Source organism: Pipistrellus kuhlii, unplaced genomic scaffold, assembly GCF_014108245.1.
Source record: "Pipistrellus kuhlii isolate mPipKuh1 unplaced genomic scaffold, mPipKuh1.p scaffold_m20_p_7, whole genome shotgun sequence".
NCBI lineage: Eukaryota > Metazoa > Chordata > Mammalia > Chiroptera > Vespertilionidae > Pipistrellus > Pipistrellus kuhlii.
The window spans coordinates 6,225,955-6,453,333 of NW_023425573.1; the positions used below are offsets into that span (position 1 = coordinate 6,225,955).

At 47.4% G+C, this 227,379-nt stretch overlaps 1 protein-coding gene across 3 annotated transcripts; it reads left to right on the forward strand.

The window, feature by feature from the left end:
- The first annotated feature begins 32,613 nt into the window (after positions 1-32,613).
- On the forward strand, positions 32,614-176,686 carry PLEKHM3 (pleckstrin homology domain containing M3). Of its 3 annotated transcripts, none has more exons than XM_036421537.2 (8): positions 32,614-32,802; positions 41,771-42,686; positions 56,518-57,450; positions 80,692-80,837; positions 87,980-88,173; positions 104,611-104,674; positions 152,844-153,001; positions 164,863-165,018. In XM_036421537.2, exons 2-8 carry the CDS (start codon positions 42,080-42,082, stop codon positions 164,933-164,935), a joined length of 2,175 nt encoding a protein of 724 aa, XP_036277430.1. In that variant the 5' UTR covers positions 32,614-32,802; positions 41,771-42,079; the 3' UTR covers positions 164,936-165,018. The 3 variants fall into 3 exon arrangements, with proteins under 3 accessions (XP_036277430.1, XP_036277429.1, XP_036277431.1); XM_036421536.2 differs by lacking the exon at positions 164,863-165,018 and adding an exon at positions 175,389-176,686 and having other exon boundaries at positions 32,615-32,802; XM_036421538.2 differs by lacking the exons at positions 152,844-153,001; positions 164,863-165,018 and adding an exon at positions 106,480-106,756 and having other exon boundaries at positions 32,616-32,802.
- The last annotated feature ends 50,693 nt before the right edge of the window (positions 176,687-227,379 follow it).

The window sequence follows — 227,379 nt, forward strand, 5'->3', positions numbered from 1 at the left end:
CACCAAAAGGTGGCAGGTTCAATTCCCGCTCAGGGTGCCTACAGAAGGCGACTGGTTGATGTTTCTCTCTTACATTGATGTTTCTCTCTCTCCCTTCTTCTCTCTCTAAAATAAATTTTTAAAACTATTCTTGGGTGAGGATAAAAGAAGAGTGCACGCTATATGATTCCATTTTTATAAAATATAAAAACAGGCCAAGTGAATCTATGCTGTGAAAAGTCAGGATAGTGTTACCCTTGGGGTGGAGTAGGGAGCAGGTGGCTTCTGGCAATGCATTGTTTCTTGACCTTGGGACAAGTCGTGCGTATGATTGTTTGTGAAAAATCATGTCACTGTACCCTCACAATGTGTACATTTTCCTGTAATGTAATACTTTAATTTTAAAAATGTGAGTAGCATCAGTTACTTTAAGAAAATGTTGAGTGCAGCTGCCTTGACCTTATATTTTCTCCTACTTGCTGCGGTCAACTGGAGTAAAGAGGTATGAACAGTTGACATCTGAGGCCTTCATTGCTCAGTTATTCAATTTCAATTATTGATTGAAATGGATGTCAAACAATCACCCAAATCAATATATGAGATGGCGAGGAGGCAGAGGAATTCCCTGGAAAGGCCTCCCTGAGACTGGAAGGGTGAGTACCCGTTGACAGATGAGGATATTAGAAAAGAAGGGCTGTCTGGTGGTGTTTACATGTTATACTCAACTAATCCACTAGAGGGCGACCACAGACAGGCGTTTGTGGCAAGTCCAAAACCGGTCAAGAAACTGAGGCTGCAATGCAAGTTCCTGTAGCTTTTGCTTCGTTGAACGCTGGTTGACAGGGTTAGAGGAGCACCAGAAAGAACTGAAAGTCAAGTGTAAATTTCCATGTAAATGTTGCTTTATAGTCTTTCTCAATAGTGTAATGCAGATTCCTACCAAATGCCTAATGACCTTAAAGAGAAAAAAGATAAAAAGTTGAAAAGGAATGGTTGAAACAATCTTTCTTGGCTTTTTCACATCCTGAAAGGGATGATCACAAGTTACAGAGAAGCTATTACTATTTATGATTTATTAATGCCCCCCCCCCCCCGCCCGTGCCCAAGTCCCTCATATCTGCTGCACCCGTCATGTCACCCCCTACAGGAAGCATTCACTGTGGATCTGCCACATAATAGTATCTGCTGCTCATGGTGCCAGTAATGAGCAATTATAATGTTACCTGTTGCTTGCAGACAAAAGGTGGGGAGAATCAATAAATGGTCACATCCTATTAAATGAGCACTGGAAATCGAGATTAAAACCAAGACATTTCAGCCTGGTCAGTGTGGCTCCATGGTTGAGTGTAACCTATGAACCAGGAGGTCAGGATTCGATTCCCAGTCAGGGCACATGCCTGGGTTGCGGGGGGGGGGGGGGGGGGGGGGGCGGGGGGGCGGGGGGAGGAGGCGGTGTGCAGGAGGCAGTGATTCTCTCTCATCACTGATGTTTCTCTCTCTCTCCCTCTCCCTTCATCTCTGAAATCAATAGAAATATATTTATTGAAAAATTAGGGGAGGGGAAACCTCAGAGGTCATGTTAGACTGCAAAAAAACACTTTGAAACACACCAGAAAAATGGTTGGAAGATTCTTAAAGCTCCTACATCTGATAAAAATGATGCTGTGCCCACTGAAGCTAGCACACGATGGAAAGAGGAATATCATGAAATTGTGTGAGAGAAATCGCACTGCTTAAAACTGGTGATCAGCATTAAGCAAGCATGATGCAGATCTTCTAAGCAAAAACAGAATTCTGCTTTGAGCAGATGCTTTTAAAAGGATTAGAATCAAATGGCTTTTGCAGGAAAAAGATCTACTATCCTTCATTAAATATTTAGGCAACATTAGTAGTTTATATGAAGTGGACAGCTTTTTTGCTTCGGCAAACAAGAGTGAAATAGCTGAATTAGCAACGTCATTAACAGAAAGACTTTTATTTATTATTATCTAAAGTTTTACATATGTCTCCTTACCCCTCCCCCCCTACCTGCTACACCCAATTCCCGTCCGCTACCCCAGCCTGGAAAGACTTTTGTGGGGAAAACAAAACAAAACAAAACAAAACCCAAAACACACACACACACACAAAAAATTATCAGAAGAAATACCAGAGGGCTATTCTTTATAAAGCCCAAAACTTTTCTGAATTAGCAAAAATAATGTGGGTGTCAAGGGCAAAATCAAAATCAGAGCAAGACAGTATTTTAATTCTTAAAAAGAGGTAAAGGAGTTTATAAGAAGCAACATGCACCCAATGACCAACCTGAAGACACTTCTGTCCAGGTAAGAAATGCCCAAACCTGTGGAGAACTTTCGAGTGCTTTGGACCAAACTGAAGTGGGGACTGGCTTACAGGACAGGGGACAAGATAATGTACGCTCTTGAGGGTGCTTCTTTCCAAGGGGTGTGAACCCAGATCAGGGGTGGGGAGCCCTTCCTGCCAAGGGCCATTTGGATATTCATGACATCACGTGCGGATCGTACAAATGATCACCGTAAAAATTATGTTGCTATGAAAAACAGCTCCTAGATTTATTTAAGTTCAAGTCCTGCCTATGATTGCCTTGGCCAGGGCCTGATCAAAAGATATGGCCCTCAGTGGACATTCCCCACAGCTGACCCAGATGCACAAAAAGAATAGGAAGGGCGTGCTTACAGTAAAGATAACCTTTTTTACTAAAGAAGTAATGTGCCTGGGGCTACCCACAGGCCGTGCCCAGGAGGGATTCGGTCACTGGACGTCTCAGATTTATTACAGAGCCCCTTTTACATCCATACGTCTAGACACTCTCAACCATTCCACTACTGTCCACACAAAGTGAAAGACTATTCAGTATCTGGAATATTTATCATAAAACAGAGATCATGATAATCAGATAAGTCAATCCATGTGTGATGTGTTTTTAAATTTCATTTTAAGAGTGATAACTTTCAAAACATAAATGTATTATTTTTTAATTTTTAAAATCACTTTATTTGATATTTGTTTTGTTACTACTTCCTTCTTTTAATATTTTCTATTATCAAATGTCTATATCAGGTAGAGATCATTTTCACATGTAATTGGAATGCAATACAATCCTATATCAATATATATGTACATAATAATAATGAACCATGCATTTATTTTTTTCACACTAAATTTCAGAAACCTTTAGCATAATCCTATCACAGGAAGATGGCTCACTGTTTATTATGCCAGTCCCTGTTTAAAAACATGTGAAGAAGATATTCTAGAACATCCAGAATAACTTATGATTTTGACAATTCCCAAGACTCCCTAGGAATCCCAATTCTTTGTTCCAGAGTCCTGAAGATGAATGTCCATCAGGAATTTGCAAACACTAGTCTAGTGCCTGGCTCCAGGCAGACAACAGCGTGTGTTTAGAATGAATGGACGCGGTTTGGTTTAGTTGCCTAAGTCCCAGGACATAGATGTGAATGTGCCCAATCCGTGCGTTACGACCCGGGCCTCCTTGGCCCACGAGTCACAAGGTTCTTGGAAGTCCTTGTGGGCCTTCCTGAAATTCTTCTGACAAAGCCACATCCTGGATTCAGCCTTAGCCCTGAAGCCAGATCTCATCTGGAAGTCTTTCAATGGGAGAGACTGGACAAGAAAGTTTTATTTTAGAACCCAGCAAATCCAATTCTGCTAAAACCTTGAACCATTTATTGGTTAGATCATCTCTCGGGCTTCATATTTTATTGTTGGCAACTGGAACCAGCCCGTTGGCACCTCCTCTTCTGGGCTCGGGCATCTCCCCAGACAACCCCGGAGTCATGAGCAGCCTTCCCATCCTCCACAATCTATGGTGATCCGTGGTAGAAATGTAATTTGTTTACTATGGTACAGGTTGCATGCTTGATTTATTATTCTCCAGGTATCCTGACTCTCCCTTAAATGGTCTCTTTCAAAAGAGAAGGAAGGATTCAGATGAGGCCATGCATGCATTCTACAAATACTTCCTGCCTGCTGTGTGTGAGGAACTGCTCCTGGAGCTGAGATCACAGAAGATACGAGAAAGACCACACGTGTCCCTATGATGATCGCATTCTAGGGACAGAGACAGAAAACAAGCATTTAAGATATTTAAGACATAACATCATTTCAAATAGTGATAAGAGCTCAGAGGAAGAGCAAGGAGAGGAGATACCGAGGGAGACAGCCTCTCTCCCCTGGGGAGGAAACCTTTGGGCAGAGATTTGAATGGTATGAAAGGATAAACCAAGGAACTGGTCCTTGGAGAATAACCTTCCAAGCACGGTGTGTGTGTGTGTGTGTGTGTTTGAGGGAGGGGATGAGGGAGAGAGGGTAGGGGGGGGCGTCTGCAGAGGTAGGCCCAGTCGGCCGGTCATGGAGGCCAAAAGAGCTGGAGGAGAAAGCAAGGAAGAGACTAGGAGGAAAGGCTGGAGGTAGACAAGACCAAGTGGGAACTCCAGGCAAAAGGAGTTTGGCTTTTGTTCTGTGAGAAGGGATGCTTTTGGCAGGGGCGTGGTATGCATGATCTATTTATGTGTTAAATCTGGCTGCCAAGGGGAGGATGAATGGCAGCGAAGGTCAAAAGTGAGAGGTTGGGTGGGAGTCATTGTGCTGTTCGTGTGAGAGGTGAAGGGGGCTTGCGTCCCTGGGGAATGCTGTGGGGAGGGAAAGAAGGGGAAAAGAGGAGGAATGTGGGGATTTTTTGGAAGCCGGGCTAACGGAACTTGCTGAGCGACTAAATTTGGGAGTGAAGGGAAGACAGGAGCCAAGGACAGCACTGTGGTTTTTGGCTTGAGCCACTGGGCGAAAAACCAGTTCTGTATATTGAAGAGGGGTGAGTGTTGGAGAGAGAACAGATTTGGGGCAAAAATCTAGAGATTTGTTTTGGACACATTATTTCAAGGTACTTGGTTACTTCCCATTCATTTTTAAAATCTGGGAACAAAGTCTATGTTCCTTTTCTATTTTTCTTTAGTCTCCAATTTGACTTGTTTCCAGGAATGTTGAAGCCATATGTAAGACAAGATATGGTCAGTGGTCATCTGGTCACTTCTCAAGGTCACATACATTATTCTCCTATAATATGGATTAAATCAATATTATTGTTGAGCCAAAACCGGTTTGGCTCGGTGAATAGAGTGTTGGCCTGTGGACTGAAGGGTCCCAGGTTTGATTCCGGTTAAGGGCATATACCTTGGTTGCAGGCACATCCCCAGTGGGGGGTATGTGGGAGGCAGCTGATGGATGTTTCTCTCTCATTGATGTTTCTAACTTTCTATCCCTTTCCCTTCCTCTCTGTAAAAAATCAATAAAATATATTTTAAAAATATTATTGTTGATAGTAAAAGCTAGATAGGTCCAGTTTATTACAATTGTAATCAAACAGGAAAGAATTAGTGGAGGTTAAACTCAGTTGCTTATAATGCTGTACTGGTCAGAAGCAGTGGTGAATTGGTAGTTTTCAACTGGTTCAGGCCACTGGTGCATCGGTTACCTGGGGGAAGAAGAGGTAACCAAGTCCCGGTGTCATCTCTGAATTGGAGCCTCCCAGTCGCAGAGCATCTTCTTGGCATCTGCCCCACACAGGCCATGTCCTGTGTGGGATCCGGGCCTGCGGCCGTCATTCTTGTACCCCTTTTGATTCCCAGAGGGTTTCCCATGGTTTCCTAGATGCCACCCATCGCTTGGGTTTTGTTTGCTGCCCTCTAACGAATCGACAGGCCCAAGCACATATTTCGAAGAGAACATAAACGGGTTCAGGCATGTGAAGTACGTGGAGGTGTCCGGAAAGGAAAGGACGAGGAAGTACCAATTAGTATTTTCCCCGTGAAAGTAGCTCTTCAACAAAACAAGAAGCAAAACGCCGGTCAAAACCAGCTGCAAAGGTTTCTACCCAAACCCTGGGTTCGGCAGTCAGCGCTCTCCTGGCCCAGCACCGCTGGTTCCTGTGAGTGACGGGGAGGCATGGTCGTTCCAGGCTCAGCAGGATTTATGAGCAGGGAGAGCAGAGCAGAATGCTGGCAGCCATTGTGGACCATACATCATTGCGCATTTGGCGGGAAAAGAAGAGGGGGATGGGTGACAGAAGGAGACTAGACTTTGGTTGTTGAACACATGATACACCTTACAGATGATGTATGACAGAATTGTACACTTGAAACCTATACACATTTGTTAACGAATGCAACCCCAGTAATTTAAAAACAACAACAATGGGTTTGGACCATGGATGAATGATTTACATCTTAAGCACCAAATGTGCACATTTTGCCCAGCTGGTGTGGCTCAGTGGTTGAGCATGGCTTCACGCACCAAGAGGTCACCAGTTCAATCCCTGGTCAGGGCACATGACTGGTTTGCAGGCTTGACTCCCCTAATGGGGGACATGCAGATCAAAGTTTCTCTGTAATCAATGTTTCAATCTCTCTCCCTCTCCTTCCTCTCTCTCAAATCAATACAAACATATTATTAAAAAACAACAACGAAAAAAAACACCACCGCCGGGACCGGTTTGGCTCAGTGGATAGAGCGTCGGCCTGCGGACTGAAAGGTTCCGGGTTCGATTCCGGGCAAGGGCATGTACCTTGGTTGCGGGCAAATCCCCAGTAGGGGGTGTGCAAGAGGCAGCTGATCGATGATTCTCTCTCATCGACATTTCTAGCTCTCTATCTCTCTCCCTTCCTCTCTGTAAAAAATCAATAAAATATATTTAAAAAAAATAAAAAAATAAACACCACTAACAACAAAATAAATGTGCACATTTTTTCTAAAAGTAGAAATCCATTTTTTCCTATAAGAAAAGTAACATAGCCGAAACCGGTTTGGCTCAGTGGTAGAGCGTCGGTCTGCGGACTGAAAGGTCCCAGGTTCGATTCAGGTCAAGGGCATGTACCTTGGTTGCGGGCACATCCCCAGTAGGGGGTGTGCAAGAGGCAGCTGGTCGATGTTTCTCTCTCATCGACATTTCTAGCTCTCTCTCTCCCTTCCTCTCTGTAAAAAATCAATAAAATGTATTTTAAAAAAAAAGAAAAAAAGAAAAGTAACAGATTTAATATAGAAAATTTAAAATACAGTAAATTATAAAAAAGAGAACTTATGTTAACTATAACCACTACTCAGAGATTACCATTGTCAATATTTCATTTACATACTACAAATATGCATGTGTGTGTGTGTGTGTGTGTGTGTCCTTTTATTTGTGCACACACATAATTTTTAAGAATATTGATTTTGTGCATATACTCGTTAGGAGAACATGATTGAAAACCGAAATATCAATTTCTCAAAGACTTCAGGTTACAGTGAAAAGTTGCATAGCATAGATATAATAAGATATTTGCATTTTATAGTACTCTGTGCACTAACTCTTTTACCACTAATAATAGCTATTATTAACATCCCTAATAACCATATTATTATTATTCTTTTTAAAATATATTTTATTGATTTTGTACAGAGAGGAAAGGAGAGAGATAGAGAGTTAGAAACATCGATGAGAGTCATCGATCAGCCGCCTCTTGCACACCCCCTACTGGGGATATGCCCACAACCAAGGTACATGCCCTTAACCGGAATTGAACCTGGGACCCTTCAGTCCCCAAGCCGACGCTCTATCCATTGAGCCAAACCGGTTTCGGCAATAACCATATTATTAACCATTCATAACAAGAGTATTGAAATATCATAGTGATGACAGAAGAAAGAACAGCTCGCTGGGAGACATAAGTCCCAGCCCCAAGTTATGATCAGACAAAAGACAATGAACGGTATTAAGCCTCCGTGTCCCCAAATGTACAATAAGAATCTCGGGGCTAGATGACGCCTGAGGCCCTTTCAGCTATAAAATCCTGTCCAAGTCTTGTTCTGGAATATGGGCGCTCGCCGAGGTGCATTTCCTCAGAGGCCAGATTTTACTTTCAAATATTTTATCCGACATACACCTGGTTTCCAGCAAAGAAAAATGGACCGCATTTTTGAAGACAGTCCCCAGGCTTTGAAGATGGGGCCTATTTACAGAGACCAATTTGTGGCTCTGCATTATTTTAGCGTGTCACTCTGTTCCCTTCCCGGAGCTTCCCTGTGTCTGAGGCTTCCGAAAGGGGGGGTAGGTGGAGGAAGCTTATTACCATGGAGATAGATGGGAGCAAATGGTCACATCATCAAAAGCAAACTAGACATGTACAAAGCTTTTGTGATGCTGATCCTTTTTTTTTTTTTTTAAGTCAGAAGAAGAAGAAGGGAAAAAGGCACAAATAAAAGGACAGATCTCTCTCATTAAGTCCGGCACTAATTGAGTAATCAGCGGAATAAAGGTACCCTCGAGAGCCCGCAGCCTGGAGCAGCACAACAAAGAGGCACAAAAGGTTGCGGCTGCAGGTGTAATTCCAGGTACTCCAAGTGCACTCGGACCCCGTGCTCCCGGCTTTTCTCCCCTGATTGCCATCTTCGCCGTCCCCTCCAGCTACCCATGTAGGCGCCCTCGTGTGCTATCCAAATATTTAGGAGGAGAAAAATTGCAGGGAAATAACCTTTAATGTTATGATTCTCCCAAGGAAACTGTCGAAAATTAAGAGGGTTGGGAAGCTAAGGATGAGCGTTCAGCTATTTTTCTGTCTGTTACCTCCCTATCACTCTGGGTAATCTGGAAGTCGTTTCGACGGTGGGATAAGAGTCAAAGTTGGGATGCGCGTTAAATTGTACAGAAAGTAGCTTCCATCAGAGTAAAACCACCATCAGTTGGACGGCTCACATGTTGTCGCTTCTCGGCCTTTTGGCTAAGAGGGCTTGTGGATTGTTCGTATTTATGTAGCTTTTCTATTAACTCCGTTATTTCATTTTACTCTGGAAGAGGCTGCCAAAAGCCTACGGGCAGAAGAGATTTATGCTCAGTTCTCCACGAATACTCCAAAGAAAGAAATCACTGAAGAACAAACATATAAAAGTCAAACTTGGCAAGATTCTGCCATGAGCTTTCAGTCTATAAATTAGAAATAGTAATTTCATGCTTTGGGGATGTGTTAGAGATTGAGGTGATGTTTTTAAAAGTCTTTTGTGCTATTCAGAGGAAAATGCATTTTACACTCTATTTTAAAGTGCGAATTAAGAGAAAACGTCTCTTCTTCCCCCCATCCCCCACTTCAGACTTCTCTTTGCTTACAGAAGAGAGAAGACTAATCGCAATTATAAAGACATTAGTTTCTTTTTTTAAGACATTCATTTCTTTAATTGATTTATAGATTCAATATAGAACCAAACAAAAGCACTAAGGTGAAAGGGAGAAGGATAGAGAGTTAGAAACATCTAAGAGAGAGAAACATTAATCAGCTGCCTCCTGCACACTCCCTACTGGGAATGTGCCCACAACCAAGGTACATGCCTTTGACCGGAATCAAACCCGGGACCTTTCAGTCCCCAGACCAACGCTCTATCCACTGAGCCAAACAGATTTTGGCAAGGTGATTTTTTTTTTTTTTACTTGAAAAAATAATACTAAAGTTCATCAGGAAATGGAAATGAGGAATAAGAAAAAGTCTGAAAAAAAAAGAGTAATGGGGATGTACTTATAAAACCATATATTAAAATGTATTATAAAGTTATAATAATTAAAATCTTGTATACTAGAAAGGAAATAGTTGAATAGACTAGAATAGAATGATCAGAAATAAACCCAAATACATATGTGAATTTAATGTATAAAAAAAGTAGATGAATCAAATATATGTGAGATAAGAAGGAGGCAAGATATATTAATAAATAGCAATGTGTAAACTGGATAGGAATAAAACATAAAATGAGTCATTTACCACATTTTTTAAATCCAAAACTTTCCAGAATATTCAAAGGTTTTAAAGGTAAAAAATAAAATTATGTCCAGCTGGTGTAGCTCCAGTGGTTGAATGTCGACCTGTGAACCAGAAGGTCATGGTTTATTTTAATTCCCGGTCAGGACACATAGCCAGATTAGGGCTCAGTCCCCAGTGTGGGGCATGCAGGAGGCAGCCGATCAATGATTCTCCTCATGGATGCTTCTGTCTCTCTCTCTCTCCCTCTCCCGTCCTCTCTGAAATCAATAAAAATACATTTTTTTTAAAGAAAAAAATTAAAGTATTAGTAGTTTAGACTTTGGTGAATTTCTATTTGGTGAGTAATCTTGTTATACAAAAATTAAGGTACCCAATCCTAAAGTCTTAAAGGAAGAAAAAAGTTTCTTCCCAGTGTTGTCTCCCACAATTTTACCTTCTGCATTAGCATTACAAGTTGATGTACAAAATGTTTGCCTTATCTGCCCATCTCTATCACGGTCAGACTAAAGATGAGACCTCAGTCACACATTTTCCCTAGAGCAGGGGTGGGGAATGTTGGGCCCGCAGGCCGAATAAGGCCTGAGAAATCATTTGGTCTGGCCCTGCCAAGGCATTAGGGGTGAGTTAATTAAGTGTTTGACCAAATATAGCAGGCTAATTTTTAAGCTGATAATTTTGCATGGCCTGCAAATGATGTTATAAATAGCCAAATGGCCCTTGGCAGAAAAAAAGGTTTCTCCACCCCAGCCCACTACAGCAATGGTAATTACTTCCTCATAAGCTCACCCAACAATTCACATCATTGGGGTTCACTCTGCAATGGAAGGGGTGCAAACAGCTCCACACAGAGGCTGGGTCTTTATAGAATTCTCCCTCTTCCCCCCTTCACACACCCCCCCCCCCCATTATTAATCTCTCTCTTGGACGGGCTGCTTCCCATCTCCATTTAAAACTTTTCAAGAGTGTCCACTTATAAATGACCCAGAAAGTATGGCACAGTCCAAGCCAGGTTTGCTCAGTGGATGGAGTGTTGGCCTGCAGACTGAAGGATCCTGGGTTTGATTCCAGTCAAGGGCATGTACCTCTGTTGCAAGATTGATTCCATGCTCTGGTTTGGGCGGATGCAGGAGGCAACCTATCGATGTGTCTCGCTCACATCAATGTTTCTCTCTCTGTCTCTCCCCCCTCCCTCTCACTCTCTCTAAAAATCAATGAGAAAAAATATCCTGCCCAGCTGGGATAACTCAGTGTCTGAGTGTCGACCTATGAACCAGGAGATCATGGTTTGATTCCTGGTCAGGACACATGCCTGGGTTGTGGACTTGATCCTCAGTGGGAAATGTGCAGGAGGCGACTGATCAATGATTCTCTCTCATCATTGACTAGAGGCCAAGTGCATGGAATTAGGGCATGGCTAGGGTCTATTGGGGCCTGCCTTTGTTCTGTGCCACCCCTTGGTGATTAGCACATGTCATAGTAAGCGATCAAACTCCTGGTCTCCTGGTCGAACTCATGAGGGGACGCTTTGTATATTAGCCTTTTATATATATTTAGAGGACCAATGCACAAAATTCATGCAAGAGTAGGCCTTCCTTCCCCTGGCTGCCAGCATTGGTTTCCCTCTGGCCACCCATAGGCACCCAGGACCCGGGAGGGCTTCCTTCTGGCCACCCGCAGGCACCCAGGATCCGGGCTGGCTTTCCCCAGCTGCCTGCAGGCACCTAGGACCAGGCTTTCCTCTGGCCCCAGCCCCATCCGGAAGGATGTCAGGTCTATTGAACATATTACCCTTTTATTATTATGGCTGTTTCTATCTCTCTCTCCTCCCCCCTTTCTCTCTCTGAAATCAATAAAAATATATTTAAAAAAGAAAGAAAAAATTATCTTAAGGTGAGGATTAACAAATAAAATTTTTTTAAAAAAAAATAGATTTTATTGATTTATTGATTTATTTATTTATTTATTTTTTTTTTACGGAGAGGAAGAGAGAGGGAGAGTTAAAAACATCGATGAGAGAGAAACATTGATCAGCTGCCTCCTGCACACTCCCTAATGGGGTGTGCCCGCAACCAAGATACATGCCCTTGGCTGGAATCAAACCTGGGACCTTTCAATCCACAGGCTGATGCTCTATCCACTGATCCAAACCGGTTTTGGCAAGAAAATTTTTTTTTAAAGTGTGGCACCATGAAAGTTCAGGTCCCCCTACGTTAAGTGCTGAGAGGGGACAGAGAGAAAACCACACAGCAGTGACTCTGGGGCTTGCCGTTGTCCATGCCCTGCCCTACGCTTACGGTGTCAGAAAAACCAAGCAGGAGGCTGGTGGAGTGGGGTCACCCCAAATTGCAAGCAGGTCAAATGTCCATCCACAGGAGAGTGAGTACATAACATGCAGTTGTACCGTCACGCACACATGTGTAGTATGGTGGGCGTGGAAGAGAACGCCAGGCGTGGTGACAATGAATGAACTATGGCTGCATGGAGTGACACATGGGTGAAGCATGTCAGCAACCAAGGAAGAGAAAAGCAGCCCCTGGAGGCAGGAGCCAGTCTGCAACGATCAGTCAGACACTCACGGGCTGGTTAGGGCTCGGCTGAGCATAAATGAGTTCACACATAGAACATCCAGACAAGGCCTGTCTGTGACCACCGCAGATCAAGATGACCTGACCACAGACAGAACACGAATGCTATTGCCAAACCACAAAAATGACCAAATGCCCCCTGACGCAACCAGTGGATGACTGCTGCTTCCGCCCTGCTGTGGCCTTCGCCTGGGCCTCGCCCTCCTCCTCCTCTCAGGTAAGACGCAGTGTGACACCCAACCACAGGATCGCCTCCGCTTCCTGACCTGGGTACCCGGCCAGAGCAGATCCCCACCACAAGCCTAGATCCTGTAATAAACGTGAACACCCTCCTGCCCAGCCAGCGTGGCTCGGGTCCACCTATGATCTAGGAGTTCAGGGTTCGATTCCTGGTCAGGGCACACATGCCTGGGGTTGCAGGCTTGATCCCCACTGGGGGGTGTGCAGGAGGCAGACAATCAATGATTCTCTCTCATCACTGATGTCTCTCTCTCTCCCTCTCCCTTCCTCTCTGACATCAATAAAAACAAGTAGTTTTTAAAAAGGGAACCCCCTCTTTCAGAGATGCCCTGATTCCCCAGCCATGTGCTCTCTCTCACCAGGAGGAGTAACAAGCCCAGCTGCAGAGTGTGCCTGTGTGACTCAAGCTCCATGAAAACGGCAAGCCCCAGAGTCACTGCTGTGTGGTTTTCCTCTCTGTTCCCTCTCAGCACTTAACGCAGGGGGACCTGAACTTCCATGCGCCACACTTGAAAAAAATTTTCTTTGTTAATCCTCACCTGAGGATATTTTTTCTCTCTTTTTAAAATATATTTTTATGATTTCAGAGAGAGAAAGGGGGAAGGAGGGAGAGATAGAAACATCTATAATAATAATCTATAATAATAAAAGGTAATATGCTAATTAGACTGGACATCCTTCCGGATGAGGTTGGGGCCCGAGGGAAGCCCCAGTCCCAGATGCATTGAACTGAGTGAAAAAAGCCAGTTCCCCCAAAATGTATAGGAAGTTAACCTAAAGTCAATACTAATGACATAGCTTAGGGACGCATGGCCAGAGAGACAGTAAAACTATAGAAAGAGGAGCACGGAAATGATTACGACAGATGTTGGCGGAGTGCGAGTGCTCAGGGGAAGGCAGGAATGGGAGAGGTGGAGGCATGACCCCGGAGTGGGCCCCGGTGAAAACGAGCACAAGCCTGGAGACGGAGCTGCGAGCGGTGGGGGGGACCTCTTCTCCAGATGTGCCTGAGAGAGAAGAAGACATAGACAATTGAAACAATCCCACCATCCGCCTCTAGGCCCATAGGTCTGGAGTGCTGGGACTCTCAATCCTTGACTTTCCTCTCTGGCTAACCACCCCGTTCCCTTTCCCCGCAGACACCATTGGAGCTGGTGTGCGTTTATTTGTGCCTCGTGAATCTACGTAACTGCATACAGGTCCCCTCAGGGGAATAAGAATGTGCTTTCAGTTCTATGCCAGTAACTAGAACGTTAGTCTTTGATCCCACAGGAAAGGAAACCTGGCCCTCGACCCTGATAGGGGGAAACACAGGCTATAGGAAGTTTCCCAAATGTAGTCGTCATAGGAACCTCTCAGAACACAAACCTTGGCTGAAATATTGCAAACAGACAGGAAGAAGGGGGGTGCGGTTCTTTGAATTGCTGTCTAAGATGTGACACATATTTACTAAGCAGGTCACAGACATTGTCCTGGGGACGGAGGACATAAAGATACACAAACACAGACGTCACTGTCGCCTGTGGAGCTTACGCTCATTCCCATGCCACTTACTCATGAGCAGGTAGCTCTGAACAGAAGACCATTCAGACAAATATAAAAGTGTAATTGCAGGAGTGCTGTGAAGGAGGAGAGGATGGTGCCATAGTGTGTGACATAGAAGTTGCTGACCTAGAAAGGCTGCAAGGGAAGGCTTCCCTGAACATCTGACTACTGAGCTAATCGCAGAAGGATGAGCAGAGGCTGAGAGTGTTCCAGGCAGAAAGATGTGCAAATACCTTGTGGCAGAAATCAGCCTGATGTGGCTGGCATGGCTCAGGGGTTGAGTGTCGACCTATGAGCCATGAGGTCACAGTTTGATTCCAGGTCAGGGCATATGCCAAGGTTGTAGGCTCAATCCCTGAGGGGGTGGGGGGAGTGCAGGAGGCAACCATTCACTAATTTTCTCTCATCATTGATGTTTCCCTCTCTCTCTCTCCCCCTTCCTTTCTGAAATCAATTCTATATAATAAAAGCCCAGTCACCAAATGGCTGAGCGACCAGGACGACCAGTTGACCAGTCACTATGACATGCCCTGACCACCAGGGGGCAGACGCTCAATGCAGGAGCTGCCCCTGGTGGTCAGTGCACTCCCGCAGTGGGAGTGCCACTGGGCTAACTGGGATGAGCAGCACTCCCACAGCTGGCCCATCCCCATAGGCCATACCCCCAATCAGTGCACAAATCTTATGCACCAGGCCTCTAGAAAAATATATTGAAAGAAGAAAGAACAAAAGAACGAAAAGAAAGGAAGGAAGGAAGGAAGGAAGGAAGGAAGGAAGGAAGGAAGGAAGGAAGGGAGGAAGGGAGGAAGGAAGGGAGGAAGGAAGGAAGAAAAGGAGGAAAGAAAGAAAGAAAAAGGCCCCAGAGCCTGCAAGTTAGTTGGGAGGAGGAGGGTGCAAGATGTTGCTAGAGAGGAAGAATGAGCCACACCAGGTCAGGGTGGGGGTGGGAGGGGTGGGAGACAGCTAGGGGACTATTGCAGTCATCCAGGAGAGAGGAGAGGGAGGCTTGGTGTAGGCTCGGAGCAGAGGGAATGAGGAACGGACGGCTTGGGCCACTTCCCAGGTAAAACTAACGAGGGAGAGTGCCCCTGATGAGGTGCAAGCCTCACGGGGTGTGCGAGTGAGGCCCCCGTCCCAGAGCTGGCTGATGGTAACGCAGCAGGTTAAGTTCAGGTGGCCGTTCCAAGTTCAATAAGTAAACGTGAGGTTGACGTCTAGCTTCAGACTTGAAAGGGAATGACGGGCGGCGGTTTTTGTGGAGTTAGCAGGCCGCTGGAGAATGAGCAGAAGCAGCCAGCGTGAGGAGCCATCGCCCAGGCAGGCGTGTCTTTCTGCTCTGTCGCCACTGAGTGATGCTGTTTCCAACCACAGGTCTCCCAAACACCGAGGGCCAAGGACCAGCGGGTCAGAGGAAGTGGGGGAAATCACCTTGGAATGGAAGAGAGAAAAAGACAAAGATGCTTCCTCATTTTTGAAAACCTGAACCCCAAGCAGCAGGGCCCCCCCACCCCGTTTTTGCGAAGGGCATCTTGCAGGACGGTAACTTCTGGCTTTCCCGTCAGCATCGCTAAAGAGGAGTCCCCAGAAAGCCAGGGGCCAAGAAGGGGCTTTTTAGGACCATTAGCGCGCCCCTCCCCCACAGCCCCATTAGCGGACCTTATTAAACCAACTCAAAGGGCAAAGATGCCCTCGCTAATGGAGAGTCTCCGATAATTACTCCGCTCAGCTGCTGCTTTTACGGCCTGAATGGCCTTTAAATAATGTTTCTCTTGCTTGGGGAGCAGACAATGACCTAGCAGTCTGCTGTAAGCAGTGCCAACCCCATTAGCTGAAGAATAGCAAACTCCGTGCCTGTCTGTGTGCCAGCGAGGGAGGGACTGAGTGTGCTAGTGAGTGTGTATCTGGGTGCCGAGGGGCTCAGCTTATGGGAGAGATCACACTGAAATGTTGCTTTCTTCCTCTTTTTTCCTCCCTTGCCTTATGCACCTATCCCTCCCAGGAATCTGTCGGGGTTCAGAGGCGCCCCAAGATGTGCCTCAGGGGTATGCGGATTACTTTGAGCTAAAGGCAATTGTAGCTTGACCGGTGTGGTTCACTGGTTGAGCGTTGACCCATGAACCAGGAGGTCACACTTTGACTCCTGGTCAGGGCATATACCCAGGTTGCAGGCTCGATTCCCAGTAGGGGGCATGCAGGAGGCAGCTGATCAATAATTCTCTCTCATTATGTTTTTTTCTCCCTTTCCCTTCCTCTCTAAAATCAATAAAAAGATATTTTTTAAAAAAACAAGGCAATTTTTGCTTCAGGCTCCAGAGAAACTTCTGCCCCTCCCTTTAACCACCTAGAACCATGGTCGGCAAACTGCAGCTCACGAGTCACATGCAGCTCTTTGGCCCCTTGAGTGTGGCCCTTCCACAAAATACCACGGCCTGGGCGAATCTATTTTGAAGAAGTGGCATTAGAAGAAGCTTAAGTTTAAAAAATTTGGCTCTCCAAAGAAATTTCAATCGTTGTCCTGTTGCTATTTGGCTCTGTTGACTAATGAGTTTGCCGACCACTGGCCTAGAAGCACTTGAACCAGGGACCTCGCTGCCCCATAGTAAGAGCTCACCAGAGATAACTTCTTTGGACCTATCTAGGGCAGGACAAACCTGTACTTACTAAGCATCTGCTCATCTTAGCATCCTTCAGTGAGCCTTTGCTGCCCCCATGGCACCTTACTGGTACCTCATCCCTAGCTTAAGAGCTCTTACTAGTATATACCTCAACCCCCCCCCCCCTCTCTAAACCTCTCCTGCATGTGGGGCCTCTGACTCGCCATGTGTGCAGGGTTCCCACAGCTGTAGCTATAAATTTTGTTAGTTTTCTCTTGTCCCATGTCTGTTTGATTACGAGGCCAGCCAGAGGGTGAAGTTTGTTCCTCCCCGACAAATCAAAGGCATCACTGTGTCCACCGGGTGTTCTATTGGGTGAAAATCTCTTTCTGAAAACACCAGGGGACCCCTCCCATGCTTTCAGAGGAAGCCTCACACATTCTTTTTTTAAAACTATATTTTATTGATTTTTTTTTTTTTTTTTTTTTTTTTTACAGAAAGGAAGGGAGAGGGATAGAGAGTTAGAAACATCGATGAGAGAGTAACATCGATCAGCTGCCTCTTGCACACCCCCTACTGGGAATGTGCCCACAACCAAGGTTCATGCCCTTGACCAGAATTGAACCGGGGACCCTTCAGTCCGCAGGCTGAAGCTCTATCCACTGAGCCAAACCGGTTTTGTCGAAGCCTTGCATTCTTGTTTACTAGTCATGTCACTGTAGGATGTGATTTTAAACGTATGCTTATCCTGTAAGAACTGCGAGTCCCAAGCCACAACAATGCAAAGACTATGACGTCACCCAATGTGGTATAGGCAGTTAGACACAAGCAGAGCAGGGACAATGGGCCAGGTACAGAAGGTCACCAGGGTGGAAAATCCTGACTGGGGCCTGGGCCGGGGAGGAGCTTGCAATGTGCCCTTGACTGGAATTGAACCTGGGACCCTTTGGTTTGCAGGCCATCGCTCTATCCACTGAGCCAAACTGGCTTGGGCTCAAATGCTTTTAATTTACCTAAGGGGACAAATTATATTATATTGCTCTCAATGAATATCTGAATCATATATGTATATTTAGATATTTTTTTATTGATTTCAGAGAGAAAGCAAGAGGGAGAGACAGATGAAAACATCAATGATGAGAGAGAATCATCAATTGGTGCCTTCTACACATCCCACACCAGGAATGGAGCCCATAACCCGGGCATGTGCCCTTGACTGGAATCAAACCCAGGACCCCTTCAGTCTGCAAGCTGATGCTCTATCCATTGAGCCAAACCGGCTAGGGCTGAATGATATTTACTTGAACATATTTGGGGAGATGAAGTGAGGCGTACTTGGCTTGCAAATGTTAAGTTATAAATAGCACCAAAATTTTTCTGATTAAGTTTAAAACATTTTTTGATGAGACTTTTGTTTCTTGGAAGATAACATCGCTTTATTGAATCCTGGCTTGACCATTACTTTAGAAGATGAAGGCTAAAAGAAAAAAAAAATTGAAGGGCTATCATAAAACCTCTTTACAGAGGTTTGGTGTTTTATTTTGTTGTAATGCACGTTTATTGAGATTGTTTACTAGGAACCATGGCAAGGATCGTGGAAAATGCAAAGGTGAATGAGACAAGGTCCCTGATCTTCAGGGGTCGCAGAGGCAATGTAATGCGGTAATGAGAAAGGCAGAGTATCCAGGAGTGGTAAACACGTGAGTCTGGAGATTAGAGTGGGAGGAAAGTGTATTCCAGAGATGTCTGGAAAGGTGGAATGTTAGCCAAGAAGAGGCTTTCAGTTGTAAGGGACAGAAAACACACTTCCTTGAGGAAACAGATCTAATTGGTAGTATCAGCTGAGAGGCCTAAGAGGTATAAGGAGACCGGTGGCTCTGTGGATTTGGGGTAAGTTCATCAGCTGTAACAAACACACCGCCCTGGTGCAGGATGTTGGTATGGGGAGGTTGTGCATGGATGGGGGCAGGGAGTAAGTGGGAGCTTTGGCTTTCTGGTCAATTTTGTTGTGATTCTAAAACAAGCTCTATTTTTTTTTTTTAAAGTAGAGCTACTGTTACCCTGTTTCTCCGAAAATAAGGCAGTGTCTTATATTATTTTTTTCTTCCAAAGTTGTGCTAGGTCTTATTTTCGGAGGATGTCTTATTTTCGGGGAAACACGGTAGTAGACAGCCTTTTGAATGGAGACATGAACTGAAATACTTGGAATTTAGAGGAATAAAATGTCCCCCTCTGACCGAATGGAGGCCTATGAGCCCACAGCTGCCCCGCTGACACTGTTCTCAGCCTTTGCTTTTTTATCCCTTTCCTGGTATCACTCCCTTGGGTCTGAGCCGAGGGGCTGCATTAGTGATAGCAGTGAATTCAGTCATTCTGCAAATGTGGCTTAATGCATTTTATGTGCCAGACCCAGTGCTTTATGCACGGTGGGAAACAATGTGCAAGCATGAGCCCTGCCCGAAACTTCATAAACTGCTATAGTTTTCCCAAAGAAAAAAAATTCTGAGATGTCCCAGAAATTTGTGTTTTTAATGAGCATCCAAGAGCCTTGTTGCTCAAAGTGTGATATTGCCTGTTAGTTCAACAGAGGTGCAGCCGCCCCATCACAGGCCTCCTAAATCATAATCTGCATTTTAACGGGATCCACACACATTAAAATGTGAGTAGCACTGTTCTGGTGTTATAGAAGACAGCAGAAAAACCAAGCAACGCTTCGAGAAATGGAGTTACACTGCTTTATTAAGCTGGTGAGCTCAGAGGAGTATTCTGAGCAAAGAAACAAGGAAGGAGTTTTGTTGGGACCCATCAGAGTTGATACAAGCAACTCCATCTTAGAAAATACAACTCCATCTTGGGAGTTAAGTTTCCAACTCCTCTTACAACTCACAGTCACCAGAGATCACGTGGTGCCCTGCGGTTTGGCCAGAAGCTAAAGATAACTTATCGCTTAACGACACATCCTGCTCCGGAAGATCCCTACAACATCCCCTCCCTGATCCTCCCTCCCACAGTTTGCCCCGCCTTGGAATGTCCCCGCGGCAACCTCCCCCTACAGCCTGTGTATATATATTGCAGCTTCAACAATCAAATTCGAGGCTTGATCAGAACCCTGTCTTGCCTCCATTTCTTCACGTCTCCTGTCCTCTATCATTCCCTTCTAGGTGCCTCCTCGCCCCCACGTTGATCTCCAGCTGGTCAGGACAGAGTTTTATTTTTATAAAAGAGCCCTATGTATGCTTAGTAGATATCTTGCAGAAAGCCTGTAGCCTTGAGTACAACACAGTTCTATTCAGATTAAAACACACACACACACACACACAAAACAAAACAAAACAAAAAACCAACAACAAAACAAACAAAAAAAACACATGGCATGAGAGCTTGGGACTATCAGTCCCTTACCTTAAATGACTAGCCTACAAGGTCAGACAGCTAAGCTTATCTTCCCTATTATCCAAGTAGAAGCTAAAAAGCAAAGTTAATTTACAGAACAAGGGACCATCTAAAAATAGCAGAGTTGACTCAGAGAACAGGGGACCATCTAAATAGCAGAGAATTTCAAACGGCGGTTTTACAAAACAGAGGTTACTGTGCTTCAGGATGACAACAGAGTTTGGTTCTGCTTCTCGGGAAGGCTCCAAATGTCGGGAAAGGTCAACTTAGAGCACATGTGTCAAACACAAGGCCGGCGGGCCAAATCCGTCCCGCCAGGCCTTGCAATGTGGCCCGCACCGCGCTGTCATCACTGCACTCCGCTGCGTTTCCATCACAATGACAGTTTATGACTGTTCAGTAAACCATTCGGCCCGCGATTTAGGCTGGATTTTAGATTTTGGCCCCTTCTCTGATTGAGTTCGACACCCCTAACTTAGAGTGTTATACGGAGAATTAGCCTTTAGCCTTCTCGCGAGAAGATGCTCTATATGCCGAAGCTTGAGAATCTCTGGTCTAGGAAGACTGATGAGCATAGAGAGGAACTGGATATGATGTGATTCATGCATTTACAGAGAGATCGTTTACTAGGAACCATGGGCGCATAGAAGGAACAGGTTCCTCTACCTGAGGTTCCCAGGAGAGGTGTGACGTCACCTGCTCCTTAAAGAGCAGGGACAAGCTGGCCAGGCTGAAGAGATGGAGAGGGGAGGAGGGCTCTCATCAGAGAAACCCACAGGTACCCACATCCTGAGGCAAAAGAGAACACTGTATTTAGGGAACAAGAAATGCATCTTGAGCCGAAACTGGTTTGGCTCAGTGGAAAGAGCAATGGCCTGTGAACTGAAAGGTCCCAGGTTCGATTCCTGTCAAGGGCATGTACCTTGGTTGTGGGCACACCCCCAGTGGGGAGTGTGCAGGAACAGCTGGTCAATGCTTCTCTCTCATTGATGTTTCTAACTCTCTATCCCTCTCTCTTCCTCTTTGTAAAAAATCAATAAAATATATTTTAAAAAATGCATCTTGAATTGCAGTGTCGGTTTTATTTTTATTTATTTATTATTATTTTTCTTTTTTTAAAAAAATATTTTTTATTGATTTCAGAGAGGAAGTGAGGAGGAGAGAGAGAAAGAAACATCAATGATGAGAGAGAATCATCAATTGGCTGCCTCCTGTGTGCCCCAAACTGGGAAATCGAGCCAGCAACCCGGGCATATGGCCCAAGTAGGAATCAAATCCTGACCTCCTGGTTCATAGGTTGAAGCTCAACCACTGAGCCACACTGGCCGAGCAGGAGTTTTCTTTTTAAAAGTATTTAAACTCTGAACATCAACCAAAGAAGATATTTTAAAAAATTCAATGGTGCAAGATTTTCTTATTTTCTTTTAAGCGGGGAGGTAATTAGGTTTTTCCATTCCTATCACACGGCTTTCTCTGGCCTCCATTGTCCATTTTTTTTTTTTTTTGCATCTACTTCTTCATTCATTCATTCATTCAAATATATAGATTGGGCATTGTGCTTAAATTAAGCCTATTATGTGGTGGTGAGTGAAACCGAAATAGTTCCTGCCCTCAGGGAGTTTATAGGTGAGGCTGGAGAGATGGTGAATACGCCAATAAAACAGGTAAATGAATACCTTGAGAAAATGACTAAGAAGTGTGTTGTGTTATATTGTTGAAAAAGGTAGGACACTTCAAGGAAAGTCTTCCGGAAAGATCAACGTCTCCTCTTGTAAGGTGGCCGCACTCACCATGGGCGGGGCAGGCGGGGCCTCTCACTAGGAAGCTCACCTGCCAGTGCTTCTGTTTTGCCACAAATCCGAATGGGGGTTGAAGACCTCGCCTCAAAACCACCCCCTTTCAACATCTGGCTGCAACCTGAAAGGCCAGTGAAGACTGGTTTTCATGTCTACTCCAACTTGAAACGAGAAGCAGTCTTTGGGTTCTGACAGCCCTAGTTTCAGAAAACTTTTTTCTGAGTCATTCTCTTCCACCAGGGAGCTGCTAAACATGAATCCAATGCAAACATGGAACAGAGTGTGGGACTTCGGAGGGAAGGCAGCGAGGGTGGGTGGATGGGAGGTGATCAACCAAAGAACTTGCATGCACCCATGGACACAGACAATAGGGTGATGAAGGCCTGGAGCGGGGGGGTGGGCTGGAGGAGGTCCATGGGGGGGGGGGGAGGGGGGAGGGGGGACATCTGTAATACTTTCTTTCTTTAAAAAATTTTCTTTATTGATTATGGTATCACATAATTGTCCTCATCCCTCCATTCCCACCCCAAACCCCTCCCCATGTATGCCCCTGCCCCCTGTTGTCCATGGCCACTGGCTAGGCCCATATGCATGCACACAAGTCCTTTGGTTGATCTCTCCCCCTTATCCCCACCCTCCCCTACGTTCCCTCTGAGGTTTGACAGTCTGATTGCTGCTTCCCTGTCTCCAGGCCTGTTTCTGCTCATCAATTTATGTTGTTCATTATTTCCCCTAGATGCGTTCAATCATGTGATACAAGGCATACATACTTTCAACCATCAAGATAAAAATAAACAGAAATGGGTCCGGGCCCTGCTATGTCCCAAGTGACATTTTCCAATTGCAAAACCTGGGCGTGGGGAGGAGCGAAGAGGAGACTCCCCGGCCCATGACACAGCTTCCGAGGTGTGTGGATGCACCCAGCCACCCGGCTGCGGGGAAAAAAACAAAGGCGGGGCGGCAGGGTGCGGTCCGGGCGGCGGCCCCGGGGCAGGAACCAGGCTGCGCGGCCTGGAACCTTGTGCGCGGGCCGCGGCGCCCGGGCCGCGGGGGAAGCCTTTCCGGGTGGGACCGGGGCCGCTTGTAAACAGAGCGCCGGGCGGGGATGGCCGGCGGGCGGCGCGGCGGGCCGGGCGGGTGAGGAGGCCCAGCCCCTGCCCGGAGTAGCCGGCGGGCCGGGCCGGAGAAGGGACGGCGGCGGCGGGGCCAGGTGAGCATCTGCCCGCCGGCGGGGGCGGGGTGACGGGCTGTCCATGTCGGAGGCGCTCCCCGGGGCAGCGGCTGCTGCTCCCACGCGCTGGTTTTTATTTTATTTATTTTATTTTTATGTCATTCTGGAGGCTGCGCTAACATGCACGGGTGATGGGTGCGGGGAGACTCCCGGCGCCGGGATGCCATTTGCATGGACTCGGGTGCGAGCCGCAGGCGGTGAAATTGCTGGTCCGGTTCTGTGTGTTGTCTGTTACCCCCGCCCGCCTCCCCCCCGGGTCCTAAAGCCCAACCCTCAGCGGAGCCTTCAAGCTGGGGCTCCCGGAGATACCCGTAGTGTGCTCTCTGTCACTTTAATTAATGTGAAATAAGTGCAACTGTGTCACCGATGACAAGCATGGTTTGGTCTTCTGTCAGAGAACTGAAAACAGCAGGATGAGGGAATTTCAGACCCACTCCTCCAATGAGAGAGGTTCCTACCGACACACACACCTGGTGACAAGCTAAGACTGACCTAGGTTTGTAGCTTGCAAAGCAGGGCATGCTTGAATTTCCCAGGTGCGACTGAGATTGAGCTAGCTGCTGTTGTAAACTTATGTGGAAGTTTTTCTCCTCCTTTGCTTTTCTCCTCCTTGCAGAAGAGGAACACCTGTGTTGTTGTTGTTTTTCTTCCTGTAATATTTTCATCTCAGCAGTCACAGTGAATGGTGATTGGTATTCACTCATAAGTTATTTTATTATAAACTACCACATGTAAGTTTTCATTGGAGTACCTAAAATACATACAAGACCGTTTTTGTTTCGTTAACTTCATGAAAATGCCTGAACCAGTATTGGGCTAAAAGGTCAGTAGACATGTGTCTCTTCGGCGACATAATGTAACTTTTAGTTAGTGGAAGAATATGGTTACATTGCACATAGAGAAGTGTTTTAAATGTACACATCAAGGAAATGCCGTTGATGCCTGAAGAGGTTGTCTTTACCATGATTATTTTCACAATGTAGTGGTTAATAGCAGGAACTATAAAGCCAGATTGGGTTTGAGTTCCTTCTTGGTGACTTCCCATTTGTGATCTTGGACCATTTACTTACTACTTTTCTTACTCTGTAGAATGTTGATAAGAACAGTACTGATCTCATAGGGTTGCTATGAGGAATACATGCGTCAATATCTTTAAAGTACTTGGACAGTGCATTTAGCAATTGTTATATGCGTGTTTGTTAATACATAAAATAAAAGTCAAGAGTGTTGAGGGTAAGATGGTGGTAGCCAGGAGCTGGTGGGCAGGGAGGAGCAAAACTCCTGGTATGGAGTTTCAGTTTTGTAAGATGAAGAGTTCTAGAGATTGGTTGCACAACAGGGTGAATGTACTTAATGGTGCTGAACTGTACACTTACAACAGGTTTAGATGTCAAATTTTATATAATGTGTATTGTAAGCATTTCCCCACAATTACAAATTTAAAAAAGCACTCATGTTAGCTAAGTTATGTGTTAGCACACAGCAGCCCTGTCCACCGTTGCCATTGCTATCGTGAAAATGCAAGTCTGGCAGTCATCAGCAAGATTCGTTTATTCGGCAAATGTGTGCAGTTAAGACATCATTAAGAGCACAAACAACTTACAAAAAAAAAATAATAATAATAATACCGAAGAGTCTATGGCAGGCACAGTTCTAAAAATGCCCCTCATCCAAGATTGCATGGCCTGATCCCGGGAGCCTGTAAATATGATGAAATATCCATTGACTGTGTTTTATATGGCACAGTTGCATTTAGGAAAGGGAAATTATCTGGGTTGGCCTAATGTAATCCCAGGAGCCCATAAAACTAGAGAGTTTTCCCTGCCTGGGCAAATCAGAGATTTGAATATGAGGAGGACTGACCCTGCTGTTTCTCTGTTGAAGATGGAAGGGACACTGGTGAAGGAACAGGGGCTACCTTGAGAAATGGGGGGGAGGGGGGTGAAGGGGAGGTGGCGGGGCTCGAGTTACTGAGGGTCGCCCAGCATGGAAACTGGAAACTCAGACCTAGTGCCACAGGTAACTGGAGTCTGCCAACAAACTGCTCAGAACTGGATTCTGGGGCCCAGCCTTCAGTTCCAGGCCCCTCCTGGCCAGCACCTTGATGGCAGCCTTGTGAGGGGACCCTGAGAAGAGAGCGCGGCCCGCTCAGACTCAGAAATTAGGAAATGCAAAATGGTGTTGTGTGAAGCCACTACGTTTGTGGAAATGAATTATGGAGCAACAGAGAACAAATACAGGCTCCAGCGGAAACATGGGCAAAAGACAGGAACAGGCTATCCACGGAAGAGAAAATGAAACGGCGCGTAGACATACGAACATGCGTTCTCTTACCATGAACCAAAGACATGAAATTGAAGCAATAGCAAGGTGCATTTCCCCGGCTTTTGTGTTTACACAGATTTTTAAAAATGATAGCTCTCCACTTTAGTAAGTGTGCAGTGGCACAGACACTCTCAGATGCTGTGAGCGGTTTCTCACCTTTCTGAAAAGGCCGTTGGTTCAATGTAAGAAAAACTTCACCAATGTTCCTACCCCTTGTACAGTAATTCCACTACTAGCAATCTATCCAAAGGAACTTATGATACATGTTTTAAAAAGGAATTTTCACAAATGTCTGAAACGTTTTGGTTAGAAAAGTCAGATATTGGCAAGGGGAACAGTTGAAATAAATTTTGGATCATCCAAAGATATGGTGTTATACAGACATTTAAAAGGATATTTATGCCAAATTTTAACTATAGGAGGTGTTTACAAATTATTAAGTGGGGGACAAATAGGAAAGAGAACTGTATTATGTTCTCAACTATGTTTAAGAAAAAACAACCAGAAAGATCTACCAGCGTCAGAAAGGGGCCACTGAATAGGCTTCGTTTATTTTCTCTTTCATACTTTTCTGTATTTTCAAAATGTTGAACGATGACCAGGTAGTATGATCACAATGGCCCGTAAACATTATTCTGAAAAATGTTAAGTCTCTGTGCTGTGGGGAGTACAATGCATCTAAAACATTGTCTAGTTCAAATAATGGAGAAAATGAAAATCCATTCAGCAACTTAAATATGTGGCAGAAAGTGATTCTTCTGCGATTAGACGAGATTGGGCACGTTCACAGTGGTATGGCCATATACATCAAATGATTCTTTTAAAAGAAAGACTATGAGATAGGAAATAATACATATTGCTGAATGTTGGAAATAAAGTTGGTTAACTTATTTCTCCATAGAGTGGTCAGTGAAAGCTTTTGTGGTAGAAGGATCGCTGACTATCACCCTGAAATAATAGGAAAGAAGGTACAGGGTTGGAGTTTTATTAAAAGCCTTTGTTTTTTCATCGATGGATTTTAGGCTTTGGGCTATGGACCCCATTATCTTTACAAGTGGAAAATAAAGAACTATGATGGAGATGTAACCTTCTGCAAAAAGAAGAAAAGGAAAACTATGCATGTTATGTCTGGAAAACCAAGCTGGACCTAGGCTATTAACATTTGCATTTAAAAACATCCAGCTGGTGTGGCTCAGTGGTTGAGCATTGACCTATGAATCAGGAGGTCACAGTTCGATTCCTGGGAAGGTCAGGGCAGGACAGAGCACAGGCTAGATTACCAGTGTGGGGTGTGTAGGAGGCAGCCAGTCAATGATTCTCTCTCATCATTGATGTTTCTCTCTCCCTTCCTCTCTGAAATCAATAAAAATACATTAAAAAAACCCAAAAACATCCAAAGCTAGTATTTTATCAGATACTTGATATCCTCTATTCCAGTTCAATCATGGGGGTAGCCTCGTATTTGAAGTCAGTTACAAAGCAGGCAGGTAGATGGGTGCCTCTCTAATTACTAGCTTCAGAACACCTGATTTGAATAGAAAGCACGGGCAGGTTTTTTAGAATACCCTTCTCTCGCAGGCATCTTCAAACTACGGCCCGTGGGCCACAATCGGCCACAGAGGAGTCTGATCCGGCCCGCCAGGTTTTTTGGGCAGTGAGCGCAGCCGAGGTGTTACAGTAGGAATTAGTAGTTCATATAGTCCGGCCCTCCAGCTCTCTGAGGGACCGTGATCTGGCCCCCACTTTAAAAAGTTTGAGGACGTCTGCTCTAGAGTCTTTAGACCAATGGTTCTCAACCTTTCTAATGCCTCGACCCTTAATACAGTTCCTCATGTTGTGGTGACCCACAATCATAACATTATTTTCATTGCTACTTCATAACTATAATTTTGCTACTGTTATGAATCATAATTAAATATCTGTGTTTTCTGATGGTCTTAGGCTCCATAGCAGCGGTTCTCAACTGTAGGTTGCGACCCACAGGTTGAGAACTGCTAGCAGGATCTCCTAAGGCATTCCTTCATTTTTCCCACTGGCCGCTCCCTTTCCTGTTTTCACTTTATCCTACCACACCTATAGCTGCTAACCAAATGCTGGTTTTCTGCATGGGAAACGTTAAACCCTTAAACCTGTGGTCAGCAAACTGCAGCTCGCAAGCCACATGCAGCTCTTTGGCCCCTTGAGTGTGGCTCTTCCACAAAATACCATGGCCTGGGTGAGTTTATTTTGAATAAGTGGCATTAGAAGACATTTACATTTAAAAAATTTGGCTCTCAAAAGAAATTTCAATCGTTGTACTGTTGATATTTGGCTCTGTTGACTAATGAGTTTGCCGACCACTGCCTTAAACCATTTGGAGGGATATCTAGCAAGAATTGCTTTTTTCTTTTCCTATTAGGGTAGATTTTGTATTTGGTTTATAAGTTGCCAAATGATATGCTAGTTTGGAGCTTCTGGTGCTAAATAATTCAGAGGACTGAGGAGTGAGTAAGAAGGTGATAAAAATGACCACCAATAGTCAATTCCATGCATTATGTTTGTTCTGTTTCATGGCCACTGTAGATATTACCAAACAGACAATAAAAAGTCCACATAATTTATTTTTATACTGACAAGAAGGTAAGAACTTTATTTGGTCCGTGAGTGTAATTAATCTTGATGGCAACATGGGTCATGAGCAGAAATCAAAGTCAAAATACAGAGGCGATTGCATTGAGATATCAGGCCTGCTGTTCTCATTAACATTTTGTTTGTTTTTCACATACTCATTAACTGTTGATTTGAGTTATGTGTTTCAAATTGGGTTCCCAGGTTATATGCCACCTGAGTGTGGTAGAGATTTATTTGTTCAGTTATCTTGATTAGCATAACCAATTTATAATTCAATACAAACCAAAGCTGCCTGTTCTGCCTTATCTGGTTTGCGTTTGGCCATTTATCTAACTGGGAATTTGCTCAATATCCACTTCACCTTGTGGTCTGTAGATGTGATTATAAATGTAGATTTTCAGTCACAGAACAGGAAGATATAGGTTAGAAAACATCAGAAATGTGACCAGCACTTTTTATGCTCCAGGAAATTGGCTAAATGATCTCCCTGGTGCTCTTGGTCCATTTTTATCAGCACTTTAATTTTTTCAGAACATTTTCTCTCCTGCCTTTAGGGATTCATTGATTAAACACATAAGAATTGAGCCCTTATTTTGTGCCATGGCACAGAAGCTAGGAATACAACATTGAACAAAATAGGCATATTCTTGCCTTCATGCAGCTTGTCATCCAGTGGGGCAGACAGTCGAGTAACCAGGCCATTTTACACAGAGTGAGAAGTATGATAATTGAGACATCAGGGTGCTCCAGGAGCACATAAGAGGGAGGACCAAAACGGACATCCAAGCTGTGTGCCTGTGTGCTGCAGGAAGGTGTGTGGAGAGGGAGACTAAAGAAATAAGCCCAGGAGAGTAATGGCCATGAGCTCCTACAGGCAATGTTAAGAAGTGTGGTTTATCCGGAAGATAACAGGGTTTTAGTTTGAGAAATGGCTGCAGTGTGGCGAATGGATTCCTGGAGGGCAAGACTGACTGGCAGAAGACGATGGTGGTGTCTGAACTACAACATAACGAAGGAGAGCAATGGGTAGATTCTGCAGATCTTGTAGAGGCAGAATCAGTATGACCAGCTGATCTGGAGTGGTTGTGGGTGAGGGAGCCGGAAGGGTCAAAGGTGACGTTCATCTTTCTGGAGTGGGTGATGATGCCCTTCCCTATACGGAGAATGCCAGGGGGAGGGGCAGGCTGAGGGTGAGATGAAGAGTTTGGTTTTGTGCCTGCTGGGAACTGGGAGACAACCAAATGCAGTTGCATAGATGAGTCTAGAGCTGAGAACAGTCCGTTCCTCATCTACCATGTGCATTGTAGCTGAAGCCACAGGAATAGAGAAGACCATTGAGGAAGAGGAACTTATTAGGAGGGAGAATGGAGCAATGCCTCCATGTATGATATGGGCAGAGGAAGGAGCTTCTAGAAGGGCCTGAAAGGAGCACCCAGAGATCAAGGAGAAATACCAGACCGACTGTGTCAGTGAATTCACGAGAGCAATGCAAAGAGTGGGTGTTCAATAGGCCAGCTGCTGCTGAGAGGTCAGTCAGGAGTGGGGTGGAAAGTCTCCTGGGTTTAGCAACAAGGAAATTGTTAACCCCTGCCTGTGTGGTTTCAGCCGGGCAGAACCAGATTGCTTCTGGGGGAGAATGAATGGGTGGTGAGAGATGGAGTCAGAAAATATAAAGAGTAAATTTCAAGAAACTTGGAAGGAAAAGGAAGGAGGGAGAAGTGTCCTAGCTGTGGAGGAACTTGGGGGACAAGGGAGGGTATTACTTACTTTTTCTTCTTTAAGAAGAGACACTCCTCTGAGTCATCCTCCATCTCGCACCCTGGAATCCCTTTACTCCAGGACCACTAGAAAAGCCGGTGCATAGCAACTCGTGCTGCCTTGAACAGTGCAGGAGGGACCCTTGACTAAATTAAAACCTTTTCCCAGAACTTCCTGAACTCATTGCTCTCACCACTCTCTTCACCAGTTAGTTGGTTTATAATGGAAGGAAATGAGAGAAAATATGATGACCCTTTTCCTGGGACCACACAGACAACCCCAATCTCCATCCCTCACCTTGCTTTGGCGTTCAGAGAGTACTGCATCCTCTCATTGATCCACACCCCAAAACAACCTGTGAAGAAGGCAGAACCTGAAATTCAGGTTCAAGTGACTCACCCAGAATTCTGCATCTGGTACTCGTGCATGGAAGGTTCAAGCTAAGGTGTTCTAATTCCACATCTTTTGATCCAAAAGTAATTTCCCTTCATTGAAAGGTTAGATCTTTTACCTATATTCTCCCTGTAGTGGGGTCATAGGAAACCCTGGGCTTATTGTCTTCTAGTATATTTAAGAAATAAGACCGAAAGTTGTGTGTCAACTTTGTTATTTTGTTTGTACACTGGTATTTCTCCCCCATCAACCCTATCCTCTCCCCTCCCTCACCCCCCAAAAAAAAGTTGGTTTTAGAAGGAGGCAGTTTATTTGGACATGCCTTAATACACAAAATGTGTTTGAATTATCTATAGTCACATATGATCTGAAACTATTTAATTCTTTTGACACAAACACTTATTTCCAAGTTTTTAAAAAGCAAACATTGTTATAAGTGTTTGTATTTATTGGCTAAAAGAAAAATGATGTCTTAGGGAAACATTAGTGAAAGGTTTGTGCAATTAGGACTATGCAAACATTTGCAAAAGCACTTGTTTGGCCTAAATGAAGTCAGTTATTATACCCTTGTAGGTATTCCAAATATTGTGTCCAAGGTCACTAAGAGAATTGAGGTTAGCTATTTAGAGAACAGCCTTTTATTCTGTTTGTTCAGGGACCTCTCATCCACCATTCCAACGACAGAAGTATTACAGAGGTGACTTTTTTTTTTCCTCTTTTTGTAAATTAAGTATAAACTATTTCCCTGGGTATAAAGATGACATTTAGCAATTAACTTTCTGAGTTGTGGGATTAACAAACAGTAATATTTAAAAATCAACATTAAAGTTGCTTGTGCTTTGACATTAAAATTCAGAGCATCATGTGTGTAAAATTTTAGCTGTATTATCTCAAAGCAATTAATTTACTATGAATTATGTGATATAGGAATGTAAGTGCATTTTAAAGACTTTTAAAAATTTATTTTTAGAGAGAGTAAGGGAGAGAGAGAGGAAATGAGAGGGAGATACCCATCCATCAGCTGCTTCTTGCATGCCCCCATTGGGATGGAGCTTGCAACCTGGGGATGGAGCCTGCAACCTGGACATGTGCCCTAACTGGGAAGTGAACCGGTAACCTTTCGGTCTACTGGATGACACACAACCAATTGAGCCACACCGGCCAGGGCTATGTGTGCATTTTAGTCTTGCTTCCGCTCACTTATTGGCCATATCACCTTGAGCAATGTACTTTACTTCTTAAATCTCGATTTCCTTATCTGTAAAGTGGTGATGATAATAGCGGCTCTCTAGTAGGGCTGCTGTGAGGATTTACCAGTATAATGCAGAGAAAGGGCTTACCATGCTGACTGCCCTTTAGTAAGTACTCAGGAAGTTTTCGCTGTGACTCTTCAATCTTGCTCTTGGCTTAGAAATTGTAAGAGCTATCTTTGTTGCTTAAAATATTTTTATTAAGTACATCATCCCACATTTAACACGTGTCTGTCCACATTGAAGGAGTCCTTGGTAGGACATTTTTAGAGATTAATTTAGTAGTAGTGTCTGATGCTGGGCAATTATTTGAGTCCCAACTATCGTATGCCTATTGTTCTAATGTCAGATCAAGGAAATAAAGGCCAACCAGAATTCCAGAATGCAACTCCAGAATGCTTACATGCTGCAGGGTTGTTTTGTAAAAATTCATTCCATACCAATAATAGTCCATAATAAAAGAAACTTAGACTCAGATTTGGAGACAAAAGTCTAGTTTCTACTGTCCTTCTCCTTCAAACCTTTTAACTTTTCTTTTATCCCGTGTGATGGGCTGAGGGTTTTCTGGCCTTCATGTTGTACATAGGAAAATAACAAGGACTCATCCTGCTATTGTGCCTTACCTCGTCCTTATCTCTGAGGGTCAAAGACAGTATTTTGTCTGCCTTTGCCAGCCTTGCTTTGCCTTTGTAACCAACGTTATTGTCACAGATTAATTCCAAAAGGGAGGGGTCATGGATGCAGCCCATCACCACGGAGTGTAGCTGTCCTTTCAAATGAGAAGTGAGTCACCTTTTGATCTTACCATGGGCTGTTTCTCTCCAGGTGCCATTCAACAAAGACCCAGGCTTACTTTTTTAGCAGGTTCCAGTGTCGCAGAGAAAGAAGAAAAATCAGTTAATTACTGTTTGTGTACATTCACTGTGAATACCCACAGGAAGCAGTTTTGTAAATGTGTGCTAACTTACAAGCTGGTTGTTGTTTGAAGGTTAGAGTTGTAAGTAGTCTCCCTCCTGCTAACCAGCTGCAATGACCTAAGGAATTGAAGTCAACAGGAAGTGAGGCGATTATTCATTTCCTGTAACACCTAGCAAAGGCCTTCTGTTGAGCAGGTGTGCCTGTGGGTCAGACAGACTTGGACAGCTGGTGAAGAAGCCCTCTGCATGCTGGCCTCCCTGCTGTGCGGCTGTTAGTTCACTCCGAGCTCGCTCCTGGGTGGGTCCTCAGGAGCTAGTCCTGTTGGGACAGCTTCAGGATGGAAGCCCCATTCCTAGAGCAGGTACATTGGTGCTGTTTGCATGTTTGTTTCCTTTGTCTCTGGCTTCTTTCTACTGAAGTCAACTATATGAAGACATACTATTACGTCATTGTGTTCTGTCACTTAAGACCCTTTATTGTCTCTTGATTAGTAACGATTCCTTACTTATGTTCCCATCACACCTTTTGTTTACTTCTGTTGACGCACATTCTTACACTTGGTTTTGTGTTGCTTCCCCATTAGCTAACTCAAGGGCAGGAGCTGTGTTTTGTGTTCCCAGCATCTGGCACAGTGTTTGGGTACTTGGCCTGGCCCATCCTCCTGTAAATGCTTGCTGAGTGTAAGTGGTTGTGTGGTGAGCATTCAGCTAGCTTCTAATAGGAATGGGAATTGTCTTTGATTTTACAAAGAGCTTCGCGTGCATTACCCACACTGTGCTTCCCAGCTCTCTAAGGTAGGCGTGGGCAGGCCTTGGCAGGATTCTCATTTTGCAGATGATAGGGGCCCAGAAGCACTGAGTCAGCCTGACTCGCTGGAAGTCATTCAGCTTAGAAGGCAATGGTAGGACATGAACCCTTTTCTGGTGTCAGGAATTTGTGTTCTTGCCACTGCTACACCTCTGCCCACTGAATAAACTCAACACTGGAAAGCTCACGCATGGCCTGGATTCAGCCTTACTTCTTGTTTGTGGTCCTTCTAACAAAAGTGATTCAAAAGGTAATTGAACTTGGGTGGCCACAGGATTGGTAATTAGACAGGGGTTCCAGGAACTCTTTTCTCCCCACAGGGACTTCACTTGACAACAGATGAGTCATCTTGATCTCCTTCATCATCTTTAAAATAGTCCGCTACTTTATTCACCTCTGTCTGGTGAGATGCCTACATGTATTAAGAAGCATATCAGCGCCCAGCTGACGTGGCTCAGTGGTTGAGCATCAACCTACGAACCAAGAGGTCATTGTTCAATTCCAGGTCAGGGCACTTGCCTCTGTTGCAGGCTTGTCCCCAGTAGGGCGCATGCAAGAGGCAGCTGATCAATGATTCTCTCTGAATCTGAATGTTTCTATCTCTCCCTCTGCCTACCTCTCTCTGAAATCAATATAAATATTTTTTAAAAGAAGCATATCAAGCATTGCATAAACTGTACTCTAAGCCTTGCATGTGAAGGTGGTTATTCTCAGTAAAGCCAAGTGATTTTTGCTCAGGTTACCTGAATTTGAAGAGTTTGTGAGAAAATTGGATTAAATTCAGTTCTATATTGCGCTTGGAAGTGTAGCCACCATTTCTCAGGTTCAGTAGAAGATTCTAAGTAGTTATATGAGCTGATGACATACTCTAAATCTAAATCTAAAGCTACTTTCCTAGCTCTTTGGGTGTTTTGCATATCTGGGTCTCAGTGTACCTCCTTGGGGGTGTCATTACCTTTGTTGTCTGTCACATGTTCAGCCAGGCCAGCTGGCTTTGCTCAGGGGCACCTACACGGACGCTGGTCAGTTATTCCCTGTTGCAGTTGGAGGCTGGTTCCAGCAATGTGCGGTTGTTATGATGGAAATTTTCACCGTCTTCATCTCAGTCCTGGGAAAAAGATAATTTGAATGGCATCTCGGTTTGTTTTTGAATCCCTCTTCCCTGCCATGGAGGTAAAGGGAAGTGGAAAACACGGAGTCTGCATTTTTGGGCACTTACATAACCGAAGCCTGTCTTGTTTCCAAAAGCAGGACATTGGAACTTGTTGGTTTTACAAAGTGGGTTTCCCAATCAGAAGAAGCCTTGGCGCTTCCACCCGCGGTTGACCTAGGGGCATAATAACATCACCGCCTTCAATAACAAAGCAATCTGAGATTTGAAGTGCCAGGCTTATATTTAGTTTGGTTTCTGGGAAAACATCTTGGGGCATCAAATGCCTCAGTGATTTTGCAAGTGGCAAACAATAAACAAGCGCAGAGATGTACTGAAACATGCTTCAAGTGGATTGTCCGGGGGTATTTCAAAGGAGCATCTCCTGACTGGTGTTAGAAAGAGCTAACGCTCGAAGTCACTGGGAAAGGAGTCCAGCTAAGCCACTGATGTGGAGTGGTTTCAAAACAATCCCCAAGTGCAGCCCAGGTGCTTTTGTTTCTGCAAAAGGTCTGAGTGAGGTCTTTTGCTACCTGACCTCTGCCATGTTATTTTTAAACCTGGTTTCAATAGCTTACAAGCTTTCTCTACCAAGAAAACATTTAAAAGCTCAAGCCAACATATTTTGGAAAGCATGTCAGATTTTACATCAGTGAGCCTATAATGAATTCACATATGCTTTTGTCAGAAAACCCAGAGTGGTCTTTATATTTACAGATGTCAGTGCTGTGCAAACACACACTTTATGCAGTTGTTCATTCAACAAATCCTTATCAAGCACCCATTGTGTCCTGGCCATACTTCTAGGCCCAAAGGAGGATTATAAAAATGAAATAGGGTAGAACTGCTGTTCTCAAGTTGATGTAAGTACAGTAGCGTAGGTGTGTGACTTTAGGCAGTTTATATATCTTTGGGCCTTAGTTTCTCATCTGTAAAATGGAGATAACAGTACTCACATTGATCATTATGAGAGTTAGAGATATAAAGTATCAAGTGATGTAACTGGCACAAAATAGGCTTTCGATAAATTATATAGTAAATGCTATCATCATCATTTCAGAAAGAACAAGCAGTGTGTGGTATATGTGTTGGGGGCAGTACCAAAGACATGTGGATGTTTAAAGAGAGAGCAGACTGTTTTAGGATCAGGGAACAACGAATGCTTGTGGCAGAGTGGATAGCATTGGAGCTTGAAGAGTGGATAAAGTTTCAGTAGGTAGAGGTGGATAGAGGGGACCTCAGAGATGACTGTAAGCAAAGTCTTGGAGCTGAGAAAGCAGGACATTTGGGAAATAGCATTCAAGTTTGGAGGAAAAGAGTTTATTTTATGGAAGAGAAGTGGGAAGTTGTACAGGCAAGCGAGGCCAGGATTGTGAAAGGCCTAGAGCGGCAGGTTAAAGAGTTGGACATTGTGGTTAGTGGAAGCTTCATTAAAAGATTTTATCTGCTCCCGTCTCCCAGTGTCTAGTACTTTGTCTAGCCCTTCGAGAGCACTCTGCAAATATTAATTGAATGAATACCTGCATATGATTTTAGACAAATTGAGCTTAACTTTGCCATGAGATATGCCAGGGTAGATCTGCCCACAAGTAGTTGGGACCGTGGGACCAGAGGTCAGGCTGAGATGGAGACTGAAGGTGGACATTTGGGAGGCTTGAACGTAGAAGTATTGTTGAAGTCACCAGTATGGATAGATTGACTCGAAAAACCACAGGTAGCTGTAGTGGGAGAAGAGAGCTTAGGCAGTGTCCCCACTTGATGAGGTGACCGGTAAGGACAGGAGGGAGATGGAGGCTGAGAATGAGAGGGAAACTGAGAGTGTGGTGTCTCTGAAACGCAGGGGAAATGTTTGCAGAGGCAGGTTAATAGCGTCAAGGAGGATCAGGACTTGAAGAGCCGTGGGTGTGTAAGGAGGAGGTCGGGGTAGCCGGGGAAGAGACTTTCAGTCAGGGGGCGTCAGGTTGTAAGGTGTAAGTGGTATAGCACACTCTGGGACATTTGTTTCTTTTGTCAGAGTTAGTATTTGCCAGTATTTGCTTTTTGAGCATACATTTAACAGCGTGCCCAAACTGTGTCTATAATCTGATTCCAATGAAATATTGGACAGAAACACACCTATTGATTTTTTTCTCTGAGTTATTGGATTGTGACTGATTTTTCTTTTCTTTCCCTATTTGCCAGAGTTTCTTTGAGAATTTATTACTTTTAGAACTGGAAAAAACACTGTACAAATTCATTTTTTATGTTATACTCCTGATGCATTGTATGTCAATAAACATCTCATTTATTCAAACTTGTATACAATGTGGCCACATTTTAAAAACATATTTTTATTGATTTCAGAGAAGAAGGGAGAGGGAGAGAGAGATAGAAATGAGAACGAATCATTGGTCAGCTGCCTTCTGCACTTCCTACACTGAGGATCAAGCCCACAACCTGGGCATGTGCCCTGACTGGTTCATAGGTTGATGCTCAACCACATGGGCTGGGCACAATATAGGCATTTAATGTTCTCTCTAGGCCTATGAAAATGGCATCCCACCTGTGTTTCTAGCTGTCCGTCTCTGAAAGACTCCTAAATGCTTTTTAGGAAGTCTCCATTGGTACCATTTCCTTATCGGCTGCTTGTGGCTTATCCGTATTTTACCAACGTGCTAACTTTGTCCTTATGACAAAAACGACCATGAAAAATCATAACCTCTTGTAGCCCCATGGTCCAGAAGTGTCATCTTACTGATGGTGGGTCCTTCATATTATGTAATCTTGGAAAATTCTCAGCCAGCCACAGCCTTAACCAGAGTGAGGAACATGTGAGAGCCACATGTGCTGACCATCCTTGCAATCACCCTTGATTTGGAAAAGACTGGCAGACACAGTTTATCTTAGGTGTCCCTGGCATTGCGTTGTCTCCTTAGTCCAGCTGCTTTGAAATTCCATGGCCCCAGACACCCTCTCAGCACCCATTAAATTCTGATCACAAGCCGAGGAATGGGGGGATAGCCAGCACTTCTACCAAACAACTTGGGAGAACATGGCATCTCTGTGTGGGCTGGGCTGGTCTCACTGCTCATCTCTGCTTCTGCCTCTGTGCAGAAGGACTGCTGGACTCATCCTGTTGATTAGCCTTGACCAATGAGCATGTAGACAGCAGATTTCCTGGTCAGAAAATAGCATTTCACTGATTTCTCCATCCTGTTGCCTTCTGATGCATGCATGGGTTCTGGGGTTTGAGCTTTGATTACGACCCTAATCAATAGACCTCAGCTTCTCAGTCTATTAAATAGAGGAAATAACCCTTTTTACAGAAAGAGTATTCTATACAAAAATAAGGTAAAATACCTATAGATCTTGGAGTTGGGCTGAAACCAGTGTATCATCAGTAGTTGGTTGCTACTGCATTAATTGGGCTGACGAACCTTGCCGGGGAGGGAGAGACGGAGCACCTGGCTGTTGAATGGATGAGGTGGAGTGGCGGTTGTCATAATTACACATCAGTTTACAGTTTTTAAAGGCATGTTTGGGCAGCTACCTCGTGAATGGTCCACAGGTGAAGCAATTCGCTATTAGTTCTGTATTGAATACAGGTAGCTGAGTGAGGCACCCAGGGGTTTATGGTTTGCCGAGGCCACCCAGTGTGTGTGGTTGGTGGGGCCAGATTTGGGCCACAGTCCTAATTAGCTCCTGATTTCCAGTTTTGTGCTGAGGCAAACCACACTGCACCCACACACTGGTGTTACCCAATTCACTGTGTCAGAGGGAGGTACTCTTCATGTTTTGCCTTGTCCAAATGTGTTGTTATTTTTTAATTAATTAATTTCAAAACGAAATGAGGCAAGCTAGTAGGAGGTGTTTACTCATAGATTTTAAATTTGGCATTAGACCCTTGTAGGAAACTTAAGGGCCGCTCATCCTAACACAACATAATAAAATACTGACAAATATGAGAAAGATGACATTCCAGAACAGGTAAGGGTGGTAAATAGAGCCCAAAGGCATGAACACGTAGAGGTTCTATCCGAGGGTAAGGAAGGCATTGTGCCTGCTCTCTAGTAGCTTAGAGTGCAGAGTGGGATCAAGAGAGACTGTCGATTGAGTACAGTGTGGCAAACACAAGGTGCTCTGAGCCTGAGCACTTCGGAAGACTCCCAACTTGGACCAAGGCTTGGAGGAGGAAAACCACTATGTGAACTGCCAATTGGAGAGGTGGAGGGGTCATGAAGGGCCATGAATGGCCATGAACGGCCATGAACTTCACTCAGAGGAATAACAATGCATGCATCCCACCGGGTCAGCTTAGTGCCTTTTTGTGTGTCAGGTACTATCGTATGCACTTGGGATACTTTAGTGAACAAAATGAACATAAATGCCTGTCCTCGAGGAGCTTACATTTTACTTGGAAGAGAGAAACCCTGAACACTAAATAGTAAACTAAGGGATGTGTTAGGTCAGTAAATGAATAGGGGAAAAGGGCCCAGCCAGGTGATTAACATGAACAGCATTAGTAAGTCATGTTGACAGTGTCAACCTGGATATGATGGGAATGGTTTTACCTCCCAAAACATGCAGCCCTAGTCCAGTCAGGAGAAAAACATCAAACAACCACCCTGACCAGTATTCATCAAAACGGTAAGGTCATCAGAAACAAGGAAGTCTCTTGTCAGAGCCAAGAGGAGGCGAAAGACACGAGAACTGAAAGTCATGTGGTATCCTGGATGGGATCCTAGAACAGTAAAAGATGGTAGGGGAAAATGGAGGGAATCACAACAAAGTAGGAACGTTAGCTAACATCAATGTATCAACATTGGTACGTTAATTGTGATAGAGTGTACCAGACTAATGTATTACACGGAGGAAACTGGATGTGGGGTGTGTGTGAATGTGCTGTACTATGTTTGCAATAATGCCATAAACCTAACACTTTTCTAAAAAGTTTATTAAAAAAAAAAAAAAAGCAGAATAAGGGGGATGAGAACTCCAGGGCAGAGATATGTGTTATAATTTTAAATAGGGTGGTCAGGGTAAGCCTCATGAAAAGGTGACATGAACAGTTAAGGAGAGAGTTTGCCACGTTGACATCTGGGGAACAGCCAAGGCAAAGTCCCTGAGGCGAGATGTGTCAGCAGGTTTGAGAACCAGCAGGAGGCCAGTGTGTCTGGATGGGAGGGAAGGGGGAGGGCAGAGAGGGTATGAGGTCACAGAGGACAGATGATGGTGCTGATCGGGCAGGGAGAGGCTTTTTGGCTTGTTTTTGTAACGTATCCTGTGCCAAGAACCATGCACGTATTGCCTTAATTAATTCTCTCAGCTGTCCTGGAGAAAGAAAGTTATTACTAATTTGTTGACTTTGCAAATGAGAAAGCTGAGAATAGGAAAGTGAGGTAACTTATTGAAGTCCCCTTCCTCCCTAACCCCAAGGGCTGTCACTGCTGACCTCTGCCTCTTCTTAGGAGGCTGGCCTACATCGTCTAGGCCGCAGGAGGAGGAATCGCATCTCTTGTTCACTGTTGTATCATCAATGCCTAGAACACAGTCACTGCTTCAGAAAACACTTATGGAGTGAATGAATCACTGCTACTCTCAGTCATTCTTTTTATCTATTTAATTTGTACTGTGCAAATACAGGCAAAGACTTGGCTTTGTCACACTGGTCTGTTAATTCATTTATTATACTAAGTACTGATTTGGGGGGGGGGAGCTGTTATTAAAGCAGTAGCTGTCTTTACTTATTGCTAGAGATAATCGTGATGTGGCGAGAGGGCTGTAAATCAGAGGTGCTGACATCAAAGCAAAAGGGAGAAAAAGAAAGCAATGTCAAATAGATGATTCTAAAAATAGCCACTCAGAAATGCATTCATTTGTTCAACAAGTATTTATGGAGCTGCAGTTGTGTTCTGGGGGTCCACGGATGAACACAATAGACAGTTGCTGCCCGAGGGGGTGTGACATTGAAACTGTGACATGTGTAACTTAGGGAAGCACAGGTGCCGTGGAAACCTAGCCTGGGACCCCGGAGAATGCCTCCCTGCGCAACTGATGAGTCCCGAGTATTGGTTGCTGTGTGACATACCGCTCCCAAACTTTGTGTCACAATTTGTCATCCCTCCTGATTCTGGGTTAACTGGGCTCGGCTGGAGAAACCTCACTTGGGATCTCTTATGTGTCAGAGGTAGATACTGACTTTCCTTGGAAATACTGGGATTCTTGGAAAACTCACTGGGCTCTCATCCAAGATGGTTTCTTGCAAAGGAGTTGTAATTGCTTAATTTTACCTTTTTGTAAGTAGGTTAGGGGGGGAGGGGGAAGTTCTTGCTTGTTTTTTTTTTGGCAAAAATACAAAGGTATATGTGGCTTTTGAGTACATGAAATGTGGCTAGTTTGATTGAGGCACTTTTTTTGGTTTTAATAAGTTTAAGGAGCCATGTGTGGCTAGTATCTACTGTAGAAGACAGCCTCACTGTCAAGGTCTGCTCTAGTTTGCCCTGGTCCTGAGGGCTACGATTTCCCAGGAAAAATGGGGTAGTGCTTGGATTCATTCTGCTCAGCCCAGAGGTTGGCCCTGTCCTCCTAGGCCCTTGGTCAGCAAACTGCGGCTCGCGAGCCACATGTGGCTCTTTGGCCCCTAGAGTGTGGCTCTTCCACAAAATACCACGGCCTGGATGAGTATTTTGAAGAAGTGGCGTTGGAAGATACTGATATTTAAGAGGTTTAAGTTTTAAAAATATGGCTCTCCAAAGAAATTTCAGTCGTTGTATTGTTGATATTTGGCTCCGTTGACCAATGAGTTTGCCGACCGCTGTCCTAGGTCAATCCTCACAGCCTCTGTGCAGGAGGCCTGGAGGAATTCTGAAGTCCACAGGATCATTAGATGTTACAACATCTGAACCAAGGAAGCACAGGCAGGCATGCTCAGGTTTAATGAAAGGACAGAGTCTCCCTCTCTACTTCCCTCTCGTGCCTTTAAACCTCACAAATTATCGGTGCTTTCAAGGTTTGTGAAAGGACTCATGCATTTATGACTTGCAGACTGATTACCATAGAGGCCCAGTCAGAGAATTCCTAGTCTTTTTTGCTTACTATTTTAGGTCAACATATCACAGAGATTTGCCAGGGCAGTCTTTTCACAATCGCTCTCAAAGGCTTCTCTGTGTGAGTAAAAGCTATTGACCTTAATTCCCCTTATCAGGAGTTCCACTCTGCGCTGTGTAAGTTCTCCCACAAAGCGGGGAGTGATGTGGAACTTGACAGTGGAACTTCTGTGTAGCTGTTGTGCACCTTTGGGCGGGAAAGATGGCGAAATAATGGGGCAGATTTGTATACCACAGACTACAATGGACCGTGTGTCAGCGTTGTCCTTTTCATTATTTCCTTCCAGGTGAGTAAGGGTTGCCATGCATTGCTTTGACTCTGACACGCACTTCCTGTTGTCTTTACAGAGATCTCACTGAAGAATAACCCCGAGGGAACATTTGTCTCCGACACCTTTGTTAATGGCCATCCTCAGCTTCTAGTGGCTGGAAAGACACCACCTGCCCTTATGCGTGGCCTGTGCCAGGCAGCGGATGGGGTTCCTGCCAGCTGTGCCCAGGACACTGTTGCCCAGAGCCTCCCTCTGTTGGGTGGGTGCTCATGAAGCCGGTTCCTGAGCCAGCTGGGGAGGCGACGGCCTCCTAGAGCCTGCAACATGGAAGCGCTGGAGGTGGATGACATCAGCCCCGCCCTCGAGGTGACTGAGGATTTCTTCAGCACTTTTGACAGCAAGCTGGAAAAGGCTGGCCAGCAAGCAGAGGTGTACGGGATCCAGGAGGTCCCGGAGCTGGTGGGGCACGAGGCACTCAGTAACATCACAGACAACGGTGCTCTCCGAAACATCGCCGCCCTAGGCGAGGGGGGCATGCTTTGGGACCCCTGTCAGACCAGGTTCTTAGAAACCAAAGTCCAAAATGTCTTCCCCGCCAAAGAACAGTTCATGGTCCAGAAAGGGACGGCCCCAGATAACCTTTCCTGGATGGAGCAAAAGGAAGCATCCACCTTCAATTTTTTCAACGTGTGTCAGCGTCGCAGGGACAGACCTCGCTCTGTGAATGACCTGTTGGATGAGACCACCACTTTTAAGCCAGGGCATGCTCGGTCCAGGTCAGATGTTACCCAGGTGGACTGGAAGGTGATTCTCAAGACCACGCCTCTGCAGCAGCAGCCGCAGCAGCCCTCTCTTCAGGGCCCTCACTTCACCAGGCCGTTGTTCCTGTCGCCTTCACCAAATAAGATAGAAGATGCTCAAGGAAATATGGGTATGTTTTTATACTTGATCGCTGTTGAACAACTGCTGGTTTCCCTTTGTGCCTTTTACATTTGCCCCAGGAGAATCTTATTCTCCAGTATCCATGTCCGCTATGCTTACTTAAGCTTCCTCCTTCCATTTACGTTCACACTTTATCCTACTTCAAGTCGACAGTCTTATCTTCATGGGAGGGACTGAGCGAAAGGACAACCTTGGCGAATTCTTCCTTTCTAGTCTGGCATGTGAGAATCTGAGCTCTCATAGTGAATGTGGCCTTTTTCCCGTGAACATTGGATGAGATACTGTTCCTTCACATCAGGAGATGTTGATCAGATCACACATTGGGCGCAGCCTTGTGCTATGAAAGAGATACAGGTGTGTGAAGACACAATCCCTGCCATGAGCTTCGCCTTCAGCTCAGGGGATCAGACACAAAGACTCAGGAAGGCGCCCAGTAGTGAGAGGAAGTAATGGCCCACTGGAATGTTTCCGAGGGAACTTCTGTTTTCCTCTCTGTTGTTGGGGCTTTGGGGATGAGTGAGTGACAGCGACTGAAAGAGCCTGGAGAAAGGAGAAAACTCCCTGGGCTGGGCTTGTCAGGAAGAACTGGGGAGAGGCATGGAACTTGAGCTGGACCGTGAAGGACATGAAGATGCAGAAAGGTCTCAGGAGGGGACACCTGGCAGGATTATGGTATGAGAAAGGGAAGAGATGGGCGATGCAGAGACATCAAGGCAACCCTTGTGAGAGGAGCAAAGGGCCCCATGGCGGACAGAGGGAGGAAAAGGTTGGGGAGGTTTGTTAAGACCTCATAGTATAGCTCCTTGAATTTATTTTACCCCCAGACTTTCTACACATACATGCATTCATATACTGTATATTGTATGTAAATATGATCAGGTACTCACATATGAACTTCCTCTTCTGTGAGACATGACAAACCATCTCTCTCTTTCCCTCAGCATTTTCTCTCAAGATAACCTCTTTTGTATAGGATATCCATTTTATTTATTTATTTATTTTTTACTGATGATTCTTCAGTAACCCTGCTTAACTCTTAATTTAGCTTGAGCTTCTGCTCAGTAAACTGGGGAGACTAATTTATCTACTTACTTGCTGTTTTAGTGATACTTCAGTCCTCTGCCATTGCTTGGTATTCCATTGTTACATTTCACATTATAAGTTAAAACTTAGTTTATAAGTGCAACTTGAGGCAAGGATATAATTTAGTGTCTGTCAAGGAGAGGCAGCATTCCTGTCTGTGAGGTGCTGCCTTATTTTTATACCCAGCTCAAATCCATCCTTTTAAATACTTTTTTCCACTCACATTTATGACTTGTGATTTCTCCTACTTCCAGCAGCCCTCTGTGACATCCAGCCCAGGGTGGGGACCCTCGGAGTGAGAAGAAGGGGACTTTGTAAAGCACAGCGAGTGGTACCTGATTAGACATTGGGGACAAACAGGTTCCTGGGGCCCCGTGCCTGGAGAAGGAGAGTTCTGCCTTGAGCCCAAGTACAAGCAGGTGCGCCCTCTGACTAGCAGTCCGCCTCTGTTGCTTTTGGTTTCTAAGAGTCCACATAGATTTTTATGACTGTGTCATCATAACCATGCTAAATCCCTGGTACAACCAAAGTTAAAAGCTGTCATATTTCCGGTTTTATTTTTTCCTATCTTGTTCGGATCGTAAATGCAAGAACCAGACCTTCTTTCGATTCTCTCTTTAGTATGTTATGATTATGAATACCTTTTTTTTTTAATATTCAGTTTTAAAAAGTTGAATATTAGGTGATGTTGAAATATAAGGTCTGAATGGTGTTCTGAAAAATTAACTGTAACAAATGGCCTTTGCCACCTTTTGGTTGTCCATGAGATACACATCGTAGCAGACAGTAGCGAAGTTTTGGGCAAATTCGGATGCCTTTCCTTTCTGGCACCCGAAGGCCAAGCAGGCTACGTCATGTTTTTATTACTAACCTGGTAAAGGGCAGGGGCGAGCAGGGAGTGCCCACAGCCACAGAGGAGCTGTGGGTAGGCTGCCAACTGCAATTCTCACCTTTGGGAGGGGCATGCTAACACTCATGTGCATTCTAGTGAAATCAGCCACGATCTTTGAGTTGTTTGTTTACTTTAAATAACATTTTCTATTTGTTTCAGAGAGGAAGAAAGAGGGAGACACACACACACACACACACACACACACACACACATAAATGATAAGAATCATGGATCGGCTGCCTCCTGCATGCCCCACCCTGGGGATGGAGCCTGCAACCCGGGCATGTACCCTGACTGTGAATCAAAACATAACTTTTTGGTTCCTAGGTCGACACTCAACCCTGAGCCACGCCGGCTGGGCTGAGTTTATTTTAAAACCTCTGAAATGAGTGATCCAAACGGAAGAAAGGCTTACTGTTTCTCCTGAAGGAATATGCCAAAAGCAGTGGGAGGGGTGTAGATCTTGGCTGGAGCCGGACATCTGGGGTCAGGCCAGACCTCTTCCGGGAGCTCCAGACGTGCACTTCCGGCTGACGGTGAGCACGTCTGCTGGAATGTCTCACGGGCACTTTAAATTCAGAGTGACCAAAAGCGACCCATCGCCCTCCCACCTCCTCCTCCTGCTGGTCTAACAGTTAACCAGGTTCATGAGCGGCCGGGGGTCTTCGGAAGAAATAAAATTTAGTCAAATTGAGGTCAACTTGATTTTGTGTCTAGTTGTGTCACTCTCTCACCTAAGGGCTTTATTACTGCAAAACTGTATGTTTTCTTCAGCTAATTTCCCCCCGGCTCCTATTCTGAGCTGTCCTTGAGTAGCTTAAAGACTTACAAGGAATGGCTCTACTCGTCCTCCCCTTCCTTCTCTTCTGCCCACCCCCACCCCCTTATTGCCTCTTTTTTTTTTTTTTTTTTCATAGTAACAACCCCAAGGATCTTCATTTGGTAGGACTGCTGCATCTTCTGCCTCATGTAGTGACGAATAACTGGGCCTTTGAGCCTCGCTGAGGATAACTGCTGTTTTCGGTAGAAAGCAAATCGGGTTCTGGCATAATGAGGGCAGTGGGTAGCTGGGGGTGTAACATCAGCTATTTTGTTGATGGGCAAGCCTGTCTGAAGAGGGCCTTCTAGTCAGACAAGATACTGGTTTAAAACACTGACTCTAACCTACGCTATTAGAGTTTCACTCCTTGTTACAGTTCTTATTAGCTCGTAACAGAGGTTTCTTAATTTGTCTTTATAATTATTATTATATTTTGTCACAAAGCATGGAAAAGGCGTAGTATTCACCTCAGTTTCTTGTGAGCATTAAATGGGGTAAGACATCTAAAAGTACTTCTTCTGCCCTAGCCGGTTTGCTGAGTGGATAGAGCATCAGTCTGCAGACTGAAGGGTCCCAGGTTTGATTCCGATCAAGGGCATGCAACTTGGTTTCAGGTTCCCTGGTCAAGGGTCAAGGGTATGTACCTCAGGCCCTGGTTGAGGATTCATGCAGGAGGTAGCTAATTGATGTGTTTCTCTCCCATCACTATTTCTCTCTGTCTTTCCCTCTCTCTTCCACTCTCTAAAATCAATGGAGAGATACCCTCAGATGAGGATTAAAAAAGTAATAAGTAAATACTTCTTAGAACCATGTTTGGCACATAGTAAACACTTAATAAATGTTTACTAATATTGATTTTTCTATTATCAATCAAATCTAAAACTCTTCAGTGAGAATGAAGGTGACATTACCAATCACTCCTATTTCATAAAATGTCCCCACAATAAACATTTACCGAATTGGCCTTCTTGAAGTGTACCTTCTCACAGCTACGAACTGTCCCCTTTGTTAACGGGAAATAGATGGTTCATTTCCTTTATCATACTGACTTGTGATCAACAGTTTGCTGTCTTCTACACCAGAGTTTATGATTGCTGAGGACGGGATGGTCTCTTACTCATTGTTTTATCCTCAGTACCTAAAATAGTGCTCTCAAAGCAGTTTTGCTCAAGCTAGTAAACAGGGACCCCTCAATTTGAACCTAGGTAGTTTTCCCCCAGAGCCCATGCCCTTGACCACTAAGCTGGGCTTACTTTGGAACTTTCCACTTGGAGAGCCTCATTGGCAGTCAATCTCGGTGGGGGTAGAGGGCGGGAAGGAGTGTGGAGGAAACAGACCTGGATAATGTTCATCGAACTAAAATTAGATCATTGGTTAGGAAAAACTGAGACACACCAAAGCAGTCTAGCTGAAAGCAGGGATTGTTTTCAGCATTTAACATATTTGCTAAAACACATGGACAGTCAGAGCTGGTCGCAGTTCTTTAGGAGACCAATGAATCTGCAGAAGGAAGGCTGTAACTTTGTCTTTCACTTTCTTGAATGTTAGCTGTGCAGAGAGCTTAAGTGAACCGATTCCCGTGGGTTTGTAACCATGGAAAGATGGCTGTGGTTTTGCCCCATCTTTGGCTACTCTTTTTAGTCTTACTTAGCAGCATGCAAATACATTATAGAGATTGCATTGCCTCAGGCAGAGAGGCAGGCCTAGGACAGGCTCCTTAAGATGGGATGTTGCCTGTGCTAAAGGGTAAAGGATGTTCCTAGTGGGTCCTACCAGGTCGATGGTGTGTGGCTTGACTCCAACCTGGTTAGCACTATCTGCACTACCTGGGGATTGGATAGCAGTGTCAAGACGATTAGCTTATAGATCCAGAGGAAGGAATAGATCCAAGGTAAAATAACTATTTCTGTAGTAGAAATAGTTATTTCTAAAGGAATTCTTATTATTTGCAGCAACCTGGGTGGAATTGGAGAACATTATGTTGAGTGAAAGAAAAACACAACATGATCTCACTCATTTGTGGATAATAAAGAACATTATAAACTGATGAATAAAAAGATAGAAACAGAGACAGTAAGGCAGCAGACAGACTGTTAAATTATAGCAGGGAGGGTAGGGAGATATGGGGGAGATAAGAGATCAACTGAAGGACTTGTATGCATGCATATAAGCATAACCAATGGACGCAAAACTCTGGGGAGGGAGGGCATGAATGGGAGTGTGTGTGTGTGTGGGAGGGCAATGGTAAGATATATACACATATAATACCTTAAAAAAGAAAAAAGAAAAAAGAATCCAAGGTAGTGGTGGAGGCCAAAGCTTCCTTGTTGCCATCCCAGTGTCTGCCATGCCCCAGGCAGCTGGAGTGAGATGTGACTGGGAACTAGCCCTGAGGGAACGGCTCAATTCTAGTTTTAGCTCTAACCTTAGCTCTACACAGACATGCTCTTGACAAGTCTACATACTTGTCCTGTTAGTCCTCTGCATCACTGCCATTTGTTTTTGTTCGCTGACTGATGGTTCAGCCATATTCACCAGGGACTTTCCTGTAGGATGAAGAAGACGGGGTACTGGCATTATAGAATTACAGTCCCACTATAAACATATAATTAAGTTATAAACATAAAAGGTCCTATGGACATTAGCTATGTTACCACTATGAAAAACAGGTTATTTCATACCTCTAAGTGTGCACACTTAGTAGAGGAGGTGAGGCTTCATGGGAAGAACACTCAACTGGGACACAAATGTATAGTGTCCTAACTCACCAAGTTTGGAAAACTCACTTGTCTGTTGCCTTTGATTTATAAACTTAGTGAAGCAGGTTAAATTATTTCTGCAGCCCTTCCCAACTCTAAAATGACATCATTCTCGGATGTACTTGAACTGACCCTGACTCATAGTTGTGTGGGAGCTAATTACTGTCCTCAGATCGGTGATGGAAATATAGGTATGCTTGAAATTATCCAACACGGAGAGATTTGTGTGTGCCTGGTAACTCTACTTCTGGATGAACTGCGGTTGTACTTTTTAAAATCAAAATATTTTTAAAGACATTCTTTGCATTAGCTAGGAAGCTCTGAAACTCAACAGACTGCTGGAATCTGACTTCCTTTCCCTCCCTGACTGTGTTCACGTTTTCATCTGCTTGGCAAGGGCAGTGGTCAGCTGGGCTTTTGTTTCAGGCAGATTCACTCTCTGGTGACCTGGTACCATCCCGATGCCTGCATTTTCTTGTTCTCAGTGCTTTAGGAGAAGGTCTCAAGCAGAGATTTTCTTTAGGGCTAGAAAAACCAGGCAGTCTGGTTTCTTTATCCCGAGTTTTATGTTACTGTTTCAATTCCCTTTTCCCCCATCTTTCACTTGGAAAAAAAAAAAAAAAAGCCAAATTTGGAACTTATACTAAAATGACTGCTTTTTCAATTATGATGTTTCTCAAAAGCCTTGGAGCCAGTAGAGGTGGGAATATTCCTGCAGGCTTTAGAACAAGTGAGGTCACCAGGACATGGGCTCTTGCTGAATTTATGATTCACCCTTCAGCAAGATTAGTCAGTACAAAGAAATTGCTAAAATAGGTCAAAGAAAGTTGGTTTTTATATGGCTGTATAGTTTCCATTGGTTACATTATTGAACGTGGGCCGGTGGCAGCTATTCGGAAACCCACCGTGCCTCATGACAGCCACATTCTGATCCCTAACATTTCTGTATGGAACTCTGAAGATGAAGTGTCTGACGTTTTTGTGGCTGTTCTGTTAATGTATTTTATCTCTCTTGGCCAAGAAGAACTACAGTTACTAATTTGACAAACTGCTAAAGTTACCTTCTGAAAACATAAATCTTTTCAGGCTTCTCGGTTCTCAAAATTGAATCATGCTTCTCCATTTTTAAAAAAAATAAAATCAAGTATGAACGTTATAAAGCATCCAGATACATTTCTGACTTTATCGCCCACACCACACTGCTCTTCAGCCCATCTGCGTGCCCTTTTTCCAATGTGCCATGTGCTTTCAAGTTCCCGGGCCTTTGCTCATGCTGTCTCTTCATCCCAGAATACTTTCCCTGTCTTTTTTAGTCTTAAAAATCCTCCATTTTCTTTCAAGGGCCAATTCAAATGCCACATCCTCCCTGAGACCTTTCCATATTTTTTCTCAATTAAAATTCTCTTTTTTCTTTCACCTTATGTCTCTACAGCACATTTTATGCTGCTTTCATTATAAGTAATTGCTTGAACATCCATCTCCCACACTAGGTTGGAAGCTCTTTGATGCTATGAACCACGTTATAGAAAATGTTGTATTGTGCCAATATGAGCATATGCAAGGTGTCTGGTTTAATTTTATGTATTGGTGCATAGAAAATCAGGACAGTAGTTTTCCCCAAAATAGAAATTGCCTCTCTTTCTATTTTCCTTACCTATAGTTTGAGTCAAGTTGAATGAAGCTTGTTATTATTAATATACTATCATTGAGGAGTGATAAGACTTGTTCATAATTTATCTTATTTAATATATTTTTAAAATATATATATATTTGGCCCTAGCTGGTTTGGTTCAGTGGATAGAGCGTCAGCCTGCGGACTTAAGGGTCCCAGGTTCGATTCCGGTCAAGGGCATGTACCTTGGTTGCGGGCACATCCCCAGTGGAGAATGTGCAGGAGGCAGCTGATCAATGTTCCTCTCTCATTGATGTTTCTAACTCTAGCCCTCTCTCTTCCTCTCTGTAAAAAATAAATAAAATATATTAACAAAAAATATTTATATATATTCATTGATTTCAGAGAGGAAGGGAGAGGGAGAGAGAGAGAAAGAGATAGAAACATCAATGATGAGAGAGAATCATTGATTGGCTACCTCCCACATGCCCCCCTACTGGGGATTGAGCTGGCAATCTGGGCATGTGCCCTTGACCAGAGTCAAACCCAGACCCTCAGTTGCAGGCCAAAACTTTATCCACTGAGCCAATCCAGCTAGGGTTATCTTTTTAACAGTCGTAATAGTTTAATATGATAGATGATACAGTTCTGATTTTAAAAATGAGGAAGTTGACCTCATATCAGGCCATACAGCTAGGGCTAGCATCCCAAGTCAAGCCAGACATTGGAGGCCACACATAACCATTCAATAATACTCTGTCAAGCCCGAGGAAGTTTAGGACTTACTTCTTTCACCACAAACAAAACACAATTTGATCCAGATAGAAAGTCTGGATTTTGGAGTTCTGCTCTCAACTTGCACTCTTTGTGATATAACCTTGGCCAAGTCATTTTTCTTCTTGGAATCTCTTTCCAAATCTGTTAAATTGGTTAAAGTGTTTTCAGAAGCAAGTAATATCATATTCAACAAAAGTGGCAGAAATAGTAAGGCCACTTACCATATTATATTTCTATCTATCTAACAGATGACTATGGAGCACTTAGGGAATGTCAAGGACTGTATGCAATAAACACTTAAAAAGTTCATGTGTAGGTAGTCCCACAGTCATCAAGGATCCAGGCACCTTTCATCTTTTTGCTATGCTGTTCTCAGTGCATTGGTGACGTCTCTTCTCTCCCCTCACTCGTACAAGATGGCTGTAGCAGTCCAAAGGATCGTTGTCTTACATATCAACGGCCAAAGTCAGAAACAGAAAGCAGGGCACCTCCTCTGGGTCTCTCTCCAATAACACCTGCACAGTAGCCAGAACTGAGTCACGTGTCCACACCTAAAACAGTCTCTGGCAAAAGAAAATAGAATTACTTTGTTTGGATTAAACAAATCATGATTCTTTTCATGGGGCTGGGGAGAGGCCATTTCCTCTAAGTATTTGCCACCATACCTGAACAAAACAGGGTTCTGTTGGTAAAGAAGTTGGGGGAGAAACCTAGCCAATGGGGCTGATGGGAATAGACTAAAGACATTTCTAAGTTTCTGTGATTCAGTATGATACCCAAGATATAGTAATGACATGCATTTATATTACAATCTCTTGGCCTAAGTATAGGAGATTCTTTTATACTTAATTTCTGTAGATTAGAGGAAAAGAGTAGAAAGCTTACTATACAATGAATGAGCATAGTTGAAAGTTGATGTTTGGAATTTTCTGGGTCAAAAGTTCTATTAAGATGAGAGATTACCCTTGTCACAGAAGGCAGAAAGCCTCTTTTAAGAAGTTGGTTGGGTGTGTAATCTCAAGGTTCACACTTGAGAAGTGAAATTGCCCAGGACTATATTGATTACACTCTATCCCTGCTGCTCATAGCAAAGAACTTAGATGGAAAAGATCCCAATTGATGTCTCTTGCTAACAGGCAGCAGGTATACTACGGGTCTATTCCTATGAGAGTATGCACAGATAATATGTCCTTTCCCTAGGTTTATTATAAAGGGAGAAAAAAATGGGAACTTTTTTTTTTTTTTAATCAATAGAGGAAGGTATTCAGAGTAGCTCACAGGATAGATAATTCTTGAGCCTCTTTCATTTCTACCAGAACAAGTTTAACAAGTATCTGTGGGCACCACGGTGACCAGCACTTTACAAAGTCCCTCTTTGGATCCTGCTGCCTCACTCTCCTCATGTTCCTTGCGATGGTCATTTGCGGCAGTGTCGTGACTAATAATGGTTCCTGTTAATTTTACTTCTCATGCGCCTCTAATGAGGAGAACAAAGACCTAAAATTACTTAAGCATTTTTTTTTTCCTAGTTCCTGGCTTAAACACAGTTGAATTCTATAACATGATACAAATAGACTTGGAATGCTGTGTTTTGCTACCCAGGACTGTAAAGAGAGTTGATTGTGATGGAGAGTGTCAGAGAAGTCTTCATTGGGGAAAGGAAGTTGCAGCTGAGCTGGGAAGGTTGCGCACAGAGTCACGGTGGAGATGAACACTGTGTGTGTGGGGAGGCCGGGAGGCTAATATGAGACAGGTCTGCATTTGGAGAGTACAGTAATAGGCTGAGATTATGGAGTTCCTCCAAAGCCAGTTAGACCTAATGCAATAGGTTTGGCAAGAAGCACTTGAAAATTACTTGAGAGTTAAGATTAAAAGGGTAATTACAAGAAGTCTGGAAGTCGCAGGGTTGAGGGGTAGTGTGTGTGAGGGAGGGTAGCAGGGAACCTTCTTTCTTACAGATTTTGTGCCCATGTAAAGGGACGTCAATTAGACTAACACTCTTGCCTCTCTCCCTCCTTTGTACCCTTCACTCCTGGGAGGTGCGACTTACGGGCAGACTTAGGAGGAACAGGCATTTAGAATTTGGTCTCTCTCACAGGAGAACTAATTCTGGTTGCTCCTACAAGGCCAAACTGGAATTTGGAGTTACCATGTAGCACCAGGATACTTGTGAAGGGTTTGGTGACCCAAAAAAGTTAAACTGGTAACTGAAATGGCCAGGAAGGAGACGGACTAGACTTGGGAGCCTGTTTAGTTTGATTAAGGTGGTGGCCATGAGAATGGAAACTTTTTTTTGAGAACTGATAGAGGAAATAGTAGTAAAAGGGGAACTCTTTGGTGACAGTCATAAGCTAATTGAATCCTTCCCTAAAGAAGACAGATCTTTGGTGAGTGGGCAGTACAGAAATGACTCAGGTGCCAGGGAGCGGGGCGGGGAATGCCCCTCTTCCTCTTCCGCTGCAGTAATTATTGTCCTTAAAGCACAGCACTGGCTACCGTCAGACGAGGAGGAGAGGAAAAAGGGTCTTCACCCTGAAAGCCCTGTTGAAAGTGGAAAGCGATGGGTAAACAAAGAGCTGTTTTTGTTTTTCTGTATGTGTGTATGTTTTTCAATGAGGAATTACTGTCTTGTGGTTGCAGGATGAAATTTATAGGCACAGCAATTCATTTTGATCATTCTTCTATATTTCACGGAGGCATCACAATAATCTTTGTCAGTGGTCCCATCTGAAGTTGGGATATTAGTTAATTTGTGATATTAATAATTTGTGATATCAGTTAAGACAGATATTATATTTGTAAAATTGAACACTTTATAATCGTGTGTGTGGGTTAATTATATGAGTTGAAATAATATGGTCTGGGGAAACAAAAGCTGAACTATAATATTAATGAAGCTTATATTTAAATATATAACTTCTATTTTGTCAATGGAAAAAAATATTAAAAATTAAACTTCAGCCGAAACGGGTTTAGCTGAGTGGCTAAAGCGTCGACCTACGGACTGAAAAGTCTCAGGTTCAATTCCAGTCAAGGGCATGTACCTTGGTTGCGGGCACATCCCCAGTGGGGAGTGTGCAAGAGGCAGCTGATCGATGATTCTCTCTCATTGTTGTTTTTAACTCTCTATCCCTCTCTCTCCCTCTCTGTAAAAAATCAATAAAATATATATTTTAAAAATTAAACTTCATTAGATCTAGTAGAAAATAGCAGTTGTTAGAGAAATGGTAGTTCTCCAGTGCTCTACAATCAAAGATAATTAATACACCCCAAATATTAATAATGTCTGATATAAACAGGCACTCCAGAGAGGAATACACTGCCCAGGGAATAATTTTCTGATCACATTTGCTTTCTTGATTCTTCTTTTCAAGAAAGTACACTACGAACTCTGCCCTTAAGTATGGGCCATTTCCTATGACTAATCCCCCTTCTTCTGTATCCAGTCACTATACCTCTTTAGAAAGATCTGAGCCGAGGTAGGGAACATGATTGAAACAATGCATTTCTTACCCCTTATTCTGCATCAGGAAGGTGAGGGAACTTTTGAGACTCCCTCAGAAGATTTCTTACCTAGTTCACCCCAGGACTTCTCAGCTGCCACGTCGCTGGCACAGTTAGAAAGAAGTGAGGATTTAGTCAGGTTTGCTACTGGTGTGGACCCAATTAGTGTAGAATTTCTAGTTCATGGTAGTCATTGTAAAAAGCTCCTGAGCAGGAAAGAAAAGGAGAGGAAAATTCCTAGCTAACAGCGACAGAGGTGATTTTTATTGTACTCAGGGCTGTGTAGCTGAGCTGCTGGGCAGGAGGGACGGGGATGGAGGGTCGCTTGGTTAGGAGTCTTATGAAAAAGGTGGAGCTCTCATCAGTGCTGGTGGAGATGAGAGGGGAGCACTAACAGCACTGCTGGCCTTACTGCAGTATCAGAGCAGAAGGTAACCTGAGAACAGGCATTCATTATCTCTTCCTACAAAGGGATTAGTGTGGGTTGCCAGAAACCAGTGGCTTTTGCGCTAGCACAGAAATACAAATGAATGTCAGGACCAGAGCTGTAAAGCAGGTGAAACAGGCTCTTCCCTGCCTCATTTCTTTCCTTCTCTCTCTGGTTTGCTATTTTAAGATCTAGATCTGTGTTCCTCGGCTTTTGTTCAGCCAAGATCAAAAATCATGCCCTTTGGGAGTGAAATTTGTCCTCACTTGGGAATGAGTCAGTTAGCTTATGACTGTGTCCAATGTGTGTCAGCAAAGAGGTTGAGAAACATGTGAGAAATAAGTCTCTACCAGAGAGGACTGCTCCCTCTAGCAGGGTTATCATTTCCATGCCTGATAAAAGTATCAGGAAATCTCCCAAATAATGTCCTCTTTTATTAAATATCAAACTTGTTTGTGTTTAGTCATTGATTAGAGATGGCATGACCAGATAAACAGGTGGAAGGGAATTATACCTACTATATGCTGGGCATTGTGCTAGAAGCTTTATTTCTAATTCAACAAGTTCCTTTAAAGCACCTTCTATGTACCAGGTAGCCTATCTAATAAAGAGGGAATATGGTAATTGACCCTCATGCCATCGCAAAGATGGCAGCGCCCACAGCCAATAAGGCGGGAATATGCTAATTGACTGCCATGCCCTCAACGATGGCAGCACCCAGTCCCCGGTGGGGCAGCAAGGCTGGGCCCGTCCTGAGATGGGCCTGGCTGCTCCATGCACCCGCCTCCCGAGTCCCCCAGTCCCATTAGCTCCCCAGCCACCCAGGGCTGGCTCGAGGCACAGCAAGCCTCAGATGGTGGCTACCCAGCCTCCCACGGCTACCTGAGGCTCAGGTAACCAAGGCCAGCTGAGGCTTACGCTTCCGGCAGTGGCAGCAGCATAGGTGTGATGGGTGTTGCCTTCCCCTGATTGCCAGGTAGCTTCCCTCCCCTGAGACTCCTGGAGTCTGAGAGGGGGCAGGCCAGGCTGAGGGACTCCCCGCCTCCAATGTATGAATTTTCATGCACTGGGGCTCTAGTTGCATTATAAATGGTTCTGATACAGCTTGATAAGAACCCGTGGAAGAGGATTTAAATATATAACTGATCCTGATCCTGGGGTGTGCATGTGCAGGCAGTGGATGGGAATAGTGGGGGGAGGGGGGAATTGAGTACAAAGCCCCCTGCTGGAAGAGGGGGTAGCTGAGTGAGGACAAGTGTCTGGGAGCTGGTGGGAAGGAGCTTTGTGAGTGGAGGGAACAGCATAAGCACAGCTGAGCTCAGAGGTGAGAACTCTTATCTAAGAGACCTAAGGAGAGAGCTTGACCTAATGAGTCAAGTCTGGAGAAGCGGCTCTGAGAGGGAGGCTCATGAACTGGCCTTGAAGACTAACAGGGCATCTGAGAAGCAGGATCGGTGAGCAGTGCACTCCTGCTCGGTTCTTTCTGTCGGCCCTGCCTGGCTTCAGCACCTGAAAGATGAGGATTAGCAGGGAGTCAGGCCAGGTGGCAGGAGGAACCATTGTGTCTCGTGTATTTGGACTCTGCAGAACGTTACCTAGAAAACAAGAAATCCTGGCACAGTGTCTCGGGGCACAGATAGTCACATGCTCCCGCAGTAAGTCTGTTTTCCACACAGACTTCTGCATGTCACATCTGCTCCCTGATTCCTACTCTTGTACTTTTTATTCCACCCTCGTTACGTTTTTTGGACCTGCCATTTCCCCAGTGACATCGGACTATCTTGTAATTCTATTACCTCCCCTGTGCTGAGTTGGAACTGGGAAGGTACCCGCTCCTGGTCCCCTTGGTTTCTCGCCCCTGCCTTCTCATCTCACTCGATTTACTCGTATGAACGAAGGAATCCATTGCTCTTTTGGTCTTGTTTTTTTTTTTCTTTTCTTTGTAGAACACAAGCAGGCATTCCCCAACATTCTGAAGAAAGGCCACCTGGAGGTTCGGAAGGACCACGACAGCTGCTGGCAGAGCTGCTACGCAGAACTCTCCCCTTACGACCTGCGCCTCTACAGCCGCGACGGCAGCGGGAACCAGAGCCTGTCCGCCACGCACCCGCTCTCCCACTTCCAGAGCATCTCCGTGCTGGGCAACCTGGAGGCCAGGCTGGTGGACACCGTGCTGTCCGACAGCACGCAGCTGCAGCTGAAGGCGGAGTCCCCGTGGGAGGCGTTGGACTGGGGGCAGAAGCTCTGGGAGGTGGTGCATGCCGCCGTGCCCGGCGACGTGGGGCGGCGGGACGAGCTGGCAAACTCGCCGGGGCCCGGCTACCGCTTTGACGGCACACAGAGCCACTGTTTCCAGAAGCCCAGCGAGCTGCTCGCCCGGCCCCCCGTCGGGGACGGCCCCAGACAGCACCAGGACGTCCTCAAGTCCGGGACGCTGTACCGGCTCACCATGCAGAACAACTGGAAGGCGTTCACGTTCGTGCTGAGCAGGGCCTACCTCATGGCTTTCCAGCCCGGCAGGCTGGACGAGGACCCGCTGCTGAGCTACAACGTGGACGTGTGCCTGGCCGTCCAGGTGGACGCCCTGGACGGCTGCGACTCCTGCTTCCAAGTCATCTTCCCCCAAGACGTCCTCCGCCTCCGGGCAGAGACGCGGCAGAGGGCCCACGAGTGGATGGAGGCTCTGCAAATGGCAGCCAACGCGGCGAGGAGCTCCGAGCAAAACCTGCAAGTCACCCTGAGGAACAAGCCCCAGGACCCGACGGGCGGGCACGAGCTCAGGAAGAGCAAGCGGCAGTCCGTGACCACCAGCTTCCTCAGCATCCTGACCACGCTGGCCCTGGAGCGAGGGCTCACCGCCCAGAGCTTCAAGTGCGCAGGTAGGAAGCCGCCTCTCGGCCTAACGCTCATTGCACCATGCGGAATCTCACCTTTAGAGTTCGGTTTAAAAATCCCCCCGGCAGGCCAGCCGCAGCTCCCTGCAGTTTAACAAGCTGTATTAGGACGTCTGTTTGTCTTCACACCATGCTGGGGAAGTAAGTATAGAAGCAGAGATGAGAGACCCCATTGGCTCACGGTGGCTTGGCCAACCTGTGCCTCACTAGACGAGGCCTCCTGCGCCTGCCGGAGCCTGTTTCCTCCGCCTCCTGAAGCCAAGGCCACTGAGGGTGGAGGCCACGGCGGTCTCCTAGGAGACCTTCAGCCCCAGAGCTGACGACTGACATTCTTAGACGAGGAGCATGTCCATGGTCAGTCATTGCCATGGCTCATGACCTTGTCAGATCCTGTGAAGGTGGAATCTACGGAGTCAGCCTGGACAGAAATGCGGACGGGGGGCGGTGACTAAGCAGATGACCTCTGAGTCACCATGGGCCTGTGCCTTATCCTGGGGAAGTGGGGCCTCTGGAACCAACGTGGAAGGTGAGAGACGGTGGAGTCACGGTTAACACCCTGTCCCTGCTTCTCTCCCCTACTCCCCGGCCGGCCTCTCACCTTCCCCAAAGCAGCAAGCCTAATCGGTATGCCTTTTGCTAAACCCCCCTGTTTGTGATGAGAAACGCACCAGGCAGGCAGCGTTAATTGTCCCTGCTTTCCCCGGGGGGCCTCAGGGCTGGAAGCAGAAGCTTGCCTGTAGGGTTGGAGCCGAACTGGGTGATGAGCACATACACCCGCAGGCGCAGGCAGGGAAGGCCTGTCGTGAGCCAGCCTTTGGCTCTGGGAAATGGTTTTGAAATAAGGAGACACTGGTGTTACTGCAGTTCCTTACAGATGATTGATCCTTCGGCATTTCATTATACTAGTTGATGGAGTATATTTCAAAGTCCCGGCATTCGACAGTAATTTCCTGAGAGCTTGCTTTGTGCACATTCTGGAATTACAGCACACGTCTCCAGTTTTAGATCGCTGACAGGTTCAACAAATGTGCTTGTCATTGCAATCAGGGAGAACAGTTCAGGTTAGCTCTCAAACGTGAGCAGCTGAACTGGAAACTTTCTAGTAAAAAGGGAAGAAAAGCCGCAGGTGTAACATAAGGATTGTCACCTGGTTGTTGCCTAATTCACCTCCCTCTCGTGAGTTTGCTTCGCGGGGCGTGAGCGCTGTTTTGTGTGAGGGGAGAGATGCCAGCGGAGGGTGCCATGCCGCAGGCAGCGCGTCAGTGAAGCAGGAAGAGACGAAGGTGAGTGGAGAGGCCGGAGAGGAAGCCAAGTAGAAGGGAACAGGAGAAGGACTAGATGATGGGCAGGGAGGAACTTGGGGTGGCTGCTTTGGGTGCCATGTATTTGGGTGCCCCCCTTGGCTGTGCTCCCTACAGTTGGTTGGTTGGAGTGTAGGTGGATGGGTGGCAGTGAGGAATCCAGCAGACAGGTAAGGTGGTCTAAAACTCCTTTGCTCTGCTCAGCACTTACTTTCAGGTTTTGGTTTGGAGTTTTAATAGGGCGCAGGCGGCATTTTAATTTGGGGTGGGGAAATGTCAGTCCTAATCTGTGTAGTGTGGCCAGGCCCCAAGCCCAACATTTTCATCCCATTTCTTTGCGCTCTCTTCCATCAGAAACTGCTGTGCGTGGTTGCTCTGTGACTGAGTGGTTTTTCCGTCTGCTTTTCCTTTTCCCTCTCTGCCTGCGCTTCCTCCTCAGGTGGGGATGCCTCCTCTCCTGCAGGGGGCAGAGTCTCAAAAGAAAAAGGCAGAAGCTTGTGAAGCAAAACTCCGAATGGTTTTTAAATTACTTGGGAGGCTGTTCATTATATCAGGGATTATTATAGCAGATGGAACTTTAAAAATTGATCTATGTTTCTCGCAAACACAGTTAATCTAAACCAGCTGCTTCTCCGTGTAGCACTTGTGTTCCCCAGCTCTGCGTTCTCATAAAAACACTCACTCGGTGGAAAAGCTGGTTCCATAGCGTGTTTACCTTCCAGAGGGCCGGCAAGTCCAGTCGGCTGTTTGTAGTTGAGTCTTGGCTTTGCCTGTTATTTTAAGGAGAAGCTAATTCACAATATTTCGTGGTTTTAGTGAGCCTCTTCAGACTGTAAGTTTTTTACGTCCACTGAGTCCCTCCCCCCTGTGAATATTTTTGATGAATAAGCCTTAAAAGTGGAAGATTGCACTTGAGTAGCTCTTTATTAATGATGTCATTCCGTTGCTATTCAGGGGAGCCACAAACGTTGGCTTTCGAATCTACAAAATAGAGCAGTTGGCCTTGTTGCGCTAAATTCTTTCTGTAGGTGAAGAATTTTCGATATTCTTCCAAACTTAAAGTGCCCCTGCAGAGAAAATGGATCACAACCACCCAAAAATGTCTGAGGTTATGGTTTCGAAAATGCATGCTTATGTATGACTGCATAGTCCTCAGCATGCGCTCGAACTTTTTATAGTTGCATTTGGTTATGTGCGGTTTGGTCCACGACTTCCCCTCCGCTCAGGAAGCCCAGCCACGGGGGTCTTCTCGCCATTCTGGAACTTGCCTTGGCCAGTCCCGTCTCCACAGCCTTTCCCCGTGCTCTTCCCTCTTCCTGAAAAGATGCCTTGGAAAATGAACTTCTTCCCTTCTGTCTTTCGCTGTGTTATAAGCCTCTGACCACGTGCCACGACCTGGGTGCACCTGGGCAAGTCCGTGCTGCAAGGAAGTGGCGTGGGCCCTGCTCTCATGGGACGTGCATCCCACCAGGGAAGCCGACGTTATTTATATCATCACTTCATGCATGCCCAGTGGCGACCGAGACAGGAGCTCCAGAAGGCTGGCCCAGAGACCTGTCAGAGGCTGGCCAGGTGGATGTAGGAAATCGCAGATATTGGTCGCCCTACTAAACCCGGGCAGCTTGGCGAGGCTGGACCTGATGTCCGCCCCTCAGCTGCAGGAGGTTCTGGGCAGGGAGCGGGGGGACAGCGGTGTTTGGGGAGAATTTGGTGGCGCTTCAGTGCAGCTTTTCAGAAACACCTACCTCTGCAGCAGCAGATGCGGTCCACGTGGTTAGGGACGTTGCCGGCTGGGACTCAGAATTGTGTTTGGCAGTGGGGAATGTGCGCTATTAAAATATTAATGCTAAGACAATGATTATGCGACTTATTAAAATATTTATAAAGCAGGTACCTGTAAGTGCTTCTCAGCTGGGCTGCTCACGGAGGGCTGTCATGTAAGGCAGCAGCGGCCCTGTTGTCCTCGGGAATCTGGCGTGTGTACATGCCGGCTTCCCCTCAATAGATAAGGCTTGCTTGGCACTAGCACACAGAGATTTTCTCCTGAAATCTCCCCCAATCAAGATACCTCGCAAATGAGTCCAGAACCATCCATAAAAGGGCCCAGGGCCCTGCTTAGGCTGCATCAGGGAGACCAAAGCTCGCCTTGGAAAGCGGCCTGTCCTTACTGCTTTGTAATGGGGAAGTGAAGTCGGATGGCCCGCAGTGGGGCAATGTTCCTGATTCTGAGGTTGACAAGGAAGAGGCTGCCAGAAAGAGGGAGCCCTGCGGACCCCTCGCCATTGTCACTCTGTCAGTTTGCATGGGTTTGCTTCTCCGGCTGCTGTTTAACCTCTGGGGGCTGCTGTTGGTAATTACATCTCTCTGGCTTTAAGAGCTTTTTGCTTTCCTCCTCCTGGCATCCCCCTCCCCCCAGCCTTTGGGAGGGGTAAACCCAAGGTGGGGAGGGTGGGGGGAAGTTTTGCTGTGAATTCTTCAGCCATTTAGTGCAAATTCCTGTAATTACCGGCATTGTGTCCTCCCTGAATGGCACATAATACAGCAGAAGCCATTCCTAATTGAGACCTTACAGGAGGTACAAATCCTCTCTTTGTTCAGCCTGACAAATTAGTGCCAGAAAGTGGCAGGGTCCGAGTGGGAATCAAAGGCAAGGAACACAAAGATGGAACTTAAGGCTACAGTAATAATCCTCTCTTGTCCTGAGGGGGAAAAAGGAATGACCAGTGAAAAATGAAGTTTTTTTTTTGTTTTGTTATAAATTCCCTTGACATGACAGCACCTCGGGGCTGCTCTATTTATTTAGCAAAAGTGATTAAATAGTAATACAACAGGGCCGCCCATTGTCTGCCCGGGCCCCCACCTCCCAGACCCCTGCTGCCTCGGCTAATTGATTGACAATGAACCTCTGATAAAGAAGTATGTTGTTAGGGCCCGAGCTGGAGGAGCACTTTTTCCCTGTCTTTGTGTGTCTGAGTGTGTGTGTGTGTGTGTGTGTGTGTGTGTGTGTGTGAGAGAGAGAGAGATTTCGTTTTTGTTTGAATTGCCCTCTGGTTTTTCTTTGCCCCCTCCCTCCCCCCGCCTTGCTTTCTTTCCCCCAAAGCCTTTCAGAGCTCGCTCCCAGCTGACATTCACAAACAGGTAGAGAGGCAGGCATTAGTATTGTGGTGCAGGCTTTTGACAAGTTTATCTTTGGAGCCAACTTCCTCCTCTCCCCCTGCTCCATGTAAGGCAAAACAGCCGCGTGAGAAGAGGGAAAGAGGAAGGGGGGCTGATTATTGGTGCTTTAAGGTCAAAAAAAGTGTTGTTTTTAAGTTTCTCATTGGTGGGAACGGATGTCTGAAAGTTGTCTTTGAACTAAGATTTTTTTCCCCCTCTTAAATTCATTACTCAACTTGGGAAAGAAAATCTGTGCACTAATAGCATGGCTATGTTGGGGGTGGGTGTTGTGGAGTAAGAAGTAGACATTTGAATTATTCAGTCTCCCCTCAGTTCCTGCGAAGTGGGGATTGATTGTTTAAGGATGGAATCTGGCTGCATGTGGTGTAACTCGGTACTCCGAGGATGCTGTAAATCGTGGGGAGATGACCAAAGCCCTCCAGGCAGATAAGTAATAGCTCCTGGTTGTTACTTGTTATATATGCTCAACTAGCTCCACTGGAGCTAAATCCCCAATTTAACTCTGTTACAGCTGCAAAAACAAATCATTGCAAGCCCCTATGAAAGCAAAATATGTTAAACAAACAGTATCGACCTTGTTAATACCACATGGCATTTCGTGTGATAAATGAGGGTGTCTTTCTGGCAAAGGCCTGTTTTATGACATTGTTTAGACATAAAGGATACCTTTACCCTGGAAATACAAGCATCCCCGATAGAAAGTAAGGAGTGGTTAATTATTCATTAAATGGCTGCCAGTCTGGAAGTAGGTAATATTTCTGAGTTGGGCGTAGTTACTTATTGGCCTTGGAGTAAATCATGCAGAATAGCAGTTCTTAAGGAAATGGGAAATTAAATGTGGGAGTTGATTATGCATGATGGTCTGGTTAAAGACCATCATGGTTTTTAAGTGTTAAGGAGGAAAGTTGTATATTATGCTCTTGAAAAAAAAAAAGTTCTAATGTAGCCAAAATCTGTTTTGACTTCCATGTGAAAAATCAGAAGATCCTCTCGCAGCAAAAGTGTCAGGTCTCTGAAGGAAATGAGAGAAAAAAAGAAAAAAGAAAAATAGACTTTCCTTAGTATCTCAAATTCTATCTTTACTGCTGTTTTCAAATTTGTCTTCCCCTTGCTAGGAATGGCAGTGAGGTGAACATTTGAGTTAAGGAATAGACAGGTGGCCAATCGGAGGAGAAAAGGACAATGAAGGAAATCTTAGATATGCCCCCCTCCCCCAAACATGTAAACAGCTTAGAACTGTTCAGTCCACTGCTGTCTTCTCACCATGTAAGGTCTAAGTCATTTTGTTTTTCAATGTGTTGGATTGTTGTCTTCCAGGGGAGAAAGTTGGTGTGTATTCATCCTGACTGGCTAAGTTTTATTTCCCCCAACCTTTTATTTATATACATATATCTTTATATATATATATATTATATTGATTTCAGAGAGGAGGAGAGAGGGAGAGAGAGATGGAAACATCAATGATGAGAGAGAATCATTGATCAGCTGCCTCCTTCACGCCCCCTGCTGGGCATGTGCCCTTGATCGGAATCAAACCTGGGACCTGCCTCAGTCTGCAGGGCAGTGCTCTATCCACTGAGCCAGACTGGCCAGGGCTAATTCCCCCCAACCCTGAATAGGACCGTGAAGGGGCTGCTGATAGTAAGATCTGTAAGTGGAGTTTGGTGGAGGGTTCATTTCAACAAGCATTTATTAAACTCCACACACATGCTCTGCCAGGCACCTTGGCAAATGCAAGTGGAGTGAGGTACAGGCCGTGCTTTTCACAGATTTACAGGACCCTTCCCATGAGGGGATGAGGAGCTTGAAAGGGGTGAGCAGGAGAGTGGGACTGGGAGGTAAGGGGTTAAGCTTGCATGGCCATTGGCTTGGAGATCAATACCTCCTGCTCTGTTTATGTCAGAGAATCCCTATGGTAAAGAATTTGAAACCTGAAGAGCTGAAGTGGTGTCTCTCCCCACTTTTCTATTTTAAACTTCGTCCTTATATCGTATTTCCTGCAGTATTAAACTCGGAAAAATCTGCGTGACTTTTACTACCTGTCTATCCAGGATAAAACTTGAACTTCTCTTGTGAGCTCATGTAGGAGGTGCTGTGGGAGACATAGAGAAGCACAGATAGGGGCTGGATCCCAGGGCTTCATGGTCTGGCTGAGGCTGCACAAAGGAAAAGGAGGGAGTACTAGACAGGCCAGTTTTGAACCGATATATCGCGAGAATTTTTAAAACGTGCAACACCTGACCTCTTTTCCCTTAGATTGTGAAACAAATGTCAACAGCCAACACAACAATAGCCATTCAGTGTGAATGAATCAAAATTATACCTATTTTTCTTAGTTAGATGTGCCACAGAATTTTAGTAATTAATTTGTGTGCTATGAGATGAAAATGGTTGAAAATTGCTGCTATATAGCACTTAGTTTAAAAAAAAAAAAGCATTTGGCAAAAACCTCAAGACAGAGAAACCTGGGTTATCAAGAAATTACAGTTATATAACTTTGTGAATGATCGGCAGCTTTACCCAAGGATTGTTGACTAATGGATCCCTCTCAGCCTGGAAGGCGGCCAGGAAAGGTGCATGATAATAATGAGAAGCCGCATAACTTAGTAATGAAGATCACGGATTTTGGAATCAGACTGGCTGGGTTTCCAGATCTGCTGCTCACTAACTGTGTGACCCTGGGTAAATTACTTAACCTCTCTGGATCACCATCTTTAAATCTCACATGTGAGAAAAGAATCACATCTTCTTCATAAGTTTCTAGTGAGAATAAAATGAGTTAACAGGGCTTGGAACTGTGCCTGGCACATAGTAAGTTATTTTTATTATTTATCCAGATAGGACAATAATCACCCCGGTAAAGATATCAGTGGCATACTTCTCAAATTCGTAGCGTTACCAAAACTAGGTTGGACAAATAATATGCTTAATGACAGAATTCAGATTCTGAAACATAAGCAAGAGGAATGCACCAAACAAGATGTGATTTAGTAGGGATAAGTAGGCCCTCCTATACTTATTAATATATCAGAAAGTTAACTGCAAAAATATAAGGTAGAGGACACTCCACCTAACAGCAGCACGTGTGGGCATACGGACGAGGCAGCAGGAAGCCAAAATCTGTGCTGCTGTGGTTACAGCAGAAACACGCACAGCAGGGCTTTTGGGAGAGACCACATTCTCGTTGTGTTCTGCCATGGGCAGACCTGGACATTTCAGTTATGGATGCTGCTCCTGAAGAGCAAACAGCTGTATCTGTTGACATGTGATAGGATAGTGAAGGCACTAAATAGCATGCCATACAAACATGATCTAGAATAGGGAGAGAGTTAAGTGTTGTCTCCACTTAGAAAATAGGCTTTCTCTGTGTCATTTCTTTGGACCAAGGTAATAGCCATGGAATGGATTTTTCTTAAGATTTGATGGTCATGGGTGAAAATGAGTAGAGTGCAAGAGCTCTGGCCTATGACATTGGATGACCTTGAGTATTGACGTCAAGGCAAGACACTTAACTTGTCCGAGCTGCAAGATGTCAGATTTATTAATTCTGCCCTTCTGAAAATGTTTATTAAAGCCCTACTATGCTCCAAGGTCTGTTCTTGATGCACAGTGAACAAGATAATCCCATTATGTGTCCTCATGGAAATTGGAAGCCAGACGAACCAGTAATTGCTATAGCACGCAGTTGAACTGGAAGGTTTGTGAGTTTTCTCCCAATACTCCCATCTCTCTGGGATATTTTAGAGGGAATGGCCTTGTATTATATGGTCCCTTTTATCTCTCATTCTATGAATTTGTGAATGTCTACAGAAGATTAGAGAGAATTAGATTAATGTGGTACTCCATTTAAACCTCACTTAATAAGTAATACCCTTTTTCCTTGGGGAAGAGATTTTAAACCTGTGGAAGTATCACTTGAGTAAGAAGCTTGGAGACTCAAATCTTTTTTCTGGCTCTGATGTCTATCATTGGATAAATTACTTTGCTTTTTACACCACCCCCCCCTTTTTTTTTTGTTTCAGTTTTGTTTCTAGGTCCAGAAAATCATTTTAAATAAAAATGAATGTATATTAAGAATATAAATATACACTGAAATAATGTGATTTAATGGGAGAAGAAGAATGTTATATAATTTGGGTTGAACTATTTCACATTCTAAAAATCAGAGAGATCTGATCACTTTATATAAGTAGGCCCTTTGATTTTATAGGACATAAATTTGCTTTTTTGATTTATTCCTGGTATTCTCATCATAGAAGTCACATGTTGGTCTTTGATATGTTTCAGAAGAATAAAATCATTTTGAATTTCAGAAGATATGGATCTTTTGATAGACCTTCCTGAACTTCATAGGCCATAACTGTGCTATCATTTTTTTTAAAGCTGTTCATTTCTCCCAGTCTTTGTTGCTATACTTTGGTCTGGAAAGTTCTTGCGCCTTTTTGTAGCTTCCTTTATGGTTAACATAGTTCTCATCATGTGTTCATTTCTGGCTAAACTTCTAAAGGAAGTGTTAATGTACTATCGGACTCTACATTGAGTTAAAAGTTTCTATCTATTGACCTTTCATTAGGAGAGAAATTGATCTAGGTGTGGTTTCAGAATAGATCGGGGTATCTTATCTGGGAGTATGTCAATATTCTCCTTAATTTCCTTCAAAAACAGCTTTCACAGGCTCCTCGAAGAGTAAGAACTACTTGAGAGGTTTTCTAAAATCCATTTCTGCCTAAAAGCAGAAACATACTTAAGTAGAAACTTGCAATTTTTAAATATAGCTCTAAGTAAGGAAATCTAATAATATAGTGATGCCCATTTTACTTCTAGCATTACTAATTTCTTTTTTAGAATTTTATTATCAAATATCTTTATTTATTTTTTAATCTCGATTGTCAGAAGTATTATATATGTCTCCCCTTTTCTCCCCATTGACCTCTTGTAGCCTGTCCTACCTTCACCTACCTTCATATATGCATAACCCATTGTCTTCGACCAGGGGTTATGCATATATGCATACAAGTTCTTTGATAGATCTCTTCCCACCCACCCATCTTCTGAGTTACTGTTTTCATCCACTCATTCATTCATTCAACAACATGGGTCACATGTAGTGTCAGAAATTTAGGTGTTGGGATAAACTAAAAGTTAATTTTAGCAGGAGAAAATATGACTGTATACTGGTTTTTATGATTTGAAATATGTTGACATAGAAAATGTTTTAATTAAATCACATTAATAAAAAACAGAGCATGAAACTTCTTTACATATTTCAGATAAAAAATGGAGCAGGCCTGCAAAGCAGTGAACTGAGGCGAGGGGAGACAGTCTTCTGGGTACAGTTTTGTATTATGTTTTGTTGAAGATTTCTGAGTGTAAGGAAAATCCTTTATATCCTTAAAGACTCCAAACCTCCCTGGACTACCATGCCCCCACTGTAGTCTGATCCCCCAGGTAGAACTGAGCATTCCTCTTGCATGACCCTACCCTCTCCGCTCTCCCGGACGCCTGTACTGGGCCTATAACTTCTGTCTGACTTTTGAGAGCAGGACCCAGCCCTTTTCAGAGTGTGGTCAGGGCACCATTAGTATCGGTTTCATGAGGGTGACGGGGGGAGCCTTGGTTGGACTCTTCCCCAGTGAAGTCAGGATCTCTCGGATCGGGCCTAGAGATTTTAACAAACTTTCCAATTGATTTGATGGCATACAAAGTTCGAGCTATCCCATAGAATGTTCTCGGTGAATGAACCAAGTCATTCTTCAGTTTTCCCTGGACTATTAAGCACACTTCCTTCCATTGTTTCTTCTATGTATGTCCAACATTTGCTGATAATCTCCAGGTTTCCATGTCTTTCTTATATTTTGGATTATATTCTGGAAACTGCAATGATGTTCTCATAGGGTTCTCTACCTGGCGGTGAATACAAACGAAAGAAGAGATTAGTTCAAGAAGTTACCCACATTCTAGCTTCCTTTTTAATACACCCAAGGGTATTTTTTTCCATTGATTTTCAGATAGAGTAGAAAGGAGGGAGGTGAGGTGCGGGGAAAGAGAGAGAGAGGGAGAAACATTGACATGAGAGAGACACATCGGTTGGTTGCCTCTTGTACACTCTGACTGGGGTCAAATCTGAAACTGAGGTACATGCCCTTGACCAGGAACCGGACTCTGGCCTTCAATCCACAGGATGGAGATGTAACCACTGAACAACCCAGCCAGGGCCAAACCTGAGTTTTTAGAGAGACAGAAAAGCGTGGAAAGCAGGCCAAAGAAGGCATGAGGGAAAAGAAAAAGGAATACAGTGGACCAAGGCAGTCCTCAATCTTCTGGAACACGAAGAATTCGGTTTGGGTTGAAAATGAAGAAATTCAAGCGTGGATTTGAAGGCAGCTGATGAAAGTGTTCTTTTCACTTTGAGACTATTTCTAGCCCTATTCACATCCACTCTCATGACTTTAATTTTATGAAATTGTTGTCATTACTAAAATAGCTCAAGGGGAAATTACTCTAAGAGATGTTGTCATGGAGGTTTTAGCAAAGAGGAAAGGTTGTGTTTTAAAGATACAGCCAAGTTCAAAGAGATGAGACTCTCACAAAATTGCAGGAGAGAGAAACAAGCATTAAGAATGGGGAGTGCCGGGACCGGTTTGGCTCAGTGAATAGAGCATCGGCCTACGGACTGAAAGGTCCCGGGTTCGATTCTGGGCAAGGGCATGTACCTTGGTTGCGGGCACATCCCCAGTAGGGGGGGTGCAAGAGGCAGCTGATCGATGATTCTCTCTCATCGATGTTTCTAACTCTCTATCCCTCTCTCTTCCTCTCTGTGATATTAAAAAAAAGAAAGAAAGAAAGAAAGAAAGAAAGAAAGAAAGAAAGAAAGAAAGGGGAGTGACGGAAAGAGAAGTGGCGGGACATTGTGGCAGAAACTCCAGCTGGAAGAGGCTGAGCTATGCAGGGACGTCTGTGTCCCACAAGCCGGAAGGAGACAGTGAGGAAAGACAGGCTGCTTTTCAGGTAAGCCAGAAAGGCAGTCTGAATCTCCCAGGCAATAAGCGGCCATTGACTCTTGAAGCAACCAGGGTAGAGCTGTAACGAAGAACCGCTAACGGGTCAGTGCAGGCTCAGTACAATGTTAATGCCAGGGAGAGTCAGTGCAGCAAGAACGTAATTGGGGCGGACAGTGGATTCTCTGTGAGAAAAAAGGGTGCAGAGCAGGGCTGGGACCAGGGTGAGGGGGTGAGGCACTCACTTTGGGAACAACATTGAAGGGGATGCCAAAAGCCCTCAGTCAGCAAGGTAACATCGTACTTTAATGTAACATTTAAGAATCAAAAATAATTCCAAAAAAAAAAATCCACAGAGAACAAAAGATAAAATTTTAAATAGAGACAGGACAGTAGGGCTGATGTTTTCCTTTGGCCTCAGGCTCTGATACACCCAGTAAGAGTTTATTCAGTAAGACAACTTCCCCCAAAACTCTCAGTGTCAGATCCAAGTAGCCCTGCCCAGCGTTTGCCTCGTTACAAGGATGGTGAGTCTGACCCTCCACTCCTGTCCGGACTGCAGGGCGCCCACGGGTAAGGGAGAACTGACAGAGCAGAGGGAGAGGTGACAGAGGAGCCTTAGGCCCACCACCACTGCTTTCCTGTCAAACATAGTCAGCTTAGCTTGGCCTCTTCTGATTCTGCAGTTGTTTTTCAAGAGTCATAGGCTGGTGTTTCACCAGAAGCATCAGCTTGTGAAGGGAAGAGCCCTGAGCTGGGAGTGTGTTACTGCAGGTTGCTCAGTGGGCGGTGTCACCTTCTGATGGCACCTCTTTGCTCCAGCCCGGCAGCATGACTGGTCTTCTGTAAGGAAGGAGGTAGAGCTGGTGAAAGGGCTTTTTCCCTCTCCGTGGTAGAGGGTATATCCCTCACTTGTGGAGAAAAGTGATTAAGCAATCACTTAACTTTGCTCACTCGTCTTTGTACAGTCTCGGGGGTTTTCCAACCGTGGCACTCGTTGACATTTTGTACCAGATGAGATTCTTTGTCGTGGGAGGCTGCCCCATGAACTGGGGATGTTTAGGAACGTTTCTGGTCTCTGTCCATTAGGAGCCATAGCTCCTGACTCGCCCTCTGTGGAAACCAAAGGTGTCTGTAGATGCTGCAGACAGTTTCCCCCAGTGCTGACACTGTGCTGTCGAGAAACAAGACCAACTGACTCTGCCTTTGCTTCCTCGTGCTGTTCTCCCTCACTTCTGTAGCAAGTGATGTGTCTTCTTACAGAAACGTATGTTGGCTCTTTCAGACCACCTAATGGTGCATAATAAGACCTCAGCGTCGTAACTGGTAGCTTTAAGTAAAAGTAGGTTATAGAAATGCACCCCTCACCCATCATTATTCAGTGTAAATCTATGAGATGCTTTCAGTCACAGGTAACAGGAAATCAAATTCAAACTGATTGGTACAATAAAAGGGAATTATTTTCTACCAATGGAGCTTTAGGCGTCAGTTGACCTGCTAGTTTATATTTTTGTACTCTATTTTTTTTTTTTTTAATGAATGTTTCAAACAATGACAGTTCCTTCCCCAAAGCTCTCTTCTGACCGATAGATTTCTCAGTAATAGTCACAAGCTCAGCACATCTGGGCATCTTTGAGGAGCCCCTTGCCATGCCCCTTCCCACTAGTCAGCTGCCAAACCGGTGGCATTTTATCTCCATAGTATTTCCTCCTTCCTCCCCTGGAGGCTTCCACACGTAAGCTCAGGCTGGTGCACTAACTTACCAACTGTTCCTCCTCTTCCAGGGTCTTCTTGCCAGTTAATCTTCCCAAAGCTGAGGTTGCTGTTCCGCTTCAGACACCCTCCTGGTCCTGTACCTCCTTAAGGAGTTTTAGTTCAGACTCCTTCCCGTGAGCATCCCGGATCCTTAGGTTCTAGCCTCAGTTCATCTTTCAAAGCTCTCCCCACGTTCCTCTGGCCACAATGAGCTTCGGTCAGCTGGAAAAGTCAGTGTTTTCCAAGCGTGCTCCCATTTCTCTGACTTGAACTTTCATTTATCAAAATATTTTTTCTTTAAGGCCCAGCTGGAATGTCCCTGTGTCCACACAGCCGTCCTCGTCCTCCATCTCCGCAATTAGATGGACTGCTTTCTCTTTGCTCCTCTCTTATCTTCTGCTTCTCACCTCACAGATTTGTATTCTTGCCCCCTCCCCCCAAACTTCACATTCAGAGATGATGCTACTGCTTGTGCGGTCCAAGGCTGAGTCACTAATGAACTAAATGATGTATTTTTGTATAGTTGATTCATATTTTCTGTGCTTGTCATACTGTCATCCACTGCAGACAATCTTTATAATGTCCCCCACAAGGAGATAGCCACATGGAAGTTCACCTGTTAGTTCACTGTGCTGCTCACAGAGTGCCACACCAGCCAGCTCAGCGAGGCCCTGCCTTTTTTTGCCAGATGAGCACCCATGGACAGAATGATTTTATCACCTTCTGCCTCAGTTTCTTCACTTGTAAAAAGGGATAATACTTACCTCATAGAATTGGTGAGAAGTGTGTGTGTGTGTGTGTGTGTGTGTGTGTGTGAGTGTGAAGTTTGTATAACGGTGCCTGGCATATAGCATGCACTATGTAGAAATACATTTGTCCCTTTGCCTATTTATAATTTCCATTTTAAATTGTGTACCATTTTCTTGAAAGTCTTTGGGGAAAGAGCATATGGGGACAGAAGTTAATGAGAAAGTCTGAGAGGAAAACAAGTATGAAAAAATACTAAATTTAGACTGATTTAAATATACTAGATGGTGAATTTGTAGCATTTCATTATTAAGCTTTTCTTATCTTCCCCTACTATAAATGCCGGTATTGAAGCATCTGATCGGAAGAAAGATTGAAAGTAACTGAACAACTCAAATTATTTCTTTGGAAGTGAAAATATGTGTCACAGATTGTTATATTTATAAATCAAGGAAGGTAGCTATTTAGTGCGTAGAAAAGCAGCCAGAGTCTCTAGAGCAGTGAACATATTTACTTACTTCCCTTAGCAAAAATCAAGATTTATTGCCTTTCAAGATAAATTTTGACTAAATATTGACTTTAGGTTCTCAATCATTGTTTACCCGAAAGACTAATAAATCTTGACACTTCTCAACTTGAGTTGGAGTCTACTTGGTATTTATTAATTTATTTAATAAGATTTATAATCTTAACATTCCGTGAGCTTGAACAAACAAACATTATAGAGTTTAGCAAGAGTAGAAAGTCTTTAGTTTATATTTTCTTTCCTCCTTTTTTCCCCCCTTTTTTGCCGCAAGAAAGCTTTATTGTTTTCAGTTGGTCCACGGCTTGGGAGAGGGCTCCGGGGTGGTAAACACTGCCTAGTGGCTGCAGGGGGCAGGAGCTCCGACACCAAGGGGGTGCAGAGGGGCCCCTCACAGCCTACTAGGCTCCGGAGGCCCCTAGTCCGGCTTGAGGGTGGGCTTTCCCAAGATATATTCACCCAACCCAGCCTGTACAGGTTAGTCAGATGCTCACCCATCTTCCTGATGAGTTTCACCACATCTAGGAAGTAACTCTCCAGGAAGTCAGAGATGGAGTTCAGTATGGGCAGAACTCTGGTGCACACATCCCAAAACACTAGCCTCAGTTTCTTTCCAGGGCCATGGTGGCTTCATGGCCTTCACTGCTCTACCCCACTCATCTTGGGATGGCTTCTGAAGAAAGGATGTGGCCACTATTTTGCATTTTTACAAGAGGCTGGGTGCTTTTGTGCTTCTCTTTGCCCAACTCACAGAAGTGGCCATGCCCTCCAGAGCCACATGGAGGAAACGCAAGCCCAGGGAGAGGTAGGCAGAGGAGGCCCATAGATGCAGGTTGACCAGGTGGTTGGTGGTGGCCTCCATCTGGGTGGAATAATTCTGCTGAATCTGGGAGCTCATGGTTGTTGGACACTAAGGAGCTCACCCCAAAAGTCTGTGCCAGATGGTCCTGGAGACAGAGGATGGCTGACAGGATGGTGCTGGAGATGGGGACTGGAAAGGAGTTTGGAGGGGGGAAGAAGGGGGACTTCCCAGGTCTGTTCTTTCCAAACACCATTGAAGCAAGAGACAGGTTTAGGGGGCCCCTGACGTGCTGCCTATTTCAATCCGAAGCAATTACATAGCATGTGATTTTCACTTCACCTCTTACTGAAACATAGTACATTTAAATAGTCACCACTAAAAAACCACACACACCTTACTTGAGACTTACAGAATACTTCCAAATTTCAAATCAATTGTTATTCAGATTGGATTTTTCAAAGTATCTTTTTTGTTGTTGTTGCCTTAGCCCTGCAAGTATATCCAAGTGACACAGGATTATATTATACTTGTTCGCTGGCCTCTGTCCTGGTCGGTTGATGCCCGTTGGTCTCAGCCTCAGTCTGTTTCTCTGATATAATGTGGTTACAGGCAGCGATAGGTTACAGGCATCACATGTGCCATGTTGCTGTGCGGAACATCAGGTGATCCTGGTAGCCGCCGCAGCTCATTCTACAAGTGCCAACACGTTATCCTACGTGTGTCAGCCGCAGTGGGAAGTGTCCTTCAGGTGCTTTATGCTGCTTACGTGTCAGCCCTTTGTCTGTGCAGCCCCACTTCTGAGTCAAAGTTTTGGCCAACGATATGTGACAATTTTTTTTTTTTACACCCTCTCACTGTTATAAAGGCCATTTATAGACAAACACAAGATGAAGCCCATCAGAAAAGAATCCTTTTTCGGATGGACAGAAATGAACTTTAGCTTTGGGAAGAACCAGTCAGTGCATTTTAAGATTGTGATTCGCTTTATTGTGCTTCACAGATATTGTGTTTTTCATAATTGAAGACAAGACCTTACACTAGTAAAGCGATTACTACTCTCTTCATTGCAATACTGGATTTATTGGGAGGGTCTGGAAGCAAACCCACAATATTTCCGAGGTCTGCCTCTGTGTGTATTCCCTTCCAGCCACAAATTTTCATCCCCTGGGAAGAGAATTCACTATCAAAAGGCTTAAACCCTTATGGAGAAATAGTTTTGAGAGACTGCAGTTTAAAGTGAGCCCATAAAGTTAAAAAAAAAAAAAAAAGGGACTACCAGTTGTCTGCCATAGTACAGAGAGGGCAAAAGTGGGTGTACAGTTGTGAGTATGTGAAATGTATTATTATTTATTAACTAGAGGCCCAGTGCACGAAATTCATGTACACGGGGGTTGAAGGGGGAGTTTCCTCAGCCAGGCCTGTGCCCTCTCGCAGTCCAGGAGCCCTCAGGGGGATGTCCATCTGCTACGGAGGTGAGAGAGGCTCCCACCACTGCCACTGCGATCGTTCGCCAGCCGTGAGCCCGGCTTCTGGCTGAGCAGCCCTCCCCCTGTGGGAGCGCACTGACCTCCAGGAGGCAGCTCCTGCATTGAGCATCTGCCCCCTGGTGGTCAGCATGTGTCATAGCAACCGGTTGTTCCACCATTCAATCTGCATAGTCTCTTATTATATAGGATCATTGTATTATTTATTTGTATTATTTCCACATGAGCAACTGTAAACATACTTTTGCCCATGCCTGTATTCGCATTAGCAGTCTAAACAGTACACATGGGTTTTTCTCAATTCCCCCTTTTGCTCCTTTAGTTTCACTTGAGATGCTTGTGGGTGTTATTTGCTTTGGAACAGACAAAATACATACTCAGAGGCATTTGTTTTCGTGTGCCTGATTCTCCGTCCAAAGATTTCATGTTGTAACTGAGTTAATGACTAAGTAGGTGCCTCCTGCTTTGTGGGTCACTCACCACCTTGTCCCACAGCCCGAGTACCTTGGCCATTTGATAGGAGGAAAGTTTTAGATCACTTACAGCAGTCCCCCCTTACCCACAGGCCTGCTTTCTGGGGCTTCAGTTCCTCATGGTCAACCTTGGAAAGAAAATTTAAATGGAAAATTTCAGAAATAAACAATTTGTAAGTTTTAAATTGCATGCTGTTCTTAGTAGCATAATGAAATTTCACACCATCTTGCTCCGTCCCACCAGGGACACGAGTCATCCCTTTGTCCAGCGTACTCCTCCCCGCCGAGTGGTCACTTAAGCGGCCGCCTCGGTTATCAGATCAACTGTCACGGTATTGCAGTGCTTGTGTTCGAGTAACCCTTATCTTATTGCCGTAATTGTCCTATTTCCTTATTAGGTACTGTTGTTAACCTCTTACTGTGCCTGATTTATAAATTACCATATTTTTCGGACCATAAGACGCACTTTTTTCCCCCCAGAAGTGGGGGGAAAAGTCCCTGCGTCTTATGGTCCAAATATAGCCTACACATATACTTTAAAAAAAAAGTTTTTTTACTTGCCCGGCTCTGTGTGGTCTCTGTGTGCTTGCCCCGCTCTAAAATGGTTCTAAATGCTGCTGTTTACTTTACAGGGTTGATTACATGTGTTTATGACTGTGATGTTGGGTTTTAATGCACATAAAATATTTTAGGACACTATTTGTTTCAGAATCTTTTTTTCTTCATTTCCCTTCTCTAAAAACTGGTGTGTCTTATGGTCCGGAGCGTCTTATGGTCCGAAAAATACGGTAACTATCATAGGTATGTTCATCTAGGAAACATAACATTATAAAGTCTTAGGCATGCCTGGGTTCTTGGATCATCTCTCTCCCAGATGGCGGGAGACTAAACAGGTGTTTCTCGATGTCCCTCCCCCGGCTCTTTCCGTTACCGTCATGTAGAGTTCCGTAGCCTCAGTCCCAGGGCCGCGGGTTACCTAACCCTGAGGACACATCCGAGCCCGCCCCTCCCGCAGCGGGGTTTGCAGGCCGGCCCCAGCTTTGCTCAGCCTCCGCTTCCTTTCATGGGCACCAGAGCCACATGGCAAACAAAGTGCCTCTGCTCTCTCTCCAACGGTCCAGCGCTGTGCCCAGCTTTGTGCTGATGCCAGGCTCGCCAAACATAATTTTCCATTGTATACCTAACGTGACACCTTATTTTTAAAAGTACGTGTTTAACTCTTAACTACTCAGAGAGGCCATGGTTACAGACTGGAAGCTAGGAAGCCTATGTTCTTTATGCTTCTGCCCTCCCCCCGCTAATCATAAAATAGCAAGTCATTGCCCCCCCATTTCTGTTTTTCTTCTTTTTGGCAATTCTGGCCTCTAAAGCATGATCAAGGCACAGTTTGCACGATGTTTACCACAGCTCGCTGCCCCATGCCGGACAATGGACAGACCGGGGAGGGAGGGACAGGGCAGTCCCCTTCCCTCTCCCGGGGACCCCTCTCCCAACCCGGTGTGCCCACAGCGAAAGCGGGTAAGCAACTTGCCAGTTTCATTTTTTCTATTTTAACGGAGCAAGTGAAAACTTGTCCTCGCACTCTTTTTTCTCCTCCCTTTTATAGAGGTACCTTCGGTTTTTGTTTTTGTTTTTCTTTGTTCCTGTTTTCTCCTTAAAGCTTTCTACCGTCCAAATACAAACCACGGGGCCTACCTTACCAAGCTGGGTAAAGGTGGTAGTAGCATGGCTGTGTGTGTACTTTCCTCAGTGAGAGTCACCTGCCCAGCCGGAGCCCTGCTGCTTTTCTCTTAGGCCCATGAACTTCCCAGCTGCTGGCCAGGGGCTGCAGGGCTGAGTTGGGAGCCATGCGGAGAAAAGCTGGCCGGCTCCCCCTCGGAGCTCCCTCAGTAACGCCACGTCGCAGCCCATTGAGCTAGCTGGGTACACTTGTGAGAAGAAAGGTTGTGCCTCTGCGGAGCGTCAGGCCAAAATTTCTGCTCCAGCCCCCAGCAACGGATTCTTTGGGGGTGTCTTAAAAGGCCATTTGGGAAGCGGACTTCCATGCAGCAAATAGGACTTGGGTTAAATGGTTACATTTGTTTCCCCAAGTGCATCAGGGGAAGCTAACCTCTTCAGAGCATGTGTTCATTAGAGATTTGAAGTGGGGTGGGAAGCAATAAAATAGGAAAAAAAAAAAAAAGGCCAGTGGGTTCTCTTGTGAGATAGTTTTTTGTTCCTATGAATTGAATACTCTCTGAAAAGTTTCAAAAAGAGACTGGGAAGAATGTGTTTGCTTTGATCCAACATGTGGAGTGTTCCCCACTACAAATGCCCTTTAATTTAGAAACATTGTTGAAAAGTCTGTTTGAAAGTACATACAAATATAATATGTAAATAAGCTCTAATTAGTTATTTCAATTAATTACTTTCTGTTTCTGCTTCCCAGCTCTAGTTTTCTCCCCATAATGTTGCTTGTCAGAGTCCAGCTTTGGCCCCCTCCAAAAAAATGTTTTCCTAACAGAAATTACTGAGAAAACACATTTCCCCTCTGTTAAAAACTTTACAATGATAGTGAAATCCCAGATTCTGTATCTTTATACGGAATTGTTTCAGACATTTTTTTAGCCTGTGATTTGCTAGTATATTGAAGAAGGAAATCTTGCAGTTAATTGAAAGAATGGGTGTTTCCTTCTTCAAATAAACAGTGTGTGTTGGTTTTAGAAAATGAATCGACATCAGGCTACCTACCAACTAGCTTCTAATCTTTCCCGACCACCCTCTGTTCTTTCATTGGACTTGAAGACGGAAAGTTTTCATTCTTTCTAAGTCAACTAAGATTCTTCTCAGTGGGAACAATGGAAGCTCTGAGACAACACGAGTACAGTGAACTCAGGTTGTTCCTGTTCAGCAAAGTTTTGGAAATAGATTGAGAACCTGAAATATTGATTTTGGAAGCCTAGAAAGTAAGCCAACAGTGTGATACATTCTGAGCTTTTCACTGGGAAAATGCACTTTACTTGAATCAAATTATATCGCTAGAGTTTGGAGGGCTTTGGCAGTCACCTGGGGACCAGGGAGCAGCGCTGTGTTTACCGCCTCAGCTCCTTGGGGTGGTTGGGTAGAAATGCACATTCCTTGGCCTTACTCCAGTCTACAGAATCAAAACCTCTGGGGCGGGTCTACGCTTTTCACAAACGTTTCTGGAAAATGCTGATGCTCAGCAAATTTGGGAAACTGCCGATTTAGGCTAGCCATTGATTCTGCAGGGAGGAACGCGGGCCCAGAGAGTTGGTGGGTCAGACGTCCATGGTACCCGAGGCAAGAACAAGCTTTCTGACTCGACTTGTGCTGTCCGTCCGTCCGTACCATGTATCCAGAACGGCCTGAGGCAGGACCGTTAGGGTAGGTTGAAACTACTTCTGTTACGAGGGGAGATTTCATCTCCAAGATTAGGAGAGAATGGTTCTCCATAGGATATAAAGGTAAAGACACCAAGGTCTAGCGGTCGGAGGTTTTGTGCTGGGGCCTCTATCTAAACTAAAACCTGAAGGAACCTGAGCCGTGTTGTCTGTTCTCTTTCCTGTGAGCCTGGAGACCAATGCAAATAGGTAAGGCTGGTTAGCTCAGTTGTTAGCTCATGTAGTTGAGCCCCAGCACATGGACACGTGTGCCTGGCTGAGATATACATCTTTAGGCTGTATGCTCTCTTAGAGTGCACATTTGTGTATTTTAATATTGCCTACATCCGTTCCATCTAGGAAACGATAATAAAGTCATTAAAAAGCACAGACTGAAAAACACAGTACTACCTACTGAAGCTTATATGATTATCCAGCAAATGCTTACGGATGTTTATTATACTCAAATAATCAGGAAAGATAAAATAACCTACATTTGTTTTTACAGTATTCTGTGGTGAAGAGTTTCAACTGTGATGGTGATCCTGAATTTCCACAAGATCAGGATCGCTTTCTCAGTCGTCAGGGGAGGCTGAGTTCCAGTCAGCCTCACTTCAGCGTTCAGTCAGTGGACCGCCTGTTTTTGGGAACTGCAGCGTCCCAGTGTCTAGAATATGTCCCGGTCCACTCAACTCTGTCGCATAGTCCACATAGGAGCACGTGCGTAATGAGGAGTTCTTAGGACAGGCCACGTATTTTCATAAGGAAGTGAACAAAAGTAGCCTGCTTCAAGAGGCAGCGCCAGGAGAGCAGGGTCCATTCCAGAGCAACCATGGGAAATTAAGATTTCTGTGTAAGCATGTGGCTGTACGTATGCTAAGTATTCCGTTTCTCCTCCCTTCCACACAAACACGTATTGATGGTCTGCTTGTGAAAAGCCTGTGTGAAGTGCCGAGGATAAAAAATAGACCGGAGACGTTTGGCAGGGTGGTTCTGGCTGTCCCGGCACAGGAGGAGGCCACCGAGTTGACGGCAGTGTGGTTGGGGAGGCAGCAGACAGCATTCCAGTGTTCAGAGCTAGTGATTGTGACGGCACCTCCCGCGCGTCCCACAGAAGCGCCCTGTGTGTTGGGCTCTTCCTTATCTTTCACACATACCTCATTCCTCAGGAGCTCGGATTCCGTTGCTGTTCTAGGAAGGAAGAGTAGCGAGCTCTTGAAGCCTAACACCAACACATTTACTTCTGTCTTCCATGCCTCTATTTAAAAACAGGATCTCTCTCTCTGGCCCACGCACTGTGGAGCAGCTTAAATACGGATGCTGTTTTATCTGTGATGACAGTGAGTTCTGTGAGCTTTGTCATCCTTTATGCAGGCTATTCAAGTGAATCAGTATCTGCTTTAGTTGGGGATTTGTTAAATAAATGTGTTTTATTTCCTTCTAATGGAAATGGGTGCAACACTGATGATGATTATAGCAGTAGTACTTTATTTTGTACCCATAGATGAAATTGGCTTAATGTGAGACTTCTTTGAAAAATGTAGTTCTTAGCACCCAATCATGAACTGGGCCATATGGAAGGAGTTCTAAAATGAAAGCTGTAAATCAAAAAATGTCAGAAAGCTGCTGCTGTTGATGTAATCATGACTACCTGACCTGGGTTTTGTCTATTGGATTGACAGTGACAGAGTCTCTACACTCACCAGCAGGAGGTAGTTCCACCTAAAAACCAATGGCTCCTCCGTGGCAGAGCCATGGTTATTACCAGGTCCCTGATGGTACCAGGCAGTGCTCACAGAACCATGGACTTCCTTGGACATGAAAAGGGCCTTAGCCATCACTCGCAGGCAACCAATGGCCTTGAGTAATCGGCAGGATTTGGCAAAGTAGAGATTGAAGAAAAGGACCTTGTGTGAGGAGAAATAATGTGCACCAAGATATGGAGGGTTGAGAGGGCACACTATTTATTTGGGGAACAGTGTGGAGAGTTCTCTGACTGGAACAAAGAGGTTATATTCCCAATGGAGAATAAGCATTAGGAGTAGGTAGTAGGAAAGATGAGTTGAAGGTCAATTAATGGACAGATTCCTTTAGTTTATTTCAGAAGCAAAGGAAGGTTCTACCTATCAGTTTTTAGGATCATTTTAGAGTCAGGCAAGAATAGAGCCAAATCCAACTCCACCTCTTAATAGCTGGGTGACCTCAAGACAAAATATACAACCTGGCTAAAACCTTAGTGTATTCATCTGCGCACTATAGCTGATATCTCTCTCACAGAAAGGTGTGACTTATATGAGATCCTGTGTGAGGAGCCCCAGCAAAGAGCCTCGTGAAAACAGGGTCTCTGAGGGAAGCAAGGAGGAGCACGTGGGGTACAGGGAGGCTTACCTGCTGAAGAGCTGGAATCAGGCCAGAAATCAGACCAGTTTCGGTGGTCCTCCAGGGGAGGGAGCATGCGTATACATGGATTCTCTGTGACCTCTGTCCTGTTGTGGGATTTTGTTTAACTTGAGGTGAGGGTTGGGCCGCCTTGTCCGTGCTGTTAAAGGCACAATAATCACAGACCTTTGCTTTTGTCTGGAACAGGATGCCAGCGATCCATTGGCCTTTCCCATGGGAAAGCCAAGGTGTGCAATTACAGCGGCTGGTATTACTGCGGCACCTGCCACGTGGACGACAGTTTCCTCATCCCCGCACGCCTCGTCCACAACTGGGACACGTCCAAGTACAAGGTAGGCGCAGAGACTCTGCGCGCTTCATCACGGCAACCCTTGCATGCCGTCACGTGGATTGTTAAGATAATGACATGAGAATTCGTAGCGAACTTGATGAGGTAGTTTTATAAAAGCTACAAGATCTTCTCCCACTTTCTACTCTGCCGTGTTCTCTCTCTTCCTTCTGTGGTCATCCCTACCAGAACTCACGTGCCTATTCCCAGTTCTAGCTCCAGCTTTGCTGCTGAAAGTGAGGTCTGAGGTAATTAATTCCTAATGGACATCCCAGCTTTAGTGTTAAACCTAGCTGTCTTCTAGCCATCTGGTTGGTTAGCTACCTTGTACAGCTTCTCCACCCTTCCATAAACCACCTTCCTAGCAGGAGCTAGGAGTTGGCAAGGCGAGGAATCCAGCCCCACACTGGAGTGGCACTTTAGGCTTAGGATTTTTTTTTTTTATGGTGCTGTGCCTGCCACATAGCAGCGAAGTCTGTTACCTGGTCTGACTAGCCTATCCTGTGGGCACTTCAGTTTCAGTACGCCCCAAGCGGGCTTTATCACCTCCCAAATGTCCCCCCAAGTACACATGGCTCCACCAGTCACCACTGTCAATGCTGGGAGACCTACTGGACGCCTCTCTGCCCCCACCCCCGCCCCTAATCAGTTAGCAGAAATCATGTGCAGTTATAGCTCTTGAGATCATGCTCTCCACTGCAGCCACCACTTGTCCACACTAACTTGAACCCTCAGCATCACTCATGTGATGGAATTCAGTAGCTTCCTAGCTGTGCTTTCTGCTTTCAAGTCTTGCCCCAACAATATTTCAAAAAAAGCCCTAATCTCACCGTGGGTAAATTTTATACTCTCCTCAGCCTCAGTTTCTTCACATTCAGAGTGGAGATAATAATAATAGTACCTATTTCATAAGGTGGTTCTTTGCTTAAATGATTCACAGAAAGCACGTCGGGCAATGCCTGGTACATATAAGTGCCCAGTTAATGGCAGCTTTTACATGATTGTACATAAGGTCAATACAAATCTTAGCTTAACACAGAGACCTTTGTGACCTCTAGACCCTGCCTTTCTAGCCCCTTCGCCCACTACCTCCCTGCCTCCACGAGTCTCTCCAGTAAGATCACACGCCTCCCTATCCCCAGTCCTGCCGTCTCACACCTCTTGCCCTCACTCAGCACAGCAAATCCTAAACCCAGCTTAAACCTCATTTCCTCTCCCAGACAGTTATCATTCTCTCCTCTGCATCTTGTACTTGACACTCTGCGTATAGGCTATAAATATATTTGTCCTGTGTGTATTAGATAAAAACTTACTGAGAAGGAAAGAACACCAAGTTGAATTTGGTTTAGACAGTTTAATCTGCTTGGAGCAGGGATTTGACAGCCAAGAGAGGTGAGAGGTGTGTAGAGAGCAAGTGAGTGAGGCAGTCCTAGCCCTGTGATCACTGAGGGCTTAGGCTGTGGCACATGCCAGCGGAATATATGCCAGTCAGCTGAGCTAAAGCAGAAAAGGTGCCACTGGTGAGGAAAATGAGCAGTTCTGGCATGGTTTATGGAGATGTGAAAGGAGGAGGAAATCCGGGTCTGTTTGCAGATAGCTGTGAAGGCCACCCAAACCATCCATTTAGCCATCGCTGACACCTGCAATCTCTACGCAGCAGGCATTTGCCATGGTGGTCATTCAAGTGTGAGGGCTTGATTTTGAGAGAATAGGTAACGGGTTGAGATGCTGGGCTCCCTCCCTTCCTCCATGTCGCATGTGAGGAGGATCTGCTGTGTCAGACCATCCTTCTCAGGGTGTCAGTGAACAGCAGGAGAGTTTAAAGCAAGAATAGAGCTGGTCGATTTTATCTGGATCATCTCTCACAGGCATTAAGCAACTATATTCCATTTAGTGCAGTGTCTATCTTTGCTCAGATGCAGATTTAACTTAATATTCCTAATTGGGAGGATCAATTCAGACCTATCAGTTTCTAAAACCAGACATCTTTCTGTGAGATCTGCCTGCTCTGTCTCATGGTGAGTACGTGACTGGCCGTGGAAGCCAGCGAAAGAGGGTTTTGCAGAGCAGGATGAAGTCTGTCATCTTAAGCGTTTCCTTGTCTGCCCTCTGGAGAAGTAATAATCCTAATGACTTTTAAAGCAGGATTTCATCTGTTTTCTGGTGTACATCCTGCAAATCGAGTTGAGCTCCAGGATTAGCCTGCAGCTAAGCCCTCTCCTCACATTTTCTAATGAAATTCTCGTTGACTATAACTTCCCTCCATCGCCACCCCCACTCAAAAATACCAGCATGAGAAAGAAATGGGAAGGAACTCAGCCTCAACTCCTCCTAACAGTTCCCCCGTGTTGTACTTTTTCAAGAGATTTTTGTATCCTAGCCAGAACAGCCACATTCCATTTCGCTAGGGGTTTTCCATGTTACGTAAACCATTTCCTATCGCTGACACTTTGAGAGGCATGCAGAGCTGGAGCATAGTCGTTGATGGGGAAAACCACTCGTTCAGAGTCATTTGGAGATTTGGAGAACAAATTGTAATTAAACTTAAGATCTCCTGATTCCTCCTCCATTAGCCCACAGCGCCTGTTTTAACAGGACCTAGAAGTGTTATGATTGGGATTGATTTCAGTAAGACAGGCTTCCCCATGATGTTTCAGAGATGGGAAGAAAACCTCATACCAAAGCAATGAGTGGTTATTTGTGGGGAAAATTATTTTTCTTTCCTTTTTCAATTTTTATTCTCTCAATACTTTTTTGTAAATTGGGACTTAGTTCTATATACTTTAACAAAATATGAATTAAAATGTATTCTTTTTAATGCCTCAGAATTAGAATTATGATTGTTCTGCCCTGCGATAGAAAATCTCCACGTGCTTTAATGTGGTGTGGGAGGCTGTTTTTCCGCTAGGTTTTTATTCTTTCACAAATTCCAAGATTCAGGAAGTACAGAGGATATATATATATATATATATATACACACACACACACATATATATATGTAATCTCCCTCCCTGTTCTTCCCTCAGGCAAGCAAATTACTCCCTTCTTGTGTATCCTTCCAGAGGTCATTTCCCAGGCCTGTGTTTACACAGAAGTGGCAGGAAGCAGTATAGTACACAAGCTGCTCTTGGAGAGCTTTCCATTTAGATCATAAAACTCTTCTTTGGGCTTTTTTTTTTTTTTAAATAGCCATTCCATATTCCATCATGAATTTTACACACATCAATTTATCCAACCTGACTTTTTTTTGTTTTTTTAATGGACATTAGGTTTTCCCAATCTTTTGCTGTTAGACAGTGATTCAATGAATAGCTTTATGCATCCTTTTGAATATAAATTCTTTCATTTATGAGTGAGACTCCCTGCAGATAACTTCCTAGGTGTAGGTATGTACAGTTGTGAGGTTCTGTGCTGTTCTTTTATCTTCTATCGTCTTGCAGGTGTCCTCCTTCCCTTAGTACCAGATGTCGGCTGTCATGTCTGTTGTCACTGTGCTGCCTCTAGCTGTCCCTTCCCGCTTTATTTCCTCTAAATAAGGCGAATCACGTAGATGCAGGGCTGTGGGAAAAAGAACCCCCTCACAGATTGCAGCACACCAGGGGTGGGGAACGTCTGGCCCGCGGGCTGGATAGAGCTTATGAAATCACTTGGTCTGGCCCTGCCAAGGCAACCGCTTACGGAATTCCTATTTAAAATTCAATAAATCTAGGAGCTTTTTTCATAGCAATGTAAGTTTATATTAAGTGAATTATATTAGCGAATGATGTTATAAATATCCAAATGATCCTTGGCAGGAAAAGGTTTCCCACCCCTGGCTTAAACTATTTTGTTCTAAGGTAAAAGAGAGAGCTTTGAAAAAATTTCATTTATGTTAGTAATAAACACTACGTATTATTTAGTAAAACACTAATAGGTCAGTGAACTGTTGACCCTGTAAAACTGTTTCTAATGCGAATGGAATGGGGTCATGGAAAGAGTGCCAAGTAAAAGCGTTCATTTTTTAAAAAGAAAGCGTATTGGGTTCATCCATCTGCACTTGTTTTCACTCTGACTTTCCACAAATTTAGTTGGCAAGAAGTAGGACAGTAGCTTTTAGGTGAAATATACTCGGCATTCACATATAACTCACGCAATATTTATATGAACAAGAAACTCCGTCACATAAACTTTATCACCTCAGAATGCCATTGGCTTCCTTCCCCAAGTAACTCTATATTTTTAAACATTTTCTCCTTTGAAAAGCTTTTAAATTACAGTGGAGTCTGAAAGGAATCCTCACACCAGCAGGCAGGCCCATTTAGAACTTAGGGGCGAAAGTGCTCTCTTTTGCAAAAAAAAAATGGCATTTCCTGCTGCATTTGGAGCCCTCTCAGAAATGTCCTCACCAGAGCACATGATTGATTCTCAAAGGCACGCATGTGCTCGGCCCGGCTGCCAGCCACGGCTCGGCCTGCGGGGAGCCGTTCGCACACCCGGCAGCCGCCGTCACAACACGCCCTGTGTTCCTAACACTCGCTAATGACCCGCGGGGCAGCGCCTCGGCCGTGATTGAAACGAGCTGTTTTTGTTTTTAGTGATTTCAGTTTATGAATGCTGACGTCAGTAGCTGCTGTCCCATTTGTCTTGCTGCTTTTACTGTCTCTGTGAAAGACTCTTTCCCCCCCTCCTTTCGGGCTTAAGTGCCACCTGAAGAGAGAAGCCTTTTAAGGCCTGGGAGACTGGCCAGTGCCCTTTGTCCTTCTGTTCACCTACTAAAAGGTAGCATTGTTAGCCTGCTGCAGCGGGGCCCTGGCTCAGTGTAAACACTGCTCAATGGGGCCGGGAAGACTAATTGAATTGTACAATACATCATTTCCAGCAACAGTTTCAAGTGGGCTGTGCTGCATTTTCCAGAACACCGTTCGTTTTTCCCTCTTTTAAGATATTTAAATATTGCAAATATTGAGCTAGGATAAATAAAGTCTATCTGAACCCGATCCTGTCTTTCCCCACTGAGCTGTGAGCCCCAGGAGGAAGGGCCCAGGTCTGGCATGTACCTGCCTCTGCCTCAGAGCGAGGCCAGCAGTTCTTTCCAATCTGGTAAAACAGTCACAGGCTTTGGCAGATGCGAGGTGCGTCTCGGGAGCTGGAGTTACAGAGACTGTAAACGTCATTAATTCTAGCTCTGCAGGACCCCAGAGGATTACACAGCACAGCAGGTACCTCAAAAATAATTGCTTTTAAGGGGGAAAAAGTTATACTTTTAATAGAAAAAAAATGACTCCTATTTTGCTTCTCTGTAAGGAGCATAAACTTTTATGAGCTTTATAATCAAAGTAAATGATAATATTGAATTTCATAAACATCTCTTTTTAATCAACATGCAGTAGCCATACATTTAGTTATCACATGTGCATATGGATGAGTTCTCCTGGCTGTGTCTGCTTGTTGCACTCTCCTCTGCCCCATCCTTGCTCACCAAGTGAATCTGTTCCTAGACCATAAGCCAATGTCACCTGTTTTGCCAGGCCTGCCTGGCTCCTAACCGCCCTTCCCCAGCAGCACAGGTGATTTCTCCCTCCTTTGTTACCTGTGGATCTCACTCATTGTTCTTTCGTGGTAGATGACAGGCCATGTGCTATGTGAATACTTTAAGTATTTGTCTATTGTCCTAAACTAGGGGTGTCGAACTCAGAGAAGGGGCCAAAATCTAAAATCCAGCCTAAATCGCGGGCCGAATGGTTTACTGAACAGTCATAAACTGTCATTGTGATGGAAACGCAGCGGAGTGCAGTGATGACAGCGCGGTGTGGGCCACATTGCAAGGCCTGGCGGAACGGATTTGGCCCGCGGGCCTTGTGTTTGACACATGTGTAAACAGTGAGTCCCTTGAAGGCAGGGCCTGTATCCTATTTAACTTCAGTAATAAGCTTCTAACCTGGAGTGTGAAACATAGTGGATTTCCATTTTCTTTTTCATAAGCAAAGTTGTTTGTTTTTATGGTGAATTCCTGCCTTACTCCCAGTACTAGAGAGGTTTTGGAGGGAACTTGGTGAAGAAGTTTTTACCTTTCATAAATAGAGCTAACCAATTCTATGTAGCAGTAGTGAGTCCATGTCTCAGCGAATTAGAATGTACAGGCCCCCAGATTACCCATGTGTCACGCATTATTTAAGCAAACCCCCCCCCCCCCCGCCCCTCTCTTGGACGCATTATGTTTCTACTACTTACTTTTACTGATGAGTGATATTTTTTAGTCAACTTTCATTGTTTACTACCAGATGTAGATACAGAATTGGATGAATATGCTAGAGGCAGCCCAAGTTGTTCTGATAAGAAAAACTCATTTCTGCTCATTAAAGTGTGTATTTGAGCCCTAACTGGTTTGGCTCAGTGGATAGAGCATTGGCCCACGGACTAAAGAGTCCCAGTTTGACTCTGGTCAAGGGCATGTACCTTGGTTGTGGGCTTAATCCCCAGAAGGGGGCATGCAGGAGGCAGCTGATCAATGTTTCTCATTGTTTCTCACTCTCTATCCTTCCTCTGTAAAAAAATAAAATAAAAAATATATATGAGTATATAGTTAAAAAAATAAAAGTGTGTATTTGAGTTTGTTTTCTATGCATTGAAATTATTCTGCACATATTTATTTTTTCTATGCATTGAAATTATTCTGCACATATTTATTTTTTAAAAGTGGTATAGGATATACATACATGTATTTTTAAAATCAGGGAGTCTAAATTTCCTTCCCCCCATCCCACCCCCCCCTTTTTTTTTTTTTTACCTTTTTCTAGAAATAATTATAGAGTCACAGATAGTACACAGTAGCCCTGTATCCTTTCACCTAATTTTCCCCATTGGTTACATCTTAAATAATTAAAAAATATTTTTTAAAAAGCAAACAAACAAAACTGACCTTGGTATACTGGGTCTGTGTAGTTCTGTGTCATTTTATCATGTGTGTAGATGCTGGTATTCAGGATATAGAATTAATGCATTCCTTTCATTAATGCCAGTTGAGTTTCTGGAAGAGAGAAGGAAGACAAACTTCACATTTAGTTTGGGCTCATCACTTGGCTAGGATGGTTAAGCTGCGGTTGGAGTTTGAGGCGGGGTGGACAGCCGGATGAGCCAGCAGCACTGATGGAGGCGTTGCATTTGCAGGTGTCTAAGCAGGCCAAAGAGTTTCTGGAGTACGTGTACGAGGAGCCCCTGATCGACATCCAGCAGGAGAACCCCCTGCTGTACCTGCACGCCGAGCCGCTGGCCACCGTGGTGCGGCTGCGGCAGCGGCTCAAGTCGCTGCGCGCCTATTTGTTCAGCTGCCGGGCGGCCGTGGCCGAGGACCTGCGCCGCAGGTAAGAGCCACACATGTCAGGTGGCTCCAGTTTGTTTTCCTTTCCTGCCCGGGGAGGGTGGTGACATGATCTCTAAGGGCCTTTCCAGCACAGAGCGGCTGGAATCCTGTGGTTCTGCCTCCGGGCTCATCTTGGGCTTTTTCCTCTGAGGCCCTCTATCAGATTGAGCCAAGCAAAATGGAAGTAATTTCTCAGCATAACTGCAGGTGACTGACCCAAGGCCCAGGTTCCTGGGACAGTGAAGACTTCTCTTACCTGCCGGTTAACAAGCCAATGACGGTGGCAGTGTCTCTCCGTGGATCACTTCTGTGGAGTTTTTCCCACTTTCAGTTCCTATTTATCATCAGTAAAAATAAGCATGTTTGAAATATTTCAGAACTTAAAAAGCATTTTTCAGTGGGAAATAAGTGGGTAGGTGGCTATGCAAATCTTATTTTTCATGGAGAGAGACTTGCTCCTGGATGCAGGCAGGAGGGCTGCCACGGAAACGCCCAGGTTCGGCCTTTTCAAGCTCCTTACAGCTTGTTGCCTGCGAGTTCAGAGAACACACAAGTCCATATGGAGCTCGGATCTCAAAATCGAATCAGAGTGAAAACGTGCCTGCTCTCATCAAATTCCTCCTTTTACAGTGAGATTTTATTGGCATTTAAATGTTCACTCTTGGCTTATATAGACTAGCTTATACTTGACATAATTGTTGATGGTGTTCATAAGTCCCTAAAAATACCTTTAAAATTTTTTTTTTGCTTTAATAGAAATGACCAAGGCATACATTAGTCATGGGTTTTGGAGGTACACCTATGTGCATAAGTACCTTTGGAAATATTAGAAGTGATATAGTTTGCTATTTGAGATCCAATTAGATCCATTGACACTGACATGACCCCAGGCATCCGAAGACGACATTTTTAAAAGAATTCAATGTAGATGGTGAAGAATACATAATATGTAGACAAGCTCTCATAAAATAATAATGAAAAGGCAGTTGCCATAAAGCAAAATACTTCTCAGTGGTAGTCATTCTACTGCCTAGTTATTTTTTTTTAGAAAGTGGTCAGGATTTGTTGCTATAAAGTCTAGGCACATCTTAATTCTAAAATATCAGGGCTTTCCGGAAAAGGCAGTAGAATTACATGTCTCAAACCAATTTACCAACTAAACTATATGCAAGAATTTTAACATTCAGAGTATTTTCAGTACTTTTTGGCTTTCCTCAGAGCTAATTTTTCTTGAGCCGATATGCTTAGGTAATATTAAAATCTGCACATGGGAATTATGTTAAATACCTTTCTGATACAGTTTTACTTTGGTTAAATATGCCAAATCAGGGCACACATATAGAAATTAAATAGGAGACCCTCCCTCCATATGGATGACTAAGAATACCTCTGCTTTTCCGCAGTCCAGTGGTTTACCACCCTGTACTGCGCCATGGCCAGGCCACCAGGAAAGGAATGGAGGTTCTGGAGAGAAGGCACTCCCACCCCAACTCTGTGAGAAGGAATACAGGAACTTTTTTCTCTCCCTCGGCTTTTCTTCTCTGGGCTTGTTCATGACCATTCTGTTGCGCAGTGCCTGGCACAAGATGGGTGCTTACTAAATGTCGGATGGAAGGAGGGAGGGTGAATGGGTATTATGGTGCCACTTCAGACCACTGAACAGCGGCCAGTACCCTGATTTTGAGGAAGGAGTCGTCCTCAGATTCTTCTCTTCCTCACTTCCCGTATGTCACTTAGCACAGTGTCTGACCCATCCAGACCCCTTAAAAATAGCAGCTGAATAACAAATTTAATCAGCCGAAAAAGATGTATTTAGTTGGTTCTGTTTCTGGGATAAGCTCAAATCTGTCCTCTTCTCCTCACTTCCAGTACAGCACCTGGTTTAGTCTCAGGATACTGCAGTACCCTTCTGTCTAATCTATCTGTTTCTTCCCAATCAAACAAGACAAATGATTAAAGAACAAGCATGGGATTCAGGATCTGTCCAAATCTGGTTCATTACATTGCTCTACAAGATATTCTCAAATACCTTGCACTTTACACACAAGTAATTAATTTTGTTATTATAGTTTTTCTGAATTTATAGGCTGGAGGTTACCATGTCTTTCTAACCTGGCACAGAGCAAAACATACAAGCATTCTTTCTACAGCCTTTGGAGGGCAGTGGTATGGGGATTTGTTTTCTTGAATGATTTCAAATTATTAATTTTGAAATATGACTATTTAATGAAAGATGTCTAAGATTTTCTGGGCTGGGCCATACTTCATATCAATTCTGCCTACTTTAGTGTCTACAAAAATAACCACAGAATCAAAGGAGAACCATTGCCCACCTAATATGCTAAGATGCTGTTGCCAGAGGTCATCTCTTACCTGTCGTTCCCTTTTCTATGGCATCAGTCTTTTTAGAACAATTAGCTGCCAGTACCTTTAGAGATGAGAAGCTTCTCCAAGGTTCCTTTTGTGTCACCTGGGGACACAACAAGAGTGGAGGAGTTTAAACCATGAGAAGAACCTCTGGGACCTACTGCTCTTACATATCCTCGACAGAAATTAGAGGACAGGGGAATTGATAGGCAGGCAGGGCAACAGAAAAGAGCAAAGAAAAATCCAGCTCTTATCTGGTCGTAAAAGGCATTCTCTCCTTGCCTGGTTTTTACCTCGGTAGAGGAGTAGTCATTAATCTCCAGCAAGTAGGCCCAACACGCTGAAGACTTGTCAGCACCGTATAAACAGAATAAAGCAAACTGTTAATATTGCTGTCGTGAGAAGACTGAAAACAGACTGATTAATTGTATTGGTGTTGGACCGCCAGGGAGCAACTTTGGTCGTCGCCTTATTAGGGAAGTCACCGTTTGCGTTCAGGCCTCTCATTGGGAGGGCCGGCCAGTTTTCATCCTCGCTGTTTTTGTTATTGTTGTTAACCGAACGCCTTGTTCTTGAACTCACACTGCAGATCTTGACTGGCAGAGGTAATTAGTTAGAAAAAAGTCAGTGTCTTCCATGAAGTCTAGAATGTTTACAGCGCTGACAGTTGAGTTTCTGAGGACTGCCAGATGGCGACCCTGCTGGACTGGTTCAAGGCCTAGTTCACTTTTCATGAGGAGAGTTATTTACAGTGTCCACACGTGAAGGCGCATGGAGAACTGGGGGAAATGGAAGCGCTGTCAGGGCACAGGCGGAGCAGCAGCGATCAGGGGGGTCTTTGGGAAGGCGCAGCCCTGAGTGTCCCACGGAACTCAGGAGCATGGGCCAAATGTGCACATCCAGCCACAGAGCGCGCCTCGGGGCCAAGTTTGGCCCTCAGGCACGTTGCGTTTGGCCTTTCAGGGATGCCCAGTTGTTGAAATAGCTCAACTGGCATGGCTCAGTGGTTGGCATGGCTCAGTGGTTGGCATGTCTCAGTGGTTGAGCATCAACCTATGGACCAGGAGGTCATGGTTTGATCCCTGGTCAGGGCATATGCCTGGGTTTCAGGCTTGATCCCAGTGTGGGGCATGCAGGAGGCAGCTGATCAGTGATTCTCTCTCATCCTCCCCTTTTCTCTTGGAAATCATTAAAAATACATTTTTTTAAAAAAGTTAAAACAGTTGCTAACATTTCAATAATCAGGAGTTTTCACGAGCAAAGGGAAGCTGGCTGTCTGGTTTCTCTGAGGAAATCGGAAGTTCTGATTGCACAGCCTCCCTTGTGTCTGTCGAGCAGCCCTCAGCTTGCGGTCCTGGCCTCTCCACTCTGCTGTGGTCTCTGTGCCCCCGCTGTCTCCCCAAACTCAGTGCCATGTGCTGTGAGATGCGTGGCTGCCCTGGCCTTCCTGTGCCAGCCCACTTCAGTTATTTATGTGGTACCTGTGCCTGTACGTAATCATAATTTCATCAATTAAGAAGAGCTTTCCCATAAGTATGTTATTTGTTCTTTACAGTAGCCCCCTTGAATGGGTGGGACAGCTGGTGTTTAGGCAGGAGAGAGAGAACTGTGACTTGGAGATGCTCCATGACTTGCCTGAGGTGATGGGGCTGGTGAGCAGGAGGGTCCACACTCGGAACCAGGTTCTCTGAGGTTCACATCACTGCTGCTTTCTTTCCCTGGCGTGCCGGTCATTGGTGAGGGTGATGTCCAGTCCAGACCCTGAAGAGGAACTGCTTTTAATAATCCTGAAGCCTTGATTGAGGTCCTCTGGGAGAGTGTGAGGGAAGGCAGGGAGTACTGACCTGTGAGTGGGAAGGTGGGCTGGCTGATGGCACCTCTGTGCTCATTGCCAGACTCAGCCAGTCCTGCAAGGTAGGCATGACCATGGCCAGCACGGTCTCTCCAGTCAGTGTTGACCAGACCTATACGTTTAAAACAAAAATGTGGAGATATCTATAGGGTTGTCTGTAGCCAAAACAAGCTTCAACATTGTCACCTGTTTCTCACTATCTTAATATATAAAGAAATAGTATGCAAATTATGCCACGACCTGTAATGGGACAACAGACAGGAGGAGGGGCTGGGTGCAGCCCTAAGCCTGGGAGAAGAACATACAGGGGTGTCTGCTCCTAGCCTCCGAGGCGTGGCTGTGGACAGGCCCCCAGGGGACACACACACACAACTTGTTTAGTCCTTGGCTTAGATCAGTGGTCAGCAAATTGTCTCATGAGCCACATGGGGCTCTTTGGCCTTTTGAGTGTGGCTCTTCCACAAAATACCACAGCCTGGGCCAGTCTATTTTGAAGAAGTGGCGTTAGAAGAGTTTAAAATGCTTGGCTCTCCGAAGAAATTTCAATCGTTGTACTGTTGATATTTGGCTCTGTTGACTAATGAGTTTGCCGACCACTGACCTAGGCTTTCTGTTGAGCACACCAAGCTGGCTCACTTGTCCCTCACCTCCCCTGCCCCCACCCAGATCACTGCATAGCTTGTTCCCTACCTCCACCATGTCTTTACTCATCTCACCTGAATGAAGCATCCATGGCCACTCTACTTAAAATAGCAGCCAGTGAATAGTACGGCATAGGGAACAGTCAATAATATGTCATAACTATGTATCGATATGTTGTCAGATGGGTACAAGACTTGTGGAGTGGTCACTTTGTAAGGTATATAAATGCTTAATCACTATGCTGTACACCGAAAAGTAATATAATGTATGTCAACTGTAATTGAAAAAAATTTAAAAAGAACATTAATCTGAAAAAAAATTGAATATGTAACCACTGTCACACACTTCCTGTGCTTATTTCCTTCTGCTTACTACCACACAGCGTGGTATTTTATTTTGTCTGTCTCCCTCCAGGTGTAAGCTACAAAAGGGCACGGCTTTTTATCTGTCTCCCCACTGCCTAGACCACACCTGACATAGGGTGGGGGGTTATCAATATTTGTTGAATAAATTAATTAAATGAATAAAGTACTGTCAGCAAGATCCACCCACTTAATTTGGCCGAACTCATTTTTTTCTTATTATAAAAGAAAAATACTGTTCATTATAGAAAACTAAAACAAGAAAGCCACGCATTATTCTACCACTTCGGAGCATATCCTTCCAAATAAGTACAGTAAGCTTCATACTATACTCGCTACATTTAACCCAACCCCTTCACCTAGTATACTGGGTCTTTTTATGCCAGTTACTGTTTGCCTCAAGCATCATGAATCACTGAGTGAAAATGGCGTTTTGATAGTTTTGAAAGCAGTCATTCTCATTCCAGACTTCCTTTTCCCTTGGATGACTCTAGAACTAAAGTTTTCAAGTCATTCAACCTCCTGATCTCCTCAAGCTCCTCTCCCTTCATGTTCTGGAGAGATCTCACTCAGCAAATTATATACATACCAACCTCAACACTCTAAAAGGGACCTACCGACTCTAAAAAAAGACAGTGTCACTCAACTAAACAGGTAAATAAACTTTGAAAAAGAACTGACAAATTATATATTAATTTTACTATAATATACACATAGCTTTTTAGTTACTGAGAAATCCTTCAGAAAGTTAGAAAGTGCTTTTATCTTATTCTGAGATTAAATTAAATATACATAAGTTATCGAACATTGTTTTCTAAAAGACAACAAAAAAATCAAACTTATTGCAGGGACTGTTAAAAAAAATTCTGGCCGAGACCGGCTCAATGGATAGAGCGTCGGCTTGGGGACTGAAGGGTCCCGGGTTCGATTCCGGTCAAGGACATGTACATTGGTTGCGGGCATATCCCCAGTGGGGGGTGTGCAAGAGGCAACTGATCGATGACTCTCTCTCATCGATGTTTCTAACTCTCTATCTCTCTCCCTTCCTCTCTGTACAAAATCAATAAAATATGTATTTAAAAAAAAATTCTGTAAGAATTTGAGCTAGGATCTATACTAACTGTCATATCACCCATCACCATTATCACAGACCCCAGAATAATCACCACCAAAATGACTTCCCAAGTATCTCTACTCCAGGAAGGTTGTTGCTAAGAAACTTAAGCACAATTTCTGAGTGAGCAGGTAAAAGAGACCCTTATTTCCCATAATCATCTACCAAGATGTAATATCTGATGCGACCTTGCCACTTTTTCAGCCAATGAGATTAGCAAAATGAGTTATCTAGAAAGAAAAAAAAAGTGATTGAAGTTTGTTTCTTCCACATGGGTTGCTATCGAAATATCTTCCTTTGATTTCAAATTGTTTTTCCATTAGCCGGGAGCACGGCTGGGCATGCGAGTCCTGTACACATCCAGCCTAATGCAACTATTTCAGGGAGACTCACAGCTCATAGCAAGAACACCAAATTGCGTCTCACTGGGGATGCTTCGCAGGGCTGCAAAGGAAAGACGCCAACGCTCTCAGCTCAGTACAAATTGCCCACGCTGGATCACGTCTTCCTGGAAAACACAGTAATAACACGTGAACAAACGATTTTCCTTTCTGCATTATTCCTATGCACCTCCACCCGTAGTCTTCCTATAGATCCTTATGATTTAAAATCAAAATTGGAGATTTTCCTTTGATGTGTTATATTTCCTGTGTATGAGAGAGAGAGAGGCGGGGGGGGGGGGGATTCTTTAAAGCCTATAGCCTAACACGTGTGTTGTGATATTTCCATTATGAACTTCTTTCATTTTAATCATTGGGTTGTTATTTATTTGGCATTGGTTAATAGAATTATATGTGCTTCAGGTGTACGTTCTACAACACATCATCTGCATATCATACTGTGTGTTTACCAACCCACGTCAAGCCCCTTCCACCACCATCGATCCCCCCTTTCCCTCTGGCAGTCAACACATTGTTGTCTGTGTCCTGGAGTCTTTCTTTCCTTCCTTCATCCCTTCACCTGTCTCACCCATCCTGCAGCCACCTCCCCGCTGACAGCCATCCGTCTGCTCTTTGTGGGTTGATTCTGTTCATTAGATCCCACATATTCATGAAATCATACGGTACTTGTCTTCCTCTGACTGACTTATTCCACTCGGCATAATGCTCTCCAGGTAATCGGTGGGTTTTTACATGCCAGCTGCGCAACTCAGAGCGGAGCTCCGGGAAATGGCGATGTCATTAAATCCATCAAAACCCTGCCAACGGTCTGCCTGCTTCGGAGCCCACTTACTAGCAGTTCCTCTTCTCTCGTGAGCATCCGGCTTGTGGGAGCCGAGATGAAGTCCCAGAAATTAGTCAAGGTTAAACGAGTCTCGATGCGTTTGACTCAGTGTCCCGGTACCAAATGGCAGGAGGAACCCCCTGCCTCTTCTGTAGAGACTCCCGCCTTTGATTCCATAGGCAATTATCTCTGCATTTTTAACCTCAGGTGCCAAGTGCATAACATGAGGGCTCTGAATCATACATGATCTTTTCCCTCAGTTTCTGTGTTCTCTCGCCTTCCTCATTAGAGCAATCTGTAATGAAGCCTACGTGGCTCTCTCGGGATGCCAGGCAATCCTAAAGGCACTGAAATGGGACATGCTGGCGCTGGGAGAGAGTGTGCGTTTCGGGTCCTTCAGCAGCCTTCTTCCTGGTTCTGCGGTGTCAGGCCTGACCGGGCACCTGCCCCTGATGGGCGAGGGAAGCGCAGGCTGACTCTCCCCGAGTCTGTCTGGCGTCAGGACCGAGCAGAGGAACTGCGTCGGCAGGAGGGGGCTGTCGGGCTGGCTGTGGAGGCCTGGCAGCCCTGGTGGCTCACAGGCCGCGGGCGGGCGGTCCCTCCGTGGACAGAACCCCCGGAGCCCGGAGTCCCATCGGGAAGCCAAGGCGCACCCCCCGCGGCCCACACCTGCTCCACCGGCGGCGGCAGTGCGTCCGCAGCTTTGTTCCTAATACGCTGACGTTTGGAGGGAACGCTGGATAAACTAGTGATCACCTTTTAACACATTAGCAAAAACTTGAAGCATTTCAATTAGGAAAACTCAGGAGCGGGAGGGGGTGTTTGAAAGAGCTCCCAGCGGGGTCCACACCCCGCGTCCTCCAGGCCTTCCGGAGCCAGGCTCCACCCGTGACCCCCGCGCCTGTGTCTGTAGCTTCTGCTCCCGCATCGCTTCTTCCTGCATCACCTAAACACGCCGGTCTCCCCTCTGTAGGAAAGAAGCCGTTCTCAGTCCTGCAGCCTTCTGCAGCTCCGGCCCAGCTTCTCTTCTTTAAATCAGCTTCTCACAAGAGTGATTCAGCCCTCACCCTGGCAGGCTGGCCCCCCTCTTCTCCCCCAGACCGGTCTGTCTGAGGCCACTCATGAATCCGTTGGCCAAATCCAGCACTTTCGGGCCTCCTGCGGGTCTTCCTCTGCTGTTTGACCTCTCCGTGGCCTCTGCTGCCCCTGACTCTCTCCTCCCTTCCCGAAGTCCTCCCCTTCCTGGGCTCTCCTGCCCTCCCTCCCCTTGTCAGGCCGCACCTTCCCGGCGTCCTCCTGCGGCCGCTCCTCCTCTCTGCCAGGGCCCGCACAGGCGCTGCGGGGCTGCCATCCGTTCCCCGGCGTCACCTGACCCGTGGGCCGGGCCCACAGAGCTCCCACCACTGCGCAGCCCGGTGCGGCCCCCGCCCCGGAACGAGCTTCCCTTCCTCCCCAACACGACTGCTCGTCTTGTTCCCAGTAAATGGAGCTGCCGTAGACCCGCTGGACACCTGTGACTAGCCCCACACTCCTCACTGGCCTTCGCTTCCGCTCTGTCATCATGGCCTGTGGCTGCTGCCACAGAAACCTATGTTTCTGGAGGTTTCTCTCAGATCCCAGGCAACCATTTACATTCTTTGCAGGCCTCCATCATGTCTCACCCATGCTGCCAAAGAAATTATCCATCCCTGCACTCCTCCTGCATCCCATTCTGCTGATGGTGATCTTTTTCTTTCTTTCTTTCTTTAAAAAAAAAAAAAAAAAAAAAAAAAAAATATATATATATATATATATATATATATATATATATATATATATATATATATATGTTTTATTGATTTTTTACAGAGAGGAAGGAAGATGGATAGAGAGTTAGAAACATCGATCAGCTGCCTCCTGCACACCCCGTACTGGGGATGTGCCCACAACCAAGGTACATGCCCTTGACCGGAATCGAACCTGGGACCTTTCAGTCCTCAGACCGACGCTCTATCCACTGAGCCAAACTGGTTTTGGCTGCTTTATTTTTTTTAAAATTCTCACCCGAGGATATTTTTTCCACTGATTCCTAGAGAGAATAGGAAGGAGGAGTAGGGGGGGAGAAGGGGAAATATCTATGTGAGACACACATCGATTGGTTGACTCCCACACTCAATCCCACTGAGGCTGTGGAACTGGGAATCGAACCCTGGATCCTTTGGTCCGCAGGCCGATGCTCTAACCACTGAACAACCGGCCAGGGCCGTAGGTGAGGCACAAATCTAATCAAGCCTTTCTCCTGCTTGAGGCACTTCTCTGGCACCCTATTTTAGGGCATTCAAGGCGTCCTGTGTCTGGCTACCTCCTGTCTAAGTTCACACCGGGCCGTGTGTGTGTGTGTTGTGTGTCCCCGCCCTGACATGTACCAGGTCAGCTCCATCTCACAGACGGCGGGTCCCTGAGAGCAGTGTGCTCCCGCGGCCTCTCTGCTCTTCCCGCCTCTACCTGGAATGCCCGTCCCTCCGCTTGTTGGACGAACTGTCCTCTGAACAAGTGGAGACTGGTCGGCTGTCGGAGGCCCTTCCTGACCAGGTATCTGCAGGCGTCCACCCCCCGCCCCTGCAGGGCACTCAGCGCAGCCCTCCCCGTGAGGCCTGCAACTGTTGGCTTCCGGCCGCTGGCCCCACCGGTCTGCGGATCCCCTGATAGAAAAGCTCCCCCGGACTCCACACCCCCAGGGCCTAGCATGGTGCTTGTCACATGTCATGTACCCAGCATTACTTACTGCCACGAAACACGTATGTGCTGGTTTTAGGTCCCAGTTTTAGGTTTTCACCATAGTGAAATCAGAGAGGTCATAGGGCTGCACTTGATTTGCATTAAATTCATGGGAGATCTGATCACACGTCGTGTTTTCTGACAATGTCAATAACCATCCACTCTTCCTTGACTACATTAATAGTAAAAACCAGTGCCAGCTGACTTTCTTGAGGGGACGGGAGCATTGCCTCCCGGACATGAACGGCTCCCCAGGCAGGCCCTGAAGTGGCTGCAAGTTTATCTCCGCATCTCCTGCGGAGCTTCGTCCCTCCTGGTCAGATCTGCCCCAGGCAGCTCCGGGCTACCCCAGCGTGCCTTGGGCCTGCGGGGTCTCCCCATCATGCAGAGCTTGAGGGGGCTGGCCCTGGAGCCCCTGCTGTCCTGTCGCTATCCTCCAGGGATCCCAGGAGAAGGGCCGGCTTGTGCCTCTAAGCCACAGCGGGGAAAATTGGCGTCCCCAATGGTGAGGCTTCCCTGGGCTTGGCTCATGTCACTATCTACCCTGCGTGCCCCTGTGAAGGTCTGCCTGCGGGAGAGTTTCAGAGAATGTCGAGGGAAATAAGTCTGCCTGGAAGACAGGCATGGGAAAAAGAAGAAGCTGAAGCAGGAGTGAGCCTTAAGTTACCCGACCCTGAATGCGTCCCTACCTCAAAATAGCTGCACAATCTCTTTTTCTGATTTTAATTACAGTAAAAGGCATCACTATGATATTTCTCCATCTTTTCTCAGGAAATTTACTCACATTTGACTTCACTGCTTTCACACTCCAATATCCGTCCTCCAGGGAGAAAAAAAGCTGATGGACATTATCTGTACTAAGTCTCTCTTTTTTATGGCCTCCACGAAATCTGGACACAACATCGTTTCCAGACACAATAAGCTCAGTCCCTTTATCTTGTCCGCATAGGCTGCATTTCCCAGTTCTTTGCGTCTGCTCTGACCTCTCTAGTGTAGACACCGCAGAGGGGTAGAGGACGCAGTCGATAAGATGTGGCCGGAGGGGCTCCGCGCGTCTCCTGGAGGGAGACAGGATCTAAACACATTCACATTCAGAGAACCGCCAGACAGACGCACAGCTCCCCTGAGCTGTACCAAAGGAAGTGTTAGGAGGAATACTAGGATGACTGTGCCCAACGTTGGTTAATTATTGTGAGAAAAAGCATGAACTGTTTGGAAGCAAGAAGGACCGAGGCGAGTCAGGAAAAGCTCAGAAAGAAATCCATGCCCACATGGTAAATTATGACCATAGGACCAGGGAAATACAACAGAGAAAGGACAGCCGCTGGAATAATGGCGTCAGGAAAACTGGACAGCCACGTGCAAAAGATGCAATGGGTCCAGTCTCTTAATACCAGACCCAAAGTTAGCTCAAAAGGGATTAAACACTTGGACATAAGATGTGAAACCATAAAACTCCTAGAAGATAACCTAGGCCAAAAGCTTCTTGACACAGGTCTTGGCAATGTTTTTTGTGTTGTGTTTTTTTTTTCAATCTGACACCAAAGCAACAAAAGCCAGAATCAATAAGTGGCACTACATCAAACTAAAAAGCTTCTGCACAGCAAACCTTTAACAAAATGAAAGGCAGCCAACTGAATAGGAGAAAATGACTTGCAAATCATATAGTTGGTAAAGGGTTAATATCCAGAGTACATAAAGAACTCATACAACCCAATAGCAAACAACAACAAACAATCTTATTTAAAAATGGGCAGAAGATCTAAATAGACATTTTCCAAAGAAGGCATCCAAGTGTCCAACAGTTACATGAAAAGATGCTCAAGATCACTAATCACCAGGGAAATTCAGTCAAAACCACAATAAGATATTGCCTCACACCTGTCAGAGCGGCCATTGTTAAAAATACCTAGGGTGGGAGGTTAGGGGCTGGGCAGAGGTGGATAAAGGGGTGGGGAGAACGGGAGACATCTGTAATACTGCCAACAATTCTAAAAAGAGAAAAGTAATTGACATACATCACTGTAAGCTTAAGGTATACAGCTTGATGATTTGGTTTACATGTATTGTGATTACCACAGTAGGTTCACCTAACATACATCTTACCATATAAATACAATAAAAAGAAGAAAAAAGGAAAAAAAAAAAAAGTATTGGTGAAGATGTGGAAAAAAGGGAACCCTTGTGTACTGTTGGTGGGAATGTAAATTGGTGTAGCCACTAGGGAAAACAGTTGGAGGTTCCTTAAAAACTAAAAATAAAACTACCATATAATCCAATAATTTCACTTCTGGATATTTATCTGAAGAAAACAAAAAGATATATGCACCCCATATATGTTAACTGAAGCATTATTTACAATAGCCAGTTATGGAAACAACTACAAAATGTGGTGTATATATACATGGAATATTATCCTATTCTATATAATAAAAGCCTAATATGCTAAGTGTCCAGTCGACCATTCAACCAATCAAAATGTAATAAGCTAATGATATGCTAAGGCCACTCAACTGCTTACTATGACGCACACTGACCACCAGGTGGCAGTCGAATAGTCGACCAGTCACTATGACATGCACTGACCAACAGGAGGCAGACACTCCAACTGGTAGGTTAGCTTGCTGCTGAGGTTCAGCTGATCAGGACTGAGCAAGACGGGGCCGGACACACCCTGGAGCCCTCCCACAGTCTTTCCTCAGCTGGCCAACCTCCTGTGTCTCTCCATTCACACACCAGTAGGGTCCTTCAGCCTGGTCTACACCTTCTTGCAACCCGGGATCCCTAGGGGGATGTAGGAGAGTAGATTTTGGCCTGATCCCACAGACCAGGCTGAGGGACCCCACTGGTGCATGAACTTGTGCACCGGACCTCCATAATTCAGCCATAAAAAAGAATGAAAACTTGCCATTTGCAACAATATGGATGGACTTTGAGGGGTTTATGCTAAGTGAAATAAGTCAGGCTGAGAAAGACAGATACCATATGATCTCATTTATATGAAAAATCTAAAAGCAAAACGAAAAACAAAAACCAAAGAAACCAAACTCATACATACAGAGAACAGATTGGTGGTTGCCAAATGTGTGTATGTGTAGGGATGGGTGAAGGGGTCAAAAGGTATGAACTTCCAGTTATAAAATTAGTAAGTCATAGGGATATAATGTACAGCATGAGATTATTGTTAATAGCGCTGTGTTGCATATATGATGGATGTTAAATAGACTTCTGGTCGTGATTATTTCACAGTGTGTACAAATCAAATCATTATACACCTAAAACTAATACAGGGTGGGGCCAAGGTAATATGTGAAACAGAGTTCATTCTTGTATTATTTATTAACTATTATATTATTTTCCTTGTGAATAACTATAAACATACTTTTGCCCCACCCTGTATAATGTAATGGTATATGTCAATTATCTTCTATAATCTATAATAATAAAAGCATAATATGCTAATTAGACTGGCAGCTGAACGACCTTCTGGATGTCCTTCCGGATGACCTGGACGAAGTCAGGGCTGCAAGGGCTGAGTCCCTTGTACGAATTTTGTGCATCGGGCCTCTAGTACCTTAATAACTTTTTTTAAAAGCTGGACATTGTCTTTATTGCTCATCAACTGTGGACACTGACATATCAGCAGTTAGCACTCACCTGTCTTATTTTCGGTCCTCACTAAGTGTTTGTTGACTAAATACTTGACTGGCTATAGTACCTTAGTAAAGGAGTAAATATTTGGTTTGTAAATGTATAAATAATTCTTATATCCTGTGTGCTCTCAGTTATAGAATGTTTGGGTGTGGAGCAGAAGAAACTTTAAGTAGCAAAACATTATAGAAATGCTACCCTGCACTTGTCCCTGCTGATGTTCATTTCCGTTGCCTTCCTTCTTCTGACTCTTCCTGTAGCTGACCCAGGTTTCTACAAACCAGTGGAAGCAGCGGAAGCTAATTTTGAAACGATTTTCCAGCCTACTCACTTGGCTCACTCTGTCTCCATTTGTCAGCCCTGCTGCCACATTGTTTTCATTTTACCTTGTTTAAGGGATTTTGTTAATAAGCAGTCTCCTTTGACAAAGATTATGCCTTCCATTCAACTGTGCTCAAACACCCTCCATCCCTTGTTAGATTTTGGCACATTGCTGTCCTCGTAGTCCCACTGAGAGACTGTGTCCTGCATTTCCTTCCAGTCTTATTGAAAATGCATAAACACACACACACACACACACACACACACACACTCTCGCACGCACGCGTGTGCGCACACACACGATGTTTTTCCTATACATACATACCTACGATCATCTAATTTACAAATTGGGCATAGTAAGAGATCAATAATAAAATCGGACAGTTATAATAAGGTGACTTGAACCTAAGCACAGTGACACCGCCACAGTCAGTCTGACAACTGAGACAGCTACTAAATGACAAAAGGATGGTCAGCACATAGCATAGACACACTGGACAGAGGGATGATTCACATCCCAGGCGGGACAGAGCAAGGCAGTGTGAGATTTCACCACACTACTTAGAACGGTGCCCAATTTAAAACTTATGAATTATTTCTGGAATGTCCCATTTAATATTTTGGGACCTGGGGTAACTGAAACCATAGGAAGTGAAACCCTGGATGGGGGTGGGAGAGACTGTGTGTGTGTTTTTTTAATCTATAAGTGCAATGCTATATTCTGGATTGTATCTTTGAACAGAAAAAGGACATTAGTGAAATCACTGGTGAAATCTGAATAAAGTATAATTTACATAATAGTTTATTTTTTAGTTTTGATCAATGTACTTGGTTGAGTAAAATGTTAATATTAGGGGAAGCCAGGTAAAGGGATAAATGATTTAATCTCTAGGATTTGTCAAGTAATACATATAATACTTAATAGAAAGGCTGAATAATGAGTTTCCCAGTGAGCTGGATGAAGAATAGGGCAGTGGAATAAACTTTGGCTGCCCTAGTTACCAGGGGATATTTCTTTTAACTCTGATTTCTGGGATCTACCCAGGCTTATGCCCTATGATTTTCTAAAGGCTCCCCAAGTGATTCTAATAGATGGCCAGATTTGGGACCCACCATGTTAGACCATTCCATAAATAAATACCCAACGCATAGCTCTCTTTTCAATAACCACACATATTGCAATTACCAGTGTATGTACCTCTCCCTAACTTGACTTTCTGCTTCTTGAACTCAAATACTATGATTGTCTTATTCATAATTATCTTCCTAGTGCCTGGCACAGTGCTTGGCACATAGTGGACAATTATAAATGTTAAATAAATTGGTGGTTTCTTTCATTGAGGACACACAAAAATTGCATAGTACCATTAAAAGACAGAAAATGTGAGAACCATGAGTTTTGTTTTATTTGTGTGTGTGTAGGGGGGGGGGTGTAGTTTCTAACCACCTATACCTTGGTCCCTATATCTTTATCCATATTCTACTGGGTGTGTTTGTGTTTTTTTAAGTTCACTCACTGTCATTTATCCAGATGCCATGAACTGAGAGCAGCCAAAGATATTGGACCTTGTCAGCGAGTCCCAGTTTGAACTGTGTTGTGCCATTATTCCCATTTGTGCCTAGGTTTTCACACTTACTATTACTATACATCTCAGAGGGTAGTCCGTTGGTGTGATATTGAGCATTATGTCCCTACTAATGAAACACATAGGCGGCTGCAGACGAAAGACACACAAGTGGCCACTCCACTGATTTCCTCAACTCACATCTATTAATTTAGATTTAGAATAATGGGGCTGGAAGGATACTTAGAGGATGGAGTTCAGTCTACCGAGATGACACACTTGTCAGGGACCTGGCTGGCAGAAGAGCTGGGTGCTGCGGCCCTTGGGCCTGGACCACTACACGGTGCTGCCAGCACCTCGGGTTACAGAAGAAATCCAAGATCAAACGTTTACCTCCGTGTGAGGAAGACAAAGATCTGAACAAAGGGATGATTACCGACTTCGCAGAGGGTGTGAGGAGGAGCACAGGGGACAGGGGAGCAGGCAGACGAGAGGGATCTTGGAACGAGACTTTGAAACTTATCAGAACAGGGTGTTTTGTGGCAGCACCACAGGTCATGTGTGTTTCTGTCCTTGTTTTCAGAATTTTCCCCAGAGAATACCTCCTTCAGCAGATCCACCTGTATTCCCTCGCCGATCTGCAGCAGGTAGGTACTCAGCGGGGCCATTTCTTTTCTCTCTTCTCCCTGGGGGAGTGCCTCTGTGTATTGTGGTCTTGGCACTGAATTCTGCCATCTTTGGGGTAGTTCTCTTTGTAAGCCCTGATAATCGATTGATTTCTACTCATAATGGAAAAAATAAACAGTATAAAAAGATATTCCAGGACAGTAACAAACGTTGGCAAGGGCACAGAGAAATTGGAACGCTCATACACTGCTGGTGGGAATGCAAAGTGGTGCAGCCACTGTGGAAAACAGCCTGGCAGCCCGTCAAAGCATTAAACAGCTACCATATGACCCAGCAATTTCATTCCTAGATATGCACCCACAGAATTGAAAACACATGTTCACTTTAACACTTACTTGTACATGCATATTCATAATAACCAAAGAATGGGAACATCCCAAATATTCGTCAACTGATGAATAAACACAGGTTTTTTTTATATCCATACAATGGAATATTATTTGGCCGTAAAGAGAACAGTACTGATGCATGCTGCAACATGAGTGCACCTAGAAAACATCATGCTGAAAGAAGCCAGACAGAAGAGAACACGTATTTTATGATCTATTTAAATGAAATGTCCAAAACAGGCAAATCCCTGGAATTGGCAAGCGGTTGGCAGGGCCTGGGAGAATAGGGGGATGAGGGGGGTTGCACGGATCCGAGATTTCCTCTGGGAATGTTGGAAATGTTCTGGAATTACATGGTGGTGGTGGTGGCACAACCTTGTGAACATGCTAGAGACCAGTGAATTGGATGCTTCAGGAGAGTAAGTCCTATGGTATGTGAGTTATATCTCAGTAAAAAACGAGGAGAAAAGATATAAAAGCAGTGGCTATTACGCTCTTTGTGCTCAAGCCACACAGATGGGTGACTGTAAATTTTAATAACACATAAAGTATGTAAGAATAAAAATAACATTTTTATGCTTTTGTCAGTGTATGTTCTTTTAATGATTGACAAGGTAGCAGCCAGGAAGAAAACTGACATTTGTCTGTTCAACCCAAAGTTCTGAAAATGTTAAGCTTTGTTTTAATCCTTTAAATCAGGAACTCCCTCCCTAAGACGACACTACATGAAGGCATATCTATTAATTCTCTCAAGAGTTAATTTTAAAAAGTAATGATGACAACTTCCAGAACATCTCCAACTGCTGTGATTTTGCTCTTTTGTTGTTTTCCTCTCTGGTTGTTTCGTCCAGAAGAAACGAGGTCAACTGGAAAGCTACAGATCCTTAAGTCATTTTTCAAGACAAAAAAAAAAAAAATCCTAATTGTAGTTTAAACTTAAGACTTTTGTGTTCTCTTTGTCCCTTAAAAGGTAGGAAATTTGTTTTAAATGAAAGAAACACTTTTAGAGCATTTAGTAGGGGAGGTCTGAGAGAACACTAAAGTTTTAATTTCACTTGGGTATTGAGTTTAAGCCTATTTGCACCTATCAGCTCCCTGCACTCCTCCAGGTCTGCCTGCCCATTGCTGCATGATCAAGCTGCAGCGAGCAGTCTGCTGGCTGGGGTGGAAAGGGATAGATTTTTACTTATTATTATTAATCCTCACCTGAGAATATGTTTTTATTAATTTTAGAGGGAGAAGATGGGAGAGAGACGGAGAGAGAAAAAGACTGATGTGAGAAACATCGATCTGTTGCCTCCTGAACACATCCCCACTGGGGACCGACCCTGAACGAGATGATGCTCCCGCCACCTGTATTTTCAGTTGTGATTTCCCAGTGGTGTTCAAGAGGAATCATGATGAAAATACCCATGACGCACTTATCTGTTTTCTAGGCCTTTTCCTGATCGTAGTATCTGAGGACCAGACTATCCCTTGAGAAGTGTATTCTTGTAGAGGTGGCTGACAAAAAAACAGGTGGGCTCCACAGTGAGTCCCCTTTGAGGAAGCCTTTCTTACAAGAGTTTTGACACCAGATGAAGAGAAAGAATCAGAGTAACTCCATGTTCATTTTACAGCGCCAACACAGTACACCTACTTGACATAATAAAACCTGCTTTTTAAAGCTTTCCTATACCCTGCTATCTTCCCCTATCTCCTTTTCTTTTCCTCATAATAATCAAACCATACATGCCAAGCCACTTACATAAATCGTGGTGGGCCAGACCGTTAGCCCCCGGAGCCCCATAAGCAGCTTAATCAGTTTTCAGCCTCAGTAGTAAACGATAGCGGCAAAGCAGCGGCTCACCCAGCTCCCTGCGTCCATTTACTCCAACCTGGTTCTTTGTGCCTGGCTTTAAAGCCCCCAAACTTATCATATTTAGAGGAGGTTTAATTCAATTACTGATCCTGCCCGGGGCGGGCTAAATTGGATTTGGCTTTTGATCTGTCTGCATCGAGGCCATCAATACTGAAGGGCACCTCCACCTCCTCCAACCTTGGCTTCTGAGTACATCTCATCCCCTTTTCCTGGCTCTGAACGGTCCTTGCAAATAAACAGGTGAGGGAAGGGGACACGCAGAGGAAAAAAATACTGTTGCTTTGGGACAGAGCCTGTTAGTGGTGGCAGGTGGCCCGGCCTACCTGCCCCAGCCGGCCAGCCCCATTTGTCCTGGGCCATTTGGCCTCTGTCTGGTTTATCGTCATCCCGTTTCCTGTCAGCTGAGGAGTTTCACAGTCAGTCATTTCTCCCCTCACCCCGAAACAAAGTTCTTTCTAAACACAGATCTCTCTCTCATAGAAAACAGCTATGGAGACATGCATTTCAGTTTGTAAGGTTTTCAGGGGAGAGGAAGATAAACTAAAGCAAGTAGTTAAAGAGTTATAGATCTCAGTAATAATACAAATATCCTTCCTAAAGGCAGATTTCTTTCTCCAGATTACTCTTAAGAACCTGATTATTTTTTAGTAGTTTTTATTCTAAAAAACACAAAATATAGACTTTCTCTCCAGAAAGAAAAAAAAAGGTAAGAATTTAATAAACATTGTAAAGGAGGATTTATAATTTAAGTATATACAATCTTAATATAGTATACAGAACACTAGTAATATAAAAATTACGGCGCTGAAAGAATTCTGGTACAAAAATATTTACTATCTTCTTATCTCACTTTGTGTGTCTGTTTTCATTTTCATAAGTAACAATCCCTAAAGTTTTAGCCAATAGACGCAGTTCAACAATTTGGCTGATGAATTCAAGCTACCGATGCAGCGTGAATTCAAGGCCATTTCCCCCCTTCTCATTATTTGAACGTCCTGGCCTGCATTCTCCCCTGTGATCATACACTTGGATGTTGGAAAATACATGGCATAGACGGACCCTGCTGAGCGAAGGGAACTCCCTCAAGTTGTTCTGGGAGCTGGTGCCACCTGCCCACTGGCCAGTGGGTGCCATTTGTTGGTCACATTCATAGCTTATGCTGCTACTGGGTCCCTAATTGTCTATTTCCCCAGTGATTACGTTATTCACTGGATTTTACTAGCACATCGTGGAAGCAGCAGCTAAACAAGTCACTGCCCGACTGTCATCTGCGGCAGCACTGTGACATGCAACGTGAAAGACAGGAGCCAAGGGCCCCTCCTGGCCTAGGAGCAGGGTCAAGGGAGGGAGGAGATGGGCCAGAGGCTGGAGTTACTCATTTCTTACATTTGGAATTTCAGATGAGTTTCTGACCAGCAAAGTAATAATTTCTAGAAAATCCTATTAAGTCTGTGCTCTTTGCCTGTAAATCTGACAGAAAATAAAATCTTCTGAACAGAAGCGTCCTTTCAGGAGGTGAGAATGCACAGTGGTGTTCTGGAACCGACAGGTGGTTCCTGTAAGGGTTTGGTAGGCAATGCTTAAGCATATGCGAACCAGTGGACCAGTATTAGTGCTTTAAAATCTATAAATCTCAACATTTCTTTTTTTCTTTTTTTAATTTGTCTGTTTCAATTCCAGTTTGCTTTCAATATTCTTCTGTATTGGTTTCAGTGTACAGCATGGGGTGACTTTCCATGTGTTTCTCCCCCGCCCCACACACACACACACACACTCCCGATATCTCCAGTACCGCTGGTGCACGTTCTGAAACAGAGGCACTCCTTTTTCAGGGCTTTCTCATGTTTGGTACTTAGAGAAAGGGAAGCAGAATAGAATTTGCCTTTGGTTATTTTCAGTCTACCCATCACTATCACAGTCCATGGAAAAGCTTTAAGATGGGGATACAATAGAGAGAGACGCTCCTGTGAGAGACAGCAGGGAGTTGCCCTAACTCTGCGTGCACTGTCCTCCCCTTTCCCTGGAACTACGGGCACGCCCTCCCCTACCCGGTCCCCTCAGCCGCTTCACACTGAGCAGGCTCCACGTCTGCCTGTAGAATACATTAGTCCATGTAAGCTAAGGTGCAAGAGGGTGTAGTTGCTCCTGAGGAGCAAATCAGAGCCCGGGTTTAAGGTGTCACTGCTCGGCCTGGGTAAGTGATAGGAGAATTCTCCTCAGGTTCCCGCTGCCTGCTGAAAGGAAAGGTCAGGTTTAACTTCTGAATTTGGGCTACTCACACTCTTGTGACAAAAACCCAAAATGTATATTAATGACTAACTCTTCTGGTGTTACTCACCTTCGGGGCATGTGTAAGCTAAGCACTAAATGATCCTGTTTGTCCAGGATTCATGAGAAAGGACACTGGAGGGTCCCATGGGTGAGGTGGCCAGTGAGAGGGGGCCCCTCCCCACCCACTCCCTGCACCGCTCCACTCCCCGCCCCACACACACGCTCCTCTTGTGGGACCTCCCCACGGCTCACCTCCCCTAAATTCCCACACCAGACTCCACCTGCAGGCTAAGCCAATTTAGGTTCTAGTTAATACAAAATATATTACCTAAGAAGAATTATTTTGGCGCCAATTCATTAGTCTTATTAATCAGTTGAAAACATAGCATGATATTTGAGGGGAGAGAGATTTGAACAGAGAAGTTTTAATGATGAAAAAGATGGAGAAGTCTGGAGCTTGAAGTACTCACTAAAGAGATGTGAAATGGAAAGGATGCCGGGGGCGGGGAGGGGGGGGGGGCATATCCCTCAGGAGCCAGGCAGAGAGGAGCAAATGGAGTGCAGACTGCCTTTTGGCAGCGGCCTGAGGGTCTGCCCGGTGTGTTTTATGCTGACAGACACAGTAACACTTCTTCTAAGCAGCTGGGCATATACATTCAATGAACGGGTGGATGGGTGAATACACACACGTACGTACACTCGCCTGAACTCGCTAGCTCTCTTCCCAACAGAAAGCCAAACTAACCATTTTCATGTTAGCCCTGACGCAGAACAATATGAGAAATGCTGATCTCTAAAACCAAATGACAATCTCTGCTTTTTATATGTCAGAATAATGGTGAGTTGTTCGATGTGACCATCAGACATTCCTGAACAGCCAGCTACCTTTTCAGTGAACTTTTCTGCTAGTCTTCGTTCCATGGAGCTTAGGAATTGTCATCTGCGTGACCTAAGCATATGTCAGCACCGGCCTCGGGAGGAACAATGCAGACGGGGGCCCCAGCTTGCAGATCTCCTCGTGTTGTCTAGCCAGGGATCGCCAAAAGGCCATGTTTGAGGCATTTCAAGGCCACTTGTTAAAAACACACTTTGCTGAATTCTTCTCCCAGGAAGTTATGCAAGTAATTTCGCATGGCCCTGCCCCGCCGAGCAAACACGGCCTCGGAGAATGTCATTGTCTGTGGCGCTATTCAGAGCCGGCGGACAAAGGCCGGGCCTGAGTGGGCACCCGCGCAGCTGCCCTTTCACCGGAGAAGTAACGGGTGATGACCCCCATTCACACGGGGCTGCGTCTCTCAATGCACGGCCCCGAGGAGCACCGCCGCCAAGTCAGCGGCCCCCCGGCCCCAGGGGCCGGGGCCTGGCATTCACAGCCTCTCAGCACCCCTGCTCCCCGCGCCATTGTCCGCCCAGGCCTTAGCGGCCCGATAACTAATTAGGAGCATTCGGATTTAACAAGCAGAAAGACAAAGTGTGACAGCTCGCCTGTGCTGCTCTGTGGCCAGCGCCGGTGGATGCCCGCTGCCTTCAGCGCCCCCCGAGCCTGACGTGGGCGGGGGCGGGAACGAGGCCTCGGAAAACATCCCCGAACCTCTGTCCGCTCCGTCAGCCAGGGCTGCTCCGACCAGTTAATGCGTTAGCTTTCCATATGCTGTCTGTGGGAAAGCATGCCTTTTTCATAAGTGGATCTCTAGCCAGCGCGCCTGTGTGTCTCCCCTGACGATCTCAGGAGGGAAGGATGGGGTCGATGCTGTTCCCTGAGGATGGGCAGGTTGGCAGCAGAGCACACAGTTTCTCGGGGGAGCGATGGGTGCGGAGCAGTTCCTGCCTCGGGTTCTGGTCTCCCCCCCGCGTCTCAGATCTTGGGCGGAGGGAGGATGACGGCACTGCCACACACCAGGGCGGCGCTGGGTCTCTGCTCCCCCCGAGGCCTCTGTCTTTGGAATCCTGCTGGTCTCGCTGCTGGGTTTTGGTGGTTGCGTGATGGGACCAGTTCTCTGAGCCAGTTAAAGTAGTTGATCAGGGTGGTGATACAGATTGCTCTTTATACCAGCTGATTAGCCTTTGCCTAGAGAAAACTGTCCGCAGACCCAGGCTCCACACCCAACTGTGTCCACACACCTGGTCCTCGGAGCAGTGAATGGGCGCGGGCAGGCGGGCAGGCGGGCAGGCAGGTGGCTGTGCTGGGAACCAGGTGGGAAAGGTGACCGTGTGTGACTGTTGGACAGAGAGCCTGGTCCTCCAGGTTGAGGCGAGGATTCCAGAAGCCAACCCTCAGCCCGTCAAGCATAAACTCCATTGTAAGAGAAGAGGAAACGCCACAGGATTGAGTACTGTGTAGTCACTGCTGAAGTCGCTTTCCTGGGCATCCAGTTTCCTGGCATCCAGCCCTCTGGATCAGACGGGCGCTGGAATGGGACCCTCACACATGAGTGTTATGAGTCACTAGGAATAGGAAAGGATTTGGATCAAAACTCACCCATCACATGGACAGAGAAACAGAAATGTCGGCCACACCACTGGTTGGTTAGTATTACTTAGCAGCTGCTGTATAATAAATCACCCCAAAATGTAGTAACTTAAAAGTCGGCCTTTGTTGTCTCTCCCCAGTTTCTTTGGTGAGGAACTTGGGTCCCTGTAGTTGGGCAGTTTGGATGTGGAGTCTGTGAGGAGATTGCAGTCCAGATGTTGGTCAGGATCGCAGTCACCAAAGACACCTTTGCCTCCCAATGTGTGCTCCCCGCCAGCTGGCGAGTCGGTGCTGCTGGTCGGTGGGAGCCTCTGCTCCTCCCCACGGCCTCTCACAGGCTGCTCACGTGTCCTAGGGTTAGGGTTAGGGTTGTGACAGACGGACGGCCAGCGACCTGGAGTGCGGAAGCAGGGAAGCTGTCCTTCCTCAGGACCTCGCCCCGGAAGCCAGCTAGCACCACTTCTGCCACAGTCTGTTCGTTTGAAATCAGTCGCTTTGTTGGGCCCACATTTATGGAATTTTGGAGTCACCTTCCAAAAGCAGGCTTGTCAAAGGACATGCGGATGTGCCCTAAAACCACCGTATCCTGTGATGATCGCATTTGGTGTTTGTGTTTAGCTTTACCATTTAAAAAGCATTTTTCCAAATAACTTTGAGAGAGAGGCAGGGCTGCCTTTTTCACACCCCCCTTTACTGAGAAAACAGCTCCTACCCAGTGACTGGACAAGAAGGAAGCCGGGGTTTTCTGGCTCCTTGTCCAGCGTCCGTCTGCTGTGCAACATGAGCGAGAGTCTGAGTATTAAAAACAGGCAGCCTCTTGGGTAATCTCATGTTTGAGACACAGAGATGCAAAGGGAGAAATACTTTCAAAAAGCTCAAGAACGGAGAAATATGAAATCAGCAGCGACTCTTTACAGATACTTTCTACAAACAGCCTGAGGCAAAGGAAGCCAGCGCTCCCTCTCACGTATGACGCACTCACGGCGAGCGGCCTGGCCCCTGAAAGGCGTCTGGGTCCTCCCCCCTCACGCTGATTCCACTTCCCTGGTCACACTTCCCTCAGGCCACCCACAACCAACAGGAAAGGGCCCTCTGGTTCTTCCTGTCTGTTCGGGTCAGTTTAACACACGTGTTGAATGCCTTCTGTGTGCCAGGCACTGTGCTGGGGACACAGGGCACGAAGGTGAGCAGTCACGGTCCCTTTCCTCATCAAGTGCACAGTCTAATGGAAGAGGCAGACGAGCACCTTCTAAGTCAATGGGTTTGAGCACAGGGCCCTTGGGAAACACATCTAAGTGTGACCGATTCTGTTTGTGAAGGTGGACACAACCGTAGCTTTCATCCCACATGCCCTTCGTACGCTGTGACTTTGACATTCCTCCCATCGAGAGGGGGCGGCGTGGTGTATGTTCCCTCTCCCTGAATTTGGATGGGCCTGTGACCGTGGAGGTGATGCTGTGTGACCTCCAAGGCTGGGTCACAGAACGGTACAGCTTCAGCCTGATGCTCTGTGGGGACGTTCGCTCTTGTTAACCAGCCATGACGTCCACCAGCCCATGAGGAGACCTGGCTGACAGCCGTTATCCACACCAAACACGTGAGGGAAAATACCTCCAAAGGACTCCCACCCCCAGCTTGCAAGGGGGCTACAGAGAAGGCTAGATATCCCAGAGCTCGGACAGGCCATCGCCACTGTGTCCTGCTGGAACTTGGCCTGCAGAACCTAAGCATGATGAAACGATGGTCTTACACCACCAGGTTTTGGGGTGATTTGTTTTCAGCCGTAGTGACCAGAACAAACACCCAGGAACTCAGCTGTCAGGGAAGGCCTCCTAAAAGCTTGGTTGCCGTGGATGTGGGCCAGGCAGAGGGGAGTGACGGAGGACTTTGGGGCCCTGGAAGCCCTGAACCCCTCATGACCGATCACAGTGATTGTGTGATGGAAACGAGGAGAATGCTTTCATTTCTGGGACGTTTCTGAAGAACGTTTTGTCTGCATGCTTCAGGGTTATTGTGATAAATTGTCTCAACAAACATTCATGGAATGAGTATGATGGGGTCACTCTGCCTCCCTGAGAAATGAAAGTCTGTTCTAAAGAGTTGGTGCAAGTCTCGCCAGCCTAGAGCTGCAGAGGGTAGAGTTTATAACTGTTCTAGCCCACCTGTGCACCCAAAACATGATGTTTGCTATCATCAAACCCCTGGTTGGGTGTTTTCTTCCTGTTCATGTTTCCATTTAGCAGACATTTACTAAGCACATACTATGTGCCCAGAGCCATGGTCACCTTGAAGTTTAAAGAGCTTGTTTTCTCAGAAAAGGACTAGTGATCCTTACTGATTGTGGTCAAACTCCTGTACTCTGCCAAGAACTTCTGGTATAATCCTGCTCAACCTAGTGGTACCAGTGGGACTTGACCCCCTGTGGCCTCATGTCAACAGTCTATACTTGCTGCTGCTCTTCAGGGACCTGGGGGACCGCGAGAAAGCTCTTTCTTGTTAAGTGTTGAGGGCTTAGGATGTTCTAGCACTTCCACAAAGTCCATGCACTGGATGATGCTCCAGAACTGGAACCGGAAATGTGGTCGCCTCAAAGACAGATGAGCACAGATGAGTGTGCCTTAGCCAAGACCACTGGCTGTGGCAGCAGCCTGCAGTTCCATCCACATTTGGAACTTGCTGCCTTTCAACATCATCTCCCTCATTTTTCTGAGGAAAAAATAGAAGGTTGACTGGGACAGCTCTTCCTATTATGACTTGGTTGTTGTTGTTTTTTTGTTTCCATTTCTGGCTAAATCCTGTTAAACCATCAACACATTTGCTCCTGGAATGTTAAACGAGATTCCTAGTCACTGGTGACAGCAGGGAAGATCTTTACAGCACAGCAGACAATGCAGCTAGGCAGCAGCCTCAGTCATTCAGAAAGCTGCCGGAGCACAATAAGCCTGGGCTTCATGATAAGTCCAACTGGCTTCTTGTCCCTCAAATTCACTTTCTTCCCGAGAGCAAGCCCTTCATTAGTCACCCAGATAAGAAGGCGAGAACTCTCTCTAACGTGCCCGTTTCTGTGTCAGTGCGGGGGGCAGGATAGAAAGGAGCAGCTGTCGGGTGGGCCGAGCACCCTGGGCAGCGCCGCCCACGTGCTGAAGGAGGGAGGAGGGTTAGAACAGGGTCCAGTAGACCCGGATTACTGCAGAGGCCAGGCCAGTGGCATCGGTGCCCACACAGGGCCAAGGTGAGGTGCGCGGCGGCCGTGATGACAAACCAGAGAGTGCCCCCCTCCGCGGGGACAGCTGCTATTCAGTCGCCCCAGTTGTCATGCCTTCCCGTTTTCCAAGAAAAGCCGGAAATCCGTTATTTTTATGTGAAATTTCTCAATATTTAAACACTCTGCAGGCCAGACAAAACACAGCCACTGGTTGTGACCTCTGCTTTATACCAGAGAATGCCTGCTTTTGTTCCGTCAAACTAATGAATGCTCAATTACGAGAAGGAATCTAGAGGTTAGGGTTAGATTGTGCCCCTCCAAAGCCCGCAGACCCCATCCCCAGCCCTCGAGGTCCTAATTGGCGGGCGCGCGCAGGCCGACAGCAGGGCTCTGGGAGCGGACACGGAAACGGGCGAGCCATTCCAGGCCACCCTGCGAGGTCAGGGCAGCAGTGCAAACGTTCGGAGGTCAGGTGGCAGCAAGGAAGCCCTCCACTTCCTGGAGCTGTCGGTTCATAAATCATATTCAAACGGTATCCCCAGATTCCCTCTGCCCGGCACTGCTTTGTGAGGCGGAAAATTAAATAGAAATCAAAATTAAGATGGCTGTCAGGAGACCAGCAGGCCAGCGTGAGGCCAATGCGGGATGGAGTTTCTGCCTGGAGCAAAGGTCTCCAAAGCGGTCATGATACCCGGCCTTGGGCATCGCGGACGGGTGGGTGGTGCAGTGGTTATGTGCCGGGGCCTTGGAGCCTGACTGCCCACGCTCAAAGGCCAGCCCATGCCAGACTCACTAGGTGACCTTGGGCAAGTCCCTGCTTTCCTCAAGAGGCACTTCATCTCTGAAGCGGGGAATACAGAGCCTTCCCCAAAGGTTTTTGTGAGGTTTAGAGGCGTTCATATCCATCAGGCACTTAGAACTGTGCTCGAGCGGCTTGAACCCGAGTCTCAGCCTCTCACCTTGCTCCCCAAACAACATGAACTTCAGCATCCACTCCAGCTTCTCCAGCCCCCTGGGCTCCGTGGAGTGGCCAGCCGCACGGCCTGTCTATGCAGGCATCCGGCCCTCGGGCTCCCCCAGATCTTCGTGTCCCACTCCACCCGTGTGCAAGACAGCTGGGGGCCCCGGGCCTGGCAGTGGGGATGGCGAGGGGGGAGGACGCAGAGGGGACTCCAGAGTGAGGAGGCTCTGCAATGTCTGGCCCCTACCTGGAGAGGAGGCGGAGGCTGGTATCAGAGACCAGAGAGCAGAAGCTGGGGACACCTGGAGAAGGGACCCCAGCCTAGAGACAGGACATTACTTCAAGACACCGAGGACCCGAGGGCTCAGGTCTTTGCAAGTTCTGTGGACAATGCCCGCTTCATTCTGCATAGGACAATGTCCTGAATCGCTGCTGACTTCAGAGTCAAGTATATGAGCCTTCCTAGTGGTGTAAGTACCGGTCTGAGTGTTGTTACGAGATGTGGGCCTTTCCACCAGTGGCTCCCTGTAGCTAGCTTTCTCCAGCATCACCAAGACTCTGCATCTGTGGACACCAGACTCCAGCTGACACCACAGAAACAACGCTCACTACACCCAGTTTTACCCCTCCGGTTCTGCAGGCGTTTCTAGGCCTGGATTTTGCCGTAGCAGCTGCTGTCACCTTATGGCCCAGCACCTGGGTAGGGAACGCTTCCCCCACCTCCAGGGCGGTCCTAGACTAGCCTGCCCCTAGTGGCCGCACGGGGAATTGCACCTGGAGAACCCATGCCCAGGCAGAGAGCGCTCCCTGAGGTTATGCTGGAGCACTCAGGCGTGGCCTCCAGCCTCACCGCCTCTCTTTGGTCTTGCTGAGAGGCCTTCAGAGTTCGAACCAGAAGGTGGGTTTGGGCTCCCCCCAAACGGTAGGCCCCTTCAGCACCTGTCTCTTGGAAGGACGCATGCCCTTTTGGTGGGCAGTGCACAGATACCGTTTCCATTTTACAGAATCATAGACTATTTTCTGTGCTTTAAAAAACACTGAGTCCACCCTCGTTCTGCAGGAAGAGACGGGAGTAGCTTACCAGACTGAAATGTTGGCAGAAACAAAGAGGATCCATGTTCCTTCCCACCTGCAATTACAGTTTTACTAGCTTGTAAGGCGCACACAGAATTTGCAGCGCATTCCTCCCCTTCAGTAGGGGGGGAGGCCCTGCTGTGAGTGTAATTGGCTTCCTAGGCGGGCAGCTCAGACCGGAGGGCCTTTACTCTGAGAATTAACCGGCGTTGAATTGTGTTTAAATTCCACGCATCTCCCTGAATGCGTGAGTTCCATTAAGTCTCACTCAGGAGTGGAAACACGGCTTCCCTCTGGAAATAGCCCCGTCCCTGGCACTTCTCGAGCTTTATAAAAGATGGGTTCCTTTCTTTTCTTTTCTAATGGATTTTAACCCCGAGAGGGATGATTCTTAGCCCTGTTAACCAATGAGTTAAAGCTATACGGCATCTTTAAATGATCTTATACAGCACATCCAAGTTTGGACCATTTTTTTTTTTTCTTCTTTTCAGGCTTTGGTTTTGTCCTATATCTGTTCCCAAAAAGAGAGTCACGGTCATATTCGGATAGATACCACCTTCATCCCTTTACCTCTTGAGTCTGAAGTGTCCTCATTCGTGCGGTAAAAGGTGGAATTAGCAATTTTCGCAGCCCCTGCCAGCTTCAGGACCGGGGTTCCATGGCTTTCCGATACTTGAGAAGTAATGAAGCTGTGGAAGCCACTCTACTTCCATCTACGCTCCGGGGCTTCCCAGACAGTTTGCACAAAGCAGCCAGATCTCAGCCTCTCCTGTCCCCAGGGACAAATGTCAAGATTTTCCTTTGCCAAAGGTCAACTGATGATTTGCTTTTTTTTTTTTTCATCACGAAATAGCTGTTTTAAGCATTTTCACAAATATGCTATGAAGGACAGCTTATATAAACAAGTTGAATATTTTGATTTCACATAGTCCTTAAAGACAGACAAATTATCTCAGTTCCTTATTATCCACTGGCAGTTAGAATAACACCCAGCACACATGAGTTGACCAATAAAAATATAAGAAGATGATATGCCATGCGGTGGGTTTGCTAATCAGCCAGGTTATCTCAGAGCTGGTGTTTGTGCTGGGCTAACAGCGAGAGCCCACTGCCGCTCAGGTGTGCACAGGGACAATAAACGGATGCGGCATCATAAGAGACGGTTTGGAGCTGAAGAAAAAAGGGGGTCGGGGAAGGCTATTGTGAGTGGATTCTTGGCTAGAGCAGAGGTCAAGGGTGCAGAGAGAAAGTAGGCTAGGCAATCCCAGGTAATAAAACTACCGATTTGAGTTTCATCTTTTTCTCCTTTCTCTGCCTACTGCCTGCGGGGGCAGGGACTGTCCATCGGGCAGGCAGGAGGCTGCTTTCTTCCGTCCCTGAGCTCGGCACACTCCCTGAAGGCAAGGGGCTTGCTCCTTCCACGGTCATTTCATATCACTTAGTCAAGGAGAGAGCGCGGAGCATTTAGAAAACCCACAACCCAGGGTGACAACAGCTTATCCTTTAGCAAGTCACGTAATCTCTCTGGTGCTTAAGATCTTCGGAAAGTGGAAAAGCTGCCCTAATGATTAGATTAATAAAGTCTGCTTTTTATTATGTGCCTCCAAGTGTTACTTTTATTATTGAGCGCCTATCTTTAGGCCAGACCCTGTTTGCAGTGGACACAGACGACCTCATTTGATCCTCACAACAGCCCTCTGTGATAGATACTATTATCACCCGCCTTTTACAGATGAGACGGAGTTGCCCCAAGCTGTCTATCTGGCCCAGTGGTCAGCAAACTCATTAGCCAACAGAGCAAATAACAACAGGACAACGATTAAAATTTCTTTTGAGAGCCACATTTTTAAAACTTAAACTTCTCCTAACACCACTTCTTTAACATAGACTCGCCCAGGCTGTGGTATTTTGAGGAAGAGCCACATTCAAGGGGCCAAAGAGCCGCATGTGGCTTGCGAGCCGCAGTTTGCCGACCACAGATCTAGCCAACAGTGGAGGAGCCGGGGTTCAAACCCGGACTGTCCTGTTCTAGCCCACACCCCGTTTGTTTTGTTTCCATGTGGGATGCAGTGCTTCCGACTTAAAGAATAACGGACACAATCAGCTGCGATTGAGGGGTCCCCCTCTCCAGGGGCACACTCTGAGCCACCACCGTGTACCGTTCCCTCCCAGCACCAACACTCCATTCCGAGAGGCAAACTGGTACCGAGACTGAGGCGGCGGCAGGGCCAGGCCCCCTATTGCTGAAGCCCCACCAAACCGTTCACCGGATGGAGGCGGGAAGAAGAGGGTAGAGTGGGGAACAGAAGCTGGTAAATGCACCCGTCGCTAGCCCCAGAGTGTCAGCACCCCTCCGGCCAAAGATCCTAATGCCCAAGAGCCTTGGTGCCGATGTGACCGGAGCCATCTGCCCCGAGCAGGCCACAGCTCCCGAAATTCATTCCAGTGAATTCACCACTGCCACGCCGTCAGAGCCCTTCCATTCAGTCCAACACAGGGAGTGCCCTGCAGCTATCAACAGCAGCAGAATTCTAGAACAAAGAACTAGCCACCCCATAGCATATACCCATGTATAGACCCAGAGGGAAAGCAGGCTAATTACGTGGGATTTATGACACCGTGGATTTGCTCTTCATTTTGTTTGTAGGAGTTTAGAATGAGCACATTCTATAATATATTCTCAGCTAGGCTGCCCTGGGTCAGCGCCTGTTTACGTATCAGCTAGTGTGTCCCAAACAGACCTTCGCGGTAGAGCGTCCCTCTCGCCCTGCTCATGTGTGTGTGAGCGTGCGCATGCGTTCACAACTGCGACTGTTTTCAATGCTCCTCCCTGCCCACTGGCTCCAATCACGGGCATACACACGTCTCAGAGATGAAGCCTGGCTGCCCAGGACCCTGCCCGCCTGGAGTCCTGCTAGCACCCCTCCCACATCATGTGGTCAGAAAGCCCGACTCTCCTGGAACGGCCTTCAGCCCAAAGCTTCTCTCCAGCCCCTGGAAGCACAGAGCAGAAATCTCCGGAGCAGCTGACATGTTAGGTGTGTGTATAATTTACCAAACTCTTGGCCGCTCAGCTCCTAGCCAGCGGTCACAAAAGGAATTAGCAGCCCTCCCCACTACCCCAAAACCCGAAGGAGGAAGGGTGTTCCTCGCTTTGGCACAGCGGCCCCTGGCACATGGCGTCAAACAGCAGCACAGCGGTACATGTTGGCCACAGAAGGCTTCGGGGTGGTGGAAGGGGCCAAAATAGTTGTGGCATAAGTTGGCCAAGGTATTAAGCAGATCTGAGTTTAATTTAACACAGAGATAACAACTCTTTGTTTTCCAACTGGCTGCTGCTTGCTTTGTCTCCGCGGGTCCAGAATTTGCAGCCAGGAGTCAGTTCATAAGGACATTCAAGTCCTTTCAAAGCGCGAGGTAACGGTCTTTCCATGGGCGCTCGCATTTGGCCGGGCAGGCCGGGGGAAGGATGAAAAGCACGTGGGATCTGCGGAGAGCTGGAAATGGATCTTGAGGCTTGCATTCCTTCTGTGAGTTTGCTTAAGCCACAGTGCCTGAGCTCAGAATAGAGAGGCAGGCGGTCTGTCTCCTCAGGATAAGGGAGGATTTGGAACTCGGCTACTGTGAGGTCTTGGCCCCCACAGTGTTTTCTGGTTTGTTTTGTTAGAGGGAGCGAGTTATTCCAGTTTCTTGCTGCCGGGTTTGCTTCAGCACTTACCAGCGATGCGTCTCCACCCCACTGATGGCAGCGGGGTGGACAGAATGGGATAATGAAAGGGGTGGGGAGAGAGTTGATTCAGCTGCTTCAGATGAGGGAGGCAGAGAAACCTTAGACCTCTGAGTAGCTTCTGAATTTATCCAGGGGGTGGGGGGGACCACAAAGGCCTGAAGTCATCCCAACCTGGGTCTCCGAGATCCTCGCATGGCCAGGGGTGCCAGTTGGGAAAACCAGCTTATTGCTTGAATTACAATTTCATTACCCATGAAGTGGCTACAAGTAGAGAAGAAGCCATAGTACTTAGGAAAGTAATCAACGAAGTGTGGCCAAAAGGGATTAAGAGATAGACCTAAAAATGGTGCAAGTGGTAAGTTTTATCTCTATTTACCACAAGAAAAGAAAAGAATACTATCTCCTTAAAGGATGGGGAGGAGCACCTCTGGGGATGACCGGCACTCCTTGCCTGATGGACTGTGTTATAGCCTCTCCAGTGTTTAAGGGCTGGGCGTTCCGCATGGTGGTGCCTGAGTTCACGTCTAGCGGGCAGTGCTGGGAAAGCCCATCGTGGCTGTTCACTCCGGGCTGGGCACAGAGGGGGAAGACTTGACGGTTCTTGCCAAGACTGGGTTCCTCATTCCCATAGTACAGCCCACCTGTGTTACTTAGCCTTGGGTCCGCTCCCAAGTGCCTTTTAAAATAACCCACAAGTGAAAGATGCAACCTTGAGTCAAGTCTATCTTATTCATCCCGGTCCCCACCGCTAAGAGCAGGGCCTGGGCAAGAAGTGGTGCCGATGAGTGTGAGGTGAGTGGATGTGGCAGTTACAGGAAGAGGAAGGCGAGGATGAGAATGAACTCAAAAGACGCCGTTCACTCCGGCTCTGCTATTGCGTAAGGGAGCGTTTGTGAACCGAAGACCTCACAAACGTTTATCTCTTGTTTTCTCTGTAGGGCTGCCTTTCCAGTAAACCTTTAATTAACCGCAGTCTGCTGTTTAGCTCCAGCGTGCCCTCTGAAAGGCCGGCTAGCAAAATGGTTGAGAGCCAGGCAGCCTGGGTTTGCATCCTGGCTGCATCTTAAGTGTGTTGTGCCTCACTTTCCTTATCTGTGAAATGGGGTTAAAGTACGTACTCCACAATGTTGTGAGGTTGTTACAAATGTGTAACGTGCACAGAAGAAACGCCAGGCACCCAGTGAATGCTCTGTGAGCCTGTTCAAAGTCCTCTCGGTCATATTAACAAGGTGCAGCTGATTTATGACACTGCAGTGTGGCTTTATCATGGGCTCTATGGCCACAGGTGCTTCCTTTCTCTGTATTTTTTTTTTTTCTAACACTGAAACCTACCAATGAATAGCAAGGACACCTTAATGACGCTAGAAACTCAGATATGTTACAAAGGGGATTCCCTGGACAACTGGACATTTATTTCAGCTTCTATCTCTACCAATCTTTTCTAGTTTAGATGACCTCAATCTCTCCATCTCTGACATGGATAATAATTTACTTTATATGACTAATAAGGAAATGAATGAACCATATATTGACGTTTTATTGAAGTATGTTAGCAAGTTATTAAAATGGGTAGTAAAAATGCTTTGTCAAATGGCCCAGCAAGCGCTGATTCTAGAAATTTTAAAAATACTTTGAAAATGGCAGTTGACTTTTTTAGTCATACCCTTTAAAAGCCGTGTTATAAAGATAAGTGCTGACAGCCCAGTAGAAGCAGCAGAAGAGACAATATGTAGTCACCATGATATGGAGCTGACACTCAAAAATCAGAGTCTGGCCCTGGCCGGTGTGGCTCAGGTGATTGGGCAACTTCCTGTGCATCAAAAGTTGCTGGTTCGATTGCCGGGCAGGGCACATGCTAGGTTGCGGGCTTGATCCCCCTTATTGGGTGTGCAGGAGGCAGCTGATGGATGTTGAACACTCACATCGATGTTTCTTCTCCCTTCCTCTCTAAAAATCCATAAACTATTCTTTTAAAAAAATCAGAATCTGGTTGGGGTGATATTGCTTAGTTACATTGCATTTAAGAATGATGGCCTTTTCTAGAATCAAGTCTTATAGCACATTCTTAGTAGCAAATTATTTTATATGTCAGTGTGTATAAACAATGCAAATACATCTTATATATTGTCATTTTTTAAGGAAATGTCTTCTTCCCGTAATTTGGAAATCCCCAGTAACTCCATTTTATTTTTACTTTTAAAAAATATACTTTTGATTTCACAGAGGAAGGGAGAAGAGAGAAACAGAAACATCGATGATGAGAATCATTGACTGGGTGCCTCCTGCACAGCCCCTGCTCTGGGGATCGAGCCCGCAACCAGGGGCATGTGCCCCTGACCAGAATCGAACCTGGGACCCTTTGGTCCTCAGGCCAACGCTCTATCCACTGAGCCAAACCAGTTAGGGCTCCATTTTATTTTATTAAGCACACATTCTCACTTGATCCTAACTACCTGCTTCCGAGGATGCCCTGTAATTTACGTTGTGGGACTACCTTGTGACAGGGAGTATGAGTACTACAGCCAATTTGAGATTCTTAAGTAATGAATGAAAAACAAAGAGGAAAAAGTTATAACCTGTGAGTGGGGGAGGGCCAAGGTGGCCGAGGAAGGGAGGGAGGGAGGCCTTGGCCCAGGAATGGCATTGGAACTGGAGAGAAGGGAGGGAGCTGGCTGCCTCGAGATGTGTTATTTTTGCTGTGGCTTCTTTCTCCTCTCCACCCCCATCTCTTCCAGTCTGAGCTTGGAGTACAGTTGAGTTTTCACCACAAAACTTGGCTAGGCCTCCTCAGGGACTTTCTCTTTCCCATCTTCCCATAAATTATAGGTTTGCACATGAGAGCAGCACAGATGATTCCCATTATCTTTTGGGTTGGGTTAGGATTTTTTTTTAACCTCCTGCCCACTAGTAAATGTGTGTCCTAGTTCAGGGAGGTGGTGCATTGGCTAGCCTAGTGCCCCGTCCACCGACAAATTGATCCCCCTCTTCCTTAATGGGATGGCTTTAACCTGGTTTCCTTGGCCATGTGACTGGGGCCATTTTCCTTGGCCTTCAAAGACTCTCAGAAGACATTGCTCCAGGAGAGGGGGGCCTTGTCTGAGCTGTCCACCCAAATCCCCAATACCTGGAACAATGCCACACCCAGAGCAGACTCTCCCTGGCTATATAAGATTTTCCTTCTTATTTTGATGGTAAAGTGACATTTCTGGGACACTATTATACCTTCATCAATGAACCGTTCAGATCATTGTAATCAGACAGCTCTAGAAGCGTTAATTTACCCCAGAACATAGTGGCCATTTATAGGTGGGTGTAGAACTCACTAGAAACTAGAGCCACCACTAGCAGTTAAGATTTATTGACCACCAATCTTGAGCACTCTTTTTGATTAGATTCTCAAACCAGATGCAAATTCAGTAAAGGAGAGGGAAAGGAGTTTTCACTGCCCCACATCTGCTCTTATTCTCCTCTGTTTAGTCTCTGAAAGTACTCGAGATAAACCTAGCAGAAGTAGGCCCTGGGGAAAAGGCACCAAGGAAAATTAAAAGATGTGACCCAATTCCACTTTCAGGGTCTGGAACATTCTCTTGCTTATAGATATAATAAGAGTAGAGTGAAGGATTTTTTTTTTTTTTTAATGTCCTTGACAGTGTAGGAGGAAGAGGAGAAGTAGGAAAGGAGAGGTAACATTTTCAAGAAAAGAATAGTTAATCTTTGAAGCAGAATTCAATAGAAAAGTTGAGAGATCCGCCTGAAAGAGCAAAGCAAATGAGGACCATAACTTGGCCTAATCAGAAGGGAAGCAGCCTGGCAATGAAGAGATTGGTAGAGAAAAGGGAGACAAGTTACAAACGGGGGATTCTTGACAACAGAAAGGAAAACCTTTCTCATCAGGACTTGCTGGAGGAAGAAACAGCCAAAGGGGAAAGGAAAGGAACTCGATCAAGATGCTACCAAGAAGCATGTTGTAGAAACGAAGACCTGTCCTACCGTAAGCGGACAGGGACTGAAGAAGACAGATATTCTTAAACTCCAGGTCCTTGGGAGTCAGGCCACCATCAAGGTAGACTCAGTGTAGGCTCTAGAGATTTAGTTTCCAATATGACCTTATCTTCTATTTTAATAAGCTAAATATGTACTTGTCCACTTATCTCATGCCCTAACCTTGACCAAGACCCACTAAATTAATACCCTCTCTTTCTACTTGACTGCCCTGGCAGCACCCTTGTTCTCTGAACTAAATATAGTTCCAGGGACAAAAGGGATGAGACACATGAAAGGCAGCAGCTTTGGATATGTTAATATGTGTCTTTCTTGTTCAAGACCAACTAATCCATCTCAGGAGCCCCCAGAACTACTGCTTTTTGATGTTAGCGTATTTGTTTGATGATTTGGTGATAAGCCCTCCCTTACTGTATTTCATAATACACATTAAATCATAACATGTGTTGCCACTGGGAGGGTTAAGTCTGACATTAATTCTGTTGTTTACTTTGAATAGAGGGAACATGGATTTCATAATTTAAAACCTAATGTATGTGGATGGCATTGTCTGCCCAAAGAGTGACTTTAAAGATTCTGAAAGCTGTTCTCTACGGTGTGACCTTTTTATGTCAGAAGCATTGTTTACTGTGCCATAAAAGAACAAAAACGTATCATTCAGACTTGCCCTTGTCCAAGAAAATGGGGCATGGAAGGAAACGTAAACCAAATGAACTATAAATTGTCTCCAATGCATGTGGACCAAGTCCTTTAAATTCAAGTTAGCAAAGAAATTGTCACTCTTCTCCCCAAGCTGTTATGTTCTTACCAGAAATGTGTTACTGTATTACTGAATGCCTGGCATAGTCTAACAGAAGCCCTTCCCATGCTCCTCAGAGTGTGAGATAATAAGTATACCTCACATTTTTGAACTCTTAATGCGTGACTTATGGTTTTAAGAGCTTAATGTGTATCTACTCATTGATCGTCACAGCCAACCTGTGAAGTGGGTATTACTATTATGCCCATTTCATAGATGAAAACCTGAGACAGAGACTGTAAATTATATGGTAGCTGGTACACGGAGAAGTCTCAAAGCGAACTCAGGAAGACTGATTTAGTCAGTGCTTTTCATTACTATTCGAGGACACCTCTGAGTTCATAAATGGTTACCAAAATGCTGTGAGTTTGTACAGGAGATGCTTTGAGGCTGTAATGATCATGGCATTAAATAACATTTAATGACATAATGAGAAAGTTATTCCCTTCAATCTTCTTTCTGTCCTTCAGGTAAAATCAAACAGGAAGTTTCATGCTGGGGCTGGTATGACTTGAACTCCTAGCACCTGCTAATCTTCCTTTCCAAAGAGAGTTGGCTGTCAGCTTGGGCCTTCCCACAGTTGTGTTATCTTGGTATTATGGCAAGAAAGACTGGCTTCCCACTTACGGTATTCATAGAAGGCTTTCACTTTTAAATAAACTTAAGTAAACAAATGATACTATTGCAATTAAGTAAATAATAACACAGGTGACATTTGTGAAGGTGTTTTCACATGACTGGAGTTTGGGAAACACTGTCCTCATTCTTCTATTTTGAAATTAACTTTAAAGCAGTGGTTTTAGCGAACAATAAGGTCCCTTGTTCTCTTATCACAGACCTTCCCAACTTCGCTTGTGGGTTAAGGGCTCATCTGGGATGGAGTTTTCACCAGGTCATACCAACAGAGGAAAATAATGTAATGCGGTAAATTTTCAATAGCACCACATATATTCAGTTTAAAATATTTTTTTCCTGAAAGCATAGTTTCTTTTTTTTTTTTCTTTCTTTGTGTGTGTGTGTGTGTGTGTGTGTATTAAAATCTCCTTCCTTTCTTGTGAAATGATGGTGATAGATGATAGATTTTGTTCTTCGTGTCCCTCTTTGGCAAAGTTAAAAATTATAAACTTTTTGAAAGTTATAGTGACACAAAACCTGAAATTTGGTACCATTGGGTACCATATTCATGGGATGGGGCCTCTCAGTTGCTTAGCAGGCCTGAGTCCTTCAGGAAGGGCGATATGGAACCACACTAATCTTTCGTTCTAAAGTGCATTTAAGCATTTTCTTCAGGGACATTATTAAAGAGTTCCTATTTGTGAAATTCTCTTGTCTATTCTCTTAAGTGTGTAGTTTTCCTATCAGGACTGCAATACTAATTATTAATGAAATACTTTTTGAAAGCTGAAGTATCTCTGAAATACCTAGTTATCACAACCAGTTCTTACTTACCTATTACACTTGCTAGGTTATGTTTATTTCATTTTCACTTCTAGTATGAAAAGCTCAGAGCACAATTTAGAAATACTTAAATAGTTACTTTCCCAACTCCCCCACCCCCTCTTTAATGTTGCTGCTGTTTATACTGGGACTCTGGAGAATAGAGAAATTAAAAATCTTGGACATATTTTAAAAGATTGTAGAAGGTCACTTTTTCTGTTCTTCATTGCTTTGACTAGCATTGTTTCACATAATATTTCAGAGCTGGTCTGGAAAGAGGCCATTTGGAGACATAGAAAGATGTATAAAAGGGAGAGCAGGAGGCCCAAGGTACCAATATCAAGGAGGCTAGAGTCAGAAGGATTAACTGTAGGACCAAAACACAACCAAGAAGCAAAGTTCAAAAACTCTAAGGTGGTTTTTCAGGCTGTGTCTGAGTTAGCTATGGAAGAGCTAGCAGTTCAAGGCCAGCAAACCCAAAGCAACAAGATCATTACTATATTCACTGCTCAATGCAAGAAAGTAAAAACTAGTTAGCTCTCAGACCCAGACATTCCCAAGCACTTGGGTCACTCCGTAGACTCAGTGGATAGTACTGGCTTGCGTGGAGCTTTTATTTTACTAACTCAGATGAATAGCCTTGTCTCTTTTTTGTTGTTAATTCTCACCTGAGGATATTTCCAATTGATTTTGAGAGAGAGTGGAAGGAAGGAGGAGAGACAGAGAGAGAAACATCGATGTGAGAGAGACACATCGATTGGTTGCCTCTTGCATGGGCCCCAAGCAGGGCCAGAGATCAAGCCTACAACTGAGGTACATGCCCTTGACCAGAATTGAACCCAGGACACTTCAGTTTGTGGGCTCACACTCTATCCAAAGTGACTATTTAAGTATTTCTAAATTGTGCTCTGAGCTTTCCATGGTGGAAGTGAAAACAAAATAAACATATCTTAGCAAGTGTAAGTAGGTGGCTAAGGCAAGTAGCCGTTTCTCTTACATGGCATTTCTTTGTAAAAGTTCTCATCTTCTTCTACCCAATGACCCGTTTCAATGGCAGGTGCCAATGCCTTGTTTCTGGTCTGACTCTAAGTCTGTCATGACTTAGTACAAGGGGACCTGGAGCAGGCCTATCAGATTTTCATCTTTGTTTTCTTGGGAGTAGCCATGACCTAGAGTACTTGCAAGAGGAAGGGCCAGATAAAGTATGTGGTCACCAGGCAAGCTAATTGGTTGGCATCCTACTCAGAGATACTCTTTAAACATATATTCAAATATGTACTAAAATAGTTTACAATATATTTAGTACATAGGGGAAGGGAATCTAATTATTTATTAATAAAAATACATGCATACGTCTTTATTTTCTATAGGTTTTTTGTTTGCAATTTTTATCAAATCAGACCACTTTAACCTTTATGTAATAAAATTACTCTCTTGCACCCATGTTAGTTGATTGCTTACTCAGATGACTCTCAGCTGCTTCATTTCAGGACTATTCCCATGGCCTACAGTTGTTCTATACACCTTACACGTGCTTACCACCAAAATGCTAGTACCCAATATATAGCTAAGATATGGTTTTGTGGGTGTTTTTTAATATGTTTTTATTGATTTCAGAAAGAGGAAAGAAGAGGGAGCGAGAGCTAGAAACATCAATGATGGGAGGGAATCATTGATCAGCTGCCTCTGCACACCCCACACTGGGGATTGAGCCCAGAACCCTGGCATATGCCCTGACTGGGAATAGAACTGTGACCTCCTGATTCATGGGTTGATGCTCAACCACTGAACCACATTGGCCGGGCCAGTTGGGTTTTTAAAATTTTCACTGCTCTCTATTTAAATTCAGGTGGGACTAGTTCATTTGCTGGTGATTTCAGGAGTGGCTGTGGGAACCTGGCACCTCATTTGCAGTTTACTTGGTTATGATGTAGTGCCGGGTGTTAGTTCATGCCTGGACTGCTCGGCCACACCTTCATCTAGCTCTGATGGTGGGGGGCTGAGAAGACTCTGGAGTCTGTTATTTGGGTTTCTAATCCCTGATAGAATAGATCTAAGGCTACAGAAAAGAGCTCTCCATTGGATTCTTTCCATTTTCTATTGTGTAGGCCATGGTTTTGGAAAGCACAGTCACAAAACAGCACACCCGTCTTATCTTCCCCTTTCAGTCACTCTCTTTGCAAGCAAGGACCCAGAACACCCAGCTGAGCACATGCTACCAAAGGCTTGCCAACTGCTGAAGTCACCTGGGGAGCCTCCCAGGTGTAGTGCATGAATCAGTACACCTGAGCTTGCTGAGCAGGTCTGACAGGTACCAAGACGCAGACTGGGATCTGCCTTTTAGCCTGAACCAACCACATCATCAGTGGACGATGATTTCTGTTACTTGATTAGCCAACTCTCATTGTGATAACTGAGACCTCTTATAACTGTTTTTTGGAGAGAGAGAAAGAAAACAAGAGAGAACAACTCTGACCGTGGTCTGAAGCCAGGCTTCTGTCACTAAGCAATAAGGGAAAAAAGCTCAAGTCGCCCTTGCATAAGTGGGAATTTGTGGTTTCTAAAACTGCCCATTCCCCAAACGACTGAAATATGTTATTGGCATTTGGCGCTGTTTCCTATGTTTTGCTCTCCTTAAATTTCTCTTTTAAAGGGTTTGAGTTTAAAGGCAGAACCACTGAAAAATGCTATTTAATCATAGAACTGTGAAAGGCCAGCCCAGGGTTAACCCCAGGATGCCCTGTTTTGTTTTGTTAAACCAGAACCTTGAACCAGGCTTATTCCCGGGGGTTCTAGAAAGCCCAAGGGCTGGCAGGAGGGAAGGAAGAGAGGGAGGCAGAGGAGAGAAAAGCCAGCAGACCAAACTGGCCCCTGAACATCGGAGGGCACCGCCCTGCACAGCGGCCTCCCTGCCTCCCCCACCAGGCCCGGCCCAGTGACTCCATGGTTTACTCTGGAGAGAGGAGGAGAAGGAAGATGGAAGAGCCACCCACTGTCGAGGGCAAGAGTCACAGGCCCTCTTGGCCCCAAACGGATTTTTAGAAAGTTTTCCCAGATCATAAATGTGTGCTCATTACAGAGAATTGGGGAAGTAGAGACATTGCTAAAGAGAAAAGAGTCATCAGGCAGCATAGCATGGCAGAGAGGTTCAGATCCCGGCCCTTGGCAGACCCCAGTCTGAGTTCCACTTCCCAGCATCCTCATCTATAAGGCAAGGGCAGTGAGAGCCTTAGAGATGAGAGGATTGAATCAGAAGACATACCGGCCAGTGCTGGCCGCGCCGCCGCTGCCACTGTCAGTTATTACTATAAGCCCACCATCGCAGTGAACATGTAGGCAGGGGCCCATCGACTAGTTCCTTTCTTTGCATGTCTAGATATAAAACGTGGCTCATTCTTCAGAGCATGTACGTTTTTATCTTTTTTTTTTTTTAAAAAAAAACATACTAATTTTCAGAAGCACTATTTTGAATTCCTGTATAAGATCTTATTGGCTATAGTTATTATATATAGAAGATAAATACCTTCTCCTTTTGGTTGGACATTTGGCTGTACAAACTTTAGCTTCTGATTTATATATATTTCGAAGAAGGACTACTATAGTCAGAGGATTTGAATTTTTTTAAGAATTCTGGATACAATTTACTGAATTTATATCCACCAATAGTATAAACACGTTCTCCCTCATATCACTGAATAATTGGCCATCGTCATTAAAAAACAAAACAAACAAACAAACAAAAAACCAAACACACACATAGCTTTGGTCATTTTAGAGACAAAAAAAAAAAAAGATTTCTCATTGTTTGACTTTTTTTATTACTTGTAGTCTAAATATTTTTATGTTTCACTACTACTTTTTTTTTAATCCTCACCTGATGATATTTGCCCATTAATTTTTAAAGAGAGTGGAAAGAGGGGTAGAGAGAGAAAAACATCCATGTGAGAGAGACACATTGATTGGTTGCCTCCTATATGCACCCTGACAAGGGCTGAGGATCGAGCCTGCAACCCAGGCACTGACAGGAGTCCAACCCACAACCCATAGGCTGACACTCTATCTATTGTACTAAGCCAAACCAGCTAGGGCTAGGGCTATTTTTTAATGAATTGTTTGATCATGTCTTTTGTTCATTTGAGGGCAAACTACGTATCTTTTCAGTAAATTATATAAGTTCCTCATATATTAGGCCAGTGTTTCCCAACCTTCTCTCATGATGAGAATCACCTGGTGGAGTTGTTAAAACACAGATTCCCGAATCCCAACTAAGAAGTGCTAAACCAGAATTTTTGAGAACATATAGGTAAAATTGCATACCTAACTTAGTGCTCTGTATATAAAATCTGTCTTAGAGCACTAGTTAAGTATACAATTTTACCTATATGTTCCCAAAAATTCTGGTTTAGCACTTCTTAGTTGGGATCCGGGAATCTGTGTTTTAACAACTCCACCAGGTGATTCTCATCATGAGAGAAGGTTGGGAAACACTGTATTAGGCTATCAACACTTTATATGTGATATTTTCACTAGTTTTATTGTTTGCCCTTAGATTTTATATGTGTTAGAGGCCTGGTGCACGAAATTCATGCCTGGGGGGGAGGGGAGGGGGTCTCCTCAGCCTCGCCTGTACCCTCTGAAATTCAGGACCCCTTGGGAGATGTGGACTGCTGGTTTAGGCCCAATCCTGTCAGACATCCCTCTCACAATCTGGGATCATTGGCTTCTTAACTGCTCACCTGCCTGCCTGCCTCTAATTGCCCCCCTCTACCAGCCTGGTTGCCCCCCACAACCTGTTCAGTCATTTGTCCAGTTGTTTCAGTTGTCTAGGCTTTTATATATATTGACTTCTTTTTGATAAACAGAAGTTTACAACATGTATGTGTTCAGATCTGTTCACTTTTTCCTTGTGTGTTTTTTTCTGTAGCTTTAAAACTTGCATAACCTTCCCCATGTTCAGGTCAGATAAATGATATTTTGCATTTTCTTGTATTTTTTAAAAGTTTATTTATACATTTAATAACAAATTTCTGGGATTTTATTTTGCACTGTGAAGCTATGGCTTGATTCCTGTGCCAAACTGTTAATCAATCATTTCTGCCCCACTTTTTAAGATTTGTGCTTTCTATATTGACTTTTGATTTCCATTTCATCATAATCTAATTACATATGTGTCCTGGAGTCTGCTTCTGACCAATCACTTCTACTTCCTCAATCCCAATGCCAGTTCCAATTACTTAAATATTATGATATATTTCAATGTAGCCCAAATACAGCCACATATTGCTTTACACAATTGTCTGACTTAGGCCTGCTCTTTTATTCCTCCAGATTGATTTTGGAGTCACCCTGTCAGCTCAATTTACCTTTCAAATTATTTCAATAACTATGCTGTTCCAAATTGGATACTTGTACTTTCTTTCCTCAATAATGAGGTGCTTTAGCTTGGAGCTTAAAAATATACACATGGAGTTTAGATATCTGCAGAAAGGCATTTAGCCATCTCAAATGCAAGACTGGGTAATCGCCACCAAGCGCTGCCAGATCTTGTCGGGAGGCCATTGCAGAGCCAGCCACTTCCTGTGGAGTTGTGAGACTTTACAGATTGCACGCTAACGTTCACTCCTGAGATACAGAAGCTGAACATATACCGAGTGTTCAGATGCTTTGGTGGTTTTTTTATCCTACATCATCAACAAGAATGTTAGCTATTCCAATAATAAAAAGCTTTTCAAGATCAGTTCAGAAATGGCCCGGCCTGGCCTCTCTGGCTGCCCACAGAGTCTTCCTCCATTGTCTTCCTGTTTGCAGAGCCGCCGGCTCATCCTTCAGGAATTCCAGTGTCCCAGGAGCTGTGAACCCCATGCCCCTAGAGGTTCTGCTGAAGTGTATGTGGTGTTTAACTGGCAGCAACTCCTCCTTTTGCCCTCTGCCTGCATGCCATTACACCATAACCCCATCTGGCCAAAGATTTGCCATTTTGCTTGGACAAAGTTGCAATTTAAATGTTTGCTTCTAGGGCCTGCAGTGGGAATATTCCGGAAATACTCTGTTTCGTTTTTTTTTAATGCAAAAGTTGCATGCATTTGGAAAGGGCCTAGGATGGAAATGAAGCAAGAGCCATTCCTCCTTACTTGGGGACCTGCTTATACCTGTGGACGGCACAGAGCGAGCAAGAGGGGCCTAGCTGGTGGCTAAGTACCAGATGCCTTTGAAAGTAAGAGGCATTTGAGGCAGGAGTGAAAGGGTGGTGGTGTGGGAAAGACCGAGCCCTGGAATCAGGTGTCCCGGGTTCAGACTCCAGCTGTGATGGATATTGGCTCTCACCTTCATCTTTCTGTGTCTCCGTTTGCTTAGCTGTAAAATGACTATGGACTACTTATTTTGGGTAGTTTCAGTAAGAATTAGAAATAAACACAGAAAGCTTTCACAACTCAGGCATGATGATAGCAGTGAATGATATTTACTAAGATCAAAACTTTTCCAGGGAATAATGAGTAGACAGCCATCCGCAGAGCAGATGAACAGACGGTGGACAGAAACTGGAAACAAGTGTGGGAAAAACGGGCTTGTGGGAAGACTTGGTGGGGCAGGGCACATGAAGGAGTTGAGACCTTATCCTATAGCAGCTGAAGAGGCTTCAGGAGCTTCACTGAAGAAATGCCAGCTCTAAGATGGCCCTGGAGCCTAGTGGTTAGCCCTATGCTCAGGAGTCCAGCTCCTTCCTCTGCACCTTTAAGCAGAGCAACCTTGGGCAAAGGACTCAAGCCTTCTGAGACTCAGTTTTTCACCTATAAATTGGTAATGATAAAAATACTGATCTCTTTGGTTCCTGTGAATAAATAATAATAGTAATAGTTACTATTTAATGCTCACTGTGTGGCTGGCAATATGCTCTGCATGACTTATCTTAAAGGAGATTAGGCATTAAAGAGCTCAGGGCAGCAACTGGCACATATTAAACAGTCATTGCTGTCGGGGAGGAGTAACAGCTGATGCAATTATTCTTACTGTTTGGTCAAATTTGTATTTTCTAAGATCCGCTGATGGTAGCAGAGAGCATGGGTTGGAGCAGTTGGAGCTGGAAGCCAAAAGCACAGATGGGGCAATAGTCGTTTCACATCCATGTTTAAAACTCACTGAGCTGTGCACTTGCGATCTGTGCACTTCACCTATGTATCTTATACCTCAATTTAAGGAAATACAATAAAAGAGACCAACGAAACCTCTTCTCCCAGTTTTTATAAGCTACTCTACAACTGCTTAGAGTTTGTTAGCTGAGCTCTCTCACTCTCTGTCTCTCCACACACACACACACACACACACACACGATGGTGACGGACTGATTCTTTCTAGTTACCCATGCTCCTGAAAGACAGGGTGCCCAAAGACAGCTGAAACCTCTACCCTCACACAAAGTCCTGACCTGTTTGAAGCTTTCCCGTGACCAGAGCTCCCAGCAGTAGCAAATGAATGCTGATGAGCGTCTCTCCTGGCCTGGCGTACACAGACACCGGAAGGGAGAAAGGCCAACCATCGGGTGGCACAGAGAAGGATGCTAGATGCTGGGCCAGACCCCAGACCCTCGGTCCTTAGCCCCCTGGAAGCTGGCTGCTTACTGGGCTTCCTTTCTTAGGCCACTTCCCGTTCAGATTTTACCAAGCCTCTGACATGTCCCGCACAGGTGGACATACTATTCGAAACTCGTTTCTCTTTGATTATACTTGAAGGTCCTGTTGTGAAACCAGTTCCCAGTTCTTTCTTAAGGGCAAGTCTAAGGCAGGTCAGTCCGTTCATAGACTTCCCTTTGGAGTGACACCAAACTGAGCAGTTAAAAACATTCAGGTTGGGTGGCGTCCCTCCTCTGCACAGGGCCTGGGGTGACGTGAAATGGTGGAGACCTTTGAACAGATGGGGAGGGGTTTTTTAAAATCTGATACCCACGCTGTTTCTCCTCCTGTGGACTACAAAACACAATCTAAAACTGTTGGAATTTCCAGACCAACCAGGTGACAGAGATCAAGCAATGTGCCTGCGGGGACGGAGTCACTCCTGAGAGGCAGGAAAGAGAAAGGCCCGGCCCAGCAGAGCTGGGAAGAGGCATTGAAAACGTTTAGGTGAGCCGAAACCGGTTTGGCTCAGTGGTAGAGCGTCGGTCTGCGGACTGAAAGGTCCCAGGTTCGATTCCGGTCAAGGGCATGTACCTTGGTTGCAGGCACATCCCCGGTAGGGGGTGTGCAAGAGGCAGCTGGTCGATGTTTCTCTCTCATTGACGTTTCTAGCTCTCTCTCTCCCTTCCTCTCTGTAAAAAATCAATAAAATATATTTAAAAAACAAAAACAAAAAAACGTTTAGGTGAGATGCATAGGTGGAGGGAGCAGAGGGGGGGAGAGGGGGTAAATGAGGAACATTTGTAATAATATGAACAATAAAGGTTTATTTTTAAAAAATTAAAAGAAAAATGAAACGTGCATTCTAGCTGATTACTTACTAACTCCCAGTTAGGTATTTAAAGAGATAAGATTAAATGTCTAGAATTCAGTGATAATTATGTAAACAAAAACCACCTTCAATTGCCCGGCGGTTAGATACGGCTGTTGACACTCTGCATATCTTATAAGTCATTCTAATTGGGGCAGTGTTCCCTTCCAAAACCTAAAAAAACCGTAAGTCAGGAAACATTCGATTAGACGCACAGGTCTCCTTGGATACAAGCATTGGGTCTGATGCAGGCGCGATATGTTCGCTGATAGGCAACGTCCAAAGAACTTTTGTGCAAATAAACTCGCTGTGGACGAGTGAAAGCACCAGCCTTATAAAACCAAAACCAGGAAGGCTTTTTCCCATTTTTAGAATGCTTACACATGCATATGCAAATTACACCTATACACCCTGGTTCCCCGAAAATAAGACAGTGTCTTATATTAATTTTTGCTCCCAAAGATGAGTTAGTTCTTATTTTCAGGGGATGTCTTATTTTTCCATGAAGAAGAATACAGTACACATTTATTGTTAAATGAAAATAAAGGAAATTTATTACCTGTATACGGTACGGTAGTACGGTAGTTGTCAACACAAACCAGACAAACTGTGAATCCTACAGTATCAAGAATTTACTCATTTATTCAATGACAATCATGTCATCATCTCCTGGAACATCATCATAACAACCCAATTCCTGAATTTCCTGGTGAATTTCTTGTGCCTCCATTTCTTTCAGAATCAGTGGACCAAATCTCTCATGTTTAGCAACAGCATTCTGAGACAGAGCCTGGGGGTCGGGGGGCTATTTTTGGGGGGATGCCTTATATTTCACTCAGAAGGAAACCTGTAAGTAGGTCTTATTTTCGGAGGATGTTTTATTTTCGGGGAAACACAGTAGTTCTAAAGCCATTCTTGATCAAGCCATCATCAGTTTGTTTAAAAAATTTAAACATTTATCATAAAAGTGGCAATTTGTATAAATATCCAAAAAGCACAGACCTTTTTGAAGCTACAAAAAGGCTTATGACTTACCCAACTGAGGTCCCTGGGGTGGAGCGGAGATCTTTCCAGAGATCCCCACGCCCGGAGAGAGGAAAGCAGCCTGAGTGAGCTTTTATGTGGTTGGGTGGGGTCCTGGGGAAGGATTCCCATAGGTGGGCAGGAGATGGGTGGTTTGATCTCCTTGAGGAGCTGAAGGGGGAACACTTGGCTTCCTCGCAGCCCGCCCAGGTGGGGCAAGGAGAGGCAGGTGTGAGCCTTCACAGCCGTCTGCAGTCAAACCGCAAACTAGGGTTTAACTCTACCACACACGTTATCCACACAATCACCACGTTCTCCCAGTTACCACCCAGCTGTTTCTTCCCTCGCCACTCTTACTATCCTGTTTTCATTTTAACAAGTTGTCATCTTTGAATTCCTGCGAAGGATATATTTGAGGTATAATTGACATATAAATTCTATTAATTGCAGGTATATTACATAATGATTCAGTTATTTTTCATGTTTCTCATTACCTTTGACCAGGTCTTTAAAATTTGCTGTTCAGCCCTAGCTGGTTTGTCTCAGTGGGTAGAGCATTGGTCTGCGAACTGAAGGGTCCCGGGTTCGATTCTGCTCAAGGGCACATGCTCCGGTTGTGAGCTTGATCCCCAGTAGGGGGCATGCAGGAAGCAGCCATTCAGTGATTCTCTCTCTTCATTGATGTTTCTAACTCTCTCCCTTCCTCTCTGAAATCAATAAAAATGTATTTAAAGGGAAAAAAAATTGGCTATTCAAAGCGATTTGACCTTTAGGGAATAAACACATTTAAGTTTATGCCGCAGATATATTTTTTTCTGTGGTGGGTCCCCTGACCCTGCAGGCTTCCCGGCTGCTGGGTTCTTGGTAGCGGCAGCCTTTTTCCCACCAAGGCTTCTGCTTCGTAGGGCCAACAGCCCCTTCTTTTCCTCCCCTACCACAGGCTTCTTGCCTGGAACCCCTTCTCATCCGACTGAGCTTCTAGCGCTGCTCCTGCCTCAGCCGCCGGAGCCTGTGGTTCTCGGCCTGGAGAGCTCGGTGATTCCATCGTGGCCTTTGCACAGGGGTTTAGCTTCAACACAATTTCCAGGGTTTTCACAGGGGACTTCTCAGGGCTCCGCCGTGAGTCTTGTTGCGTGGTTCTGGAGGTCCCTTTGGATCGCTGGGCTTCTCACGGTTCTGCTAGGTCTGAGCCGAGCATCCTGCGCGTGGGAAGGTGCAGTCACTCTGCAGGGCCCACAGCTCAGCCGCCTGCGGAAACACTTTCCGTCCAAGCGCAGGCCCGGCCCGCCTGCCCGCCAGGAGCAGCGTCACAGTGTTCAGCTCGCTCCCGTTAAGCAGAGTGATTCCAGGGATGTTTCTGGAGGCTTTGATGACAGCGTTGTCCTCATTCGAGACGATGCAAGTTCCCGGCGCTGGATACGGCGGCAGTGTCTCGTTTTGCCCTTGCCAGCTCTCATTCACGGAGAGGCAGAGGCCTTTGCGCGGGCATTCCAGGCCTCACACGTTTCTTAGGAAGCACAGCGGCCTCCTCGGACCTCCTGTGGCCTTCAGTGTCCTCTTCCGGGGGCCACCCAAGGAAGCTCAGGGACGTCCTCAGTACGATGTCCTTTAGATGTGACCAACGCTGGGAAGGCCGAGGCAGCCGGGGCAAAGCCGATGGCACACTGGTGTTGTGTTGTGTTGTGTTCACCCTGCAGTGCCAATGGCGCCAGGTGTTGGTTAGCCCCTCCCTCCTCAAGACTCCTATTTCCAACAGCACGTGGCCAGCGCAGTGAGTCCCACCCCCTCGAATGCCGGGAACTCGAGGCCCAGCTCTGCCAGCACCCCCAGACTCAGCCCTGGTGTGATGGCCTCCAGTTCACTGGCGGCCTAGAGCTGCCTGGTGTTTTATACATGTTGTCTGAACACACTTCCCAGCGTCTGGTTGAATGGGATCCGCGAGCACAGCAGGCACGGTGAGTCCCCTTTTCGGAGCACACTGGTGCCGTGGGTGGTCCACGCCATGGTGCAGAGAGAAGGCCACACTCCTCTCAGGCCCGGGGCTCCCACAGGGAAAAGCTGATTCAGTGTTTTTATATGTTGCAAAATGATCGCCACATATCTACTAAACATCCATCACCACCCAGCAATTTTTTTCTTATGTGAGAACTTATAAGATCCCTTACCAACATTTAATATGCAATACAATATTAACCATAGCCAGCATGCGGTATATTACATCCCTATGATTTATCTATTTTATAGCCAGAAGTTTATATCTTTTGACCAGCTTCACTCATTTCAAACCCCCACTCCCACCCCCGGATGCCTCTGGCAATCACTAATCGGTTCTCTGATTCTGTGAGCTTGGTTGGGTGTGTGTGTGTGTGTGTGTGTGTGTGTGTGTGTGTGTGTGGTGTGTGTGTTTAAATTCCACATATACCAGGAAGTGAGATCATGCAGTGTTTGTCTTCCTCAGTCTGATGTATTCCACTTAGCATCATGCCCTCAAGATCCGCATATGTGGTAGCAAATGGCAAGATTTTCCTCTTTGTGTGGCTGAGTAATATTCCACTGTATAAAGGAATATAATATTCCATTGTCTTCATCTGTTATCCAGTATGGACATTAGGTTGTTTCCGTATCTTGGCTATCTACATCAGAAAAGGCCTGTGGTCGTGACCCCGTTATCGCATCACAACCAAACGAGCAGCAGCCCTCACAGCAGGCGGGATGGGGCGCCGGCAGCATCCGAGGAGCATGAGAGGCGTCGCGGGGCGGTGGACATGGCCCTGATGGCAGGCCAGGCCTAGGGGACCCTGCACGTGCACGATTTAATGGTGCACTGGGCCGCTAGCTGTAAATAACGCCACAGGGAACATGAGGATGCATAAACCTTTTTTGAGTTAGTGTTTTCCTTTTCTTCAGATAAATACCCAGAAGTGGAATTGCTGGGTCACATGGTCATTCTATATTTTATTTTTGAGGGAAACTTCATACTATTTTCCGAGTGGCTTCACCAATTTACATTCCTATCAACAGTGCACAAGAGTTCCCTTTTCTCCACATCCTCACTTACACTTACCTTTTTTACAATAGTCATTGCAACAGGTGCAAGGTGGTGTCTCATGGTGGTTTTGATTTGCATTTCCCTGGTGATTGGTGACATCTAGCACCTTTTTATGCACCTGTTGGCCATCTGTATGTCTTTTGGGAGAAAAATATGTCTATTTAGATCTGCTTTCCACTTTTTAATCAGATTTTGTTTTGTTGTTGATTTTAATTTGTTTTGCTATTTTGATAGGGATTAAATTAAATATATAGATTGCTTTGCAGTAGTATGGACACTTAACAATGTTAATTCTTCCAATCTATGATAATGGAATATCTTTTCCATTTATTTGCATAGTCTCCAATTTTTTTTCATCAATATCTTATAGTTTTCAGTGTACAGGTCTTTCACCTCCTTGGGTTAAATTTATTCCTAGGAATTTTTTTTTTATGCAATTGTAAATAAAATTGTCTTAATTTCTTATCCAGACAGTTTATTACAGAAATCTATTTTTAAAGTCTTCCCTTCTCTCTCCCACATTCCACTTTGCAGAGGTAGCTTCTGTTAACTCTAGCCAGCTTGCTGTCTTCTTCCATACATTTCTACACATTTCTAAGTGTGGTGTCTTTTTGTTTTTGTTTTTTGGGTTTTTGGTGGTGGTGTTGTTTTTTTGTTTGTTGTTGTTGTTGTTTTACTTTCTTGCCCTTTGCATATAGGATCAAACTTTCTGCATCTTGCCTTTTCCAGTGGACAGAATACAGAGGACTTGTGGGACCATGAGCGTGTTGCTTTTATCGGCTGCAGAGTTGAGAGTTCCCTTAATGTTTAACCTGTGCCGTTTTCTCTATTGGAACCAGCCTTGCAGTGAACACCCTTGGCCATTTCCTGTGCACGTGTGTAAATGTATCTGCAGTGTAAAAGCATTAACCCGGGAATGCCGGGTCAAAGGCTGTGTCTGCTCTGCGGTTTGATACCATTGCCTCTTGCCTTCTCAAAAGGGAGGACCAATCTCTACTTCCATTGAGTCTTGGGAATGCCTGTTTCCCCGCACCCGCATTCAATTTCCATGTGGCAATATTTTAAATCTTAGCCAACTTAAAATATAAAGTGTAATCTCACAGGGTTACTCTAATTTGTATTTTTTCCCATGGTAAGGAAGGTTGGGCATCTTTTTTCTATGTTATTGGCCATTTGTAGCTTTTGTGGATTGTCTGTTAATTTCACTAACCTGTCTGGAAATTATATTGTTGATCTTTTTCTTATTAATTTAAAAGAGCTCTTTTTATATTAAGGAAATTAGCACTTTTTCATATAAGTAGGAAATATTTTCCCCAGTTTCCTGTCAGATGACTTTACAAATGGTATTTTGTAATGTACTAAGTTTTAAATTTTATATATTCAGACTCTTATGGTTTCTAGGATAATAAAATATTTACTCCCATGTAAATATTTTCTGACATTTTTCTCTAATACTTTTTTATTGTTTTAAAAATACTTTGTAAATGATTTTCTTTTTATATTTAAATCTCTGGTTTATCTGGAACTATACTTTTTATGGAATGAGTTGGAGATTCAGCTTTCTTTTCCCCACCATCATTTATGAAATAACTTATCTCCCCCACTTTTATTGTATACTAAATCCCCACGTGTATTTCAGTCCATATCCTGGGCATACAGCTGCCCAGCATACAGACACCACAAACACAGCACACGATATTCTTGAAAAACAGGATGTGTGAAATCGGAATCAGTGCTGTGTGTAAGTGGTGGTTTACTGCTTGTTGATACCTGGAGGCAAAGAATACAAATTACCGACAACCTTAACACAATGGCATGCAAGCTAATAAAGAGCGCCTCTCCCTCGCTTTATATGCAGGGTTTGCTTTTTCTCACATCAGCGACCCAGCTATTTATTAGATCACGGCAATCTAGCCAGGAACTTATTTTGTTTTCCCACTTAATCTTTGGCATTGCTCATCTCATAAAGGTGATTAAGTAATAATAACGTGGAGCACTTACATTGTACTTTTCATCCCTAAGTGCTGTCTACATATGATAACTAATTAAATGCACCAATGAAAGGAAGGGTTTCCAGCTTCTTCAGAAAACCAGTCTAGTTGCACACCTGTGAGGGGACAGTCCCTAAAAAGCATTGAGTCCTCTTTGAATGGCACTCAGCAAGCAGAGGCCTCGGAAGCCGGGGACATTATTTCACCCCTTTTGAAAATGTCCTTGGGTGTCTTCTAATTAGTCTGGCTAACCTCACCTTTTATCTGTCTCCCCAGATATTCCCTTTCTTCATTCCTAGGGGTATTCAACGAGCTTCTTTTGATGTCTCCCCTGTTCACTAGTCACAAAATCATAGAGTTTTCTAACAGAGAGGGGTCCTTACTGGTCACCCAGTTCTGAATGACCTGGTGCAATCACTTGATTTCGCAGATGAGGAAACTGAAGCCCGGAGAAGGAGAGGGACTTACACAGCTTTCAGGGGGACATGCCTAGAAATAGAAACCTAGGTTTCCAATGGCCATTCCAGCTGCATCCTGGTTTGGAGCTTCTGACTTGCATTCCCCTTCTTTTCTTAACCTTATTTTGTTTTGTTGTTTTGTTTCTATCTTTTTCCTCCTTCTCCTTCCCTTCTTTGCTTTCTGCCTCTCCTAATTCCTAATGGGTCATCTGACATGATCAGGGAATGTTGTTTTTATTTCTCTGTCCCTTTTAAACCTGGGGTCGTTGTTGTTTTTCGGTTAATGTGTCTCACATTGGCCTCCGCTCAGGTCTTCTCTGAAAAGCCATCTTTCTTCCATTTCTCCCACATACATGCATACAGGCAGTTGTTTGTTTTGCCTTCATTTTTCTCAAGTTGTAGTTGCTTCTCCATTTAACGAAAACATTTCTCTAGTTTTGGTAAATAGAATAGTGTTTATGTGGATAGTAAGTCCATTTTTGTCACAGTTTTGTGTTACTTTATAAATTTTCCAGTCATTTGACCAATGCTCTTTGAAATTTTCATATTTAGAAATTTACACAAGATATGACCATTTAAAAGAATTTTCATCCTAGAAGTAAATAGTTGGACCAGTATAGATCAAAACTATGGCTATAAACCTGGATCGATCTAGACTGCACATCTTGCTTCCATTTAGGGACTGAGTCCGTCTTAGAAATCTTCCATTTCTATACGGTGGGTCAGGATTCTCAGGCCAAAATCCTAGAGCTGCCTCTGACCCCAGCCGCCCTCAGAAAGTCCTCTCCCTGGGCAGTGAAGGCTGCTTAAGAGGGAGTCAGGGCCTGTCTCTAATCCTCTGGGTGACCTTAGGCCGCTCCCATGACTGCGCTGGGCCTCAGACTTCTCATACACCTTTTACACGTAAGGAAGCTGAGTTTAAAAGACCACTCCAGGCCTTTCCTTGTTTACTATTTGATGAGTCAGTAATGTCATAACTAGGACCAAAATGAAGAGAGACCTAAATCAGATTTACTTCAGGTATATAACCAATGAATTCAACAAAGAAGCAAAATCCTGTTGACCATACCGTGAGTATTTTCTGGAACTGTCTCAATTTAAAATGATTTAATCATTTCCCTCCCAGATAATCCATACGTACTATGTCAGACTATGTGGTCTGTTTGGGAGCTCAGCACATTGTGGATCATGTACCTGTACTTTACTCTCTGCAAATGCTTCCACAGAAGTTCCATGAGGCTGTGTGGCCCCTTGAGGCACTTCCTGTAGTACAGAAAAACTGTATGGCAGCCCCCATCCCATATATTCTTCTGAATAAGAAACTTACGTTCGCCCTGGCCAGGTGGCTCAGTTGGTTGGGGTGTCATTCCGTATATCAAAAGGTTGTGGATTTAATTCTTGGTCGGGACACATATCTAGGCTACAGGTTTGATCTCCAAGTCAGGGGTCACACAGGAGGCAATCAATCCAGGTTTCTCTTACATCAATGTTTCTCTCCCTCCCTCCCTTGTTCCTTTCCTCCTTCCTTCTCTGAAATCGATAAACATATCCTTGGGTGAGGATTTAAAAAATAAAGAAGAAATTTATGTTCTTGGGTTCATCTTTGCCATTCAACAACTGGAGAAAATTGAAATTCTTTTATCTTGTATTCCCTAAGACTTAGTTTCCAGCAGGAGGCAAAATGTAATTTGATGACCACTCACAAATCTACCCAATTACATCAACTCAAAATTCAATTATCACATAGTTTCCTAAGTCTAAGTAGAAATTGTCACCTTTGGGAAAGGATCAGATAAGAGCTAATTGGTGACATCATAATCCACCCTCAGAGGAGGGCTTACTTAGCCAGAAGCCCAGCAGTGTTAGAGCAGCTCAGCGATGGGTGCAGAGGGGTGGGGAGCAGCTAATTAGAGAAGACAGTTTTCTGTTTATATACAAACATCCCGGCACTGAGCCACGATAAGGAGCTCAAAGGTTAATTATGGGAAAATGAGGTTTTAGCAAAACTTTTTGAAATAGGAAAATCCCCTATGCTTTTTATTTTCCAATTTCAAGGACCTATGATTGCGATGAGTACTATTTATAATTGAACGAGAACTCAGAATATCCTCACTGTGTGTTAGGGTTTTCAAACTTGAGCAGAATCCACAGGCTGTTTTTCCTTAACTCTCCGTGAACTTGCACGATCTACATCCCTAGATTTCCCTGTACCCACCTGTCAATCCGGAGACATGACAAGCAGAGAAAATAGTGAGGGCCGACTTCCACGGGCCTCTGGCCAAGCAGATGCAAACTAAACCATACTAAACATCATTTTACAACGTGTGACCATTTTGATTCTTCCATGTCATCTGCTAGCTTGTTACCAGTGAGTGGCGGGTGGCTTTGTGTTCTGTGAATGGGGTCTTTCGGTTGGACTTGGAGAGGAGGGGCCATTTGTCAAGTGCAGCAGCCTCTTCATCAAAGTCTTCCCAACAGTCGCCCGGATTCTAAACGCTGCACAACGGCCGAGGAATGCTCGCATTGGCATGGAAGGTGAATGGCAAATCAGGGGGAAGGAATTAGCCAGTGCATACAGGAATGCCATGAGAAAGAGCTTTTTTTTTTTGTTTCTGTTTTTTCCTTGTCCAAGCTACGAGTGCTCTGTCCCTCTCTCCCTGCAGATTTTGAATTCTGTGGTGGTGCCAGGGGAGTGAAGGTAACCGACATAAAGGAATCATTCGTGCCCATTTCCCAATCCCACAGATCTCCATTGGCTGCAGACCTTGAACATGACACTGCAATTTCCTGGTGCCACACATGAGTAATAAGCAGCTGTTTCTGAAACTGTGGTTTGGAGAAGGCAGCACTAGGTTATTTTTTAACTTAATTGTAATTTTTGATTGGTCTGCAAGAAAGTAAATCAAATAAAGTCTGTTGTCTTAGTCTGCAAGAAACCCATAGGCCTCAAATTCCAATGCTGACCATCTTGACCAGAATAGAAGAGGGGGAGGGAGAGAATGCATGTGAGTAGCCCCGAACTGGAAGTTCAACCAGGCAGCTTCCATGGGAAGCATACTTGGTGTGTCTGTCAGCTAGCCGGAGCATGGAAAGTAATAGTTGATGGTTCCTGGAGAAGTAGCTGAAATGATAGAGAATGAACAGAATTTGGAGAGAGACCACAAAAATGAAAAATAGCAAAATCAGGAAGAAGAAGAAGAAGGTATCAGTGTGATGCTGCAGTTTGTCCTTATCCTACTTGCAATAAGAGGACACATCATTCTAAGTTACAAATGGAAGTGTGTGTTCTTTGAATACCCGGTCAGGAAAATACCTCTGACATACTCATTTATGCATGCTCTCCAAGTAAATAAAATCAGACCTGTCCCTTCTTTAGTACAAGAAATGAAGCTGAATGGAAAACAGAAACAAACTCTTTTGCCCTGTTTCAGACATCTGCCTTTTCTCAAGAAGATAGGGCAGCTATGGATATGGAGAAGGTGAAGGAGGTTGAGTGCAGGGGGTTAAGGAGATGGAGGAAGTGGAGGAAGCTTTCTGCTAACTACTTTGTCATGATTTTGCTCATATAGGCAGGCACTTTGGGGAAAAATAATAGAGGGATAACTAAACCGCATCCAGAGGCCTATTTTGCAATCACTTGTGACATATCCAAATGACTACCTGGTTAATGGTCTTATGACTTTTTTAAAAATCATTTTCATTATCTTTAAATTACAATTGACATGCATTATTATATTACTTTCAGGTATACATCTCAATGATTAGACATTACATAACTAATTAAGCAATCATACTGATAAATCTCATACCTATCTAACATGATACATATGAGAATATTACTGACTATTAGAGGCCCAATGCCCCAAATTCCTGTAAGAGTAGGCCCTTCACAGCCCCAGCTGCCTCGACCCTCATGGCCCCAGCTGCCTCATGGCCCCCGGCCCCACCTGCTGCCTCATGGCCCCCGGGCCTCACCTGCCTCATGGCTCCCGGCCCCACCTGCTGCCCACTGGTCGTTCCAAAAGGTCGTTCCGGAAGGTTGTTCTGCAATCCGGTCTAATTAGCATATTAGCTCTTTATTATATAGGATATTCCCTATGCTGTACTGTACATCCCCATGACTATTCTGTAATAACTAATTTGTACTTCTTAATCCCTTCACTTTTTACTCCCCCTGCTCCAAACCTCCTCCCATCTGGCAACCATCAAAATGTTCTCTGTATCTGTGAGTCTGTTTCTGTTCTGCTTATTCATTTATTTTATTTTTATTTTATTACAAAAATTCATGCACAGCGAGGCGGGGGGGGTTCTCCTCAGCCCAGCCTGCACCTACTCACAATCTGGGATCCCTCAGGAGATGTCAGGTCTAAACTGGCAGTCAGACATCCCTCTCACAATCTGGGACCTCTGGCTCCTAACTGCTCACCTGCCTGACTGCCTGCCTGCCTGATCCCCCCTAACCATTCACTTGCCTGCCTAATCACCCCTAACCACTCTGCCTGCCTGATCACCCCTAACTGCCATCCTGCCTGCCTGACAGCCCCTAACTTCCTCTGCCTTGGCCCCACCACTGCAGCTTTGTCTGGAATGATGTCCAAAAGGCTGTTCAGTTGTCTGGTCTAATTAGCATGCAATGCTTTTATTATTATAGATTATTGTATTAGTCCTCACTGGAGAATATGTACGTTTTTATTTATTTAGAGAGATAAAGAGACAGAGAAAAGGGGGAAGAATGAAACATCGATGTCAGTAACATCAACTGCATGTGCTCTGACCAGGGATTGAACCTTCAAGCTTTCAATGTATGGGACAATGCTCCAGCCAACTGAGCTACACCAGCAAGGGCTAGTTTGTTTTTTAGATTCAATTGTTGATAGATATGTATTAATTGCCCTTTTTTTGTTCATATTTTTTTTAATCTTTTATTTGTTCTACTTCTTAAAGAAGACCCTTTAACATTTCATGTAATACTGGTTTGGTGGTGGTGAACTCCTTTAACTTTTTCTTGTCTTGGAAACTCTTTATTGGTCCTTCTATTATAAATGATAGCTTCGCTGGGTAGAGTAATCTTAGTGTAGGTCCTTGCTTTTCATCATAAATATTTCTTGCCAATCTCTTCTAGCCTGAAAAGTTTCTGTTCAGAAATCAACTGACAATCTTATGGAGCTCCCTTATAGGTAACTAAATGCTTTTCTCTTGCTGCTTTTAAGATTCTCTCTTTGTGGTTAATCTTTTGCATTTTAATTATGATGTGTCCTAGTGTAGGCCTCTTTGGGTTTATCTTGTTTGGGAATCTCTGTGCATCTTGAACTTGTATGTCTATTTCCTTCACCAAGTTAGGAAAGTTTTCTGTCATTAATTTTTCAAATAGGTCTTCAATTTCTTGTGCTCTTTCTTCTCCTACTGGATCCACATGATATAAATGTTGGTGTGCTTGAAGTTGCCCCAGAGGCTCTTTACACTATTCTCAATTTTTTTGGAATCTGTTTTCTTTTTGCTGTAGGACTGTTCCCCATGCTGGGCCTCACTGAGGACTATTGTCACTCTAGGAATGCACTCCAGTTTAGGGATGACCTACAGAGTTCTCAAATCTGACTTTCCTCAGGCTGTATACTTGTTCGCTTGTTGGCCATTTGACCTTGCCCAACCCATAGTCATTTTCCAGGTCCATTGACATTCTAATAGTTCTTTTCTACTTTTCATTCTCATTTAGAAACTAAGGATAGGAGCTCCTTGGGCTTTGGTCTTCTTTAAGGCTGCCATCTTCCTGGAGTTTGTGGAATATGGCCTTAACCCTAAGCCCCCACCAAGATGGTTAGGAAATGAGATTAGAAGTTGTAAGACTTGGGGGCAGGAGCAGATGATGGGAGGCAGGTCACTTGATTTTATTTTTAAACAATTATCCAAAGTAAAGATATGTCTGATTTTTTAAATTTGTATCAATATATTTATTTTTAAAAGAACCCTTGGAGATGTCACATTTGGAACCTACTACTTTGTTGCGATGAAACCTCTAGACAAGAAACCAGAATAGTTGAATCCTGTTCCCAGTGCTGCTAGTAGTTGTAGTCAAAGATAAGATTTAAACCTTCTAAATATATCTTTATCCCTGGACAATTATAAGTATAAACTTTTCCTTTCTGAAATATTAAAGATATGTTTGTAAATTCTAAAACATAGACTATTACCTCACTTTCTGGAAGGAAATCTTTCAGCAGCTTTAGCCCTTTGGAACATGGCCATGAACTTAAGCTGACAAATAGGAAGAGCAATTAATCAAATGAAAAGAAGCCAAAGGAGTCCCTGAATAGCTGAGCTTCCACCAGAGCCATACACTCTTTATGCTCCTCCCTAAATCACCCCGCAGAATGATTGAAAATATTTGTGACACAAAAACAGCCCTAAGATATAACCACTGCAGCCAAGGAAAAAGAGGAGAAAGCATCCTTGGTCAATCAACAAGAGCTTAGATGCCTGGCAGAAATGGGATATTTAAGACAAGTATGAGACTCAGTCTTGCCTCCAAGCAATTTACATTCTCTTAGGTTACTCCATATAAAATTTACATTTTTTTTAAAGTAAAATCACCACTTTATAGTTAGGATCACCATTTTGAGATATTCAATCAACAGTTGGATAAGCAAAACAATCACATGTTAAGCATTAGTAAAGAGTACTAAACAGCATCAAGTTTTATATTAAATTACATGGTGTGCATGATGTAAAAGTAATCTATGTGAAGCACAAGAGATCCAAACAGTGAAGTTGCCAAAGATGGCTTTCCAGATCAAGCCAGAACAGATCAGAGCCATGAAGCCTAGGTGAAGTCAAAAAAGTGTTTGAGAAGAGAAGCGGAACTTCAGACAGAGGAAATGACATGGGTGAAGGCACAAGAACAAGAGTACGCACACTCTCCATGAGGAAACATCTGCTCACAACAGAAGTTACATCATAAGAAATGGAAAATGAATTTGGATAGGTAATGTGGAATCAGCTTATGGACTACCTGCACCCCGGGCAAAATGTAAGCTCCAGTTTGGCCCAGTTCACTCTTGTATGAAGAATATGGGACATGGTAATTCAATATAATTCTCTGAAATGAATGAGTGAAGAGTTTTTAATAATGATAAAATCATAATTCACCAAGGTTTGAGGGAAGAGATGATACATGATGAAAGTGGTATCTAAAACTAATTAGTATATATATTTTATGGTCAGATCAAAGGAAAAAGACAGGCATCTGGAAATAAAACTAGAAGACTGACAGGAGAGATAAGAGTGTGGGGCAGGATGGGAAAGGAGATTTACACTAGAGGTATTTAGAAGAGAATCAACTTGAACCTTGAAAATGTTAAGCTAAGTGAGAGAAGACACATGTTGTATCATTCCATTTATATGAAATGCCCCAAATAGGTAAATCTATAGAGACAGAGATTAGACTGGTGCTTGGTTAGGTCTTGGGGAGTAGTCTAGGGCAGCGTTTTTCAACCGCTGTTCCGCGGCACACTAGATGTTGCCTGGTGTGCCGTAGGTGCAGACAAGACAAGAATTTTATAATTTTTCACTATTTTGTTTACTTAATATTTCATAATAAAGTAATTATAAAATACTTTCTTTGTGTTTATTTGATTCCTATTCGAGAGAATTACTTTATATATAGTCAATATAGGCACAGAGTTAAATTTTTTAACATTTTCTAATGGTGGTGTGCCTCGTGATTTTTTTCATGAAACAAGTGTGCCTTTGCCCAAAAAAGGTTGAAAAACACTGGTCTAGGGGAAAGGGAGTAATTGCTAATGGATACAAGGTTTTTTGGAAGAGTGGAAGAGATGCTCAAAAATTGATAGTATACAACTCTGTGAATAAACTAAACGCCATTTAATTGTAGACTTTAAATAGGTGAATTACATGGTATGTGATTATATCTCACTAAAGCTGTAATTTAAAAAGAGAGGAAATCAATAAAATGTGGTGAATGACAATATATATGTTCCTCATGGAGAAAATGAGCCACTCACTACACCCCATAATTTCCAGTTTGATTCTAACACCATTATTTCTTATATTGTGTGAGGAGCACTGAGTGATGCAAAAGACATGAAACATAAATAAGAGATATAATATTAGAAAGGAAGGGACCAGTTTATTACTTTCAGAAAACCCAAAAGAATCCCTTAAAAATGCTTTGCATTCCTGAAAATACAGTAAAATTATAGTCATATATAAGGTATACACAAATGCCAATATATCCTAATATATCAGCAATGGCTAATGAGAAAAAATATTACACAAAATTCAATTTTGAAATAACCTAAGTATAATAAATGTGAGTGGTATGTACAAGGGAAGAAAAAAAATTATTAAAACTATAATAAGTGAAAATGTAATAAAATGGATATCTAGATCAGGTTCTTTGATAGGAAGACTAGCTATTATAAAGCTATCAGTCCCCAAATTAATTTTTTTAAAGTTTATTAAATAAGTTTGGTGAGATATTTCAAAAGCCTGAAAAATTCTCATACCCTTTGCCTCAAGGAGATCATCTAAAATGGGAAAAGCTTGTCCTAACCAGTTTGGCTCAGAGGATAGAGCGTCGGCCTACAGACTGAAGGGTCCCAGGTTGGATTCCTGGGTCAAGGGCATGTGCCTTGGTTGCTGACACATCTCCAGTATGTGCAGGAGGCAGCTTATCTCTCATCGCTGTTCCTAACTCCCTTTCCTATCCTCTCTGTAAAGGAAATCAATTAAACAATATTTTTTTAAAAACTGGGGATTTCGCTTTAAATAAATAAATAAATAAATAAATAAATAAATAAATAAATGAATGAATGAATAAATAAATAAGAAAGCTTTATGCACAAGATGCCCGGTCTGCTCCTTTAGATCCCAGGTGATAACTGTCAGGTCCTCCTTGAGGTCTTCTCTTCTCACCCTCGGTTCCTTAAGCAGCCTTCACTCCCCTGGTGTCCAGAACTGTTCTACATCCTGATGCTTTCCCCTGAGTGGACTGTAGTTTGTGCCTCTCTTTAAATGTGTCATTAATCTTGGTTGTTTAGGAAAGAGTAATGTAAGCAAAACCAAGTGGAACTGAAGAATTGTCACCACAGTTTAGAAATAACCCTATGACACACCGGAAAGTGTTTGCTGGTGGTTGGGTATATGACTTGGTGGTGGTTATTTCTTAGAAAGTGTGTCATGTGTTGGTATTAGGAGTATGCTTTACTGGGGTTTATCGAAGTTAATGGTCCTTGAGAAAATAAAAATAAAAAGAGCTCTATCTATGGCTTTCCAAAGAGGAAATAAGTTAAAGAATAGTGGAACACGGACTTGCTTGACAGAAAAACAGCCAGCATAATTTCTACCCTCTTGTATTAGGGGGGGGGGGGGGGGGGGGGGCGGGGATCCACTTTTATAAAGCAGTAAACCTGATTTTTCTGTTCACTTTCTGTACCTTGATGCAACACGATATACATTGTTTTTAAAAATGCAAAAAGACACCTGTATACAAAGTGAAAGATTTGCTTTTCCCATTTCTTCCCTTCCCTAAAGTTAATACTGTTATTTTGAAAACATCATGTGACCTTTAAAACCACTTCAGCCTTAGACAGTGTGGCTCAATGGATAGAACATGGGCCTGCGGACTGAAGTGTCCCGGTTCGATTTCAGTCAAAGGCACATGCCCAAGTTGTGGGTTGCATCCCCAGTAGGGGGTGTGCAGGAGGCAGCATATCAATGATTCTCTCTCATCATTGATACTTCTATCTTTCCCTCTCAGTCCCCAAGCCAACGCTCTATCCATTGAGCCAAACCGGTCTCGGCTATTGTTAACTATTTTCAAATTAAATTTTATCTTGTTGGTACACGAACTGCTGAACACTTTGAAGCCCATCGTTTTAGGGAAGTGAGGAGAGAGCAGACAAACCATTGGTTCCAAAGCCAGATTGCTTGCAGTGTGGTACTGTGGGAGGAGGCAGATGCAAGACACGGGCCTGGGGGGACAGCTATGGACAGGAGGCACGTGCGGTGGGGAGCAAGCTGCTGTGGCAGGCAGGATCATCACCGTGCTAGAGTTCAGGCCTAGCTCTGCTGGATCTAATGATTCTTCAAAAGAAACCCTAAATACTCAATTTTATGTGAAATATCCCAATTATTTTTCTTTATTTTTAAATAGATCTTTTTTTTATTTCAGAGAGAAAGGGAGAGGGAGAGAGAGATAGAAACACCAATAATGAAGGAGAATTATTGATTGGCTGCCTCCTGCACGTCCCACACTGGGGACCAAGCCTGCAACCAGGGCGTGTGCCCAGACCAGGAATCTTAGAAAGTGACCTCCTAGCTCCTAGGTCGACGCTCAACCACTGAGCCACACCAGCCAGGCTCCCAATTGTTAAAATGGCTCATTCTTTAAAACACTAAGAGATTTTTTTAAAAACTCTTCAGGCTGAATATGACCCTCTGCCTGCCAAATTTGCAGCCTCTTTATATTAATATACTTGTCAGCAAAAGAAACCATTTTTCCACATTTGTTCTGTGTTCTTGGGGGAAATGGTGAAAAAAAACTTTCCTATTAATTCACCAGAGAAAGGGAATTGTTGAATAGACAACAGAAAGCATGAAGGTCTACATTCAGACTCACCCTGATGTGTTCAGTCTGTTCCGGGAACCCCGCCGCATTCCTCTGACACCACACCATAACTGCAAGCCGGCCCAGGCAAGGGGGGCTCCCTGTTTGTTGGTCTTCAGTCCCTTACACCCCACTACAAAGGAAGAAGAATACAAAAGAAGTTTCAACATCTTCATTTTCCAGCCTCCAGCGGTTTAAACCAGAGGGTTCTTTTGCAGCGAAAATACTATGTCTTTTCTTTCTCAGAGTTGCTGAGAAATTATAATTAGAGGTTTTCCTGTTGTGTAAAGGAAAGGAATTCCAGTTCTCCTCATCTGCAAGATTTCTGCGCTCAATGGCTTTCCCTGTTCCATTTCTCTTTCGGCAGGTAATAGAGGGGAAGCTGGCTCCATTCCTGGGCAAGGTCATTAAATTTGCCAGCGCTCACGTGTACAGCTGCAGTCTTTGCAGCCAGAAGGGGTTCATCTGTGAAATCTGCAACAATGGAGAGATCCTCTACCCTTTTGAGGATATTTCGACAAGCAGGTACAGAATCTCGTCTTAAACCGTACACCTGAATGTGTCGCATGCAGTCTTGTTTGGCCAGATCAGGCCAACTTTTAGTCAAGTACTGTATCTCTTGTCTTATCCTGGATCAGATTTCCCTTACTCTTAGAGAACATTGTTTACCCTTTGGTTTTCTCTAGTTATTTGTAACTCACCTCACTGCCTTTATCCAGAACGAGATAACAGAGTTGCACATAAACATTGCGTGGCTCGGCTTTATGAGGTAACAAAGAGTGTTCAGATTCAATTTTATTTTTTTATTTTTTTAAATCATTTATTTATTTATTTTTACATATTTTATTGATCTTTTTTTTGCCCCCCTCCCTCCCTCCCACAGTTCGGATTCAATTTTAGAACAAAGACTGGGAGGAAGAATTCTCACAACCATTTCGGGGCCAAGTGATAGATGATGGGAAAGAGTCTAGGAGGAAGGCCAAAACTGGACGGATTACTAGGAATCAAGCTAGAGGACACTGGTGAACAGCTGTCTGGCTCGCACATGCTTTTATGCACAGATGCACTGCATGACAGTGTTGAAAGTTTTAGGACCAAAAGAGAGAAAAGTGGGAGTTTATGTGGGATTATTTTTCTAACCAAAGTAATATTTGGGCATCATCACGTCTATTGATTGACAGATGATTTTTCCCCTCCCACTAACTTGAGAGCAGGATTTTACCATTGCTTTTCTTGAGTAACAAAATGATACATACCACTTTTCCTTTTATCTGAAAAGCGTGGTAGAAATATACATTTGTGTGTGTGTGTGTATGTATACAATGGCTTTTTTGGGCATGGATGTCCTGGTCCATTTCCACTTACACTGTGGTTCAGAACAGAAGGTGAGGATGGAGCCAGGGAGTTGAAGCATGCAGGGCAGAGTTAAGATATTACGGTTGACTCAGCCCTTCTGGCTTCTTCTTAAACCCAATGACTCTGTGTAAACATCCAAGAACTTGGGTTGTTCCCACACATAGAAAGACAAACATATAAACACACAGACAAAAAACATACTCTCCAGCCTCCAGTTTCCTGAGTGACTAGGTACTTAGCTCATAACCTTGAGATAATATGCTAATTAAAAAGGTGCACCACACAAAAACTTAAGCAGAAATGTTCATAACAGCAGTATTCATAATAGCCAAAAAGTAGAAACAACATAAATGTCCATCAACTGATGAGGGTATAAACAAAATGTGATATGTCCATGTAACGAACATTATTCAGCCTAAAAAGGAATGAGGTACTGATACATGCTGCCATATGGATGAATCTTATGCTAAGTGAAAGACCATATGTTGTATGTTCTAATTATATGAAATGCCCCAAATAAGGAAATCCAGATACAAAATAGGTTAGTGGTTGCCAAGGGTTTGGGGGAAGGAGAATAGGGACTACTAGTGGATATGGGTGGTTTTGGGAGATGGTAAAAATGTTTTGCAATTAGATTATGGTTATAGTTACATGGTCTTGTGAATACATTGAAGATCAGTGAATTGTATACTTTCCCCCCCCAAATCAGGAATTAAAAAGGGTACAGCAATTAAAAGAATTATAAGGAAGTACCATATCAACGACTTCATATCAATAAGCTGTACAACTTAGGTGAAATGGATAAATTTCTAAAAAGACAAATTGCCAAAAGTGACTCAAAAAGAAAGAGAAATATGAACAGACGTATAGCAAGAAAGAAATTGAATTAGTAAATTTTAAATCTTCCCATAAAAAAGGCAAATGTTTTTACCAGTGAATTTTGTTGAATATTTAAAGAAAAAATACCAATACCAATCTTTCATACAAGGATAAAGAGGGGCATTGTGTAATGATAAAGGGGTCAGTTACCCAAAAAGACATAACACATGAGGCAAAAACTGAAAAAACTGCAAGGACACACATATGAAACACACACACATGTACACACACACACACACACACACACATACACATATCCATTATTTTGGGCATGAAAGTCCTGGTCCATTTCCACTGATTTTAGTGGGGTGACATTAGCTAATCTATAGTAATAAAAGCATAATATGCTAATTAGACCGGACAGCCAAACAACCTTCCAGACATCCTTCCAGATGACCTTCTGGACGAAGCCGGCAGGGGCTGTGAGGGCTGAGGCAAGCTGCTGCAGCTGCGAGGGCCAAGCCCTTTGCACACATTTTGTGCATTGGGCCTCTAGTAAAATTATATAGTTTTCAGGTGTACAGTTCTACAATACATCATTTGCATATATTGTATTGTGTATTCATCACCCCAAGTCAAGTCTCCTTCCATCATCATGAATCTCACCTACAAATAAATGGAAGCATATACTGTGTTCCTGGATAGGAAGAATTAACATCATTAAAATGTCCATACTATCCAAAGCAATCTATAGATTCAATGCAATTATGTCTTCACTATTATAGTTAGAGACTTCAATACCCCTCTTTCAATACTGGCAGAACCAGCAGACAGAAAATCAGTAACCATTGATAATGCTAAACTGCAAAGCATTATCAATCAACAGGATCCAACTGAGATCTTTGTCATTTCATGTGGTTCATCCACAACAACAGAACACACATCCTTCCCAAGCTCACATTTACCGAGAGAGATCACATTCGGGGCTTAACACACATCTGAACAAGCTTAAAAGCCTCATGCAAAGTATGCTCTCAGACCGCAATGAAATCAAACTGGTAATCAATAATAAAAAGATGCCTGGAAAACCCCAAAATACTTGGGGAGAAAACAATGTACTTCTAAATAACACAAATTGATAACTATATCCACACAAAAACACACACACACACACACAAAAAAAAAACCTCACATGGATATTTATAGCAGCTTTAAATAATCACACTGAACTGGAAAGAACCAAAATGTTCTTCAGTGGTGGATGGATAAATAAACGTGGTACAGTTGGTCCTTACACAGCACCGGGGCTGAGGGCCGCACATAAAAATCTCCCCAGGAGACCTGCTGTTGGTTTTCACCCTGAGAATCTCTACCTTCAGAGGCTCCCAGGTGGTTCTGCATCACAGCCCGAAGGCAGACCTCCTCTGAAGTAGCTGTGGTCACAGGCAGGGCCGCTGGTTTCTCAAAACCAAAATGACATCATCGCAATGTCTGTGGGCTCCTGGGAGCCTTCCCCAGGACAAAGAATTGGTGCTGCTGAGGACCCTTCGGCTCTCCCTTGCTCGCATGCACCTCTCCGAGCATGCACAACCCCCTGAGTCGCCTCCCTGGACTCCCAGGACGATAATGCTTTTCAGGAACCTGTTGAGCTATTTCTTGATGGTCAGTTTCCAGTTAAACACTGGGAGCGGTTTATACAAGTCTATAGGAAAGGATAGAGAGAAGCACTAATAAATGATTTAGTAAAAGAAGCTTTAACCAGAAATAGAACTGCAGGTGTAAAACATGTTCATAAAGATGTGCTAAGTTAATAAATGTGATAAATAAAAATAAATGTAAGAGGGTTAATTTTTAAATCTATATGTAACTGAAATGTTTATGGATGAAGTTGGATGGTCTCTGGGATATGCTTCATAATAGTCTGACAGTGGGAGAGAGGGAACAGATATGGATGAAAGATTGATCATTGTTGAAGCTAGGCGATAGGTATACAAAAGTGTTTTATACTCTCCTCTCTACTTCTGAGCATGTCTGAAAATTTCCATAATAAAACATGTTTAAACAGCTGTGTGTAAAAATCTCAGCAATGGCCCTAGCCGGTGTGGCTCAGTGGATAGAGTGTCGGCCTGCAGACTGAAGGGTCCAGGTTCCGTTTGGTCAGGGGCACATAACTCAGTTGCAGGCTGCCCTCCTCCTGCCCCCCCCCCCCCCCCGGTGTGGGTCCTGGCCGGGGCAAGTGCAGAAGGCAGCCAATGGTTGTGTTTTGCTCACGTTGATATTTCTGTCTCTCCCTCTCTCTTCCCCTCTCTCTAAAAACCAATGGGAAAACATCCTCGGGTGAGGGTTTTTTAAAAATTGCAGAAATGGAGTATGTAGTGAATTTCTTACCACACATATCCTTGCCCAGCTTGATACATTCAGCCCCTCTGTGTCCTCAGAATTACATTCAACATCCTTTGAGATTTAGATATCATTGAATAGCATAATTCGGTTTTTAAAAATTCTACAAGCATTAGAACTACTAGATTCTTTCAGGACTTGATTTATTGAGTGTTTGTGCCTTGTTTGAGCTTGTTCATGCGGTGTTTGAGCGTTGGGCTAGGCTCGTGAACGTGGCGTGCTCCTTGCTCATGAATCGTTGGCAGCCTCCGGCCGGAGGGACGCTCGCCAAGCCGTGAGGAGGCTGATGGGAGTGTGGGAGAAGACACAGCAGGGTGTGAACCCGAGGCTCCCACAGGTGGTGTGTCATCAGCAGGAACGCTGTGCACTGCAGATGGAAAGGAAGTCCCACCGTTTCTTAGAGCATCAGAGGGCTGTCTCTCTGACTCGCAAGCACTGATTTAGGTATTTAGAATTCCACTGTCCTTGGTTTTAGCATGCCTATTTGATTAAGACCATCTATCAAACATGGGCCAACTCTTCAGACTTTTTTCCTTGTTAAATTAACTGTTATGCAGGAGGAAACGTCATAAATGTGTAATTTAAAAATAGAGCCTTAGTGATTGTCAGAACACCGTCTCCATCAATAGAAGAGACTGTTCCAGGATTGTTGGGGGCATGGCACCAACACTCACTGGTACTAATGCTAGCTATTTATATCTCTCACCTAATTTTATGCCAGCAGCCTGAGGGAAGTTTGACCTTCATTTTAATAAACAAGGAAATGCAGCTTCAGAAAAGGCGATTACCTTGGCCCAAGAGATAAGGCCAAAACTTGAACCCAAACATAATAGAACTTTAAAACCAGGCTTTTTTCATTACACATCACTGTTCTTCTGGACCTGTGGTCTTCAAACCATTTGTGCAGGCACACCCCCTAAAGAAATTGGGGGTGGGAGTGGGGGGAATGGGATCGTGGGCCTCTCATTAAAGAAGCTTCCCCAACACTGTTACTTTGAATTTTCCTTTATTTGGCACCAGGAAGTTTTTACCCTTCCAGCCCTGAGCCTGCAGGTTGGGTGGGAAAGGAGATCCCAGCAAGCCTGCCTGGCTGCTCTGCTGGTGGTGGGCGAGGATGGGTCTGGGAGCCCGGGGCTGCCTTCGTCAGGGCTGCCAGCACCCCTCCGTTCAGAAGGAAACACTGACAGTTTCCCTGGGGATGTCTGTTCTCCTCAGGTGTAAGTTGAATACACATCTCTCAAATTAAGCAGGAAAACTCTAACAGTCAAATCTCAAGGCTTTAAATGCGATCGGAAGACCCAGGGCGGCAGGCTGAGCTAAGACTCGCCCAGCATTCGCCCTCCTAGAGGACGAAGGCCAAGTGCAGCGTTAGGAGAGAATAGCATTCTGGGAACACAGGGAGGAGTTCCACATCCTAACAGAAAGGACAACACGCGCCCTCCCTGGTTGAGAATAAGAAACCAGACTCTAACTTCCCCTGATTCTGAACCAGGAGGTTAGACTGATACTGCCCTGTGATGTAAGGGAGAACGCTGGAAAGCAAGAAAGTCACATAAATCCACAAAATAACCCAGAACACAGACTTTTTTAAATCCTCGAGTTGCCTCCCATCCAGCAGCTTCGTTTCTGACACCGCTGCAGATCACCAGTCTTCCCTCGTTACTGAGAACGCGCTGCTGCTTCACACGTCCCTGGGAAGATGCCATTCCTGAGTCTTGAAACACGCCCAGCTCCGAGTCCATAAAGACTTCCTCTTAAAAACCCCCGGAGCGCGTTCTGACACCGGGCTCCCAGAACGTGCCAGCTCCCGGGGACCAGTGCCATCCTTTCTGTCTGACGCATTCGCTTTGCTGACTTTTTCATGTGACATACAAATCATCCCTCCAGGTTTCCCGACAGGGAAAACACCCAAGTCTCTGAGCCCGGTGACTGTGTTTGAATGTGGTCATGCTTAACACGGGATTTGGTGTGTGACATATATGGTAGGCATCCCATTAAAATGTACTGCTTGGTTCAGCTCTCCCAAATATATTATGAGTGCTCATTAAGGACACTGACAGAACTTTTTTTTTTTTTTAATATATTTTATTGATTTTTCACAGAGGAAGAGAGAGGGATAGAGAGTTAGAAACATCGATGAGAGAGAATCATCGATCAGCTGCCTCCTGCACACCCCCTACCGGGGATGTACCCCCAACCAAGGTCCATGCCCTTGACCGGAATCGAACCCGGAACCTTTCAGTCTGCAGGCCGACGCTCTATCCACTGAGCCAAACCGGCTTCGGCAGAACTTTTAAATAAACTTATTAGCTAGCATTTAAAACACTTGCACTGAGTGCAGCAAATCAGAGAAAGACAAATGCTGTACCATCTCACTTATATGTGAAATCTAAAACAACAACACACACACCAAAGAAACCACCTCAGAAACAGAGGAAAGGCTGGTATCGATAGTGACCAGAGGCAGGGGGTGGGCGGAACAAGTGTAAATGCTCAAAAGGTACAAACGTCCAGCTATATGGTAAGTTCTGGCATCTGCAGACTAAAGATAGCAATATTGTACCAGGTCTGAAAGTTTCTAAGAGAGTAGATTTTAAAAGGTCTCATCATGAGACAAAGAAATGTGTAACTACTGTGTGGTGATAGATGTAAACTAAACTTACTGTGGTGATCATTTCACAATAGGCACCCCTATCAAGTCAGTATGCTGTTTATCTGAAACTAATACAATGTTATATGTCAATTTTATCTCGGTACAACTGGGGGGACGGGGGAGAAATACTTGCAAAGATAGAGGAGCATAGTGTAAGTCAGAGCAACACTACAGCTTTCCCCAGAAGCCAGAGCCACTGAGCTACCGTTAAAGGATTTCTCGGGCACCGGCCTCAGCTCCCAGGTCAGACACACTCTCTGCCCCAGGGAAGGCATCACGGAGGGTTCTCCCAGGGTGGGGGCACCTGCAGCTCAGCGGCCACTCTTCCGGAAGGGCTATATGGGTTTTAAAAAAATGTACCTCTATTGCTGAAGGTAATACAGATGTACCCTTTCTCCCCATGGACCGCTTCTCGCCCGTTCCCTCCTCCCGCCCCAGGCCTTCCCCACACACTGTCTGTGCCCGTGGGTTATGCCTATACATTCTTAAGCCCTGGGCGTTAGAGAAGCAGACTGAGCATCGCCTGCAGTGTTTCTTTGCCACAATACCTGGCCTGCCTCCGAGAAATAGCGATTGCTCCCGGGACCCTTCAGAGTCGAGTCCACATACTCTGACACCACGTCGAACGTGCACACGGTTCACGAACATTCCCTGCCCCTCTGGTGAGCACAAGCACTGGCCTCGTGGAAAAGTCCACAGCAAGGGTGTCTCCAGCAGGGCTTATCCTCCGTGTTATTTTTGAAGCCTACGTTGTCAGGTGAGCTGACCGAGGAAGGCCTCCAAAGAACTGGCCAACTCCGGAAACTCTGGTCCACCTTCACCAAAGAGCGTGGGGATCCCTCCCAGCACCCCTGACCTTGTGAATCGGTGCGGGATCCCTCCCAGTACCCCTGACCTTGTGAATCGGTGCGGGATCCCTCCCAGCACCCCTGACCTTGTGAATCGGTGTGGGGATCCCTCCCAGCACCCCTGACCTTGTGAATCGGTTCAGGGATCCCTCCCAGCACCCCTGACCTTGTGAATTGGTTCAGGGATCCCTCCCAGCACCCCTGACCTTGTGAATCGGTTCAGGGATCCCTCCCAGCACCCCTGACCTTGTGAATCAGTGCGGGATCCCTCCCAGCACCCCTGACCTTGTGAATCGGTGTGGGGATCCCTCCCAGCACCCCTGACCTTGTGAATCGGTCTTTGTTGTTGTGCGTTTCACTGTGGCCCCTACCCCCTGCCCCCGGGACCCGGGCCTGTTGGGACAGGGACTCTGGTCTCCGCCTGGCACTTCCCGCCCTCCTCTAAGCCTCCCGTACACACGGAGCTTCCGGCAGCTAATTGCCGTGGAACCTTGTAAGGGTTTGCTTCCAAAGAGGAAGAGCCTGCTCTCTGTGAAGCATAGAGCGACTTCCTCCCGTGGCCGACGCTGAGACGGGCCGCTTTCCCAGCGCAGCCAGGGCAGCCCGTTCGGAGCAGCGCCCTCGGGGCCCTCGGTCCCTTTCGTTGCGTGGCGGTGGCTTTGCCCACTCGTCTAACATCTCGTTTCTGTGCCCAGGAAATCATCCAACCCCGGGTTGGCCGGCGACCGCACAAAGGCTCTTCCGTTCTTCTGGGAGCCAGCTGTAGTTTGTGCTTTTACGAGGGACGGTTTCGTGTTGAGGCAGGAACCTTCTCGGTGGGCGGGGGCGGTGACACAGAGCCCCGAGGGGGGGCGCAGGGCCCAGAAGCCGCCTGGCCCTGCGGCTTCCTATTGGCTCGGCCGGCTGCGCGGGGAGCCCCTGTGCAAACAGCCTGAATACCTGGATTATGCCCTCATCGGACCGGAGTGCACACACAGTACATACCCTTTCTCACTAATCAGCCTGACACATTCCTTTGTCGGGAAAGGTTCCAAAGCAAACACTGTCAGGGCATCTAATTAGCAGGTTTGTGGGCAGAGCTTGGCAGCCCTGTCACATCCTGTTCAACAATAGAGAACAACAGCCTTGGCTCGGCCGGGCCTCGGGGAGGGACCGGCTTCCCTTAAGCATACACACGTTTTTAATGATATTTCCTCTCTGCGGCTTTTCTCGGGAGGCAGCCCCGCGGTGTGATGAGGTGTGGGATCCGCGGAGCAGCCGGGGGAGTGGGGCCGAGGCGGACGGAGGAAGCAGGAGTCTCCGTCCCTCGCGCCCTCCTCTCTGGTTTGAAGGGGAGCACATGGAGGAGTGTCCCCAGGACCCTCTGACACTGGTGATGGAGACAGGACTCCCGCCTGTGTTCTAGACTCAGAAAGGGACAGCGAGGAGGGCAGCGTGGAGAGCAGCGAGGCATCTGGAGAGGAGGGAAACTGAGGCAGGGAGCGCCCAGAGGCTGGGAGCGGCAGAGCAGGCCAGTGACAGGCCAGGATGGAATCCGACTGTGTGTGTTTGTGTCGGTGAAGGTTTTCTTGGGTAAGAACTCCAGCGCGATGCTAGTGGTTCTGGCTTTTCAACTGTGGTCACAGAGGAACTTGGCAAATAGCATTTCACCTTGGCCCGGCGGCTCCTGCAGTCACGTGTCAGAACGTCTCGGAATGTCTCACCCAGACAAGGCTTTTGTGAAGCCCCCGGGACTGACCTGAGCTTTGGTGCCGTGAGCCCCTGATAAATGCGGCGCGTTTTTAAGCATGGCCCTCGCTGGCGAGGCCACCGCTCTTTTCCGAAGCCATTTGGTCCCTTGAATAGATGGCTGTCATCTCCACCTAGACACAGTTCTTACCAGGCATCTAATTACGTGTCTCGTTAATATTGTGTTTGTCATCTTACCCCTAAGCGTTTTAGACAACCTAATTTTTTTGTTGGAGGGAGAAATGGTCACCATTGTTTAACTCGTATTTCAACTTTCTAACTATAAAGTTAACCGGCGTTCATTATAAAAACTTTGAAAAGTACATAAGAGTATAAAGAAGTTTCTCCAATATATGTATGCATATATATATATATATATATATATATATATATATGTATATATTTTATTTAGTGAACTTGAAATCATATTGAATATATAATTGAATATCCAGCTTTTTTGTCTCATCATATCAGATCCAGGAGAATACTCACATTTCATTTATAAACTTTTATTTTACTAGAAAAAATACACTGAATTGGCTCTAAAATCATGAAGGTCCTTTTAATAAGCAGAGGCAGGCTGGCCCGCAGGAAGCTCACTGGCCTAGGACAGAAGTCTCGCACGTCACTCCTGACGCTGCCCCTAACTTGCTGTGTGACCTCTGATGAGCCACCCCCCAGCGTCCACCCCCCAGGATCGTGGCACCGATTTAAGTTCCAAGTGGCAAAAGGAGGAAGAGCTGTACTTCAGTTTTCTTGCTCGGCATTTTGTATTGGTCTCTGACAGTTTGTCACAGTGTTTTCAGTAAAGTTGACTGACTGCCAGAATTCACCCAGCAGCAGTAAGATCGAAATTGGAATTGTGATTCAGTCCATTTGGAAATAATATAAGCCTCCTGAGGAAACTGACTTTGTGTGTACTGCTCACTGCCCATCTCTTCATCTAGAATACCACATAGTAAATGCTCGATAAACAGCCATGAATAAATGAAGGGTTTGCTTTTAGTTCTTCATATCTGTACTTAATGTGTTTTCTTTTATTTTAAAATAGCCTTTAAACTAACTCCAGGGAAACTGTCTCCTTCAGTGTAGACATTACCTAGGTAATGTGACTGTGTTCAGTGAGTGATAATGCAGCATGTTAGGGACAGATGTGTTTTACTGGCCCAGTGGAGACTTTAATGTCAAAAATAGGAGCTTTGCTAAGCTACTCAGATAATTTAATTTTCAGAACATCTCTTAGGTCATTTTTTAGCGTGTGCTTTTTCCTGCCCTATGGGACTGTAAATAAGTAACCCGAAATACACAATAGGCAGGAGAAGGAGTATTTACCTTCGCATACAAAAAAATGTTGACTTTTCAGACTGAGCAGTGTGTTCTGAAATGAACTGTTTTATGCTTTAGAACTACAAAAGGTACAATCATACCTTGGTTTAGTCCGTGTATGTTTGATATTTTGAGATTTTTTTCATCCAACTAATTATGGGAGTACAGGTAGTAATATCTTCTTATGGTGTGGTTTTTTTTTAAATCCTTTTTGACATTATTGCAATATCTAGTGTACGCTATCATAATTTTAGTAAACCCTTTAGCATTCTGAATGTTAAAACACTCAGTGTTGCACCAGGAAGCATCTGCAGTGCTGCCGTTAGTAAACGTCTGTTCAGTTGGGAATGCCTTTGAAACACTGAAAATGGAGATAAAGGCCCAGCCCCTAGATGTGCACCCTCTGTAAACAAGTTGGCCTTTGGACTGAATTTATATCAGAGCACAGACCCTTCATAGGGTCTGAGGGAATGTGGCAATCATTCTCTCATCCCCTTAACACCTTCCCCTCCCCTAACCCCATTTCCAACCCTTCACCCCCATCAAGATCAGCATCCCCACCCAAAACCATAGCCATTCAGGCTGCCGAAGCCAGTGTAATACTCTTTCTGTCTCACTCTTTCTGTCAGAACACTAGCCTGGAATTTGAGGGACCCATCAACCACCTTAGGAGGACAAAAGACGCCACTGCCTGCCCTTCACTGGTCTCGGGCACTGCTGGTGATGGCTGATGGTTTCCAAAGACTGCAGTGGGAACACTGGAGACCACTGATTTGAACTGATTTAACTCAAACTGAACGATCTGATTGGGCCTTGACAGTTAGGACTTTGAAGGATCTTACAGCCTTTCTCTAGAAGAGAGGTTAATCCTTTTTTGCTAGAAAGAGAATCCTTGGTGAAGGGAGAGTAAATTTAAATTAAAAGACATAGCCGGAAAGCAGTGTGCATCAATGATTTGGAAGAAAAATTCAGAATTGAGAATGAAAAGAGAAGAAATCCTTGGCGGTAGGGAAGACTGGGGCGGAGGAGAAGGACAGGATGGAGTGATGGGGAGGGATGTGAATGGCAAAACAGGAAGCAAGAAAGATGGCTTTTCCCTTCCTCTGACTGCCCGAGAGCGCACGGAAGGTCTACTGTTTAAAAGAGAGAGGCCTTCATACTTAGAAAGTACCTACGAGTGGTACTGAACCCTTCATCCCCACGCCTAGCGCCATCTGAAAGTTTCTGAACTCAGCTCTTCTCACTGGAAGATCTAGAGTTTGCCCAGAGACAGCGAAAGAGAAAAGGCTTCGTTATTGGTCGGCACAGCACACTGCTCACCAGACCTAAGCTGCAGGCTCCCATGGGATTCCCTCTGTGAGCGCCTGTGCTGTCACCTCTGGCTTCCCTTTGCTGAGATGCCAGCACCCAGCTTCCCCCTCTCCCTGTCTTCTGAATAAATACAGTGCTGAAAGAAATAAAATGTCCAGTGACTTCGAGGTGTCCTACCGGTTTATTGCTTTACATAACTATTTTTATTACTGTGATTATCAGTTCCATCCAATTTTACTAATACGCAGAGTGGAATCCCAAGTTCCACAGAGTGTTTTCACTCAGCGAAGGGGCTGCTAAAGCAAGCACGGCTGCTCACGTGCCCTCCCTCATTCCCTGTTAACATAGACCTGCTTTTACGCATTATTGCCGAATTTGTCCAAGATAATACATGCTTGGTTCATGCACAGTAGGATAATGTTAGTGAGTAAACATTTATACATCATTACACAGTTGAACCATGTTTCTTAATTTATAAACGTATAAACAATCAGACTATTAATTTAACTCACCAAATTTGCACAATACCTTTATCACTATATCAAGATGAAAAAAATCTGAGATGTTCAATACATTGAACATCTAAGCAAGGATTAATCTTTGACCACCTGAGATGTTTTTACCAGTGCACCTGCATCTCATTTTAAATAAACCTTGTAAATAAAACTATATAATATAAATTTTAAATAGTTGATTGATTATATACATTCCAAATTTTTTTCATTTAATATAAATATGGTCACCAGTAAACTTTCCTATTATATTCAATATAGAATTGATTTCTAAAGTTGTTTACGTAAGAGGAGACTGTTTTTACCAGATATAAAAATCTATAATAATAAAAGCATAAAATGCTCATTAGACTGGACATCCTTGGATGAAGCTGGGCTGTGAGGGAAGCTGGGGAAGGAAGGCCTAATCTTGCATGAATTTCGTGCATTGGGCCTCTAGAATGTTATAAAATACACAGCATAATGTAGGCATTGGAACACACAGATCAATGGGACATGATTTCAGAAGTACAGAAAAAGACCCAAGAAAAATAGGAATTCATATATGAGAAAGGTGTCACAGCAAATTAGTGAAACAAAATATGCATCATTCCACAAAAGAAGCTGGGGGCTAAATAGATTTTTGTAGGAATAAAAGTGCTGGATTTACCATTCTCCTTTCATCAAAATACATTTAGTTGATCAAATATTTTCATGAAAAACATTTAAACCCATAAAGTACTAAAATAAAAGATAAATGAATATTTATATTATCTTAAATGGGGAAGGTCTTTCTAAGCCTAACACAACCCAGAAGCCATGAAAGTCAAATGCTTTTAAAAACATAAAAAATATTAAACTTTAAAAATTCTATAGATAAAGACAAAGCTAACCAGTAAACTTGGAGGAACATTTTCAACAGATGTGACAAAATAGTAATGTCCTGGATATAAAAAATGTTTAAAAGTGATTAAGTAAAAGTTGATATAAAACAGGCAATGGGGCATAAACTAATTCTAGAAAAAATATGCAAATGGTCAGTAAATACAGAAACTACTACATATTATTTGAAATTAAATGAGATTTGTCTATTAGCTTTGAGAAAAATAATAGATACAAAATGTAAAGCCTTCTATAAAAACATTAATAATTTTCTGATTTCATTTTGCAAAGTCCATATTTTTGTTTTAAACATTTAGAACAGCTCTATTAGCATATTGTCTTTGGAAATGATTGGCCTAGAACAGTGGTTTTCCAACTTTCACGTTCATAAAATTCTCTGGAGGGCTTGTTAAAACACAGACTGCTGGGCTCCACCCTAGAGTTTATGATTCAGTAAGTCTGGATTGGGACCCGATATTTTGCATTTCTCACAAATTCCCTGGTGATGCTGGTTTGGCTCGTCCCGGGACCACACTTTGAGAGTCTCTGGGTTAGAACACACGGAGTATTGGAAAATCATGTAATGCCATCTCATCAAGAGAACTGTATTGGTGAGAAGAGACAAACAGGATTAGTCTGAAGTTATGACAGAACACTTTGAGTTGTTCCTTTGAAAGCATTTCTCCTCCTAGATTTACATCACTACCTCATTCCTAAGCAACCAATCACGCTGCTCATAAAATTAGATTTGGTTTACCTTCTAAACTTTTTTACATTTTCCTAATGTACTCATGTTTGAATATGTTTTGTTTTGCTCCAGTAAGTGTCTTAGTACTTTGAGGAATTAAAATATAATATGTTCATAGAAGGAAATCCTATTCAGAGTCCTAGATACCTATCATCCCTATAGATTATTATTTCTTTTAAAGAGGCTTACTTCAAAACTTGACAGTTAAATTTTTCATTTTTACATACAAAAAGTAGTCTGGTGGGTCAGTGGAATTCATATATAAGCTGAGATTATTCAAAATTATTGTTTTTTAATCTGCATTAGCCTGGTAATACTCTCATGTTCACGCCCTTTGTGTTAGATGTGGCAGGGCATTTCAGAACATCTCTTGGGCCCTTAGGTGTTGAACTATAATACCTTAGAAATCAGTCTCTGCAGAAAGCCATTGCTCTTCCTTATGGCTCTCTGTGGCTACAATTAGAGTTTATTCTAGCTTCTGACAAAATTGTAGAACATTTTTAAAATTCTTCTGCAGCTCTTTTCCTTTTCGAAGATTAAGTAAGATTTTCTTAAAGTATTCCCTCCAAAAGATGGACATTTGATTGTTGAGAATTGTATTAACTGCCAGGCGAACCATAAAACAAAACCAAACTTAGAAGTGTCAGAAATATCAGTTCTTCCCTATCCCCCCAAAATTATTTCATTCAGGTCAAAGCTGTCATGGCTTTGTACAGCCACACAGACCTTTGCTGAGAAGCTGTCACTGTCTGCAAACCACCAAGAAGCCTTTATTAAGCGTTTGCACTAAAGGTAACGGGGAGCTACTGTCCCCAGTAGGATGGCAAAATTAACAAATGAATTAATTAGCCCTTGTTTACATTCTATTTCAGAGCCAAGATTTTAAGTAGGGCTTTTGTCAAAGGTATTAGCTGAGCTTGGTTTACAAACTAAAAGTGCAAGACCTGTGAAAGCCAAATGCTTTGTGGGCACAATCAGGGGGAAAGCCTTCCTTAATTAACTCTGGGGATTAGGAGGTAAATAAAAAGATCATTGCAGGACATCCCGATTGTTCTCCTCAGATGTGAGTCCTCGGGGTCTTTAGGGACGTTTTGAATAACTTAAAGGAGCATGTGGCCAGTGACAGGGAAAAGGGCCAGGTTCCAGGTCAGGAGACTGGAATCTAGTCCACAGCTGATCACTTCACTAGTTCTGGGGCCAAATAAGCCACCAGTTGTTTTATTCTTTCTCTTCATTTATCTGTTTACTGACCGACTTCTTAAAAATAGGAAAACAAATAGTACCCAGCTCAGAGAGCTAACGTAAGGATAATTTATGTAAAAGCGGGGGCAGAGGGCCATACAGATGCTGCCTAATTTAGATGTCTAATCTTGATCATGCTGTATTTACCATACACATCTATTGCAGTCGCTTTATGAGCTGCACAGAAACGCCTTCATCGGCCAGACATTTGGCCAAAGGAGCTGGATCTTTTCCAGTCTCTTATAATTCTAGTCAAACCAGATGGATACCTGCTTAGCCCCCATATCCCTACCCTGAGCCAAAAAAAGGAAAACAAATTATAAGGAACACTCCTAAATGTGACAGGCCCAAGTGTATCTAGTTCCCATTCTGCGAGGAGCCACGATTGTTCTGGAATCCTCTCACCCCCCTCCCCGCAGCTGCTGGGGCGGCACAAGGGGCCTCTGGCCATTCTGGTGGAGGCTGGGCTGCAGATGGTGCTCCAGGGGGAGGCGTGGAACCTGGGCCTCCTCACCATCAGCACCAACCAAATCAGCTTCTTTTTTTTAAATATTTTTTTTTTTATTATTGATTTTAGAGAGGACAGGAGAGAGAAAGACAGAAACATCAATAATGAGAGAGAATCGTTGATTGGCTGCCTCCTGCACACCCCACACTGGGGATGGAGGCTGCAGCCAGGCATGTGCCCTGACCAGGAATCAAACTATGACCTCTTGGTTCGTAGGTCAACGTTCAACCACCGAGCCATGCCAGCTGGGTCATAATCAGTTTCTTATTGAAATTGTGTGTTAATCTGTCTTTACCTTAACCCAGCTATTCCCTCCCTCCCCCCCAATAAAGTGAATGGGTTACATTATATCATTTGTTTAATCATATCGCATTCATTTTATCTTTTTTTTTTAAATATATTTTATTGATTTTTTACAGAGAGGAGGGGAGAGAGAGAGTTAGAAACATTGATGAGAGAGAGAGACATTGATTAGCTGCCTCTTCCACACCCCCTACCGGGGATGTGCCCGCAACCAACGTACATGCCCTTGACCGGAATCGAACCTGGGACCTTTCAGTCCGCAGACTGACACTCTACCACTGAGCCAAACCGGTTTCGGTGCATTCACTTTATCTTAGGATATTTAGTAACATGTCTGTGTATTCTTCCAAACAGCAGACATGTATGCAAACACATATATACCACATATGCACTTACTCAGGCACACAGCGTGGGTACTATTGGCTGATTTCCTATTTGAGCACATTATAAGTTGTTTGCTGATGTCACTTACTTACCTCATCACAGAAGATAACAACACCCAAAACATTAAAATAACCAGCCCCCAATAACCACCTTCCTCAGTTAAGAGATTTACATCATCATCCTGGTTTCTTAGAGAATCCAATCATGGCTAGTGGTCCTATGGGGCGCCTTCCATAGCGCTATCTACTGAACCACACTCGCCTGCCTAATGACGTGGGCCCACTCCTGCACAGGCCCTGCCCGCCGAGGGCTCTGCCAGGGGAGCAGCCACAGTGCTACCCCGCGCTGCAGGCCTGTCCTCCCGCTTGTCAGCGGTCCAGCCAAACTCCAGCCTGAATCTGCATCCCAGCTTAATATCCGAGATCACACCAGAGCCAAAAATAAAAACGCAGGAAGAGTAGGCCCCAGCGTGGACAGGGCAGAGCGGACGGTGACCTCGGCCGGGGGCAGGGGGCAGGGCCGTGGCGGTTTCCTGTGACCCTGAGCAGCTTGAGTCTGGAAGGGCGCAGACAGCACCTCATGCCTGGCTCTAATTGCTCCCACATCATCAGCATTCCAGAACAGGAAGCTGTCTGCAGCCGGGAATTCTTGCTTCTGTGCCATAATGTTTGAGAAGCGACCCTTTGCCCTGCACGTCTCCGCTCCGGTTGGTGTGTGGCAGGTTGGTCTCCTGGGCGCTGAGGGCTGTGAGAAGGACACCGTGTCTGTCCCGTCTCTGGGCAGTTCGCGAGTCAGATTTCCGGGCGCTGATCCTCTCCCTCCCTGGCCGCGGTCAGTCAGGAAGCACATTTGTAGGTGAACGACTGTTCATCACCCGTGTAGTCTCGTGCCAAGGTGCCTGCACTAAGACACAGCGAGATTCGTGTTGCCCGGGACTGTAGACATGTTCTCTGGCCCCCGGCCCAAGAAAGGGACCAGCTTGCCAGGGACAAGGGATAATGGGTGCCATTGTCCCACAGAGCTCCCACCAAGGCCAAACTCAGCTTGCTCCTTTCTCATCTCGCTTCCTGTGGCGTATCCAGTGCTGACATGCACCTGGTTCCCTCCATCGCGGCTGTCCTAACGGTTAAAGCACAAAACTACTCCCACAGGCGGCGGTAAGCTGCTGCTGCCTCCAGCAGCTCCCGCCTCCCCCTCCCCCTCAAGTGAGAGCCCCACTTCTCCCCCCGTCCGCACCCCCTCAGCCTTGGAGAGAGCTGGTGTGATGAGGGTGGGAGAGGCTTAGAGAGAAGCCCTTAATATTTCATTGTCATCTCATGGGATAGGGGCAGCGAGCGTCAGCTCCTTTGGGCCAACTTCCCGATAGTCAGAGCTGCGTGTGCGGATTAACTTAAACTAGTTCACAGCTTTTGCTTAATCAGTGCAAATAAACGCAATTTAAAGTAGTGCTTTTCACGTGCAGGCTTTTGGCCTCCAGCGGGGGCTCTCCCCGGAGCAGCCAGCAGGGCTGCATGCCCTCTGTCACACACCGGCTGTGGGGCCAGGGCCTTCGGAAAGAGGAGGACAAAACCCCGAGTAGCCTTTTCCCTCCTGCAAAATTCTACAAGCTGAAGGCAGCGTGGCTGCTCTCTCACCCCAACCTTCTCTGTTTTTGAGGAAAGCGAGGTGCAGAGACAGAGGCGGTTACCCAAGGCCGCAGTGCCGCCAGGCCAGCCTGGGCCAGAACTCGGGGCCCCTCCGTGCGGCCCTCCCCTCTCTGCCATGGCTGCATCGGGCGCATAAAAGCAATTTATTTTAGGAAGCAAATACAGAGCTTTTTGGTGTTGATCCACTAGATGCCCAGACAAGCCTGAAGAAGCAAAGGGGGCCGCAGAGAAACGGCCCCAAGTCTCTGGGCGACCCCGGGCCAGCCACCAAGAGGGCTGTGGGGAGGACTACACATCAGAGTGAGCCGAGAGAAAGTCAGGGTTCCTGCGCAACGCAGAGAAAACTGGTTTTAGCCACCACAGGGTGGTTACTGCTAGTGAGCTTCAGCTATTTTAATCAGTTGATGTATTAAAAATATACATCTGTGCCCAGCTAATGTGGCTCAGTGGTTGAGCATGGACTCACGAAGCAGGAGGTCAGGATTTGATTCCTGGGCAGGGCACATCTCCAGGTTGCTGGCTCCATCCCCAAGTAGGGGGCGTGCAGGAGGCAGCCCATCAACTAATCTCTCATTGATGTTTTTCTCTTTCCCTCTTCCTTTCTCTCTGAAGTCAATAAAAACATATTGTGTGTGTGTGTGTGTGTGTGTGTGTGTGTGTGTGTGTGAATATATATATATATATGAATGATGTGGGCTTTACTGATTAGTGTGAGTATAACTGGGGAGGAGAGGCTGTTTTAGCCCCCGGTACCTCCACAGAGATGAGGTTCTCAGCTGGGATGACTCCACCCCGGGGACGTGTGAACGTTTGGCCGTGTCTGGAGACGTTGCTGGTTGTCAGGAATGGAGGGGGATGGAGGAAGGGTACCAGCATCCGGTGGGTAGAAGCCGGCGATGCTGCTAAACATCCCACAATGCACAGGACGGCCTCCCCGCAACAAAGAACCATCCGCCCAGACTGTGAGCCGTGCTGAGGCGGAGATGCCGGGATGAAGGGAAGCCATGGATGCTTTCAGGAGAACCCGCTGGCGAGCCGTGCGGCCGGCACGTCCCTGCAGTGGCATTCTCCGTGGCGCCGAGGGGCAGGCCCCGGCCTTTGTTCTCCGGGCTGCACGGCCATCACGACAGCAAGGGAACCGCTGATGGCGGGCCGGATGGCTCCGACGCGGAGGGGCTGGCTGGCCTTTGATTTGTCCCTCAGGACTCCAAAGGGACGCTTCTCTTTCATTATCGGTGGCAATTTTCTGCACAGATGATTACACCAGTGGAGTTGCCTCATAGAAAAGACACGTTCCTGAAAAGTTGCGTTTGTTAAGTCATATTTTAAGTACAGCCAGGGCATTCAGTAAATAGTGACTTTTTAAAGTGAAAGGTCCTTTTAAATCAAGTCCTATTCTCCAAGAGGAGCAGCCCTATGGATTGCATTTTTAATGCAAATACTGTATTTTTCTTGTGCATTACGTTTTTATCTCAGGGCTCCGTAAAAATGATAGAAGAGAATAGTTTTTCTTCCTCCTTCCTTTCCCTGCCCCTACTCTTTCCCTTTAAAGGAAAAATCAGGGAAAATTAACAATAGAGTCTCTGAATTTAGGAAGGTCATTGATCAGTCTAGCCATTATACGGTTCAAAAGACGCCTGCTGGGTTACAAATTGTTAGAAAATAGGACTTGGCTCCATTTTGAAATCATTAATTTTTTTATCTCACTTTTTTTTTCCAGTTACTGACCTTTGGCTAGAAAGAGCAGGTGCACCCGTCCCTCCAGCACCCGTGGGTGTTTGCTGCACCACAAACATTTGATAAGACTCAACCTGGACCACGGGGTGGGGCGGGGCAGGTGGGGGGGACTGGTGTCAGCAGAGATAAGGGGTGGCACTGAAGGAACCCAGCGGTTCCCTCCTTATCAATCACTGCCCTGGGGCAACATCCCTCTGAGTAGAAATCGCTGACTGACCCGTAGGGCAAGGGGCAGGAAGGAGGAAATTTATTTGATAAAGCCACCATTAGTGTCACTTCCCTGATAGGGGTTCCACCGAGGTCTGACCCAGTGGGGACAGAGCCACTGCCACTGGGAGGAGAGAGGCTCCAGGCAGACCTGGGACAACACCCCAATACACACACACACACACACACACACACACTCACTCACACTCACACACACACACACACTCACACTCTCACACACACTCACACACACACTCTCCTCACACACACACACTCACACACACACTCACACACACTCACTCACACACACTCACACACACACACACACTCACACACACTCACACACACACTCACACACACACACACACTCACACACACACACACTCTCACACACACACACACACTCACACACACACACACACACACTCACACACACACTCACACACACACACACTCACACACACACACTCACACACACACACACACACACTCACACACACACACACACTCACACACACACACACACACACACTCTCACACACTCACACACACACTCACGCTCACAATCACACTCACATCTAGGAAGGAGGGCTGGGGCAGAGATGCAGCGATGACCGGGGCGGGGCAGGCCAGTGCGGGAAGCCCGGAGTCCCCGTGAGCCGGTGCCACGCTCGCCTGCTCCCGGAGCCCTGGCCCTCCCTGGTCCCTGCTCACTGTCACCCACTCCGGCCCCGAGACCCGGGGAGGAAGGTCAGCCGTTTACACTGGGACGCCCAGCGCCCCGGCAGTGAGTCCCGGTCGGGTCGCTCCCAGGAAGCTCGGGACTGCGCCAAGTGCTTTCCTCATGCCTCCATCCCAGCCTCCCCCTCTGTGATTCACGGTCCAGGATCGCTGCCGAGCAGATAAGGGAACCCACGACGCTCAGAGACGTAACTCGCTCGAGGCCTATCTCCGTCTGCCAGGCTGTCCGACAGTCCCCGTGCCCTTCCTCTGGGGCCCGAGGGGGGCCCGGCCGGTCCAGTGGGGGACAGAGCCACGCCACTGGGAGGAGAGAGGCTCCAGGCGGCAGGCCTTCCTCCGAGCCCTCCGGTCCTTCCTGGGGGCGCGAGCCCTGTCAGTGCAGCGCCCACCCTCACCCTGTTTGACCTGGATTTCTTCCCGAAGGCCCGTCTCCCTGCAGAGGAGGGTTAGGGCTTCACCGTGGGAACTGGGGGGCCGGGCCGGGCACAGCCCAGCGCTTTCGCGGGGGATTGGGTCAGCCAGCTCCCCCTCTGTCCTCTCCTGGCCACGAGGCTCGCTGGGCCAGAGAGCGGAGCGGGCAGAGACCGCGGGCCGGGAGCTCCTCTCCGCCGCTGACACCGCCCTCCCCGTGTCTCTCCTGTCAGCGTGCTGCCTTCCCTCCTGGGTGCAGCCTGGCTAGGAAGACCCTCCTCTGACAAACGTGCCGACTCCTGGCGGAGGGCCGGGGTAAGGCGGTGCAGGCTGGGGAAGCGCTTGGAAGCCCATCCTGGTCCTGGCCCCTACCAAGGTCAAGGTGCCATCACTGACCGGGGCGTGTGTGGGAGGCACCCAACTGATGATATATTCTCTCTCTCTCTCTTTCTCTCTCTCCCTCATTTGTAATTTTTTTTTAAAGACCATCGGGAGCCCAGAACAAAACTCAAGCTACTGTAGGAAAAGCAAAAGCCGCACAGGCTGAGCCCTGAGGGCCGGCGCCTTGTAGCCACGGCAGCTTTGTCCCAGGCCGGGGCTGGCCCTCCCTGTGCTGCTGGTTGAGCACAGTCACCTGGGCCCACTTCCCAGTGGGCAAGGTCACCAATGCCTGTTGTGCGTGCGTGGAAGGGTGAGGAGTTAATGCACGTGGGCAAGCCACCCTCCGAGCCAGCCAGCGCTGTGCCCGACGGTTCCTCGTTGTAAAGACTCTGCAGGGAACACAGCTCAGGCCTCCGGCACCGGGCCCACCTAGAATGTCTCCTCACAAGTCAGAGTCTCCGTGTGCCGCTCAGACTGTGTTCTCACCCCCGCGCTCTCATGCCTTGCTGTTCCCACTTGCTTCCTAAGCGTAGACTTACCGGGGGGAGGGGAAACTGACACGGAGTGTCCAGAGCTCTGTGGAGGTCCCGGGGGCCAGAGTCGGCCTCCCGCTGGCTCCCTCCCAGGTGGAATCGCACACAAACACGCTCAGGTGCAGCTCAGCCTGGAACATGGGGAGACGGAAGCGCTCGCTCCCATGCGTCACCCTCGTCCCTGGGATGGCATCTGGGACGGCGCGGCTCGCAGGCCCGGGCTCTCGGGCTCACCGTGTCCCCGGTTGCTCTTGCAGGTGTGACAGCTGCGGCGCCGTGTTCCACGCCGAGTGCAGAGAGAGGTCCGTGCCCTGCCCGCGCTGCGTGCGCCGGGAGCTGCAGAAGAAGCAGAAGTCCTTCTGGCGGCGGCTGAACGTGGACGAGAGCCTGGAGGAGGCCTGCAGCATGTTCGAGCTGAGCTTCCCCAACACCTGACCGCGGCCAGGCCAGGCGACCCCCCAGTGACCCGCGGCCCCTTTCCGAGGGGTGCGTCTCGTCTCCGGCTGGACACGGAAACACACGTACACACCTACCTGCACACACACACCGTACGGACGTCCTGAGAGGTCCATGGAGCCCTGCGGCTCTAAAAGCTCCCGACGGGCACGTGCACTCGGCCGTGAACTTCCGCTGCTCGCTCCCAGGCAACGCGCGGTTCACACGCAGTGCTTTCCACCGGGGACTGTTTTCTGGTTTGTTTTGTTTTGTTTTTTGTTTTGTTTTGTTTTGTTTTGCTCGTTCTTTCGGCTGTCGGGGCCACGCTATTACCCAGGGCCCAGGAGGAAGTATTGTTACACAGAACAGCAGGCGTGGGCTCCTTCTATGTTATTTATTTTTAGCCTTCCCAGCCGATGAGGCTGGCACCCAGCACCCGGTCCCCAGGACAGTCTCCTACACCCAGAGGCGACTGGATCCTTCCAGGACCCGCCTCCTAGCCTCCGAGTCCCCTAGAGGCCGGGGTCCCCTCTGAGCCAAAATCAGGAGAACAGGCTCCCCCGAGAGAAAGCATGCCACCCTGAGTGATTGGAGGGCTCATCCTGGTTTGGAAGCCCAAGTCAGAAAAGTCTGTTCCTTGACAAGGAAGAGGCCCCGGCGGCCAAGTCCAGCCGCAGTTGCTCTGTTCGCTGGTTCGAACCCGCCTGGCCTGGTGAGGCCCCCACCACAGGCCCGGGCTGCCCGCGGCTCCCGAGCGCGGCTCCCGGGCTCGGGGACGGGATGGACGTGTTGGCGGAGCTGCCGGGGAGGTGCCCGAGGCCGTCCAGCAGCCCGGCTAGTCTCTTTCCACAGAACCCGTGTGGGCAGCCCTCCCTGCTCCCTGTAGATGCTTTGTTTCCCATCGCTCTGCACTGCACTTCATTGTAACCTTTGTCAAGTGAACCACTTCTACTTTCACCTTTTCTTAATCTTAAAAAACACTCACAGGAACCCGGAACTTCAAAATACCCACTGAGACTATTAAGAAAATACCGAGCTTATACATACAATGAGCGAATTCAGTCTAATGTCATTGAAATACACAGACGTATACGTGTATCATTGCCATCCTAAAGTAAAATGAAGAGTGTAAAACGAAACGACAGGAAGGTGTAACATGGCCACCCGGCCGGGGACAGTCCTCCCGGCGCCGTGCCCGCGCGGTGAGCGCCGTGCCCACGGGGGAGATCTGTGCCCACGGGGGGGATCTGTGCCCACGGGGGGGATCTGTGCCCATGGGGGGAGATCTGTGCCCACGGGGGGGGAGATCTGTGCCCACGGGGGGGATCTGTGCCCACGGGGGGGGGAGATCTGTGCCCACGGGGGAGATCTGTGCCCACGGGGGAGATCTGTGCCCACGGGGGGGGATCTGTGCCCACGGGGGGGATCTGTGCCCACGGGGGAGATCTGTGCCCACGGGGGGGATCTGTGCCCACGGGGGGGATCTGTGCCCACGGGGGAGATCTGTGCCCACGGGGGGGATCTGTGCCCACGGGGGGGGAGATCTGTGCCCACGGGGGGGATCTGTGCCCACGGGGGGGATCTGTGCCCACGGGGGAGATCTGTGCCCACGGGGGGGATCTGTGCCCACGGGGGGGATCTGTGCCCACGGGGGAGATCTGTGCCCACGGGGGGGATCTGTGCCCACGGGGGGGATCTGTGCCCACGGGGGAGATCTGTGCCCACGGGGGGGATCTGTGCCCACGGGGGGGATCTGTGCCCACGGGGGAGATCTGTGCCCACGGGGGAGATCTGTGCCCACGGGGGGAGATCTGTGCCCACGGGGGGGATCTGTGCCCACGCGGGGGACACCGTGCCCGAAACAGTGGGCCCGAGGGCCCTGGAAGCCATGGCTCTCCTCCTCCCGCCTCACCTCTTCCCGGGACAGAAAAACACGCTTCTTTCCAAACGACGGTACATGTAACCCCACCGCCTCGCTCCCCCAGGCCCGGCTCAGGACCTCTGCCCGCTGAAGGACGCGCTGTGTCCCACCGCCTTCCGTGCGGACTGTTCGGTGTCAGCATTCCGCATCCCGCCCCCGGCCAGTCCCCTGGGCCCGGACCGCCCACCTCCCTGACAGCTCCGCGCCGGGCACGCGTTTGCTCTCCGATCCCACGGCAGCTGCGTCCACGGCACTAGACTCGCGCGAGGCGGGGCCCTTCCCGGGACGCCTGGCGCTGCCTTTTCCTCCTGAGAAGCAGGCTGGCTCCGCTGCAGTCCCAGAGAGAGGAGGGTGGGATCTCAGCGAGCGCCTGGCACACAGGCAGGCAGACCCGCTCGCCGCCTCCTGCCGCCCCCCCCACCCCCACCCCGGTGAGACCGAGTGTTTCTCAGCTCAGAGAAGACAGCCGCCAGGATCTTTCCCGGGAGAGTTATGGACCTGCTCATGCCAGAGCAGATGTGCTCCGTGGCAAAGTGCCTTCGCCCTCGCCCTCGCCGTCCTGTCCCCGCAGCTCCTCCGGCCTCCGCCTCCGCCGTCAGGAATGCTCCTGCGGCTCCAGCACCCGCACTCTGCGCTGGGGACCCGGGGAGGCCTCTCCTCCCTCCCGCACAGCACTCCCTGCCCCACCGCCCGCACCGGGCCAGGCCTGCACCAGGCGTGTCGGGGTAAAACCCTGGGTCCCGTTCTAAAGGCCTCTGGCCGCAGGGCCAGCTCCGAGGGCCCAGCTCAGCGTCCGCAGCCCGGGGAACTGGGGCCTTCTGCTCACTCCGCTTTCTGCTTATTTTCAAAAGGAAAAAAAAATAGACGTGCGATCGCCACCCAGAACTGTCACCGCCTCCCAGGCTCTGTTTTCTCTCCTTCTGTGCGGCTCTGACAGACAGCCTGGCCCGTGCCCGCGGGCCTGCACCATGCTCCCACCACCACCATCACCACCACCACCACCACGCCTGCCGGGCCAGGCCCAACCGGTGGGGGCGCTGGGTCGGCCCCGAAAATCCAAAACTGCTGTTTTCGGCCCAGAACGCCTTCGCCCTCATGAACGGCCCTCCGGCTCCGGCATTGTTCCCCTGCTTAGAAGCTGTCTCGGCAAACGCAGGCCTGTGATCGCCACCTCTGGCACACCAAGCCCAGGGGAGACGGCAGGGAGCCTCCCGGAGCGGGCGGCCCTCGGAGCCTCTGTTCACGGAAAGGCCCTCCCTGCCCCCGCTGAGGAGCTGCCCCCTCCCGGCCAGAAGCCAGGTGAGCCCGTCCAGCCCCGGGAAGGCTGGCGCTACCCTGCGGCACAGGAGCCAGCTCCCAGAACAGCTGCACTTACAGCGCAGTCCATGGGCCTGCGACGTGTGCGCTCCACAGCTCACAGCCTCTTTACATGAAAACCACGTCTGCACGCGACTCCCCGCGCCCGTGTCACAGGCCTCTCCTGTCTGCGGCCGTCTTCCCGGGAGCTGTGCTGGCCATTAGCTGGGACAGGGGCACCCTTTGATTGTCCCGGACCAGGCCTCCCCTCCAGAAAGGCCGGAGCTGGCACCTGGGGGGTGGCTCCCTCCGGCTCGGGGTGCCCCTCAGCCCCCCGCCAAGGGGCTGCGTGCGCCCGGGCCCTGGCAGCGCTGGCTGTGCAAGCGGCCTCCGCTGAGCTGGAGGAGGCCCGGACGGCCTCTGCGCCTGTCTCTGTGCCGGTCTCTGGGCCGGTCTCTGCGCCGGTCTCTGCGCCGGTCTCTGCGCACGCACGGAGCATCCTCACCGGGGTGTCTGCCCGGCCGCCTTCCAGAGGCTGGGCTTCCACACCCCTGGGTCTGCGCCCTGGCCGGAAAGGCCCTGGGAGCCACTCACTGTCGGGGTGGGACCCTCGATGCCACGCCGGCCGCTCTGCCAAGGGCGCCCCCAGGAAGCCAGGTCCGTCCTGCCCGGGTTCAGCCAAAGCTGCTGCTGCTGCTCGCATCGGGCCGAGTGACATGGCCCCGAGCCGCCCGCTTCACGCGAGGAGCGGATGGGAAGTCACGTCCCCTCCTGCTCTCCTGCCGCCCGGGTCCGCACAAAGGCTCCTTTCTCCGTCCCTCCTCCTCCCGCGGAGAGGCACGCACGTGCGCCCCCCTCTCCCCAGAATCTCCTGTCTCACCACACTTCTCCCTCGAAGACAGCGGTCGGCAAACTCATCAGCCCACGGAGCCAAGTACCAACAGGACAACGATTGAAATTTCTTCGGAGAGCCACGTTTTTTAAACTTACACTTCTCCTAACGCCGCTTCTTCCAAATAGACTCGCCCAGGCCGTGGTGGTTTGTGGAAGAGCCACACGCAACGGGCCAAAGAGCCGCATTTGCCGACCGCGGCTCTAAGATAGTGTGAGGAAGCAGAGCTGCGGGGGCGAGGCTGACAGCGCGGACACCGCCCTCCGTGGCGAGGACCACGCCGGGCGCTGGGAGCCGCCCTGGTGCGCCTCGGCCTGGGCCCCTCCCCCCACCCAGCGGGACCGACTGCTCAGAGTCAAACCTGGTGATGGCTGGACAAGCCCAACGCGGTTCATCGAGACAGACAGTTCGGGATTGCTCTCGTGCGGGGCGGTACATGGACAGTTAGTCCAGCGCCCAGCAGCCTCCTTACCGGCAATTCCAAGTTCACTGTATTCAGCTATCTCTAACTTGAGGGGTTTCATGTGTGTTAGTGAGATTTTGCCTTAGCAGGTAAAATCCAAGTCACTGTTAAACTCTAGGTAAACGCCAGAAGAGGTGCGGGCAGTACCCCGCCCCGCAGCACCCCTGTCGCTGTGTCAGGGGGTTTGTTTAAAATAAAACGACGAAGCGGCCTGGGTGTGGGAGGAGCATCGCTCCACTCTGCTGAGCTCAGCCCAGGAAACAGCTGCCATTCCGCTTTGGCTCCTCCCTTCGGAAAGAGAGTTGTCTCACCCTGGCCGGTGTGGCTCCGTGGGTAGAGCACTGGCCTGCAGACTGAAGGGTCCCAGGTTCGATTCCAGGCAAGGGCACATGCCCGGGTTGCAGGCTCGATCCCCAGTAGGGGACGTGCAGAAGGCAGCTGATCAGTGATCCTCTCTCTCCATTGATATTTCTCTCTCTCCCTCTCCCTTCCTATCTGAAATTAATTAAAATATATTAGAAAAGAAGGAAGGAAGGAAGGCAGGAAGGAAGGCAGGAAGGAAGGAAGGAAGGAATGAAGGAAGGAAGGAAGGAAGGAAGAAGGAAGGCCAGTAGTTGCAGGTAGAAGGTCAGGTGCCCTCGACAGCTCAGCCCAGACCAGCATCCTTCCTGCTGGCTCTAGAGCTGCAGACAGCCACCCTCCCTGCCCTGCCCCCCCTGCCCCCATCCTGAGCCCCAGCCTAGACTCGGCCTCATGGCTAGCACCCCAGCTAGTGCACAGCTGGCTGTGGCTCCTCCACACCGGCCACCCACCCCCTTCCTCCCCCGTAGGAGTGCCTTATAGGACTGCCCAGTGCTTCTAGCCATCTGTCCCCGGGGAGCCTCAGGGCCCTCTGCCTGAACATGGGTCCCCCTGCTGCCCTGCTGGCTGCTCGTCACACAAATCCCTAGGAGCCTGCACACGCCATCGAACGCCTGACCTTTCACCTTCGCTAACCTGGTGCCTTATGCTCTCGAGTGGAAAGGATCCCTGTCAGAAACACACGGCGTCGGCAGAATGGCAGAAACGTTAGCTTCTCAGCTCTCCTCGACCAGGAAACACGGAGACACAAACCACATGATGTTTTCACGTTATCGGATGCTGCTGCTTAAGTCGCTGTTTGCTTGCTTGCTCTCATTAACCAAACTCAGGGGAACGCCACCATGTCACCAAGGCCAACGGGGAGAAGAATCAAACCAGGTATCCAGCTCTGAATCTGGGAAGTCCGTGAACGTGGCCTTTTCCAGGTTAAGAAGTTCTATAAACATGAGGATTTTTTTTTTCTTTTCTTTCTGTAGAGGCAGGTTATGTTGCCGCTCGTTTTCCAGTGAGAAGTGGGAAGCCTCTCGGGGAAACGGGGATAAAAATGTGTCTGCGGGGCCCAGGCAGGCCACGGCGCTATTGTTCCACTGGGCCTTCACTGCTGGAGCCTCGGCTCTGCTTTCGGCCATCTATCAGCACCCTACGGCGGACAGCCGTGGCCTGCCGCAGAGAAGGTACGAGGCTGCAGGGACAGAGCGCCGAGCACCGGGGGCCTCCCGCTCCTGGGTCAGGACTGTCCTTGCCCCTCAGTGCCGCTCGGGCACCACCAACTGCCCACAGTTCGGGCTTGGGCTGTCGTAGCACTGTGCTGAGCGGTGTGGGACAGCTGATGTGCTCGCTGACACAGGTGTTGGTTCTGTTTCCTGGACTTCATAGCCTTTTGTTTTGGTGTCTCTTACCCATATTTTTGTTTACATCATTTTTTTTTAAATACCAGTAACTGTAATAATATGAGACAAAGTTGTATAATGGACAAAACCACTCGTTTTTATGGCTATCTGTGATATAATTTAAGCGCACCAGTTCCTAATGTATAAAGTTATTTCGCCCTCAATAAACAATGCAGAACGGACTTTCTCTTTGTGTAACAACGTCGTTAAGTCAGGGTTTTAGGGGGAGCTGTACGAGGGTGGGGGGTGGAGAGGAAGCCCAGGATGAGCCCTGGGTCTTCATTCAAAGTCAAGATTTGAGCTTCACTGACCGTGAGCTACTGGGACTTTAAAATCTCTCTTCCTGTTGCTCTCACAGAGAGACTTGGGTTTTTCTAACTCCACCCACCCATAGCCTTCTCACCAGCCCTTCCCATGTCTACGGAAGCCAGAGCATGGCGTGTCTTCAACGCAGATGCTGTGCTATGGCCTTATTTTCCTATCAAATCTGCCAGAATCCCAGCACCGCGTGTCCTGCCGCCCGAGCTCCCTGTCCGCAGACTCTGGTGCCCTGGCTTCCTCTCGCCTCTGCACTCCCCGAATCAGAGGGCCGGGTGCTGGCTGGGCAAGGGCCGCCCCGCAGACCCCCTTGTGGGAGCCAGGAGTGGAAAAGTAAAGGGTGAAGAGTAGAAAGGCCACTCTCCCTGCCCGGACTGACCCGCCTCCTCCACCAGGAAACCTGCAAAAGCACCACTTAACCTGGCCTTCCCACAGAACGGCACTGGCGAGGCCAGGAAAGGTGCTGCTGGTTAACCATTGACCAACGGTGAGCCTGAGTCTCCCTCCCCGAGGCACACCCAGACACGTCCCTGCTGGCCACACACACACATACACACACACACACACCCGCCGCCGGAACCGGCCGCTCACACCCAGCCCGTCCCTGGACTTCATCCTCCAGGAAGCCGGGCACAGCCGCGATAAGGAGAGCGGGTTAATGTTTCACCGAGCCAGCCAGTCAGAGCCCCAGTGCATCTGGGGTGCAGGGCGAGGCTGCTCTGCCCGGCGGGGGAAGGAGTGGCCGGGTCACGCCGGCAAGCGGGGGCATTGTCACAGAGGAGACACGCAAAGGCGTTTCTCCGAGGGCGTTGGGGGTTGGAGGGGGGAAACACCACAGTCTCTCCCACCCTCTGGAGATGGGATTTCAATCTCCTTTCATTGCCCCGCCCCACCCGTCCTTTCCACAGTGGCTCAAGGTGGTGGATGGAATCAGTGGTTCCCACGTTAGACACACACACACACACACACACACACACACACACACAAAAGCCAAAGGTCAGGAACCAGCACAGACCCCTGAATCCCATCTCTCGGGAGCAGGCCTGAGTATCTGTCCTTCTTAAAACGCCCTGCGAAAGGGAGGGAGGATGAGACTGAACATAAACTGTGCACCTGTGGATGAGGACAATGAGGGATGGGGAGGGGGCGGAGGGTGGGGTGGGAACCTGGTGGAGGGGGGAAGAAATGAGGAACCTTTGTAATAATATGAACAATAAAGATTGATTTTTTAAAAAAATAAATAAATAAAACGCCCTGCGAGATGCCCGTGTGTTTCGGAAGTTCAGGTCCCCCAGGGTACGTGGAGCAAGGTGCCCTGAATGGACATCTGCCAGGCACCCCGGGGCCCACCGCGGGGAGGACGTCGAAGGGGGTTGGGGGAGGGCGGCTCTGGCTGTCCCCTTCCCTTCCTCCGACCAGAACGGTCCTTTGGAACTGGCTGCTCACGGACTGCGCTCCTTCCCATAAAACCTCGCCTTTGTATCCTCTTTACTCTCTTCCAGGGTGTGGTTAGTTTCCACTTGAGCAGCCCATTCCTTCGCCAGACAGCCTGGTAAACAGGCGTGGCCCGGTCACGGCCACAGGTGACTGAGCCGGCCTACCCCGGCCGTCTGTGCCCTCCCTGTCATTCCTCCTGCTTCCTGGCCCGGCTGCCACTGTCCTCCGCAGCAGCCCGGGAGAGGCCCAGGCCGTGGGCATGCACTCACCCCTCCGGAGGAATGGAAAATCACCAGGTGCCTCTTGCCCAGAACGGCCTGGAAACTTCTGGAAATCTGGGGCTGTGTCCAGGTTTGCCGTGGCTCAGTAGAAGAGTGACTGCACGGAGACCCAGAGCCATTCCAAACCCAGGCACCGACCAAGAGGATGATTTCCAGCCCCAGCTGCCAGTGCCAGGTCCTCACCCTCACGTCCCTTCCTGACGTCAATACTGTAAGGAGGACAATACTCCTCAGTGATGGGACACTTTCCCAAAGGGTTCAGAGGCTGAGAAATGATGTGATCTGCAAGCTCACAATGCCCACCACGTGGGGGAACACCCACAGCAGGAAAGCATAAACAAACAAACAAACAAAATCACTGCAGGAAGCTGGCAGTGCCCTTGGGTCTACCAGGGTCTCACCTGAACTTATTGTAGTTAAAGCATCATCATTAGAAACTATTTTCCTTGATTAGGGGAAAAAAAAAAAAAAAAAAAAAAAAAGGCTTCCATATGTTTTTATTATGACCCTAGAGGCCCAGTGCATGAAAATTCATGTCCTCAGAGAGGTCCCTCCGCCCAGCCTGTGGCCTCTCCCTTCTGGGACCCTTCGTGGGATGTCTGACTAAGGCTCAGGCCAGCTCCGCTGCCACGAGGTGGGAGAGACTCCCAGCCATCAACCCCACTTCTGGCTGAGCGGTGCTCCCCTGTGAGAGCGCACTGACCACCAGGGGGCAGCTCCTGTGCTGAGCATCTGTCCCCTGGTGGTCAGTGCGCGTCATAGCGACCGGTCATTCCAGCTGTTCAGCCGTTAGGGTCAATTTGCATATTACCCTTTTATTCCATAAGATTGGATTCTGATTGGAGACGACTCCTCCCCAGGAGAACAAAGGCTGGGGGGTCACCCCAGGAAGCCCAGGCGAACACACCAGCAGCGAGACCTCGTTCATCCTGCCGCTTGTCCCCATTTCTTCCCAGCCTGGGCAGGAAGTCACGCAGGAGCACACGCGGTCCCCAGGCGGAGGATACAGAAATCCTGATCTGTGTGCACTGACTATGCACCTGGACGGCAGGGAAACCCATGACGCCTCCACCTTTACTGCACACCCTTCCAGGAAGAGCTTTGGCTTTAAGCAAATCAGCCGGAGTTCACGAGTTCACCCGCCGTTTCAGAGGCTGCCGTCCGCCGCCGGCTGCTGTGGGCCGGGGAGCATTCCTCGGCTTTGTCCCCGCGCCCCAGCCGGACAGACGGCACAGAGCCACGCTCACGGCCGCCCACGGCCGCCCGGGGCCGGCTGTTGTTCTCCGCTGAAAAGCTGCCATTAGCACCGTAATTTCTTCAAATGAACACTGAGCTAAATTACCTCCAACGCAGGAAGGAACATCTCTCCCCGTGTTATGGAAAATTGCCTTCCCAAGGACGAGACTGTACAAAGCACATATTAATTCGGGGCCCGAGGACATCGAAATTGCCTCCGCTCGCAGGCTGCGGCGCGATGACACCCTCTTAGCAGCGTCCGGGTGCGGGGACGCGAGGGGCACGCCGTCGGGAAAATAGACCAGACGCTCTGCCGAGAGGACCGCCCAGCAGAGGCATTTGCTCTGAGACGCGAGCCTTGTGCAGAGGAAATAAGGGCTTCCTCGCTGCCCCCCGGGAGGGAGGCACCCGAGGGAGCAGCCCCCGCAGCCCACTCCTGCGTGTCTGGGGGGAGGGGAGGGCGGGCACCAGCAGACAGAGCTTGCCACATGCCAGTGCATGTAGTGAACACGTGTGGACAGGCGGTCCGACACCGGCCTGCCCAAATCGCCCCGGACCTGTCCCCCCCACACACACCCCAGCACCCACCCCGGGCGTGTGTGCAAGGAGCACGACTAGATTTTGCCTGGTTTGTTCCTCCTCCTCCTGTTGGTCAGTGTTTCACGTTGCAGAAATAGCTCAAAGCAAATCCCAGACGTGGCATTCATGCCCACGTGCTCTGGCATGCAGCTGAAGAAACGTTCATTTATTTATTTTGTTCATCGTCACCATTACACACCTAACCAAAGGAACAGCAATTCCTTGTTATCGTCCAATGCTCAGTTCCAAATCAAAATTATCTCATTGTCCTAAAAGGGTCTTCTCTGTGTGTGTGTGTGTGTGTGTGTGTTCATGCAGCGGGATTTTACAAAATAAATATAAGATAGGCGAGCCCCGCCGTGATAAACTGTAAATAAATCGCTGCCCACCCCCCCCCAGCTGCCCTCCCTCGTCGTTAGTACACAGGTGCCCCCTTTTCCTTCAGAGGACAGCACCCCCCATGCCAGGGGGATCTGCTGGGCTGTCAGTCAAAGTCCCCTTTCTTTTCGGGCCCACAGCCGAAGCAGGGCCAGCAAGAGTTTTAGCCGAGAGGGAAGCGCACACAGTGATCGCGGCGTCTGAAGGCTCCCCGTGAGCTCCTGCTCCCGGAAGCTCCCCTGAGCCTGTGCTTTTACTGCTCAAACGCTAGGATGGAGGCAGCCAATGGCTCCTCTCGAGCTAAGAGCTGCTTTCTGACACAGAGTCCTTCCCATGCACCATCTCCTGCCGTTTCTCCGTCTCCCTGCCTGTGCAGCCTCCTCCTGCCCTAGGCCTCAGCAGACAGCGGGTGAGGTGCCCGCCGGGCTGTCCCGGCTTCTGGGATCAGAAAGCGGTACCCAGCTGGAGGCACTGCCAGAGCTGGCCACATCCCGCCGCCGTGCGCAGCAAAGGGTGCCAATACCTGACTAGGAGAGGACGTGCTCCACAAACAGCTGGCTCCTGCAGATCTGAGTGGAGAGAACCGGTTATTTGCAGACAGGCAGTGGCTCCCCAGGGTACAGAGGTCCCTCTGCTTCCTCGGGGTCCATGCTCCTGAGCCAGCACCCTCATCCTTGTCCCCCAAGAGGCCCTCACCGAAGACTTTAGAATTCTTTGTATATACACATAGATGATAGATTATCGATTTCAGAGAGGAAGAGGGGGATAGAAACATCAGTGGTGAGAGAGAACCATTGACTGGCTGCCTCCTGCATGCCCCCACTGGGAATCGAGCCCGCAACCCGGACACGTGCCCTCACAGGGAACCAAACCGTGACCTCCTGGTCCACTGGTCGATGCTTAGCCACAGAGCCACGCCAGTCAGGCAAAATTTAAGAATTATTGTTTTAGTTCTCTTGTGGGAGGACTGTTTCACTTTCAAGTCTAAGGTATTCTTTAACTAAAACGTAAAAGCCAAGGATTCTGTGAGCCAGACGGCTCCCCCTGCGCGTCCCCCCAGACATCGTCCGGGAAACGCCGCTGAGTGCAGGGCGGTTAGCTGGGCTCGCCGTGGATCGCCCTTTTTTAATCAGACATTAACGACTGTTTGATGAAGACTGTAATCTAATGCAGGCAGGAGCCTAAGATTATCTCTCATTATGGTCCAAACTTTCAACTTTAATTTCTCCTTAATAAGACGTCTGGTGTCCGGCCATGAAGAGGCGGGGATCACGGAAGGAATGGAATTCCCCGCTGCCCCGCGGACAGCGGTTCTCACACTGTGGTCCCCGGAGCAGCAGCGGGAAGGGGCAGGTGTTCGAAGGGCACACTCTCGGGTCCCATCAGGACCCGGGGAGGGGCCCAGGGGTCTGTGCTCAAACTAACACCCCCTCCCTCCCCACCCGGGAATGCAGGGGCCTGGGGGGCACAGAAGAGGACTGCCCTCCCCCCCCCCGCCCCCCAGTCAGCACGTGTTTGCGGAAGAGGCACTAAGCACTCTGCCGGGTGCTGGGGTGCAGGGACAGCAAAGGCCCGGCCCCTGGAGCACAGAGAGAGAACAGGCTCCCTCCCTCCCCGGACCCCCAGAGACCTCTCAGGGACACGGAGGCCTCAGCGTCCCTCCTGTCTCTGGGCGGACGGTGCGGAGGTCTGGGCGCGGAGGGGCTGGGAGATGGCGCTGGAGGGATGTGCACGAACCCCAGGACAGGCAGCAGGTCCTGCAGTGGGAAGGGTGCGAGGGAGGGACGGAAGAGGGGGTGCCCTCTCACCTGACCAGCAAAGGCTTCTGGGAGAGGGCTCATTGGTGGGGTTTTATTGTGTGTGTGTGTTTTTTTTTTTAATATGTATTTTTATTGAGTTCAGAGAAGAAGGGGGAGGGAGAGAGAGATAGAGACATCAATGATGACGACTACTGATCAGCTGCCTCCTGCAAGCCGCACACAACGGGGTCCAGCCCGCAATTCAGGCACGTGCCCTTCACCAGGTGACCTCCCGGTTCACAGGTCAACACTCAACCACTGCCCCACCCGGGGTGGCTCGTTCGGGGCGGTCTGGGCAGGTGGGTCATCCATGTCAGGAGCACGGGTCGGACCAGTGGCTCTGAGCGCCCGGGTCCCGGTGACATCCTCGTGGCCCCGGAGCCCCAGGCCACGTGTCTGCCACGGTGTTCGTCCACCGTCCGCCACGTCTCCGAGAGGCCACGGAAAGGTCAGCCTGGCGTCTGCGGCTCCCGATCGGCCCCCCAGCACAGAGGAGCCTGCTCCCTCCGGCCCCTCCCCCTCACTCAGACACCCGGTGGACACTCAGTGCCGGCCTCCCACCACCCTTCTCCCCAGCCTCTCCCCGCCCCCGTGGTTCCTTCCCTGTCCTCGCCCACCCGGCGCCCTGAGGCTGTCTGTAGCCAGGCTCCACGTGTGTGTTTTTCCACAATAATAACTGTCTCATTCACTTCTGTCATTTGTTTAGAAAGCCCAACGCACACCCCAACCCCAGCACCGCGCCCCTCTCCCCCAGGAGGGAACCTGGGCCTGGGGGCCACCTCCTCCTCCCCCTCCTCCCCCTCCTCCTCCCCCTCTTCCTCCTCCCCCTCCCCCTTCTTCCCCCTCCCTCTCCCCCCTCCCCGTCCCCTCATTATCTTCCAATATCATCCCCCCTCCATTCCCCTCTTCCTCCTCCCCCTCATCCCCTCCTCCTCCCCCTCTTCCTTCTCCCCCTCCCCCTTCTTCCCCCTCCCTCTCCCCTCTTCCTCCTCCCCCTCCTCCCCCTCCTCCTTCCCCTCTTTTTCTTCCTCCTTCCCCTCTTTTTCCTCCCCCTCCCCCTTCTTACCTCCTCCCCTTCCTACCCTCCCCCTCCTCCTCCTCCTCCCCTCCTCCCACCCTCCCCTCTTCCTCCCCCCTCCTCCTCCTCCCTCTCCTCCCCCTCTTTCTCCTCGCAGTCCTCCCCATCCTTCCCCACCTCCTTCCCCTCTTTTTCCTCCTCCTTCCCCTCTTTTTCCTCCTCCTTCCCCTCTGTTTCCTCTCCCTCCCCCTCTTTCTCTTCCCTCTCCCCTTCTTACCCCCTCCCCCTCTTGCCCTCCCCCTCCCCTCCTCCTCCCCCTCCTCCTTCTCCCCCTCCTCTCCCTTCTCCTCCTCCTTTATTCCAGGGGCCTGCTGATTGGGAAAGAGCGGCCCCCTCCTCCCCCAGCCCCACAATTGTCACCGCCAATTAGTGCATTGTCGGCCGCACAATGGGTTACTGTAGCCAGCGGGCCTTTGTGCCTCTCCAGCCGGCCGTGGGGCAGTCAGGTCTCATTTGGAGACTCAGCCACAGCCCCAGGAGGAGAACGCTCGGGAAGAAAGCACAGGGAGAAAAGGAGAAGGTGACGATGAAGACGGAGGAGAAGAAAGGCAGGCGGCCGACGCTGAAAAGAAGAGAGAAACAGCCGGCTATTCAGGGGTTCGCCCCGCTCAGGAGGGGCCCGGTGGCCGCTGCCCAGGCCGTCCCCTCGGACACAAAGGGCCCGGCTTCACCGCAATTAGCGGCCTGATGGTGCCGGGACTGTGTCTCCGGAGGGTTTTTCTAACTTTTCTATGTTTTCCCTCGTCTTCACAAACAAAGGGGGTGCGGGGAGGAGGCCGGGCGGGGGAGGCAGGAACCTGCTGGCCTGACCCCCTCCCCCCAGCAGCCCGGGGCCGGGGGCATCCGCCTTTGTGGACAGGTAGATGCATTCTACCCTCTGAAGCTCGTACCCCATCACAGAGCGTGCTTTCTGTAAGAGTGGCACGCGGCCCATTCGGAGTCACTGTGCATGCGTGTCAGTACCTTCGGGCAGCCCCCCCTCCCCATGGCCGGGCCCCTTCTCCGTCGGGGAAAGGGGTGCATCCGGGAGAGCCTTCTGCCCGTGCCCCTGACATTCCCGCGTCAGCACGCAGCCCCAGAAGGCAGCCTCGGCCCGGCCCGGAGGGGCGCTGGGCCAGGCACCTGCCCGCCAGGGGCTCCAGGCGGGGTCCCTCCCGCCTCCCGCCTCCCGGACCCGGGTCCGGAGCCCATGGGAGGTGCTCCCTGCCTGCTGGCGCCCTGGGCTCAGGAGAGGACGCGGCACAGAAGCCATCCCGAACGTGGGCTGGTCTCCCCCGGCCCCCCACACCCTCCGGCCGCTGTGCGCCTGGTGCCTTTTCTTTCCCTTCCGACGGTTAAACATGACCCCCCCCCCGCCCCCCCCCCCCTGGGTCAGACCGGACACTCATTGTGTTTAAACACACACATGGAGGCATCGGTCCTCGCCGGTTTAAATGAAGTCGCCCTCATTTTGGAAACAGGAGAGTCAGAGTTTAGCCAGGACGGTCTCACAGGGACGTGTAAACAAAGGAACCAGGGGTGGGGTGTGTGTGTGTGTGGGGGGGGGTGTTTCTCTCTTTTCCGCATCCATCTCCCTCTCGGAAAAGGAAACAGTCAGGCTGCTGAGTGGAGGAGCTGGGGATTAAGAAATTAAAGAAAGAAAGAGACCAGAAGGCAGAAATAGATTCATCAAGCCAGCCGGGCGCTAGGTGGGTGCCATCCTCTCTGATGGGGAGGCAGCGAGCACCAGAGTCACGCAACAAGTTTATTTATGGGGTCAAAGGAGCTTATTTGCATTCTTAACTAGGCCCTAGCATCCCTGGATTTACATATCTAGTCCCGCCCCTGCTGACACCTGGACAAAGGTCAGTCAGAACTGACCCCACCCTCCACCTTCTGGGGGGTGTAACCCGGACACGACTCTGCCAGTGCCTCGGGCTCAGCTGACAATTGAAAGGATGTCCATGTGCCCTCCCAGGAGGCCGTCTACAGTGTCTGTGTGTGTGTGTGTGGGGGGGGGGGGGTCCCCAGGCCTTTGCTGGAGGGGTGGGCGTGGAGGAGGCACCCAGGCCTGTGAAGACCCGAGTTCTAATCCACATCCCACCAGGGCCTGGCAAAGGGGGGGGGGGGAGTCACTGTGCTGCCCTCAGGCATTGTCATGAGGTCACCAGAGCCGTCCTATGGAAAGGGAGGGGCCTGGCGCACCCCGGAGCCGGCTCCCCATGGTCTCTGCCTGCGGGAGGCGCCCTGCAGCCGGTGTTCTCTCCCCCCTGCTGTGCCCGGGCTGCTCTGAGCTCGGAGCCCTGGGCAGGCGCCTGTCACACCCGGCTCCCTCCCCGCCCGCCGCCCCCCCAGGGGCAGTCCGGTTCGGTCAGGAAATGGAGAGCGAAGCCCCCCGAAGGGCCCGGGATGTCACCAATCCCCCGTCAGGAAACACGCACACGGAGGGGGGCCGGACACGGTGAGCCAGCCTCCTCGGGGGCTCCTGGGACGGGGAGAGGGAGGTGACTGATCCCGATCCAGGTTCGGGAAACATCTGCGGGTGCAGGTGCACCCCTCCCCGTCCCTCCGGCCGGGCCCCTGGTCCCTCCGGCCGGGCCCCTGGTCCCTCCTCCCCGAGCCCCTGGTCCCTCCTCCCTGGGCCCCTGGCCCCTCCGGCCCTGGCCCCTGGTCCCTCCTCCCCGGGCCCCTGGTCCCTCCGCCCCGGGCCCCTGGTCCCTCCGCCCCGGGCCCCTGGTCCCTCCGCCCCGGGCCCCTGGTCCCTCCGCCCCGGGCCCCTGGTCCCTCCTCCCCGGGCCCCTGGTCCCTCCGCCCCGGGCCCCTGGGCCCTCCGCCCCGGGCCCCTGGGCCCTCCTCCCCGGGCCCCTGGTCCCTCCTCCCCGGGCCCCTGGTCCCTCCTCCCCGGGCCCCTGGTCCCTCCTCCCCGGGCCCCTGGGCCCTCCTCCCCGGGCCCCTGGGCCCTCCGATCGGGCCCCTGGTCCCTCCACCCTGGGCTCCTGGTCCCTCCGATCGGGCCCCTGGTCCCTCCGCCCTGGGCTCCTGGTCCCTCCGATCGGGCCCCTGGTCCCTCCTCCCCGGGCCCCTGGTCCCTCCTCCCCGGGCCCCTGGTCCCTCCTCCCCGGGCCCCTGGGCCCTCCTCCCCGGGCCCCTGGGCCCTCCGATCGGGCCCCTGGGCCCTCCACCCTGGGCTCCTGGTCCCTCCGATCGGGCCCCTGGTCCCTCCGCCCCGGGCTCCTGGTCCCTCCACCCTGGGCTCCTGGTCCCTCCACCCTGGGCTCCTGGTCCCTCCGATCGGGCCCCTGGTCCCTCCGCCCCGGGCCCCTGGTCCCTCCTCCCCGGGCCCCTGGTCCCTCCACCCTGGGAGTCCCAAAGCTCACGTCCTCACGCCTGCCCCGCCCATCGCTGTCCAATCAGCGCCCGGTCATCGAGTCCACCGCCTGCCTGTTGTCCAGAGTCCAGTCCTCTCTGTCCACGGCCCCTCCCCCGGCCCCCGGCCTCTCTCCAGGCCGCGCAATCGCTTCCTAGCCAGCCTTCCTTCCAGGCCCTTCGGAGCTGCGAGCCTGCTCCTGCCTCAGCCTTCCAAGCCCCGCCGGCCCCTCTGTCACCTCCAGGGCGCAGTCCACGCTCAGAGCAGGTTGGAAGGCCCTTGCTAACACCACCCTGCCTGGCCCCTAACTCCCTCTCCCGCCACCGGGGGTCCCGTGGGCACGCGGCCCCTGAGTCCACACTGGCTCCACGCTGAGGTGATGGAGCCCCCCAATGCGGTGACTGGTCCCGCCTCTCTCCCTCCTCCCACTTCACTTGCCTCTGACCTCCAACCTCCAACAGGCATCCAGGGTTTTCTGTGGTTCCTCTGCATCGGATGCTCAGTTCCAAATTAAAATGATCGCATTGTCTTAAAAGGTCCCCCTGTCTGTTTGCCAAGCTTCTCATCACCTGGCTTACATGTCCCCTTCTCTGGAATCGTCCCCTCCTCCCCTGTCCAAATCTGGGACCGCCCCTCCCAGCCTCAGCTCACCGTTCCTCAATCCCTGCCCAGCAGATTGTGCAGGCTGTGAGCTCCAGCAGTACTGTCCTGCACGGTACCAGGATGTCTGATTTATATTTACATTAAATTTAAAAATATTTCTTTTCAGTTACAGTCTGCATTCAATACCATTCTGGATTATTGTCAGGTGTTCACCACAGTAGCTAGACAAGCACCAGGATTTCAATGCTTGTCTGAGTGACACTGAATCAAGGGCTACATTTAAGAAATAAATGCTGCCGAAGCCGGTTTGGCTCAGTGGTAGAGCGACGGTCTGTGGACTGAAGGGTCCCAGGTCTGATTCCGGTCAAGGGCATGTACCTGGGTTGCGGGCACATCCCCAGTAAGGGGTGTGCAAGAGGCAGCTGGTCGATGTTTCTCTCTCATCGACGTTTCTAGCTCTCTATCTCTCTCCCTTCCTCTCTGTAAAAAAAATCAATAAAATATATTTTAAAAAATAAATAAAATAAAAAATAAATGCTTATTGAAATTGCCAGTTGAGTTTTCACTCGCACGACCACACCCACGCTGTGTGTGCGGGTTTACCGCAACTCTGCCATCTGCACGCCAGCCCCTCAGGGCCTCACGGGCCCCCCGGGGCCACGGCGGGGTCACCGCGGTCGGGACCAGGAGAGGCCTCTGCCGAGGGGGGAGCCTAAAGCAGCGCTGCGCGCTGGGACGGTTCGCGATGGCAGAGGCATCTCTGGCCGCGCCGTCCAGCACAGAGGCCACCAGCCGCGTGCACGGCCGAGCACGGGGAACGTGGCTCAGACACTCGAGGAGCAGGACGCTCCCCTGCACTTCACTTCCGTTCATTCACATGCACATCGCTGGGGGCCAGAGGCGCCCGCAGGATGGCGAGGCCGCCGTGGCACCCCGATCCGATCCTCACAGGGCCGGCGAGCGGCTCTGCTCACCTCCTCCCACTGCAGAGACTCCCCAAGCCACACGCCTGCGAGCGCCTCCCGAGGAGAAGGGTCCTTGAGAAGGGAGAACGGTCTCTCTCTCCCCCTCACTGCGGCCAGCAGCCCCTCTGCGCACACTCTGCTGACAACCACTGTCGGGGGCTCCCTGGTGTGGACACACTTGGTCTTATCTGCGAAACGAAAGGGGAAAAAGCCTTCTACACCTGGGAGGGAAATACCTGTTGGAGTCAAGTGTTTCTACAGCGGTTACCAAGGGCAACAGCCCAGCCTGCATTCCTTTCCTCCACGGAGGCCAAAGGGCTCCTATCAAACTCACTTGGCCCTCCTGCCACTGGGCCTGGGCCCAGGTCCGTGGTTCTGGGCTGGACGGCAGCGGAGAGCCATCTGCCACTGGGCTGTTAAAGTCACCGGGTGAGGGGGAGGGGGAGGGGGAGGGGAGAGGGAGAAGGAAAGAGATGTGGAGAGGGGAAAAGGGAGGGAGAAAGAGAGGGAGGGAGAGGGAGAGGGAGAGGGAGGGGGAAGGGGAGGGGGAGGGGGAGGGGGAGGGGGAGGGGGAGGGAGGGGGAGGGAGAGGGAGAGGGAGAGGGAGAGGGAGAGGGAGAGGGAGAGGGAGAGGGAGAGAGAGAGAGAGAGAGAGAGAGAGAGAGAGAGAGAGAGGAGGGAGAGGGAGAGAGAGGAGGGAGAGGGAGGGAGAGGGAGAGGAGAGGAGAGAGGGAGAGAGGGAGAGAGGGAGAGAGGAGAGAGAGGGAGAGAGGGAGGGAGAGGGAGAGAGAGGAGGGAGAGGGAGAGAGGGAGGGAGGAAGAGGGGAGGGGAGGGGATTCCATTTTCAAGGGGCACTTCCTTTCTCTCAGTGGCTGATCCAGGTACCAGTAGATCACCTGGGGACCATTTCAGAGATGAGAGCAGCTGGGCGAGCAGAAATGACAACAGATCTAGAGGCCGAGGAGTGGGACTAGAAGAACGAGGCCCTCGGGCCCTTTGTGTTTAAAACGATCCACAAACCTGCAGAAAAGAGAAAGCCCCCCTAGGACTTGAATTGTAATTTCAAATGCTATTTGCAATCATTATCATCAAAAGGACAGATCCGTGTGTAGGTCCCCACGTAAAACGGGGGTCCTTCCTTCCCCTCACCTTGGCCTCCTCCACTCACACCATCAGGCCTCCACGTTCCCAGGGGCACCCCCCCCCCGTCTCCCCTGTTTTCACAGCCCCCCCCCCCGTCTCCCCTGTTTTCACAGCCCCCCCCCGTCTCCCCTGTTTTCACAGGCTCCCCCCGTCTCCCCTGTTTTCACAGCCCCCCCCCCGTCTCCCCTGTTTTCACAGCCCCCCCCCCCCCCAGCAGAAAATCAGCTCCATCTAAGAACGGGAAAGTTAGGATGTGGATGAGGAAGAGGATCATGGGAACCGGGGTGGGGGGATAGTTTTCTCGTCACATTCTGAATGCATCGGAGACAGGTACGCAGCGTTCCCTCCAGAACCGTAACATTCCGTCCGAGGGGCCTCTCCGAGCACAGCTGCTCACACTAACGACCCTCAGCTGGAGCTCTGAAATGTCCACCAAACGCACACTTTATCAGTCAGGACTGGTTCCGGTGCTGTTTTCAGAGGAATTGTGTGCAAAAAAAAAAAAAAGTAACCCAGGCCTTTGGTCCAGAGGCGTCGCTATGTGTCTGGTGTGACAAGGAACAAAGCTGAGAGAGCAGCACAAGAGCTAATCCTCATGCACCCTTTGGCACGGCACGGATGAACCTGGAGACCGTTATGCTCAGTGAGACAAGCCAATCAGAGGAAGACGAATATCACGTGATCTCGCTCGGTTGGGCAATCCAATGAGCAAAATGAACTGACCAACAGAATAGGACCCGAAGCAGGGAGTTGTGGCACAGACTGGCACACCCCGATGTGGGGTGGAGTGGTGAGGAGACAGACCAAAGAACGTACATACTGACATGCACAGCCCATGGGGACAGGCCAAGAGTGGTGAAGACCTGGAGGAGGGAAGGGGAGGGGAGGGGAGACACCTATAAATGATAAAGAATAAAGAACTAATAGAAGTCTGTTCAGCTCTGAGGTGCCACTCCCTGCACAGGCAGCGTTGGGAAGGCACAGGTCTCTGGGGACAACAGCAGGAGGTGGTGTCACTGAGGAGGTGACAGAGCCAGCCCAAGGAGGACAGACTGGAGCCGTCAACTGGCCTGAGAGGCTCCCTGTCTTGGAGGAGGAGGAAGTGGAAGAGGAGGAGGAGGAGGAGAGGGTCTCGGCAGTGGCGCTGTGGACCTCGGAGGATAGAGGACACTCTGTGAGGCCAGCCTGGTCCCCACGCCCGGACCAGGGGCACAGGCAACACCGGTTCCCCTCCGCTCCCCTCCCACCACATCCGCAGGCAAAGCCGCCCACCCTGGCCTGGGTTCCTCTTGGTAGCCCTGACCCACGGTTGGGGCTCCATGGACACAGAGTCACAGAGTAGGACGGTCGTCAGGGTTTGGTGACTGCCACCCAGGGACCGGGATGGACTCCCAGCTCTACTGCTCACCAGGAGCAGCGTGGCCGTCAGCAAGTGTCTGGCCTTCCCGGGCCCCCACCTGTCAAACAGTCATGGTCCCCTGGTGGACGGCTACGAAGACTAAATAAAACGGCACAGCACTCGGCACGCTACCTGACACGTATAAGCGGGTAATAATGGCAGCTGTTATACGTTACCTTTCTATGGAGGAAGATGGACGTTATCTTTCCTGGAGAGAGGTGGGAAGACCGAGATGAGAGTCGCTCTCCCTTTCCCACTCTTTTCTAATCTCTGAGCTGCTTAACCACGAAGGTTCTCACTTCGACAAAGCCCGGTGCAGGCAGGCTCACTGCTGTGCTTTTCAAATCGCAGAACCTTGATTGTCTACTATTTTCATAGCCATTTGGCTTAATTTTCTTTTTCTTACTAGGCTGGTAGAACAGGTTAAACTTAGGGGAAAATTTAATTAGTGTCTGGCTGGGACCCATCCCAGTAATTCCTAAAAAGGCAAAGTAATGAAACATGGGCTGCCCAAAAGGAACTTCGTCACTCTGTAAACATTTCTGAAGAACCTACTATGGGCAGGTCCTGGGCTACGTGCAGATGGCTACCTGCCTGTGTACTCTCTTTTCATAATAAAAATTCTCATCACGAAACATTCCTTAAATAATCAAAGATATCATGACGAGCACTTGGATCTGGAATGATGTAGAAACTTCTTTTAAATGAGTATAATTTGTCATGCATACAACAGATAAAAGAAAGAATATCCAGAGTACATAAAAATTATCTAAAATCCTATTAAAAATCATCCCCAACAATGGGAAATTCACAGAAAAGAGGACTTAAATTAGCCAACAACATGCAAGATTCAGTGGGATATTATGCAGTGTTAAAAAGAATGAGCTAACATAGAATTCCCACATAAGCCAGCAATTCCACCTCTGGGTATACACCCAAAAGAACTGAAAGCAGGACTGGATCACATTTGCACACCCATGTTCATCACAGCATTAGTCCTACAATAGCCAGAAGATGAAAGAACCCCAGTACCCACCAACAGATGGATAAACAAAACGTGATCTATACACTGAGTGCCCAGATTATTACGATCACTGAATGCATAATAATCTGGTCACTCGTGTATATATAGTACAAACTATTATGCAACCTTAAAAGGGAAAGAAATTCTACCACAGGCTACAACACGGATGAACCCTGAAGACATTGTGCTGAGTGCAATAAACCAGACTGAAGAGGGCAAATGCCGTGTCATTCCATGTGTGTGAGGAGGCTGGAGTAATGGAGTTCACAGAGACAGACAGGAGAACCGGGCTTGCCAGAGGCTGGGGGAGGGAGGAGTAGGGAGCTGCTGTTCCCACCATGCACGGTTCAGCTGGGGAGACTGGTTTGTAACAATGTTAATACATCTAATGTCAATGAACTACATACTTGAAAATGGCTTAAAATGGCCCGTTTTATGGAATGCATATTTCACCACAATAAAATAATTTATTTCCAAACTTGGAATAACTGTCAAACTATCATTTTTTTTTTTTTTTTTTTTTTTTTTACTTTTAATTATGCTTGGGGAATTTTCTTCTTTCTCCTCTAATCACTGAAGTTTTTCAGTGAGCCTTTATTGTTAAAAAAAAAAAATGCAAAAGGTCTGAGATAAATCACTCTGTGAAAGGGGTAATTCATACAGTAGTTTCCCATTTATGTTCAGAAAAAAAACACACATCGTATGTGTAAAAGCACAGACTGGTCACCAAAGTTGCCTCTGAGAATAAGAGTGAGGGGTAAACGGGAACTTCTGTTTACGTGAGGGGAGGAGGTTTCCTGTGTGCTTTTTTAGAACGAGAGGAAGGGAGAGAGGGAGGAGGGGGAGAGAGAGAAACATCGATTGGCTGCCTCTCTTACATGCTCCAACCGAGGACTGAACCCAAAACCTCGGTATGTGCCCTAAGTGGGAATCGACCCCAAAACACTCCGGTTTATGGGACGATGCGCCAACCATCCGAGCCACACTGGCCAGGTCCTGGTGCATCTTTATTGTTGAATCATTTAAAAATAGACCCATAGATCCCCAATGCCCGGGGAGGAAGCCGGGACCTCCAGCCCAGGGGGTTTGGCAAGCTGAGGCCTAAGACTGCCTGCCATATCTGAGTTTCAAAACATCCCCAAAGTGAAAAGCGAGCTAATACAGGCCCGGGGTAGAAGGGGACCATGCAGAGCGCAAATATTATAAACCACCGTCTGTCAAAATAAAACCATATTGTGAGGCCACGAGTTTCAGGTTTTGGCATGGAAAACACGGCCAGTACAGTCCTCCTCCGAAAGACTGGAGCTGGAATATACAAGTGTAAATACCATGACTCCACATTGTATGGGTATGATGTAGACACACTGCCTCACCTCTCCAAGCCTCAGTTTCCTCATCTGTAAAGCGGGTACAATAAGACTACAACTTGGGGTGGGCGTGGGGAGGTGTAAGGACACTCAACAAATATAAAGTCTCATTTCCTTAGAATAAGGTGACCAGACGTCCCACTTTTGGAAGGACTGTCCCGCCAAAAGTGGGACGTCTGGTCACCTTACCTTATAAGCGTACCTGGAGGTTGAACCAAAACCAAAGCTCTTCCCTCCCCTGCACAGTACCTGGCACGTGGGAGGCACCTATGGGTCCTGGGCCCCACCCACTGAGGCACCTATGGATCCTGGGCCCCACCCACTGAGGCACCTATGGATCCTGGGCCTCACCCACTGAGTCCATGGGCATTCCAATGATCTGCGGAGCCGATCGCAAATGCAGACTCCCAGAGCCCGTCCCTGGAAACTGTGGTTCCGTGGGGTTGGAATGTGGCCCCCGAATCTGCACGTCACCTCCTGCCCCATGCAGAGTGCAGGTCAGAGACGCAGTTCTAGGAGCAGTGGCTGGAAAAGATGAGGCCGAGTTCAAAGGCCCTCCCTCCTCCAGAACAAGGCCCCTTCTCCCACTCTGCTCGCCCTTCCTTCCCTATGAGAAAGTGACCAACTACTTCTCTTCTCCTTCCGCCCGAGCTTTGGGAAGTACGTTTCTAGAAAGGATGCCTTTGCTATTGCTGGACAAAGTGAAGAGAAGGAAAAAAGGAGAGGGTGGAAGGGCACCAAGAAGGCAGAGGACTCTGACGCACTTGGCATGGACACTAAAACAACGGAAAAGCCTTAAGAACCCCACGTGGTGGGCAGACAGACCTTTTCCATCCTCTAGGACGAAATCCAAAGGGTTTTCCAGTTGGGAGAAATAGCGGAAACGAGAGAGGGGGCCGGAATGGAGAGAAAGGCAAACGGACAGCCACGGGCCCAACGACTCAACTTGGATGCGAGTCCAGGCCAAGACAAAGAGTGCCTTTTCCCGTACCTCGTCCACAGGATAAATGGATAAATACAAATAAAAACTTACCTAATGCTTTCTTTGGATCCCTGCCTCTCTGCAAACACCAGCTAGTGAACCCGTCTGCCTGGGACAGCCCCTCCTGCGGGAGGGAGGGAAGCAGTTACAGGCTCCCGGGCCGGATCTGCTAAGCAAACCGGAACCACCACGGGCCCGACATGAGCAGCGCAGGGCGAGGGGCTGTGCACGGCGGTTAACGGCGTCACGTCTGCGCTGTTAGAGCGGGGCCCGTGGGCGGCTGTTTTCAAGTCTCGCAGCTTTCGTGGGAAGTTGAAAATGAGAACAGTTGATTCTCCAAGAGAGCTGAGGGTCCGGGACTGAACTTTACTAAGACGAGGGCCTCAAAGGAAGCGGGGAAGCTGGTCAGAGGAACTCGGGTTGGAGTTGGCCCGGAGGGGTGAGCGCTGCCTGTTGGAGTCTGTTTGCTAATGTAACCATTGGCACGGACCCTTAACTCAAAAGACACGGGCGCCAGAACTTACCGTATTTTTCGGACCATAAGACGCTCCGGACCATAAGACGCACCAGTTTTTAGAGAAGGGAAATGAAGAAAAAAAGATTCTGAAACAAATAGTGTCCTAAAATATTTTATGTGCATTAAAACCCAACATCACAGTCATAAACACATGTAATCAACCCTGTAAAGTAAATAGCAGCATTTAGAACCATTTTAGAGCCGGGCAAGCACACAGAGACCACACAGAGCCGGGCAAGTAAAAAAACTTTTTTTTTAAAGTATATGTGTAGGCTATATTTGGACCATAAGACGCAGGGACTTTTAACCCCCACTTCTGGGGGGGGAAAGGTGCGTCTTATGGTCCAAAAAATACGGTACACGCATGGCCCATGGGCAATAGAGAAGTGAAGACCTGGGGGGTGAGGTAGAGGGTGGGAGAAGGGGGGGAATAGGGGAGAAATGGGAGATATTTGTAACGTTATAAATAATATATATATATATATATATATATAGAGAGAGAGAGAGAGAGAGAGAGAGAGAGAGAGAGAGAGAGAGAGGGAGACTGGCATCAATACAATGCTTGTGAAGGACATTCAAGAGAATCCATTTGTCCACCCCTCGATCCAGGGGCCGTCCAGCTGTGACCCCTTCCCCACGCCCCCCTTTCCAATGGGCTTAATTATTCTTTTTATTATTATTATTTTAATATATTTTATTGACTTTTTTTACAGAGAGGAAGAGAGAGGGACAGAGGGTCAGAAACATCGATGAGAGAGAAACATCGATCAGCTGCCTCCTGCACACCCCCCACTGGGGATGGGCCCGCAACCAAGGTACATGCCCTTGACCGGAATCGAACCTGGAATCCTTGAATCTGCAAACCGACGCTCTATCCACTGAGCCAAGCCAGTTTCGGCTAATTGTTCTTTTAACTGATATTTCAAGCATGCTTATGGACCCCTTCACCCCAAGCACTAATGACTCAGCCTCCATAATCAGCTCCCGGTGCGTCTTGTTTCACCGAAGCCTCACCGAGCGTGCATCGGAATCACCTGCAGGGGCAGGGTCACCCCCTGCTGAGCGGGCCTCTCCTCAGTCTCTGGCCCAGCAGGTCTGAGGGGGCACTGAGCTTTGCCCTCCCGCATTCCCAGGGGCTGCGGACGCTGCGGGCGGGCAGCCCCACTTTGAGAACCAGTGGTCCTCACACCTGCTGCCGTTCCTTCCGGTAGTGCATCAAGTCTGAGCTCAGCCATCATGCCGCCTGAAATAAAATACCAGGATTACACCTAAAAAATAATAATTCAGTAACAGCATCGAATCATCTAGTAAGTCTCCCATTTCCACGTGCTTCATAAAAGCCATCTTTTTTTATTTACAGTTTATTTTAATCAGAATCCAAATAAGGTGTACGCAGCGTGATCACATCATATCTTTGTCTCTTTTCATCTCAAACCTCCTCCAACACTTTAGGTTCCTTGCCATGACCTTGCTGAAGAGCCTTGACCTGTGGTCAGCAAACTGCGGCTCTCTGGCCCCTTGAGTGTGGCTCTTCCACAAATTACCACGGCCTGGGTGGGTCTGTTTGGAAGAAGTGGAGTTAGAAGAAGCTTAAGTTTAAAAAAAAAAAAAAATTGGCTCTCAAAAGAAATTTCAATCGTCCTGTTGATATTTGACTCTGTGGACGAATGAGTTTGCTGCCCACTGGCCTGGCCAGTGGCAAGCTCTCAAGTCCAGCCGCAGGCTCCGCTCCTCACCAGCCCTGTGACCTTGTTGAGTGAGTTGACCTCTCTAAGCACAGGGGCCTGGTGAATGTTTAACAACCAGTTCTCCGGGGGGAAAACAAGCCCTGGTGTGTCCATTGGTCAATTTCTGTGGCACAAAAACCCCACGGTGGCGGATGGCAAACTGCCTGAATGGAGCGCTGGCCACGAAGCCAGCATTTGTCCGCAGGACAGACAGCGGAAGCGGCCACCGGGGACATGCATTAAGTCATTAGGAAGTGATGAACATGGAGCACTTATTCCCTTTGTTTTTATTATAATTTATTTGGTTATAAGTTTGTCATTTAATTTCTAAGAATGGTCGTGTTGGACTCTAGGTTGCCATATTCCTAGAAGCTGATACAATCCTACGCACGGCCTCTCTCGCCTGTGAAACAGGGGTGGGGTGGGGGGGGCGTACGATAGCTGTCCCTTGGTGCTGAGCATGGAGAAAGATGGGGTGTAAAGGTTCCTTGGACAGCGAGTGGAGAGTGACTCCCTCCCCCTAGCTGGGCAGGGACAGCGATGAGGGGGTCTGTGTCAGATCCACATGCAGAGGAAGCCGGTTTCAGAGTTCCAGGGGCAGAAACAGCCCGGAGGGTGTGGGCTCAGCGCCTCTCGGCTCAGGAGTGGGGCCTGGCTTGATTGCCACACAGACCTCCAACTTCCCAGAAGGAAGGCCATTTCACTGGGCCCTGCCCCGCCCCTCCACTTTACACAGAGGCCACTTCAACTGTTTGCTAAAATCAAGACCCTTCGTTTGAGGTAGATCAGGTTACTGGGCAAGGTGATTATTGTTTCTAATGGTCTGCAAACAGGTTCTCAGCTGTTCATCCCTCCAGCCTCTGGGGACAAGTGAACAAGCCCAACTAGACAGAGGCAAACACAAGCACTGGGAGCTCAGAGGTCCGAGATGCTGCAAGCATGAGGTGGATTTAGGAGGGTCCTGTGCCAGTGAGCAAGCTGAAGCTCAACTCTGAGCTGGGTGCTGAGCGCTTACATCCAGCATGTCAAACTCATAACCCGAGGGCCACTTGCCTCATTTATTTGGCCCGTGTTAGCCTTTGAGTTTGACATGCTTGACCTCATCTCCCAAACTGTCAAGCACGTCTATTGGTGCCATTTTCCCAACAGACTCAGCTGATGGTTGGCATTTTTCAGCTACAGCAAAGGTCCCGGGTTCGATTCCGGTCAAGGGCATGTACCTTGTTTGCGGGCCCATCCCCGGTAAGGAGTGTGCAAGAGGGAGCTGGTCGATGATTCTCTCTCGTCGATGTTTCTAACTCTCTTTCCCTCTCTCTTCTTCTCTGTAAAAAATAAATAAAATATTTTTTTTTAAAAGAAAGAAAAAAAAAATGAAATTTAGCCCAGCTGGTGTGGCTTAGCAGATGAGCATTGACCTATGAACCCAGAGATCACGGTTCGATTCCCAGTCAGGGCACAGGCCTGGGTTGCGGGCTTGATCCCCAGTGTGGGGCATGCAGGAGGCAGCCGATTCATGATTCTCTCTCATCATTGATGTTTCTACCTCTCTCTCCTTCCCCCTTCCTCCCTGAAATCAATGAAATATATATATATTATTTTTTTTTAAAAAAGAAAAATTAAACCAAAAACAGAATTCTCTGGTGGGGTGAGCTTGGGTGCTGGTGGGAATGGGATGGGCCCTGTGAGAGGCTGTGGGAGGCACAGGAGGCCTCTGAGTGTCTGTAGAGGGGAACTTGGCCGTGAGACTTCAGGCTGGACGCTGGGCAGAGAGAGCCAGGCCTGGGCTCCGGGGGGATCCCTGGGAGTCACCCTTCACCACCCACGCGGCCCCACAGCGCTCCTGCACGGGCTCCTCCCCGCACTGCGATCTAGAAGAGGCTGTGTTTTCGCTCTGTATCTCTTCACATCCCTGTCCATAGCAAGGGTCACTGGATACTGAATAAATGCGTGAGCTGTCCTTCTTGTGGCTTCAAGCTGGGGAGAAACGAGGCTGAGGCGACGCTTTCCGCCTGCGCAGGGTGGCTGCGCGGCCGGAGTGACCTAATGCCGGGTCATTATTTCCAGAGCGTTAGATTTTCCTGCTGCCAGTCCCAGCAGCGGCCTCCAACGCCAAGGCCCTTCCATGAAGCTTTTCCTTGTTTACGGGCAGGAATATTTTCCCCGCGTGTTCCTGCCTCTGGCAAGGTTTTAAACAGCGTCAGGGCAGGCAAGTCCACCGCTCAGAGCGGGAAGGAGAAAAAAGAAAAAAAAGAGGAGAATGTGAGCATTATTATTTCACAGAATTTCCCCCTCCTGGCCAGGAGAGTGTCTGTGGGTCTGATTACAATCACTGTGCCTGTATCCATTAGTTCTTATTTAATCAAAACGGCTTACTCTTGTTTTTCTTTCCTTGCTCCCGAAAGCACGGCCTTGGGAGGGAGACGGCTTGGCAGCTGGGAGAGGCGTGGGAGCGGGAGGAAGTGGAGGCTCCGGACCTGAACTGAAGGCAGAGGCCCGAGTGGTGACACCGCAGCCGCCGCGGCACCAGCCCCTCGGATCCTCGCACCCAAGGAGCAGTAGCACCGCCCACTCTTATTTTATTTCAAAATAGAAAAGCAATGTAACCTGGCAAGTGAGCCTATGCTCTTTGGAGAGAATCTACACGTGACAGGACCTTGGACAAGCCACTCTGGGCCCCGCATGGGCTCCCAGTCAGAAACGTAAAGCCGTGAGCTATCTAGAAGTTACAGTGAGAGATACTAGGACTGAGGTGTAGGGACTAGAGAAAAGCAACTCAAGCAACCCTCAGCTGTCCTTCTGGCCCCACACTCCTGGCATATGTTGCTTGGGTGAGTTACTTAATCCTACAGCCCCATGAGTAAAGTGGGGCCGGTATGACCTGCGTTGGATGACTCCTGTGAGGACTGAGAGCGTATGTGTCCAGCCCTGGTTGGTCTAGCTCCGTGGTGAGAGCATCGGCTCACATTCTGAAGGGTCCCGGGTTCGATTCCAGCCAAGGGCACATGCCCAGGTTGTGGGCTCGATCCCCAGGAGGGAATGTGCAGGAGGCAGCCAATCAATGATTCTCTCTCATCATTGATGTTTTTCTCTCTCTCTCCCCCTCTCTTCCGAATCTCTGGAATCAATAAAATATACGGGGGTGAGGGAGACAGTATGTGTCTAGCTAATGCTAGCAGACTATAGGTGCCCAAATAAATATCTGAGTGAATAAAAGTACAGAATAATCCATGGGTGTTTGGGAGCTGTGAAGTATCAGGTATTATCAGAAAAGGACCTAAAATCATGAACTTAGGGACCCTGTCTGTCTCCTTTACCTGACCCGGTGCCTGGCATATAACCGGCACTCGGTCCATGCTTGTCCGGTGCGTTATTTACATAGAAGTTAGAGGGCACACTGAAGGCTGGTGATTATTTTCTCCCATTACTCAGCTAACATCTGTTCAGTGCCAACTATGTGCCAACGATGGCAGCTTCTGGGGATGAGGAAGCCAGGCCTTGCCTTCCAGAGGCTACAGAATAGCCGGCTCTCAGGGCTGAGTTGGCAGGAGAGTGGGATGCGCTGGAGAACCAAGACTGAGGGAGGCCAGTGGGCAGGAGGGGCAGGCAGGGCTGTGAGTGTGGCCAGAACTCCTGGTTCGAGAAACAGGCCAGGGGATAACTCTCAACAGGAAGGGGGACAGGGCAGATGACAAGATAAATTCAGGCTTTTATAGTCAGACTTTCTATCGGTGTGTTTGGCCACTGAGAATGGGAACTTCTTTGCCAAGGTAGGGACAGGTCTCCGGGCCTGGGAGGATGCGTCTTCTCATTCCAAGAGGGCGGCAGGTTTCACATCAGAGGCAGGCGGGTTTCCAGAGTCTTCGAGCCTATCTGATGCCGGAGGAGCAGAGTTTTCCTCAGGCCCCTGGAGGAGGCAGCCCTTTCACCGCCTCCAACACCTACCCCCACCCTTAACTAGAAAACCTGTCCTGCTCACCGCAGGGGAGTCTGGGCCTTCAGAGAGAGAAGAATTTCCTAGTGCAACACCACAGGCCCCAGCCCGAGACCCAAGGCCCGAGCCTCCTGAGAGGGACAGGACTTGGAATTGGGCTGAGCGCACAGGAGTTTAAAGGAATATTAACCAGCTTTCCCTCTTCCAACCCAGGTGTTTCCGTTTGTCTCTCCTCAACATGCAGTTAACTGTCCCCACTTTGTTCCGTATTAGTTCTCTCTCCCTCCCTCTCCCAATGGACAGATTTTTATCTATTCACCCATTTAACCCACTGAGAGCAACCCACTGAGAGCAAACATGCTGGAGAAACAGAGGAAAAGAAGATAGAATCCCAGCTCTCCAGCTTGGCCATAGTCATTACAAAGTTCAATGTCATCGCAGCCTTTGACTCAGCAATTCAACTCCCAAGAATTTGTTCTAAATATATACTCCCACAGGTGCCGGGACTTCTGTGTAGAAGGACAATCCCTAAGCTATTTTAAATAACAATTCAAAATTAGAAACAATGCAAATGCCCACCCAATAGGAAACTGATCAAATGGATTATGCTACATCTAAACAGTAGAATACTGTCACTGTGCAGAAAATGGTTGATCTCTATGGGAAGGTAAGGAAAGATTAGGCAGTGAAAAAAAGCATGCATATTATGTTACTTTTGTTTTAAAATGTGTGCAATTATATGCATACAGAGACTATCAGCTTCTACAGATAAGCTGTCTAGGATGGAAGCCATTAGCTCGTGTGGTGACTGGACCCTTGAAATGGGGGCTAGTCCAACTTGAGATGTAACAGCAAATTTCAAACACTTAATACAAAAACAAGAATGTACAATGTCTCAATAATCATTTCTTTTGATTACATGTTGAAGAAATACTTTGGATATATCGGATTAAATAAAACATGTTATTGCAATTAATTCCACTTTTCAATTTTTATTATTATTTTTCTTTTTTGTGAGAGAGAGAGAGAGAGAAAGAAGAGGAGAGGAGAGGAGAGGAGAGGAGAGGAGAGGAGAGGAGAGGAGAGGAGAGGAGAGGAGAGAAGAGAAGAGAAGAGAAGAGAAGAGAAGAGAAGAGAAGAGAAGAGAAGGGAAGGGAAGAGAAGGGGAGAGAAGGGGAGAGAATGGGGGAGAGGGAGAGAGAGAGAGAGAGAGACCTAATTCCACTTTTTAGAAAACCTTTTTTTCAGTATGGCTACAAGAAAATATAAAGTTACATATGTGGTTCACATTATATTCCTATTAAACAGCAAGTACTATTCTGGAACAGGAATCAGCCAAAATGGGCCAAAGCCTGCTTTTGGAAACACAGTGTTATTGGACCACAGCCATACCATTTGTTTAGGTGTGTACGGATATAAGGACAAAGTTCAGTAGCTACAGCAGATACCATGTGGCTGCTAAGCCAAAAATATTTACAACCTTGCCCTTTACCACCAAGGGGCCATGGGGTAGCCCCAACTCCTACCCTGTAGACACCATAACCTGCAAAGATTATCTTTAGGGGTTGAGACGAAGGCAGATTTTTTTTTTTACTTTCCTTTTGCGAGGGATAAGAATGTATTGTTTTTGTCAGCAAAGAAGAAAAACAATTAAAAGAACTTACAAACTGGCATCCAAGGGTTGCACATTCTAGTGGGGGGGAGGGGGGAGGAGTCAAGCCAATAAATAATTAAAGGGTCGAGGGGAAGTACAAGGTCAATGCTAAGTGTTTGGAAATGTCAGGTAGACAGGGGGTAACAATAGCCAGTACTTACTGAAGGCCTCCGAGGTGTTGGCCACCATCTGCAAAGTGGTGCTTTCTATGCCTTAGTTCCTTCTACCACAGCTTCCCCATGTCACAGTTGAGGAAACTGAGGCCTGGAGATGTAAGTGACTTGCCCAACGAGACAAGTCCAAGCTCTTCACCACACCGGATTCTGCCGGGTAGCTCGCCTGGAGAAGCAGTTTGTGGAATCAAGGAAGACTCTTGTTACCGCCTCCCTGCCTCTAGCATTTTCATCTTATTTTCTTACCATGGGCTTGAGCCTGAGGAAGACACTGTGGAGCTATTCTTTCCTGGAATACACTAAATGCCTTAAGAATGTCTTCTTTTTAAAATATATTTTATTGATTTTTTACAGAGAGGAAGGGAGAGGGATAGAGAGCTAGAATCATCAATAAAAGAGAAACATCGATCAGCTGCCTCTTGCATACCCCCCAGTGTGCCCGCAACCAAGGAACATGCCCTTGACCGGCATCAAACCTGTGACTTTTCAGTCCGCAGGCCGACGCTCTATCCATTGAGCCAAACCGGTTTTAGCGAGAATTTCTTCTTTATAAGCATTCACTGGCTCGTCCATTACCACCACAATTCAAAAGCAAACAGTGACATTCCCATTCCGCACCCTTCTTCCCACGGGCCCTGTACCCCAGCTGGAGGGCGGTCTCCCCGACTCCGTACCTAACCCACATGTTCCAGCAGAAGCAGGAATGCTACTGCCAGGAGACTTGCTCTTCCCACTTAACCACAGAGCACAGCCTCTTCACATGATAGCACCCACAATCCATTTAATTTTTTTAAAGACTGAAAATAGCCAGCCTGTTATTATTTTAGTCACCCGCCTTTTAAAATGAAAACATCAATTGACGTTCTGATCGATCCTAGAAAAATTACTTTTAATTACTTTTACCCGTTAGCCTTTGCTTTCAGGAAGAGAGTGTCCATTTGTGATTTCTCCATGGGCACAGAAGCAGGCAGGGTGCAGCTCTGACTGTGTGGGAAGCGTATTTCACATCCGTTTTCAGTCTGGAACCGTCAGCAGACAAACAGCCAGAGACACAACTGAACGAGGTTCTTTGGCCTCCATGTACTTACACAACAGCAGTGTCATACACCAGTAAAAACCCACGACAATAAAACCCAAGATAATTATGACTTGTCCGGAGAATTCACAGTCATGTCCAGGCAGGGCCGGCTGAGAAATAAAGCCTTAGTGTCTCTCTCTCTTTTTCTACTTTCCCAGCCCCCAGCCTCACCTGGGCCTCCGCACCTTGTCCCTGGACTCCTGTTGAGGTAGGTTTTCGAGCACCTCCAAACCTCAGACCTCCTCCGCGGCTAACCACTTGGCACAGGGTGGCCAGATTACACTTCCAAATCCTTGCTCTGTGCATGTTGCCCCTGGTTCAAATGCCTGAGCAAAATTCCAGATCTTTATCTTGGCGTCCCAGGTCCTCCTCAGTATGTTCCAACCTACCATTCTGCTCTTATCTCTGAGCTGCCCCATACGCTCGTCTCCCCGTCTCCAGCCAACTTCACCTTGCTCATTTTAAATTCAGTTTCCGCCAGCTCCCATAATCCTCTTGTTCTATCTAAACCCTTCTATAACTCAGGTGAAATTCTTCCGAAGGACCCCGATTCCCTGAAGCTCAGGCTTTGTCCTCGTCCCAACCTCAAGCTGATTCCACATCCATTCGCTGATCATGTGATGGTTTTAATTGTTAATGTGCATAGATTATGCACAACACCAACTAGACTGTAGTAGGTAGAGGGACTGCTCTCATACCATGTTAGACATTTTAAAAAACATACCCGAGCACCTTCCAGGTAATACAAAGTCCATAAGTGTTGGCACAGAGTAAGAGGAAACTTATTGCCTCTGATCCAGCAGGTCATGGTGATCTCCTTCCCGGATTCCTGGAGCCTCACCTTCTCCCCTGGGCATTGTCATACCATCTTCACCCAACAGGACACCTTGGAAATGCTCCCTGGGAATGCATAAGGAGCCTCTCTCTCCTCCTCCTCTTCTCTTCCTTCTTTCCTTTTTTCTTCATAGCTGCATGCTATTTCATCCTAAGGAGGCACCATCGTTTATTTAACTGTTCCCTGTTGATGGTCCTTTAGGTTATTTCCAGTGTCCTGCCAAGGGAAAAAAATCTTTTTCTTAACTTTCTACCAATGGAGTTCTAGGACGCATATTAATTTCCTGACATACTCTCAAAGCTCTCGTGGTTTTGAGTTTGCAAGCCAGCTCTGTAAGTTTATGGCAAGACCCAGAAATTTTAAATTATCTGCCCAAGTTTGTAGAGTAACTGGGGGCATGAGTAGCTTTGAACTCAGGTCTTCAGGTTCCAGGTCCAGGATTTGTTCAACAATCTGTTCCCTGACATTTGCAAAGAGCTCTGTTTCTTGTTGCTCATCTCATCATCATATTAGTCTCAGAGGCATGACCTCAACACAATTGCTGGAGAACAAACCACCTCAAAATTCAGAGGCTTAACACAATCATCACTTCCTACTCCAGCTTCTGCACCTGCGGTTCAGGTGAAGGTTGGCTAGACCCATGGTCGGCAAACCGCGGCTTGCGAGCCACATGCGGCTCTTTGGCCCCTTGAGTGTGGCTCTTCCATAAACCACCATGGCCTGGGCGAGTCTATTTTGAAGAAGTGGCGTTAGAAGAAGTTTAAGTTTAAAAAATTTAGCTCTCAAAAGAAATTTCAATCATTGTCCTGTTGATATTTGGCTCTGTGAACTAATGAGTTTGCCAACCACTGGGCTGGGCAGGCCTGCCGATCGATCGTGGCTGGGTTTGTTCCTGCATCTCTGGGTCAACTGGATGGTTCTGTTCTCAGCTGGGCTGGGCTGGGCGGCTTCTGGGGGCAGCTCTGCCTCACATATCTCTCATTCCCACCCTAGGCCCTGGGCCAGCCCAGGCATGCTCTCCTCATGGAAACAGGAGAGGCGTGAGGGAGGAGGTCCAGGGATGCGAGCACGCTTCCAAGCCTCTGCTGGCATCCCATCTACCAGCATCCGGAGCAGATGCCCCAGTCAAATCAGCGGATCATCTCCCGATGGAAAGAACGGAGAAGCCCCGTGGCAGAGGGCAGCGATGCAGGCCCCGGGCACTTCTGCAATCTGCCCCGGGGTCAAGTGTCAAGCCGCCTTAGGTTAAGCTCGTTTTTCTTCTGGCCTCCCAGCACAGACCAGTGCTCTGAAGCAGAGGTGCCCCGAGCTCATGGTGAGGTGAGAGAGGCCCTCCCTGGCCGGTGACTTCAGCACGAAGCTGCCCTTCGGCTGCAGCCGCCGCCGGGTGAACAGAGAGCGAGGGTGACAAGCCGGCACTGGCTCAGACCTCCGGGCTCTGCATCCAGCTGCCCCCACCCTAATGGCTTCTTAGCATGTGATTCACTGCTCTGGGGAGAGAAAAGTAATGGAGGGTGTAATTTATATTGGGAAAATTGCTCCGGGAAAAAAAAGAAAAAAATTAGAGAGCAACAGACTCAACGCTCTGGCTCAGAGGGAGTTTTGTAGCCAAAGAGCAGGGGAACTGAAGGAAGTGAGTAAAAGGATGTGGGGCCCGGAAGAGGAGAGGCGGGGGAGAGACCCAGAAACAGGGCGAGACCTGAACGGCCCCAAGAAATGCCATCTTCTCAGGGGCGGGAGATGGAGAAGCAATAAGCCTCCCATTTTCGGAGTTGTGCTTTGCTCTGAAAGTGCTCACGAAGCAAGACTTGGAGTTTTCACTGAAGACTCCGAGAGATGTCCCCACACCCTGCCCCTCCCGCTGCCAGAATAAATATGCGAGGAGGCTGATCACATACGACACGGAATCCAAACAACCGAGCGCACTCAGGAAACCGGAGAGGACCCGGCCTTCTCTGGCGCTCTCTCCGGTTCGGGTGAGAAGCTCCCTGCGCTTGAAGAGACTCTGACAATTACACGCACGACCATGCTCACAAGTGACCACGCTACGAAGGTTCACTGAAATGATAATGGTGACATCGCTGGCCACAGGCTGTATTAACAGAGGCCACAAGCTTGTACAGCTGAGGTTTGGAGGTCATAATGGTCAAGTGAAGACCTGCCCTGCATTCTCTCCCCTGGGGCGTGGACCTGCTCTAATTTTCCTCCTTCATCTTGGTAAAGACACCCAACACGTCCTTTCCAGGCTCGTTTCCTTAGCTAGGAAGGAGAGAAGGAAGGAAACCCCCTGGTCATCCAGGCCCAGTCTAGCGCACCCAGCTAACCATACCTCCCCAGCTCCTCCCACTGAGGAGGGAAGGGAATCGGTGTGGCTCTCACCTTGTCCAGGTATTGAATAGCGGAGGTCGGCTGGCTGGCGAAGATTTGTGAAATACCAAGCACAATGGAGGCACAGCAAGATGGATCTCATTCTGCAAGTTAGGCTTTGCCAGGCACAGACCGTGTGCCCTTGGGCAAGTGGCTTGTCTCTTCATGACGAGGTGTCCTCACCTGCGAAGCAGGGAAGAGAGAGCCTCTTCCCGTCGGGTGTTGTGAGGTTGAAGAAGATAACCAGTGAAGCATTTAGGAAGGGACTTGGTGGTATTCAGGTGCATTCCATACGTGTATTTATTATTATCTGCAAATGTGATTTTGGCAATTCTGAAGGTGGCTGGTTTTCTTTCACTAAGAGGTGAGTGCTGAGAAAAGTGGTTTATAAATGAAAGATATTGTTTAAAAAAAAATACACACACACACTTTAAAAAAAAAAAATCCCTGTTGACTTGCTAATGTGAAAGTATAGCTTGGAGTTCTTATTTGCTTTCATATTGGCTCACCTGTATCTATGCATTTGATTTAGTTCATCCTACCTTCACCCAGGAAGGCAATTGTCAGTGGTAGCTGCACATTAGAATCATTTGGGGAGCTTTAAAAATCTTAGGCCAGTCCAGCGGTGTGCCTCAGTGGTTGAGCATCAACCTATGAACCAGGAGGTCACAGTTCAATTCCCGGTCAGGGCACATGCCTGGGTTGTGAGCTCGATGCCTAGTGGGGGGCATGTAGGAGGCAGCCGATCAATGATTCTCTCTCATCATTAATGTTTCTATCTCTCTCTCCCTCTCCCTTCATCTCTGAAATCAACATATTTTAGAAGATTCTTCTTTTAGAAAAATCTCTAGGCCCAAGCCATCTATGCACTATGTCTGAATAGTGGCTGGGTAGTGGGAGAGGCAGGGAGGAAGAGAGATTAGACAGGAACCTGATGCATGCTTGTGACATTCTGATCCTTGAGCTGGGTGGTGGGAACACAGGTACCTTTGGTTCGTATAAAGTCATTGCAATGTATACTTATAGCCTGAGCACGTTTCTACAAGCATAATATACTCCAATAAAAAGTTAAGCGCAAATGTCTATGCTGATGTCGCACTGAAAATCAATTAAATCAAAATCTCTAGGGGTAGGACCCTAGCATCAACATGCTTGAAAAACTTCCCAGATAGTTTTAATGGGAAGCTGCAGAGGTTCTGGCCACAGTGGGCCCAGGCTTCGGAACTGGCATTCAAGCCAATCATAGAACAATCCTGTGGTACCAGGAGCCAGTGGGGTTGACCAAGGACTTGGTCAGGCAGGTCCCACGTCCAAAGGTCATTGGGCAAGATAGTGGGGGTCAAGAGCTCTGGAAAAGGATAGAAATCTGGGATCAGTGCCTCTCCCTCACTGGCTGAGAGACTTGGCTAGCCACGTAGGTGACCTCACAGAACTGCCTCATCCTCAGTGGCTAACTGGTACTCACACTAGCTCCTCCTTACCTCATTTGGTCCCCTATATGCCTTCCTATATATCAAAGGCTCCATACATGAGCTCTTATTATAAGACTAGGGGCCCAGTGCGCGAATTTGTGCACCTTGAAAGGAACTGCAGGAAGAGAGGCTGTGGTGGGCACAGGGGCGGGTCTCAGCCCATCCTCCATGCCCCCACTGTGGCCCCGGGTCTGCTGTCTGCTGGCAGCCCTGCTCCCGCCACCACCCCTCCCATACGCTGATGGCACAGAGCAATTGGGGGCTGTGCCAGCAGCGGGTGTCAGCAGCGGCTGCTGTCCCGATTGCTTTCAGGAGCAGGGGGAGGGGGGTGGAGAAGACCTGAGGGGGACCAGGGCTGGCAGTCACCGTTTGCACCCACTGACGATGCCAAGTGATCGGGCGCCGGCAGCAGGTGTGAGCAGCGGCTCCGGTGTTGGCACCGGCAGCGGGTATGAACGGGGCTGGCATGGGCAGCAGGTGCAGCGCTGGGTGGACCACAGTGCACGGGAACAAGGAGTTTTCAGTAACCCATCAGAGGCTCACCCCAATGACAGCAACCACGCCCTGCCTTGGTCTGGCATCCCCGCTCACCTGCTCCACAATCCCGCCATGGCCGACGCCTGCCATGCTCTGCATATGCCCCCTGGTGGTCAGCGCATGTTATAGTGACCGGTTGTTCGGTTGTTCTGCAGTTTGGTCTATTTGCATACTAGCCTTTTATTATATAGGATGTTGCAAATCTCCAAAAGGCCCCTTCAAAAGATTCTTTTGTCCTTGCCTCTCTGATTTCCAGTATTTTGACATTTTCACAGCCGTTGCTCCTACCATTCACTGTCTTACACATAAGGAAGGAAGAACCCATAAGGAAGGAAGAGGCACTGACTCACTGATTTGAGTTTCTCTTGCAATCAAGGACTTGCTCATCGCAATTAATTTCCCCCAAGGGCACGTGGATGGAAAACTGGCCACCTTGGGGCTGCCCAGTCTTCAGCATTTGGGTGTTCCCTTTGATGGGACTTCATCAAGTTAGCATAGCTTTGTGTCCTTTAAGAGAAAACCAGTTTCGGAGGAGGATCCAAGATGGCTGCTCGGGTAGACACCTAACCGCAGCAGCTCACAACAATTTCAATGGAATACAACTAAAATGTAGAGTGGACATTGCCCAGACCTACAGGTGGTCGACTGACTGAAAACTCTACAATAGGAAGGTGGGAGAAAGCCAGAGGGAAAGTCAGAGGAGCTGAAAAAAGAGCCTAAGGTACGGAGACATGCTGCGCGCTCGCACGTTCGCGCGCACCGAGAGGTCGCAGCCGGAGAGGAGGAGAGGGCTGGGTGCTGCCTGGCGTTCCCTAGCAGGAAGGAAATGAAACCCCCAGCCTGGGCTGAACCCCCGAACTGGCAGCGCTGAGCCCCATTATGGGCCAGATTCTGGGGACCCAGGCTCCGGCAGGGGGAGACGGGGCTGGGAGGCTGAATCCCAGGGGAAAAACGAAAGGCGGGGGCCCCCGGAGTCGCGCGCTTTGTGCGCAGAGGACTGAATGTAGACTCTGATGCTGGATTACCCTAGCCAGAAGGAACAAAGCCTCCGGCGGCGCTGAGCCTCAGAAAAGAGCGCCCCGAACTCCCGGTCTGGGCCAGTCCCTGGGGACCCAGGCCCGGGCACGGGGAGACGGGGCTGTGAGGCAAAATCCCAGGGATGGCGCGAAAGGCGGGGTCCCCCGGAGTCGCGCGCTTTGTGCGCAGAGGACTGAATGTTGACTCTGATGCTGGATTACCCTAGCCAGAAGAAACAAAGCCTCCGGCGGCGCTGAGCCTCAGACCGGACCGCCCCGAACTCCCGGTCTGGGCCAGTCCCTGGGGACCCAGGCTGGGCAGGGGGAGACGGGGCTGTGAGGTGGAGTCCTGGGAGCGCGGCGAAAGGCCGAGCCCCCGGAGTCGCGCACACTGCGCGCAGAGGACAGTCTGTTGACTCTGATCCTGGACTCCCCTAGCGGGAGAGAGAAAGAAAGCTCCAGACTGGAGGATCGTGACGAGGAGCAGGAGCCCCCGCTGGACACCTGCCAGCCGGGTGCCAGCAAGGAGCCGGGCGACGGGGCCTCCAGGCGGGGGGGTGCCCCTGAGCCTTCGACCACTGAGCACAGGCAACAGAGCCAAGGACCGGGGATGCTTCCTGGGCAGCGCCAACCCCAGCGACAGGCTGAAGCAGCGCAGGAGCCCGCGGAGAACAAAGGGGTGCCACAGGCCAACCTGCTGAGATTCCAGGACGGGAAGGAAGAAACAATAGAAGTTCTCAATGTGAAGAAATCAAGTGAGAGCAAATGATAGTAAAATTACTTAAGAAAGAATGCAAAGTATATCTTGAAAAATCAAAGACTAAGTCAGAACTCAACTCACCAGCCAACATTGCAACATAAATGCGTTTTTTAAAAAAAAGAAAGTAAGAAAGAAAGAAAAAGGGACAGAATGTTGGAACAGCGGCGACCAGGCCTAGAGTGGCCAGGCACAAGGCAGTGGCAGCCGGACCCGGAGCAGCAGCGGCCAGGCCCCAGAGCAGCAGCGGCCAGAACCAGAGCATCAACGGCCAGCACTGGAGCAGCCAGACCTGGGGCAGGGGCAGCCAGGCTTGAGGCAGAGGCGGCCAAGCCCAGGGTGGCCAGTCCAGGAACACCCAGACCCGGAGTGGCCGGGCCCGAAGAAGCCGGGCCCAGAGCAGCCGGGTTGGGAGCAGCCAGGCCCAGAACAGCAGAAGCCAAGCCCAAAGTATCCAGCCCAGGTGCGGCCAGGCTCGGAGCAGCCGGGCCTGGGGCAACTGGGTCCAGAGCAGCCGGGTCTGGTGCGGCCAGGCCCGGAGCAGTGGCTGCCAGGCTGGGAGCGACCAGGCCCGGAGCAACCGGGCCTGGTGCGGCCAGGCCCGGAGCAGCGGCTGACAGGCTGGGAGCAGCCAGGCCCGGAGTGGCCGGGCCCGGAGCAACCGGGCCCAGAGCAGCCGGGTCGGGTGTGGCCAGGCCTGTAGCAGTAACAGCCAAGTCCAGAGCAACTAGGTGGGGAGTGGCAGTGACCAGACCCGGAGCAGCGACTGCCAGGCTGGGAGCGGCCAGGCCCGGAGCAGCCGGGTCTGGTGCGGCCAGGCCCGGAGAAGTGTCTGCCAGGCTGGGAGTGGCCAGGCTCGGAGCAGCGGCTGCCAGGCTGGGAGCGGCCAGGCCCGGAGCAGCCGGGTCTGGTGCGGCCAGGCCAGGAGCAGCGGCTGACAGGCTGGGAGCAGCCAGGCCCGGAGTGGCCGGGCCCGGAGCAACCGGGCCCAGAGCAGCCGGGTCGGGTGTGGCCAGGTCTGTAGCAGCAACAGCCAAGTCCAGAGCAACTAGGTCGGGAGTGGCAGTGACCAGACCCGGAGCAGCAACTGCCAGGCTGGGAGCGGCCAGGCCCGGAGCAGCCGGGTCTGGTGCGGCCAGGCCCGGAGCAGTGGCTGCCAGGCTGGGAGTGGCCAGGCTCGGAGCAGCGGCTGACAGGCTGGGAGCGGCCAGGCCCGGAGCAGCCGGGTCTGGTGCGGCCAGGCCAGGAGCAGCGGCTGACAGGCTGGGAGCAGCCAGGCCCGGAGTGGCCGGGCCCGGAGCAACCGGGCCCAGAGCAGCCGGGTCGGGTGTGGCCAGGCCTGTAGCAGTAACAGCCAAGTCCAGAGCAACTAGGTGGGGAGTGGCAGTGACCAGACCCGGAGCAGCGACTGCCAGGCTGGGAGCGGCCAGGCCCGGAGCAGCCGGGTCTGGTGCGGCCAGGCCCGGAGAAGTGTCTGCCAGGCTGGGAGTGGCCAGGCTCGGAGCAGCGGCTGCCAGGCTGGGAGCGGCCAGGCCCGGAGCAGCCGGGTCTGGTGCGGCCAGGCCAGGAGCAGCGGCTGACAGGCTGGGAGCAGCCAGGCCCGGAGTGGCCGGGCCCGGAGCAACCGGGCCCAGAGCAGCCGGGTCGGGTGTGGCCAGGTCTGTAGCAGCAACAGCCAAGTCCAGAGCAACTAGGTCGGGAGTGGCAGTGACCAGACCCGGAGCAGCAACTGCCAGGCTGGGAGCGGCCAGGCCCGGAGCAGCCGGGTCTGGTGCGGCCAGGCCCAGAGCAGTGGCTGCCAGGCTGGGAGTGGCCAGGCTCGGAGCAGCGGCTGACAGGCTGGGAGCAGCCAGGCCCGGAACGGCCGGGCCCGGAGCAACCGGGCCCAGAGCAGCCGGGTCGGGTGTGGCCAGGCCTGTAGCAGTAACAGCCAAGTCCAGAGCAACTAGGTGGGGAGTGGCAGTGACCAGACCCGGAGCAGCGACTGCCAGGCTGGGAGCGGCCAGGCCCGGAGCAGCCGGGTTTGGTGCGGCCAGGCCCGGAGCAGTGTCTGCCAGGCTGGGAGTGGCCAGGCTCGGAGCAGCGGCTGCCAGGCTGGGAGCGGCCAGGCCCGGAGCAGCCGGGTCTGGTGCGGCCAGGCCAGGAGCAGCGGCTGACAGGCTGGGAGCAGCCAGGCCCGGAGTGGCCGGGCCCGGAGCAACCGGGCCCAGAGCAGCTGGGTCAGGTGTGGCCAGGTCTGTAGCAGCAACAGCCAAGTCCAGAGCAACTAGGTCGGGAGTGGCAGTGACCAGACCCGGAGCAGCAACTGCCAGGCTGGGAGCGGCCAGGCCCGGAGCAGCCGGGTCTGGTGCGGCCAGGCCAGGATCAGCAGCTGACAGGCTGGGAGCAGCCAGGACCGGAGTGGCCGGGCCCGGAGCAACCGGGCCCAGAGCAGCTGGGTCAGGTGTGGCCAGGCCTGTAGCAACAACAGTCAGGTCCAGAGCAACTAGGTCAGGAGCGGCAGTGAACAGACCCGGAGCAGCGACTGCCATGCTGGGAGCGGCCAGGCCCAGAACAGCCGGGTCTGGTGTGGCCAGGCCCGGAGCAGAGGCTGCCAGGCTGGGAGCGGCCAGGCCCAGAGCAGCCGGGTCTGGTGCGGCCAGGCCAGGAGCAGCAGCTGACAGGCTGGGAGCAGCCAGGCCCGGAGTGGCCGGGCCCGGAGCAACCGGGCCCAGAGCAGCTGGGTCGGGTGTGGCCAGGTCTGTAGCAGCAACAGCCAAGTCCAGAGCAACTAGGTGGGGAGTGGCAGTGACCAGACCCAGAGCAGCAACTGCCAGGCTGGGAGTGGCCAGGCCTGGAACAGCCGGGTCTGGTGTGGCCAGGCCCAGAGCAGTGGCTGCCAGACTGGGAGCGGCCAGGCTTGGAGCAGCGGCTGCCAGGCTGGGAGCGGCCAGGCCCGGAGCAGCCGGGTCCGGTGCGGCCAGGCCCGGAGAAGCGGCTGTCAGGCTGGGAGCAGCCAGGCCCGGAGCGGCCGGGCCCGGAGCAATTGGGCCCAGAGCAGCCGAGTCGGGTGTGGCCAGGCCTGTAGCAGCAACAGCCAAGTCCAGAGCAACTGGGTCAGGAGCGGCAGTGACCAGACACGGAGCAGCTGGTTGTGGAACAAACCAGAGCAACAGAGGCCAGGCCCGGAGCAGCCTGGCCCAAAACAGCTTGCTCCTCACCTGTCCCTGCCCCACGGCTGCCTCTCAGACATGGCTGGAAACTTTTGCGGGAACTTGAGGGTCTGCTGAATCAAGTGATGAAGGCTTAGATCTGGATGTGTTGAGTTAGTATAGTCCTGGGGTGTTGATCTGTGAGTGCCTTGGGTGGGGCCTGGATGAGGCTGGTTGTCCTATTAGGAAATGTCTTTTGTGTGAAGTGTATCATTGGGCATGTGGAGGTATTATTGATATGAGAAAATGCTAAGTAACAGATTTGCTATCTGAAAAGGGATTTACTATCGGGGAAAGGGAGGGAGGAAGAGACTGAACATAAACTGTGCACCAATGGATGAGGATGAGGGGGCAGAGGGTGGGGTGGGAACCTGGTGGAGGGGGGAAGAAACGAGGAACCTGTGTAATAATATGAACAATAAAGATTGATTTAAATAAAAAAAATAAAAAAATTAAAAAAAAAAAAAAAAAAAAAAAAAAAAAAGAGAGAAAACCAGTTTCTTTTTCCCCTGCCTTCTGCTTACCTCCACCAAGATTCCTAAAGTCAAAAGATTCTTCCTTCCATGCTTCCTGATTCTTTATTTTATCTACATTTCCTTCTTCCGTTAATCTTTGGGGAAATAAAGAACAATCCTGCTCAACATAGTTCCTACATACAGTTAAACATCACCAATATGCTTTTTATTTTTCCCTCCTTTGTCTTATATTTCAGCATTTGGGGAATTTTGGATAGTTTCCCTGAACCTTCATTTCCCTATATTCTTTTCATAAGTGTGGCTCCTCAAAAATGTGATTCTCTTGAGCACTCTGTAAGTATTATTGGATAAAGATTTAACAAATGAACTCAACAGCACTTATTGAGGTTTGCTACATGGGAAATTCTGGCTGAGTAGTGAAAACCATTGATTCCTGCCTCAAAGGAGCCCACATTTGAGGTAGATTGAAAAATAACATTAGTACAAGATGGGCTGTCAGACGTTCTGTGATATAGTTACAAACAAGCCAGCCATGGCAGTATGAGGTCAAGAAGGTAAATGCTGAAGGTGACAATCACCACAGCTGCTTGACATAAAAGAACGGGGTCTATAGCTGAACAAGTGTACCTGGGAAATTGCGGTCCCTGCACATTCACATCAGCTGTAACTTGCTCTTTTGAAATTCTTCCTTACAAATGTCATTGCCAATTTGAAGTTTCTTATGTTAGAGTCAAAGAACTTCTCTTAACAATATAGAACTTACCCTCTTTAAGAAATAAACCAGAGCCTGACAGGCGTGGCTCAGTGGTTGAGCATTGACTTATGAAGCAGGAGGTCATTGTTTGATTCCCAGTCAGGGCACATGCCTGGGTTGTGGGCTCAATCCCCAATGTGGGGCATACAGGAGGCTATCAATCAATGATTCTCTCTGATCATTGATGTTTCTATCTCTCTCCCCCTCTCCTTTCCTCCCTGATATCAATTTAAAAATATTTTTAAAAAATAAAAATAAAAAATAAACCAGAGTTGTGCCAAGACTGGTTTGGCTCAATGGATAGAGCGTCGGCTTGGGGACTGAAGGGTCCCGGGTTCGATTCCGGTCAAGGGCATGTACCTTGGTTGCGGGCATATCCCCAGTAGGGAGTGTGCAAGAGGCAGCTGATCGATGACTCTCTCTCATCGATGTTTCTAACTCTGTATCTCTCTCCCTTCCTCTCTGTTCAAAATCAATAAAATATATTTAAAAAAAATAAAATAAAAAAAATAAAAAAAAAATAAATAAACCAGAGTTGTTTATCTCTACTTCTGTGTTAGGAAGACTGGATCATAAAACTATGGTACATCTACACCATGGAATATTATGCTGCCATAAAAAACCAAGAAATTCTTACCACTTGTAGCAACCTGCATAGAACTGGAGAACATTATGCCAGTCAATGAAGGAAAAATACCACATGATCTCATTCATTTGTGGATAATAAAGAACATTATAAACTGATGAACAAAAAGATAGATACAGAGACAGTAAAGCAACAAACAGAATGTCAAATTACAGCAGGAAAGTTAGGGAGAGGTAGGGGAAATAAGAGATCAACAGAAGGACTCGTATGCATACATATAAGCATAACCAATGGACGCAAAACACTGGGGGATGAGGGCATGTATGGGTGTGGGGGGGCAATGGTAAGATATGTACACATATAATACCTTCATTTTAAAAAATGAAAAAATAAATAAATAAAAATAAAAAATAAACCAGAGTTGTTTATCTCTATTTCTGTGTTAGGAAGACTGGATTGGCTGAACAATTTTGTTGGAAAGATTTAAATACTTTGTTAGCCTTAGAAAAGTCACTTATTTAATAAATCATCAAGAATTAAGAAGCAATGATATATCCAAAAACGAAATCTAAATCTTTCCTTCTCCCAAAGGTCAAACTGGTAGAGTCCGCGCAAGAAGACGAAAGCGATGACATGGTCAGGAAGGTCTACAGATATTTGATTTTTATGGTTCGGGTTGATACAGAGCCAGCAACCACCTTCAGACGCTAAAAGTCCCACTTATGACATCTCCCTAGGATTTTCAAGCTTCCTTCTGGAGTCCAGTGATCTCTTAAAGTCTTGCTTCCCTGATATTTAAACACCCTTTTAGATGCAACACCAAAAGCATGATACTTGGACAAAAAATTGGTAAGTTGGACTTCATGAAAATAATAAAAAAAAAAAATATGTCTGCTCTGTGAAAGACAATGTTAGAGAATAAGACTTGGAGAAAATATTTGTAACACACACATTTGATAAAAGACATATATTCAAATATACAAAGAACTCTTTCAACTCAGCAATAAAAAACATCAAACCACTCAATTAAAAAATGGTCAAAAGATATGAACAGACGCCTCACCAATGAAGACAGTGTATGAAAAGATGCCGTACATCATATGCCATCAAGGATGTAACAAGTGTACCATTCTGGAGTGGGTGTTGATAACAGGGAAAGCTGTGCAAGTGCGGGGCCTAAGGGAACTCTGTACTTTCTACTCACTTTTGCTATAAACCTAAAATTGTACTTAAAAAATTATATTAAAAAGAAAGAAAGAAAATGTAGTGCCAAGCCACAAAAAGACATGAAGGAGCCTTAATTGCATATTGCTAAGTGAAAGAAGCCAATCTGAAAGGCCACATAGTTATATGATTCTAACTTTATACCATTCTGGAAAAGGCTCAGTTTTGGAATAAAAAGATCAGTGATTGCCAGGGGTTGGGGAGGAGCTGGAATAGGAAGATTAAGTGACGCACAGGCGATTATTAGGGCAGCACAGACATTCTGTATGACATGGTAACCGCGGGTACCTGACACAACTTGTCAAAACCTATAGAACTGTGCAACACTGAGAGGGAATCCTGACGTAAACTATGGACTTTTGTTCATTATAACGTACTTATTTCAGTTCCTCTATTACAACAAGTGTGCCACACGGATGTGAAATGTTAATAACAGAAGAAACTATGAGTGGGAGAAAGAAGGGTTATGTGGGAACTCTCTGTGCTATTTTCCCAATTTTCTGAAAACTTAAAACTGTTTTATAAAACAAAGTCTACGAATTAAAAAACAAACAAACGTGCAACCCATTGCTTGACCTGTTCAGGATGCACTTGTTAGACAGGAAACGATCTCTGTAGAGTGCCTCTGGGCAGCAGCCAATGAGGAGGCAGCATAGCCAATAAGGCCAGAGGGTTTGGAAGCCAACGAAGTCACCCCAGCCAGAGGGCGAGCACAATGGCAGGAGGGGAGCAGGCGTGGTGTCTGGTTGCACTGAGTTACCCTTCGTAGCGACTACCAGGGGGTCACTGAGCGGTGAAGGCGGCCCAGTGAGGGCAGCCCAGCTCTGAGGAACAAACCGTGGTCCTGACCTGCCTTAACCAAACAGCCTACATAAACAAGTAGTGACCAAGTAACTTCTCCTACATGAGCTTTGGTTTTCCCATTGGTATGACTGGGTGCATTACTATAAATGTTGCTGTGATGTTTTCAAGGCTTCCTTGAAAGCCTCGTCAAAGACGTCAGAATGTTCTTTCGTAGCATGACTAGCCTGCTGCTGCTTTGTCCGGGAGGACGTTCGGTCTAATTAGCATATTACACTTCTGTTATTATAGATGAGGAGGAAGTAGATGTGGGTGATCATATATGACAAGAGAGATGCTATTAAGGAAGGTGGGAGAGGTGTTTGCTTTAGAATACTTATTTTCAAAAGCTCTTCTGGGCAGTAGATATACTATTTTATTAATTTTACTGCTGCTATTCTCCTACTTGTCTGGAATTTTGTCTAAGATTTAATTTTAATTTTTTTTAAATATATTTTTATTGATTTCAGAGAGGAAGGGAGAGGGAAGGAGAGAGGGAGGGAGAGAGAGAGAGGGAGAGAGAGAGAGAGAGAGAGAGAGAGAGAGAGAGAGAGAGAGAGAGAGAAAGAAATAGAAACATCAATGATGAGAGAATCATTAATTGGCTGCCTCTTGCACGCCCCCCAACTGGGGATCAAGCTGGCAACCTGGGCATGTGCCCTGACCAAAACTGAACTGTGACTTCCTTCCTGGCTCATAGGTCAATGCTCAACCACTGAGCCACACCAGCCAAGCTTGTCTAAGATTTTATACTCTCCATTAATTATATGGACCTCAAGGGTTATTGGTATTTTCATTTTTTTTAACCTTGCAAATAAGCTCTGTTGAATAGGGCCTTGTCACGCAACTTGTGGCTATTGATAAAGTTTGTCCACCCACCAGCGGCAAGCAACCCTCCTCCCAATACATGGTAGCCTTTCAACAGCGGTGCCTCTACGATGAATTTTAAGATCAGCCATGAGAGGCATTTCTCCCACTTGGGATTGGAAAACGAAGATTCAGCAGTACAGGATGCAGAGCTGAAGAAATTAGTCTGAGTCCACCAAGTTCTAAGACTGAAGAATCTCAGAGGGAGGGCGGGTGGATGGTTGGGTGGGGAAGAGATTAACCAAAGAATTGAGTAGCCCATGGACACAGACAATAGTGTGGTGAAGGTGGGGGGGGGGCAGGGGATGTAGAGGTGTGATGGAGGGGGGTCAATGGGGGAAAGAGAGGGGGGACATCTTTCAACAATAAAGATAAATCTAAAAAAAAAAAAAAAAAAAAAAAAAAGTCACAACTGCTGGAGAAACAGCGACTAGGAAAGTGAAATGAGCCCAGGCTGAGTGAGGCCGAACGCTTTCCCTTCGCCCCAAAGGGTGGCTGCTCTTCCCTTCTGCCCGGAGCAGCGGGCTGGGAAGGCACTGCAGACTGAGATCCACCTGAGAGCTCCTGCTGCCTTCCTCACTGGGACGCTATTCCTTCCTCCCCAAGATGGCCTGCAGCCGAAGCTGCCACCCCACCCATCCATACCCTCTTGGCATGGAACTGTCCCAGCTCCAGTGTTCAGCAACGCAGCTCTGAGAACTGCTAGGAAGCAAGACTGAATGGGCCCTCAGGGCTGCACCCCAAACCAAACGGACTCAGGCTGCAAGAACTGCCACTGACAGCTACAGCAGGAATGCATTTTTGGTAACTAAAGACTAACGCGGGTCCTGTTTTTGAGAAAAAAGGTGTTTCTAAAAACTTGAGGCTATTTCTAAGGGGGAGGATATTTTCTTCAGGCCCCCCTGAGAGCTCCGGGAACTCTTGCTCACACAAACTCTTTCTTCCCATGAGTTGAGGTAGTAGACGTTTCATATTAACTGGAAAACACACACACAAGTCATAACGTGTGAAAGGCAAATGGGTACCCCTGGGGCCCTCGGTTGAGTCTCCTCATTCTGTCACTGAGGAAGACGAAGTCCAGAGAGGGGAAGTGCTGTGCCCAAGGGCACACAGCCGGCTCACAGGAGGAGGCTCGACTTGAACTTGAACTTGAACTTGCCAGTGTTCCTCCCACTCTCTGCGCTCCATGTATCGGCACCCCGAGAAGAAGCTCATTGCCTCTTGCAGCACTTAGAGACCCTTTCTTACAAGCCTGGCACGGAACGTGTGACTAATTATTATAGGACCGTGGGCTCCATTCCCGGGGAGCCACCCGCTAAAACCCACCACTCTGGGTCCCAGCACGGCCAGGCCTTCTGGGCGACCAGCTCAACGACAGACGGTTGCCTACACTCGGTGCTCTGCGTCTAGGTCCCCACGAAATGGAAACGGCGTGGCTCGGGGAAGCACACGAGGACAAGGTGAGATGAAAAGGAGCCATGTTGAAAACGGATAAAAGGAGGTGCTTTCTTCCCCGCTACACACAATTGACCCGGGAACTCCCTGCAGCGGGACATTCAGATCAAGGGCGAAGATTTGTGTTTTAAAAGATTAGACGTTTCCCATGCATATCATCAACGGCGAGACTCCGGAGGATGAAAGTGGGCTGGATGAAAGTTCTCAGGCTTCAGTGCCTAAGTTGATCACCAACTGGGTCAGGTAAAAAGAAAAAAAAAAAAACGTTCTCCTCGGTCGTCTTAGATTTCACAGGAAGGCAAATTGGGGGGTATGTCAGTCATTATCGTGTAGCAAACCCCTCCGAACGAGTGGCACAAACCAGGCGTTGTACCGGGCCGGTGGGCGCCGTGGGTCAGCGATCTGGAGAGGGCCCGGCAGGGGCGGCTTGTCTCTGCCTCCTGCCGTCTGGGGCCTCCGCTGGGAGGACATGAGTATCTGGGGGTGACCGGAGGCCGGGGACTGGAACCATCGGAAGCTGTTTTACTCATAAGTCAGACACCTGGCCCGGGTGACGTGAAGGCGCACTCAGCTGGGACTCTCCGCCGGAGCCTCTGTGTGTAGGTTCCAAGGAGTGTCACAAGGAGGAACAGCTCAGAAAAACACGTGTTGCACGAGAACCAGATGGAAGCTGCATTGTCTTCTGTGACCTCTCCGTGGAAGTCCCACAGCATCACTTACAGCATGTTTTACCGGTCAAACCGTCACAGGCTCGCTGAGATTCCAGGGGAAGGGCCTGGGGGCCTCCTACCGCCGCTCCCCTCCGGGGTAGGGCTAGGGCACGGTGCAGAACGCGTGGTATGTCAGAGGCTTTGGCAACCGTTTCCAGAAAATACAGTCTCCCGGAGGTGAGGCCGGGGGTGTGAGGTTGCATGAACACATGGGATAGGGAGAAAAAATGGTAAGTAAACAGAAAATCACATAACAATAAAATGAAATTTGAGGTAGTTACTTTCCCCTCTTTTCAGTGCTTCCATAAGAATTTTCCCTTTTAATAAGAGTCATCACATTTAAATTTTAAAATTTATTTTCTGTCTTTCCACTAGATTGGAATCTCCATGTATCTAGTTCCCCGTGCCTAAAATTTTACCAAGCCCGTAACAGGTATTCCATAAATATTTGCTGAAAGAGTGGCTGAGTAAAATGCTGTGGTTGAGGAGTGGCAGAGAGGCTGTGGGACCACAGGCAGTAACAAATAGCTCAGCTTGCCTGGCCGGCATGGCTCAGTGGTTGAGTGTTGACCTATGAACCAGGAGGTCACAGTTCAATTCCCAGTCAGGGCACATGCCCGGTTTGCAGGCTCAATCCCCAGTGTGGGGCATGCAAGAGGCAGCTAATCAATGATTCTCTCCCATCACTGATGTTTCTCTCTCTCTCTCTCTCTCTCTCTCTCTCTCTCTCTCTCTCTCTCTCCCTCCCTCCCTCCCTTCATCTCTGATATCAATAAAAAAAGATTTTTGAAAATTGTTCAGCTTGACAGAAGTGCTATTTAACTGGTTCCTGAAAGCAATTGAAGAATGAAAAACAATATTTTGGGTGACAAAGGGGGAAAAGATGTTTATCCTTAAATCTCTTCCAGAGATTTCCATTAGCTAAGCTCAAACATGCTCATTCTAAATACATAGACTGCACGTAATAGTTGTCATGTTTTTGGTTGCAAGCTCAGAAAACACTGGCTTAGAAATAAGCAGGGTATTGTGTCACGGAGCAAGAAGTCTGGGGGCAGCCTCAGTGCCATCCTTCCTCAGTGTCAGCTCAGGTCTTTTGTAGTTACAAGATGTCGCCTGGTAGGCACCATATGCAGACAAAACAACACCCAATAGGGAAGACCCCTGTTTTTCCTTTTGAGTAAAATCTTTCCCCTAAGCCCCTGACACACTTACCTCAGGGTAGGCCCATCCCCTTTTTGGCCAGAATTGTGTCCCGTGCACACATGAAACCTAAATACTGTTAAGAAGAGGAGCAACATGATCATGGGAAACCATCCTGTGTTACTTCTTGGAACACAGACTGGAGCTCCTGCCTCCTCCTGAAGCACATGGCTGCACAGAAAATAGG

Excerpts from the sequence above, each read along its gene's own strand:
- PLEKHM3 (XM_036421536.2), top strand. The coding sequence starts at position 42,080 with ATGGAAGCGCTGGAGGTGGATGACATCAGCCCCGCCCTCGAGGTGACT. Across the intron at positions 42,687-56,517 it reads AGATGCTCAAGGAAATATGG|AACACAAGCAGGCATTCCCC; the intron begins GTATGTTTTTAT and ends TTTTCTTTGTAG. Across the intron at positions 80,838-87,979 it reads GGGACACGTCCAAGTACAAG|GTGTCTAAGCAGGCCAAAGA; the intron begins GTAGGCGCAGAG and ends TTGCATTTGCAG.